This window comes from Phyllobates terribilis, unplaced genomic scaffold, assembly GCF_046119375.1.
Source record: "Phyllobates terribilis strain yellow unplaced genomic scaffold, ASM4611937v1 Scaffold_1__5_contigs__length_1240528914, whole genome shotgun sequence".
Lineage (NCBI taxonomy): Eukaryota > Metazoa > Chordata > Amphibia > Anura > Dendrobatidae > Phyllobates > Phyllobates terribilis.
Window position 1 is genome coordinate 359002136 of NW_027362761.1, and position 265943 is coordinate 359268078.

At 43.1% G+C, this 265943-nt stretch overlaps 4 protein-coding genes across 13 annotated transcripts in view; 3 read left to right on the forward strand and 1 right to left on the reverse strand.

The window, feature by feature from the left end:
- Positions 1–87, forward strand: part of LOC141264816 (uncharacterized) — a 1911-nt gene extending 1824 nt beyond the window's left edge. Inside the window, exon 1 of the mRNA XM_073677203.1 lies at positions 1–87. This exon is cut by the window's left edge and continues 1824 nt beyond it. Coding sequence (XP_073533304.1) covers positions 1–87 — 87 coding nt within the window.
- Positions 88–66531: 66444 nt separating this feature from the next.
- On the forward strand, positions 66532–188314 carry CLIP1 (CAP-Gly domain containing linker protein 1). 9 transcript variants are annotated; one of them, XM_073676241.1, is made up of 27 exons: positions 66532–66662; positions 80342–80551; positions 93925–94469; positions 102220–102344; positions 103188–103413; positions 104262–104459; positions 115825–115928; positions 117384–117444; positions 120551–120655; positions 123244–123963; positions 125573–125689; positions 128383–128440; positions 136528–136611; positions 136694–136850; positions 137289–137454; positions 138639–138836; positions 142208–144967; positions 147332–147469; positions 147943–148049; positions 157904–158024; positions 162433–162485; positions 168867–168887; positions 176769–176886; positions 180669–180828; positions 181930–181994; positions 183484–183611; positions 184742–188314. In XM_073676241.1, exons 2-27 carry the CDS (start codon positions 80437–80439, stop codon positions 184968–184970), a joined length of 6879 nt encoding a protein of 2292 aa, XP_073532342.1. In that variant the 5' UTR covers positions 66532–66662; positions 80342–80436; the 3' UTR covers positions 184971–188314. The 9 variants fall into 9 exon arrangements, with proteins under 9 accessions (XP_073532342.1, XP_073532343.1, XP_073532346.1 ...); XM_073676242.1 differs by having other exon boundaries at positions 181939–181994; XM_073676245.1 differs by lacking the exon at positions 120551–120655 and adding an exon at positions 121897–121923.
- Positions 188315–207578: 19264 nt separating this feature from the next.
- LOC141261863 (uncharacterized) lies at positions 207579–224255 on the forward strand. 2 transcript variants are annotated; one of them, XM_073676251.1, is made up of 4 exons: positions 207579–207656; positions 213809–213938; positions 215368–215501; positions 219293–224255. In XM_073676251.1, exons 1-4 carry the CDS (start codon positions 207612–207614, stop codon positions 220100–220102), a joined length of 1119 nt encoding a protein of 372 aa, XP_073532352.1. In that variant the 5' UTR covers positions 207579–207611; the 3' UTR covers positions 220103–224255. The 2 variants fall into 2 exon arrangements, with proteins under 2 accessions (XP_073532352.1, XP_073532351.1); XM_073676250.1 differs by lacking the exon at positions 207579–207656 and adding an exon at positions 207669–207892.
- A 28950-nt stretch (positions 224256–253205) lies between these two features.
- Positions 253206–254132, reverse strand: LOC141264886 (hydroxycarboxylic acid receptor 2-like). The gene has a single exon (XM_073677320.1). The coding sequence runs from the start codon at positions 254130–254132 to the stop codon at positions 253206–253208; it is 927 nt and encodes a 308-aa protein (XP_073533421.1).
- Between the last annotated feature and the right edge of the window lie 11811 nt (positions 254133–265943).

The following is a 265943-nucleotide window of genomic DNA, read 5'->3' on the forward strand; positions in this document are numbered from 1 at the left end:
GTGTTCACACTAGGCCAGGGCCTGCAGACTGACAGCCAGAGCTGCCAGGAGGCCCTGCTGGCAGATGCCAGTCTGGAGAAGCTCTGATGTCTTGCTGACCAACCCCCTACTGCTTCTGACAAAGAGAGAATCTACTGGGAGCAGGGCAGACTGTATAAAGAGACTCTCCCCATTGATAACACAGAACATCGGGACTGTGAAAAGCGGCTGGTGGTTCCTTATCTGTTTAGGGAACGATTATTGAGAATTGCTCATGAAATTCCTCTGGCCGGACACCTTGGAGTACAAAAAACTAAAGCTCGCCTTGCTCATAACTTTTATTGGCCAAAGATGGCGACGGATGTAGCCAACTACTGTCGATCCTGTGTAGTGTGTCAGAGGGTCGGAAAGTCTGGGACTATACAGAAAGCCCCATCGATACCCCTGCCAGTGATTGATGAGCCGTTCCAGCGAGTGGCTGTGGATATAATAGGGCCACTTGCAATACCTAGGAGCTCGGGCAAAAAGTACATCCTCACAGTGGTGGACTATGCTACACGATATCCAGAGGTTGTGGCACTGTCCTCCATCCGAGCGGACAAGGTGGCGGATGCTTTACTGACTGTGTTTTCTCATGTGGGTTTTCTCAGGGAGATGTTAACCGATCAGGGAACCCAATTCATGTCCAACTTGATGGAGAGTCTCTGCGAAAAAATACAGGTGCAGCATGTTGTGGCCAGCTCTTATCATCCCCAAACAAATGGACTCTGCGAACGTTTCAACGGGACATTACCCCAGGCCTCCACAGGATTCTCCCCCTTCGAACTGATTTATGGGAGGAGGGTCAGAGGACCCCTAGACTTGATTAAGGACTGTTGGGAGGGTGATCCCAACACTACAGGAGTCACAGTGGTTGAATATGTACTGCGACTCCGGGACAGAATGCAAAAACTAAGCAACCTTGCCCATGAGAATGCAACCCAGGCCCAAATCAACCAGAAGGTCTGGTATGACCGTAATGCCAGACTGAGGGCCTATGAAGAGGGGCAAAAGGTTTGGGTGTTGGTCCCTATGTTACAGAACAAACTACAGGCCGCATGGGAGGGACCATACACTGTGCACAAGCGGCTAAATGATGTTAACTATGTGGTGACTCTAGATGAACCTGCAAAGCGTCGCAAAGTATTTCATGTCAATATGTTGAAGGCTCATCATGACAGGGAGACTTGTGTCTTACCTCTCTGTAGCATGCCTGAAGAGGGGGAGGCTGATGTGTTACTAGATGTGGGGGCTGGGGCTCAGTATATGGAGTCCCTGGAGTCTGCAGAGTTTAACACCGAGCTCTCCCACAGTGAGAGGTCTGACCTGATGGAGGTGCTCAGTGAGGTCACAGGAGTCTTCACAGAAAAACCTGGGAGGACTCACTTAGCCACTCACCATGTGGACACTGATACTAATCCCCCTGTAAGGCAGTCTGCATACCGGGTGTCCGCAGAGGTGAAAGCACACATGAAGGAGCAGGTAGACGAGATGCTGAACCTCGGGGTAATACAAAAATCCCAGAGTGCCTGGGCCTCGCCTGTGGTTCTTGTCCCGAAAAAGGACCGCACGACCAGGTTCTGCGTAGACTATAGGAAGTTAAACCTCCTTACTACATCTACTGTCTACCCCATAGATAGATGAGCTGTTAGAGCAGCTAGCTAATGCATCGTATCTCACTATCATGGACCTGAGTAGGGAATATTGGCAGATACCCATGACCAAAGAAGCTCAGGAAAGGTCGGCCTTTATAACGCCATTTGGGCTATTTGAATTTTTGGTGATGCCATTTGGGATGAAGAATGCTCCTGCCACCTTCCAGGGGCTGGTAAATCACCTATTGGAAGGATTTGAGGGGTTTGCCGTTGCTTATCTGGATGATATAGCCATTTTTAGTAACTCCTGGGAGGAACATCTTGCACATCTTTCTCAGGTGTTGCAGAGGCTTCACACGGCAGGTCTGACTGTGAAGCCTGGGAAGTGTCAGGTAGCCATGAGGGAAGTACAATACCTCAGACACCGGGCGGGGGGAGGTCTGCTAAAACCTGAACCAGGGAAGGTAGAAGCCATTACAGCCTGGCCCACCCCACGAACCAAGAAACAGATACTGTCCTTCCTGGGTACGGCTGGCTATTACAGGAGGTGTGTGCCTGCCTACAGTGCCCTGGCTAAGCCATTAACTGACCTGACCAGGAGGAAGCTTCCCCAAATTGTGTCCTGGACTCCTCAGTGTGAGGAATCATTCTCTGCCCTAAAGTCAGCATTGGCCAGTTCACCCGTCCTTCAGGCCCCAGATTTCTCTCGCAGGTTCGTGGTGCAGACAGATGCCAGCACTTATGGGCTAGGTGCCGTTCTCAGCCAGGTGAACCAGCAAGGTGAGGAGCACCCAATCCTGTACCTAAGCAGGAAACTCCTGCCCAGAGAGGTAGCATATGCCACAATATTGAAGGAGTGTTTAGCTATTGTGTGGGCCCTGCAAAAACTACAACCCTATCTGTATGGTCGTAACTTCACCGTGATCAAAGATCATAACCCGCTGAGCTGGCTCAACAGAGAAGTGGGGGACAACGGGAAATTGCTTAGATGGAGCCTGATATTACAGCAATATGATTTCACCATCCAACATAAAAAAGGGATTGATCACGGCAACGCTGATGGCTTATCACGCCAAGGTGGTCCGAAGACAGATACGTGCTAAGGAGCCGACCTGTAAGTCAGCCCCCATGCACGTTCATAAGGGGGGAGGTGTAGTGAAATATGTATCTGAGGGGATTGGATACAAGCTAAGGGTTAACTCAACAACACACACAGGTCACAATCTAAGCACAAGCCATCTTCCCAGTCACACTGACTCTAGTCTCCCCAGGGGGTGTCCTACCACCAGGGCAATAAATCACACCTAGAGGGAGCCTCAAAGAGGAAGAGAATTGATAAAAGGGAGAGCCCTCTCAAATAGTGAACTTCAAACAAAGTTCAGGAGACCTAGTTAGAGGGACAAAGAACATTTGTACAACATAATATATGCACGGCTAAATTAGTGAGGGTCCAATCATAGACCAAGAATTAGAATGTTTAAATGGAAGGCTGGTGTAGAAATCTGACCCCCAGTCTGGGTCTATAACTGGATCCTCCAGGCTAAAATCTTGTGTCACAGAGATGGGGCAGCCGAGCACTGCTGTGATCATCATCCCATATTCCCGCCTTCCCCATCGGGCTACAGAAGACCAAGTTTAGGGTTCTGTAAGTTCTCCTGTTTATTTTCATACTGTTTGCATATCTGTATGTCACTTTTTATTTCTATTTTTTTAACATCTTTTTATTATAAGCACTGTACCTTTTCTATTAAAGCTTAAAACTTTAATAAGCCTGAATCTTGTATGCGCTAAAGAACCCATAACCCTAGGAAGGGTGTGATTTTGTTGATTGTCCAATAGTCTTAGTTTAGGGGACCCATCGGGCCCAAATCCGGTGGGTGGTGGCAGCGTGTGTGAAGTGGGGTGCGCAGTCTGAGTTGGGGTGTGATTGATGCTCCCTTAGGCATAGGACAGAGGTCGAGTGCTGGATTGAGTGAGAGGAGAGAGATTAACCCTTGCAGGCGCAACCCCAAGTCACATGCTGAGGAGCGGGTACGTGACAGCATCAAAACTATGAATTAACACATGTGGAATTATAACAAAACACATGTGGAATTAACAAAAAAGTGTGAAACAACTGAAAATATGTCTTATATTCTAGGTTCTTCAAAGTAGCCACCTTTTGCTTTGATGACTGCTTTGCACACTCTTGGTATTCTCTTGATGAGCTTCAAGTGGTAGTCACCGGAAATGATCTTCCAACAATCTTGAAGGAGTTCCCAGAGATGCTTAGCACTTGTTGGCCCTTTTGCCTTCACTCTGCTGTCCAGCTCACCCCAAACCATCTCGATTGGGTTCAGGTCTGGTGACTGTGGAGGCCAGGTCAACTGGCGTAGCACCCCATCACTCTCCTTCTTGGTCAAATAGCCCTTACACAGCCTGGAGGTGTGTTTGGGGTCATTGTCCTTTTGAAAAATAAATGATGGTCCAACTAAGCGCAAACCGGATGGAATAGCATGCCGCTGCAAGATGCTGTGATAGCCATGCTGGTTCAGTATGCCTTCAATTTTGAATAAATTCCCAAGAGTGTCACCAGCAAAGCACCCCCACACCATCACACCTCCTCCTCCATGCTTCACGGTGGGAACCAGGCATGTAGAGTCCACCCGTTCACCTTTTCTGCATCGCACAAAGACACGGTGATTGGAACCAAAGATCTCAAATTTGGACTCATCAGACCAAAGCACAGATGTCCATTCCATGTGTTCTTTAGCCCAAACAAGTCTCTTCTGCTTGTTGCCTGTCCTTAGCAGTGGTTTCCTAGCAGCTATTTTACCATGAAGGCCTGCTGCACAAAGTCTCCTCTTAACAGTTGTTGAAGAGATGTGTCTGCTGCTAGAACTCTGTGTGGCATTGACCTGGTCTCTAATCTGAGCTGCTGTTAACCTGCGATTTCTGAGGCTGGTGACTCGGATAAACTTATCCTCAGAAGCAGAGGTGACTCTTGGTCTTCCTTTCCTGGGGTGGTCCTCATGTGAGCCAGTTTCTTTGTAGTGCTTGATGGTTTTTGCAACTGCACTTGGGGACACTTTCAAAGTTTTCCCAATTTTTCGGACTGACTGACCTTCATTTCTTAAAGTAATGATGGCCACTTGTTTTTCTTTACTTAGCTGCTTTTTTCTTGCCATAATACAATTTCTAACAGTCTATTCAGTAGGACTATCAGCTGTGTATCCACCTGACTTCTGCACAATACAACTGATGGTCCCAACCCCATTTATAAGGCAAGAAATCCCACTTATTAAACCTGACAGGGCACACCTGTGAAGTGAAAACCATTTCCGGTGACTACCACTTGAAGCTCATCAAGAGAATGCCAAGAGTGTGCAAAGCAGTCATCAAAGCAAAAGGTGGCTACTTTGAAGAACCTAGAATATAAGACATATTTTCAGTTGTTTCACACTTTTTTGTTAATTCCACATGTGTTTTGTTATAATTCCACATGTGTTAATTCATAGTTTTGATGCCTTCAGTCTGAATGTACAATTTTCATAGTCATGAAAATACAGAAAAATCTTTAAATGAGAAGCTGTGTACAAACTTTTGGACTGTACTGTATGTGGCAGTTGGTGTCACCTTTTCCCTCTTCTTGTTTTTTTCCTTTTTGGAAAGTATTTGTTTTTAACATACATTCTGTAATAAAATTATAACTTTTTTTGAATACACTCCTGATTCCTATTTTTCTGTTGGGTTATATATTTGTGTGGAACAGCGTTTACTGTGACCAACCCCCCTTTTTGGATAATAATACATGTTACGAGAGGGCGTATTGTAACTTGTATTCTTATCAGTAGCAACTGATCAAAATCATATGATTTACTTTTTATAACGTTTCTAAAAGCAATAAATCATATTGCACCAGTCATTCAGCTCTTGTACCCTGATCAACAGCTTCCCAAAAAACAGTATGATGTCCCCACAGCCTTCCCATATACATTATGATGGACCTCTCAACCACCTACGAAGTATGATCACCACACAGTATGATGGCTCCACAGCCCCCAAGCAATATGATCCCCTTCAGCTCACCACACTCACTCACAGAACCCTATGCACAGTATTATGGCCCCACGCTTTATGAGGACTCCCACAGCCTCACACAGTATAACAGTCCCACAATCAGATACACAATATGATGCTCCTACAGTTTCTACCCACAACTACTGACTGACAACAAAAAAAACATATACTTCTCACCACCATTACCCCAATGTGAAACTCCACTCTGTGTAGTATACAGTGGCATGTAAAAGTTTGGGCACCCCTGTTCAATATTATTGTTATTGTGAACAGTTACAGTCCTGCTTGTCATTATTGGCACCCGTGAAGTTTAAGTACATAATGTGGAATATCTCCTGAAAAAAATGAATCAAGTGAAACAGGTTTTTTTGTATAGAGCAATTGTGCTAAATACAAAAGAGCAAATGCTAAACAATAATTTAAAACTAAAAACAATGGGAGGGAAAAATTGAAAAATCTAAAGCTTGCTGTGACACTGGTATTGGCACCCTTTACATTAATTTAGTATGAAAACACATTTTGACTCACCTGTGGTCAATCACAAAACAGATTCTCCTGTGATTAATTGTCGGTGCCCATGTAACATGAATTAGGCAATGAATGATGACTTCAGTGTTTTAAAAAGCCACATGGAAGCACCATGTTTCTTTGTTACAATGTTGAAGACAAATGAGCTGTCTGAAGACATCAGAACTGCTATTATTAGCAAACACAAGACTTCCAAAGTGTAAAAGGCCATCTCCATAGACCTTGGTATCCCAGTTTCATCAGTGCACAATGTTATTAAGAATTTTGCCAAGCATGGAACTGTCAAAAACCACCCTGGACGTGGTGGAAAGAGGAAAATTGACAAGAGATGTCTTCGAAGGTTGGTGCGAATGGTGGAAAAAACACCACGTCAAACATCCAAAGACCTGAAGGCCAACCTGGGAGAGTCTGGGGTCATGGTTTCAACAAGTACCATACACCGCACACTAAACCAAGCAGAGCTTTATGGACGAAGGCCAAGGAAGAAACCATTACTGAAGAAAAAACATAAAAAGGAATGACTGATCTTTGCCAAAGAGTATCTTGACAAACCACAATCCTTCTGGGAAAACGTTCTGTGGACAGATGAAACAAAAATAGAGCTTTTTGGCAAAGCAAAGCAACAGTTAGTTTACAATTACGCTTATAAGGAAAAGAACACCTTACCAACAGTTAAGCATGGTGGAGGATCCATAATGCTGTGCGGTTGCTTTGCTGCGACTGGTACTGGAGACCTTGACTGTATCACAGGAATCATGAAATCAGAGAATTATCAAGAGATTTTAGAGCGCAATGTCCTATCCAGTGTAATAAAACTTGGTTTGAGTCGAAGATCATGGGTGTTCCAGCAAGACAATGACCCAAAGAACACATCCGAAAGTACATAGGAATGGTTGAAAAAAAAATGGACTGTTTTAAAATGGCAAGCAATGAATCCTGACCTCAATCCCATTGAAAATGTTTGGGGTGAGCTGAAATCTGCCATTGGGAAAAAGACCCCTGCAAATATTCAAGAGCTTGAACAAATTGCAAAGGAAGAGTGGGAGAAAATTAAAGCTGAGATTTGGAAGAAGCTTATAGATGGCTACAAGAAACGTTTGGAGGCTGTCAGCAATGCCAAAGGGTGTGCAACCAAGTATTAATTAGGGGGGCCTTTATTGCTGCACAAACTGTTTATTCTGTTTTTTCTTTGAAATTGCAACATGGAAGTTGAAAAACAACGCTTTATTGTTGTATCACTTTGGACCACTAATTAAAAAATACTGAGGATATAACTTTGGTACATTTCCATTTATTTCTGAAGATATTGTACAGTCTATGAAAAAAATGAAGGGGTGCCAATACTTGTAAGCAGCACTGCAAGCAAGTTAAAGATGAATTGATCTCTAAAAGGGCTAAAGTTAAAGATAACGCATTTCCTTTGTATTTTAGGGAAAAAAATATTTTCATCATTTTAAAATTACAAAAAGAAAATGGGCCAATGCAAAAGTTTGGGCACCCTGCTTGGTTAGTACCTAGTAGCACCCTCTTTTGCAAGTATCACAGCTTATAAACGTTTTTTGTAGCCAGACAAGAGTCTTTCAATTCTTGTTTCAGGGATTTTTATCCATTCTTCCTTGGAAAATGCTTCCAGTTCTGTGAGATTCCTGGGTCGTCTTGCATGCACTGCTATTTTGAGCTGTAGCTACAGATTTTCAATAATGTTCAGCTCAGGGGGCTGTGAGTGCCTTTGTAAAATCTTCAAAAGGAGTTTCTATGTTCTCCCCGTGTTTGCGCGGGTTTCCACCAGGTTCTCTGGTTTCCTCCCACACTCCAAAGACATACTGATTAAAGAATGAACATTGTGAGCCCCAATGGGGACAGTGCCGATAATGTCTGTAAATTGTCTGAATTGTAAAGCGCTGCGGAATATATTGGGGCTACATAAATTTATTATTATTATTATTAACTTGCACCTTTTGAGTAGTCTATTGTGGATTTTGACGTGTGTTTAGGATCATTATCCATTTGTAGAAGCCATTCTCTTTTCAACTTCAGATTTTTTACAGATGGTGTTACTTTTGCATCAAGAATTTGTTGAAATTTCATTTAATTCATTCTTCCCTCTACTTGTGAAATGTTCCCCGTGCCATTGGCTGCAACACAGCCACAAAGCATGATTGATCCACACCATTCTTAATGGTTGGCGAGATGTTCTTTTCCTGAAATTCTGTGCCCTTTTTTCTCCACCTTTGATCATTGTGATTAAATAGTTCTATTTTAATCTCTTCGGTCCACATGACTTGTTTCCAAAATGCATCAGGCTTGTTAGATGTTCTTTTGCATACTTCTGATGCTGAATGTTATGTTGAGGATGCAGGAGAGGTTTTCTTCTGATGACTCTTCCATGAAGGCCATATTTGTTCAGGTGTCTCTGAACAGTAGAACAATGTACCACAACTCCAGAGTCCGCTAAATGTTTCTGAAGGTCTTTTGCAGTCAAGTGGGAGTTCTGATTTGCCGCTCTAGCAATCCTACGAGCAACTCTCACTGAAATTTTGCTCAATCTTCCAGACCTTATATTGATCTCCACTGTTCCTGTTAACTGCTATTTCTTAATTACTTTTGGAACTGAGGGAAGGGCAACTTGAAAATGCTTTGCTATCTTCTTATAGCCTTCCTCTGCTCTGTGAGCCTCCACCATTTTCATTTTCAGAGTGCTAGGCAGCTGCTTAGAAGAACCCATGGCTGCTGTTTTTTTGGCACAAGGTTAGAAGAGGCTGGGTTTTTATAAAGCTGGGAAATTTTTGCAATTTTTAAAATGTAAAAAATGACTATATACAGTACAGACCAAAAGTTTGGACACACCTTCTCATTTTTAAAGATTTTTCTCTATTTTCATGACTATGAAAATTGTACATTCACACTGAAGGCATCAAAACTATGAATTAACACATGTGGAATTATATACTTAACAAAAAAGTGTGAAACAACTGAAAATATGTCTTATATTCTAGGTTCTTCAAAGTAGCCACCTTTTGCTTTGATGACTGCTTTGCACACTCTTGGCATTCTCTTGATGAGCTTCAAGAGGTAGTCACCGGAAATGGTCTTCCAACAAACTTGAAGGAGTTCCCAGAGATGCTTAGCACTTGTTGGCCCTTTTGCCTTCACTCTGCGGTTCAGCTCACCCCAAACCATCTCGATTGGGTTCAGGTCTGGTGACTGTGGAGGCCTGGTCATCTGTCGTAGCACCCCATCACTCCCCTTCTTGGTAATATAGCCCTTACACAGCCTGGAGGTGTGTTTGGGGTCATTGTCCTGTTGAAAAATAAATGATGGTCCAACTAAACGTAAACCGGATGGAATAGCATGCCGCTGCAAGATGCTGTGGTAGCCATGTTGGTTCAGTATGCCTTCAATTTTGAATAAATCCCCAACAGTGTCACCAGCAAAGCACCCCCACACCATTACACCTCCTCCTCCATGCTCCTCCACGGTGGGAACCAGGCATGTAGAGTCCATCCGTTCACCTTTTCTGCGTCGCACACGGTGGTTGGAACCAAAGATCTCAAATTTGGACTCATCAGACCAAAGCACAGATTTCCACTGGTTTTCCACTGATCTAATGTCCATTCCTTGTGTTCTTTAGCCCAAACAAGTCTCTTCTGCTTGTTGCCTGTCCTTAGCAGTGGTTTCCTAGCAGCTATTTTACCATGAAGGCCTGCTGCACAAAGTCTCCTCTTAACAGTTGTTGAAAAGATGTGTCTGCTGCTAGAACTCTGTGTGGCATTGACCTGGTCTCTAATCTGAGCTGCTGTTAACCTACGATTTCTGAGGCTGGTGACTCGGATAAACTTATCCTCAGAAGCAGAGGTGACTCTTGGTCTTCCTTTCCTGGGGCGGTCCTCATGTGAGCCAGTTTCTTTGTAGCGCTTGATGGTTTTTGCAACTGCACTTGGGGACACTTTCAAAGTTTTCCCAATTTTTCTTAAAGTAATGATGGCCACTCGTTTTTATTTGCTTAGCTGCTTTTTTCTTGCCATAATACAAATTCTGACAGTCTATTCAGTAGGACTATCAGCTGTGCATCCACCTGACTTCTGCACAACACAACTGATGGTCCCAACCCCATTTATAAGGAAAGAAATCCCACTTATTAAACCTGACAGGGCACACCTGTGAAGTGAAAACCATTTCCGGTGACTACCTCTTGAAGCTCATCAAGAGAATGCCAAGAGTGTGCAAAGCAGTCATCAAAGCAAAAGGTGGCTACTTTGAAGAACCTAGAATATAAGACATATTTTCAGTTGTTTCACACTTTTTTGTTAAGTATAATCGTTCCACATGTGTTAATTCATAGTTTTGATGCCTTCGGTGTGAATGTACAATTTTCATAGTCATGAAAATACAGAAAAATCTTTACATGAGAAGGTGTGTCCAAACTTTTGGTCTGTAATATATATATATATATATATATATATATATATATATATATATATATATAATTTATTTATTTTTTTGCCTAAAATACAAAGGGAATGTGTCAACTTTAACTTTAGGCCTTTTAGAGATCATTTCATCTTCAACTTGCTTAACTGTTCACAATAACAGTAATTTTGAACAAACTTTTACATGCCACTGTATGTGGATTGAGTCTTCATGCAGCAGGCGCAATCTAATGATGTCATTGCGCATGCTGCGCTGAGCCTCAGTCACACAGGCTGAAGGGTGGAAGAGGGAACCAAGCGCTCCCTGTTCGGATATTGCATTCAACTTTATATGCATCCTAAGGATGCAGATATAATTGAAATGGATATGTTGAGCAGGGGGATTGCGGTACACCACTGTTTCCAGCCATTGGGCTGTCCCAATCCAGATAGGAACAGTTAAAGGGTTGGATGTGGTCCACAGGCTGCAGTTTGCCCTGGTCTGGCACGGAACAATCATTAGTAACAATCTGTCTGCATAGAATATTCATCAGCCTATGTAAACTGTGCCGTAAACGACCGCCAATTGGCTTGCATGTAGTGTAAAGGGGGCATTAATGTGAATTTTGCAAGAGCAGTTTTTGCTTTTTGAGTAACAAGGGCCAAAGAAGTTATCTTTTCTTGGATAAAATTTGACAAGCAGTCAAATGGTCTTCATCAAGCATCTTCATGAAGCACTAGAGGATGGATATATCAGCTAAGGTATGCTTAAAAAATAACAAACAAACCTGAAAGGTTCAGATTTATAACTCCCCTCCACCACCACTATAATCGAGTCCACGGTATAATTTTGCCGTTATTATTTCACATATTATTGCTGCTTAATTACACGGTTGATTGTCCCAGGACATGGTTTTATAGTTATTTTACTAAACTGGTTTGAATCGCATTAGACTTTCCTTTGCAAGTTTTATTTTTTTAATGCACTACTGTGTTGGATAATAAAACCAGTCACAAAAACTATGTGTATGATTCCAGCCCTAAGGTGTAGTTCTGGCATTCTACCAAGATGATCTAGCATGCTGTGAACTGATCTGTATTCCGCCCAGAAAGGAGAGTGTTTAGCCAACAAGGGATTTAAATATTTATGGAATTTAATACTGTGAATTCATCTTTTAAGTGTTTATACTGCTACTTTTTTAGTATTTGTGTCTATGATGAATAATTTCAAAACTACATATCAGCACTGTTTCCATACTTGCAAATTGATAAGTAATGGTGTAAAGGAACAGTGATCACTTAAAAAAAACATGGAACAAGATATCGTAGTTTTATTAAATTTGCAAGGTTTCTTGGGAAACTATATTCTGGTATGTATTTACCTTATACTTATACTGTACAGTATATCTCCACAGGACATTATGAAGCAGAAAATCTACAGCAAAATATCCGCAGAAGCAATAACTGTGAATGTTGTAGAAGAAATGCTACTGATTTGCCACACATCTCACCTCCTGTACTGCAAAGGAGGATTACTGCTATGAAATTCGTAGAGTAAGGGTTCATGCAGATGTTCGTGGATCTCGGTCTGATTACGGACCCCAGTGCATGGACTGGCTGCGGGTCTATTGACCAGAGCCTCATAGAAATATATGAAGCTGTCATGCTCTGGTCGGGTGACCCATGGCAAGTCCATGATCGGACTACGATCCACAGACATTTGCATGATGACTAAGAGTGAATTTACACATTGCGGATTTTGTTGCAGAATTTTCTACAACAAAATCCGCAGTCTTTGAAATCATCCCAAGTGGTGGTCAATTTATGCTTCAGAAAATATATGAATAAGATTCTGTGAAATCTCATCCTCAGTGCTGCTGCTTTAATAGGCAGTAGATTTCAAACCAGTAAGACATGGAAGAAAAATCCACCGCATTTATGTCACAAGAGGACATAGACTAAAATACACCTTGAGATTATCACCATTAATTAATGCTGCATATAAAACTGAGATTTAGGCCTCTTCAAATTATTTAAAGGGAACCTTTCATGTGAAAAAATGCTATTAACCTGCAGATGTGGCGTTAATCTGCAGGTTAATAGCGTTCTAAACCGGCCCAACACCCGCACTTAGAGCCCTGCTGCTGGGAGAAAATTAACTTTATTCCCCCCGGCAGCATTCGGCTTCCAGTCATAGGGGTGGTGCTGGCACAGCTTCAGTTACTACTCTGTGTATAGAGAGCATCAGCTATAACCAGGACCCGGGCACTGACTGACAGCAGGATCAGCATTAGAGTCGAATACCGCCGCGAGGAATAGAGTTAACTTCCTTCCCGTAGTGGGGCTCTAAGTGCGGGCGCCAGGCCGGTTTAGAATGCTATTAAGCTGCAGAATAACCCCATATCTGCAGGTTAATAGTTTTTTTGTCATGAAAGGTTCCCTTTAAAGCTTATGCAATACAAGCACTTTTTGCCATTTACCTTTTGTAGCTACCCTACCTCCTTATAGATTGTAAGCTTGCGAGCAGGGCCCTCTGTCACGCAAGGCGTGGGAAAGACTAAGTGCAGCACGAAGAGGGAGAGGAAGCCCAAACTCTAGGTAAAGGGGGAGTGGAGACCCCTAGGCAGATATATCATCACCCTGCCTACCCTACCGTCCCTATATAGGTTTCACACCTATCGCTGAGCAGGACCCTAAGCCCTGGATGTCCCTAGAGCTTGGCCCTAGATGGGGAGGTGGAGGGGTGAGCACTGGTCAGTCCCCACTACAAACTAAAGACAACAAGGTAGACAAATAAAGGGGATAAACTTAGCTTGAGCAAACACCAGAGGAGAAACGCCAACTGTTCTCCAAGGACAACAGAGAAAAAGCTAGCCGACTGCAAGTGCTCCAAGCCTGCACAAAGGTAGAAAGAATGTGACCCTACTTCGTTTAGAGTATGAGGCATAGACCAGCTTCGGTGCGGCATTAGAGGTGGTGACTTAAAACGTCTTTTACCCCAAATGGAGTGTCGCTGGATTGTGACATTAGACTCTATTACACCGAATGGATTGAATGAGAAATTAAGCTTCTCCTCTTTTATTTAACGTCTTCCCCTTTTGTCTTGTACCTTCTTATATGATTTTAATTTGTCTTTTTTTGTTTGTTCGTATTCTATTTATCCATGCTCCTTAGGTGAATCATTCTGCCTCCTGTTGGGGATACATAACTCTGTTGGAATCCGTTTGGCCCTCTCGTGGACAACTTCAAGTTCCAAACTATTGTAACAACACATGTAATTCAGTATGAAGATGAATATCATAACATTATTTTATGACACAGAGTGTTCATGTGTAGGGGTTGCTGGCACTGTATTTTGTATTGGGAGTGCATATCCATCTTGTGCATATAAATTGTGTAGTGGTTTACGATGGGGGATTAATTGTAATATGTCATATGATGAAAAGTGAAGATATATACAGTACAGACCAAAAGTTTGGACACACCTTCTCATTTAAAGATTTTTCTGTATTTTCATGACTATGAAAATTGTACATTCACACTGAAGGCATCAAAACTATGAATTAACACATGTGGAACGATATACTTAACAAAAAAGTGTGAAACAACTGAAAATATGTCTTATATTCTAGGTTCTTCAAAGTAGCCACCTTTTGCTTTGATGACTGCTTTGCACACTCTTGGCATTCTCTTGATGAGCTTCAAGAGGTAGTCACCGGAAATGGTCTTCCAACAATCTTGAAGGAGTTTCCAGAGATGGTTAGCACTTGTTGGCCCTTTTGCCTTCACTCTGCGGTCCAGCTCACCCCAAACCATCTCGATTGGGTTCAGGTCTGGTGACTGTGGAGGCCAGGTCATCTGGCGTAGCACCCCATCACTCTCCTCCTTGGTCAAATAGCCCTTACACAACCTGGAGGTGTGTTTGGGGTCATTGTCCTGTTGAAAAATAAATGATGGTCCAACTAAACGCAAACCGGATGGAATAGCATGCCGCTGCAAGATGCTGTGGTAGCCATGCTGGTTCAGTATGCCTTCAATTTTGAATAAATCCCCAACAGTGTCACCAGCAAAGCACCCCCACACCATCACACCTCCTCCTCCATGCTTCACGGTGGGAACCAGGCATGTAGAGTCCATCCGTTCACCTTTTCTGCGTTGCACAAAGACACGGTGGTTGGAACCAAAAATCTCAAATTTGAACTCATCAGACCACTGGTCTAATGTCCATTCTTTGTGTCCTTTAGCCCAAACAAGTCTCTTCTGCTTGTTGCTTGTCCTTCGCAGTGGTTTCCTAGCAGCTATTTTACAATGAAGGCCTGCTGCACAAAGTCTCCTCTTAACAATTGTTGTTGAGATGTGTCTGCTGCTAGAACTCTGTGTGGCATTGACCTGGTCTCTAATCTGAGCTGCTGTTAACCTGCGATTTCTGAGGCTGGTGACTCGGATAAACTTATTAACAGAAGCAGAGGTGACTCTTGGTCTTCCTTTCCTGGGACGGTCCTCATGTGAGCCAGTTTCTTTGTAGTGCTTGATGGTTTTTGCAACTGCACTTGGGGATACTTTCAAAGTTTTCCCAATTTTTCGGACTGACTGACCTTCATTTCTTAAAGTAATGATGGCCACTCGTTTTTCTTTACTTAGCTGCTTTTTTCTTGCCATAATACAAATTCTAACAGTCTATTCAGTAGGACTATCAGATGTGTATCCACCAGACTTCTGCACAACACAATTGATGGTCCCAACCCCATTTATAAGGAAAAAAATCCCACTTATTAAACCTGACAGGGCCGATCTGTGAAGTGAAAACCATTTCCGGTGACTACCTCTTGAAGCTCATCAAGAGAATACCAAGAGTGTGCAAAGCAGTCATCAAAGCAAAAGGTGGCTACGTTGAAGAATCTAGAATATAAGACATATTTTCAGTTGTTTCACACTTTTTTGTTAAGTATATCATTCCACATGTGTTAATTCATAGTTTTGATGCCTTCAGTGTGAATGTGCAATTTTCATAGTCATGAAAATACAGAAAAATCTTTAAATGAGAAGGTGTGTCCAAACTTTTGGTCTGTACTGTGTATATATATACACACACGTGGTCAAAATTGTTGGTACCCCTCGTTTAATGAAAGAAAACCCCACGATGGTCACAGAAATAACTTGAATCTGACAAAAGTAATAATAAATTAAAAATCTATGAAAATGAACAAATGAAAGTCAGACATTCTGTTCAACCTTTCAACTATGATTTTACTGGAAACAAAAAATGAGAAAAACAGGAATGATATAGCTGAAGGAATATCTGATGAAAAAGAAGTTGAAATTAATAAAAAACATAATACTGAAAGTGAAGAGATACAACTACAAACAGACACAGAACCAAGACGTTCAATAAGAGAAAACAAAGGAAAACCACCAATACGCCTTTCATACAAGGCAAGTACAAGTAAAATTTATGAGCCTACCTCTTGGGAAGACATATCTCAACTTCCTGAAGAAGAAGCCAATAAATGGATAGAGCCAACAGAAATAGAAATAAAATCCATGCATGACTCAAAAACATGGACGCTAACAGAATTACCAGAAGGAAGAAAAGCTATAGGATGTAAATGGGTTTTTAAAGTAAAGTACCGAACAGATGGCACAGCTGAACGATACCGAGCAAGACTCGTAGCTAAAGGTTATTCTCAAAAATATGGAGAAGACTATAATGAAACATTTGCTCCAGTTGTCAAACATACTACAATAAGAACTTTGTTTGCAGTTGCAGCAATGAAACAAATGAAACTGAAACATCTGGATGTAAAGACAGCATTTTTGAATGGAAGTTTAACAGAAGATATTTACATGGAACAACATCCAGGATTCAAAGATGAAAGTAAAGTATATACGGTTTAAAAGAAGCTGCTAAAGCGTGGAATGATAAAATCACGGACGTGCTCACAAATGAAAAATTTAAAAGAAGCAAAGCTGATCCTTGCCTGTACACAAAAAGACTAATGGACAGATGGATCTGTGTACTCATATATGTTGATGACATTTTAGTTTGTTTTGAAAAAGAAAGGGATAAAGAGGACATACTAAAAATCCTGTATCAACATTTCGAGATCAAAGACTTGGGATATGTGAAACAGTACTTAGGAATACAGATAGAAACAGAATAAGATGGAAGTTTCCTACTTAATCAAAATAACATGATTCAAGACATAACCGAAACATTTGGATTGAAGGATGCAAAACCAGCAAAGTCTCCAATGGAAACTAATTATCTTAAAGAGATGAGTAGTGAGAAAAATGTGTTACCAAATAATGAAGAGTACAGAATGGCGAAAACTACAGTATCTAGCGACTGTTACAAGGCCAGACATTGCAGCAGCAGGAGGAATTCTGAGTAGAAAAGTGTCCAAGCCAAATAAAGCAGATTGGAATGCTGTGAAGAGAGTAATACGTTATTTGAAAGGAACCAGCAATGTTAAACTGAAACTGCCTACAAGTGATAAATGCATTTTAACTGGATACGTTGATGCAGATTGGACTGGAGATCCAACTGACAGAAAATCTACCAGTGGCTATATTTTCTTTCTCTCAGGTGGACCAATTAGTTGGACTAGTAAAAAACAATCAATAGTAACGCTGTCGTCAACAGAAGCAGAATATGTTGCAGCAGCACATGCGAGTCAAGAAGTTCTATGGTTTAGACAATTGCTAACAGACCTAGGACAAGCACAGTTGGAACCAACAAAAATAAATGAGGACAATCAGTAATGTCTTGTTCTTGCTCAGATGGAAAGAGTTAACCCAATAACCAAGCACATTGATGTGAAGTATAATTTCTTGATGGATCATCAGGAACAAGGAATCCTGAAATTAGAATATTGTCCAACTGAAGATATGACAGCAGACATTTTCACAAAGGCATTGAATGCTGAAAAACATCAAAGACTAATGAAGAAATTAGGTTTGACTGAATAAGTCCTTACTGTTGAGGAAGGGTGTTGGTATATGCAACAATTGTGGACTTCTTTGTGTGAAGGAGGACTTTATGCTGATCTGACAGTAGATGGAGATGTTGTGTAAAGTTTCCTTGTTTACTGTATTGTAAAAGAAAAAAAGTCTCTCTTGTACTTTCTGTTTTGTTCTTACTTCCTGGTGCAGTACTGTGTGACTGTGCGTTTTTTCCTTTACCTCATGTTCTGAGAAGTTAAAGCTTGTTATCCCATGTAATCTGCTCTGTGAAGTTTTGTACCGCAACTGTGGGTATCCAGAAGCTGTGCAACACTTGCAACAGGATAATGACCCAAAACACACAGCTAAAAACACCCAAGAATGGCTAAGAGGAAAACATCTGAAGTGGCCTTCTATGAGTCCTGACCTAAATCCTATTGAGCATCTTTGGAAAGAGCTGAAACATGCCGTCTGGAAAAGGCAACCTTCAAACATGAGACAACTGGAGCAGTTTGTTCATGAGGAGTGGGCCAAAATACCTGTCAAGAGGTGCAGAAGTCTCATTGACAGTTACAGGAATCGTTTGATTGCAGTGATTGCCTCAAAAGGTTGTTCAACAAAATATTAAGTTAAGAGTACCATAATTTCTGTCCAGGCCTATTTCATGAGTTTAATTTTTTTTTTAAATTCTGTGGAAGCAGGGTTGAAAAGCAATGTTTGACTTTCATTTGTTCACTTTCATAGATTTTTAATTTATTATTACTTTTGTCAGATTCAAGTTATTTCTGTGACAATTGTGGGGTTTTCTTTCATTAAACGAGGGGTACCAACAATTTTGACCAAGTGTGTATTTTTTAAGCATTTTTTTACTGCTATTGAATTATTTTTGTACTGTGCATTTTCTATGTAGTAAGGGAATAGGTGCAATTGATTAAGTTTGGTGGTGATACAGCTGAGACATAATCTACCTGGTTTAGGTGGATTACATACATGTTTTATTGTGGTAATTACAGTTAGTAATATGTGATCATCTGTAGATGGAATAGATCTCTGCTGACACACCATTGGTGGATTTATTCTCCACCTTATTAATCTCCATCTACCCTTTCCTCCCCCCTTCTTTCCTCTATTGCCAAATACATATGTTGCTTCTTTTACACTTACCTTCAAAGCCTATGTACTTGGATTGGATGTTCTTTAATGGGCGCATAGTGCGATTACGCTACTGTGGGACTCCAACATGATGGCGCTGGATGTGCGCATGCGCCCTAGTGTCCTTCCACTGCCGCGTGGTCTCCAAGGTTCCCGCGGCACGCGCACACACGGGTCATGTGATGCGCACTCCTTGACCTGTGCGCAGCGCCGCGATGACCCAGATGCCGTGCGTGATGCACTGAGGGAACTGGAACGCATGCGCAGAGATATTCAGCGTGGTGATTACAGGTGGCAGCTGCTGACTGCATTTATAAGGAGAAACACTATTACGCATACGCTAGACTAATTTACTTCCCTTGAGAAGGTGCCTGTCTGCGCCGAAACGTGCGTTGAGACGGGATAAGACTATTGGCATTGAAGAAAGGCGGTCAGGTACTTATTGTATATTTACATTCGATCAATTGATTTTTATACCTCATACCTACCGCCCTGGGTTTAGATTTTTACAATGGTGGAGAGGACAATAATGTTTAGCATGGCCTTTGAATGATTCTTACCAGTGTGGTATCACAATTATGACTGTCAGATTTTCTTTGATGACAATTTTACCTCATGTAACCTAAGTAATATTTTCACATTGGTTGATATTGCTGTAGTGGGACCATGGTGGTTGAATCTATAGCTAGTAATCAATCTTCCCCTCTATAACTATTGTGTAATTGCATCACATTTTACCCACATGCCTTCCAAAATGCCTATTTTGTTGTGAGCCTAACTGATACCTCTGTACTACTCTTGGGAATTCCCCAATTGTTTGCGCTTATGCTAATGAGCATGGCTTTTTAATATGTTCTGTAGAAATGGTTGTATATTATTAATTAAATATTAATTTAAATTATGTTTTGATAAATGTATGTGTCTTTGACCTCCTATGACTTTTAGTAGTTCTTTGTAGGCTTAAAGGTAGAAAGAAGTATCACCAGCGATTCCCTGGAGCAAACTGAGTGCTTTTTACTGCCATGAAAGGGTGTGTCAATCAGCAGTAGGAGGGAGGTTGCTGCTTGTTCCAAAAGAAAGAAGGATTAAGAAGGTGTCTGTAATGACAAGCGCAGTGATCTTCTACAGCCAGATCCAGAGTGAATGTCTATTGCACCTGACACACCCGCGACACCCTCACTCCTCCTGTAGCTGTTAAAGCTGTTAAATTATGTGTCACTCTATAATGTTTAATATTGTCTGTACATGTCCCCTCTGAATTGTAAAGTGGTGTGGAATATGATGGCACTATAGAAATAAAAATTATTATTATGTCTAACACAGGGGTGCGCAACATTTTTTGATCCAAGGGCCACATTGCCATACTGAACCAATCCCAAGGACCACAATTATTTTTTTAAGACTTTGTCAGGAGACGCAACTCCACTGTCTCCAATCGTCAGGATAATCACACAATTGACTGACGAGTGATGGACGAGACCATGGTGGTTAGGCCAGTTAATGGGGAACCCACAGTGAGCGTATGGTATATCCAACGCATGGAATATATACATATATACTCCAATACGATCACTGCCAACTCCACAATAACTAGAAAAACTACTAGCTGCCACCACCAATCGTTTATACAGGCCAATTGGACACCCATTACAGGTAGAGTATGACTTCAGGAGTGCGGTTTACAGAGCAAAAGGAGCAGAGATATTCAATTTTATATATTTAATCTGAAAAGGTAGGCAATATTTATGAAAAAATATACAAAGATGTAGCAAAATGGGTGCAAAACAATACGGCATGTACAATCACATAGGATAGAAGGGATAACAAAATAAAAAGTACTAAACCTGTGTCACAGAAATGGCTCAGTGCTTATCAGAGGGAGGTACTCCTTGGGGAAACGGACAGAACCACAGCAAGTTTTACCTTCCAGGACTGTCAAATGACAGAAACCCAAACTCTGATTTTTATTAGATCAAGGTTACACTCACATACCTTCCTTTTGATGAGCTTATAACTTTGAGAAGTTTATGAGATCCTCTAATTTAAATATATCTTCGTCCCTGGAGGTCCCAGATGGGAGATATTGTTGTCATGTTTCCTATCTTTCTATAGAGATGAAATATGGCATGGATAACATCATCCATCTGATATTTCGTTGGATTTGTTTGGCCAGCCTTACGGTGATGTGAGTGAATGCATTATGCTCATCCCTTCACTGCATCCCTGAAAAGATATCCCCCATGAATATCGTATCGATGCAAACCCCTATAGTCATCACTGATCTCTGGATCCAGAGTTTCTGAGACAAGCCCTTCGAACGGAGGAAGCTCTTGCCTCAGAAGTGTACTTCTCCACCTTTTAGTATACGAATCCTAGACTTGTTGGCTGGTTCTCAAAGATACTTTGGTGTAATTACCTGTTCACAGCATGAGGTCCTACTTCAATGGAGGTTGAAGTGTCAGCTCTTTCTCACTTCTCAAGTTATAATCAATCCCATAGGATCCTGTAAATGTCTTTACGGATTTTAATTTTTTTCTCTACGACAGGGGTAGTTACATGAATACATCACCAAAACAAGCATCAGTGCATTGATACATCACCAGAACCAAATTATGAGTATTTGAGAAGGATTTGGAGAGTTTCTACTAAAAAAAAAAAATGAGTGTGAACATTAGCTAACCTCAGCTCCTAGGATTGCAAGAGTAGCAGTTTCCTAAGGAATAAAGGAATTTCACACAAAACAACTGCAGCCAACACAAACTACAGCAAAGTTTTTAGCAATAAGGTTCGGATACGGCTTTAAAGAAGGCAACCACTTGTAATATAACGCAATTTTATTTATAACCGTTAATTTGAAAGATAAAATACAGAATCAAAGGAATAGTATGATATTATGATATTGCGTACACTTTTGTAGATTAAAGGTTACAAAGGTTAAATATTTATAAAGGTTAAATACTTATAAAGGTTAAATACTTACTGTTAGATAGAAGAAGAAAAAGATTTCCCTAGTAGCACGTACATCATCTGTCCGGAAACTTCAGCTGGAGAAGCGTTCAGCGATGGGCAGAGAATGCGTACTAGGTCCTACACTGTGAAGAGCGTCCTCTTCACAGGTCCACAATGCTTCTGCCATAACTGAATTCTTCAACAGCTTTTATATTTTAGAAAAAGGCTTACCCAACCTAATATTACGTAAGCATGAAAGTTCATAGGTTGTTGTCCAACATTCCAATCCTGTGACAGTGGCCAGCTATCACAGATAAGCAATGCCGGACAAGACCTGTTCACGGACCATTCTACTTCTGTCATAATGTTTACATATGATAAGAGTAAATCCTACACCGGGTTATAAATCAGAATAAGGTTTTCTTCCCAAACAGTATATTGTGTTAAGAAGCTATGTATCAGTGACATACATTCACAGATAAAGTATACCTTAACACAGAATATATAATCAGAATATTAATTAAAGGTTGGATACATCATGATGGGTTTCAGATAGCCACTTATATTTTTGGTACTACAATAAGCTTCTCCATCTTAAGCCATATGCCTGTAGTCTTATTTACAATATTGTGCAATTGTCTGTCTCTGGTTCTAGCAAACACAGCGTATACAAAGTCTAATTCCCTTCAGTAATAAAGATTAAAACTCAGACTGTTAGCAAACTTAACCTAAAGCTATGTTTTAGTATGTCTGGATTAATGACCCCTAGTCTACTGAGGTAGGATACCTACAAATGCTGACATGTCCTATTTTATTTCAATATGGATTTGAAATATAAAATAGCCATTTTTCATGTTCATACTACAATCACCAGCAAGAAACACCAGTAGGAGAAGGTTCTTAAAGCTGTAATAGTGAGCAAGGATGTAACCTTCCTTTGGCACTGAAGTAGTTAAAGAAAATGTTCCCATAGTAAGGCCAAGCTGAGGGGTTAGCTGCAGTGGTCCAGTCCGTAGAGTAGAGGATGAACTTGGTGCCATGGTCAGACATTGAGTATGTCCAGAGCGTAGTTAAACATAATTCCTTGTGGGCTGCAGTACTTGTAACCAGCCACAAGATGCCACTGTCGGGTACAGCTGTTAGTAAGAGTCTGCTAGCAGGATGATAGTGAGGAGCTAATTGGGTAAAAGGACAGCCCATAGTGGGTGGGCACTCTAGGAAAACCTGTGGTGTTTCCAGAAAGAACTCAGTGAGAGTCGGGACAGTGAACTGTACAGGCAGCCTGATTATATGGTGGCTGCTAGGGTACACGGGAGCTCCGTACCCTCAGACAATAGGATCACCAGTGTGAAGATCTCCCTATGCAAGAGTCCTGTTAGCCAGCCAGAGAAACTCAACGGAGGTATTGAGGACCCAGGCACTTTCAGTCGGCAGGCTGCAGAGGAAGATAGGACTCCAGCCTAAGACGTGGGGGAGATATAGGATCCGGATACACTGTCGATAGTGAGGAAGATTCTCTTGGGCTAGAGTTTAGAGTCACAGAGATGCTTCACTTAAAAGAGGGAACACCTGTGAGGGAGATGATAACCTGTCGGGCCTTATCCATTATATCTGCCTGTAAATATTATACATATTCCTCTTCCCCAAGTAAAGTCCCAGTTATGGTTAAGAACCTCGTGTCCTCTGAATTTATTGCTCTCCTGGACCCAGAAGAGAAATGCCTGGAGACAGCTGCAATCGGATGGTCTGAAGTAAGTGGAGAGCACCACATACACGGCCACACATTAGAGGGAGGACATGTATTGTCTGTAGGGTGCCAGAGCGAGCAGGGGCTGCAGCTCGCCCACGACTACTTCGCTGAGGCATCTTACAAAGCTGCACCCGAAAGGTGATAGGACAAACAGAGTAAATGAAAAACATCAGTTGCCCAAAGCCGACAGAAACAAAGATAACAGAACTAAAACACTAAAAAAAGTAAATCTGTGGCCCAGTGAAAAGAGATGTCGACCACAGAACGCACAATCAAGGGTTTGATTGTGCCCCTCTCTGAAATTCTGCCCCTCTATAAAATACCCCCCCACACACACTGCCCTTCTCCAAATATCCCCCCACTTTGCTCACCTGTATAATATCCCCCCACACTGCCCTTCGGTAAAATATTCCCCAAACTGCCTCTCTATATATTTCCCCCACATAATGTCTCCTCACATACTGCTCCTTTCCATATCTCCCCCAAACTTATCCTTTACAAGTCCCCCCACCCCACTGCCCCTCTCTATACTATGCCCCCTTTCACAATCCCCCTAATTGCCCCATAATATTGCACATTGCTCCATAATGTCCCAAATTGCTCCGTAATGTCCTCCATAATGTCCCAAATTAACAATAAAAATGATATCTGTATTGTAGCGATTTTATATGCATTGCTGAAGAAATAGGCCCTATAACGTCCCAAATTGCTCCATATCCCAAATTTCCCCATAATGTCTCAAATTGTCACATTATGGGCCCTCCTAGTAACACTAACCTTTCCTCCCCCGGACCCCTCATCTAAAATAACATGACATTTAATCTTCGGCTCCTCCATGGATCGCTTTACCAGTGGCCGACTTCTCCTCTGCCTGTGCCGCCCTGGCACCAGCAGCAGTGTCATGATGTCAGCAGCGTGCTGACCTCATCATGCTACTGCATGTCGGGTTGGAAGCTGACGAGCGTTCCACTTCCCGTCTCGTTGCTGCAGTGTTCAAATATGGGAAGAAAAAGCGGCGTCTCCTGGACAGCTCTGCGGGCCGCACAACATCATTCGGTGAGCCGCATGCGTGCAAGCCTGGTCTAACAGATGCAGATTACACTTCTGGGACCACTTTGACTATTTTCAATATTCCTGTAGTAGTGAATAGAGAAAGCCCTGCATGCCCGACCACCACTCAATTCACATTGGGGCTCCATTCTTAAGACAGATACATATCTTTTGTATATGCCACAAATATCTGAGATAGTAATAGACCTTTAAAATGCTTCTACAGTATTTTTACGCAAATTTCTTTGTAACTGTATTCTGGGCCACTGTCACATAAAAGTATTTTCTTCCTTTAATAAAAACATATTTGAAAACAAAAGTATTTTCTTCAGTATATCAGTATATGAAAGACAAAACAGGGATTGGGCTGAAAACATGGAAATACAATTCTTCACATTAAAGTTTATCTCTCTGTAGGATCCATTCCTAGTTCTGGCTGAAAAATACTGATATCAAATATACTATAAATGTGGCCTTATTGAGAGTTTAGAAACAATTTTCTCAGTATTTTTTTATCTTGTGCATACCGGCAATAATTACAACATTGTTATCAACATTCTAAATTTAGTACAATAGTAACCACCCTTTACACTGTTGAGTCACACAGTTTAGCATACCTTTTCATCCATTTGTGCAAATAGCAACCACAGTGTTATTTCTTCTTGAAAAAAAGGATGTGCATAAGACATATGAATATAATATTTTAGTCAATAACATTTTATATTACTTTTGACTACATAACATTAACATTAATTTCATTATTTTTAGCTAGCACAAACCTATGGGCTTAAGAAAGTTGGAAGCAGAAAATCCCTTTATATACAGTGCTGCTCACCATTATTGCTACCCCTTCATTTTTTTCATAGACTGTACTATATCTTCAGAAATAAATGGAAATGTACCAAAGTTAAATCCTCAGGATTTTTTAATTAGTGGACCAAAGTAATACAACAATAAAACATTGTTTTTCAACTTCCTTGTTGCAATTTCAAAGAAGAAACAGAATAAACAGCATGTACAGCAATAAAGGCACCTGTATTTAATACTTGGTTGCACACCCTTTGGCATTGATGACAGTCTTCAAACGTTTCTTGTAGCCATCTATAAGCTTTTGCACTTCTCAGCTGGAATTTTCTCCCACTCTTCCTTTGCAGTTTGTTCAAGCTCTTGAATGTTTGTAGGGTTCTTTTTCCAAATGGCAGATTTCAGCTCACCGCAAAGGTTTTTAATGAGATTGAGGTCAGGATTCATTGCTGGCCATTTTAAAACAGTCCATTTTTTCTTTTTCAACCATTTCTGTGTACCTTTGGTTGTGTGCTTTGGGTCATTGTCTTGCTGAAGGACCCATGATTTTTGACTTTTCTTACACTGGGTAGGATTTTCGCTCTAAATTCTCTTGATAATTCTCTGATTTCATGATTCCTGTGATACGGTCAAGGTCTCCAGTACCAGATGCAGCAAAAGAGACCCCATAGCATTTTGGATCCTCCATCATGCTTAACTGTTGGTAAGGCGTTCTTTTCCTTATGAGCTTCACTGCGCTGTTTGTAAACAAACTGTTGCTTTGTATTGCCAAAAAGCTCTATTTTTTTTCATCTGTCCACAGAAAATTTTCCCAGAAGGATTGTGGTTTGTCAAGGTAAACTTTGGCAGAGATCAGTCATTCCTTTTTATGTCTTTTTTTCAGCAATAGTTTCTTCCTTGGCCTTCTCCTATAAAGCTCTGCTTGGTTTAATGTGCGGCATATGGTTCTTATTGAAACCATTACCCCAGACTGTTTCAGGTTGGCCTTCAGGTCTTTGACGTGGTGTTTTTTTCCACCATTCGCACCAACCTTTGAAGACATCTCGTCAATTTTCCTCTTTCGACCACGTCCAGGGAGGTTCTTGACGGTTCTTTGCTTGGCAAAATTTATTTTACTGTTGAAACTGGGATCCCAATGTAATGCACACGCCCGGGCTGAGCGGCGTGTGCGTGTGATTCCACGGGACCGTGCCGGAGAGTGAATGCCTGGAGGGGCGTAACTAGGTATTCACCCGATCCGACCAGGGTCGCACGACGGCATACGACGCCAGTGCACCAAGGAGGAACCGAGCAAAGGGACCAGGTGCTACTCCAGGACAGACCCCGGACACGGCTGTTGACCCACACAGGGGAATACAGGAACAGACTGGTTAGGCTGGCACACAGACTGGTGGGTATAGGCAGGCACGACTGGTATGCAGGCAGGCGGGTATGCAGGCAGGGGGGTACAGGCAAGCACGGCTAGAGTGCAGTCAGGGAGGCACTAGCAGGTAGGAACACAGGCGGGATAGGACCCAGTACACACTGGGACTCAGGAAAAGAACCACAGATGTGGCGGACAAACACAGCAGAGTAAGGCCGCCCAGAATGGTGAGCGAGAGCAGGGCAAGACGAGACCGCCTAGAGCGGTGAGCGAGAGTAGAGCAGGACGAGGCCACCTGGAGCGGTGAGCGAGAGTAGAGCAGGACGAGGCCGCCTGGAGCGGTGAGCGTGAGTAGAGTAGGATGAGGCCGCCTGGAGCGGTGAGCGAGAGTAGAGCAGGACGAGGCCGCCTGGAGCGGTGAGCAAGAGTAGAGCAGGACGAGGCCGCCTGGAGCAGTGAGCAAGAGTAGAGCAGGACGAGGCCGCCTGGAGCGGTGAGCAAGAGTAGAGCAGGACGAGGCCGCCTGGAGCGGTGAGCAAGAGGTCAGAGCTGAGCAAGACTGCCGGAGCAGTGAGCAAGGAGTCAGAGCAGAGCGAGACTGCCGGAGCAGTGAGCAAAGGGTCAGAGCGGAGCAAGACTGCGGGAGCAGTGAGCAAAGGGTCAGAGCTGAGCGAGGCTGCCAGAGCAGTGAGAAAAGGGTCAGAGCGGAGCGAGACTGCCGGAGTAGTGAGCAAAGGGTCAGAGGGGAGCGAGACTGTCGGAGCAGTGAGCAAAGGGTCAGAGCGGAGCGAGACTGCCGGAGCAGTGAGCAAAGGGTCAGAGCGGAGCAAGACTGCCGGAGCAGTGAGCAAAGGGTCAGAGCGGAGCGAGACTGCCGGAGCAGTGAGCAAAGGGTCAGAGCGGAGCAAGACTGCCGGAGCAGTGAGCAAATGGTCAGAGCGGAGCAAGACTGCCGGAGCAGTGAGCAAAGGCAGAGCAGGCTAGAACCGCCGGAGCGGTGAGCAAGGCAGAGCAGAGGGGACAGGGCTCTGTTCACACGGAACAGACAGGAAGGGAAAGGCAGAACCAGATACCCACAGGGTACTTGCAGTGAAGTAGCGAGTGGACCAAAAACTCACAAACGGAAGTACAGTGACAACGAGCAGGAGTTAGGTACGAGTTCAGACTCTGCAGAAAAAGGAAAGGTACGGACATAGAGAAACTCAGGAAACAGGCTAGAAGAGTATACAGACAAGAACAGACACAGTAGCAAGACACAGGAGCGGGTCTAGGTATGCAGCCCCTAGAAGGCGGGAGGAACAGGCTAGGAGCGTGTTCAGACAGGACAGACAAGATACGGGAGCGGGTCTAGGTATGCGGCCCCTAGAAGGCGGAACGAACAGGCAAGGAGCGTGTTCAGACAGGACAGACAAGATACGGGAGCGGGTCTAGGTATGCGGCCCCTAGAAGGCGGAACGAACAGGCAAGGAGCGTGTTCAGACAGGACTGGAAATACAGCCTACAAGAAAGGCAAGCAAGCAAACACAGAAAGGGAGCTGGCACATTCAGAGTGAGAGCACACTGAATGAAACACAATGCTCAGGCAGGGATTCATTGGAGCAGCTGGGTTAAATACCAAATGACAGACAGCAATAGGCTGAGGACGCACAAGGGGTGTGCCTGCAGCAGGTACAAAAAGCAGGAAGTGATCGGGCGCCATCCTTAAGCAGCAGACACAGAGGCAAGCAGACAGCATGGAGGGAAGCCAGGCTAGCAGACTGGACTGGAGATCAAGTGCGCGCTCTTGCACAGTGGGAGATGGACCACTATGCAAGGACGCCGCCAGGTATGTTACAGTACCCCCCCCCCCTTACGCCCCCTCTTCTTCAGGCCTGCCAGAATGTTCCACAGGGAATTCGAGGGCCAATCCTTTACTTCAAGGAGATCACTTCCACTGTGCACCGGAAAAACTGGTCTCCTCTGGGTAGCTAGGATGCTACCTCCTATCCAGCCACCCTCAGCAACAGACGAAACGGGTGGAGTACCAGGAATAGCACACAAGGAAGTCTCTCTCCACTTATTATCAGGTAGCACCCTAGAGGGTTCAGGAGACCACTGGAAGCCCTCCGCCGGGTAGGAGGGGTGCAGAGACTCGGGGGTAACCTCTGCTTCGGGGTACATCTTGTCAAGCTCACAGGATGAAATGGGCGAGGTATCAGGTACAAGGTGTAGAAAAGTCACTGTCTCTTTGTTATCAGGTGGTACCCTGGAGGATTCAGGAAACAACTGGGGATCCTCTGCCGGGTCGGAAGAGTGCAGAGACTCGGGGGTAACCTCTGCTTCGGAGTACACTAGGTCGGACTCGCTGGAAGAAGCGGGCGAGGTATCAGGTACCGAGTATAGGAGAGTTCCTGTCCATTCGCTATCAGGTAGCACCCCGAAGGGTTCAAGAGACAACTGGAGGTCCTCCGCCTGGTCGGAGGGGTGTAGAGACTCGGGGATAACCTCTACTTCGGAGTACACTAGGTCGGACTCACTGGAAAAAGTGGGCGAGGTATCAGGTACCGAGTATAGGAGAGTCTCTGTCCATTCGCTATCAGGTAGCACCCCGAAGGGTTCAGGAGACAACTGGAGGTCCTCCGCCTGGTCGGAGGGGTGTAGAGACTCGGGGATAACCTCTGCTTCGGAGTACACTAGGTCGGACTGACTGGACGAAGCGGGCGAGGTATCAGGTACAGAGTATAGGGAAGACTCTGTCCATTCGCTACCAGGTAGCACCCCGAAGGGTTCTGGAGACAACTGGAGGTCCTCCGCCTGGTCGGAGGGGTGTAGAGACTTGGGGTTAACTACCGCTTTGAGGTACCCATTGTCAGGCTCACAGGACGGAGCGGACGAAGTATCGGGTACCGGGTGTAGGGAAGTCTCTCTCCATTTGTCATCAGATGGTATCCCGGAGGATTCTAGGTGGGCAGAAGTCTCTTCGGGCAGGAGAACTGGTGCGCTACCCACGCATATTACCCGTAGGGGCTGCTCCGGGATACAGGGAAATGAAGCTTCAGCAGGGATTTCAAGGCTGGGATCAGGAGGTCTTTGGGAGGACAGACCCAGGCGTGACGGCTTGCCTCTACGCCTAGCACGTCTGGACTGCCTCTTGAGGTCGTGAGAAGTATTCCGGAGAGCGTAGTCATCCTGTGTGGATTCTGGGTGGGCAGTAGTCTCTTCGGGCAGGAGGACTAGTGCGCTACCCACACACATTACCCGTCGGGGCTGCTCCGGGATATTGGGAAGTGAAGCTTCAGCAGGGGCTTCAGGGTTAGGGTCCTCGAAGACCATACGAAAGGCCACCAGGAAGGCCTGCAGGTCAAGGACGACAGGATCCCATGCTTCCCATAGGGGGGTGACCCATTTCAAGGCATCACCCGCTAGGTAGTCAATCATAAAGGCCACTTTAGCCCAATCGGAAGGAAAATAGAGAGGGTAGGCCTTGAAGTATAGCATGCATTGCTCCACAAATGCACGACTTTGTTTTGGATCCCCAAAGTACCGTGGCGGATCCGCAGGAACGAGTGCAGAAAGATCCATCTGGACGGGTGCGTACTTCGCCTGGAACTCAACTAAAGAAAACATTTTTTTTTATTTTTTTTTTAAATTTATTTATTTTTAATGCAGGTATTCGCTGGAAAACGTCTCAGAGAGCGAAGGCCGTGGGGCTCAAAGGGAACCATGGCCTGAGCATGCTGTAATGCACACGCCCGGGCTGAGCGGCGTGTGCGTGTGATTCCACTGGACCGTGCCGGAGAGTGAATGCCTGGAGGGGCGTAACTAGGTATTCACCCGATCCGACCAGGGTCGCACGACGGCATACGACGCCAGTGCACCAAGGAGGAACCGAGCAGAGGGACCAGGTGCTACTCCAGGACAGACCCCGGACACGGCTGTTGACCCACACAGGGGAATACAGGAACAGACTGGTTAGGCTGGCACACAGACTGGTGGGTATAGGCAGGCACGACTGGTATGCAGGCAGGCGGGTATGCAGGCAGGGGGGTACAGGCAAGCACGGCTAGAGTGCAGTCAGGGAGGCACTAGCAGGTTGGAACACAGGCGGGATAGGACCCAGTACACACTGCGACTCAGGAACAGAACCACAGATGTGGCGGACAAACACAGCGAGTGAGGCCGCCCAGAGAGGTGAGTGAGAGCAGGGCAAGACGAGACCGCCTAGAGCGGTGAGCGAGAGTAGAGCAGGACGAGGCCGTCTGGAGCGGTGAGCGAGAGTAGAGCAGGACGAGGCCGCCTGGAGCGGTGAGCAAGAGTAGAGCAGGACGAGGCCGCCAGGAGCGGTGAGCAAGAGGTCAGAGCTGAGCGAGACTGCCGGAGCAGTGAGCAAGGAGTCAGAGCAGAGCGAGACTGCCGTAGCAGTGAGCAAAGGAGTCAGAGCAGAGCGAGACTGCCGTAGCAGTGAGCAAAGGAGTCAGAGCAGAGCGAGACTGCCGGAGCAGTGAGCAAAGGAGTCAGAGCAGAGCGAGACTGCCGGAGAAGTGAGCAAAAGAGTCAGAGCAGAGCGAGACTGCCGGAGCAGTGAGCAAAGGGTCAGAGCGGAGCGAGACTGCCGGAGCAGTGAGCAAAGGGTCAGAGCGGAGCGAGGCTGCCGGAGCAGTGAGCAAAGGGTCAGAGCGGAGCGAGGCTGCCGGAGCAGTGAGCAAAGGGTCAGAGCGGAGCGAGACTGCCGGAGCAGTGAGCAAAGGGTCAGAGCGGAGCGAGACTGCCGGAGCAGTGAGCAAAGGGTCAGAGCTGAGCGAGACTGCCGGAGCAGTGAGCAAAGGGTCAGAGCGGAGCAAGACTGCCGGAGCAGTGAGCAAAGGGTCAGAGCGGAGCGAGACTGCCGGAGCAGTGAGCAAAGGGTCAGAGCGGAGCGAGACTGCCGGAGCAGTGAGCAAAGGGTCAGAGCGGATCAAGACTGCCGGAGCAGTGAGCAAAGGGTCAGAGCGGAGCAAGACGGCCGGAGCAGTGAGCAAAGGCAGAGCAGGCTAGAACCGCCGGAGCGGTGAGCAAGGCAGAGCAGAGGGGACAGGGCTCTGTTGACACGGAACAGACAGGAAGGGAAAGGCAGAACCAGATACCCACAGGGTACTTGCAGTGAAGTAGCGAGTGGACCACAAACTCACAAACGGAAGTACAGTGACAACGAGCAGGAGTTAGGTACGAGTTCAGACTCTGCAGATAAAGGAAAGGTAAGGACATAGAGAAACTCAGGAAACAGGCTAGAAGAGTATACAGACAAGAACAGACACAGTAGCAAGATACAGGAACAGGTCTAGGTATGCAGCCCCTAGAAGGCGGGAGGAACAGGCTAGGAGCGTGTTCAGACAGGACAGACAAGATACGGGAGCGGGTCTAGGTATGCGGCCCCTAGAAGGCGGAACGAACAGGCAAGGAGCGTGTTCAGACAGGACAGACAAGATACGGGAGCGGGTCTAGGTAGGCGGCCCCTAGAAGGCGGAACGAACAGGCAAGGAGCGTGTTCAGACAGGACTGGAAATACAGCCTACAAGAAAGGCAAGCAAGCAAGCAAACACAGAAAGGGACCTGGCACATTCAGAGTGAGAGAGCACACTGAATGAAACACAATGCTCAGGCAGGGATTCATTGGAGCAGCTGAGTTAAATACCAGATGACAGACAGCAATAGGCTGAGGACGCACAAGGGGTGTGCCTGCAGCAGGTATAAAAAGCAGGAAGTGATCGGGCGCCGCCCTTAAGCAGCAGACACAGAGGCAAGCAGACAGCATGGAGGGAAGCCAGGCTAGCAGACTGGACTGGAGATCAAGTGCGTGCTCTTGCACAGTGGGAGATGGACCACTATGCAAGGACGCCGCCAGGTATGTTACACCCAAGGTCTTTGGAGATGGCCTTATACCCTTTGGAAGTCTTCTGTTTGCTAATAATAGCAGTTCTCATGTCCTCAGACAGCTCCTTTGCCTTCAACATTGTGACAAAGGAACAGGGCCTACCATGTGGCTTTTTAAGGCTGTGTACCCCCGATCCGTAGTGGCAGCATTTTGGACGCAGTTCACCTGCGCTGCTTCCAAAGCGCTGGGTTCTACATTAAAAGCACAGTGGATGGAATTCATAGAAATCCCATGCCCACTGTGCTTTTTCATGGCGCGCAAACTCACTGGCGGCGCGGCTTTACGAGATGCATGTTAATTTCTGTTGCTTAGACGCAAGAATCTGTGGGGCAGCACTGTTGTCATTCACTGTTTTTTTTCTCTGCCCCCTGCCTACGTCTTTCACAGTTAGAAGCTACAGTGCTGGCAAAGATAGAAGCAGAGTGCCGGAGCTGCACTCCCCTCTCCCACAGCATCCATCACCCAGGATGTCTTCAGAGGGGGCAGCGATGCAAAAAACTGTAGTAAGTAACAGCAACGGAGCCCCCTCACGCTGATGACGTCTTGTTCCAAGAGGGTCAATAGATGCTGCAGGGAGTGAGTGCAGTCCTAGCCTCCTGTGACATCATGTTTGAGACCCTCCTCAAAAAAAACTTCACAGGAAGTACAGTAAAAAAAAACAAATTTAGGGATTAGCTAGATATGGAAAATGTAGGGTATTGTGTACTAAAACAAATTACAAAAGTGGTTAGAGTATAAGGATAGATTATTTAGAAAATAAATTTTTGGTGCTGAACCCCTTTAAGGACACATTCTTTACTCCGTATGGGAGGCATAACTTCAGAAGAACATGCCTTTAAACAAGATACAAACGTTTTGATGCATGTGTTCTCACATCATTTGCCAAGCCTCAAACAGTGAAGGGAAAAAAATCAATAACTACATGCTGCAGGAGTCACTGCTAATTGTTGTATGTACAGTAGGTATCATGCCAGCTTCAGTCTATATCAAAGGAAATCAATAGTCCGGTAATTCATCAACTAAAAAAGTATGACAATTTATAAGCACATATGTTAACAGCAAGACTCTGGCTAAATATAATATTCACAAGTAAAATGAATGTTCCTTCAGAATACATACTGTATAATTACCAGTAAGCTTAGATGGTGAAATGGTAAACCAAATACTCGACCTCTAAGGCTGCGTGCCCACTATGTGTTTTTCAAGCGTTTTTGCTGCGGAATTTCCGCAGCGAAAACGCTTAAAAAACGCTTGGTAATACGTGCCCCATGGTCCCCAATGATAACCCGCATGTGCTGTGCACATGCTGCGGAAATTTCCGCGGCGGATTATCATTGCGGAAAAATACGCAGCATGTCCATTAATTTTGCGGACACGCAGCGTAATTGCCGCCATTGACTTGCATTGAATCGCTTAATATCCGCATGACTACATGTGCACATATGGATATGAAGCGATTCAATGTGCGGGTGGTACCCGGGTCTGGAGAAGAGGAGACTCTCCTCCAGACTGGGGTACCATGGTACCTGTTAAAAAAAAATGTAAAATAAAAAATAAAGATTATACTTACCTTCCGATGGCCCCCGGTCTCCATAGTGATGCGTTCAGTATGTTGGGAGGCTGGCGATGGTCTAAAAGGACCTTCCATGATGTCATTTAGTCATGTCATGTGACTAAATGACGTCATGAAAGGTCCTTTCCCACCACCGCGGGCTGTACAACAAGAGACCGAACACAGCGGAGAAAAGACCGGGGGCCATCAGAGGGTGAGTATAATCTTTATTTTTAACCATTCTTATTGTTTTTTTTTTAACTATTTACTTGGTCACACTATATAAATCCATGCCGGTTGCATGGATTTATATAGTGTGACCAAGCTGTCAAGCACTTTTCCAAGTGATGCTAAAATCGCTTGGAAAAGCGCTTGATAACCCGCATGCAGAAATGCATGCAAAAACGCTTGACAAACGCTACTACCTGGCAGGAAAAACGCATGTAAAATAAGCATGCGTTTTTCCTGCCAGGGAGAAGCGGAAAAAATATGCAGCATTTCTGCATCGTGGGCACATAGCCTAAGTCTTAAAGAAGTTATCCACTACAGGACAACAAGTTTGGGAGAAAAAGGTCCAGCTTCCAAGTCCAATAGGAGATAAAATCATGATTTTACTGTTAAGCCATTAAAAAGATATACACCTTGCAAAAATAAAATAAATAAAGGGGGAGACCTCCATGAAGTCTATGCGTTTAAAATGCCTAACATTCTTAGCCCTGGTATACAAATACATATAATGAGTACATACTAATAGACAACCCCTTCTTAAAGGGAATGTATCATCAGATTCATGCAGCCTGAGCTATGCTGCAGCATTTCAGCACAAATCATGTATGGCTGCAATAAAACAAATAGGTGAGAACGTGCACTATACTGCTTGCCTAAGCCCAGGGTACTCAGATTGCCTCTTAGTATATGTGACAAAGAATGACTTTTGGACACTAAGGGTAATAATTGTCTGAGGGCTACTGTATCACTCCCTATGAAGGAATACTGAAAGGCTGCTACTGAGCAGCATCCACTGATTGCCTGCAAGAGTCACGTAATATGTCAAGTGGCCGCTGGGAATGGAGCTGGTCCCAGAGCCAAGTATATGCTTTTATTATATTATGATGGATAATTTACTTGTTAAAGGGAACCTGTCAGCTGATTCATGCTGCCCTAGCCATGGGCAACATGAATTGCGGCCCAGCTGCATGATTGCAGGCAAGTATACTATATACAATATACTTTGAAAATATGGCTGGGTACAAGAAAAGCTGCCACCCGGCCTTCTCTCCCCAGTTTTACTGCAGGTGAATGACAGGTCTCTCCCTATGTACGGTACATGTGACCTGTCAATCACCTCCAAAAGCACTGGGAAGAACCAGACTAGTCTGGTCTCTGCCTATGGTTCTTGGTCGCATTGTCAAAGCATATATTCTTTGACATGCCGAAGAGTTTCAGAGAATAATATATCTGGCTGCATTCATGAAGCCAGATTGCAATTTATGCTGCCCGCAGTTTGGTCATAATGAATCACCTGACAGGTTCCCTTTAAAAACAGGTTATCCAGTAGTAGACAAGTCCTTTAGCCAAGCTTCACAAACCATATTATTATAGGACACTATAAAGCATAAATTGCATTACATTAAAGAGGTATTCTCATCTTAAAGGGAATCTTTCACCCCATAGGATGTATATAACCTATTAATATGGGCATACAGGTGATAGAAATGTTAAACTAGGCCTACCTGTATGCCTCATATTAATGGTCTTGTTGTTGAGAAATAGTATTTTATATCTTTATGCTAATAATTCCTTCCAGGCCCCGGGGCGTAGGGGGCCTAAAAGGAATCCCTTACTCCTCTCTTCAGTATAATGTCACACCCCTCCCCAGTACGTCACAGTGCCCTGTGACGTGCAGTAGCAGCGCTGCAATCCCACGCCGGCGTTCTTGACTCCCTTCACAATCCGTTCCTTTTCCTGTCTTCTATGGGGGAAGTTGCAGTGACTCGACGGCGCCTGCACAGAAGATCACGGAATAAACTTCTGTGCAGGCGCCGGCGAGATATAAAATAAGATTGCACAACAAGACCATTAATATGAGGCATACAGGTAGATCTAGTTTAACATTTCTACCACCTCTATGCCCATATTAATAGGTTATATACGTCACAGGGAGTGACAGATTCCCTTTAAGAGTGCAGAGTGTAATGGACAAAATTCCGCAGGCTTTTGTAAAAACAAACTGTCACAACTCTGTTGTCGGGTACCCAGGGGCTCCTTCCCTGTCCCTAACACTAGGGGCGCTCTAGCTGGCCCAGTTCCCTCGATAACTTCTGAAGGTGAAGACGCCGGGGCCACATACCTTGTCTGAGCTCCTCAATCCGCCCTCAGTCTGTTCCCTTCCCCCACCCAGGGAAGAGGGGAGCAGTAGCAGGGCCGGCTCCAGGTTTTTGTGGGCCCCGGGCGAAAGAGTCTCAGTGGGCCCCTTTAACACATACCACGATTCATGATGCACAGATACCGAAGAGAAATATATATATATAGTACAATGCAAAGATTTCACTTCTTACATTACATGAGTGATATCTATTGTTATTTCCACAATAGCTCAGAAACCGGCGAATCGCTGCACACAGTATACTGGCCCCCATAAAATGCTCCATAGAGGATACTGGTCCCCATATAACGCTCCATAGAAGATACTGGCCCCCATATAATGCTCCATACAGAATACTGGCCCCCATATAACGCTCCATACAGAATACTGGCTCCCATATAACGCTCCATATAGGATACTGGCCCCCATATAATGCTCCATACAGAATACTGGCCCCCATATAACGCTCCATACAGAATACTGGCCCCATATAACGCTCCATACAGGATACTGGCCCCCATATAATGCTCCATACAGAATACTGGCCCCCATAAAATGCTCCATACAGAATACTGGCCCCCATATAACGCTCCATACGGAATACAAGCCCCCATATAACACTCCATACAGGATACTGGCCCCCATATAACGATCCATACGGAATACTGGCCCCCATATAACGCTCCATACAGGATACTGGCCCCCATATAATGCTCCATACAGAATACTGGCCCCCATATAACGCTCCATGCAGGATACTGGCTCCCATATAACGCTCCATACAGAATACTGGCCCACATATAACGCTCCATGCAGGCTGTTCCCCACACATAATGCCTCATGCAGGCTGTTCCCCCCACATAATGCCCCACGCAGGCTGTTCCCCCCACATAATGCCCCATGCAGGCTGTTCCCCCCATATAATGCCCCATGCAGGATGTCACCCCCCCTTATAATGCCCCATGCAGGATGACACCCCCCCTTCCTTATAATTCCCCATGCAAGATGTCACCCCCCCTTATAATGCCCCATGTAGGATGTCACACACCCCCCCTCCCTTATAATGCCTCATGCAGGCTGTTCCCCCCACATAATGCCCCATGCCGGCTGTTCCCCCCCCATATAATGCCCCATGTAGGATGTCACCCCCCTTATAATGCCCCATGCAGGATGTCACACCCCCTCCCTTATAATGCTTCATGCAGGATGTCACACCCCCCCTCCCTTATAATGCCCCATGCAGGATGTCACCCCCCCTCCCTTATAATGCCCCATGCAGGATGTCACCCCCCCTTATAATGCCCCAGGCAGGATGCCCCCCCCCCATATAATGCCCCATGCAGGATGTCACACACCCCCACCTCACCCCCTCCCTTATACTGCCCCATGCCTCCATACAATAAAAAAAAAAATCAAATACTCACCTCACGTCTCACCTGCTGCCGCTGCTCCAGACTCCAGCGTCGCCGGCCTCATCCCGCTCTGCGCTGTGACTGCTCAGGAGAGAGCGCGGTGTAAAGACGTCACCGCGCCCTCTGACCTGCGACATCACAGTGCAGCAGCCACGGAGGATGCAGGAGCTGCTGCGGAGGCACGGGGAGGGGTAAGTATTGTGCCAGGTGCAGGGGCCCTGAGCAAGTGGGGGGGAGCGGGCGCTGACACCGCTCTCCTCCGCTCACGGGTCCCATAGCATTTGCCCGGGTGTGCCGGGTGCTAACGCTGGCCCTGAGCAGTAGTGTATGGCAGTACACCAACCAGACTAACAAGGTAATAAAAACAGGGATAAAAGAAAATACCAATCATACAAATATATGCACACAAACAACGAAGGTTAACACTGGGGAGTGGAGGATGTGGAAAAAACAAAATCGGAGAAGAGGCTTACACACAACTTAAACCACTAAACAGTCTTAGCATAAATCCTCCAAATGCCTTCTCAAACAACAACTCTCCACCACACAGCATAAGCTAACTCTGGCAATGACTCCAAGCCAAAGCCCAGAATATATAGAAGCGGGGAATGGCTAACACTGGACAGCTGAGAGCCTTAATGAAGGTAAGCTTCCAGGAGCTCACAACTGAGCAGATTAACCTCTGCACTGCTGAAAGAAACCTGCACCATGTAATATGAAGGTGAAAGGCTTCTAGCGAGTGCAGGAGTGGGAGGAATCATACACTGCCGTCTTCTGGCTCCTCTCTGTTGCGGTAAACCCGTGACATTATTCACATATCACAGTCTTCACGGGACCGAGGTCCTCATGCTTTACTAAATATGCCAAAAGCAGTGACGTGACAGAAAACCACTAACATGCCAAGTCTTACAAGATACAGTTCTCACGTGATGTGACATTTTAGGAGGGCATGCCTATTCCTCATGTGTAAAACCATACATTTGTTAGACGATTTACTGGTCAAGTTCATGATAGCTTGAAGCTTGGTGTTGGCGTGCATTTAGGTGATTTCATGTAGTTTTGAACTGTCAAAAGAATTTTGGACTTAGATTATCAAATTGTTCTTACAACGGTTCTGAAAAGTGTTCGACAATATGTAGTTTGAAGCAGAGGTGTAATGATTAAAGTTGCAAATGGCACAACTATGACTGGGCACATCGAGTCAGGGGCCCATTAGCGCCGTTCTCAGTTGAATGTGTGCACAATCAGCTGAAATGTATTGTGGTGCAGAGAGCCACAGGTATAACAGCTATACAGGCCACAAACCAATCAGAGGCCAGCAGTTGACGTCTTCATTATTACAGGATGTGGGCCAAGTTAGAGAAATTATTACAAGGAGCCATGACTGGGGACATTATTACAGGATGTAGATCAGGACTGGGGACATTATTACAGGAAGGGACAAGGATGGGTGACAATCTTACTGGATGGGAGAAATTATTAATGGGTGTGGGCCAGGATGGGGGACAATATTACAGTATGAGGGCCAGGATAAGGGACATTATTACAAGAAGATGTCAGGACGGGGGGCATTATTAGTGGATGGAGACATTATTACAGGATGGGGGCCAGAATAGAGATCATTATTATAAAATAGGGGCCAGGATAAGGAACATTATTACAGGATGAGGAACAGGACAGAGGACATTATTACTGGGTAGGGGCCAGGGTCAAGGACATTATTACAGGATAGGGGACAGGAAGGGGCAAATTATTATAAGATAGGGGCCAATACATCTGATAAACATGCAGCTGCAGTGCAGTCCGAGTCAATGTTTTCTTGTTTACTGAGAGTGAATTTGTCATCACATGCCTCGACACGAATTACGTGTCCAGCAGATACCAAGGGACTTTAGTTGTGCATTGGTCCCTATCATGTTACACGATGAAGCAAATTATCACCAACGCTAGTATGCCATTGCCAGAGATTCACACACGATCCTGATTACTCGCAGAGACCACCCACTGTGATCTCTGGAGCAAACAGCTCTCTGCCGCCCCCTATCGTCCGGTCAATTACACAATTGGCCGACTATCAACCGAGGGGACCACAGACTGTTCTCACTTATTAGTTATTGGAAAGATAGCAGTGATCGCATGGAATACACACCTCCTTCCAACACATGGAATATATGAATACACCCTCGTACGATCACTGCTAGCTTCACGATAACCCAAGAAAGATTATTTGCTGCCACCAACAATCAGTTTTAAACACAGGCCTGATTGGACGTCTTATCGGTAGCGTGTGGCTTCGGGGGAGGAACGATTACAGAACAGAAGAAACAGAACTATTAAGGCTATGTGCCCATGATGCAGAAATGCTCAGGATTTTTTCCTGAGCGTTTCTGCATCTCCCTGGCAGAAAAAAACGCATGTGGATTGTACATGCGTTTTTCCTGCCAGGGACATGGTGATGTGAAGCGTTCTTCACTTGCATTTCCGCATGCGGGTTGACAAGCGCTTTCCAAGCGATTTTAGCATCACTTGTAAAGTGCTTGTCAACTTGGTCACACTATATAAATCCATGCAAATGGCAAGGATTTATATAGTGTGACCATAAAAGAATGGTAAAAAATAAAAAATAAATATATACTTACCCTCCGATGGCCCGCGCTGTCTTGATTTCCTCCGTCCCGGCTGTCGGCAGCGGTAGAGTGAAGGACCTGCCGACGTCAGCATCGCGTGACCCGTCACATGACTCTGACGTCAGCGCAGGTCCTTCATTCCATCGCGAACTGCTGCCAAGCAAGGAGGAGCGCACCGCGGGGCTCCGGAAGGTAAGTATATATTTATTTTTTATTTTATTCTTTTTTTTTACAGTTTTCAATGGTACCCAGGTCCGGAGGAGTCTCCTCTTCTCTAGACCTGGGTACCATCCGCACATTAGAACGCTCCAATTACGCAAGTACAGATGCAGTCTTGCGGAATTGGCATGTTCTAATGCAAGTCAATGGCGGCAAAAACGCAGCACTTCCGCAAAATAATTGGTAGTACTGCGTTTTTTTCCGCAATGATAATCCGCAGCGGAAATTTCCGCAGCATGTGCACAGCACATGCGGATTATCATTGGGGAACATTGCAGGCCTTCTACCATGCGTTTTTTAAGCGTTTCTGCAGCGTTTTTGCCGCTGCAGAAACGCTTAAAAAACGCATCGTGGGCACATAGCCTAAATTTTATATTTAATCCAAAGGAAGGCAGTGTTTATGAAAAAATATACAAAAGATTTTACAAAGGGGGACAAAACAATACAGCATCTACAGTAACACAAAATAAAAGGGATTAACAGAAAAAACCTACTTTACCGATCACAGAGACGATGCAGTTTAGCTCGAGGGGAGCACTCAATGGACCGTTATGGAATGTGACCCCTGCTTACACAAATATGTATCTCCCAGCATGAGTATAGATCAATATTCAGCTTGATCTTTTATGCCCAAGCGGGGCCCTGCCCACACACTCCCCTGTGATGACCTCACGTGGGCTGGTTTCCGCCCTTCATGGTTTTATCAAATCTCTAATTTCAGTGATGTCTCCTCGCTCAATGATAGCAGAAGTTAGCAAGTGATGCCATATTTTTTATTGCGATTTTACCTTTCTTTAGAGACCAAACATGACATGACTGTTGTCCGTTATGTTTTCCCTTTTGCGCTACAGCTGAATTATAGAACTTACAATATTCCATACTTCATTTCGGTGCCTAAGCGTCTAATCATGTGCAGCTGAGAATGGCCTGGCTATTGTAAGGAGTGAGATAGATTCCCTTTGAAGCCTTAAGCCCCCGTCACACTAAGCGAGATCGCTAGTAGAGATGAGCGTTGTTCTACTCGAACTGTTCGCCAATCTCAAATTCGAGCTGTTTTGGGCGGTGTTCGAGCCGTTCGGCGAACACGAACAATTTGATAAAAATTCGGCTGTTCGAGGTTATGTTCGATAACTGTTCGTGCACCAAAATCATAACTGGATTTTTTCTCAGTAATGATTAAAATTAATGTTAATACGCAGTTTGAGTGTACAGCGGGGTGGGGGGAGGGGCAGGGGATGGATCTCAGCAGGAACAATGAAGATCTCCATTTTTTTTTCTCTTTCCCGCATTTGCAGTGGGGAGGTGCAATCTGTCAGCCTATCAGCAGCGCACACACGGAGCGAAGTGCTTTTTTTCACACAAGCAAGGGCATGTGTCATTGGCAGTGTATGTCACATGTCCTTGCCCTATAAGACGAAGCCATTTTCCCCGTCACCACCATTTTCTCACTGCTGCAGCTGCGTGTTAGACGGCACCGCTGTTGCTGTGTGCGCTATACCTTGTTAATTTCAAGCCAATTTTCGCACAAATCTACAGATATCTTGGGAGTAGGGAATAGTTGTGATTGCAGTCCTTTTAAGGACTAGGTTACAGCATTTCCTACGACTTTTATCAGGGAGGTCTGTGCTCTTAAATAGATAGGTTGTGGGAGTAAAGACTAATTGTAATTGCAGTCCTTTTCAGGACTAGGTTACATCAGTTCCTATCAGTTTTTGCCAGGCAGGTCTGTGCCAGTGCTGTGCAAGTTTTTTTCACAGCATTTGGCTGAATCTAGCAAAGCTAATCCTTTTTGGCCTATTGCAGAGTGTGTTAGTCAGTGGAGTAGCCTATCTGTGCTGCAAGATATACCACCTGTGTATAGAATACCAATTTTTTTACTGCACCTAGTGAAGTAAAATCTTTTGGGCATAGCATCATTCTATTAGTCCATCTATACTGACCTCCATCAGGTTGCAAATTAAAACTAATTTTTATCTGCATCTACAGTACCTCTGAAAAAATATTTGGGCTTCTAGCTGTGTGTGGGACTTGTTGTATTAGTCCATCTATACTGACCTCCATCAGGTTGCAAACTGAATATATTTTTTTCTGCATCTACCTCTGAAAAAATATTTGGGCTTCTAGCTGTGTGTGGGACTTGTTGTATTAGTCCATCTATACTGACCTCCATCAGGTTGCAAACTGAATATATTTTTTTCTGCATCTACCTCTGAAAAAATATTTGGGCTTCTAGCTGTGTGTGGGACTTGTTGTATTAGTCCATCTATACTGACCTCCATCAGGTTGCAAATTAAAAATAATTTGTATCTGCATCTACAGTACCTCTGAAAAAATATTTGGGCTTCTAGCTGTGTGTGGGACTTGTTGTATTAGTCCATCTATACTGACCTCCATCAGGTTGCAAATTAAAAATAATTTGTATCTGCATCTACAGTACCTCTGAAAAAATATTTGGGCTTCTAGCTGTGTGTGGGACTTGTTGTATTAGTCCATCTATACTGACCTCCATCAGGTTGCAAACTGAATATATTTTTTTCTGCATCTACCTCTGAAAAAATATTTGGGCTTCTAGCTGTGTGTGGGACTTGTTGTATTAGTCCATCTATACTGACCTCCATCAGGTTGCAAATTAAAAATAATTTGTATCTGCATCTACAGTACCTCTGAAAAAATATTTGGGCTTCTAGCTGTGTGTGGGACTTGTTGTATTAGTCCATCTATACTGACCTCCATCAGGTTGCAAATTAAAAATAATTTTTATCTGCATCTACAGTACCTCTGAAAAAATATTTGGGCTTCTAGCTGTGTGTGGGACTTGTTGTATTAGTCCATCTATACTGACCTCCATCAGGTTGCAAACTGAATATATTTTTTTCTGCATCTACCTCTGAAAAAATATTTGGGCTTCTAGCTGTGTATGGGTCTTGTTCTATTAATCCATCTATACTGACCTCCATCAGGTTGCAAACTGAATATAATTTTTTTCTGCATCTAACTCTGAAAAAATATTTGGCCTTCTAGCAGTGTGTCGGACTTTCTCTATTAGTCCATCTATACTGACCTCCATCAGGTTGCAAATTAAAAATAATTTGTATCTGCATCTACAGTACCTCTGAAAAAATATTTGGGCTTCTAGCTGTGTGTGGGACTTGTTGTATTAGTCCATCTATACTGACCTCCATCAGGTTGCAAACTGAATATATTTTTTTCTGCATCTACCTCTGAAAAAATATTTGGGCTTCTAGCTGTGTGTGGGACTTGTTGTATTAGTCCATCTATACTGACCTCCATCAGGTTGCAAATTAAAAATAATTTGTATCTGCATCTACAGTACCTCTGAAAAAATATTTGGGCTTCTAGCTGTGTGTGGGACTTGTTGTATTAGTCCATCTATACTGACCTCCATCAGGTTGCAAACTGAATATATTTTTTTCTGCATCTACCTCTGAAAAAATATTTGGGCTTCTAGCTGTGTGTGGGACTTGTTGTATTAGTCCATCTATACTGACCTCCATCAGGTTGCAAATTAAAAATAATTTGTATCTGCATCTACAGTACCTCTGAAAAAATATTTGGGCTTCTAGCTGTGTGTGGGACTTGTTGTATTAGTCCATCTATACTGACTTCCATCAGGTTGCAAATTAAAAATAATTTTTATCTGCATCTACAGTACCTCTGAAAAAATATTTGGGCTTCTAGCTGTGTGTGGGACTTGTTGTATTAGTCCATCTATACTGACCTCCATCAGGTTGCAAACTGAATATATTTTTTTCTGCATCTACCTCTGAAAAAATATTGGGCTTCTAGCTGTGTGTGGGTCTTGTTCTATTAATCCATCTATACTGACCTCCATCAGGTTGCAAACTGAATATAATTTTTTTCTGCATCTAGCTCTGAAAAAATATTTGGCCTTCTAGCAGTGTGTCGGACTTTCTCTATTAGTCCATCTATACTGACCTCCATCAGGTTGCAAATTAAAAATAATTTGTATCTGCATCTACAGTACCTCTGAAAAAATATTTGGGCTTCTAGCTGTGTGTGGGACTTGTTGTATTAGTCCATCTATACTGACCTCCATCAGGTTGCAAACTGAATATATTTTTTTCTGCATCTACCTCTGAAAAAATATTTGGGCTTCTAGCTGTGTGTGGGACTTGTTGTATTAGTCCATCTATACTGACCTCCATCAGGTTGCAAATTAAAAATAATTTGTATCTGCATCTACAGTACCTCTGAAAAAATATTTGGGCTTCTATCTGTGTGTGGGACTTGTTGTATTAGTCCATCTATACTGACCTCCATCAGGTTGCAAACTGAATATATTTTTTTCTGCATCTACCTCTGAAAAAATATTTGGGCTTCTAGCTGTGTGTGGGACTTGTTGTATTAGTCCATCTATACTGACCTCCATCAGGTTGCAAATTAAAAATAATTTGTATCTGCATCTACAGTACCTCTGAAAAAATATTTGGGCTTCTAGCTGTGTGTGGGACTTGTTGTATTAGTCCATCTATACTGACCTCCATCAGGTTGCAAACTGAATATAATTTTTTTCTGCATCTACCTCTGAAAAAATATTTGGCCTTGTAGCAGTGTGTCGGACTTTCTCTATTAGTCCATCTATACTGACCTCCATCAGGTTGCAAACTGAATATATTTTTTTCTGCATCTAACCCAGCCAATAGTTTTGGCCTAATACCACAGTTTGGCCACTCAGCTCTGCTCGGTTACCATCCATTGTTTTTTTGTGCAAACAACTCCAGAGTTGTGAATTAGTTAACCACCAAAATGAGTGGAAAAAGGCCTGCTGCTGGTGGAAAGGGGAATAGGCGTGTTGGGAAGGGGAAAAAAGGTTGTGTCCGTGGGGTAGGTGTTAAAGCAACAGTAACATCTGCAGAAGAAAGACCATCTTCCAGCCAAACTAAAATGTCTACTTCTTTTAGCGGACAATGTGATAAGATCCCTTTCTTACGGCCACGCCAATCGCTACAAATTCCAGATGAGGCACAAAAACAGCAGGTGCTTCAACGGATATCAAGTGCTCCTTTAAGTGGGCTCTCCTCCACATCAACTTCAACATCACAAATACTCCAGTCCTCAAAGGTGTCACCCAAATCGCACTTGCTTCCTCACAGCTCCCAAATCTCCAGCTGCCCGTCTGAGTATGAGGTAGAACAGATGGTTGAGTCTGCAGAGCTGTTTACTCATACTATAGCCTGGGAATCAGAGGTCGACTCCAGCGCTTCTGTGAATCCAGACGAGGAAATGATCTGCACTGATGCCCAGAATCTTTATGAGTCGGATCCAGGACCAGACGCAGAAGGTTCTGACCATAATGTAGACCCTCATTCCCAAACTGTAACTCCTGTTGGTGGAGACAATGAGGAAGACGATGATAAGACTCAAATACCTGATTGGAGCGACAACTTTAGTTTTTTGTCAGGGCAGGAACAGGTTGGCTCTGAGGACGACGGGTGTGATAACACACAGGGTGATGATGATGAGGTTGGAGATCCCACTTACTGTCAACCCACAGTCAGCCAAGAGATGAGGTCAGCAGAGGAGGTGGAGGAAGATGCTAGTGACGACGAGGTCAGGTTGCGCCTTCCTGGACAGAGACGTAGTACTGGAAGCACGTCAACAACTGCATCCTCAAACACAACTCTGCCTCTCACCACAAGTCGTGGTGGCTCTTCAGGTCGCATGGGTGCTAAGCCTTGCATAGCCTGGGCATTTTTTCAGATCGATAAAGATGACCCAACTCGTGTTATCTGTAACATTTGTCAGCAAAAGCTAAGTAGAGGCCAAAAAATACATAGTTTGAGTACTTCATGCATGAACCGGCACATGGACATGAAGCATAAGTTGCAGTGGGAAGCTCAGTGTGCTACAATGCGGCCTAGCCGGCCGGGCCAACCACCGTCTGCCATATCTTGTGCATCCGCGGCCTCTTCATCCTCTGTGACTGGGGGGACAGCAGTCACACCTGTTTTGGGGCGCAGACCTGCCACCTCTTTACCCGCAACAGCCAGCGTGATTGGCAGGTCATCATTTTCTTTGGAGGTGGTAAGAGCAGCTGGTGTTGAGCGCTGTCCGACATCGATAGCACCACCTTTGGATCAAGGCAACCTAACATGTCCGCCTGCATCTTCCTCACAGACCGGCAGTTTGCCGGGGACACCCTTATCAACCCCGTCTAAGCACAATAGCCAGCCCTCGGTCCCTCAGATGTGGACAAGTAAAAGACCATTTCCTCCTAGCCATGAGAAAGCTAAGAGGTTGAATTTCACCATCTGCAAGCTCTTGGCTACAGAAATGCTGCCTTTCCGCCTGGTGGACACAGAGGATTTTCGAGACCTTATGTCCGTCGCAGTGCCCCAGTACCAGATGCCCAGTCGGCACTACTTCTCAAAGAAAGGTGTGCCTGCGCTCCACCAGCATGTCGCACACAACATCACAGCTTCTTTGAGAAACTCTGTGTGTGACAGGGTGCATTTCACCACAGACACTTGGACGAGTAGGCATGGACAGGGGCGTTACATGTCGCTGACTGGGCACTGGGTAACTATGGTGACAGCAGGACAAGGGGCTGCTGTCCAAGTCTTGCCGTCCCCACGAGTTGTGCGTCAATCCTCTTTATGTCAAAGTTCCTCCACTGCTTCTGCCTCCTCAACCTCCTCTCGGTCTTCCACCTGCACCCAAAGCCTGTCTGGTCATGCCACAAGCTTTCTAACTGCGCAGAAGGGATCCTGCACACCTCCTTACTATGCTGGCAGTAGGGCTCAACGTCATCAGGCGGTTTTTACATTGAAATGTCTGGGAAATGTGAGTCACACAGCTGAGGAGTTGTGGTCAGCTCTGGAGAACCAATTTCATGAATGGTTGTCTCCACTGGACCTGAAACCAGGGAAGGCCGTGTGCGACAATGCTGCAAACCTGGGTGCGGCCCTTCGCCGGGGCAATGTCACACACGTGCCTTGTATGGCTCACGTGTTGAACCTGGTTGTCCAGCAATTTTTAGCCCACTATCCCAGACTAGATGGCCTTCTGCAGAGGGCACGGTCGCTGTGTGCTCACTTCCGCCGTTCGCATCCCGCAGCTCAGCGACTTACATCTCTACAGAAGTCGTTGGGCCTGCCACTTCACCGGCTAAAATGCAATGTGCCTACCCAGTGGAATTCAACTCTGCACATGTTGCAGCGACTGTGGCAGCACCGACAAGCCCTGGTGCAATACGTTCTGACGTATAGCCTGGGCCAACGAGATTCAGAGGTGGGGCAAATCACGCTGGAGGAGTGGTCTCAGATCAGGGACCTATGCACCCTTCTGCACAGTTTTGAAATGGCGACGAAGATGTTTAGTGCTGACGATGCCATTATCAGCATGACTATTCCGGTGATTTACATGCTGGAGCACATGTTAAACAGAATTCGGAGTCAGGTGGTGGCACAAGAGGAGGTGGAGGAAGTAGAGGAGGAGGAGTTGTATGCGGAAGGGCTAACATCTGCAAGGTCCAGACGGTCGGCAGCACCAAGGTGGCAGGCATGTGAGGGTGGGGGAGATGGTTTTACCAGGGCGCATGGTAGCAGCCAAACTAGTGAGGAAGGTGCAGGAGCCCAGGAAGAAGTGGAGGACGAACTGATGGAAGACTCATCAGATGAGGGAGACCTTGATCACATTTCTGTTGTGCGAGGTTGGGGGGAGAGGACAGAGGAAGGAAGCATGATTGTTACCTCGCCACCAACACAACAGGGACTTGGTGCTCCTGGATGCGCAACACACATGAGTGCCTTCTTGCTGCACTACCTGCAACATGACCCTCGAATTGTGAGAATTAGAAATAATCCTGACTACTGGGTTGCCACACTGTTAGATCCCCGGTATAAAAGTAAATTTGCAGAAATTATTCCTGCCATAGAAAGGGATGCACGCATGCAGGAGTATCAGCAGAGACTGTTGCAGAATCTTACATGTGCTTTTCCACAAAATACCAGTGGTGCACGTAGTGAATCTCACAGTTCCAACTTGCCAACCGTGGGACCGTCAAGTGTTCAGCACTCAAACCGTAACAGAACCACAGTATCTGGTGGTAACATCAATTTTGCGGAATCATTTCACCACTTTTTTAGCCCATCCTTTGCAAGGCCACAGGAGACAAGAAGTCTGACACATAGTCAACGCCTAGAGACGATGGTACAGGAGTATCTCCAAGTAAACATTGAAGCCACGACTGTGTCACTGGACCCTTGCTCTTTTTGGGCTTCCAATCTGGATAAATGGCCGGAGCTAGCCACTTACGCCTTGGAGATCTTGTCATGCCCCGCAGCCAGCGTTCTGTCTGAACATGTGTTCAGCGCTGCTGGTGGTGTGCTGACAGATAAGCGCACGCGGCTCTCCACTGATAATGTAGACAGACTCACGTTCATAAAGATGAACAAATCATGGATCCGAAACGACTTTTCTACCCCTGTGTCATCCTGGGGAGAGTAAAAGCTTGATGATTGTTTAAAATCACCCTACCAACCGTTTTAAGCTTTCAAATTACTAATCATGTTTATCTGTATCTTGACTGGAAAATAATTTGGGCTTTGTAGCAGTGTGCAGCACTGATCCTATTAGGCCATCTATAATAAGCTCCACCAGATTTAAAATTAAAAATAATTTTTAGCTGCCTCTAGCCCGGAAAATAATTTTGGGGCTCCGAGATGCGCAAGACACATAAGTGCCTTCTTGCTGCACTACCTGCAGCATGACCCTCATATTGTCAGAATTCGAAGTAATCATGACTACTGGGTTGCCACACTCTTAGATCCCCCAAACTTTTCGATCAACCTTTTCATTTTAATAAAGACCAAAAAAATGGTCATTTTTGAAATTATAAGCATTAGCAGGTTGTTAGAAACTGAAATCAAACAGTTTTCAACTCAAAACTTTATTCTAGGTGATGTTACATTTTCACATAGGACCCCTTGTTCGAAAGGAGCTTCTGAACTCTCTCGTCCATTGAATTTGTCAGGTTTTGGATGGTTTCTGCTTCAATTGTTTTGCATGAGGACAGAATACCCTCCCAGAGCTGTTGCTTAGATGTGAACTGCCTCCCGCCATCATAGACACTCCTTTTAATGATGCTCCAAAGGTTCTGAATGGGGTAGAGGTCAGGGGAGCATGGGGGTCACACCATAAGTTTGTCCCCTTTTATGCCCATATCAGCCAGAGATGCAGATGTTTTATGTGCAGCATGAGATGGTGCATTATCATGCAGAAAAATGATCTTGCTGTGAAATACACGGTTCTTCTTCTTGAACCATGGCAGGAAGTGCTGTTTGAGAAAATCCACATACATTATGGAGTTCATCTTTAGCGCCTTCAGGGATCCTAAAGGGGCCGACAATCTCTCTCCCCATGATTCCAGCCCAAAACATTACTCCACCTCCTCCTTGTTGGCGCTGTAGCTGTGTTTGCATGGGGTGTCCATCAACCAGCCATCCTCCACTCCATCCATCTGGACCATCGAGCGCTGCACGGCACTCATCCGTGAACAAAACAGTTTTGAAATCAGTCTTCATGTAATGTTTGGCCCACTGGAGCCGTTTCTGCTTGTGTGAAGTGGATAGAGGAGGTCGACAGGATGGCGTATGCACAGCTGCAAACCTCTGAAGGACCCTGCATCTTGTTGTTCGGGGGACGTTGGAGGCACAAGCAGCTTCAAAAATTTGTCTGCTGCTATGACAAGGCTTTTTTGCCGCTGCTCTTTCAACCTGACGTAATTGCCTGTAGGAAAGAGTCCTCAATTTGCCCTTATCAGCACGCACACGTGTGTACTGTGAATCAGCTACATACTTCTTGATTGCCAAGACACTTCATCTTGATCATCGCACAATGTTGATTGTAGTCATGCCTTGACCTAAACACTCCACAATTTGTTGCTTCTCAGCAGCCGACACATCCTTTTTCTTTCCCATTTTGGCAGAAAATGTAGGCTGCTGAATAATGTGAGAGAGCCTTCTTAAGTAGTCTTGCCTTTCATTGGACACACCTGACAAACTAATTAGCACTGGTGTCTGCAATTGCTTACAGTGATATAAAGAGCCCTGACACACATCACCATCAATGAGTTTAACTGACAAACAAACAAATTCTTCCCTTATCACTCCTAAACACTTTTTGCATAATAATTTGGAACACAGTGTACATGTGCTTTTCCACAAAACACCAGTGGTTCACGTAGTGAATCTTACAGTTCTAACTTGCCAACCGTGGTCTGTATGGAGTTGTTCAATAAAGGGCCCAAAATTAAGATAACATAGATGGGAGAGGTCTCTATGAATAGGAATTCCTAAGTATTTGATACCCTGTGAGGGCCAGGCAAAGGGAAAGTTGGACTGGATGGAATCCTATATGGATTTGGGGAGGGAGACATCGAGGGCCTCAGACTTCGCTGCATTGATTTTAAAATTTGACCATGTAACAAAGTGATCTATTTCAGCCATAACAGCATGGATGGATATATGTGATTGAGTGATATATACTAGGACATCATCAGCAAATAGAGAGCACTTGTACTCGGTGCCTCCCACCTCAATCCACCTAATATTGGGGTTATGGCGAATTGATGAGAGCAGGTGCTCCGTCACTAGGATGTATAAGAGAGGGGACAGAGAACATCCCTGCCTTGTCCCATTGGTGATTGTGAAAGGTGATGAAAATGTTCTGACGCGCCCCCTGGGCCTTGGGACACCTGGAGCCGGACCCTTTTTGGTGGATACTGGTGGTTGTAGTCTCCGTGGCGGCAACCCGGTTCCGTGGCTCAGGGCGGTCAAACCAGTGGCGGAACTATTTATGTGGTTTTGATGTTTAAATGTCCGACTACGCCACCCGTGGATTGCGGTCAGAGTGAACCGCCGCTCCAGGGCAGACCGCTGAGGCTGGTGTTGTGGGTGCAGCAGAGCGTAGCATAACTCCCCACGGGAGGAGTATAGCCTCAGGGCAGTGTATGCGGAGGATGGGGGTGATGGTGCAGGGCAGCAGCAGTAATGACACGGAGTCAGTGATGCAGTCCAGGGCCTTTACTCACAGTTCTTATTATCCAGACCACGTCTGCAGGTAACGGCTGCCCACGTCGTACTGTGCTCACCAGGTGAGGGGCTCAGACAACTCCCAGATAACTTTGGAGCGCTTCACAGGACCCCCTTTGTGTGTCCTTTGTCTGGCCTTTCTTACCAACCCTTCTGTCCGGCTGCCTCGGGCCTCCTCTTGGTAAACTTGGCGCCAGTTTCCCTGACCCTATGTGGTGCCTTCCTAGCGGGTGTAGCGAGGGGCTGCGCCACATAAAATGTCACAGCCTCCTGTTTCTAGCTGAGGGTCGTTTCCTGCCTCCACTAGTTTCGGGGACCGGTCTCCCCCTTTGGCCTGACCCCTCCACGCAGGTGGATTCTGGCGTGCGGTGGCGACTCGCCCGTCCGCACCCCTGAGATCCCTTCGTTCCTCGTTCCTGGAGCCTTCTCCGCTCCTCTTCCTTCCTTCTCCCTCTTCCAGGCCTGGGCCTCTGTTACTAGGCCTGCCTCCGGAGCAGAGCTCATGCAGAGCCCCTGCTCCCTGCCACTTCTGCTCAGACTTCTCTGCACTGAACTAAGATGGTGCCCACCTTTTATACTCCCTTCTCAATGCACCCAGGAACTGCTTCCTCCCTGCTCCTGCACTACAGGGTTCCCCTTCCTCAGTGTTCCCTCCCCCCACTCCAGCCAGGGACAGGGACTGTCGTGCCCATCTCAGGGGCATATTGGTCGCCCTGCCCCACGGCAATGTGGTGTAATGCATGCAGGTGTCGGGTCCTGATCCACACTACATCTTTACCTGAGAGTGAGATATCACACCTCTGGGTGAGGTGCAATACCTCTGTAGCAACCGAGCCCTCAGGGTGCTACAGTTCCATTCATCTTCAGCCTAGGTGACGTATTGCGATACAGGGCCGTGATTTTGGCTATAAAAGGGTCCCCTAGACCCCTACCCCAAGCTTTTTAAGAGAATCATATATGGCGTGTCAGGAGACTCTATGGAATGCTTTCTCAGCATCCAACGAGAGTATCTAATTACAAATTTTTAACTGCATCTAGCCCAGGAAATACTTTGTGCCTAGTAGCAGGGTCTGCTAGTCAGCGGATTATCCCGGCTGTTAAGCAAGCTACACCACCTGTAGTTTGGACACTTCATTTTTTCAAAGGAAATGCTTCGGGACCACGGGATACTCAGTGAAGAGCATCAGGAGGCACCCCAAGGCATAGGGGCTGGGACTGGCAGTAGGATGCCTTGCGGTGGACAGCCGAGCTCGATCCTTATAAAAGCTTTTTAACTGCAGCAGCTTTAGTGGACGCTACTGGAGCTGGAATTACGCGGCTGCTGGCATGAGACTTGCCCTCCAATAGATCCTTGTAAATGGATTTAAAGTGTATTCATTCAAATTAGAGAGACAATTTAAATTAAAAAGCTTAGAGCTGCCTCCACCACAGGGGGGCTCGCTCGACCCACCAGCGGACAGGCACCAGTATTGGGAGAGGGGGGCTGGTCATCAGGGTTCACCGCGGCTCTGGCACAAACCCGGCGACACGGAGGTGGCACGGGCAGGAGCGGACTGGCCGTGTCGGCTTCTCACTTTTTGGATTTTAGAAGGGCATGACATGCCTATATCTGTGTCTCCCCCTCCTTTTACTCCTCCACCTCTTTTATTTTCGCATGACTATATGTACTTGTCACTTTTCCATGTGTTAGTTATGTCTTCTGAGCAGTTTGTCAGCTTTTGGACACCTTTGAAGGTCTTTTCTATGTGTTTTTGTTTGCCTGCCATTGGTTTTAACGGTGTTCGAAGGTGTTCGACGAACAGTTCGACGAACAGTTCGGCGAACACACGGGTGTTCGACGAACCGAACTCGAACACTACGGGGGTGGCTCAACACTAATCGCTAGCGAGATCGCTGCTGAGTCACAAGTTTTGTGACGCAACAGCGACCTCAGTAGCGATCTCGCTACGTTTGACCAGGCCCCTGCTGTGAGATTGCTGATCGTGTCGGAATGGTCTGGACATTTCTTTGATCGCTGAGGCCCCGCTGGGTAGCATGTATTGGTGTGTTTGACACCTTACCAACGACCTTGTTGACGACTCAGACACAGAAATACATAGGCGTGCATCGTTATACAGATCATTACGGGTCACTGCATCGCTGCTGCGTCGTTGGGAAGATCTGACTGTTTGACATCTCACCAGTGACCACATAGCGACGCAGCAACAGGTCGTATCGTTGTCGGGATCGCTGTAGCGTCGCTTAGTGTGACGGGCCTTTAACGAGATGTTGACTATCTCTCTCAGGTGACATGCTCGTTACCACTTAATCAGATACACAACTCCTTCAGTCTCCGGCCCATATGAACAAAGGTGTCTATTCCTCACACATGCCTCTTTTACCAGGAGCTCCATTTCGTATGGTAATTAGCCTTGATAATTGAGTTTTCCACTTCTTGTGTTCACTGCCATTTGCATAGAATCAGCTTGTTTAGATTGCTAGCTCTTCTTCTTTGACAAAAGGTATAGGGGAGGGGGGAAGAGGGGTTTGGAGGAAGAGAGATTTTTAATATTTTCTATGACAGCCATGAATAATAGAAATTCATTAGGATTTGATTTTACTTAGAGTTCAACATTTACAGATCGATATTGAATAACTTGAAATAAAAAAAAGAAGTAAAACACTAGAACAACACGAGAAATGTTTTATATTATAAGTAGCCACCATGTTCATTTATTTAAAAGATTCCTCGTAAGCAGCTTATGAGAGAGGGTAGGATTTCAACTAACAAAGGAAAATATGACATTGATGTAGGAGCCATGTGCACTATATTTGTATTCACTGGTTATAATAAAGATTTGATTGAGAGGGAAGTGGCTGAGATAACCTATTTATTCTATGGAAACGGTTCTATGAACCGTGCTCTGAATGAAAGATTGAAAGGTTAGAATGGTGCGTTTTCTCTACTATAATAAACATTATGCGCTGAGATGGAACAAGTCTTTGCTTTGTAATATGCTGTCATTAGTGATGAGCGAGCATGTTCTGTTAACCCTTTCAGAGAGCATGCTCGGGTGCTCGCCGAGTATCTTCAGCGTGCTCGGGTGTTATGTTTGAGCCACTCTGTGCGCATGATTTGCAACTGTTTGGCAGCTTTAATACATGTGAGGAATGTCTAAGAAACAAGCATTCCTCACATGTATTAAAACTGTCAAACAGTCGCAAATCATGCGCATGCAGTGACTGAAACATAACACCCGAGCATGCTGAAGATACTTGGAAAACACCGGAGCATGCTCGTAAATCTCGCGTAACGAGAATGCTCGCTCCTCACTACTTGTCATCTTAAACTCACTTAAAAATTTGCCATATTTTCTCATCTCTATACAATTAAAACATTGTATGTGCAAAGTAGCTAATTCATAAATTATGTCAGAGGAAGGCCGTATTCACGATGTGTTTTATTTGCTGTTATTTTCCCAAAATATAGTGAAGTGCAGCGATTTAATTATAGTGGATGCATCGTGTGATTGTGGCAAAGGGTATATTCATAAATTACCTAATTGCAGAAATTCAACCTTTATTGTATAATATACCCAAGTTCCAAATGACTAAATATGATCCAGTTGTGGAGAGAAAAGAGGCTGTGAGCAGGATCTAGACAAAGTGTTATATAACTTTATCACTACTGCATTCATGAAAGCACAAACAAATATTTAAAAATATGTAGAGTTAGAAAGTGTCATATTTCACGAGGCGATCAGCTCAAATGAGTGAAAACTTTAGTTTTCTTGGTATGTTGACTCACAGGTCTGTACAGTCATTGACTTGACAGTAATGATAAAATTATGTTATATCATTGACATACCAGCCATGCCTCTTAACTGTAGTATGTAATGTTTATGCATTGTTTATGGTTAATCCACTGATCTTCAGCAAAAGCAAACATAATTACACTCAATACTGAAATTGCAACATCAAGAAGGAAAAGTTGAGGAACTATGGAAATCACAGGATGAATAGATATGTTAATAATATGCAAATGATGAAAAAAAATGGAAACAAAATTTCAAACAAAACATGTCAATTCGTTCAGTATCAAGTACGAGCACTACATATTGAAATACACACACACTTACACGCATTGGCAGCGCCCATAACAGTTGTCGACCAATTAAATCCCATATGTGCTCGATGGGAGACAAGTCTGGAGATGCTGCAGTATATGGTAGCACCTTTAGGCCAAACAGGCTTCTCACAGTAGCATGAGCAACATGTGGCCTGGCGTTGTTATGTTGAAAAACGACTCCTGGGACACTTTCACTACCTTCGAGGTCTCCAGACCAATCTCCGCTATCATTGCATTAAAGACAAAAGTAGGACTTATCGCTAAATGGGATAGACCTGAATTACAGCCTCCATAGCCAACTTGCTCTGCACCAGTATTTCCTCAACTCCAGGCCTCAGCGGCCAATAACAGATCATGTTTTCAAAATTTCCTTAATATTGGCTAGGTGATAATTTTATCACATGTGCATTGAGGAAATCCTGAAAACGTGATCTGTAGGTGGCTCTTGAGAACTGAAGTTTGGGAACACCACCTACCATGTTAACTTTGGTTTAGTGTGGCGTGAGGTCAATTGAACACCTGTAGCCTGTCTGTCTCGTAGCTCAATGTTGTGCAAACGCCTTCTAATGGTTTATTTAGCCACAGTTTGATGCCTTAGGATTGGTATGACATCTAATTTCACATCCAGTACAGAACGTATCACTATGAACCATTCTTTGAATCTGATGAGACCATGTGGGCAATGCCATGAAGAGGCCTTCAAGAGAGAACATCACACTGGTTCTATTACTGGGATTGCGGCATAGGGTGGCATAATGTAAGGTAGCCAAACACCTCAAACCTTCCTTCCAGGTACACTAGCAACTCGGCATTGCATTGATTTGGTCATGGAACCCCCCGTACAGCCATTTCTCCAAAGTGTCCAAGGAGCCATTTTTCAACATGACAAGGCTAGGCCACATGTTGCTCTTGCTGATGTGAGCAGCCAGTGTGCCCAAACATCCTACCATGGCCTGCAGAGTCTTTGGACTAAAGTAGGAGTAAATTTGGGATGTCATTGTTTGGCGATTGCACAGGGAGATGCCAGCAGCGGATCTTGATGATTTGTGTGGGGAAGTACATTAAGCGTGGCAGAACATTCAAACAACCATTAATAACCTCATTAACAGAATTCCGAGGAGTGTCATACCGTGGTGCTGATACTTGATACTAAATAAATCGAGATGTTTTGAAAATTTGGTTTCCATTTCTTTATCATTTCCATATCAGTAACATGTCTATCCTCATGTGATTTTCAGAATTTCGCGACTTTTCCTTCTTGGTTTTGGAGTTTCAATGTTGAAGAATATATAATAAAGATCCTGACATACTGTATACCCACCTAAAGCAGCCCATCAAGACATCTGCAACGATGAGAAAGCCCATACATTTTCTATATTGACTGTCACAGAATTTGGAACCCGAGAAATCATGCTAAATCACTACTCATAACTTCATTTACAAGTTCAATAAGTGCAAAACCTGCAATACTCCCCTAAAAAGGTTGTCTTTTTTTCCTATCAGGGAATATACAGGTGCATCTCACTAAATTAGAATATTATCAGAAAGTTAATTTATTTCAGTTGTTCAATACAAAAAGTGAAACTCATATATTATATAGAGTCATTACAAACAGAGTGATCTATTTCAAGTGTTTATTTCTGTTAATGTTGATGATTATGGCTTACAGCCAATGAAAACAAAAAAATCATTATCTCAGCAAATTAGAATAATTAGCAAAATACACCTGCAAAGGCTTCCTAAGTGTTTAAAAAGGTTCCTTAGTTTGTTTCAGTAGACTCCACAATCATGTGGAAGACTGCTGACTTGACAGATGTCCAGAAGGCAGTCATTGACACACTCCACAAGGTCCCAGAATTCCAATTTTTATTTGGAAATCAAGGTCCCAGAGTCTGGAGGAAGAGTGGAGAGGCACACAATCCAAGCTACTTGAGGTCTAGTGTAAAGTTTCCACAATCAGTGATGGTTTGGGGAGCCATGTCATCTGCTGGTGTAGGTCCACTGTGTTTTAGCAAGACCAAAGTCAGCGCAGCCGTCTACCAGGAAATTTTGAGCACTTCATGCTTCCCTCTGCCAACAAGCTTTTTGGAGATGGAAATTTCATTCTACAGCAGGACTTGGCACCTGTCCACACTGCCAAAAGTACCAATACCTGGTTTAAAAACAACAGTATCACTGTGCTTGATTGGCCAGCACACTCGCCTCACCTTAACCCCATAGAGAATATATGGGGTATTGTCAAGAGGAAGATGAGAGACACCAGACCCAACAATGCAGACGAGCTGAAGGCTGCTATCAAAGCAACATGGGCTTCCATAACACCTCAGCAGTGCCACAGGCTGATCGCCTCCATGCCACGGCACATTGATGCAGTAACTGATGCAAAAGGAGCCCTGACTAAGTACTGAGTGCGGGGTCGCTCACTGGTCTATTCGGGTGCTCTGAAGAAAAAAGTAATCTAAATTGCAAAAAGAACTTCGGCACTCCATACATAAATATATAAGAAATATTGTATCTAGACTGATGTCACTTTGAAACATGAAGGTTTTTTGCGCATAATTTGGCCAATTTATGTGTGTCCATCAACCACGACAAGGTCACCTTCTTATGATGGGTAACTACGCTACGCTACCACTGGATATGCCACTCTTGGGCTGTAAGCCTGTATGGACAATATGTCTCTGCTTAGGCTTTAAACCTACAATGTATGGGCTGGTAGAGCTAGTTAAAACCACCTGTGAATGAATAGAAGGAATTAGTGGGAGGGACGCATGGTCAGAGAAAAGGCTGTCAAACTTCTAATAGTGTGAACACGTACCTGCACAATTTCCCAGGACCGGGATCCCAAAAATTATTAATAGAAAAAAGAGATGGGAAATTGTGCAGGTACGTGTTCACACTATTAGAAGTTTGACAGCCTTTTTTCTGACCATGTGTGCCACTCCTGCCTAAACAGAGACATATTGTCCATACAGGCTTACAGCCCAAGAGTGGCATATCCAGTGGTAGCGTAGCGTAGTTACCCATCATACGAAGGTGACCTTGTCATGGTTGATGGGCACACATAAATTGGCCAAATTATGCGCAAAAAACCTTCATTTTTCAAAGTGACATCAGTCTAGATACAATATTTCTTATATATTCATGTATGGAGTGCCGAAGTTCTTTTTGCAATTTAAGTATTGAGTGCATTTACTGAACATACATTTCAGAAGGCCAACATTTTGGATTTTACAAACATTTTTCAAGCTGTTGTTATAATATATTCTAATTTACTGAGATAATGACTTTTGTGCTTTCATTAGCTGTAAGCCATAATCATCAACATTAACAGAAATATACACTTGTAATAGATCACTCTGTTTGTAATGAGTTTATATATGAATTTCACTTTTTGTATTGAAGAACTGAAATAAATTAACTTTTTGATGATATTCTAATTTAGTGAGATGCACCTGTAGATGTCAGAATGAGGGGTTTTCCATTTAGACCCCCAACAATTTTAGCCAAAGCAGAGAGTTGCTAAGTAAAAGATCATCAGGCTCATAATGAATGATCACTAACCAACGTTGTTTGTTGAGCAGCAGCTCAAATTTGTTTGTGACGCTCCTAGCTACTTCAAGGGGTGGGTGACATGCCTGGATTTTCAGGCTTTTGTGGAGATCAAGTTCTGTCATTCATTATTTAGTTTTAATACACATCATGACGTCTTTCTGGTATAATCTAATCTGCAAGATCCTTTTAAATCTTGCGTCTCAATTAAATTTGGTCTCAAAACACAAAAGTGACAATGACAGTCATGTATCTGCCATACACGTTAAGTAGAGCAACCATTATGTGACAAGTTATGACAAAGTCATATTAAAATTAAGTTCTGTACATGTCCAAATTCAGCAGCGATCATTATAGAACCTTTGACGCAACTGTCTGGTGCAGATGCTCAGGGGGTGCTGCCTAACAGAAGATATAATCTGGATGGATACCTAAGTATTCATCATATCCTTTGCAAAATATCAGCAACTTGGACATCAAGTATAATTGAATATACAATAAAATTTAAATTCAGCGCCGAACTTTTAGCAAATGTGTAGCTTGTGGGAAGGGAGGTTATGGTGGTGTAGAGTACAATGACCAGGTTCTGAATGCTAGAGGAGGGCAGAAGCAAACCACTCTGCCTTGTCCCTGATATTTTACTACAGGGTTAAAGAAAAGTAAAGTCCAGCCCCACTGCTAGATTTTAGTCCACAAATTGCATCGCTGTCCTATATTGGGGTATGTTCACACTGTGGCTTTCTGGCTGACAAAAACATCTGTATTGCAAGCAGAATAAACCAGAAATCACTCCTTTTCTTTGGCGTTTTGGAATCCTGAATTGTCTTTATTGTATTTTGGTTGTTTTCTGATCGCTTTTTGAAGTTTTTTTTCTGCCAGCGGTTTTCTTAATTTTCTTGTTGTCAATTTCTGGTATTTTTTTTTTTATCCATTAAAAGAAGGCACTAGTGATTATGAAGCAAAAATCTAATAAAATGCTCAAAAAGACACCAGAGCATCTTTTTAGATTTCCCATTGACTTTTATTGCAAAGCATTGAGTATCTCCCTACCAGAAAATGCCAGAATAATGTATAAATTACTTTTTTAAAACGCTCGGCATCACTGAAAGCCTGAAGTGTTTAAAAGACGTCCAAAAGCTTGACCATATGGTCAGCAAGTCGTCTTCTCATACAAATTAACAGGAAGACCATTTTAAGTGTGAACATACCCTAACCCTTTCCTTTTTTCCAGCGCTGCTTGTATAGTAGACCTTCTGTGTTAATGTCGGTTTTAATACCTCACTATTTTTAACATCAGTTGAAGAAAATAAACTATTATATTCACATTCAGAGGCTAAAAACTTGATAGAACCTAATACTTGTCAGAGCTAAAGGTTTGCCCAAACTGTATCCAGTGTAGGCAATCTCTATGAGGCTATGTGCGCAGGATTTGAATGCAGAAATTTCTGCAGCGTTTCTGCAGTTCTTGGCAGGAAAAACGCTGCGGAAAAAATGTGCGTTTTGCTGCGATTTTGACGCCTTTTTTAGATGCGTATTTGGACATCAATGAATGCTTTTTGGAGCTAAATAAAGATATTTGAAAAATGAAACGTGGGACATTGCTTCAACCCTTGGATTACCGTCAGACCTGGGGTGAATGTATTGGTTAATTTAAATGATTAAAGAATGTGTCTGTTGCATTTCAAATAAAGTGTTACTCTGTATGTGTGTGTTTATTTAACTTTAGCTTTTAGTAATGAAAGGGTCTGATTGACACCTTGTCATCACCAAACAAAAGGGCTACGTGTCATCTAATCTCATACACCCAATCTCATTAGCATTTCCTTTCAAGTCATTTCTGGGGCAGCTGTGAGCTGCTATTTTTAGCCTAGGAAGGTGCCATTAGGCAAACATGTTCCTTGGCTATTAATAACAGCTCACAGCTGTTTCATTAGCCACTACATCCTCACAAACAGCAACAAGCAGCGCTTTGGACGCAGCGTATTTTGTATGTTGCACTTTTGTTGTCAATACATGCAGATCCACCGCATAGAATGACATTTCAATCGGTCAAAGTCTGCAGCGGAGACTAGCGTGTCCGCTACAGAAGTTGACATGCTGCGGGTGAGTTTGGGTATGTGGCCACGGTCAGGAGCCGCCGCAGGTTTGCAGCTGTGTGTCTATTCAGCATCAAACCCGCAGCGTCCAGATGTTACAGCACCGTGGGTAGAATCTCTAGAAATCCCATGTCCACTATGCGTGCATATGAGGCTGCGGATCACCCGTGGACACTGACATGCCGCACGTCTTTCAGGACCGCAGCATGTTAGCAACAGAAATTTGACCACTAGAATGTATTGAATGCGGTAAATACGTATGGTTCAGTGAACACATGTGGATTTACTCGTGATCAATAGAATGCAACGTTTTGAACGCAGCAAAAATATGCTGCATCCAAAGCGCTGCTACGGCCGGATCATGGGCACATAGCCTAAATTTAATAAAAAAAAAAAAATGGCATGGGCTCCCGCAACATTTTTATAACCAGCAGAGGGAAAGCCGACTGCTGGGGGCTGATATTAGTAGCCAGGGAAGGGGCCATTAGCCAAAAATGTTCCCTGGCTTCTAATAACAGCTAACAGCTGTTTGCTTAGCGTTTACTGGCTAGATTACAGGGGGACCCCAGAAAAAAAATTGACTAGGGTCCCCCTATAAAATCTAACCAGAAAAGGCTAAACAGATAGCTGCGGGCTGATATTAAAGAAGTTGTCCACTACTTTTACATTGATGCCCTATCCGTAGGATAGGGCATCAATGTATGATCGGCCAGGGTCCCGCACGCAGCACCCCCACCAATCAGCTGTTATCGGTGCCGGCGGCCGGAAGTGCTCACCTGCGGGGCTCCGCTGTCAAGTGGTAGTGGCCGCCGCGGTGTACTGCAGATAGGGATAGACTACGGATAGGGCATCAGTGTAAAAGTAGTGGACAACCCCTTTAATAGCCAGGGAAAGGGCCATGGATACTAGCCCCCTCCACGGCTAATAATTTCACCCCTCAGCAGTCCCAGAAATGGCGCATCCATAAGCTTCCACTCTTCCCACTGCCGTGTAGCGGTGGCAAGTGGGGTAATAGGGTTGGGGGTTCATGTCAGCCTTGTATTGGCAGCTGACATAAAGCCCAGGTTAGTTATGTTTTTGACACTTTTTCAATAAAGACATGGCCAGAATAAAGTATTTTACTGAAATAAAATTACACACAGTTTTAATAATTTTTTTATTGTTCTCTCAATCCCTGATGCCCTCGTCTCCTGAAAAAAAAACAAATAAAAAAAACAACCATATCCCTCACCTGTTCGCCGTCATGATGTAATTCAGATTGTTCTTCGGCGATCTGGGTCACTTCTACAGCAGTCATATCAATCACTGATGTGACTGCTGTAGAAGACAGCACTGTACAATGACAGGAGTGTAATCACTCCTGTCAGTGTATATTGCTGCTCTGCTGCAGGCTGAGGTCAGGTGAGGTCATTGTTAGAACCCTCCTGTTTGTTTTTTCCATCTTGCGTTTTGCGGTCACTTGACCATCTGCTTTTATATTCCAGCTCCGCCCTTTTGGCTGTGCTGGACTTCAGTGTTTGACTGTTTCTCTAGCCTGGTGCTTCGGTGTCTTTCTCTGTCAGTTCGCTTGGTTCTTCTGGGACCTCTAGTACCTTTTGTTAGTTTGTCTTTTTGTGTTCTGCAACAACTTCTCTGTTTAGGAGGTGTCCCATTTTTGTCCCAGTCCTTAGTTCTTTTAGGGACCCCTCCCTTAATGCTATAGGTCTTCGTTCAGACTAGCCGAGGACTAAGGCGGGTCTGTTCGCTAGGAACAGGCAGCCCGCTACATCGTAGGGATTCAGCTTAGTCTTACTGTAGGGACAGCCTTCCCCCATCTTTCCTTAGTTCATGTTGCAGATCATAACAGTCATCAGCTGATCAGCTTTGGTGACCTCATACTGAATCAGTACTGCGTGGAAACATTCGTGAAAATATTCCCACACAGCACTGATGCCGTAAACGGAGGTCCTGGAGCTTTCAGCTGATCTTCAGCTGATGAACTTGCGCAACCTTAGCCGGCAGCAGCAATGCACACAGCCGGGAGCGTGCGCGCTTCCGTCAGTGTACCGCTGGGATGATAGTGTCGCCGGGGGACTTCAGGAAGACGGCAGGACACCAGGGGACGCCGGACAGGTGAAGATAAAGATGTTTTTTTTTTTTTATTCTAAACAGATTTTTACTTTTTTTTTTTCACCGCGCACACACCGGCTTGGCTGAGGAGACTACTGCTCCCCTCAGCCGCGCTGCTCTCGCTGTTATCAGCGGAAGCGGCGGTCGGATGATGGGAATAGTCTTCTTCCCCGACCCGGGTACCATTCTTTGGGCGTTTTTGCGCTGCAGAAACGCTGCAAAGAATGGACATGCTGCGTATTTTAACGCAATGACAATCCTGAGCGGAAAATTCCGCATCATGTGCACAGCACATCAGGATTGTCATTGCATTAGCTAGCAGACGGATTACCTAGCATTTTTGGTGCATTTCTGCGTGGAAAAAAACACCACAAAAACGCATCAAAAATGCTCAGTGTGCACTTAATCTAACAGAGTTCTCCATCCTGCATCTCTTCAGCTATTGGGAACTAGAACTCCCAGAATGTCCTGGCAGCCTCACTGCTCTAAGTAGGGCTGTAGAGTCGATATACCAAGGTTCCATCTCCTTCAAAAATGGGCAATAAAGTAAGGACACATTTACTGTAGAAAAGTCTACTGGCTAGCACGGTACAAAGATACATTGAGGGTACGTGCACACGATCAGTAATCACTGCAGATTGGAAGCAGCACACTTGCGCTGCGTGCAATCAGCAGCTGCCAGATGTTACAGTACAGTGGATGGGTTTTGTAGAAATCCCATGTCCACTATGAGTCTCCGTGCACCTGCGGATCACCCACGGACATACGGCGTGTCTTTCCAGACCGCAGCAAGTCAATTTCTCTTGCGGAGACAGTAGTCTCCGCAAGAGAAATTAGATCAATACAATGTATTGATTGTGGTGAATCTGCATGGTTCAATGAACACATGCGGATTGTCCTGGGTGCAGCACTTTAGATGCTGCATAAAGTATACTGTGTTCAAAGCGCTGTCCATACCAATCGAGTGCACATACCCTTACAGCAGTAAGATGGCAACATCACTGTATCACTGCTTTATTGGTAAATAGGGGCTAGAGATTCATAAAACATACACATATTATTAACTAGAGAAAAAAAAAATAGATTCACAGAACCCTGGAGTTGCATCATGATGTCAAGCAGGGTCTACTAATTAGAAGAGGTGCTGGTGAAGCCAACAGGTAGGAGGTTCGAGGGGCTCTTATCTGGAAGCCATGGACTACCTACGTGACAGCTGGGGTACCCAGGTCCTGCAAATCCTTTTTTCTCAACTCTTTTCCTTTTCTATACTTTTTAAAATTCCCTTAAAATTAGTTAATATTAAAGCGGTTGCCCACTACTGCAGATTGGCTGCAGCGGTCACATGACACGTAACGTGACATACTGAGAATAGCAGCACCGACATCACTTGAATGGCGCCAGAATGGGAGGAGTGTATTGCTTGTTCTTTTATTTTCTATGGGGTCCTAAAGGGTGGTGGACAATCCCTTTAATTGGGGATATTTAAAGTTAGTACATTTCTATCAACTCCATCTCCACAGCTCCGACTCTAAAGGCTTGTTCACACATCGCATTTTTGCTGTGTTTTTCCATGCAGAATAAACTGTTTTACAGTAACAGCAAAGTAAGATTTCTATAACACAGTGGGCCCAAATTATCAAAGCTTCCCCAGAATTCTGGGGTAAAAGCTTTGGGAGAAAAAAAAAAAACGCTAAATTTAGGCGGAACTCTGAGCTGCTGTGCTTACATTTTGCAAATTCTGCCTTCTTCACGCCAGTTTCTCCCAGCTCTGCTGCAATGTGCAGAGCCGGGACAGGATGGGAGTGCGGCAAATGCCGCTCGTCAAATTCATGACGTTCACTACATAAATCTTACTCCAGCAGGGGATAGAGTAGGATTGTGACACAGCACACACAGAGGAGCTCGCTGCTCGTCCGACACTCCTGATTCATGAAGAGGCGCACGAATCTGTCTGACTCCTGCACATCTCCCCATAAAGCCCAGGCCCATTGTGTTCACATGTGCATTTTTTTTTTTTTTTTTTCACTGCACTCTTTTGAACTGCAGGGTGTTTTTTTTTCAGACACCACAGCATTTTTCTACCCATTCAATATGCATAAAAAAGGTATGATGGCATGGAACAGATGCAGCACTTTTCACATCACTGCTCTGCATTTTTCATGTTTGAAAAAAACAAAACAAAAACTGTGTGAAAATACCCTAAGGGTATAAGAGTGTGTGTGCACACGATCCGGAGCCGCTGTGTGTTCTGCAGCGTCCAGATGTTACAGCAGAGGATGGGATTTCTAGAAATCCCATGTCCACTATGCGTCTCAGTGCGCGTGCGGATCACCCGTGGACACGGACATGTGGCGTATCTTTCCAGACTGCAGCATGTCCATTTCTCTTGCAGAGACGCTAGTCTCCTCAAGAGAAATTACATACAGTACAATGTATAGGATGCAATGAATCCGCATGGTTGAACACACCTGTAGATTCACCTGCGTGCAGCGCCTTGGACGCAGCATAAAGTATCCTGCGTACACACCATTACAAATACTGAGGTAAAAAACTGACCAAATACTGAACGTGGCCTTACAGAGGACCACTGCGCCGGACAGACCCCACCGAGCACAACGGGCCCTTCATGCTGCGGGATATAAGCTGCTGTGCTATTCTCGGAGGCTCCAGCCCACATAGGGACACAGTGTCACAGCCGCAAAGCTGTGTGGAGCGGAGTCTTCAGTTCTTTCAGCAGAAAGTTGCAGGACTCCTTCCTGCAGCATCAGGTGTCCGGTCCGTTATCCGCTCACACCACACACCAGCGGTCTGTGCTCCTTTATCCCCGTCATACCCGGTGCGCGCCGCGGCCGCTCCGCCCCCGCCAGTCACACGGAGCTTTGTCGGTTCTCACCACCAATCCCCGTCGCCCAATGACGTCAGCGCGCCCCGCCCCTCTCCTCGCGCCTGCTGACACAGAGGCTCGCGCTGCCCAGCTGGTAACTGTGTGAGGTGAGCGCGCAGCGGCGGCGTAAGACGGGAGACCCGGCTGGGAAACGGTGAGTGGCCGCCTCGTCTTATAGCCTCGGCACAGCCCGCTACGTCCTGGGGGCTCAGCTGCCTCCTCCGCTCCGGGGCTAGGAGGACAGGCCATATATTACCGCACACCCAGAGTGCACCGCGGTACCGGAGCCCTGTCACCTACAGACACCTCCTTCTCCCGCCTGTATCATGGCGGTTATAGCGCAGGCACCAAGCGTTACACCAGCGGGGCAGGCGCTGGCAACGGACCCGCTTACCTGGCCAAGGCCCGGGCAGGATCGGTGCTTTGTGCTGTCTGTCGTACATGAGAGGATCGGCGGTGCTGTGGCACTACAACTCCCTGCATGCCCGGCCAGAATGCTAGGAGTTGTAGTCCTGCCACTGCCTGCAGCCCAGGAATCCTCCATGGTGTGCGCACAGGATGAGACGTTTCCTATCATGTAACTTTCCCTTCCTGTTGTGCTGATTTTGACACTCAAGTGCTTCCATGATTAATGCTGGGAGGCTTCTTCATGCCCTGATGCCGGATTTATATTGTCTGATAGGATTTTACATGACTGGAAACTGTGGTCCAGGGACAGGATGGAGGCAGAACAGAGATATGGGGAGAGGACATGAAGATGGGGGATCAGTCTGTAATGCAGGAGAATCTGTCCTCGGGCCCCTTCAGATAGGGATCCTATAAGAGAAGATCCCTTACAGAGGTAGTCCAAGTCACGACCCCAAATCTGAGAATATGATTGCAGTTTCTGCAGCTCACCTTGGGACAGCGTTTCATGCGTGGGCACATAATCGGAGCTATGTGTGAAGGGGGCTGGCTGACTGGCACGGCTCAATGTGTGTGAATGGGGGCTGGCTGACTGGCACGGCTCAATGTGTGTAAAGGGGGGGGGCTGGCTGGCTGACTGGCACGGCTCAATGTGTGTAAAGGGGGGGGGGCTGGTGGCTGACTGGCACGGCTCAAGGTGAGTGAAGGGGGGGGCTGGCTGACTGGCACGGCTCAAGGTGTGTGAAGGGGGGGCTGGCTGACTGGCACTGCTCAATGTGTGTAAAGGGGGGGGCTGGCTGACTGGCATGGCTCAAGGTGTGTGAAGGGGGGCTGGCTGACTGGCACGACTCAATGTGTTTGATGGGGGCTGACTGGCTCATTTCTATACTTACACCATTACCACCCTTTCTCGTTTTGCCTGAGACAGATAAAGGGCCTGGCTTAGCTGTTAAAATATGCCAGTGTGCCAGCTCCCTTCACCCATAGCAATCATAATGCGCCAACACAGGAACCACTGTGTGGCCTCTTTCAGATGTTTTCTCCTTTAGACATATTGACCATGTGTGTGCGAAAAAAATCATGAAGACATGTTTGATTTTGATCCGAGACATAGATGAAAATCACCCATGCTAGTCTGTGTGTTTGTTTTTACATTGCAATGGATGAAAGCTTTGCAATCGAATTATTATTATTATTATTATTTTTTTTTTTTGCTACGAGAAAATCTTTGAAACTGATGGTAAAAACTGAAACACTGCCCAAATAGTGATGAAAAATCACTGATGTCTGAGTTAGGCCTGATATCTTCATATTGGGGCAACTTTGATAAGTATATTAGTAAGTTGTGTAACTTGCTGTATTAAGCACATTTAGGCTATGTGCCCGCGATGCAGAAATGAAGCAGAAAATTTCTGCAGCGTGTCTGCATGTTCTTGGCAGTCAAAACCGCTTGCGGTTTTTACAAGCGTTTGACGCGTTTTTACATGCGGATTTGCCATGCGTTTTTCTAGTGCATTGGGACCTCAAATCTGCATGCAGAAACGCGCAAATAATGGACATGCTGCGGATTTTTGAGCGCATCAAAAACGCTGCGGAAAAATCCACAGCATGGGCATTGAAATTGCGAATTCTCATGGGGGACAGATTACCAAGCGGTTCACGCTGCGGAAATTCCGCAGCATATACGCTTGTAAAGCGCTACGTGGGCACATACCTTTAAGGATACTTTTTTGATCTGGACCAGCCCTTTTAAGCTAGGTGCCCACGATGCAGAAATGCTCAGGATTTTTCCTGAGCGTTTCTGCATCTCCCTGGCAGAAAAAATGCACGCGGATTGTACATGCGTTCATGTTCATTTCCGCATGTCCCTGGCATGAGAAACGCATGTGCGATTCGCATGCGTTTTTTCTGCCAGGGAGATGCAGAAACGCTCAGGAAAAAATCTGGAGCATTTCTGCATCGTGGGCACATTTAAATAAGGATACTTTTTTGATCTGGACCAGCCCTTTTAACTGGCCATAAGTAAAGGATATCTCTTGGAGGACTGCTAGTTCAGCCAACATCCTTTCAACCTCCAATACACATGCTTACTCGGCGGAGAATGCATATGTTCTCAAAAGGGAGAGGGAAGAATGTTTGGTCATGGATTATAAACCTTTAAAGCGGTTGTCCAGTAGACTTCCCAGGGAGGTGATAAAAATGTAAAAAATAAATAAAATTGATACCTTATGTAACAACACCATTCCTTGGTATAAACTGTTTGTTGCTTGGCTCAGCCAAAATGTCAACACTAGGCAATCAATGGCTGCAGTGCTCATGTGAAACCCCACTGGATGTTGATGGCTGTCAGTCAAGAGCTTATTTTTCTTAATCTATTGCTCATGTACATCCATGCTCATATTTGTCAAGATTTTGTTTTTTTTTATACTGTACAGAGAGGAAGCATTTGTTGCAGGGGGAGAACATAGCTTATATGAAATCTGTAGCTGCACTGGGTCCTGGTAAGTGGGAGCAATTGCTACCATAAAAAAAATACTACATTTTAAAGATCGTACTAAGCCACCAGAGATATTGGCTTATTTGCTTTAGAAACGTACAGGGTGATAACATGGTGACTGTGCCCATTCTTTCTCTTCTGCTCCAGAGCTGTTACTGGACATGAAATCTGGTGTTCAGAACAGTAGCGGACACTGACAGCAGAGGGCCCCTGTGCAAGAACAATATATGGGCTCTTTGCAGTCCAGTAGCTCATCATAATGCACAATTCCACCTGCTTTGGAGGTGAAAGTGGGCCCCTTCACCACCTGGGCCCCTGTGCAGCCTACACCAATGATATGTCTGCCCCTGGTTCAGAAGGTCCCCATATTGCAAAGTGCCAAACTACAGTACATATGTCTGCTTTGTGCTGCCTGACATTGTTACCTTAGAAAGATGCATCCCGCCTATATATGTATTACTGCACTTTGGGACTGTAAGAGTATGTGCGCTCAATGTTTCTTCCAGGGGGTTTGCTCTGAAACTCTCTTGAAAAAGCACTCACTAAATGCTAAAAAGAATGATCATATGCATTTATATGTAAAAAAAAAAAAAAAAAACTTGCTGTTCATTTGTTCAGTCTTTTAATTGCTTAATGATAACAACAATAAAAATATGAATTTTATTTACTGTATTTTTCGGACTATAAGACGCACTGGACCATAAAATGCACCCCAAATTTTGAGATGGAAAATAGGAAAAAATATATATATTTTTTTTATAAGGTGGGGGTCAGTCTTCTAGGAGGCAGAGTCCCTCAAGAAGCCGGCAGCGGCAGAACTGGAGCAATGCTGCAGGCCCTGGCTGGGAGAAGGGGGTGCCTCAGCAGCAGGGGGTTGCGGTGGAGGTCTAACGGGATCACAGGAAGCAGGGTTCCTGAGGTAGGGTAGCAGAAGCGGTGAGATCCTGTGCGGCCGGTGTCGGTGGTCAGGCAGAGCGGAGTGCATTGCTTTTCCGGCGGCCGCAGTCAACTTCCTGAAACCGTGATCTACAGGGAAATGGCCGCCCGAGCCGGCGCATGTGCAGACTGGGATCTCGGCTGCCATCTTGCTGAAGCCGTGGGCCTCAGGGAAATGGCCACTGAGATCCCAGTCTGCACATGCATTGGCTCAGGCGGCCATTTTCCTGTAGATTACGGCTTCAGGAGGGGACCCTGCTTCCTGCGATCCTGCTCCACCAACACTGTAATACCTCGGTGAGCTACGTTTGGACCATAAGACGCACTCTCCTCCTATTTTCCTCCAAAATTTGGGGGCGAAAAGTGCGTCTTGTTGTCCGAAAAATATGGTAATAACTGCTTCCAGTTTCCAAAAACTCCCAAGTTGTTAAAACAAGTGAGCTGACCATTCTTTAGGTGACTTTAGTTCTGAAGGCGTTATATACTTTACAATACAAATCAATGGGTAAGGCTGAGAAGATGCCGGGCGTCTATTTGAGAGTTTTGACAGTCTTTTTGCCTCAAAAAAACGCTAGGGGACCCTTCATTGAACAGGTGGTCTGAAACTAACACTGATTTAATCCTAATTGTCTAATGTAATAATCTAGTTGCTTTTCTAATAAATTGTAATTAAAAATTCCCAACTTTCAGGGGCAGGGCTAGTCTCTGCTTTTCCTGTTTGTCGGCTTATCACCTTACAATGCGCACTGACAGTGCGCTCTCTTGTCAGCTCGTCACTTATCACAGCCAGTGAGGGAGCGCACTGACACTGTGCATTAAAAAGAATAGTGCACAGTGAAAATATCCTACTGAGCATACGTCGGAATTGACAACCAACGCATACTAGGTAGTGAAGGGACTAGCCCAGCCCCTGAAATGTCCAGTTTTGAGTATTCTAGCATGCAGCGGGGACTCTCAAATGGGAAATTGGTTTAAAAAAAACAACAACAAAAAAAAAACAGTAGAGAGAATGGTAGGGAATTTTTAATCCAAGTGTATTAGAAAATTGATTTAGATTATTACATTAAACAGACATTTAGGATTAAATCAGTATTAATTTTGGACCATTCTTTTAATGAAGGAGTCTTTGAAACGTCTGGAAAACGGCAGTGAAAAAAAGACACCACCAAAATGCTGGAAAATGCTTCTCTGGTTCACCTGCCTCAACTGACTACTGGGTTACGGCATTGTTTGCTTTTCTAAATACACTTGGCTACTCATCCAGATGAAATCACATGTTGTCTTGCGTAAAGTGGCTATGAATAACTTTCACAGGGGCTAGAATGACTTGATATACTATGATGTTTCGCACCTGTTATCATTAGTTTCCTGTGGTCATTACAAATCATCTATTTAATTATAAATGCATTAGTGCAGTAATCGCACATTTTTGCTTCATTTTTAAATTTGTTTCCCCCTCCCCCACTGCATGGGCAAAGTTTAGTGGTTTTCTTTTTCATGTATATTTTTTTTCTATGCTTCTCTGACAAAAAAAAAAAAGGTGAAAAAAGCATGTGTGTATAAAAATAATATTAAACACACAACATCGTTTGTGATAAAATAAAAAAGCAAGGCCCTAGGGCTGTGATGGCGAACCTTTTAGAGACAGAGTGCCCAAACTGCAATCCAAAACCCACTTATTTATCGCAGAGTGCCAACACGGTCATTTAACCAGAATACTGAGGTTTTAGTTTAGAAAATCAACTCATACAGAGAGCAGGCGAGGGTAACCGAAATCAGCCACAAAAAGGAGCAGGGGTATGAGACTGCAGATAGAAAAAATATGCTCCCCCTTCCATCCTGGTATATGTTTGCCCATCCTTGTAGATATGCTGCTCCCCCATCCTTGTAGATATGCTGCTCTCCCATCCTTCATCCTGGTACACGCCCCACCTATGAATATGTTCACCCATACTTGTATTTGCGCTGCTGCTTTGTCACTGCCATGCGCCCGGTCGCTTGTACGCTGACGCCGGCTGCTGGCAGCGTGTATTGCGGCGCACGGGCCTGGCAAGTTTGTGCGCTGCAATACGCTTCAGCTAGATGTGTGTCAGAGAACGCACATCTAGCTGAAGTCGGCGGGCTCTAAGTACCGGTACTCACCCGTTGGGCCCGGTCCTAGTGCTGAGGCGATGGCGTCCGTGCCCTTAGGGAGGGCTCTGCGTGCCCTCTCTGGCACGCGTGCTATAGGTTCGCCAGCACTGCCCTAGGGTATATTCACACAGAGTTTCTTTCACAAAGATTTTGGGCTCCGATTACTCCACTGGTAATCTGCCTGAACATACTTTTTATTTGGCCACAGTCAGCTTTTGTAAAATAGACATTCCTAAGGAAAATCACATTTTATCACATGGAGCGAGTGTTTTTGTGATTTTTTTTAATGCTGTGGTAGTTTTTATTTTTGTGTCTCACCTCTGGCTGGTGAAATCTGTGCTGTCCATGCAGAGCCTTTAATTATATTTTTTTATTTGAAAACTATTTTCTAATGATGTGATTAATGTTAATCAAGGAGAAGTTACAATGTCTCCTCTTATGGCATTGACACTGCACAAGTTATAAGTACGCCGAGCACTTTGCAGATAATGTTTTGTTCTTTTCCCGTGACTTAATGGAATGCAGACGTCTGCACTACAGACAATTTCATATTGCTAAATCTAATATTTTTCCAAGGGTGAGGCACAATGTATTTATTAACTTTTATTGCTGGCTGCACGCCCTTTATAGCATCCTTTTGTAGCATTACTTGAAAGTTTTGTTTTTCTTACCTGTAGCTGTTCTTCTATGGTACTCCCAAGCAAAACCCGGCTGTGCTAGCTCAGCAGGAAACACCTAGGCCTACGGCAGTCTGTCGATCTTGTATTTCTATGCTCTTTCACACACCACTGTAATGTGCTTATAAGTGTTCTAAAACAGAGATTACAGAGATACAGTTTAATATCATAAAAAAGTAATTAAAGTGTGCCTATCATTTTGTAATGATTTTTTTTTTTTATATATATGTTATACCTACTTAATCGTGCTGCCAAACAGTGGGGGGTAAGAGCTGACAGAACGATGTATGGACTCATACAGTAGATTTTCTATTAGGGGTGAATTTATACTGGCTTATTAGGGAATGCTCCATTCCCTATTATTGACCTGCCTAAATAGACTGTCAATCACCCGCAAAATGCTCGTTTGTTGGGTGGAATGATTTTTAAGCTTGCGTTAAAATCATAGTTCTTCATGTACACAAGGGTTTACTACATTATTATTAATAATATTGTTTATTTATATAGCACCATTGATTCCATGGTGCTGTACATAAGAAAGGGTTACATTCCAAATACAGATATCACTTACAGTAAACAAACTAACAATGATAGACTGGTATGGAGGGAAGAGGACCCTGCCCTTGCGGGCTTACATTCTTCAGGAATGGGGAAGGAGATTTGGTAGGTTGGGGGGTTGTAGTAGCTCTGGTGTTGTTGAGATGGCAGCAAGCAAGGTCATGGCAGGCTGTAAGCTTGTTTGAAGAGATGGGTTTTCAGGTTCTGTCTGAAGGATCCAAGTGTGGTGGATAATCGGACATGTTGAGGCACAGAATCCCATAGGACGGGGGATATTCGGGGGAAATCTTGAAGGCGATTGCGTAAGGAAGGAATAAGTGTGGAGGAGAGAAGGAGGTCTTGGGAGGACCGGAGATTATGTGAGGGAATATATCGGGAGATTAGTTCAGAAATGTACGGAGGAGAGAGGTTATGGATTGCTTTGTAGGTCATTGTTAGTAGTTTGAACTGGATACGCTGGGCATTTGGGAGCCAGTGAAGGGATTTGCAAAGGGGGTTAGCAGAGGAGTAGCGAGGCGAGCGATGGACCAGTCGCGCAGCAGAGTTAAGGATGTACTGGAGGGGTGCAAGAGTGCTAGCAGGTAGGCCACAGAGGAGGATGTTGCAGTAGTCGAGGCGGGAGATGATGAGGGCATGCACAAGCAGCTTAGTAGATTGAGGGTTGAGGAAACGACTGATCGGATTCTCGAGGTGGCGAGAGCTTGGGTGTTGGGTTTGAAGGACAGGGCAGAGTCAAGGGTTACTCCGAGGCAGCAGATTGTCGGTACAGGGGAAAGAGTGATGTAATTTATTGTGATAGAAAGATCAGGTGGGAAAGATATGCGAGATGGGGGAAAGATGAGTTCAGTTTTGTCCACATTGAGCTTGAGGAAGTGGGAGGAGAAGGAGGATATGGCTGCTAGACATGCTGGGATTCTGGACAGCAGAGAGGTGACATCTGGGTGTCATCGGCATACAGATGGTGCTGGAAGTCATGGGATTTTATGAGCTGTCCCAAGCCAAGGGTATAGATTGAGAAGAGTAGGGGTCCTCGGACAGATCCTTGAGGGACTCCCAACAGAGAGGGGGCGGGGTGAGGAGATCCAAGATAGGGCAAGGTCTTTGACGCCAAAGGAAGAGAAGATCTGTAGTAGGAGGCAGTGGTCAACTTTACCGAAAGCAGAGGACTGGTCAAGAAGAAGGAGTACAGAGAATTGTCTGTTAGCTTTGGCTGTAAGTAAGTCATTGGTGATTTTAGTAAGGGCAGTTTCAGTGGAATGCTGGGGGCGGAAGCCGGATTGTTAGATGAGAAGTGAGAGGAAAGTTCAGCGTGAATGTGTTGCTCAAGGAGTTTGGAGGCAAATGGGAGCAGCAATATGGGGCGATAGCTGGATAAGGCGGTTTGGGTCAAGGGACGACGTTTTGAGGATGGGCGTGATTGTGGCATGTTTGAAGTCAGTGGGGAAGGTACCAGAAGATAGCGATAGGTTGAAGAGATGGGTTAGGGATGGGATGAGTGTGTGGGTGAGGTTGGGGACGAGGTGGGATGGGGTCGAGTGCACAAGTGGTGAGGTGTGATTTGGAGAGGAGACGAGTAAGGTCTCTTCGTGAAGTTGGGAAGGGAGGTTATGGGGGTAGGACAATGGTGTGGAAAACAAAGGGGTTGTGGTGGTCGTACAGTAAAGACTTGTCGTGTTGGAGAGAGTTAAAAGTGTTGAATAGCTGTTTGGGGTTGTAGGATAGGGAAGATATAAGGGTTATGAAGTAGGCCTGTTTAGCAGAGGTGAGGGCTGATTTGAATGTGAGTGTTGCTTGTTTGAATGCAGTGAAGTCATCTTGAGAATGTGTTTTCTTCCAACGCCGCTCCTCAACCCTGGACGCTTGTCGAACATCTGTTGAGAACCATGAATGATATACTGTGCGCACAGAACTGTCGTATCAGTCATCATAGGCCAATCTACAAGGGCTATTAAACGACTGCTGATCGGCTTCTGTGTAGTCGATCAGCCGGCATTTAATAGCCACAGGTTGGCCGTTGTAAACGCACTATTAGTCTGTGTGCGTGCTCCTGCTGGAATTGAGTGCTGCTGCGCACAAAAGTGAGTGCTTTAGAAAAGTCATCTGTGGAGATCTCAACACCCGGGCTTTTACCAACAAGCTGCTTGTATATGTGTGCATATACCATATCAGTAATGAATTTAAATTAGTCGCTTTTAATCAATCCTAGATTGATATTGTAAAGTCACACGGGCTTATTTTTCAGCAATATTGTGTATCATTTTCAGTGCACGATAGAAGGCTCACGTGAAAGGAAATATGTCAGCAGGATATCACCCCCTAAACTATTTATATGCTCATATTGACCTTTCAAAGACAAGTCCATCAATACCTTTACATGACCAGTCCATTCCTCAAATGAATATGGTAGATCTAAAGCCTCCGTCACTCCAGCTCTATTCCCCACCAAGCGCTGCCTGCTCCAGCTTGACTGACTGCCTCTGTACTACTGTGCAACTTCAGGCAATAGAGCAGTCAGTCAAGCAGCGACGCTGGGCGGGGAAATAGAGCTGGAGTGAAGGAGCCTTTAGATCTACAATGGCTCTTTAGCCTCCTTTGCATGTCAATTCAAACGTTGATTCTTTGGTAATGGAGGAACTGGACTTGTCTATGAAAGAACTACATACAGTGCATTGTGAAAGTATTTGGCCCCCTTGAACTTTTCTACCTTTTGCCACATTTCTGGCTTCAAACATAAAGATATAAAATTCTAATTTTTTTGGGAAGAATGAACAACAAGTGGGACACAATCGTGAAGTGGAAAGAAATTTATTGGATATTTTAAACTTTTTTAACAAATTAAAAACTGAAAAGTGGGGCGTTCAATATTATTCGGCCCCTTTACTTTCAGTGCAGCAAACTCACTCCAGAAATTCAGTGAGGATCTCTGAATGATCCAATGTTGTCCTACATGACTGGTAATGATAAATAGAATCCACTTGTGTGTAATCAAGTCTCCGTATAAATGCACCTGCTCTGTGATAGTCTCAGGGTTCTGTTTAAAGTGCAGAGAGCATCATGGAGACCAAGGAACACACCAGGCAGGTCCGAGATACTGTTGTGGTGAAGTTTAAAGCCGGATTTGGATGCAAAAAGATTTCCCAAGTTTTAAACATCTCAAGGAGCACTGTGCAAGTGATCATATTGAAATGGAAGGAGTATCAGACCACTGCGAATCTACCAAGACCCGGCCGTTCCTCTAAACTTTCATCTCGAACAAGGAGAAGACTGATCAGAGATGCAGCCAAAAGACCCATGATCACTCTGGATGAACTGCAGAGATCTACAGCTGAGGTGGGAGAGTCTGTCCATAGGACAACAATCAGTCGTAAACTGCACAAATCTGGCCTTTATGGAAGAGTGGCAAGAAGAAAGCCATTGCTCAAAGATATCCATAAAAAGTCTTGTTTGAAGTTTGCCACAAGCCACCTGGGAGACACACTAAACATGTGGAATAAGGTGCTCTTGTCAGATGAAACCAAAATCGAACTTTTTGGCCACAATGCAAAACGATATGTTTGGCATAAAAGCATCACAGCTCATCACCCTCAAAAGACCATCCTCACTGTCAAACATGGTGGTGGCAGCATCATGGTTTGGGTCTGCTTTTCTTTAGCAGGGACAGGGAAGATGGTTAAAATTGATGGGAAGGTGGACAAGCCAAATACAGGACCATTCTGGAAGAAAACCTGCTGGGCTCTGGACTCTGGGACGGAGATTTATCTTCCAACAAGACAATGATCCCAAACATAAAGCAAAATCTACAATGGAATGGTTCAAAAATAAACGTATCCAGGTGTTAGAATGGCCAAGTCAAATCCAATCGAGAATCTGTGGAAAGAGCTGAAAACTGCTGTTCACAAACGCCCTCCATCCAACCTCAATGAGCTCGAGCTGTTTTGCAAGGAAGAATGGGCAAGAATTTCAGCCTCTCAATGTGCAAAACTGAGAGACATACCCAAGCGACTTACTGCTGTAATCGCAGCAAAAGGTGGCGCTGCAAAGTATTAACTCAAGGGGGCTGAATAATATTGCACACCCTACTTTTCATTTTTTTTTTTTTTTTAAGTTTAAAATATCCAATAAATTTCGTTCCACTTCACGATTGTGTCCCATTTGTTGTTGATTCTTCCCTCAAAAATTTGAATTTTATATCTTTGTTTGAAGCCAGAAATGTGGCAAAAGGTAGAAAAGTTCAAGGGGGCCAAATGCTTTCACAATGCACTGTATGCATATAAATATTTTTTTTATTGGAGGGGAGTGAGAGAGGGGGGTGATATTCTGCTGATATGTATATGAGTAGTCTTTGACCAGTTCTGCACAAGGACACTTTTTTTTCCATAGACTTCACAGTAGGTTTTCCTAGTACTGATCTATCAGTATATCTTCTGTATTTCATAGTAACTGTTCTAAGAATTTTTTTCCTCTCTAGAAGACCGCCAATCAGTATAATGTATCTGTAATATAAATGCAATAAGGCCTATAATAAGGCCATATTGCCCATCTGTATTACCCACAATTACATTAAAGGGGTTTTCTGGCATTATGCAATGGATGATCTATCCTTGGTGAATAGGAGCTGAGCTGCAGTTCTTTGCAATGGTCACTACACGCTGAATGGAGCTGTGTTGTTAAGGCTACATTCACTCTTTACATCCAGCTGGAGCTGAAAACAGTTGACCTTTTGGGAGGGGGGCGCCAAATGCCATCTCATCTGATATCGATGACATCCTGAGGATATAGTGCAGCATAATCTATTTTTAAAGAATAATGTAGGTTTTGTGTACGCCTTATGTATACCTCTGTTTTGATTGTTGTGCCGTGTCAGGTTATCTGCCATCTTGATTCCTTCTTTGCTTTTGATATGGTTCTCCTAATCCAGACTATATTTCCCATGATGCCAGAATCTGATCATAATGCCTTTGCTTTTTTCTAATGGTTACAAGGGATGGATCAGTAATATAAAGCTTCTGCCTCATGATGCTGCCATAAAGGATCGGCATGAGAAAATAATTGCAGATGTGCACTGCCCCATAGTATAACACTGGGCCGAGTGCAATCCGATTTTTTTTTCTTCTTTTTTTATCGGATTGCACTCCAATTTAATCACTCGTATGAGCGAGCCCTAACAGTTGCTTTAGGCTTAAAGTAGCACTCACATTAAATTTTTTTTCCCCATAAACCTTTATAATTGTTAGTGTAGTGTCAGAATGTTAATAAAGGATATCCAGTGCCGTTCCACTCCTCTTCTGAATCACGTGACGACAATTCAGCCTCTCCGGATCACCGTGCTCTCTGTGTGAGCTGGAAATCTTTTACAAATCTCTTCAGGCCTCGTTCTGAAGCTCCATAGGGTTACATTGCAAAAGTTATTTTCAGATCACAGAGCGCAGTGTGATCCAGAGAGTCTAAATTGCCGTCACGTCACTCAGAAGCGGAGCAGAATAACGAAGACTTTGATCGGTGAGTATATTAATACACTGACACTACACTAACATTTATACAAGTTTAGGGGGAAAAAAGTTAAAGGAAGTGCCTTTTGTAAGAAGTTGACACAACTCCTTTAATAGGTAAAATTGCAAAGTGCTAGAAAAAACAATTGAAAATGGAGTCATTTGTAATTTCATAGTTTTATTGCTCGTTGCCTAGGTTACCGGCCACTTCAGTCTATAAGCGGTTGCCTGCAAGTGCAGCTCTGAAGCGTTCTGGACCACTGGTTCTGGCCATCTTCAGTACTCCTCCGATGCTGCAGAAGCAATGCTGCCTCGGCTAGCAGCATGGGAGAGCGCACATTTCAGACCAGCTGTGTGACCATGCCGCTGGTCTGAGCTGTAAATCTTCAGGGGCACATGTTCCCACCCATTTAGCAGGAAGACAGGAGGCAGTGGTTCTGTGTGCTTCGGAAGAAATAAGAGTAGTTGGAGTAGTAGATACAGAAAATACTATGCAACATGATAAAGAAGTTTCCACACTGTAGGAACTGATGCCATGTTGCTATGATATGAAACTGACAACAGTAAAACTTGTATAGCAGATAAATGACACATAACATTGTATAACTTTATTGTTAGAAGTTCCTGTTTTACTGTACATTGTGCCTAGAGACTGTTGGCTGCATACATCAAGTAGCTTTTTTGCCCTATAAAACCAATATTCTTTTGATAAAATGAAAGCGAACTTTGGTAGAATGTATTGTTCCATATGCCAGTGTTAACATGAAGCTATCTGGAGGATGACACTCATAAATTTATTAAGAAGCACTAGCCTCTTAATAAATGTGGGACATCTTTTGCCGATCATATGACAAAAACTGAATTTTATGCAATTATTTACGCCAATTTCTGCTGTAAATTACTTGTACATTTTTCTGTCCTGCAGAAAATGTCCTGCCTCTCTGACTAACCCCATCCTCTTAAAAAGTTGCCAAAAGCGGTGGAGAACAGGAGTAGGAGGTTTAGTAACAAATATGACATGCACAATACCTGGTGTAAAGCCAAATAAAAAATGTCTACAGCATGCTTCCAATGTAACTTTGGAATTTGTTAATTATTTCAGCCTATATCACTTTTATTATTCTGTTTTTCTTTGCAGGTCTAATATTTGTCCTGGTGATAAAGGAATTCAGGCATTTTCAATGGTTTTATTAAGATAACAGTTTGGGACAACTTTGGATTTTGAATGAGAACATGAGTTCACTAAAGCCAAGTGGGCTTAAAGCTCCTTCCAGAATAGCAAAGCCAGGAGCTGTAACGACAAAGTCATCCACTACTACTGCTTCTACTGCTGCTGTTGCTGCTGCTGGTAAGAATATTACGATTCTGACGGGGATTTTTAAAGTAAATGCAACATCCTTATCAAGTTGGAATCTGTCAGCAGGTTTTTGCTACCTCATCTGAGAGCAGCATGATCTAGAGAAGTAGACCCTGAATCCAACAATATATCACTTTGTTTACTGAGTGCAGCAATTTTGACACAGAGTTTTTAGAGTTAGCATGCTGCAGAGCTGAGGAAGCTAACCCCGCCCACACCAGGATCTGCATTTACATAGTCTTTTGACAGTGACTTGCTTATCACAGGAGGGGGGGGGGGGGTTGGACTTGCAAGCCAGCTAGTCACAGCATTGATGTGCTAGTGATAAAACCTTCAGTGTAAGTAAACAGCAGCACACAGCTTGATAAGTGACACATCCGTAAATTCTGTGTTTTAACCCCTAGCTCATGCTGTCCTCAAATTTACCTGCTGACAGATTCCTTTTTAAGAGATCTATTTAATAATGTATGCAGTATCTATTGTGAAATCTAGTGGCAGATCTGGTTAAAAATATAAATTAGGGCTAAGCCAAAAAAATAAATCTTTAATTTTTTTTGCTAAACTTAATCCAAGTAAGTTTAAAAACAAACAAGAAGGAAAATATCTCCTCCACTGACACTTCTGTGTTGGCAAACCTTCCCTACACTCCTGCTAGTCTCCGTATCCTGGCTTTCAGTCATATAGTGTCGTCACAATAATGTGATTGCCACAGAAGTGCCAGGGAAGGCAAGTATAATTATTTTTTTTATTTTGAATATTTGGCTGCTTTCCGCAGGTGAATATGCAAAAAAAGAAAAAATCCACACATCTCAAACCAACACCTATCATAACTGGAGTGGATGCCCAAATAAATAACTAGAGTAAAATTATACAAAGGCACTCCTAAATATTAACTCTGGAATCTATAAAGTACAGTTAGATAACTCTTAAAACATAACTTTTAATTAAATTATATATATAATTGCAGTACAGATCAAAAGTTTGGACACACCTTCTCATTTAAAGATTTTTCTGTATTTTCATGACTATGAAAATTGTACATTCATACTGAAGGCATCAAAACTATGAATTAACGCACGTGGAATTATATATTTAGCAAAAAAGTGTGAAACAACTGAAAATATGTCTTATATTCTAGGTTCTTCAATGTAGCCACCTTTTGCTTTGATGACTGCTTTGCACACTCTTGGCATTCTCTTGATGAGCTTCAAGAGGTAGTCACCGGAAATGGTCTTCCAACAATCTTGAAGGAGTTCCCAGAGATGCTTAGCACTTGTTGGCCCTTTTGCCTTCACTCTGCGGTCCAGCTCACCCCAAACCATCTCGATTGGATTCAGGTCTGGTGACTGGAGGCCAGGTCATCTGGCGTAGCACCCCATCACTCTCCTTCTTGGTCAAATAGCCCTTACACAGCCTGGAGGTGTGTTTGGGGTCATTGTCCTGTTGAAAAATAAATGATGGTCCAACTAAATGTAAACCGGATGGAATAGCATGCCGGTGCAAGATGCTGTGGTAGCCATGCTGGTTCAGTATGCCTTCAATTTTGAATAAATCCCCAACAGTGTCACCAGCAAAGCACCCCCACACCATCACACCACCTCCTCCATGCTTCACGGTGGGAACCAGGCATGCAGAGTCCATCCGTTCACCTTTTCTGCGTTGCACAAAGACACGGTGGTTGGAACCAAAGATCTCAAATTTGGACTCATCAGACCAAAGCACAGATTTCCGCTGGTCTAATGTCCATTCCTTGTGTTCTTTAGCCCAAACAAGTCTCTTCTGCTTGTTGCCTGTTTTTAGCAGTGGTTTCCTAGCAGCTATTTTACCATGAAGGCCTGCTGCACAAAGTCTCCTCTTAACAGTTGATGTAGAGATGTGTCTGCTGCTAGAACTCTTTGTGGCATTGACCTGGTCTCTAATCTGAACTGCTGTTAACCTGCGATTTCTGAGGCTGGTGCCTCGGATAAACTTATCCTCAGAAGTAGAGGTGACTCTTGGTCTTCCTTTCCTGGGGCGGTCCTCATGTGAGCCAGTTTCTTTGTAGCGCTTGATGGTTTTTGCAACTGCACTTGGGGACACTTTCAAAGTTTTCCCAATTTTTCGGACTGACTGACCTTCATTTCTTAAAGTAATGATGGCCACTCGTTTTTCTTGGCTGCTTTTTTCTTGCCATAATACAAATTCTAACAGTCTATTCAGTAGGACTATCAGCTGTGTATCCACCAGACTTCTGCACAACACAACTGATGGTCCCAACCCCATTTATAAGTCAAGAAATCCCACTTATTAAACCTGACAGGGCACAGCTGTGAAGTGAAAACCATTTCCGGTGACTACCACTTGAAGCTAATCAAGAGAATGCCAAGAGTGTGCAAAGCAGTCATCAAAGCAAAAGGTGGCTACTTTGAAGAACCTAGAATATAAGACATATTTTCAGTTGTTTCACACTTTTTTGTTAAGTATATAATTCCACGTGCGTTAATTCATAATTTTGATGCCTTCAGTGTGAATGTACAATTTTCATAGTTATGAAAATACAGAAAAATCTTTAAATGAGGTGTGTGCAAACTTTTGGTCTGTAATATATATATAATATACTGCAAGGCGGCGGTGGTGGGTATGCCTCAGTCACTTTGCCCGCATTCTCCACCAAGCTGTAAGGCGGTGGTGTTCACACCGTGCAGTAACTGAGGCAGTGACCCAAGCAAGTCCAACATAAACAGCTTTTATTTCAGCACCTCACGGGTTAACAGAAAGTCCATACACAATGGTTGCCGGGGACAACGGCCGCGCCGGGCCGCTCAGAGCCTGACAGGTGCAGAGCCTTCCTAGGCAGTGGTTCAGCCACACACAGTCCTGCTGAGCTAACCTGCTGTGCTCCTAGCAGGTTGCAACATAGAACAACACTAATAGTTAGTGCAGGAGTTTTAAAGGACCTGTGGCAAAAACCACTGGAAAACCCGGGTTGGAGGGAGGAGGCCGCCCCACTGCCTCCTGTGACCTCCTCCAAGAAATGAGGGTCCTGCCGGGTTTTACTTATTCTGCTTTAGCCAGGTAGTCTGACCAGGTCATTGCTCACCCTCATTCCTGCATTGCAGCCGCAGCTGTGTGTGTGACTGCAATGCACTCCAATGGATTTAATAGGTCTCTGTACATATTCTTGGGGATGTATACGATCCCGGTCACTGCCTCACATATTCCCCCCCCCCCTCTGTTCAAACTTGTGGGGTTGAACATTTGCCACCTTACAGGGTGCCCGGGACAGGGCATCCGCGTTTGCTTGCAACTTCCCAGGGCAATGTTCTACAGAGAAACTGAAATTTTGCAGAGACAGGAACCACCTGGTGACTCGCGCATTCCTCTCCTTGGCATTCCTCATCCATACCAAGGGTGAGTGGTCCGTCACCAAGTGGAACTGACGCCCGAGTAAATAATAACGTAGTGATTCCAAGGCCCACTTAATAGCCAAACACTCCTTCTCTACCACGCTATAGTTTTTCTCTGCTGGGACAAGTTTTCTACTCAAGTAGGTGACCGGGTGCTCTTCACCATTCACTTTTTGTGACCGTACCGCCCCTAGGCCTACCTCCGAGGCATCTGTCTGTACAATGAAGGTTTCACTGAAGTTGGGGCTGATGAGGACAGGCTGTCCACACAGGGCCAACTTCATGGACTGAAAAGCTTCTTCTGCCTGAGGGTTCCACCGAACCATTACCGATTTTTTTTTTTTTTTTTTCCCTTCAAGAGATCGGTCAGGGCCGCCGTTCGCCCAGCAAAATTAGGTATAAACCGGCAGTAATACCCAAGGATGCCAAGGAACGCCCTCACCTGTTTTGTACTTGACGGTTTAGGCCAGTTTTTTATAGCCTCAACTTTATTTATTTGGTGCTTGATAGCTCCTCGGCCTATCACATACACCAAATATCGGGCTTCCTCTAACCCTATCGCACATTTTTTTGGGTTTGCCGTTAGCCCTGCGGCTCTGAGAGAATGCAGCACTGCCTGTACCCGTGATAGGTGCGTATGCCAGTTGGTGCTAAAGATGATAATATCATCTAGATACGCGGACGCGTACTCCTGATGAGGCTTGAGCACTATGTCCATCAACCTCTGAAATGTAGCCGGGGCCCCATGTAACCCAAAAGGTAAGACCACATAGTGGTATAGACCTTCTGGAGTTACGAAGGCGGTCTTTTCCTTCGCCGAATCTGTGAGAGGTACCTGCCAGTAACCCTTGGTGAGATCGAGCGTGGTAAAGTACTGGGCCTGCCCCAGTCTCTCAATCAGCTCGTCCACCCGGGGCATTGGATAAAGGTCAAACTTTGACACTTCATTCACTTTCCTTAAATCGTTACAGAAGCGTAATGATCCGTCTGGTTTTGGAATCAGTACGATGGGGCTAGCCCACTCACTCCGTGATTCCTCTATGACGCCTAACTGAAGCATTTGTTTTACCTCAGCCGTGATGGCTTGCCTCCGGGCCTTGGGTACCCGGTACGGTCTTATTCGTACCCGTACCCCAGGTTCGGTGACGATGTCATGTTGGATAACCGTAGTCCTACCTGGTAGCTCTGAGAACACGTCGGTATTGTGCTGCACCAGCGAGCGAGCCTCCCGTCGCTGCTGTTTAGTGAGGGCATCACTTATCCTGACCTCCCCCTCGGATGCTTCCCTGGCTGAAGGTGGAGAATTCTCTGGTGATATGCCCGGGGTGACGTCTGTAACTAAACACTCTCGATCTTTCCAAGGCTTTAGCAGGTTTACATGGTAAAGCTGCTCAGGTTTCCTCCTTCTGGGCTGATACACCCGGTAATTTACCTCCCCCACTTTTTCTCGAATCTCATATGGTCCTTGCCACTTGGCCATGAACTTACTCTCGGCTGTGGGTACCAGTACTAACACCCGATCACCCTTGTTAAAAGTTCTGACTCTGGCTCTTTTATTATATGTGCGCCTCTGAGCTGCCTGGGCATCTAACAGATGCTCTTTCACAATGGGCATGACCGCCGCGATCCGGTCCTGCATACTAGCCACGTGTTCAATTATACTCCTATGCGGAGTTGGCTCTTGTTCCCATGTCTCTTTGGCTACGTCCAACAGACCCCTAGGGTGTCTGCCGTACAATAACTCAAAGGGAGAGAACCCTGTGGAAGCCTGAGGTACCTCACGGACGGCGAACATCAAATAGGGTAACAACATGTCCCAATCCCTTCCATCCTTAGAAACCACCCTTTTTAACATGGACTTGAGGGTTTTATTGAACCATTCTACTAGCCCGTCGGTTTGAGGGTGGTACACCGAGGTGCGCAATTGTTTAATTTTTAGCAATTTGCATAGTTCCTTTATCACTTTGGACATAAAGGGGGTCCCCTGATCCGTCAGGATCTCCTTGGGTAGTCCAAGGCGACAGAACATTGCAAACAGCTCCCGTGCAATCAGTTTTGCCGAGGTGTGGCGTAGTGGTATAGCTTCCGGGTACCGAGTGGCATAGTCGACGACTACCAGTATATGTTGGTGTCCACGGGCTGATTTTACAATTGGTCCAACCAAGTCCATTGCAATCCGTTCAAAAGGTACCTCTATCACCGGCAGGGGTACCAATGGGCTACGGAAACTTGCAGTGGGTGTGGCCAACTGACATTCGGGGCAGGATTCGCAGTACCTTTTGACCTCCGCGTAAACCCCAGGCCAAAAGAACCGCTGCAAGATACGTTCTAGCGTCTTTTTTACCCCTAAGTGTCCACCCAGCAGGTGTGAGTGTGCCATCTCGAGAATCGCCCGACGGTACGACTGAGGTGCCACTAACTGATCCACAACTTCGTCCCTGAGCTTATCTATCCTATAGAGCAACTCACTGTTGATTACCATGCGTGGAAATACAGTATCGGCACCGGGCTGTTGAGCTACGCCATTTACCTCTAACACCGTTTCCCGCGCCTGAGCCAGGGTGGGATCCTGTAGCTGAGCTGTCCCAAACATGGCCCGGGACACTTCCAGCTCGGGGATCGATGGGATCTCCTTGACCTCTCCTGCCAGCACCTCTAAGGGAAACCTATCGGGGTCACACTCTGTCCCTAGGTTGGACACCCCTACGGCAGGTTCCCCTGGCTCCGGTTCATCGGGTACAACGCCTGTAATACATTTTACCGGGGGAGAGTGGATTTTGTTTTTCCACAGAGTCCAGAACAGGGGCAAGTCTCTTCCCAACACAGTCCCATAGGGAAGAGTTTTTACCACCCCTACCACATGTTTTATTTCTCCACACGGCGTGGACAGGACTACCTCCTCAGTTGGGTACTCTCGGAGGTCCCCATGGATGCACACAACCCCAACGGGCCGTTCACCGGGGTTGTCTCCTGCCACCAACGACCCATGTACCAAAGTCACAAGGCTCCCTGAGTCCAGGAGGGCCTCCGTGGGGTACCCATTAACCAGTACCTGGCATAGTTGGAGTTCACTGTCCCGGGATTCGGCGCTCGCTGTGCAGACGGTCTGGGCGTACATTGAGACCCGGCGGTTATATCCTCAGTCCATGGGTTCCGTAGTCAGGGGACAATTAGCAATCACATGTCCCAGCCCCTGACACCGCCAGCACCTAAGGGTGGTGGTACTGTTAGGCCTTATGACAGTTTGGGAGGGAACCGGTCTCCTGCCACTCTCACTCCGGGGTTCCCCTTCAGCACGGGTACGGTGCTGACTGTCCCCAGCAGAGGGACGCGACCCCTTTCCCGACTCCTGGGTTGGCAGGGATCGGCGTGACAGCCGAGAGGGGGCGGAGTCTCGAATGAAGTCCTGAGTAGCCGAGTAGCGCTCGACCAAACTGACCAACTGGTCGAGGGTGCCGGGGTCCCCTTGCCCCACCCAACGTTGGATAGCGACTGGCAGAGTCCTCACCAGCCTGTCAACCACCACCCTCTCCACTATCTGGGCTGGGGATAAAGTCTCAGGTTCGAGCCACCTCTTTACCAGCTGCAGGAGGTCATAAGCCTGAGACCGGGCAGGTCGGGTCTCCACATAGGCCCACGAAAACACACGCTGAGCCCTCACATATGTATTGACCCCCAGCCGGGCAAGGATCTCACCTTTGAGCCTCTGGTAGTCCCGGGCGTCTTCCTGACTGAGGTCGAAACAGGCCTTCTGGGCATTGCCAGCCAAAAACGGAGCCACCACTTCCGCCCACTGGTCAGCTGGTAGGTTTTCCTGCTCTGCTGTGCGTTCGTAGATGGTAAGGAAGGCTTCCACGTCGTCCTCCGGTCCCATCTTCCTCAACGCTGATTGAACCTTGTCCCGGGCGTCTCGACGTTCCGGGGCTGATGCCGTCTGTGTCTCCCGCAGGGCAGCAATTTGTTGCATCATCAGTTCATTTGTTTGAACTGCCGTTGGAGATCCTGGTACTGCTCCTGCTGTTGCCGCTGAGTGAGTACCAGCTGCTTAAACAGCTCCTCCATTTTGTCCGTGGGGTGGAACTGGAAGGTGGCAGGCCGAATTGTGGTCATGCAGCTGCCGGTGGGGTATGCCTCAGTCACTTTGCCCGCATTCTCCACCAAGCTGTAAGGCGGTGGTGTTCACACCGTGCAGTAACTGAGGCAGTGACCCAAGCAAGTCCAACATAAACAGCTTTTATTTCAGCAACTCACGGGTTAACAGAAAGTCCTCCGGTTTGCATCCGGGTTACCAGAAAGTCCATACACAATGGTTGCCGGGGACAATGGCCGCGCCAGGCCGCTCAGAGCCTGACAGGTGCAGGCAGTGGTTCAGCCACACACAGTCCTGCTGAGCTAACCTGCTGTGCTCCTAGCAGGTTGCAACATAGAACAACACTAATAGTTAGTGCAGGAGTTTTAAAGGACCTGTGGCAAAAGCCACTGGAAAACCCGGGTTGGAAGGAGGAGGCCGCCCCACTGCCTCCTGTGACCTCCTCCAAGAAATGAAGGCCCTGCCGGGTTTTACTTAATCTGCTTTAGCCAGGTAGTCTGACCAGGTCATTGCTCACCTTCATTCCTGCATTGCAGCCGCAGCTGTGTGTGTGACTGCAATGCACTCCAATGGATTTAATAGGTCTCTGCACACATTCTGGGGGATGTATACGATCCCGGTCACTGCCTCACATATTCCCCCCCCCCCCTCTGTTCGAACTTGTGGGGTTGAACATTTGCCACCATACAGGGTGCCCGGGACAGGGCATCCGCGTTTGCTTGCAACTTCCCAGGGCAATGTTCTACAGAGAAACTGAAATTTTGCAGAGACAGGAACCACCTGCTGCCTCACTATATATATGTATATATATATATATATATATATATATATATATATATATATATATATATATATATATATATATATATATATATATATATATATATATATATAATTAGTACAGACCAAAAGTTTGGACACGCCTTCTCATTTAAAGATTTTTCTGTATTATCATAACTATGAAAATTGCACATTCACACTGAAGGCATCAAAACTATGAATTAACACTTGTGGATTTATATACTTAACAAAATAAGTGTGAAACAACTGAAAATATGTCTTATATTCTAGGTTCTTCAAAGTAGCCACCTTTTGCTTTGATGACTGCTTTGCACACTCTTGGCATTCTCTTGATGAGCTTCAAGAGGTAGTCACCGGAAATGGTTTTCACTTCACAGGTGTGCCCTGTCAGGTTTAATAAGTGGGATTTCTTGCCTTATAAATGGGGTTGGGACCATCAGTTGTGTTGTGCAGAACTCTGGTGGATACACAGCTGATAGTCTTACTGAATAGACTGTTAGAATTTGTATTATGGCAAGAAAAAAGCAGCTAAATAAAGAAAAACGAGTGGCCATCATTACTTTAAGAAATGAAGGTCAGTCAGTCCGAAAAATTGGGCAAACTTTGAAAGTGTCCCCAAGTGCAGTTGCAAAAACCATCAAGGGCTACAAAGAAACTAGCTCACATGAGGACCACCCCAGGAAAGGAAGACCAAGAGTCACCTCTGCTTCTGAGGATAAGTTTATCCGAGTCACCAGCCTCAGAAATCGCAGGTTAACAGCAGCTCAGGTTAGAGACCAGGTCAATGCCACACAGAGTTCTAGCAGCAGACACATCTCTTCAACAACTGTTAAGAGGAGACTTTGTGCAGCAGGCCTTCATGGTAAAATAGCTGCTAGGAAACCACTGCTAAGGACAGGCAACAAGCAGAAGAGACTTGTTTGGGCTAAAGAACACAAGGAATAGACATTAGACCAGTGGAAATCTGTGCTTTGGTCTTATGAGTCCAAATTTGAAATCTTTGGTTTCAACCATGGTGTCTTTGTGCGACGCAGACAAGGTGAACGGATGGACTCTACATGCCTGGTTCCCACCGTGAAGCATGGAGGAGGAGGTGTGATGGTGTGGGGGTGCTTTGCTGGTGACACTGTTGGGGATTTATCCAAAATTGAAGGCATACTGAACCAGCATGGCTACCACAGCATCTTGCAGCGGCATGCTATTCCATACGGTTTGAGTTTAGTTGGACCATCATTTATTTTTCAACAGGACAATGACCTTAAACATACCTCCAGGCTGTGTAAGGTCTATTTGACCAAGAATGAGAGTGATGGGGTGCTATGCCAGATGACCTGGCCTCCACAGTCACCAGACCTGAACCCAATCGAGATGGTTTGGTATGAGCTGGACCGCAGGGTGAAGGCAAAAGGGCCAACAAGTGCTAAACATCTCTGGGAACTCCTTCAAGATTGTTGGAAGACCATTTCCGGTGACTACCTCTTGACGCTCATCAAGAGAATGCCAAGAGTGTGCAAAGCAGTCATCAAATCAAAAGGTGGTTACTTTGAAGAACCTAGACTATAAGACATATTTTCAGTTGTTTCAGACTTTTTTGTTAAGTATATAATTCCCCATGTGTTAATTCATAGTTTTGATGCCTTCAGTGTGAATGTACAATTATCATAGTCATGAAAATACATAAAAATCTTTAAATGAGAAGGTGTGTCCAAACTTTTGGTCTGTACTGTACATCTCAAAAAAATAAAGGGAACACTCAAATAACATCCTAGATATGAATGAAATATTCTCATTGAATACTTTGTTCTGTACAAAGTTGAATGTGCTGACAACAAAATCACACAAAAATCATCAATGGAAATCAAATTTATTAACCAATGGATGCCTGGATTTGGAGTCACCCCCAAAACTAAAGTAAAAAAACACACTACAGGCTGATCCAACTTTGATGTAATGTCCTTAAAACAAGTCAAAATGAGGCTCAGCATTGTGTGTGGCCTCCGTGTGCCTGTATGACCTCCCTACAACACCTGGGCATGCTCCTGATGAGGTTGCGGATGGTCTCCTGTGGGATCTCCTCCCAGACCTGGACTAAAGCATCCGCCAACTCCTGGACAGTCTGTGGTGCAACGTGATGTTGGTGGATGGAGCGAGACATGATGTGCGGCCCTCCAAAGAAATGCCACCTCACACCATTACTGACCCGCTGCCAAACCGGTCATGCTGAAGGATGTTGCAGGCAGCAGATCGCTCTCCACGACGTCTCTCGACTCTGTCACATGTGCTCAGTGTGGACCTGCTTTCATCTGTGAAGAGCACAGGGCGCCAATGGCGACTTTGCCAATCCTGGTGTTCTGTGGCAAATGCCAAGCGTCCTGCACGGTGTTGGGCTGTGAGCACAGCCAGCATCTGTGGACGTCGGGCCCTCATACCACCCTCATGGAGTCTGTTTCTAACAGTTTGTGCAGACACATGCATATTTGTAGCCTGCAGGGCTCTGGCACTGCTCCTCCTGTTCCTCCTTGCACAAAGTTGGAGGTAGCGGTCCTGCTGCTGGGTTGTTGCCCTCCTATGGCCCCCTCCATGTCTCCTGGTGTACTGGCCTGTCTCCTGGTAGCGCCTCCAGCCTCTGGACACTATGCTGACAGACACAGCAAACCTTCTTGCCACAGCTCGCATTGATGTGCCATCCTGAATGAGCTGCACTACCTGAGCAACTTCTGTGGGTTGTAGAGTCCGTCTCATGCTACCACGAGTGTGAAAACACAACCAACATTCAAAAGTGACCAAATCATCAGCCAGAAAGCATTGGTACTGAGATGTGGTCTGTGGTCCCCACCTGCAGAACCACTCCTTTATTGAGGGTGTCTTGATAATTGCCAATCATTTCCATCTATTGTCTATTCCATTTGCACAACAGCATGTGAAATTGATTGTCAATCAGTGTTGCTTCCTAAGTGGACAGTTTGATTTCACAGAAGTTTGATTTACTTGGAGTTATATTCTGTTGTTCAAGTGTTCCCTTTTATTATTTTGAGCAGTGTATATTTCCTTTGAATGTTCACTGTTATTGTGCTCACTTTCCTGGTCTAAAGTAAAGTGATGAACTGGTAAGAGAGCTGCTATCTCTTCACTTAAAGGGAACCTGGTAGCTGACACATGCTCTCCAATCCACAGTCAACATGTAACAGACAATGGCTGTATTATTTCAGACAGGCATGTTTGACCCTGAAGCACTGTTGCATTTCAAAGCAAAACATACTTTAAAAAACGTCCGGGGACCGAGCCACAAGGTTTACTATGAAAAGATAAGTCCCTGTCAGTTTCTCCCCACCTGCTGTAAATCACTAACAGATCTCTCTACCTATACAGGCACTTAGGAAGAGGGGAGAAGCCTCCAGGAACCTGCCTTTTTGACTAGTCAGCAGTGTGCCTCGTTCCTAGGCTGGATTTTAGAGTATGTCAAAAGTATATAACTGAAATCATAGTCCTTGTTTGATGCATGCTGCTTGTAGTTGGGAAGCATGTATCCACTGTCAGGTTCCCTTTAATCTGCCATGTTAGCGGATGACTGAGTTAGGCAGCGTTGATCTATGCTCCTCTCATCTACAACCATATCTCTAGCTTGTCCATGGGATCCCTATATGCCACATAACAGCTTCTAGGTCAGGTCTAGTTCCCCACATTATATTATAGCCTCACCCACACAGCAAATCTATTTTACCATTGGTGGGGGCTGGCAGAAGGATGTGTGGAACTAGACTGTCAAAAATCAGAATTGTGGCGCATGTACTTGGCAAATTAATTTAACTATTGGACATTCTAAAAATACAGGGTGGTCCAAAAGTAGGTGGACAGAAAGTGTAATAAGGTTATGAAGGGGGAGATTTATCAAACAAATTCCAGTAATTTTAAATAACATTATATGGAGTGATGAAGCTTCTTTCAAATCATCCGGCCATATTAACAGACATAATTGTATTTACTGGTATAATGAGAACATGCATTTAACATTAGAGCAACAACTAAATGAGCCTGGTGTCAATGTTTGGGGTGATATTTCAAGCTTTGGTGTTTTAGGACCAATATTTTTTGATGGAACAGTTACAGGAGATAAGTATCTCAAAATTCTAATGAATCAAGTTGTTCCTCAGTTATAGCAACAGCCTAATTCAAATGACCTTTATTTCCAACAAGATGGGGCCCCTCCACATTATTCAAGAGTAGTCCGCGAGTATCTTGATGAAACATTTCCTAATAAATGGATTGGCCGAAGAGGCCCACTTGATTGGCCGGCAGGCTCACCAGACTTGACCCCAATGGATTTTTTCTTTTGGGGAGTACTCGAGGACAAAGTTTATAGTCGAAAACCAAAAAGTGTCAGTGATTTGAAAAATTACATAAGACATGCATTTCAAGAAATTAATACCCAAAGAGACTTGTGCAAAAAAGTTTGTCGAAGCGTAAGAGGCAGACTTCAAAGCTATGCAAATTGTAATGGAAAACAGTTTGAGCACCTGCATTGATAAAATTTAAGGGCATTTGTATTATTGTTCAGAATAAAATTTAATTGTCAATGTTATGCTTGTGTTAGTAAATATAATTTTATATATAAATCAAAATAAATGTTATTATTTTCTGTCCACTTACTTTTGGACCACCCTGTATACACCAATTTACTAATATACTTGAATTAACGATCTCTCAAGACATCAGCCAGGTCCTGACAGCTCCACTTCAAAGCTGGATGACCCCGCCGCGGCAGGCAGGCTGCTGGATGACCCCGCCGCAGCAGGCAAGCTGCTGGATGACCCCGCCGCGGCAGTTTTATTAACAGGCAAAGATCAAATATACAAGTACAGCCTATAACTGACAAATTAAATCAGTATGGATAGTTGTAAGAATTCCAGATCTAGTTACTGCTGTAATGTTGGTTTTATTCTATTTGATTGAAGTGTGATGTTCATAAAATCATTTTATATATTAAATCAGCATAGTATAATAAAACCATGAATGCTACAAGAAAAAGCAAAACATTTTATTGATAACCTGCATAGTGTTGTTAACATTTATTTATTTTTAATTTGCAGTTACCACAGCAAAACCAATTGAAAAGGCAGCTAGTGCACTAGCTGCAGAAGCGCCTGAAGGGTTTGTGGATGATTTTCGAGTAGGAGAGCATGTATGGGTTAATGGTAATAAACCTGGGTTCATTCAGTTTCTTGGCGAGACTCAGTTTGCTCCTGGACAGTGGGCAGGGATTGTTTTGGACGATACAATTGGTAAAAACGACGGATCTGTTGCCGGTGTTCGTTATTTTCAATGTGAGGCCTTAAGGGGAATTTTTACAAGGCCTTCAAAGTTGTCACGGAAACCATTGGAAGATGAAACCAATGGTACCCAAACTGCATCAAGAGCTACCTCACCAACCTCTATGTCTTCTTCAAATGTTGTGTCTTCTGTGCCAGCTTCCATGGCAACTCCTCTAAAAAGTACTACAGCTTCTAAGGAATCTAGTACCCCTGCACAATTAAGTAGCCTCTCCCGAACCCTAAGTGAATCTATATCAAATCTGTCTGAGGCTGGGTCGGTCAAAAAAGGAGAACGCGAGCTCAAGCTGGGGGATAGAGTTTTGGTAAGTGTTTTTTTTCTTCCCTTAATTAACTCCTAAACTACCTTATTTCTGAGCTTTTTAAATAAATTTATGTAAATATCTGATAGAAGTGGGTCCCACCTTTTGGGCTGCACACTTAGGGCTCATACCCATATGTGTGCAAAAAAAGTTCCGATATCGGGACTGAAAAGACAGAAGGGTCATGCAATTTTCATGCGCATACCATGTGATTTTTCTCACCTAGCATCTGATTTACATCCGTTTGTCATGCGTATGTGATCCAATTGAAATGCGATTTTAATATGGGCTTTTACATACAGTGGTGGCCAAAAGTATTGGCACCCCTGCAATTCTGTCAGATAATACTCAGTTTCTTCCTGAAAATGATTGCAATCACAAATTCTTTGGTATTATTCTCTTCATTTAATTTACTTGCAAGGAAAAAACACAAAAGAGAATGAAGCAAAAATCAAATCATTGATCATTTCACACAAAACTCCAAAAAAGGGCCAGACAAAAGTATTGGCACCCTCAGCCTAATACTTGGTTGCACAACCTTTAGCCAAAATAACTGTGAACAACCGCTTTCGGTAACCATCAATGAGTTTCTTGCAATGCTCTGCTGGAATTGTAGACCATTCTACTTTGGCAAACTGCTCCAGGTCCCTGATATTTGAAGGGTGCCTTCTCCAAACTGCCATTTTGAGATCTCTCCACAGGTGTTCTATGGGATTCAGGTCTGGATTCATTGCTGGCCACCTTAGAAGTCTCCAGTGCTTTCTCTCAAACCATTTTATAGTGCTTTTGGAAGTGTGTTTTGGGTCATTGTCCTGCTGGAAGACCCATGACCTCTGAGGGAGACCCAGCTTTCTCACACTGGGCCCTACATTATGCTGAAAAATTTGTTGGTAGTCTTCAGACTTCATAATGCCATGCACACGGTCAAGCAGTCCAGTGCCAGAGGCAGCAAAGCAACCCCAAAAGATCAGGGAACCTCCGCCATGTTTGACTGTAGGGACAGTGTTCTTTTCTTTGAATGCCTCTTTTTTTTCTTCCTGTACACTCTATGTTGATGCTTTTTCCCAAAAAGCTCTACTTTTGTCTCATCTGACCAGAGAACATTCTTCCAAAACGTTTTAGGCTTTCTCAGGTAAGTTTTGGCAAACTCCAGCCTGGCTTTTTTATGTCTCGGGGTAAGAAGTGGGGTCTTCCTGGGTATCCTACCATACAGTCCCTTTTCATTCAGACGCTGATGGGATAGTACGGGTTGACACTGTTGTACCCTCGGACTGCAGGGCAGCTTGAACTTGTTTGGATGTTAGTCGAGGTTCTTTATCCACCATCCGCACAATCTTGCGTTGAAATCTCTCGTCAATTTTTCTTTTCCGTCAACATCTAGGGAGGTTAGCCACAGTACCATGGGCTTTAACCACTTCGCACCAGAGCCTGTTTTTGCCTTCGTGACCGGGCCAATTTTTTCAATTCTGACCACTGTCACTTTATGAAGCAATTACTCTGGAACGCTTCAACGGATCCCCCTGATTCTGAGATTGTTTTTTCGTGACATATTGTACTTCATGATAGTGGTAAAATTTCTTTGATATCACATGCGTTTATTTGTGAAAAAATCGGAAATTTGGTGAAAATTTTGAAAATTTTGCAATTTTCAAACTTTGAATTTTCATGCCCTTAAATCAGAGAGATATGTCACACAAAATACTTAATAAATAACATTTCCCACATGTCTACTTTACATCAGCACAATTTTGGAACCAAAATTTTTTTTTGTTAGGGAGCTATAAGGGTTAAAAGTTGACCAGCGATTTCTCATTTTTCCAACAAAATTTACAAAACCATTTTTTTAGGGACCACATCATATTTGAAGTCACTTTGAGGGGTCTTTATGACAGAAAATACCCAAAAGTGACACCGTTCTAAAAACTGCACCCCTCAAGGTGCTCAAAACCACATTGAAGAACTTTATTAACCCTTCAGGTGCTTCACAGGAATTTTTGGAATGTGGAAGAAAAAAATTAACATTTAACACTTTTCACAAAAATGTTACTTTAGACCCAATTTTTTTTATTTTCACAGGGGTAACAGGAAAAAATGGACCCCAAAATTTTTTGCACAATTTCTCTTAAGCGTGCTGATGCCCCATATGTGAGGGAAAACCACTGTTTGGGCGCACGGCAGGGCTCGGAAAGGAAGGAGCGCCATTAGACTTTTTGAATGTAAAATTTGTCTGAATAATTAGCAGACACCATGTTGCGTTTGGAGAGCTCCTGATGTGACTAAACAGTGGAAACCCCCCACAAGTGACACCATTTTGGAAACTAGACCCCTTAGGGAACATATTTAGATGTGTGGTGAGCACCTTGAACCCCAAGGTGCTTCACAGAAGTTTATAATAATCAGCTGTAAAAATAAAATTTTCACATTTTTCCCACAAAAAATGTTTTCCTTTCCCTAATTTTGTACTATCATAAGGGTAACAGGATAAATTGCACCATGAAATTCGTTGTTCAATTTCTCCTGAACACGCCGATACCCCATATGTGGGGGAAAACCACTGCTTTGGTGTACGGCAGGGTTCGGAAGAGAAAGGAGCGCTATGTTGGCTGGGATAGGCAGCAGACACCATGTCACATTTGAAGAGTCGCTGACATGCCGAAACAGCAGAAACCCCCACAAGTGACCCCATTTTGTAAACTACACCTCTCAAGGAATTCATCTAGGGAAGTAGTGAGTATTTTTTAATTTTTAAATTTATACCATTGGGCAGTGAAAAAAGCATAATTATATTTTTACCACAAAAAAAATGTTTTACCCTCAGATTTTACATTTTCACACAGGGCAATGGGTAAAAATGGTGCCGAAATGTGTCACACAATTTCTTCTAAAAGTGGCAATACCCCATATGTGGCTGTATCGTACCGCTCAGCCATATGGCGAGATCTGGGGGGCACGGAGTGCTATTTGACAATTGGAGAACAAATTATTGTAGAATAGGCATTTGGATTTGGGAGCACAAAATTTTTTGAATTTCTTTTGGGGGGCAAGGGCCATTTTGCTTTTCCAGAGCCTTTCTGCTACCAGTAACTTGGAAGTCCCTTATATTTTTAACAGATGACGGACCTGAGTGGGGACTAGCTTTTTTTGAGGACTGAGTTGAAGCTTTTATTGGGAACATTTTACGTAACATTTATCCGGCGCTCTAGGCTGAGCATTTACATCGGGGTTTCCATCTAAATTTCCAAGTGATGTAATTCAGATGAAACCCCTGCAGGATCCATTCACTGTAATGAGGCAGCAGAGTTACTCTGGACTCCATCTGGCCTCTGTTTAGCGGTGTCCTTTTTTTCAGAAGTGCACAAAACTGTGGCCAACCGCACTTTTATGCACGCCTAAAACAAATGACACCGTGGGATCACAGGCCAGACGGCATCCACAGTGGCCTATATCTGCCTCCTTACAGGGAATCTTCCGTCATGGGTTCCGGCTGAATCACATATTTCAGAGATTTACACGGAAACTCTGGCGTAAGTGCTCAGCGCAGAGCGCAGGATAAATGTGTGCCGAGCCATACTGCGATCTTTGGGAGACATAATAAACAAATCAGTAGCAGGTGAAGAATTGGTTTTATTTATTTTTTACGCCGTTCCTAGTGTGATATAACTGATTAGATTACTTTATTCTTCGGGTCGGTGCGATTACAGAGATACCAGATTTATATCGGGTTTTTATGACTGACAGCTGTCACACACTAAGAGACGCTTTTTTTTTTTTTGCAAAATCTAGTTTTTGCATCGCCATATTTTGAGAGCTATAATTTTTCCATATTTCGGCCGACAGAGTCATGTGATGGCTTGTTTTTTGCGGGACGAGTTGACATTTTTATTGGTACCATTTGTGGGTACGTGACATTTTTTGATCGCTTTCTATTCCGTTTTTTGGGAGGTAAAATTAACAAAAACCAACAATTCAGGAATTGTTTTTTGAGGGTTTTTTTTATGCCGTTCTGCGTGTGGTAAAAGTGATCAGGCAGCATTATTCTTCGGGTCAGTACGTTTACAGCGATACTACACTTACTGTATATTTTTTTATGTTTTGGCGCTTTTACACAATAAAACAATTTTATAGAAAAAATATTTTTTTTGCCTTGCTTTATTCTGAGAGGTATAACTTTTTTATTTTTCGGCTGATGGAGCTGTATAGCGGCTTGATTTTTGCGGAACAAGATGACGTTTTCAGCGGTACCATTTCCATTACATTTTGCTTTTTGATCGCATTTTTTTCCACTTTTTGTTTGGCGATATGAGGAAAAAGCATAGTTTTTTGCTCCGTTTTTTATTTATTTTTATTACGGTGTACACATAAGGAGTTAATTAGTGTGACAGTTTTATAGCTCAGGTTGTTTCGGACGCGGCAATACCAAATATGTGTACTTTTTTTTATTTTTGCATAAATATATGGATTTATCGGTTTAATATTTTATTTATTTTTATTTATTTTGTATTTTTTTTTTTTAACAGTTTCAAAACATTTTTTTTTTTACATTTTTACTTAGTCCCTGTATGGGACATTAATTTTTATTTTTCTGATCCCTGATCTCATGTAATGTAATAGACATGTATTACATTATATGAGATCTTCACTGACTGTTTCACAGTCTCCTGTCTGGCATCAGCTACAGGCTGAAGCCAGACAGGAAGGACACCATATATGGCAGAGCTGGAGGCGGTCATGTGACCTCCAGCTGCCATAGCAACGCCAGGTCCTGAAAGCAATCAAGGGGTCGTCGGAGAGGTAAGTGGACGACCCCCTCTCCTCCTGCTGTCTTCTATATGCCGCGATCACTATAGATCGCGGCATATAGAAGACAGCAAAGGGTTAACATCACTGGGACCTGATCTAATCAGGTCCCGATGATGTTCCCTGTCAGAGCTAACGCTCTGCACCGCTCTCACAGCGCTTGCAGGACCCTGGGGGTCCTGAGCACTGCGAGACCACCCACCGTTTTTAAATGTCCGCGCTGCACAGAGCCCAGGCAGCGCGGACGTTTATCTACAGTGGGCGGTCGGGAAGCGGTTAAACTTCTTGATGACACTGCGCATGGAAGACACAGGAACATTCAGGTCTTTGGAGATGGACTTGTAGCCTTGAGATTGCTCATGCTTCCTCACAATTTGGTTTCTCAAGTCCTCAGACAGTTCTTTGGTCTTCTTTCTTTTCTCCATGCTCAATGTGGTACACACAAGGACACAGGACAGAGGTTGAGTCAACTTTTAATCCATGTTAACTGGCTGCAAGTGTGATTTAGTTATTGCCAGCACCTGTTAGGTGCCACAGGTAAGTTACTGGTGCTGTTAATTACACGAATTAGAGAAGCATCACATGATTTTTCAAACAGTGCCAATACTTTTGTCCACCCCCTTTTTTTAGGTTTGGTGTGGAATTATATCCAATTTGGCTTTAGGACAATTCTTTTTGTGTTTTTTTTCATTGAAGACAAATTAAATGAAGATAATAATACCAAAGAATTTGTGATTGCAATCATTTTCAGGAAGAAAACTGGTTACTGGTTATTAAAATGGGGAACCCCCCCAAAAAATTGACATAGGGTCCCCCTATTTTAACAACCAGCAAAGGCTAGGCAGACAGCTGGGGGCTGATATTAATAGCATAGGAAGGGGCTATGAATATTAGCCCCCTCCCAGAGTACAAACATCAGCTCTCAGCCGCCCCAGAAAAGGCGCATCCATAAGGTGTGCCAATTCTGGCACTTAGCCTCCGCTCTTCCTACTGCCCTGTGGTGGTGGCAAATGTGGTAATAGGGTTGGGGTTGATGTCAGCTTATATTGGCTGGTGACATCAAGCCCAGGAGTTAGTAATGGAGAGACGTCTATAAGATTCCCCCATTACTAACCCCATAGTCAAATAGTGAAATAAAACACCCAGAATAAAATAATGTATTTGAAATAACCACAGACTCCTTTTAATATTTCTAAATTAAACCAAATAACTTATCGTTACGCCCATTCTATTGATTCCCTTGTCGCCTGCAATAAAAATAAAATAATAAACTAACCTCATCCTCACCTCTCCGACGTGAAGTAAATAAACCGTTTGTCCCTCAACGGATCTAGCTCTGCTACATCTAGATACAGCTTGCCATCCTACAGAGACACTGAGGAGCGCATGCTTGTGCACCTCAGTGACTCGCAGTGATAAAGATGAGCGAGGTTCATATCATATGAACTCCGTTCACTTCATTGACGTCACTGCGAGCATGGGAAAGTTCTCCACACGCATGAACTTTCCCATGCTCGCGGTGACGTCAATGAGTCTATGATATGAACTTCGCTCATCCTTATCACGTTACTGATAATTTTGGGGGAAAGTGCATCTTATAATCCGAAAAATATGATACTTAATAGCTTAATGATTATTATGCTTTCCAGTGTGCCCATAAAATATGTTGTCTCTCTGTGATTTTTGAATAAATTGTCTATAAAAAATTTAAATATCAAGTTGGCAGCCCTGTTCCCAACCATCTGAAAAGCCCTGTAAACCTAACTTTAACATCTTGTGTTTGTGTGGACATAAAGGGAACCTGTCTGCAGGTTTTTAGACCCCAAGTTAATGTCAATTATTTAAAGTTTTCTAGAAATTCACCCCCAAATTTTTATGCCTAGCCTGCACTTGCCACTCTCCAGCCTCTCTCTCTCTTTCCGCACCCGCTGCCAGCCACTTGTTAGTGATTGACAGTTCACTCTCCTGTCACCTGCCTCTCTGCACGAGATAGCTCGCAAGTGCCGTCATTCCCAGTGGTGGCGCATGCACCGTAAGGTCTTTATTATGTTGAAGAGCTGGGCTATTGATCTGCATGTGAGCCGCCACCGGGAATGACAGTGCTTGAGTGGGATCTCAGGCAGGGTGAATGGGGGTTGGGCCTTACAAAGAAGAATGACCTTCCAGTCACTAACAGGAGGCCAGCAGCAGGCAGGGAAAGAGTGAAAGAGGCTGGAGAGCTGGAAGTGCCCGCCAAGCCCCCAGCACTCACAGCTCATTTGCGCAAAAATTCACCAATGGATTTCTATAAAACTGAGACATGTGGTTCTAAAACAAAGGTGTGGACATAAATCAACATGTCATCTATGTAAAAATGCTGAAATTAGTTTGGGGTCTAAAATCTTGCTGACTGGTTCCCGTTAAACCTATTTTATTTATCAGCTTATGTTGTTAAGACTGAATAGTTCTTACATGCCCAATGAGCCTAGAAATTTGCCACTGGTACCTACATTTTGAAGTTATTTTTTGCTTGGGAATGAAAGTACTTCTTGCCTGATAGCAACTAAATGCAGTTTCAATGTTAATGGCCAGACAGTAATCCGCTGTTTAACCACTTGCCAATTAACAATGAAACTTCTATTACCTGGTTGATGTTGTGTCTGCAATGTATGAAATCAGCCTTTAACCAGTATTAGAAAAAAGTGGCTGCTCTCTTGCCAAGTGAGTGCCATACCTATCCACAGGTTGTGTAGTATTGTAGCTCCGCACCATTCCTTGGAGTGGAGCTGAGCTGCTGCAAAAGACAGGTGTTGTGCTGTTTTTGCAAGAAAGCAACCATGTTTTTGTTATCCATGTTGACTCCTTTTTAAGCCTTGTTCACATTAGTTCATTGCTCTATGCTAGGCAATCTGTCACTGGGGTTATGTCGGGCATTAAATGTGTTGCTCCAACTTAATAGTTCTTGCTTCATTTTTAGGTAAGCGGTTCAAAAGCTGGAGTTATACGGTTTCTGGGGGAGACAGATTTTGCCAAAGGAGAGTGGTGTGGCGTTGAGCTAGATGAACCTTTAGGAAAAAATGATGGAGCAGTAGCTGGCACAAGGTAAGTCACACAAGCAAAGCCCAAAGCTGACCATATACTTAAAAATAAGTTTTGCCTAAACCTTGAATGGCCAATGATCTTGTGTATTTTGGCCACTTGACTCCCCAGACAAGAGATTTTCAGGGAAGAGTGAGCAAAATTGATGGTTAGATTTCAACATCCCACATACGTTGTTCCTACAGGAGATAAGCTGCTCCTAGACAGGTTTTACACCTGCCTCTTACCCTGTGATAAGGTTTTACTAACTTTTCTTATCAATATCCATTATAATCCTGAAATCTTGTCATTCTTACTCTGGTCACTGAGCCTCACAATAAACTGACACTTCCAGTTCTGTAGAGCTCACTTCTCAGCAGTCCTTTCATTCTAATCACAGAAACTGAATTCTATGTCAGCTAGTATTTGTGCCAATTTCTGATGCAAATTATTGTACATTTTCTTTGTGGAGGATATCCTTGGTCCTCCTGCTGATTCCGACCCACTTTTTAAAAAAAGTTGCTGAAAACTGTAGAAAACAGGAGTATCGGCTTTAGCCGCTTAAATGGCATGCACAAAAAACTGTAATAAAGCCAATTAAAAATTATCCACAACATGTTTCCACTACAACTTTGGACCCATTTGTCATCAATCCCCTGCGATCTAGTAACTATAACATATCCAGTGTTTTTTCTCCTTAGTACTGAATCCTAAAAATGATATCCATCTGATAATGCAGTGTTAGAAACAACCATTTTTATTTTTATAAACCCTCATTCTTCTTGACCTTGTGGATGAATGTGTTTTGAAGTTGGTACCTTATTGTACGAAGAATACCATATATTATGTCTTCTCTATTTTATTTAGGTATTTTCAGTGTCAGCCGAAGTATGGCTTGTTTGCACCTGTACATAAGGTAACACGGATCGGTTTTCCATCAACTACTCCAGCTAAAGCTAAAACCACCGTAAGAAAAGTACCCGCAACTCCTACAACACCAGCATCCCTAAAACGCAGTCCAAGTGCATCCTCTATAAGCTCCATGAGCTCAATTTCATCATCGGTGAGCAACAAACCAAGTCGCACTGGATTGGTAAGTGGTGGGAAATAAAGTAATTGAGTATCCCAAACTTATGGCATTTTACTAGGATATGCTATGACTTTATAATCAGTGGAGTTGTACCTCTGAGACTCGCACCAGTTCTGAGAATGAAGAGGCTACAACACTGATTTAGTCCTTCAGGCACTTTAAAGTCTTTTATTTGCACAGCAGCAATTTCAGCCACTCGCTGTGCAGGGGAACTGCAGTACACGTCCATGGAATTGAATGGGGCCAGCTGTAGTTTTCTGCACAGCCGAGTGTCCAGAAGGAGCACTGTGAAGTACCACAGCACTCGACCAAGTCACCTAGAATCCCCATTGATTTTAGAGTTACCACTTTATGGGAATACCTCTTTAAAGGGGTTGTCTAGGACATTTTTATTGATGGCATAACCATAGGGTAAGTCATCAATATCTTTTCGGTGGGGATGTGACACCAGTGGGTGTGTACCCTGTGCCAGCGTCAACTGGATGTACTTAGTTTTGAAGAAACACAACAGCATTTCGTCAACAGTATACTGGTTGCACCCTTGTACTACTGCACATTAACCCCCTATTCTAATCAATAGGGGGCAGATATGCAGATCCCTGCCGCAGCCACTATAAGGACAGGACATCAATAATCAATGTAAAAGTTCCGGACAACTTATTTAACACTCTTCAAATAAACCGTTTTAGTCATTTGTTATAAAGCATTCCTGTTGGTCTTTTTTGTAGGGTTTTTTTTTTTTTTATTTTTTAAACGAACTTTTTTGTGTGCAAATTTTTACATAATTTTTACTTTGGATTAATTGATTCTGCTAACATTAAACCATTACTTTATGTACTTAAAATATACAGTTAACAGAAACCTCCTCAAGATATGCAAGAAAAATATCCGGTACCACAGCTCTCCAGGAGGCTCTGAAAGAAAAGCAGCAACATATAGAGCAGCTTCTGGCAGAAAGGGACATGGAGAGGGCTGAAGTGGCAAAAGCTACAAGTCATGTTGGAGAAGTGGAGCAGGAGTTAGCTGTAATACGAGATGGACATGACCAGGTATCTTTTTTCCGATATATTTAGTGGCAGCGGCATTTGTCAAGACTGTCTTTTTACTCTTGGTTTAAGTATATAATACTGATCTTCAATTAGGTGCTGCTTTCACAGGATTCAGAGGGTTGAACTTGGTGCTACAGTGAACTGAGAATATAATTAGTATATTATATGTATAAATAATATGTACGGTATATAGTGCGAGTGGTGCTCATAATCATACCTGCTAATGTTTGGAGTTCAAAAGGTAATACAAAAGAGTTGATTTCACTCACAATAGCATGTTGGTAATTGTATATACAATAGGTATGCAATATCTGTTTGTGAAAGAAGCTTCATTTATGGCTTTTAACAATCTTTCAATGTCGCTCTACAGTACTCAGAATGATCTAAACACTTACCGTATTTTTGGAGACAGATGCTCTTTTTAAGCAGGTTATGTTTATAAGTGAGCTCTCCATTATTTTAAATGGTAATCTATCAATTTATGAGGAGTATTCCAAGACTGACAAGCTTACTTAGCAAAAAATACCCTACTTAATAAATAAATATTAGCAATCATAAAAAAATTAGATCCCCGTCACAGTGAAAATAACACCTATATGTTAGAGACATACACTATAAAATCCATAGGGACAAGGAATCCTTGTGATGTCAGGGTAAAAGTAATTCCACCTACACTAGCCAAGAACTCTAATGCAATCTCTACCAATAAAGGCCTATTTAAGTCAAATTCATGCTTGTAAAAATAGATCAGGTATTGCTATGCAACCATAGACCTGTGTCTAATTCACAAGGGTGTGTATAGAATGTGTGTGTTCCGGGTGGTCACAATACGCTGTACAAAAAATGTAGATGGATTCTTTAGTATGTTGAACTGAAAAATTGTCCCCCACCTAGGAATACACGCACGTGTGGAGCACCACATGTCTGATCCCTATCATAAAAGCAGGCTCAGAGCCTGCATTACTACTAGCAGATGATGGCTGTGTTATTCAGCCATCATCTACCTCTAACAGCCGTGAGCTGAGTAAAGCTGAGCTCCGCATGCTGCGAACTACTTAATTGCTGCTGTCAATCACTGATGGCGGCATTAACAAGTCGTGCTCCAATCGCCTTCTCCTTTCCTACCAACATATTTCATACCTCGTATCCATAGAATTAGAAAAAGGTATGGCACTCATCGAAAATGTAAAATATAAACTTTATTTCATATATAAACATGTAGACGGGCAATAGCCATAATTCCCAACTCAACACTTTTTTCTGCTTCTATGGATACTATTTGATGGACTGTGCTTTGCTTGATATGGTGTTAAAGAGAACCTGTCATGAGGATCATCCATGGTAAACTAAAGGTATGGGCAGAATGGCACTGTCATACTGATTTAATACATACCTTTCATCAAAAAACCTGCAGCTTGGTTTTCGTTATATCATTTTGATAAATTTCGGTTTTCTCAGTGCTTGGGGGCGGGACTGCGGGTAGGTTCTTTGGCTCAGAGGGCTCTGCTTCGGCCCCTCCGCTGCCTCTGTTGCATTCATCATTATGAATTCATTTAAATTTTGGGCTGGCGCAGTCTTAGTTGTTGGCAACGCTGTCGCTGGTGGCGGTCTTCATGATCATGGAGCAGGCGCATGCACAGATCGAACTCCGGCAGTCTTCAGTAAAATGGCGTCGGAGGTGGCGCATGCACAGAATGAGATCTCTGCTCAATGACGAGCCGAGATCTCATTCTGCGCATGCGCCACCAACTGCGCCATTTTCCTGAAGACCACCGGAGGTCAATCTGCACTGGTGCCATTTTCATGAAGACTGCCACCAGCGAGAGCGCCACCAACAGCTAAGACAGCGCCAGCCCAAAATTTAATTGAATGATGATGATTATCATGATGAATGCAACAGAGGCAGCGGAGGGGCCGTGGCTGAGACCTCTGAGCCGAAGACTTTACCCACAGTCCCGCTCACAAGGCCCCAAAGCACCGAGGAAACCGAAATTTATCATGATGAATTAACAAAAACCAGGTTGCAGATTTTTACACTAAAGGCATGTATTAAATCAATATGACAGCGTCATTCTGCCTATACCTTTAGTTTAACATGGACATTCCTGCTGACAGGTTTCTTTTAAGCACCAACGTATTACATTATATCCATTGTGTCATTTAATGTATTGGAGTGGTTTCCAAATGCAGTGCCACTTATTTATTTATTTCTTTACTTCACTGTTCTGACTATTTTGTATGAAATATTTTGGTATCTCCAGGTCTATAAAAAGTCTGGCGTATCAAAATATAACATTTATTTGATCTGTAAACCGCATAATGGAAAACAGAATAAAATCGAAATGATCGAATTCCAAAAAATTCAATAGGTGATCAAAATATTGTATCTACCCCAATATTAACATCTGTTCAGGCGTGAAAAACAAGTTCTCGCAGGGCTCCGTCAACCAAAAGATGAAAACGTGAAAAAAATTACAGAAAAAAATAGTGACACAATTTTTCCATCCCTATGTCTATATACAGTGGGGGAAATAAGTATTTGAACCCTTGCTGTTTTTGTCAGTGGGAAAACATTAACAGTCTATAATTTTAAGGGTAGGTTAATTTTAACATTGAGAGATAGAATATCCCCCCCCCCCAAAAAAAAAAATCAAGAAAATCACATTGTATAAACTAGATAAATGTATTTGCATTTTGCAGTGAGAAATAAGTATTTGATCCCCTACAAACCATTATGAGTTCTGGCTCCTACAGACAAGTTAGACACTCCTACTCAACTCGTTACCTGCATTAAAGACAGCTGTCTTACATAGTCACCTGTATAAAAGACTCCTGTCCACAGACTCAATTAATCAGTCAGACTCAACATGGGCAAGACCAAAGAGCTTTCTAAGGATGTCAGGGACAAGATCATAGACCTGCACAAAGCTGAAATGGGCTACAAAACCATAAGTAAGACCCTGGGTGAGAAGGAGACAATTGTTGAAGCAATAGTAAGAAAATGGATGAAATACAAAATGACTGTCAATCGACATCGATCTCGGGCACCATGCAAAATCTAACCTCGTGGGGTATCCTTGATCATGAAGGTGAGAGATCAGCCTAAAACTACACGGGGGGAGCTTGTTAATGATCTCCAGGCAGCTGGGACCACAGTTACCAAGAAAACCATTACTAACACATTACGCCTTAAAGGTTTAAAATCCTGCAGTGCCCACAAGGTCCCCCTGCTCAAGAAGGCACATGTGCTGGCCCGTCTGAAGTTTGCCAATGAACACCTGGATGATTCTGTGAGTTATTGGGAGAAGGTGCTGTGGTCAGATGAGACAAAAATTGAGCTCTTTGGCACTAACTCAACTTGCCGTGTTTCGAGGAAGAAGAAGGATGAGTACAGCCCTAAGAACATCGTCCCAACCGTGAAGCATGATGGGGGAAACATTATACTTTGGGGATGCTTTTCTGCAAAGGGGACAGGACGACTGCACCGTACTGAAGGGAAGATGGATGGGGTCATGTATCTTGAGATTTTAGCCAACAACCTCCTTCCCTCAGTAAGAGCATTGAAGATGGGTCATGGCTGGGTCTTCCACCAAGACAATGACCCAAAACATACAGCCAAGGCAACAAAGGAGTGGCTCATGTGCGCAAACCTCATCATCAACTACAAAAAACATCTGACTACTGTGCTTACCAACAAGGGTTTTGCCACCAAGTATTAAGTGTTGTTTGCCAGAGGGATCAAATACTTATTTCTCACTGCAAAATGCAAATTTATCTAATTTATACAATGTGATTTTCTTGATTGCTTTGTTGGATATTCTATCTCTCAATGTTAAAATTAACCTACCCTTAAAATTATAGACTGTTCATGTCTTTGTCAGTGGGCAAGCCTACAAAAACAGCAAGGGATCAAATACTTATTTCCCCCATTGTAGATATATATCTCTTAATAGATGTATATCTAGAGAGATCTCTCTCTATATAACTATATAGAAATATCTATATAGATATACAGTTGTGCTCAAAAGTTTACATACCCTGGCAGAATTTTTCCTTTCTTGGCCTTGTTTCAGAGAATATGAATGATAACAAAAAAACTTTTTCTCCACTCATGGTTATTGATTGGGTGAAGCCATTTATTGTCAAACTACTATGTTTTCTCTTTTTAAATCTTAATAACAATCAAAGACATCCAAATGACCCTGATCAAAAGTTCACATACCCTGGTGACTTTGGCCTGATAAAATGCACAGAATTTGATACAAATGGGTTTGAATAGCTACTAAAGGTAACATCCTCACCTGTGACCTGTTTGCTTGCAATCAGTGTGTGTGCATAAAAGCTGAGTGAGTTTCTGGGATCCAGACAGACTCTTGCATCTTTCATCCAGCCACTGACGTTTTTGGATTGTGAGTCGTGGGGAAAGCAAAAGAATTGTCAACGGATCTACGGGAAAAGTTAGTTGAACTGTATAACACAGGAAGAGGATACAAAAAAAATATCCAAGGAATTGATAATGCAGCGTTCAAACTGTGATTAACAAATTGAAAATCAGGGGCTCTGTGAAAACCAAACCACGGTCAGGTAGACAAACAAATATTTATTGGTCGACCATGACAGCACCACTAGAGAGGGAATCCGCCCACCAAGGACAGGAAACCTACATGCTTAAAAGGGGTCGGCCCTCCCTCTCGCCTCAGTTTGGTTTCCTGTCCTTGATGGAGGAAGCCGGTCGCAGGCGAAAGAACGTGGATGGCGACGGCTGTCGATCCTGCGCCCCTGTCTGGGGACGGCAGCTCCAGCGTTGGCCTATGCTCGTGCGCCCCTATATGGGAGAGGCACAGCATCCTGAGCACTGGAGGTTCCTTTTGCAATGGGGCTGCGCCCCTGTCTGGGGTGGCATCCCCTTTTCTGCCTCAAGCCAGGTGCGCCTCCCGTGGGAGTGTAGGCCCTGGCTGAGCCCCAAAAGTGTGGTGGGTTCAGCATCCCGAGTGGGGGTGACAGCCCACCATCACCCTCCGTAAGTATGGGGAGGGGGGGTGAGGGCCAAGGTGATTGTGTCCCCTCGCCCTGCCCTGGGTGAACGCAGCGCGGTGCATCGCTAAAGCGCGGCTTACCTGAGGGAGCGCTGACAGCATGCGTCCTCGCGCGAAGCTCGTGCGGCGCGTACTTCCGGGTATCGGTAAGTCGCGGCCCGATGACGTCACCGCGACTCGGCGTTCATGTGCCGGCAAAAGAGCGCGAAATTCAAAAAAAAAAAAAAAAAAAGGAAAAAGTGTGCTGATGCTCTGCTAGAGGGGAGGAGTCAATACCTATTTAAACTATCAGGTAACATGGCTCAGTGCTTCCCAAAGCTTCATTCTTTCATTATGGAGTCTGAAGGTGTCCAGTTGCAGCAGCAGCAGGTTGAGCAGCCGCCGTCTTCATCTCAGCGGCTGTCTGGGGAGCCCCAAAAAATGCATCGCGCACGTGGTCCTGGTAGCTGGTCCTCAGGAAAACGGAGCTCGGGGTCTAGGTCTGGTAGAACGGACGAATCTGCAGCCTCTAGGGAAGGTCCCCCGGCTGAGAAGGGTCCTTCCTCCAATCCGGTACCAGCTGCTTTTTCTTCCTGAGCCGCCTGGGTAAGTGATCTTCGAGTAAGTTCACTTAGTAATATGGTATCCCTTCTCCCCTTCCATATTTTATCAGGGGAAGAAATGTACCGCCAAGGCAAAGCATATACAGTGTGCGCTATGCAAGTCTCTTCTTCCTGACGGATACCCTAAAAAGCTATGTCAGTTGTGCATAAACCAGACACTGGCAGAAGAGGGTCCTGCTCTAGCTTCTGGTTTAAAAACCTTAGTTAAAACAGAGATTCACAAGGTCCTCTCCAAGAGGGTTAAAGAGAAAATGAACTCGGACTGTGAGATCCCCTTAGTCTTGGATGACCCCCTATCTTCTCCCTATGAGTCGGATTCAGATAGTGCAGACTTTTCCTCTGTTTCCTCCTCTGATAGTGGTGTGGGACAAAATTGCTTCCCCCTTGGTGAAGTGGACAGATTGATTAAAATGGTTCAGTCCACCATGGGCATAACAGAGGCCAGGCAGGAGAAGTCAGTCCAGGACGTTATGTTCGGGGGGCTGGGTCAAAGGAAGAGAAGGAGTTTTCCGTTGAACGAAAAAATCCAGGGCTTAATCCTTAGCGAATGGAAAAAAACGGAAAGGAAGGGCGCTCTACCTCCATTCTTCAAAAGGAAGTACCCCTTTGAGGAATCTGCCTCTTCCTCCTGGGAAAAAGCCCCCAAAATTGATGTGGCCATTTCCAAAGCCTCTAAGAGTTCCTCCCTTCCGTTTGATGATATGGGAGCTCTTAAAGACCCCCTGGATAGAAAGGCTGATTCTTTCCTTAGAGGGACCTGGGAGACTTCGGCTGGAGCCCTAAAACCCGCGGTGGCAGCTACTTGTACCGCCAGGTCCCTAATGATCTGGCTGGACCAGCTGGAAGCCCATCTTAAAAACAATTCCCCCAGGAAGGAAATCTTGGCGGACATGTCTCTTCTTCAGGGGACGACAGCCTTTCTGGCGGACGCATCAGCAGATTCCGTCAGATTAGCAGCAAGGTCGGCCGCCATGTCTAACTGGGCCCGGAGAGCTTTGTGGCTAAAATGTTGGCTGGGGGACATTCATGCGAGAACAAGACTCTGCGCTATCCCTTGTGAAGGGGGACATCTCTTTGGGTCGGTTCTGGATGAGCTACTGGATAGAGCAAGTGACACAAAAAAGGGCTTTCCTAACCTATCTGCCCCCACGTACAAACGTCCTTTTCAGAAAAGAAGGTTTCTACGTAATAAGCGCCAGAAGGGTCAGGATAAATGGGGAAGACCGTAGACCGAAAGGTAAAGGGCTCCTGTTCGGATCCTCTTCTGCTAGCCAAGGCCCCCGAAAACCGAGCCAATGACTCGCGGCCCAGGTAGGGGGGAGGTTATTGGGCTTGGATCCTTGGTCTGGTAGGTTCCGGCCTGAGACTCGACTTTCAGCGAGTCCCTCGTGGGAGATTCGTCCTGACCCCAAACCGGTCCTCAACACGGGAGCAGATGGCCCTACAAGTGGAGGTCCTGAATCTGGTCCATAAAGCCGTCTTAGTGGAGGTCCCGATAGCAGAGAAGGGACTGGGGTTCTACTCACCGTTGTTTTTGGTCACTAAACCTGACGGATCCTTTAGGTGTATTGTTAACCTTAAGGCCCTGAATAAATTTTTGTTAATTCCCACCTTTAAAATGGAGTCCATTAAGTCTACTATAAAACTATTGTTCTCAGGCTGTCACATGGTAGTATTGGATCTAAAGGACGCATATTACCATATACCTATACACAGAAGCTTCCAAAAATACCTTAGAGTGGCCTTGGTCATAGGGGATGAAATCAGACATTTCCAATTTGCGGCCTTGCCATTCGGTCTCGCTATAGCCCCTAGAATATTTACGAAGGTGATAGCGGAGGTGATGGCTCATGTACGGGAACATAATGTGTTAATTATCCCTTACTTAGATGATTTTTTGATCATTGGAGACTCAGCCTCTCAATGTCTCTCCCATCTTAAATTGGTCTCCTCTATTCTGGAAGGCCTGGGCTGGATCCTAAATCTGGAGAAATCCAGGGTAGTCCCTTCGAGAGTATAGCAGTTCCTAGGTATCATGCTAGACTCAGACCTCCAGATGTGTTTCCTTCCAGAAGCCAAAAAACAGAAGGTCAAAAGGCTGGTGGAAGGTGCTCTTGCGAACCCGGTCATGTCCCTTAGGGCTGCAATGTCCTTACTTGGTACCCTGATATCTTGTCTGCCGGGGGTAATGTGGGCACAATACCACTCCAGAGTTTTACAGTGGTACGTCCTACAGAATGAGGTCTCGTTACATGGGCACTTGGAGAGACGGATGTTCCTATCTCCCCGGTCTATTGACTCTCTACAGTGGTGGGTGAATTTAGAAAACTTGTCTCGAGGAGTTCCCTGGGTGGTCAGAATATCTGAAATAATTACAACTGACGCGAGTCTACATGGATGGGGAGCTCACTTGGGGTATATGATTGCCCAGGGGTTCTGGTCGGACGCGGAGAGAGCTCTTTCCTCTAATACTAGGGAACTACTGGCAGTTGATAGGGCTGTTAATCATTTCTTGCCATTCCTTCACAATAAGAACATTAGGATCCTGTCCGATAATAATATAGCAGTAGCTTATATTAACCATCAGGGGGGTACTCGTGCTGGATCGCTAATGAGAGTGGCGGATCATCTCTTTCAGATCTCGGAACACCATCTCCTCTCTTTAACAGCCCTTCACATCAAAGGGAAAGAAAATTCAAAGGCAGACTTCTTAAGCCGTCATTTTTTAAGGCAAGGCGAATGGGAACTAAAACAGGACATTTTTTCCCTATTAGTCCGGAAATGGGGTCTTCCGGTGGTGGATCTCTTCGCCACAAAACAAAACCGGAAGACAAAGGTTTTTTGCTCCCTAGATCCGAGAGAAAGGCCCCTGACGGTAGACGCTCTCCAAATCCCTTGGAACTTCAGTCTGGCCTATGCCTTCTCACCGTTAAACCTTCTGCCTATGGTACTAAGAAAGATCAGAGAGGACAAGGCAAGGGTCCTCTTGATCGCCCCCTTTTGGCCCAAAAGACCCTGGTTCTCATGCCTGAGGAACTTGTCCATCTCGGACCCTTGGGTCCTGCCGAAGTTCCGGATCTCCTCAGCCAGGGTCTAGTGCTCCATCCTCGAGCTCCGGGCCTCCACTTGACGGCGTGGAATTTGAGAGGTCCCTGCTAGAACTAAAAGGTTTTTCCCAGAGTCTAGTATCTACTTTATTACATAGTAGAAAGCCTGTCACTACCAAAATTTATGCAAAAGTTTGGAACAAGTTTTTATCTTTTTCTAAATCTTCAGTGGATAAGGGAGCGCCAATTGAGAAGATTTTAGAGTTCCTACAAAGGGGCTTCGAGCTGTGGTTACCAACGAGCACCTTGAAGGTCCAAGTTTCGGCACTAGGTGCCCTCTATAACTGTGTCCTCGCAGAAAACTATTGGATTTCCCTCTTTATAAAAGCAGTAGGTAGGTCCAGGCCGGTTACAAAAACTAATGTCGTTCCATGGGACCTAAACCTGGTTCTGAAAGCGTTAGCTGGGGCACCCTTTGAACCAATAGATTCTGTATCCCTGAGATCTATTACCCTCAAAACAGCGCTTCTTGTAGCCCTAACATCTGCTAGGAGGATTGGTGATATTCAGGCTCTGTCCTCTGGCCCTCCCTTCACCCAGGTTCTGGACGACAGAATAATTCTTAGAGCAGATCCAGCATACTTGCCTAAAGTAGCTTCCCGGTTTCATAGACTTCAGGAAGTAATATTACCCTCTTTTTGTCCGAACCCTAGTAATCAGATAGAAGCAGATTTCCATGCTTTAGATGTGAGAAGGTGTGTGGTTAGGTACCTTGCTGTCACTCAGCCCTTTAGCAGAGATAGTTCCCTGTTTATCTCCTATCAGGGGGTTAGGAAGGGGCTTAAGGTCTCTAGATCCACCATAGCTAGATGGATTAGGGAGGCCATTACGCTAGCCTATGTATCCAGCGGAGAAGAAGCACCGCGTGGCCTGAAAGCTCACTCTACCCGGGCGGTGGCAACCTCATGGGCAGAGAGGTCTGGCGTCTCGATGGAGGATATATGTAAGGCAGCTACCTGGTCTTCTCCATCTACCTTCTATAAGCACTATAGACTAGATCTGGGTGCTTTGTCTGACCTCACATTTGGGAGAAGGGTGCTCCAAGCGGTGGTCCCTCCCTAGAATCTTCATCTCTGCAATTCTCTCGTGGTGCTGTCATGGTCGACCGATAAAGCGATTAGTTACTTACCGGTAACTGGATTTCTCGGAGACCATGACAGCACCCTTATATTCCCTCCCTTCACCCCTTTTTGGGAGCACTTCTTATCTGTTTTCATTCTTTATTCTCACACATTGGTGTTGTAAGAAAATGTATATACTGTTTGTTTCATGATTATGTTGCTATGTCTACTAACCGGGCCTGTAGGTTTCCTGTCCTTGGTGGGCGGATTCCCTCTCTCGTGGTGCTGTCATGGTCTCCGAGAAATCCCGTTACCGGTAAGTAACTAATCTCTTTCGTCCACAACTGCCAGGAAAATTGTTCGGGATGCAATTCAAAACCCAAAAATAAAATCAGCTGAAATTCAGGACTCTCTGAAAACTAGCGGTGTGGCTGTTTCAAGATGCACAATAAGGAGGCACTTGAAAAAAATGGGCTGCATGTTCGAGTCGCCAGAAGAAAGCAATTACTGTGCAAATGCCACAAAGTATCTTGCCTACAATATGCCAAACAGCACAGAGACAAGCCTCAAAACTTCTGGAACAAGGTAATTTGGAGTGGTGAGACCAAAATTTAACTTTTTGGCCACAACGATAAACGTTACATTTGGAGAGAGGTCAACAAGGCCTATGATGAAAGGAACACCATTCCTACAGTAAAGCATGGAGGTGGATTACTGATGTTTTGGGGATGTGTGAGCTACAAAGGCACAGGAAACTTGGTGAAAGTTGAAGGAAAGATGAATGCATCACATTATCAGCAAATACTGGGGGCAAATTTGCACTCATCAGCCTGGAAGCTGCGCATAGGACGTACTTGGATGTTCCAACATGACAACGATCCAAAACACAAGGCCAAGTCGACGTGTCATTGGCTACAGCAGAACAAAGTGAAGGTTCTGGAGTGGCCATCTCAGTCTCCTGACCTCAATATGATTGAGCCACTCTGGGGAGATCTCAAGCGCGCAGTTCATGCTAGACAGCCCAGGAATTTACAGGAACTGGAGGCTTTTTGCCAAGAAGAATGGGCAGCTTTACCATTTGAAAAAATAAAAAACCTCATCCACAACTACCACAAAAGACTTCAAGCTGTCATTGATGTTAGAAGGGGCAATACACGGTATTAAGAACTAGGGTATGTGAACTTTTGATCAGAGTCACTTGGATGGTTTTGGTTGTCATTAAGATTTAAAAAGAGAAAACACAGTAGTTTGACAATAAATGGCTTCACCCAACCAATAACCATGAGTGGAGAAAAAGTTTTACTATTTTCCAGTACATTGGTAAATTAACGGTGTCAATCAAAACTACAACTCGTCCTTGTAAAAAACAAGCCCTCCTATGTCAAATTTAATGGTTATGGCTCTTGGAAGAGGAGAAGGAAAGAGCAAAAATGGAAAATCGCCCAATCAGGAAGGGGTAACGTTTTTTTTTTATTTTTTTTTATTTTTTGTTTAAATGTGAATTAATGTACTCTGTTTTAGCTATATCATGTATTTCATTTTTTACAATTTTTCTTCAGTACGTGATGGAAATGGAGGGTAAAATGGATCAGTTGCGTGCTATGGTAGAAGCTGCCGACAGAGAAAAAGTTGAATTTCTAAACCAACTAGAGGAAGAAAAGAGGTATCATTTACGTGTTAGTTTACTGTCTCGCTGCTGACATTTTAAATACTTTGGGCCCAATTCATGAATTCCAACGTTATGCATGCGAGTCTTCGGATGATGTGATGGTGTCAATGCTCCTGATTCATGTAGAGGCGTGCTTTTCGCCACAAATTCTACTACAGTCACTTCTGGAGCAAGTTTTGTTGCGTAGTGGACATTCCCGCTCCTCATGAATTTGACGGGCATCGGTCACTATATCCCTGCCCCAGCTCCATCCATTTTGCCTGAGCTGGGCAAAAATGGTGTGAGAATGCCAAAATTCACAAAATTTTACTGCAGCCTCGAGTTGCGCCAATAATTTGTGACTTTTCAAACTTTTTTTTTTATGCCATAATACTGGCGATTATAAAAGCTTTCATGAATTGGGCCCTTTTTTTAAAAAATTTTTTATTTGTATTTAGCATAGAAATACCCATGTTTATGTACCTGCTTTTCTGCATCCATTTTCTGTGCTCCCCTTAATGAACAGCAGGAAGAGGTTAATCAGGGTCCATCTTGAGCTAGAATGATGTTATGTAAAAGGCAAGGGTTACTATGTGACAAGTGTCGTGGGACATTGAGTTTGCGATGTTTCATTGCAATATTGCATCTAATGATTTCCTTTTGGTGGCACATCGCGGCTTGCAACCTACTGCTACACAGCAAAATTGCAGCTGTAAAGTAGTTGTGTGACAGCAAGTCTCAGACAAGTTGCAGAAATGTTTTTGGTTGCGTGACTTGTCTGAGAATTGCTGTTGTATAACCCTAGCCTAAATCTAAAGATGTCAGGACTTGGCTTAGTAACTCTTGATGTATACATATATATGTCTTTGTTCCTATGTTAAGCAGTCAAAGCAAAGCTTTTATTTTTCAAAGAAATTGATGCATTTGCTACAGGCATAAAAGACAGGATGTCCGTTAAGACGGTTTTCATGAATGATTTAAAGGTTAGCGCATAACTTAGTAAATGGGCTGTAAGATGTAAAACAATGAGTGTGAACATGTTGGACTTATTTAGCTTGGAAAGAAAGCGGCTGTAGAGATGAAACATGTATAGTTGCTCCTGGAATTGTTAATGAAACCTATGTAACTAAAACCCTAGGGCCTCGTGCACACGTTGAGTTTACGTCCGTATTTGTAAGCCAAAACCAGGAGTGGGAAAAAATGCAGAAGTGGTGACGTGTTTCTATTATACTTTTCCTTTGATTGTTCCACTCCTGATTTTGGTTTACAAATACCGGGGTAAAAAACTGACCAAAAATTCAACGAATGCACGTGTCCTAAATCCACAAATTACTTATTGTTTATTGATTAAATTGTGTAAGGTTTTATTCTCCATTTATGTGAAAAGCGAAGTTCAGTATTCTTATGCTCTTCTCTTACCTTAATTGTCCAGAATTGTTAAAGTCCCATAAATGTATTTTAATTTTTTAGAAAAGTAGAAGATCTCCAATTCCGTGTTGAAGAAGAGTCCATTACCAAGGGAGATTTGGAGGTAAAAAAAAAAAAAAAAAAAGAATACTTCTAGGATTCTATATAGCAACCGTGACTTCTTTAAATGTATCTATTGTACAAATACAGGGCACGTGAAGTAGATTGTGATGGAGAAAACTATATTTAATAATAATGTGGTTTTCCACATTAGAGTAGTCCAAAACCTTCCAAAAATATAAACCCAATAGTTCCATCATCTTTACTGATTGGTAATGCCTTTTGCTTGCTGTTGCTTTTTCACAATCTGAAATCAAACTCAATAAAATTTTTGATGCTTGCAAAACTGGAGGTGAAGTAAAAGTGGTTAATTTCATGTAACCCCCAAATAGATATTCTGGCTTTCAAGTCATCTCCAGTTTTCTAAGCATGAATACAGCATTGAATTTGAAAATATGACTATTTTCTTTTCTTTTTTGCTTTCTTTGAGAAATGCTAATTTAGTTAACCAAAGTCAGATGAAATGTAGCCTTACTCTATCAAATTCTAAATTAGCCAGTTTTTATTAAAAACTGTTTATGACCATGTTAATTGCTTGTATTTATCAATTCCATGAATTTACATTTCAGCATTTAAGTTCACATTATTATTTTCTTTTTTACATGTTGAAATCTCATGTATCATGTTTTCCCCTTTGTTTAATTGTCTTCACAATTCAGTTAAGTGGAAAGGACTAGGAATAAATTGTGAAAATATTCGTCAAACATATCGGTCAGAGCAAGTAAACTGAGGAAGACTATTTTACATATATAACCCTACACACTAATAACTGCTTTTTAAAACTCCAGCTTTAATTCACTGGTGCATGCTGCTTTTATAAAATGAGAAATCTTGAAAATATACTAAAATATACTTAAAAATAATTTGAGCACAGTGTATTTGACAGCTAAATATATGTTGGTAGAATGTGCCCATAATCTGTATTTTACAAATTGGCCTACTATAATGTACTGTGAATCCAATTAGCACTGAAAATATCTTGAAAAATTTGAACCCCTTGTAGTAGTAAAACAAGGGGCCCCTTAAATTACATTTTAAGCCAGCACATTCAGTATTTTTACTTATGATAAAGAGCCTCAACATTCACAATGAAATGTGCACACATTTTCTAATGATTTCTTGGGTACTCTTTTGACTATCAATATATTTCAAATTAATTGAAATATGTATACATTAAATATATTAATATATTTGGTACAAGCCTAACTAAACAGAGCTGTTCCATTTCATGCTTTGTCTACAAACACCACCAACTCTATTTGATTAATGGGGAACCTGTCAACTTCATTTTCCATTGTCAACCAAAGACACTACTGTACAGGTTAATTGTTTCTTGAAAATTAATCAGGTTTTTGTATTTTAGAATATATACATTTATTTATTTATTTATTTTTCACTATCACAGGTTGTATAAATAATTAGTGTAATATTTTTTAAAGGGAATCTGTCAGCAGGTTTTTGCTACCTTATCTGAGAGCAGCATGATGTAGGCAAAGAGACCCTGAATCCATTGATGTGTCACTTAGATTACTGGGTGCAGTCGTTCTCACACAATCAGAGCTTTTAGATTTAGAGTGAAGCAGAGCTGAGAAAGCTAACCCCGTCCACACCAGGCTCTGTATGTGCAAAGTCCATAGACAGTGAGGTGCTTACTAGTGATGAGCTAGCATGCTCGTTACTCGAGATTTACGAGCATTCTCGGGTGTTTTCCGGGTTTCTTCAGCGTGCTAGGGTGTTATGTTTTAGTCACTCTGTGCTCATGATTTGGGACTGTTTGACAGCTTTAATACATGTGAGGAATGCCTATTTCTTAGGCATTCCTCACATGTATTAAAGCTGTCAAACAGTCGCAAATCATGAGCACGGAGTGACTAAAACATAGCACCCGAGCATACTCGCCGAAAGAGTTAACAGAACATACTCGCTCATCACTAGTGCTCATTACAGGAGGGGTGGGGGACTAGTCTGGCAATGTTAATCTTAGGGATACATCCTTCACAGTTAGTAAACAACATGCACTTTGACAAGTGACAGATCCCTGAATTCTGTGTTTCAGCCTCTTTCTCCTGTTGTCTTCAGAGTACATAGCAAAAACCTGCTGATGGCTTTCCTTTTAAGGTTCAAAGTAGACATAAATCCATATAGTTGAACCTATAACCTGGGCAGCCTGATGGCTTAGGAGTTCGCACTGTAGACTTGCAGTCCTAGAGTCCGGAGTTCAAATTCCACCAAGGACAACATCTGCATGGAGTTCGTGGTTTCCTTTTGGTGGAAAGGAGAATGGAAAATGAAGCTGACGGGCCCCCTTTAATTTTCATTAAAATATTACTAGTCAGTGTTTTAGATTTACCCCTCTTGGAATAAAATAAAAAAAATACATTTAATTGTGGTATGAAACCATTTAAATACTTAAATCGTAGAAACTGTTCCTAAGTCCACTATATATAAATCTTTTAAGAGTACCTCGCATAATGCTTTTTATACATAACAAACCTTCTATTGGACGCCAAAAAGATCTGGCAGATGCCTGCTTCCAACGGCATCAAGCAAACCGTTCAACCAAGCACTTCACCTAAGACAGAAAGATCTTTTCAGTGAATGTTTCCCATTTATATGGTCCGATGGGAGATCAATACGTACTCTTAAAACAAAAAAACAAAAACAAAAACATAACCCTAAATTAATACAATAAATCAGTCTTTCTGAACTATTTTCCTCTTGAAAGATTTAAAAAAAAAAAAAAAGCTAATTTCTGAAGAATTTCAATAAAGGTTTTAAACATTGCAGAATTGCTAACTTTCTAAATTAATGCTTTTATGTTCTGGAAAACCGTAATTCTACTTGCTGCATGCACCTATCTTACATTTCTACTTATTGCCTTTCTTTTTTTGTCTTTCACCATCAATCTCTTCCCACTTTCGTGTCAATCACCATCACCCAAGCCTCATCTTGTCATCCCCTCCTCTCCTGTTATTTTTTCCCACTGCATCTTCTTTGCTTTTCTATGGTCCGATGATTCCGGAGCACGGCCTGCATGTGGCTCCTTCCTCTCGTGCTGGCATGTGATGGTGGCACTGTTGTGTTCTCTTCCTCTCCCTTTTTACTAACAGACGCAGACCAAACTGGAGCATGCCCGCATTAAGGAGCTTGAACAGAGCCTGCTCTTTGAAAAGACCAAAGCTGACAAACTTCAGAGAGAGTTAGAAGATACTAGGGTAATGGTTTTCAATATTTCATGGAAACTCTCCCAGTACACTACACTTTATTGGATATGTCCACCTGCAGTAAAAACTGAGTGAGAAGACACCATTTTAGCTTTTGGTCTTTACATAATGCAAGGGAACCTGTATTGCTTTCTCTGGTATCCACATAGTAAAGGATAGTCAACTCTAGTTTCATCACTAAAAATATATTCCACTTTACCAAGAAAATAGATAATTTGGCTTTCATGTGTCATACCTATAATCTCTCATTATGTCTTATTAACTGTATGTTACAGTTAGTCATTAAAAAAAAAATGTAATCTGTAGTTAATAGTTTTACAGACTGAAATATAAAGTTTATGATTTCATTGTAGGCTAGGATTATATTTTGCCAATTGTAAATTTAATATTTGTTTTAAACTTTAACTTTACATTTCTTAAGTATAAAGATCTAGAAGCCTTTTGGCTCCCTTTAATAGTCACAAATCCTCATAGGACTTATTTAACATGAAGGTTTGGTCTTGTGCCAATCCAATACTTGCTTTGTATGAATAAAGCTGATAAGTAGAGATGAGTAAAAAGAATAGTGCTGCCCTGGTTGTTCAGTCTGATCCTTCATGGTATCTTGACCAGGGCAGTCTTCACTTCTACACTCGACTTCCTGGCTCCTCTTGCATTTACTAGATACAGGATGTTGGCCACAGAAGTGTACAACCGCAGCCAGAATCTTTTTGCTTAACTTTAGTGATATTAAATGTGGCTTGATCTACAGGAGTGTGTGATTCTTTGAGTGTTTCTTTACTTGCTATTCTTTGCTTGTGCATATTTTGGACATTTTGCTTTTTCACCCCAAATGGCTGAATGCAGCATAGATTTTACTAATATCCGTAAACCCAATATCTAATATTTGGCTCTTAAGTACTATGGTGGATTGATTTCCTTTGTTTATTGTGAACGAGGTAGTGTAACGCTACTGTCCATGCTTTCATCAGTAAACTATTTTTTTTCTGCGTCGTTGGAGGATTTTGGTGGTTATTTCAGATGGCAGTGGATAGGTCCATTTTATTTTGCTGCATTACAATGAATGTTTCCAACGTTAATGCTCCGAGAGTGCAGATAAAGTCCTACATGCTGGATTGTTAAAATATTCCGGTCACCTGAAAGAAAACCTGGAAACATGAACTGCTGGGAATACAAAATGTAATTCTGGTGATGGGGAAGTAAAAAGATCTGACATTTCTTGTTATTTACAGGCCAAAACAAGGCCAGATTCCTTAAAAGTAAGTATTCCTGTAAAAGCAAGGGGTTGTGTTGATGTCTTTTGTTTGCTGGAACTGCTGACCTTGCTTGTGGTGGTAGGAAATACTAATATTTATTCTTAACAATGTTGGCTTGGGCGATATTTGTAAGTGCAGAACTATTAATTATGCATGCAAGTGTCTGGTTGTAGATGTTTGTATACTAATAGTTACGTCGGGTACACCTTATGAAGAGCTTAAAAAGACATGTCACTTGCTCAAAAAAAAAATTGGGTTAGATACTTGTAAGAATCTCTAAGCACCGTTGATTCTGCTGCGGTTTCCATTTTGCTCTGCGTCATTCCATTGCAATCATATTCACGTTTGTTGCTTTTGGATTGCATTATGTGAAATTTCTTCTTGGAAGCCTGTGCTTTCAGCCCCTCTCTCCTAGATAGGCTGCCGAGATGTGATTGGCAGCATCTTGGAAGTAGGGGTGAAAGCACATGCCGCCAAAGAAGACTGAAGAAACGCTCAGTTGGCCTGTCAGCAGAGATTTCACATAACGCACCCCAAAAAACAATAAATCTGAAAAGCTCTGCAATGTATCACAAAGCTGGAAAAGAGCTGCAAAATCGGGGGAGCTTGGAGATTTTTACAAGATACTTGCGGAACTGTTTTTTTTTTCAACAAGTGACAATTGCTCTTTAACAATTGGCTTTTATTTTTAGGACATTATTTATGAAGTTGGGGAACTGTAGGATGTGAGAGCATATTTGGATATGTTTTTAGAAAGTGTAAATGCTTAGTGCAGCATGAAATATCACTTGTTTTTCACTGCAGTGTTTCTGGTTCTTGGATTTATGTATTTGGTGTCTGGAATAAGGTGCTATAACTTGTTGTGCCTTGGTGCAGTGTTAAGTGATTGGAATAACATTCTTTCCTAGTGTCGTGTACCACTGAAATTGCATATGGTTATGGCAAACTTGTGAGAAATGTGCTCTTCTGTTTTCAGGTTTATTGACTGCAGTATAAATTTTGAGTCTCTTAAACGTTCTACAGCCATCCTACAGATTTTTTTTTTTTGGGCCCATGAACTAGAGCCAATCAAACCAAAGCTCATAAGTATGAGCTAATATTAATTGTTTTAATAGTTGATATTAAAAAAAAAAAAAGTTAACATTTTACTTTTTTTTTTTTTTTAAGGTACAGATTTTAACTTATTGGAGTGGAAGGGGTTGCATTTCATTAATAGTTATTTCTAGTCAATCAAATATTTTTTTTCTTTATTCTGACTTTTCTCCAATTCATAGATATTTGTATTTTCTTATTGTCTCTCCCTATATTGGTTTATGAACACAGGTAGCAACTGTTTCTGAAAAGTCTCGCATTATGGAACTAGAAAAGGATTTGGCCCTGAAAACAAAAGAAGTCACAGACATGCGTCAGAAGCTCGTAGAGTCTCACAAGCAGTCTAGTGATGTAGATGCATCACTATCACTGTTGCAAGAAATCAGTTCTTTGCAGGAGAATATATCCACACTAGGCAAAAAACATGAACAAGAAATTCAGTCTCTGAAAGGCAAATTTGAAAGTACCGAGATTGATTACGAGAGAGAGTTGGGATCACTGAAAGCATCTGTAGAAAAGCTATCCAAAGACAATGAAACTTTAAAAGTAAAGCTCAGTCATGCCAACAAGGAGAATGCAGACGTAATAGAACTGTGGAAGTCAAGACTAGACTCCGCCATCAGTTCGCATCAGCAAGCCATGGAAGAACTGACTGTTTCCTTTAGTAAAGGCGCAAATATGGAAACCTCTGCTTTGATTGAGCTGAAAGCCCACATTGAGAACCTCAAGTTAGAACATCAAAAAGAGACTGAATTTCTGAAATCTAGGCAAGAAGCAGAGCATGCTGATCACTTTAAAGAAATAGAAGCTTTAAAGTCCAAACTGCAAGGATATTCTGAAGAAAGAGAATCTAAATTTGAGAACCTAAAATCTAAACTGGACGCTACAGAGGAGCAACACTTAATAGAAATGGAGGACACGTTAAATAAGCTCCATGATGCAGAGATTAAGGTAAAGGAGCTGGAGACCTTGCTATTTATAGTGCAAGAGAGTATAATTGATAGGCTAAGATCCCAAGTAAAGGATGCTATAAAACTAACACAACTGTTTTTACCCACAGGGTCAGGGATATGTATAATAACAAACTGAGCTTTTACGTGCCTTTCCTGGATCCAGCGCTACGTATCCACCGCTGCCTGCTTTCTGTTGATGATCTTTAGCAGTGCCGTCAAGCAGACAGTGCTGCAACCAATCACTGAACTTGGTGGCTCAGCCGTTGTAGACAGCACGAGCAGCTGAGCAGTGCGATTGGCTGCAGTGTTGTTGGCATGACATCACCACCGTAACCAGTCAATAGAATTCGGGCAGTGGCAGTGACGCAGCGATGTGGGAAGAATTAAAAGGAGACAACCCCTTTTAAGTCGAGACTTGAGGCAGCTGAAGGGCAAGTTAAAAACCTTGAACGTGAATTGCTTTCAGAAAATAGGGTTTGTGCCATCCATCCTCTTTTTAAGTTTGATTTTTTTTTTTCTTTTAAATTTTTATTTTATTGTTTCTCAATTACATTGACCCAACAAACCTAGAGATGTAAAATTATCAGCGTAGGAGAGACATGAAAGTTAAGGCCCCTCTGGTGGCAGCTTATCTTCCTTTTGACGTTTGCTCTTAAGTGAGAGTAGGGAGACACCCCGATATAGATTTAAACGGTCGCCTGATCTTGCCAAGGTTTGAGGGTTCAGCCAATGTTCATCTGTGTGTATTACTAACATTATGTGAGCGCAAGACATTGGTTGTGACCTTGAACCAAAACCCACAAATACTAGTCATGCTTCAGAATAAAGAATATGTTTGAAAGTACGCTGCTTGCAGGAAATATTCAGTCCACATTTTGAATTGCATGTTATGACTGTCATAACTATTTTCAAAAATACTGTATTTGCAGCTATGAAAAATTATAGTATATAAAGCCTGCCCAAGTGATGAGATTACAAGTGCTGCAATAGTTTAACACAGTTTAACAAAAGTAGTGTACAGCCACTTCTTAAATGCTGTATTCCCCCATATAAAATAAAAATAATACTCGCATTCAGCACCGTCATCATTCCAGCAATCAATGGCACGAAATCTCTCAGTACCTGCGGGACATTCGCTTAAGCTCTCACATGGCCTAACAATCAGTGGCTGATGTCCCCGCACGCCCGAGTTTCATCAGCAGGGAACAACCTGTTTAAGCCTTAACCCTAATGTTCAACCATTATTGTGCTGCAAAATTAATTATAAAATTGTGTCAAAACTGTTTGGCACAAAACTATAATAGGTTATTAAATTATCATGTTACATGTTGATTATGGATTGGATTTAATTAAAACCAGTTATGCGCAGATGCCAATGCCACCTTATAAAAATGGTTCTATAGAAATATTTTATTTACGCTGATATTAATTGGGATTACATGATCACTGCTTGACTTCAATATGTGTGAGAACGCAGTTAAAATCTGTTCTGTTTTTTATTTATTTATTTTTCTATTTCCACATTTTTTTGTTATATTTACGTTACTTTTGCTTGTTCATTTTTTGTTCTTGTATCCATTCACTTTTTTTTCAATCCATTCTGCTAGGCCAATGACTTACAAAGAGATTTGGTGGAGCGTAATGAAAAGTTTGCTGCCCTTGACAGCAAAATTCAGTCACTGGTTCAGGTTAAAGCAAGTTTTGAAAAGGAAATTGAAGATTTGGTAAAATTAACAGTTTTTTTTTATAGTGTATATATAATAACTTCGTTGCATTGTGCTTTTTCTTGATCTCTTAATTGGAAGTACCATGCTTCTCCAAAAATAAGATAGGGTCTTATGTTATTTTTTGCTCTGAAAGATGGGTTAGGGCTTACTTGTAGGGCATGTCCTATTTTTTTCCATGCACAGCAATCTTCATTTATTCTTGAACAAAAAAAATCAACATTTATTGAAATATAATCATGTCATAACATTCTGGAACTTCAACATAACTCTCCAAACTCTGAAGTCCATCAAGAATTTCTTGAAATTCTGTTTCCTTTTTCCATGTACAACAACCTACTCTTTACACATTCTGACGAAGAACAATGGGGTTAGAATGATCACTAATGGGGTTAGAATGATCACTAAGACTGTGTGCCCACAATGCGTTTTTGGTGCGGATTTGCAGCGCAGAAACGCATTGCATACCTTATCCCATGACTTCCTATGACATTCTGCAAGTTCTGTGCACATGGTCAGGATTTTTTCTGCGCGGATATTACTCGCAGAAAAAAATCCTGACATGACCAATTCTTGTGCGTTTCTGCATGCAGATCTGCCTATACAATGCATTGGAAAAATGCATGGCAAAACGTGTCAAAATGCGTCAAAAACGCATGTAAAAACTGCATGCGTTTTTCTGTCAAGGAGATGCAGAAATGCTCAGGAAAATTTCTGCTTCATTCCTGCATCGTGGGCACTAAGCCTTATAAAACATTCTGTTCACACACATATCATGTTATCAGCAGCACATCTATTTACATTGGGCAATGTGCTAACAAGAACAATGGCCCAGAGGCATTAAGACTGGCATTGTGCAGGCCAATCTTAAGGCCCCGTCACACTAAGCGACGCTGCAACGATCCCGACAACGATACGACCTGTCAGGGATCGTTGCTGCTTCGCTATGTGGTCGCTGGTGAGCTGTCAAACAGGCAGGCTCACAAACGATCAGGGGAGCAGCGACATCGTGGAAAGAATCTTTCCACGATGTCCTGCTCCGGTTACCAGCCTACTGAAGCAGGAGCAGGCTGGTAACCATGATAAACATCGGGTTACTAGGGGCACATGCGCACCTAGTAACTCGTTGTTTATCGTGGTTACCACTCTGCTACGGTCAGCGGGAGGTTACCGCTCACTTTAGCAGGCTTGTAGCCATGATAAACGACGGGTTACTAGGTGCGCATGTGCCCCTAGTAACCCAATGTTTATCATGGTTACCAGCCTGATCGCTGCTCCCGCTGGTCACACACAGCGATGTGTGCTGACCAGCGGGAGGGCAACGAACAAAAAATGGTCCAGGACACTTTGCAGCGATCAGCGACCTCACAGCAGGGGCCTGATCGCTGCAAAGTGTCACACATAGCGACATCGCTGGTGAGGTCGCTGTTGCATCACCAAAACCGTGACACAGCAGCGATCTCGCTATGTGAGACAGGGGCTTTAATGAACGTGGTTGCTGGAGTAAGATGCACCTAATTCATTAAAAGGCGCACACCACTTAATAAATTAGGAATCTTACAAGTGCCGTGCGCCTCTGGCAGAAATGTACATACACGTGTATATATACACACACACTGCACATACATATGTGTATACACACACTGCACATACGGTGCATGCCAGCCTGTAACCTCTTCAGCTCTAGACTCCTGCAGTTAAGAAACCTTTGGTGACATCATGGTCACATGACTGTGATGTCACCAAAGGTCCTTAAGCAGTTTTAACCTCGGAATAGAAACGCTGGGGGCCCCTAAGAGACTTGGGGGGCCTGGGCGATTGCCCAGTTTGACTGCCCCGAACATTGGCTCTGACTGTAACTAGGGCTTATTTTTGTAATAGGGCTTATATTTCAAGCATACTCCAAAAATCTCTGTAAAATCATACTAGGGTTTATATTCTGAGTAGGTCTTATTTAAAGGGGCTGTTCACTACTAGGACAACCTGTTCTTGATCAAAAGGTTTGGCCCACAAAAAATAATAAAGCCTATACTCGCTTCCCATGCCAGCGCCGTTGCCCCGGTGTAGGCGCTTGCAGTCCCGCGGCTGCTGTGCTTCTGTTGAACTGTCCTCGCCTATGAACTGTGCCTAAAGAGGAATTCCGGGATCAGCTGGCACCCTGACTTCCTCTTCATGCTCAATTCGACAGGAGATGGGGATAGTGAATCCAGCGCTGATAGGGCATCGGCGTCACGTGTCACAACAACAGCACGGCGGCCCTCGGACTGCGAGTGCAGATACCGCAGGAACGGTACCAGCACGGGAGGAGCGTATAAGCTTTTTAATTTTATGGGGGCCAAGCGAGGGGGGTATGAACAGGAGTTATCGAAGTAGTGGACAGCTTCTTTAAGTCTAAACATAAATCTGTTTTAATTTTACCTCTTCTTGACATGTATGACATATCTCTTAGATATTTCATAAGTACCTGAAGGGTAAACAGGGATTCTATGACTAGTTGCTCTGCAGAGGATAGCCAAGAGCATCCATAACAAGGAGTAACAAAGACCTTACAGAGAATACAGATCTTTAATTTGAAGGAGACAGCCAAGCTTGATTGACATCCTATAATTCCTCAAACCATAATTGTTAGCTTATTTGACATAAATTTATGATAGCATTCACAATTTTTAATTTTCCTTTTTTTTGGCTTTTAGAAAAAATCATTAAACACCTCTTCTGAAGAAACTAAAGTCCTTCAAATAGCTATGCAAGGTAAGGGTCCCTTTCCATATGTCCCATTTAGCATGTTAAACAACTGTACCGTTCTATACCAAAGCATATTGAAATTGTGAGCAGCCACCCAGTAATGCTTTGTGTTTGTGATTTTCCCTTATTGGTAATGGTTCACATGTTTTCATTAAAAGATGTATGCTGCAAAGACATCTAATGCATTTAGAGTATGCACTAATCACAAAAAGTTCGGGATTTTTGGCTTTCTTGGAAAATGTAAAAAGTTCATGCTACAGTTATATTTTATCATGAGTAGGACATTTAAGTAGAAGCATGCAATGGTGATTTCCTCATCTCAAACAATTCATTGAAATAAAAGCGAACAACAGTGGTGGGTATACCCCAACAAAGAATGTCAATGTCTCAATAAGTTGTCAGGTGGCCTTGAGCATCAATTACAGCTTGACAACGACGTCTCATGCTGTTCACAAGTCGAGTTATTGTTTGAGACATTGCATCCCACTCTTCTTGAGGGGCGGCCCTCAGGTAATTTTGGCACTGAGGTACAGAGTTACGAGCCTCTACACGGCGACTCAGCTGATCCCATGGGTTTTCTATGAGATTCAGGTCTGGAGAAAGTGCAGGCCGCTCCATTTAAGGTACTCCAGTCTCCAGCAGCCATTCCCTAATGATGCGACCTCGATGAGCTAGAGCATTGTCGTCCATGAAGATGAAATTAGACCTGTGTTGATCGTTCAGAGGCACAATAACCTGATTTAATGATGTTCTTCAAGTAGTAGGGGCTTGTCACTGTACCATTCACAAAGTGTAGGGCAGTTCTGTATTGACTGAACACACCTGCCCACGCTATAACACCACCACCAAAGGCTCATCTGGTGACACCAGTGTGTGAAGCATTGTGCTCTCCTTGACGTCTCCAACATCATTTGGCGGCCATCATTTCTGCTCATCGTGAACAGCACTGAGGCCCATTGGTCCCTTGTCCAGCATAGATGCTCCCTGGCCCATTCAAGACGATGATGTCTGTGCCTGGTGGTTTGGTCAGGTACCCTTGCAGGTCGTCTAGCACGCAGACCACTCTGATGTAAACTGTTTCAAATGGTCTTACTTTGACACTTGGGTGCCTCTCACCTCTCTTAAATGTGTCTGGAATTGTGTGGCATTCATCATCTGGTTCCGAAGGGCATTGTCCACAATGAAGTGGTCATCAATGTGGGATGTGGCCAAAGGATGTCCACTTCTCTGCCTTTCTCTGACTTTCCCAGTCTCTCTGTATCTCTGTTGCAAACTGCTGATGACACTCTGTGGCACTGTAAGCTTAAGGGCCACTTCCGTCTGAGAACATCCTGCTTGAAGCCTCTCAATGGTGATCAATTTTTAGGTGTCGTCTTGGTCGTCAAAATGTGAACAGCATGAGGTGGAGCACTGTTTACTACCAATTCTAAATGAACCCCCGAAATGTATTGGGCGATTCATGGATCAAACATCTGTTGTGAATTTTTCCATTAAGCTCCTTGTTGGAGAACAGCAAGTTGTGCAAAAAGTACTGAAACATTGAACAGTTGGACATGTGTCTTTAACCGCTTCCCGACCGCCCACTGTACATAAACATCGGCACTGCCTGGGCTCTGTGCAGCGCCGACGTTTATGAACGGTCGGTGGTCCCGCAGCCCTCAGGACCCCCAGGGTCCAGCAAGTGCTGTGGTTTCGGTTCAGAGCGACAGCTCTGACGGGACATCATTGGGACCTGATTGGATCAGGTCCCAATGATGTTAACCCTTTCCTATCTTCTATATGCCGCGATCTATAGTGATCGCGGAATATAAAAGATAGTGAGAGGAGAGGGGGTCGTCCACTTACCTCTCCGACGGCCCCCTGATGCCTTCCAGGACCTTCCGTTGTTATGGCAGCTGGAGGTCACATGACCGCCTCCAGATCTGCCATATATGGTGTCCTGCTGAGCTCAGCTGAAGTCTAGCAGGAGACAGACAGTGTGAAACTGTCAGCAAAGTTCTCATGCAATGTAATACATGTCTATTACATTGCATGAGAACAGTGATTAGAAAAATAAAAATTAATGTCCCATACAGGGACTAAGTAAAAATGTAAAAAAAAGTAAAAAAAATGTGTTTTCAAACTGTTAAAAAAAAAAATCACAAAATAAATAAATAAAATATTAAACCAATAAATCCGTATATTTATGCAAAAACAAAGAGTACACATATTTGGTATTGCCGCTTCCGTAACAACCCGATCTATAAAACTGTCACACTAATTAACTCCTTCTGTGCACACCGTAATAAAAATAAATAAAAAACGGAGCAAAAAACTATGCTTTTTCATCATATCGCTAAACAAAAAGTGGAAAAAAATGCGATCAAAAAGCAAAATGGAAATAAAAATGGTACAGCTGAAAACGGCATCTTGTTCCGCAAAAAAAAAGCCGCCATACAGCTTCATCAGCCAAAAAATAAAAAAGTTATAACTCTCAGAATAAAGCGATGCAAAAAAAATATTTTTTCTATAAAGCCCCCTGAGGAAGCAGCACGCGAAACGCGCGTCGGGGCTTCAATGTGACATTGGAGTACACATTGCATATGGGTGAGCCACCTTACCTGCTGAAGACACCACTATGATTGTCTCACACATTTATGAGAATGGCTGGAACAGTTACTGAATCTGTATACCTGTAGATTCCATGCCATCTCTTGGGCTTTTCTGATCATATATACTGCCATTTGGGTAGACTATTTATTTATATATGTTCCCTTTATGTGGCTGGTTACATTTACATCAGAGTGCAACCCCTACTTCAATGCTATCAGATGATCTCATGTGCACTCCTATACAGAATTGTCGCATTGTATTTGTGTTTTCCATCCCCGGTGACCTACTAATTTGTTAAGAGTATACTGTTTTTAATATTCATACTGAATAAAATTTGTCTTTTTAATACTATTTAATATTGTTCTATATTTTTCTTTTTTGGGGGGTTATACTCCATATATTTCTATAGGTTATGCAAAATTGTTTTATTGTGTAAAAGCGCCAAAACATAAAAAAAATATACAGTAAGTGTAGTATCACTGTAAACGTACTGACCCGAAGAATAATGCCGACTTATCACTTTTACCACACGCAGAACTGCGTAAAATAAACCCTCAAAAAACAATTCCTGAATTGTTGGTTTTTGTTCATTTTACCTCCCAAAAAACGGAATAGAAAGCGATCAAAAAAATGTCACGTACCCAAAAATGGTACCAATAAAAATGTCAACTCGTCCCACAGAAAACAAGCCGTCACATGACTGTCGGCCGAAATATGGAAAAATTATAGCTCTCAAAATATGGCGATGCAAAAACTAGATTTTGCAAAAAAAAAAGCGTCTTAGTGTGTGACAGCTGTCAATCATAAAAACCCGATATAAATCTGGTATCTCTGTAATCGCACCGACCCGAAGAATAAAGTAATCTCATCACTTATACCCCACGAGGAACGGCGTAAAAAATAATTAAAACCAATTCGTCACCTGCTACTGATTTGTTTATTATGTCTCCCAAAGATCGCAGTAAGGCTCTGCCTACATTTATCCTGCGCTCTGCGCTAAGCGCTTACACCAGAGTTTCCGTGTAAATCTCTGAAATACATGATTCAGCCGGAACCCATGACGGAAGATTCCCTGTAATGAGGCTGATATAAGCCACTGTGGATGCCATCTGACCTGTGATCCCACGGTTTCAGTTTTTTTAGGCGTGCATAAAAGTGCGGTTGGCCACAGTTTTGTGCACTTCTGAAAAAAAGGACACCGCTAAACAGAGGCCAGATGGAGTCCAGAGTAACTCTGCTGCCTCATTACAGTGAATGGATCCTGCAGGGGTTTCATCTGAATTACATCACTTGGAAATTTAGATGGAAACCCCGATGTAAGTGCTCAGCCTAGAGCGCAGGATAAATGTTACGTAAAATGTTCCCAATAACAGCTTCAGCTCAGTCCTCAAAAAAAGCTAGTCCCCACTCAGGTCCGTCATCTGTTAAAAATATAAGGGACTTCCAAGTTACTGGTAGCAGAAAGGCTCTGGAAAAGCGAAATGGCCCTTGTCCCCCAAAAGAAATTCAGAAAATTTTGTGCTCCCAAATCCAAATGCCTAATCTACAATAATTTGTTCTCCAGTTGTCAAATAGCGCTCCGTCCCTCCCAGATCTCGCCGTATGGCTAAGCGGTACGATACAGCCACATATGGGGTATTGCCACTTTTAGAAGAAATTGTGTGACACATTTCGGCACCATTTTTACCCATTGCCCTGTGTGAAAATGTAAAATCTGAGGGTAAAACATTTTTTTGTGGTAAAAATACAATTATGTTTTCTTCACTGCCCAATGGTATAAATTTAAAAATTAAAAAATACTCACTACTTCCCTAGATGAATTCCTTGAGAGGTGTAGTTTAAAAAATGGGGTCACTTGTGGGGGTTTCTGCTGTTTCGGCATGTCAGCGACTCTTCAAATGTGACATGGTGTCTGCAACCTATCCTAGCCAACATAGCGCTCCTTTCTCTTCCGAACCCTGCCGTACACCAAAGCAGTGGTTTTCCCCCACATATGGGGTATCGGCGTACTCAGGAGAAATTACACAACAAATTTCATGGTGCAATTTCTCCTGTTATCCTTATGATAATGCAAAATTAGGGGATGAAAAACATTTTTTGTGGGAAAAATGTGAAAATTGTATTTTTACGGCTCAATATTATAAACTTCTGTGAAGCACCTGGGGGTGCAAGGTGCTCACCACACATCTAGATAAGTTCCCTAAGGGGTCTAGTTTCCAAAATGGTGTCATTTGTGGGGGGCTTCCACTGTTTAGGCACATCAGGGGCTCCCCAAATGCAACATGGCGTCCGCTAATTATTCAAGCAAATTTTACATTCAAAAAGTCAAATGGCGCTCCTTCCCTTCCAAACCCTGCCGTGCACCCAAACAGTGGTTTTCCCTCACATATGGGGTATCAGCGCGCTAATGAGAAATTGCACTACAAATTGTGTATTCCATTTTTTCCTGTTACCCTTGTGAAAATAAAAAAATTGGGTCTAAAGTAACATTTTTGTCAAAAAAAGTTAAATGTTCATTGTTTTCTTCCACATTCCAAAACTTCCCGTGAAACACCTGAAGGGTTAATAAACTTCTTGAATGTGGTTCTGAGCACCTTGAGGGGTGCAGTTTTTAGAATGGTGTCACTTTTGGGTATTTTCTGTCATAAAGGCCCCTCAAAGTCACTTCAAATAAGATGTGGTCCCTAAAAAAATTGTTTTTGTAAATTTTGTTGGAAAAATGAGAAATCGCTGGTCAACTTTTAACCCTTATAGCTTCCTAACAAAAAAAAATTTTGGTTCCAAAATTGTGCTGATGTAAAGTAGACATGTGGGAAATGTTATTTATTAACTATTTTGTGTGACATATCTCTCTGATTTAAGGGCATAAAAATTCAAAGTTTGAAAATTGCAAAATTTTCAAAATTTTCGCCAAATTTCCGATTTTTTCACAAATAAGCGCAAGTGATATCGAAGAAATTTTTACCACTATCATGAAGTACAATATGTCACGAAAAAACAATCTCCGAATCAGGGGGATCCGTTGAAGCGTTCCAGAGTAATTACTTCATAAAGTGACAGTGGTCAGAATTGAAAAAATTGGCCTGGTCACGAAGGCAAAAACAGGCTCTGGCGCGAAGTGGTTAAAAGTTTAGATACAGTCACATTAAGTTCACCTGAAAAGGTTAGAGTGCATTTTAGGATCATCCTGAAATTTCACCCGAAAGCCAAAGATCCCTTTTTGTGACTAGTGTATGTTTTTATTAAAAAATATTCTGTTAATAGGCATGTCAGTCCAGTGGTTGATATAAAGCCGCTGTACAGTATGTTACATCAGCTAAACATGCCCCTGGTTAAATAAGCCGCCTTAGTATGATGCATTAAAAAAAGCCTTGCAAAACCTCTATGCGCCAATCCTATCAGTCAGGTAAGCGGTGGACTAGTCAGGGTCACTACGCTACTAGCACACCTATTCAGCTTTGATTGACATCCTACTCAACGCAGCTGCAGATGCCGGATGAGACATCACTTCAAATTTGAGTTGGCGTACTAGCAGCAAGAAGACTTTCACTAGTCCCTTCTACAGCACCATACTAGGTATGATCGTTTCTGCATCATACTAGGGCTACTGATTTTAACTTGGGCCATGTTTAGCCACTTTATTAACATAGTTAGCTACATGACCATTTTGATTTGATAAATCAGACAGACAGTTCCTTAATATTAAATATATTTACCTTGCTACTCAAGGAACCATTTGAATTAAGTAATTGCCCTGTTCCTAGGTCATAGGTCCCTGTTGATGTCCTTCTGCCTGTGTTTAAACATGTCTGGGACAATAATTGAAGGTGTGTCGGCTGACCGCTTATTTTGATTGCTAGATCGGCTGCCTCCTCAGATGCTTAGGCTGAGATAAGAACCTGGGTTAGCTATTAAAATTGGCAGTCAACTGCCCACTTTACTCAGTACTACGGTCAAGTGCTGACCCAGCAAACCCTGTACATTGTTGAGCATGGGACCAGATGCTCAATGGCAAAACTAGCTGATCAGCTATCTGCTGGTATCGTCCATGTGTCCTGTTGGGCAGGTGTACAATAACTATTGATCGTGCATTGTCAGCAGGTGTTTGTAGATGCGATTTCCTATGCATTTAACCACTTTATGGAGGAGGGATCGCTCAAATTGTTTTGTATTTGAGTACATGAAGCCCACACAAAGTAGTGTACTGATTAAGGAGGAGAAATCAAAGGTTATGTATGAGTGTAATTGGAGGAAGAAATTGCATAACCTGTAGCATCGATGTTTTATCAGCACATGGTCTGTAGAAAAGGAATTGGTACAGAAATGCTTTCCATCCAGATTGGTATCTTCATTCCACTGGCCCATCGGGCTTTCCTTTTATGCAAAACCCAAAAGTAATCAAGAGAAGATATTCTGTATTTTAAAATGATATTTTTCATTTTAAAAGAGCAGCTCTCCAAAAAGTATAGCTACTTAAGACTGGAAACTCAACATAACAGGATTCTCCAGTGTCGCTGCTGAGACCTGATGGTCTCGTGACTGCAAGTATGCAATTTGCATATATGCGGTCACATGCCAACTAAACGTGTGTAGCCTTGTTCAGTACAAGTGAATTGAGCGAGGTTGAGCTTGTCTAATCAGAATGTGGCCGGTAGTATGCAAATCACATACTTGTGGTCACATGACCACTCGGCCTCGGCAGTGACACAGGACAATCCTGACCGGATGTGATGCACATGCTGTAAGGATTCAGAAGTCTGCAGTCACATAGAGTGAATGTAGACTTTCACCACAAGACTGGGCAACCCTTTCAAGGCTCATTCCATTACATTTTCTGGGGGAATTTTTGACTGCAATGACCTCTGAGATTGGCAGAACCACAGGGCTACAAAAGTATCCATATGTTTATGAATTGCTACAAATTAAATGTGATGGCCACTAAAGATATGACTTTTGGCCAAAAAGTCCTTCATCCATAGTCTTTACCTGATTTTGTTCTTTGCTGGCTTTCAGTTCAGCTGTGCTGTCATTCGGACAGCTGAAGAAATGGGGTATTAGAATGAACAAGTAATCTGGTTTATTGAAAATCTCCATGCCAGTGCCCTGGCATTCCCACCCATTATAACTCTAGTATTATGAAAAAATAGTTTGCAGTAACCATTCTTCTGGTAGTGTCATAATACTCTGGAGATGGAAGAAAAGGCCAGGCTTTCACCGCTCTGGGTACTTTATATCCTATGAGAAGAAGGCATTACCAGACAGTCGAATACATAATTTTATTTTGTGTGTTTAAAGGGGACCATAACCTTTAAATCTAGCTGTCATTTAAGACTACCACAGTTATAAGACATTTGCTGCTTTTGGTTCATATGTAGACATACAATAGCTAAATTTCTGACGCAGAGCAGATTTTTTAATAGCATTTACTATTGGCAAATAAATAGTGATATAAAAGTATGAGTTATACAAAAGTCAAAGGTGTTTTTTTTTCTCCCCTTTAGAAACCATGGGTAAATTAAATGAGCGAGAATTACAATGTGTAGAAATAACCAAAAAATTGGAATTGTTGCAACCGCAGTGTGCTGGTAAGTAGTTCCCTAATTTCCTACCAAGCTTTCTTTTACTTCATCAGTTTCTTGACCCCATACTATGCTTCATCTTTTTCAGAGTTTGAAAGGAAGGTAAAAGAAGGTGAAGAGAAGAAGGAGAACTTACTGAGGGCAAAAGAAAAACTAGAAAATCAAATAGCAGAAATGATTAAGTCATCAGGAGACAGCTCTGCTCAACTTTCAACTCTGAATGAGGAACTACAGTCTAGGGAAAGGTACACAAAGTTTTGTCTTACTCAGTTATGTTTTGGGGAGCATATATAGTTCATATGATCTAACTACTTTAGGCCATAATCAGACGATGCAATTGTGCTGTTTTTTTATTCCCCCCCCCCCCCCACCTGGAATTTTTGTGGAATAGTCATATACTTATCACAACTTCAGAAAATTGCGGCAAAAAATGCATTGCATGAACATGACCTTAAATGGTTTTCCAATTTCGGAAAGTGTTTGCTCAAATTCGACCTCCTTTTTGTTTGGTGGAATCTGACTGACCCGAACCATTTTCATCCTGAGTGTGAAGAGACATCTGTACTTGTTTAGCGCTGTCTGTTTTTTCTTGCAGGGCTTATAATTACTTTTTCTTCTATATAACTGTGCTATTTTGAAGCCAATTTATCAATCATTTTACTCCTGATCCTTCCGTATTGCAGGAATTTGGCTGATCTCCAAACAGAATTGTCAAAATCAGGACAGACTGTAAAACAACTGCAAGAAAATATTGAGCGGTTAACATCTGAAGCCAAGCGTTGCACTGAAGAAGCACAAGAGTCACATCGCCAAGCAATAAAGACAATGACTTCTGAAATAGAAAGCTTGGTAAGAAAAAGGTTTTACATTTTGAAAACTTACTGAGCTATTGTAATTGTGAGAACTCTTTAAATGGTTTTCACATCTCAGACATTTATAAAATATCCATAGGTAGAGGTTTACAACCTCTTGGGCTCCCAAATATTGGGGAGGACAGGAGTCTTTTCATAACTACTATAGTCTAAAAAAAAAAAAAAAAAAGAAAAAAAAAAGTTGTATCATGTTAACTGAACAGGAGTGCATCGCTCACCTGACTCCCGATTTCCTGCTTGCTTATGGGTGGGTGTTCATGTTTAACTGACAGCTCCAGCCAGCAGTATGCTTGACGTTTTCCCAAACTGAGCGCTCTACAATGCTGAAAATAGATGCAGAATTAGAAGAGTTCAGGGCCATACTTCCTGTACAGCAAGGTGCTTGTAAGCGCTGCACTCCTTACCTATAATAAACTGCTGGGGTAGCTGATAACCTAGGCAACATTCTTGAGTTGCTTGTTTTTACAAACACTTTGAAATTGTAACTATACAAAAACTTGAGTATAACCCTTTTAAAAAGCGCAGACACCTCTCCATTCAGTTTGTGGCTTGATGGGATAGTTTGCCTCCCCCATGCTCCTAACAGGTGTGGATCTCAGATTTGACAGGCATTTAAAGCAATAGCCTCTCTTTAAAGAGAATGTCATAAAATAGTATAAAGCAGGGGCAGAAACCCTGTTTCCAACCCCATGTCATCTGCTTCAGATCTAATAGTTCACTCAGGGATGAGTTCCTGCATAACCTTCAGCTACCCCTGCCCTCACTACTGATAGACCGTTTTCTGCCTACATTGCGAAGAGATAGAAAACAGTAAACCAATGTTAGTGGCATAGTTAGGCACATTTCATCAGTGAGAGGCCTAGCAGAGCTGCAGCAAATAAAACAATAAATTTATGAAAACTACTGCCAGAAGCCCATTAACTGACACACAGCTGGAATCTTGGTCTCTGACTATTTTATATTGCTTTCACATTGCAAAGCATAAACCTGTTGATTCCCATTAAAGCAAAAAATAGAGTTCAAGATACCCTTTTAAGGTCCATCATTTATGCAACGATTCATAGTATGTGATCTGACAAATGACACCCAGACTTTGGGGTTGCATTTTACTATTGTTAAATTGGCAATTTGTATTCAAAAGTTTGTTTTGGTTTCCCTTAGAAACTTACAATTGGAAAACTTCACCTTGAGAATAAAGAGATGCAAGCTTTGAAAGAAAAATCTATTTCGGATTTAGTTTCCCAGCATCAAACTGCAATCAGTGAGCTGAAGCAAAATCTACAGGTTAAAGAGGAAATGTGGAAGGCGACCCAGGTCAAACAAACAGAAGAGCTCCAACAGCAAGTGGAAAAGGCCAAGGTATGTTTCTCTGTGGTTTTGGGAAGTTTACAAATTGTTAAACATTTTCTCTGGCTCTTTATAAGGTTTTATTCAAGGTTTTTTGCTCTTATGAAATTCTCTTTGCAAACAAAATCACACTCCATTCTTTACTGTGATGGTACATACATTAATGTAACCCTGTCACATCTGCACATATGAGATGCAATAAATACATCAAGCCATGATGGTCACAGAATCATATAGTCAAGTTAGTAAGTACTAGTCAAACACCTTCACATATGTGCTACTGTGGTTTGCTAATATTACTGTACATTATTTCTATATGACTTCTGGCACATCACACACCCGGAGGCATTACTAATAATTCATTATTTCCTTTGTGTTCGTCATACACCTGTTTTCATATAGATTTAATACATACAAATTGCTTTTGTAATTAATACTATTAACAGATTTGCTTAGAAACATCACTATCACCTAATCCTCCAGTGATCTATTACTAATCTTATTTGTCTTTATTTTATGTCTGAGTTGAGAAGATAGTTTTAAAATGTTTATTTTTAAAGCTGAACTTTATAGGGGAATCCAAATTGTTCACTCCTCTGTGGCAAGGGAGAAGTGAGGATAAACTGAGGCTAGCCTGATCCATCTATCTGTCAATTTTACCCAATTAGTAAGATGAGACAGCCCCTTTAAGATTGCAATTTATGCTCAAAGTTTTAATGATAAATGCACTACAGTAAAATGCAACAAATATATTAATATGCATAGGCCTTTCTGTGCACCAACAGGGCAATTTTACCCATGCTAGGGACTGGTTTATATTTGCACCTTAATTTATGCCAATTTCTGGTGTCAATTTGTTGTGCCGGACATAGTAGTGTTCTCCCCTCAAAGCTCCATTAACTGTTTCTTTAAAAAAAAAAAAAAAAAAAAAAGTGGTAATAGAAAAAAATTCTGGCACAAGTCTAATAATAAATCCCACTCCCATAATGTTGGCTAGTAAGTCATGTAACGGTCAGCCGCCTCCTGCTTCACTGCTCTGTGTTTTTATCATTAAGGATTCGTTATTTTGGTCAGTATTTCACATTAATATTTGTAAGCCAAAACCAGGAGTGGAACAATCAGAGAGAAAAAGTATAATAGAAACACGTCACCACTTCTGCATTTTTCACCCACTCCTGGTTTTGCATTACAAATACTGATGTAAAATACTGACCAAAATACTGCCATGAAGGGTATTTACACACACTGTTTTTTTAGGAGACTTTAGGGGTGGATCTTCTCTGAAAACTGCCTGAAAAATCACTCAAACACTTGAGTAACTCTTATTTATTTTTAAACATGATATTCAGGGTTTTTTTACGTGTTTTTTTTTTTTTTTTTTAAATTTGCTTCAATAAACAAAGAGGTTGACCTGACCATTCTTCAGACATTTAGCACTATAAAGCCGCGCCATACTTTCCAATACAAGTCAATAGGAAGTCTACAAAAATGCCTGGGTATCTTTTTGAGCACTTTGTAAGCAGTTTTAAGTCCTCTTAAAATGCTGGCTTTTTATTCATTGTTTAATAGATTTCATAAAACGTGCAAAAATAGCACACACACACACACACACACACACACACACACACACACACACACACACACACACACACACACACACACACACACACACACACACACACACACACAAAAAAGTAAGAAATATTTACAGAAAATATTACAAGAAAGCAAAAAGCTTCAGGAAACAAAATGCTAACAAGAAACTCAAGACAAAAACCCACTTAGAAAATGCGACATACAAGGTTGGCTTCCTGAAGTGGTTTCAAATTGAAAAACACGCCTGAAAAAACAAAATAGGTTCCCACTTAGCCCTAGAGTCTCCAGGGCTCCGATAACGTCACCTTCCATGGAGGGAAGTTCAAATTGATGTCCACATCACAGCAGAAGGATCCTGTGTTGGCAAAGCTGCTCCTAAATATAAAGTTTTCCCTTGCACAGTCCGTTCTGTGGCGTGGTAAGGAGCTAAAGTCCGGGGCTTCTGTTATAGACTATCCTGCTTAAATTCAATTTTAGGTCTACTGGGCTTCCTTTTTATACACTTTTATTAATGCTTCTAAACATCTGGCATGTTCACAGCAAAATAACTTTTCTATTACAGCAAATCTAACCCTTTATTTTACTCATTTCCATAACGTCATTGTTTTCATTTTACTTTTTTTCTTTTGGGTGCTTCAAACAGTATTTACATTTTTGCAATGCTTTAATAATTGTATGTATAAAGTGAGACGCTCCCACCGGCATCATCATTGAAAAAAAGTGATATTACTTAAAGGCGTTTTCCCACGAACAAAAATTCATTTTAATCAATAAATATTGGAATAACAATACCTTCCACAACTGGATGTGTTTAAATAAAATGTCTCTGTGCTGGGATAATCTTATAAATGTGCCCCTGCTGTGTACTGTGTAATGGCTGTGTCTGACCGTACAGGAACACTGTCTGATCATACCACAGCTCCTGGGCAAGGAAGGGGGAGCAAAAGAGTACACAGACATAACAGCATGGGATCACAACTGATTCTTTCTCTGAAGTAAAACATTGTTTAAAAACAAGCAGGGAAATGTTTTGCCTCACAAAAAGAATCAGCTGTGATCCCTTGCTGTCCTGTCTGTATGCTCTTTTGTGTCCTCCCCTGCCCAGGAGATGTGGTATGATCAGACCGTATTCCTGCACGGTCAGACACGGCCATTACACAGTACACAGCAGGGGCACATTTATAAGATTATCTCAGCACAGGAATATTTCATTTAAGTACATCCAATTGTTGAACTTATTACAAGATCTATTGATTAAAATCAACTTTTGTTGATGGGGAAAACCCCTTTAAGGGGAACCTGTGATTACATTCTTGCTGCCCGATCCATGGGCAGCATGAATCTGAGCCTGGCTGCACAATTGCAGCCACGTATGTTTACTCTGAAATCTGTTTCAGAGAAAACAAGTCTTAAAAGTTGGTCAGCGACCATAGGGTGAGACTTGAGTAGTCCGATGCAGTCCTCGACCGGTTTCTCACCGCCCTTCTCCAGTTGATAGACAGGTCTGTCCCATGTATGTACATAGGGATAAACCCTAATCAGGTCTCTCCCCATAGTCTATCTCCCTATGGTTGTAAACATAATGGATCTGCTGTGGATTAAAAACATGCAGCCTTTTTATAAAGTTAATGAAATAGATATAAAGTCATTACTAAGGTGGTAAAATTACTCTGATATTAAATGTTGTAGTGTCACTTCATACATACAAGCTGCTTACTTCATGACTCCCATTAGCTTGCTTTTTCATTTTTTTTTTCTTCCTTTTCCCCAACTTTTATCCTTTTTAGTCTTTAACCTGTGTGTTAGAATCCAAAAACAAAGAGGTTGAACTTATGACAGAAGAGATAAGGGGTTTGAAAGTGGAAAAAGACACACTGTTCAAGGAGGCAGATGCTTTAAAGCTAGGAAAGGAATCTCTACTTTCAAAGGTTATAGAGCTTGAATCTTGTATTAATGTGCTTCAGCAAGAGAAAATGGAGCACTTAGCTGTCTTTGACGAAGTAAAAGCTGAAAAGGACAACATTGTGCAAGAGAAACAGGAGCTGGAAAACCAATATAACATGTTAAATAGTTCCTCTCAAACACTGGCCTCTGATAAAGAAAAATTGATAGCTGAACTTAATAATGTCAGACAGGAACTTCTAAAAATCAGTTTGGTGTGTGAAGACTTGCAGACTTCTATTAGTACTATGGATGCTGCTATGAAAGAACTTCAGTTAAGCAAAGATGTGCTGCTTGCAAATTACACAGAGCTACAAAACGACAATCAGGTAATTCTGGAAGAACAGATGAGGCTTGGAGAAGAGAAGATACATCTTAGTAGGGAAAAAGATGAAATTATTGATATGCTGAAGAAAAACACAGAGGATTTGATGGTCAGACACAAAGCTCTAGAAAAAGAAATGGATAGCTTAAAAGCTGATAAAGCTCTGTCTTCCAATAAATGTGTGGATCTGGAGAAAAAGATGGTTGCCATAATTGAAGAGAAGGAAATGCTGACCAAAACTATTGCAGAAGTCACATCTGAAAGAGAAGATCTTGTTGTAAAGCAAAATCAGTTAAATACAGAAATTGAAAATCTGTTTAAAGAAAAAGAAAGCTTGTCCACAGAACATTGCTCTACTGAAGTTGAACTGACTAGTATAAAATCACAACTGGATGCTTTGGTCCAAGAAAATATGACACTTGTAGGAACAAGAGATGAACTGCTTGAAACACTTGCTATCCTTGAAGAGGACAAGCAGAAGTTGGAAGAATGTCAAAGCAAAATAATAGATGGAAAAGTCTCCATTATCCAGGAAAAAGATGAAATTATTCAGAATCTCAAAGGTTCAAAAGATGATTTAGAAACCAAATACACTGATCTGGTCAAGGAAATGTCTGGACTCAAAGCAGAAAATGAGACCGCTCTAGTTCGGAATCTAGAACTTGAGGATAAGTTGTCTCAGACAGTTAGTAAACACGACGAGTTACTGAAGACAACAGATGAATTGTCTTCAGAAAGAAATAATCTTGCTTCAAAAGAAAATGAATTAAATATAAAAGTTATGGAACTGATGGAAGAAAAAAATAAGTTGGCGGCAGATCACAGTGAGATGACAACTAAAGTCGCAGTGATGAAGAATGAGCTTGACCATTTAGAAAAAGACAAAGCGGAGCTTCAGATCACCAATGAAAGTTTAACCAAGTTGCTTGAAGAGATAAAGACCAGCAACAGTATATCTGACTCCGAACGTTTTAATTTGCTTCAAGAAAAGGAGACTCTTCTTTCATCTGAGCGAAAGCTTACTACTGAAAGAGATAATCTTCTAAAACAAAAAGAAGAGCTTGCAGGGAAATATCAGATGGCTGTAGAAGAGGCAAAATGTGTGCAGGATCAAATGATAGATGAGATTAATAACCTAAAGAATGCAAAAGATCGTATTTCTCTTCAGCTGAATGATGTGGAAAAACAGCTTGATTCTGTATCTAAAGAAAAAATGGAATTCCAGTCCTTGAATATAGAATTTCAATCCAGAGAACAATTGGTTATTGCAGAACTAGATAGTATTAAGACCAGGTTAGAAGATGCAGAAGCATCAAATCTTCTGCTGTCTCAGGAAAAGTGCAGATTATTACAAGAGACTGAATCCTTACATTTTAGAATTGTTGATACAGAAAAACTGAGTGATAATTTGAAGCAAACTATTGAAAGTCTAAATCTGCTACAGGAGCAAACTCAAAGAGACAAGTCTGCTCTAGAAGAACAACACAGTGGTACCTTGGTAGAAAAACAGTCTTTGCTTGAGGATTATAATAAATGTTGCCTGGACAAAGATTTGTTGATAAAACATAGAGATGAATTACAAGAAAAAGTACTTGAACTTGAGGCAGGTTTTAAAAGCTTTGAGCAAAGGTTAGCTGAAGAAAGAGAAACTTTTAGAAATGAGAAGGATTCTTTAGAGCTAAAGTGTGTAGACTTCCAGAGGAATTTAGGTAATGTAACTGAAGAAAAGGAGGAGATAATTCTATTAAGTAAAGAGCTTCAGTGTAAGTATAAGGCACTTCTGGAGCAGAAAGGAAATGTAGATGATTCAATAAACACCCTTTTACAGGAAAAAGAGAGCTTAGAACTGGAGAAAAATTGCCTGTGTTCCAAGTTGAAAGAGCTCAATGAGTATTTAGCTTCCTTGAAAAACTCCAAAGAAGAACTTCAAGACTTGTATTGTAATCTTTCAAAAACATTGGAAGAGCTTCGTGATCAACTTGGTATTAAAGAAAGAGAAATTGGAAATTTACAAGAGGAAAAGTCTCGCCTTTTGGTGGACCAAGAATCCTTGGAGAAAGCAAATGTAACTGTGTTAGCTGAAAAGGAAGCCACCATAAACAACTGTAATAAAATGTCAGGGGAAATGGCAGCACTAACTAAGAGCAAATCTGAAGCTACATGCCTTGCCGAGCAGTTGGATATCCAATGCCAGGCATTGCTGAATGACAAAGAAGAGTTATTGTTCAGATTTAATGAACTTCAAAGTCAACAGAACAAGAAAGAAGCAAAAATAAATGAGGTACCTGACATGTTAAGTTAACTAAAACGACTAACACTTCGAGCACTTTTTTATAGGGAAATCTAGTTATTCACCTTCACGTGCATGTTTCACATCACTTAAGTATAAATTTCAGAGGAATGGTAATTTTTTTTCCATTTTCCCCTTATTTTATTTTGAAGGAAACTGAATAAAAATTGGTCTATATATGTGTATTCCGTGTTCCCATTGCAATCAATAAAATGTTCGAAATCAGACATTAAGGAGGAGTGAATTGACTCTAATAGGCAGTTTTTAGGGTCTTTCTGTTCCTGAAGTCATAATGCCTTCTGTCTATCCACTTCATCTTGCAATGATGAAGGGCTTGTGACTGCAGAATCAGATTACACAGGATTTGTTTGTAGTCTGTAAGCATGGAGCATATGAGCTGGAAATCAAGATTTGCAAGATTGCTTTAATTTTTTAATTCAGTTGCGTTGGAGCAATAAAGGAAATTGCTGCCAACGAGAACTAAGCCTTAAAGAATTGCTTGAATAAATAGTTCAACAAGTAGCTTTTACAGAGTAATATTTTTTTTAAATAAATGCTGAATAGTAATTTGCAAAAATATTGTAACAGGTTAATTGCCCTATTTTGCTGCCTCCCCGCAGAAAACAGGCGCTGATCTGTTCTATAGCAACTGCTTAGATACTTATGCCAAACCTGGTGTATAGATCTACCAACTTTGAGTACGAGGGAGCACAGTGCGTGCCATCTGCCAACTAGCAAGCTCAGTGACAGGAGTGCAAGAACCACAACACACTGCGATTAGAATGATACCAAAACTATAGTGAAAATAGTGAGTGTTTTGCAGGAGCAGTCCCAGTGACAGGTGCTCAGAAAGTAGTAGAGGTTGAGAGTTCACAACGTGCTCTGCCTTCTGTATAGCAGCCGTGTCACTGTAGTCATTATAGTGACAGTGAGAACGTTGTGCAGGCTCCGCTTCTGCTCGCTCTGTGACTGCTATAAAGAAGGCAGACCACATTGAAAGAACTCTCAACACTCCTCAGTGCCCCTGTCATCGGGGCCACTTCTGCAAAGCGCTCTCTTTGACTATTCTAGTTGTAAACTCCACTCCTGCACTCCTGTCATTCAGCCTGCTAGGAGGCAGAGCACCCACGGTATGTTCTTCCTACACTCAAAGATGGTAGATCCATACACCAGATATGGCATATGGATCTAAGCTGTTGTTACAGCACAGTTCAGCATCTGTTTTCTGCAGGAAGACAGCAAAATAAAATACCTAAAACCCTATTACAATTTTTTTTTTTGCAAATTTCATATTCAGCATTAAAATGGAAAAAAAAAAAAAAAAATGTTTTTAATTAAAAAAAAACAAAAACGTATAACTAATATACTTTAATTATGCAAATTGTCCTGACCATAAACCTACCCCTTAAGTCTTAGGTTTGTCAGTTCCACTTCTGTGGTCCTGTGTTGGAATGTAACCAGCACTGTGTGTGACGCCGGCTGACTGCTCATTTTAATTGCTATGACAGCCCTGTTCTCCGTGTATGCATAAGACCTGTTCGAAAAGGGGGCTGGCTCAGCCAAACAACGCTTTTCAGTGTTGAGCTCAGAACTGACGGTGAAGTTTCCATACCCTGGACGAAAGGGGAATGCGACATCATTAAAGCATATTAGTAACTTGCAGAATGCCATTTTTGTTAGTTATGTATATTTTTTTTTAGCTAGACAACACATTTGAAATATAATAGTAGACATCTAGAGCTGTGTTTTAAAATTAATACATTTGTATAGATGCAATTTTTATTCACACTTCCCTTTTGACTGTAAATATTTTTCATAACCCCCAATAACCTATCTGAAATTAGCTTCAAGCATGATTTAGGGCCAATCTGAAGTTTTTATTGCTAATGTGTCTCCTCTCCCGCCACCTTCTTGTCAAATCTGTAAAACTTGAAATGTGTGTGTGATATATATGTATATATAATATGAAATGATATTTTTTATTAGTACATTGAAAGTAATGTACCTTGTTGTAGGTTACATTTTTTTGGAACACCACATTGAAGGCACTCCAAAAATCCCGTCTGTTTTAAGCTATGAAGCTCTATGGCTGAAAGGGTTAATCATTGCAGGGGAGATTATAGTCTCTCAGGCTGTGTAGATTGATCTGCAACCCTACTGTATTTTGTTGTTAATAGATGGAAGAAAAAATAAATATACCCCAAATTTTTCAAGTGCCCTAAGTGACCTTGTGTTATTTTTTTGATTGTTTTCACGTATGAAAATGTTTTACGTAATATTAAATTCCAGTAGACATTTGCATGGATAGTAAAATATTTCCTTATATTTTAATTAACCCTCTATCATTAAATACAGACTTCTCAGATTGCAGAAGAAGCCTGTCAAAAAATTGAACAAATGACTGTAGAAAAAAATGCGCTGCTCAAAGAAAAAGCCGAAACTGTAAGTGCGATGGAAGAACTGAAGAAACGTCACAGCGAACTAGAGAAGGAAGTGAGAACCTAACATTTATATTCAAATCCCATTGTTTGTTTCCTTTCTCTAGTTAATCTCAAACATTTTCACTTGTACATCGTGGCGTTACATTGTGGAAATAGCGAGCAGCTGCAGATTAAATACCAGACATTTTTTATGAATAATGCCTTGTGATCCTAGTGCTACCAGGGTAGTTTAAATAATGTAAGTGGTATTCAGAAATTTTAGGCTTACCAAATTGCATACCAAATACAGTAATAACATTAAAATACTGTAGGATTAACGGTTACGTAGTAATCCTCTGCATTACCCAGGGATTAACCCAGAGAATAAATCTTCAAGCTGATAAACACAAATACAAAAGCAACAATATTCCTGTACAGTCTTCACAAGTGAAGAGTAGTACTCTACCTTTCTTTCACATTTTAGGTCACTTCTGTGTTGTGTGCTCTTGGCATGCATTTGTTTTAATGGAATTATATTTCTCTTAGTTGAATTGCCTGAAAGAGCAGCATAAATCCGCTGCAGAACAAACGACAAAGACTAACGAACAATTGAAAGGAGAATGTAAGAAAACGGAGTCTCTCAAGAAAGAATTGTAAGTATATTTCCCACTATTTCTCTTTATATCATATACATATATATAATTTCATAATTGTGTTGTTTATATAGCACCATCATATTCTGTAGCACTGAACAAGCATTACACACCAGTCCTTGTACCCAGTAGGGCTTGCAAACTTATTGTGCCTGTGTGTGACCCACAAGGCAATTTTCATAAGAAGCCAATCATCCTATCAGTGAGCGCAAGAAGCCAGTACACGGGGTAACAATGCTAACCACTGGGTCACCATACTTTCCTCTGTAGATCCAGATGAACCATCTATTCCTAGAGAGAATTTTTGTTTTATATTAATGTACACCGGTCTTCTAAAATCCACTCAAGATGTAGACCTGAAATTTTGAGGGGACCAATACTGTGCAGAACATCCAATATTCATCTAATTGAAGTTGCTGGGTAGTGCTGTTAGCTGGGTCCTGTCCACGAGCTGTTCTTTTCCAATCTGTATCATCACAATCTTTCTTAGGCTAAGTTCACATGACTGTATAAAAAATCGTCATTTATTTGTAATGCATATGACATCCATTTTTTTTATACAGCAACAGTTATTTAAAATTTACAAGACCAAATACCGTTTCCTATTTTAAAAAATTGTAGCATATCCATAAAATCAGATGTTATATTTTTACTTTATTTTTGTGCACCCATAGCCTTGAATGGGCAAGTTTCATTAGACACACGGTATAAACTATGGCAGGCTGTGATTTTTAGGAAAAAAAAAAAGAAAGAAAAAACACTTATCCTCACAGCCCCATTAAATAACATTGGTCTGAGCGCTGTCCTTGTGCTGTCCGGTTCTTCACAGACTGCACTCGGACCGAAAATACGGTCATGTGAGCTTGGTCTTAGGTCAATTGAAAAGTTCAGTTAATGGATAGGGCTTACAATAACTTAGCCTTCAGTGCTGCACTGAATCACTTATACATGGCTTAACATTGTCTCTGTAGCATACAGGCACTCAAAAAAGGTGGATAATTTCTGCTGGTTCATTACTTGAGGTGCCAGGTGGGGACTAGGCAGATTTAAGATTGTAAAGACCTCACAGATGGGAGAAGGCAGAATCCATGCTTACAGGGGTTATATACGGACAGATGAGGGTGGCCTCCTGCTGTGACATCTGCTCCTGTGCCTATCACTACATACATGACTGGCAATGCTATATTGTGTGCTATAACTTAAAATGATCCAGGCTTTCTCCCTACAGTTCCCTCTTCCATAGTAGTACAGGATAGTGATGGGCCATGGTGTTTTCATGACCATAAAATGAGTTATGGTAACTAAGCACCAGCTAACCCTTGGTGGTGAATTAAATGAGCAAGGGATAACAGATCACCTCGTCCCGCGATACACAAAATGCACCAGTGTGCAATTTCATTTCCCCCACTTGTCTGCCGCATTAAGCTGAGAGCAGGTGTGTAACCACTGGTGAGCGCTCAGGGCAATTTTCAAACCTGGCCCCCCCTACCCACCAGCATGTTGCTTACATATTATACTATATAAGGGACAAGTAGTACAGCCACACCACATATGACTACACATTACTACCATACTGATAATTAAAACACTGAATAAAGACCCATATCAACAAACTGGCCTTACCGAGGTAGAAAGCAGATGTACACCAAATTTTCTTACTGTATAATGGAAAAACTGTAGGTACATATCTTCAATTACTGCACCTTGCTAGCTTGTATCACAAGAAAAGGAGTTCCAGCACTCTACTGAAGATAAAAGATTTATGGCTTTATTGCCCATAAAGTAAAATCCAGCAAAAGATTCATCTGATGCGTTTCCAATCAAACATTCTTAAACATAGCATCTTAATCTTATGATTAAGGTTATTTGGTTGAAACGCGTCAGATGAAGCTCTTACTGGTCTGCGCTGGATTTGTGCACAAGAAAGCTGGGCTGTGGAGTCGGTACGCCAAACTTCCGACTCCTCAATTTTTCATGACACCGACTCAGACTCCGACTCCCTCATGCATGGCTCATGTTTAAGTGATAAATTTACTGTAGTAAAATGATAACATCAGGCTTTTAATCATTATTATGACACAACAATCAAGCTATTTAGATAGAACATAAAATATATTTATTGGAATACAACTCTAGAGCAAAAAAACTTTTGCATATTTAAAATTTATTATACACTATGCAGCAAGTGGAAAATACACAGTGTTCAACAAAAACGTACTGAAGAACATTTGTGCAGTCTATGAATTTGTTCTTAGAAATAGTATCGCCTCCATCAGATCCTCCTTCATAGAAGACCTCAAATCTGACCTAGTTATTTTAAGGCTAGAGAACAACCTCTGTACACTAACTTGGGTTGGTGGCAAAGCAGTAACCACATGGGCAACATCTCTAACAATTTCAGGGTATAAAGGAATTGCCTCGCGCACAATAAGTTTTGATGAACTATTGACTCTTCTACTACTTTGAGAGGAAATGAAAAATTTTATAATTCCACAATTGCCCCTTTTCCAGCACGTCTCTTCAAGATGGAATACATTTTAGGGGTTCTGACAGCAATAGCCAATTTCCTCACTTTGCTAATCAGAGTTGCAGCATGTCCCTCTTGCAGACTATCTCTTATTGCCACCTGCAGCGTGTGCACAACACAGCGCATGTGATGAATAGGAGAGAGGTGTGAAGCAGCTTCAACAAGATCATCTAATTGTAAAGAATCATTTTGCTGTTCTTCTGTAGTATTATCTGTTTGTTCCTCCGTTATTGGAACAGAACTGTGGCCTTCCATCTCCAACATACTGAATCTGAAATGTTCTTCTAGCTGCTGTTCACCTTCATTCTTCTCTTTCATCAGTTTAATTGTACTTATGTTTGAAGCATTGTCAGTTATAATAGCAAGAACCTGTTCTTTTTTGTTCTTAATCCTGCTTACTCTGTCGCCTCATTGCGGGACACAGGACCATGGGGTGTTATGCTGCTGTCCACTAGGAGGCGACACTACGCATAATCTGAAAAAGATTAACCGTGGCTCCTCCTCTGCAGTACACACCCCTGGACGGCATCAGCCTTCTCCAGTTTTTGCTTAGTGTCGCATAGGAGGCACACCTAAAACTTTTAAACTCCGTTTTCACCGATTACAGATGAAGAAAAGTGGGTCTACTGAGAGACTCCCGGCATGGCTCCTTCCTCGGCCCCTTATTATGGGGTGCACGGTTGAAGTAGAGATGGCTATTCCCCATGTCGCTCCTTCCCCAGCCCCTCGGGTGCTGGTTCGAAGTCGAGACCCCCCTCCTGATGGTGACATAGCCCCCTGATGGTGACAACAGCACCTCCCTAATCCCCCTCTGGGAGTATTAGGTTGAAACGCCTCAGGTAGGGCCTGTACAGGCAGCAGCTCCCAGCAGCCAGCACACTACGGCTGAATCCAGGGACCCCAGCCCTACTGTGGGCTCCTGTCGAGGCCGGGGGGAGTACAGGCACAACACAACAGAGGCACAGGCCTTCCTGCGCCCTGTTTCTGCGGCAGCACCAGCTCTACAGTGCCTCAGGGGGACTCTTCACAGGGCCCCCCCTTCCACTTATACCCCACCGCTATCCTGCCTTTAAATCCGGGTGGGTCCGGTTCAGATCCGGCCCCTTCCCGGACTTCCGCGCCGGCCTGCAGTCCCTTTGGGCATCAGGCATCTAATTTAGGCCGCGGCTGCGGCTAGGCCGAAGCCGCCACCTCCTCTCCCCGGCCCGCCCCCCCGGATAATATGACACTCTACAGTATCATAGAGGGGGCGGATCGAGACTGAAAGGGCGCGATTTCACACAGTTCTGCCGCCCTATTCAGCTCTCCGCCCCCTTTTTTCTTAACTTTACTCCGGCGGCCATTATCTGCTGCAGGATAAGGGAAGACCAGCCAGTCTCCGGGGGGCACAGGACTGTGGATCTTCAGCGCTGGACCTAGGAGTTCTTCCTCGGCTGTGAGTCCAGGCTCCTCTGCATAGCCACCGCTGTAGGGCTCTCTGCATAACCACCCCTGTGCACTATGCAGGGCTCAAGGTCCAAGAGAACCAGGCAGGACTGCTATTATGCACTCTGTACAGCCTGCAGTAATACTCTCCCAAGTGGCAGCACGTACCCGCACTGCCAGGACTGCATCCAGACTACTGTGCCAGAGCCCCAAGAAGCTCCTGCCAATGCTTCGGTGTCTAATGCCAAGCTGGAATAGGTCACTCAGATGTCGCAATCTATGACGCAGTCTATAGATAACCTAACCTCCACATTGCTTCAGGCTCTGCAGAGTCATGCCTCGGCTATGAACGCTACCCAGCAAAGGGAAGGCTCGACTCAGGGACATGATGACCCAGGCACATCCATATCTAGGTCAGGACACAAGCGAACCCACAGGTCACGTTCATCTGCGTCATCCCATAGCACACGGTCATCCCCTTCTAGGGAACGACACCGTAGTTCCAGGTCATCTAGACCGTCCCCTACCAGGGACAGACATTGCAGTTCTCCGCAGCGATCCCCGACCAGAGAAGGCCTCCACCCTGGTTCACCCAGCAGGAGACGCCTTAGCGATGCACGGGATTCGGAAGGCATCTGTGATTCCGACTCAGACAAGGAAACTGAAGGGTCTCTGATCCCAATCCCCCCTAGCAATACAGCGCTAGTTGAGGACGTAATCTCGTCCATCCATCGGGTGCTGGACTTTTCTGATCCACCCCCGGAGGCACCACAACACAAGATTTCCTTTGAAGGAGTTCTGAAGTCGCCTAAGTTCTTTTTTGACCACCCAGAGTTTGTCGATCCTTAAAAAGCAGTTCTCACAGCCTGAGAAGAAGTTTACCAATCGCAAATATCTGGAGGCGCGATACCCCTTCCCACAGGAGACCACCAAGGAATGGACAGATCCACCTAAAGTGGATCCCCCAGTCTCTAGGCTAGCAGCACAGTCACTCCTTTCACTGCCAGATAGCTCAACCCTCAGGGACACAGCAGACCGTCAGGTAGAACGCATGGCTCGTTCAATTTTCTTTTTGGTGAACAGTTGGACACGATGATATCCAACGCCACAGGGGGTAAAAGTACCTCTCTCCCCCAACTGAAACCCAAACGCACTTACAAGAAGCGTAACCAAACTCGATTCCGATCCTTTTGGAACTCTTCGGGCTGGTCCGTCTCGCGGCCAGCACAAAATAGCAACCGCTCCCTACGCAGGGACAACTCGTGGTCGACGCAAAAGTCGGACAAGACCTGGCAGTCAAAAGCAGGCCAGTCAAAGTTTAAAGGAGGAAAATCTCAGACTTCCTCCTCATCATGACCCAGGACCACTACCAGTTCGTGGCTCTCCCATTCGGACTTGCCACGGCTCCCAGAGTGTTTACCAAAGTCATGGCAGCCACCATGGACGTCCTGCACTCCAGAGGCATAGTAGTTGTTCCATACCTGGACGATCTCCTTATCAAGGCTCCCACCTTCAAGGACTGCGAGCTCAGCGTCTCAATCACAATCGACATTCTGAGTCGCCTGGGCTGGTTAGTCAACCTACAAAAGTCATCACCAACCCCGAGTCAGTCTCTGACCTTCCTGGGAATGCTATTCAACACCTTCAGGGGTCTAGTGCTCCTTCCCAAGGACAAGGCACTGCCTCTCCGTCTAGGAGTTCGCACTCTCCTCAGCAAACCCCATCGATCTCTCCGGTTTGCCATGAGAGTCCTCGGCAGGATGGTGGCGGCAATAGAAGCGGTTCCATTTGCTCAGCTTCACTTCAGGCCTTTCCAACTAGCCATCCTCAAGTCATGGGACAGGAACCCTTCTTCTCTCGACAGGGAATTCCAGCTGACATCGTCAACCAGGAGGTTCCTGCACTGGTGGCTCAAGCCAACCTCACTAACAAAGGGGAAATCCTTTCTCACGGGTCAATGGAAGGTTCTGACCACCGACGCGAGCCTGACGGGTTGGGGTGCGGTACACCTACACCACAGAGCACAGGGCAAGTGGTCCCCAGTGGAAGCGACCATGCCCATCAACATCTTGGAAATTCGTGCCATCCTCCTGGCGTTGAGAGCCTTCCATCACTTACTGGCAGCCTCTCGCATCAGAGTCCAGTCGGACAATGCCACGGCTGTGGCATATGTGAATCACCAAGGGGGGACCCGCAGTGCCCAGGCGATGCGAGAAGTGACACACATTCTCCACTGGGCGGAAGACACAGGTTCGGTTCTCTATGCGGTCCACATTCCGGGTGTGGACAACTGGGAAGCAGACTTCCTCAGCCGGCAAGGAATGGACTCTGGAGAGTCGTCTCTCCATCCCGAAGTTTTTCGACAGATCTGCCATCGCTGGGGAACTCCGGACGTGGACCTAATGGCATCCCACTTCAATGCCAAGGTCTTCAACTTCATGGCCAGAACTCACGACCCGCGGGCGCTAGGAGCTGACGCCCTGGTTCAGGACTGGACCCAGTTCCAGCTCCTGTACATTTTTCAACCTCTCCCCCTGATATCCAGAGTGGTGAGGAAGATCAAGCAAGAGGGAGTTCCAACCATCCTAATCGCACCGGACTAGCCCAGACGTACATGGTACGCCGACATCGTACAGCTCACAGCAGACGTCCCCTGGCGTCTCCCTGACCGCCCGGATCTTCTGTCACAAGGGCCCGTTCTACCACCAGAACTCAGGGGCCCTCAATTTGACAGCGTGGCCATTGAGACCTGGGTTCTAACCCAGTCAGGGTTCTCGCCGGACGTCATTGGAACCATGATCAGGGCACGGAAGCCAACCTCTGCTAAGATTTATTACCGTACCTGGAAAGCCTTCTTTACCTGGTGTGAATCTCGTGGCCAGACCCCATTCCCTTATTCCCTCCCCAGGGTACTTGGGTTCCTCCAATCGGGTCTGGAGGCCAGACTGTCCCTGGCCTCCCTTAAGAGCCAGGTGTCAGCTCTCTCAGTGCTTTTTCAAAGGTGCATTGCTAACAAGCCGCAAGTAAGGACATTTCTTCAGGGGGTTTCCCGATTGGTTTCCCCCCTACAGACAACCACTAGAAACGTGGGACCTCAACCTGGTGCTGACAGCATTGCAGGAAACACCCATTGAACCCCTTAGGAAAGTCCCACTCCGCCTTCTATCCCAAAAAGTGGTTTTCCTGGTGGCAATCACCTCGCTACGCAGGGTGTCTGAACTGACAGCACTCTCCTGCAGACGGCCATTCCTGGCTTTTTACCAGGACAAGGTAGTTCTCCATACGGTCCCATCCTTCCTTCTGAAGGTTGTGTCCAACTTCCACCTCAATGAGGAAATTTCACTGCCATCCCTCTGTCCAGTCCCGGTTCATAGAGTGGAGAAGGCTCTGCATACGCTTGACCTTGTCAGGGCATTGTTTATCTAGGTGTCTAGGACTGCGCCTTTCCGGAAGTCTGATTCTCTTTTTCTTCTTCTGGAAGGCGGCCGCAATGGTCTGCCAGCTTTCAAAGCTACCCTTGCCAGGTGGATCAAATCCACCGTACAAGAGGCCTACCGCCTCAAAAATTCTCCTCTTCCAGCAGGTATTACGGCACACTCTACACGTGCGGTAAGGGCCTCCTGGGCCATTCGGCACAACAAGTGTGTAAGGCAGCCACCTGGACTAGCCTACACATGTTTACCAAACACTACAGGGTTCATACCCAGTCCTCAGCAGACGCGAGCCTGGGTAGACGTATTCTGCAGGCGGCGGTGCCCCAATTGTAGGGGCCTGTCTACACAATATTCATCCATTGCTTCCCACCCAGCGACTGTTTTTGGACGTCCCATGGTCCTGTGTCCCCCAATGAGGCGACAGAGTAAAGGAAATTTTTGTGTACTCACCGTAAAATCTTTCTCTTAGCCTCTAATTGGGGGACACCGCTCCCACCCTGTCGCCCGTTCCGGGCTGTTATGTTGAGTTCTCATATTGTCTATTTTGAGCTCGTACATAGTTGCCTTCTTATAGGCATGGTTATGTTATCCATGTTACGTTCCTCCTAATGCTTTTGCACAAAACTGCAGAGGAGGAGCCACGGTTAATCTTTTTCAGATTATGCATAGTGTCGCCTCCTAGTGGACAGCAGCATAACACCCCATGGTCCTGTGTCCCCCAATTAGAGGCTAAGAGAAAGCTTTTACGGTGAGTACACAATAATCTCCTTTTTCTGTTCACTTCAGCAGTTCTGAGATGAGTGCAGGCATTCCTTCCCTGTATGTGTTTTTTTTTGGGGGGGGGGGGTTTCCCCCTTATCTGTAGAGGAGGAGCTTCACTACTTATCATGTACAGAAACTGCAGCACAGATTCATCTCAGCTAAAAGTCCAGACCCTTAGATCAGGAATAGGACAGACAATTATAGGACATTTCATAACTATACCCAAATTCTTATGAAAAAATATTCCCCACAAACTGCATTGAGCTACTCTACTCAATTTATTATATATTTTAAGAGTTGGAGTCTGTACATTTTATACTGACTCCGACTCCACCAAAATGGACTCCGACTCCATAGACCTGTAATAAAGCCTTACATCTTTTATTTTCGGAAGATTGCTGGACCTCCTTTTCTTGTGCTACAAACTATATGAAATGCCGAGTCTTGTCCGTGCACCTACTCAAAGGGTGAGCTGTTTTTTCTCCCTGATTACGTTTTCTATAAGAACTCCCCTTTTTTTAGAAATCAGAAAAATTATATTTCCTACTTCCCTGATGGTGTAATTAAGGCACTAGGGGTTTAAATAGTGCTGTAAGGAAGTAAGTTTGTCAGGTTAGCAGTCAGCTCCTGGTTTTTTTTTTAAACTAGAACAGGAAGAGCATAATTCCATATATATATAAAGGATACAATAAGGCAAAACCCAAATAGTTTTTTCTAGTTTAGTATTTTTTACTATCTGGAACTAAATAATAACTATTACATATTAAGTTTAACAATAATAATTTTATTGGATATAAAGACATCACATGACAACAATGGAAATAAAAAACATACAAGACAGATTAAAAAATATATAAAATAAGGAGGAGGTAGACAAACAGCAGCAGCATTCATGAAAAAAGTGCCAGGTGCTTAGACCGAGAATAGATTTGTATAATCAATGTGTGCTGATATAAAGTGCAAAGTGCTTACATTCCAAAGAATAAATTACACATCTGTGCATACAATGCCACAGATTTAGATAAATATATGTGTAAGAGTAATTAGATACAGCACAAAGAGATATACTGAATGAAATTCTACATAAGAGACAATGCTCATAATAATGGGAAAATTCCAGTCCAAGAGTGTGTATAAGAAAGGGTTACCAACCATGAGCCATGCTGGAGATGTGTTCGTGTCGCCCCCCACTCCAACGCGCGTTTCACACGGGCTTCTTCAGGGATTGAGTGGGGATGCCACAGAAGAAAAAGAAACTGTTCCTGAATCAGTGGAGCAGCCTGAATTGGAGGAAGTGCTGTGTTTAAATGATAAAATCCAGTGAAAGGTTGTCTTTAAATTGCTTATATATAGAGAATTTAATGCTGAAATATTTTTATAGTGGCCAAAGATGATGTCCTAATACAACTACATTTGATACTACAAACCATGAGATATTAATTGTCTATAATCGATGATAATTTAATGACACGTCAAGCCGGGCTACACCATCTTTTATGATTTTGGCCTTGATTTCTTTGGATTATTATAGGCCTGGCTCTGTAACGTCACGGATGGTATTTAATGTCTCTCTGTCATATGTGCAGTGTTCTAGATGATATAAATCACATGATAAGGGTGTACTGTGAGCTGTGAACATGACTCGATCCCACAGTTTCCTTGCCTGTCGTGTTTCCATAGTAACCATGCTCTCATTGTCCTTGCAGGGAAGAGCTAAGGCAGGCGGCTGAGCACAAGTCCCAGCAGTTAGCGGCTCTGCAGGAGGAGAACCTCAAACTTACAGAGGAGCTTGGAAGGAGCAAAGAAGAAGTATCCAGTAACCAGAAGGTTGGTACAAGCATATGTATTCTAGCTTTGTCTTGATGCCTGAAATGCTGCATCTCCTTTAACACTGTTAATTGTTTCTAATTGAACATTACTTTCTGTATGTATTACTAATGATACCCAATGATTTGCTATTAACACATTGTTGTACTAAAGGGGTTGAAGGTTAGATTTTAAAAATACCTTGTTGGGAGGTAGAAACCGATCACTTTTGGACATCTCATTTATTTTTCAGTTATGTCTTTTTACTTAAAACCCTCAAATAGTTGTCATTTGCTAAATATTTCTTGTGGTTTTGCTGGAAAATAGATGTTTGTGTTATTTAAGTAGAAAAGGTAGAGATTTCAAAGTATAGCGATTTGTCACTATGGAAACTGACTATTTTGTTCACTCGATTGCTCCAAAGTACAAGGAATTCCTATTAAAGTGCCTTATATGTATGGCGGAATACACAGAACCTCCAATTATATTCCATGACGCTGTCAGTTACCGGGTGTCTCACATTGTAGCTCTCAACATTGGCGTTTCCAGCAGACCTTGTGTTGTCCATCGAGGCTTTAAACATTTCTAAACTAGTTACATAGAGAATAGTTCTCTAAAAAACAAAAAATAAAATCCAGCAATAGGTGCGAAGTATTTTTATCTAAAGTTGTAGAATAGCAAATCCTGCTAGAAAATGACTGTGTGTAATAAGCACAGGTGATATATGATTCATTACTGGTTAATGCTAATAGTTGGCAACAAAGAAATACATGGCATCATACATTACAAATGTGATATCCAGAGACTTCTATTTTTTCCTCTCTGTGATCTGCTTCTTCTCTTCTCTGAAGGAACAGTGTGCCTGTGTGTGGGTGTCTGCAGTTGGCGCTTAGAATGGGATTGCTATTTTAGGTTCTACAAAGGTGACAACAGCAATTTGCACGGATTTGAGTGTTTTATAAAAACATTTTCAAGATTTCTTTCATAAACGAATGTGACTTCTTTTTTTCATTTTTTTTTTTTTTTTTTTTAAACCAACTCTGTCAAATGGTTTTTACTCTCAATCTGCCACCACTACCATGCTGGTGCTTTCTAAAGCTGTGTATATTATCACAAAAAGATGTCCAATTCTCAACTGAAAAAAAAACCTCAAAAAACTGCTTGCGTAGTTTGCATCATTTACCTGTCAGTCAAGGAGGGGAAGAAGCTGTGCAAGGATGTCAAGATCGCCACGGCCTAATCCGACTAATGATAGGATTGCGAATGATGTGCCTGACTGGGCAGGATTAGGGTACGGCCATCATGTCTTTTTTGCATATCGTTCCCATCACCCTGACTAAAGACTATTAGTTTGCATAAAATGCAAGCCATCTTTAAATTTTGTATTTTATCAAAATTAAGAAAAATACATTTTTGGGATAATAACTTTAGCAAGTAATAGTATGGTAGAGGTGGCCATTTGGGGGCAAAAGCCACATGACAGGTTCCCTTTTATGTCCATTTTTTGTAAGTGATAGCCTATATTTGTATACATGTCTGTTTCTTTACACCTAATTATCTAATTACACCTAGCTGTCTAAGCAAATTTATACCCGTCTGCCAACATATCTGTATATTTCTCTCAATTGCCAGTAAAATTGACTTTTGTCAGCTCTAAATCAGCGCTCTGTGTGAAAAGCATAATGGCTTTGCTAAGGCGTTTCATGGTTGTTTTGATGACCCACCTGCATGTTTTCTTTTTTGCTTGGTCTTCCAACAGAAGACACTTATTGTCAGTCAGAATTCATGAAAATAAACTCTGAGAGCCAGGCTGATCTAGAACACCTAGTTACATAGGTTGAAAAAAGACCTAGGTCCATGAAGTTCAGCCTTCCTCCACCACTTAGTATGGTCTTTGGAAGGAATTTCGTGTTTCAGTGACCACACACATATTTATACATATAAATGAGAAGTCCTCTGAGGCGTAGTTTTTCTAAGCTAAACAAGCCCAACTTTTCCAGCTCCTCATCATATGAGAGGCCTTTTATCCCTTGTAATAATCTAGTTTCCCACCTATGAACTGACTCTGGATCCCATATTCTAAATGGTGTACAGTCATGGCCAAAAGTATTGAGAATGAGACAAATAGTAATTTTTCCAAAGTTTACTGCTTCATTTTTTGTAATGGCAATTTGCATATATTCCTGAATGTCAGAGTGATCAGCTTAACAGCAATTACTGTACTTGCAAAGTCAATATTTGCCCAGAAAATGAACTTTAACCCCCAAAACACATTTCAACATCATTGCAGTCCTGCCTTAAAAGGAACAGCTAACATCGTTTTAGTGATTGATCCATTAACACAGGTGTGGGTGTTGATGAGGACAGGGCTGGCGATCAGTCATGATTAAGTAAGAATGACATCACTGGACACTTTAAAAGGAGGCTGGTTCTTGGTATCATTGTTTCTCTTCAGTTAACCATGGTTATCTCTAAAGAAACACGTGCAGCCATCATTGCACTGCACAAAAATGGCCTAACAGGGAAGAGTATCGCAGCTACAAAGATTGCACCTCAGTCAACAATCTATCGCATCATCAAAAACTTCAAGGAGAGAGCTTCCATTGTTGTCAAAAAGGCTCCAGGGCGCCCAAGAAAGACAAGCAAGCGCCAGGACCGTATCTTAAAACTGTTTCAGCTGCGGGATCGGACTACCAGCAGTGCCGAGCTTGCTCAGGAATGGCAGCAGGCTGGTGTGAGTGCTTCTGCACGCACTGTGAGGCGGAGACTCTTTGAGCAAGGGCTGGTTTCAAGGAGGGCAGCAAAGAAGCCACTTCTCTCCAGAAAAAACATCAGGGACCGACTGATATTCTGCAAAAGGTACAGGGAGTGGACTGCTGAGGACTGGGGCAAAGTCATTTTCTCTGATGAATCCCCTTTTCGATTGTTTGGGACATCTGGAAAACAGCTTATTCGGAGAAGAAGAGGTGAGCGCTACCACCAGTCTTGTCTCATGCCAACTGTAAAGCATCCTGAAACCATTCATGTGTGGGGTTGCTTCTCAGCCAAGGGAATCGGCTCACTCACAGTCTTGCCTAAAAACACAGCCATGAATAAAGAATGGTACCAGAATGTCCTCCAAGAGCAACTTCTCCCAACCGTCCAAGAGCAGTTTGGCGCCCAACAATGCCTTTTCCAGGATGATGGAGCACCTTGCCATAAAGCAAAGGTGATAACTAAATGGCTCATGGAACAAAACATAGAGATTTTGGGTCCATGGCCTGGAAACTCCCCAGATCTTAATCCCATTGAGAACTTGTGGTCAATCATCAAGAGACGGGTGGACAAACAAAAACCAACAAATTCTGGCAAAATGCAAGCATTGATTATGCACGAATGGGCTGCTATCAGTCAGGATTTGGTCCAAAAGTTGATTGAGAGCATGCCAGGGAGAATTACAGAGGTCTTGAAGAAGAAGGGGCAACACTGCAAATATTGACTTGCTGCATTAACTCATTCTAACTGTCAATATAACCTATTGGTATTCATAATATGATTGCAATTATATTTCTGTATGTGATATAAACATCAGACAAACACTAATAAAAACCAGAGGCCAGCAGATCATGTGAAAATATAATTTTGGTGTCATTCTCAAAACTTTTGGCCATGACTGTAGTCCTGTTCCTAAATTGTAGGCTTTTATAATATACATATATTTTAGTTAACATACTCTGTCCATTGAGAATGAAGGATGCAACCATCTCACTCTCCAGATTAGAAGGGGCCCTCTAAAAAAACACACCCACCAGGCTAGTATTTATATATTCTTCTTCATAAACCCCATTAAATACACATCCATATAAAGTATGTATTATTACTGCTTTTGCTTCTAAGACTGTGGACAAGAGATCTATTGAATGCTAGTGTTTGTGCCAGGTTTAGAAGTTATCTCCTGTCCATAGTGATTGGCCCCGCAGTAATGATGAGAACAGCGCTCTGAAAAGCCCTGTCTGAATGGAGCACATGGTGCACTTGCTCAACCTACACGCCAATCAGACAGGGCTTTTCAAAGCCCCATTCTCTAGATTGTAGGTGTCCCAGCTATCAGGAAGTTATCCTCTATCTTCTGGATAGGGAAGAACTTCAAAACTTTGGATTAACCCTTTAAGCTTTGTTTATACTGGTGTTTTAGACTACTTTTACATCATGTTGTGAACCCCTCACTTTTAGGGGTTTGTTAGAAAACAGTTTTCTGCTTTTCTATTATATAATTTGATTTAGATTTAGTGATTCATACAGCTGTTACTATATGCCCATGGAAATATATCCTTACTATGTGTGACTAAATTTGTTTCATACACTTATTGGCAAATGTCCTGTAACTGTGATAACTGAAAAAGGTGAGTTACTGCCAGTGTGATACTAATTTATATGTATTTTTTTCCAGCTTGAAGAGGAGAGATCCGTATTAAATAATCAGCTGCTAGAGATGAAAAAAAGGTATTTTCAATGTTCCCATTATTCTAGTTATGTCCGATTACCCTGTACAGCTTGCCTGAATAATATTGTGACAGAATGAGGGTGCGCATTCATATCTTAAAGAGGGTGTAAACTGTCTCACTGGCAGATGTTAACCAGGCCTTTTGGAAATTATTTATTTTTTATTTTTTGGGGTAAATTATATGCAGGTGCTGTATTGAAGGAGAAACAGCGGGCTTGTTCAGACGAGTGTTTTACATCCGTATGTTCTCCGTATGCAAAACGGATAACATACAGGCAGCACACTTACCACTGCAAATCAGTGTTGTTCACGTGAGCCGTGTTTTCACACTGATGATCTGCATGTAAAAAAATTGCAGCATGCTTAAGTCGGATCCAATTTGTAGATCAGATTGCCAATGGGTGCGTAAAAAATAAAGTATTCTATACAGACACCATATATATGGCATCTGCTTTTTGTGGATGCTCTTCAATTAAAATAGAAACCTGTTTTTGATCTTATAATTTGTTTATGTTGATGTATAAAAATGGAAGCCAATCTGATGTTCAACAAATGTAAAAAACCCAGACTTACGAATGTTGTTGAAATACAAAACAAAATATGGTCTGTATTTAATGCAAAAAACCTTATTTGATATCTTCATCCAAATTTGGCCTAAGGCTCTCTAAACATTTGCATTGTTTTCTTTAAAGGGAACCTGTCACTTGAAAAAACACTATTAACTTGCAGATATGGGGTTAATCTGCAAGTTAATAGAGCTCTGAACCTGCCTGGCACCCGCGCTTAGACCCTCGCTGCCGGGGGAAATTAACTTTTTTCCTCCCAGCAGCGTTCAGTCATGGGGGTGGCTCCTGCGTGGGTTCAGTCACTTCTCTGTGTATAGAGAGTGGCAGCTGTACCCACGTCCCCAACACTGACAGTCAGCCTTGATGCTTAGCCTGCTCTCAGTCATTGCCGGGGTTACAGCCACCGATCTCTGCACGCAGCAGTGACCCATGCCGCCGCCGTCCCCGTGACTGAAACTCGAACGTTTCCTGGAGGAATAAGGTTCATTCCCTCTCAGCAGCGGGGGTCTAAGTGCGGGTGCTAGGCACGTTCAGAACGCTATTAACCTGCTGATTAACCCCATATCTGCAGCTTAAAAGCGTTTTTTCACGTGATGGGTTCCATTAAATTAATTTTTTGACAGAGTATCATAATGCTATCCTGTTCATAAAAAACTATACAACCCAAAGTAAGAGAGCTGGGGGAACAAGAAACTGATCATAATAGCCAGGTCATTACAGATCACTAAGATTTGTAACAGATTAATCAGGTCTGTCATCTCTCATTACTCTAAATCCTGCTCTTTTTGTTAAATGGGTTCTTTGGTTTGACCAGCGCTTACTTATTAGACGGGTCCCTTGACTATAAACTGTTCACAAAGTACTGCCGAGCCTAGCCTCACAATGCTCCGCTGTAATTTGCAGGAAAATCTGACCGTAATTGTTGATTTCCCTCCAGTGCCACCACAGGGAAAGTAAAGAAGCTTTATAAGGTGTCTATTTGTTAATGGATCTCCTGGGTAATGTAGAATAGTACAGATGCTCCAGATTAAGAGTCAATGTTCGTAACCGCTGTTTAAAAGGGCCAGGAGTGTTCACTCAGAATTCCATTAAAGGAGTTCTGCCCTTTCAGAAAATCTTAAACCTCAGCTGCAGTTTATTAAACAAAAAACAGAGTGTCTGAAAATGAGCTTTCTAAACCGTACTGTGTGCTTCGAAAACCCCTTTAAAAACGTCATTAAAAGTACGGTGTATGTTCACTCCAGTTTTCCTGGCGATGCAAGGGGAAGTAGCCACTGGAAATGTTACGTCGAAGTGAAAATTACCTAGTGGACAATTATCATTTTGCCTAATGGCAAAATGTCTGATTTTTACGGTTTCTGTTTCATCTTGCCAGTGAGACTCACATTCTTACATTCAGAATCTACTTCATAGAAAACTTTGCATGGTAAATTGGCTAATACCGTCTAAGTACATAAATAATTCGAGCTCAATATGTCTGAACATACTGACCTACCAATTTTGCTATTTTGTTAGCTGCTAATGCTTTTTTTTACATTTAAATTTGTTTGCGCTTTCATTTTCATTGAATAGCTTTGCACTAAGTAAAATGCTTCTTCCATGGCACATATTGAATAGAAATACAGCAAGCCTAGACAGAAGGTTTACTTTGACTGATTTCTGTAGCTTGCTATCATTTACCAACTACTGAACATAAAGCGGCTCCATATATATAGGTCACTTTTGTCAACGTTAAGCTTAATGGGGTGAAATGAGAGCGAAAATATGGTTTGCTTCTATTTCCCCAAGAAACAGCACTAATGTCCATGGGCTGTGTATGGTCTGATGCAATGATTGAAACGGCCCATGGTGTGGTTCTGTGGTGAATAGTAGATCCCCATTTGCTAATCCTGTTTAGCTTTCTTGGATCCCTGCTGCTTTCAAGTTACTGCAGAAATGGGGCTGTTGTCTTCCACAAGCAGAGGCTACACTTATGCAGTTACTCTCTTGAAATAATGGCAGTGCTCTTTCTACAACTGTAAAATTCCCTTCATGCTCAATGGTAGCTTGCCCATATTTTCTTATGTCTCCAATCACTCCAATCCAGAAGAGCTGAGGCTGAGTGTACGCTAGTTCATAAGCCTCGGGTATGATAGATAACACCAGATTTATTTTACAGTTGACATATCCATGCCACTGTTGGAGTAACCAGTTAAGTTTCCAGTGTGGCAAGTCTAAATTGACCATAACCCTTCTGTGGTTTAGACATTTTTAAGTTAAAAAATATTTTTCAAACAGTGTAGTTTATTCCTAGTGTAGGTTTGTGCAGCCATGGACATTTTTGTCCGTATGGACAGTTGTCCCAACTGTTTTTCCTGAACTCTGCTTTACTTTGTTCTATTAAAGGGAATGTGTCAGCTGGTTTTTGCTATGTATGAGGTAGTGGTTAAAACACAGAATTCAATGATGTATCACATTGTTTACTTACAGTGAAGGTTTTATCATTAGGAGATTATCATTGCTATGACTAGCTGGAACACAGGCACTCATCAGACTCCGCCCCCTCCTGTGATAAGCTGCTTACTGTCTATACACAATGTACATAGAGAGCCTGGTGTTGGTGGGATTAGCTTTCTCAGCTCTACTACATTTCTAAATGTAAAAACTGTGTCAGAACTTCTACACCCAGTCAAACAAGTGATAGATTGTCGGATTCAGGGTCTCCTTCCCTACATCATGCTTTTTAGATGAGGTAGCAAAAACCTGCTGACAGATTCCTTTTACATGTTCTCTTAGGTATTCTCAAGTTGCTTAATGGGGAGATTGCAAAGTGTTTGTTGAAACAAGCAACTTTGCAATATAGTTATTAAAAATTCCCTCCGTTCTCAAGAAGTACTGTCTGTTGTCTAGGTTAGTGGCCAACTCTGCAGTCTATCAGCAGTGGCCGGTTTCCTAGGCAAGGAGCATAGCGCTTACAAGCTTTGTGGTATAGAGCTTGTAAGCGCTGCTCTGAAGATACACTTCCCCCTACGTTCCAACTATGGTGCAGAGGCAAGGCTGACTCTGCTTGCAGGATGGGAGAGATCACAGTGATAACGCTGCTGGTCCAAACTGTCAATCAAAAGCACACCAATCCCCAGCAAGCCGGAATCCTGGATTCAAGGTGTCTGTGTGCTGCAGAAGAGCAATCATAAAACAACACTTAAGTTGGCCCTACTTGGCCAGATGCCAGTTACATAGTCTGCTTATAGATGACGATCCTTCCATCCTACGAGAAAAGGGAACAATCAATGGCTCAGTAATCTATAAATTTGTAAATACTCCTTCTAAGTCAAAGTTTCTGCATGATCCAATGCCTCTGGTTACACAGGTCGTACAGTGGTGAAAAGGAAATATTTGCTAGAGAAAAAAATATCTCTATTTTATCTTTTAATATTTGCTCCATGTTTTAGATGACCATCACTATATCACTGGGGGAGGGGGGGTGAAACTTTTGAGACCCCTACCAATCAGCAGATTGAAGGGGCCTCGGGTCTCTGGTGAGGACAGTGTTTCCTTCATTGTTTTGCTCTCTCATTTAAGTGGAATAGACTTACCTTTAATACTAGGCAAAATCTCTACTAATAGTACCAAACCATGCCAATTAAAATATAAAGGGGATACTGCGCCTGTCATGGCTACCAGCCCTTCAAAAAAGCCATATAGATCATGTGTTGCTCTTACACCACTATGGGCACTTCCAAGTAACCCATGTTATATAAAACATGCCTTCTTTTCACTGTTGGCCTACATTAAGAGAATTGTAAGTTTCTAAGTTCTCTTCAAAGCTGATCTGTCACTAGATTTCCGAACACAAACTGCGTAATGTACAGCTGCAGCTGTCAGTCAGGCCGGGTAGAGCTAGACTGAATACACTTGGACTCGTGAGCGATTTCATTCTGTAGCTAGATCCCTAAAATGCTCCTCTTAATATCAGGATTATACAGTCATTCTGAGATGGATTTTTAAACAAAATACACCAGTGTCAACTGGCCTAAGGGATCCATTTAATAATGTATATAGATTGTGTTGTTAAACCTGTTTACAGACCCACTTTAATAAAATAGCGATAAATGTTTAAATCATACTTGTCTGCTATCCTAGATTGTCCAAGACTAACACAAAATTGGAGTGGCCTCTTGGACTCTGCAGAGCAGACATATCCTTAACGCAGAGTGCATACTACATACTTATAGTTCCCATTAACTTCAATGTATTTTGCAAGTCCCCACAGGAGACAGAATTTTTTAATGAAACATATGTATATGCTTGCAGTATTTTTATTTCAGGCTCTTGGTTGGGAATATTGTTTGCAGTACAACTTTAACGGACCACTTTGTTAGTGGGGTGACACTGATGATGCTATCATTATGGTGACATAACCTGTACTTATGTGCACCCCAATGTATGTCTCCCCCAGAGTGAGCCCTAAAAGTAGACCAGTATGCTCTAAAGAGAATTTTTCATCAGATTCATGCTGCCCGAACCAAAGAATCCGTCTGGCTGCACGGTTACCGCCAGGCATGTTACACTCTGTAAGGAAGTGTTTGAGAGTAAACATACTTTGAAAAGTTGGCTGGGGACTGTGCATCTTGACTGATTAGTCCGATACGGTCCCTAGAGAGCTTCTCTTTTTGCTACCTATGACTAATAGGTCTCTCCATATGTACACACATAGGGAGAGACTTGTCAGTCAACTGCAGTGCGGCGAAGAGAAGCAGACCGTGGACAGCATTGGATTAATCAGCCAAGATACATAGTCCGAGGCTGACTTTTCAAATTATGTTTACTCTGAAACGCTGCACCCTGTCAGAGTGAAACATGACTGGATGTAATCGTGCAGCCCATTTCTGATTCTTTCTGCTGGTGGTTTGTTTGACCAGCATGAATCCAGTGACAGATTGTCTTTAAGAAAAAAAAAAAAGTGTTATTATGGTTGCCCAAATAATGTTATACTTGTGAGTTAATTTAGATCCACTAAAAACTCCCAAAAGGGGGTGAAAAGAAAGCACTTTCTGGAGTGACGTGATGCATGTCGGGATGACTTACAGCCATTCTGTTTCAGTCTGACTCCTGGTCTTGTAGCATAACGGGCAGTATGTCATATGATCCCTTTCAAGATGCTAACTCGCTGGGATGGATTATGCTACTCAAAATTTTCTTTTAAATCCCCATTTGACTTTTTTTGAGTAGTTTGGTGGATGCAGTTACACTTACCAGTATAACTATATTGGGGCATTACACTTATACCCTCATTTATGGATTTGTAAATGGTGTGTATTTATGTGCAACTGAGTATTTTCCGATCAACTTTGTATGATTCCTTTAAACCTATGAATTCTCACTTTTTGTGGCACAGACATCATCTTATCAGGTCTTTCCTATTCCTGAAATGAAATTAAATCTTTGTGGATTGCAAACTGTCCTGCTGTGTTCCAGCTTGCGCTGCTAATCAATGCTCATCCCATTCCTTTCTCCCTTTCTACTTTTGCTTCCTTTGCTATATCTGTGTGTCTTTAATGGTAAGACTGAAGAAAGTCTATCCACGTTACAACAAATAGTCTTATTTTTATTTTTTTTTTTTTTATTTCATATACTTTTTTATAGTACAGCATTGTTGTACGTATTTTGGCTGCATATGTCCTAAAGTGTCTTGCTTTTTGTTTTTGTAAAAAGAAAATTAAACTTAAATTATTTTTTCAACAAAAGGGAAAATTTCACTTTTTCTTCCTGTATATCACATTTTTTTCTACTCCTGTTTCTAACATGTGGTCTTTGTTATCTTGCATTTTTAAGCTTACCCAGTAATACAGTAAGGTACATGTTTCATTACTGAATGTTTGAGTAATAAGAGAAGAATCAGTGATCTGTTAGAGTAGGTTTATGCTATTGAAAGCATGCTGAGAGCTGTAGTCTTAACACTCGGTTACATACTTAAAGGGTTATTCCCATCTTCATAGATAGATATTGTCAGCGAGTGCTTGTAAAAATAAGGATTTTGCTATTTAATGCCTAATTGAAATTTGCAGCCTTTTAAGTATATATTTAACACTTTTTCTTTTGTTTTCAGCTGGCTGCCTAGGAAACCGACCACCGCTGCTCTGTGCCGAAGCTAGCCAAGATCAGGCGGTTACGGCACACTACAGCTGATCAGCGTCACAACAGTGCTTACAAGCTTGATAAAAAAATAGTTGCCAACACAGTTTGTTTTACTGCCTAGCAGTGTTGGTCGGTCTCCAAGGCAACAAGTTGTAAAGAAAAGAGTGCTTACAAGCTTGATAAAAAATAGTTGCCAGCACAGTTTGTTTTACTGCCTAGCAGTGTTGGTCGGTCTCCAAGGCAACAAGTTGTAAAGAAAAGAAAAATTTCAAAAACGTCTGAAAATGTTAATAACCAGTAAATTGCAAAATTGCTTGTATTTACAAGCACTATCTGACAATACACTTATGAAGATGGGAATGACCCTTTAAATAGTGATCAGATGTTTGACTACCTGGCAATGTAAAATTAAAATCTAAATATATGAGAACCATCTGAATGCTTTTTACTTGAAAGTTAATTTAAAATAAGCAATTAATTTTCTTGGAATTATAAACAAAGTTGTTTTTTATTATAGCCAAATTTAAAAACAGAGTCAACGGAGTCTCTTGGAAAACTGAATGTATCTATCACCAGATAAACACTTTACTTTTAGTGCATCCAAAATATTTATAGATTTTTTTTTTTTTAATCCTGTAGTATATTGCGTATTTGCCACATCTGCAGACTTGCAAACGCTGCTCTGAAACTCTCTGTATGCTGCCAGCTTCAGTTTCCCTGCACCCTTCTGGTACTGAAGAGGCAAAAAAAAAAAAAACACAACACAACCTCTGCTTGCTGCCTGGTAGAGCACCCAGTTCAGGCCAGCGGCTCAGCCATGCCACTGGTCTGAGCTGGAACAATCCTCTGGAACGCACCACCAATGGGCAAGCAGAAGGCAGGGGAGCGATAGTGAGACTAACCCTTTAAGAGTTCCCTCAAAGATGGCTGTCAACTACATAATGGAAATAAAGTAATTTATAAGGGTCCATGAGGGATTATAGTCGTGGTAAAAAATAAATAGATCTTGTGAATTACAGAGCTGCAATAACAAAGTACCACCTTCCACTTGAGCACAATGGCAAAAGATAAAACATAATAAAGGAGATGTATCAACATTAAAATAATAGCTTTAGATATACAGTACAGACCAAAAGTTTGGACACACCTCATTTAAAGATTTTTCTGTATTTTCATGACTATGAAAATTGTACATTCACACTGAAGGCATCAAAACTATGAATTAACACATGTGGAATTATATACTTAACAAAAAAGTGTGAAACAACTGAAAATATGTCTTATATTCTAGGTTCTTGAAAGTAGCCACCTTTTGCTTTGATGACTGCTTTGCACACTCTTGGCATTCTCTTGATGAGCTTCAAGAGGTAGTCACCGGAAATGGTTTTCACTTCACAGGTGTGCCCTGTCAGGTTTAATAAGTGGGATTTCTTGCCTTATAAATGGGGTTGGGACCATCAGTTGTGTTGTGCAGAAGTCAGGTGGATACACAGCTGATAGTCCTACTGAATAGACTGTTAGAATTTGTATTATGGCAAGAAAAAAGGAGCTAAATAAAGAAAAACGAGTGGCCATCATTACTTTAAGAAGTGAAGGTCAGTCAGTCCGAAAAATTGGGAAAACTTTGAAAGTGTCCCCAAGTGCAGTTGCAAAAACCATCAAGCGCTACAAAGAAACTGGCTCACATGATGACCGCCCCAGGAAACGAAGACCAAGAGTCACCTCTGCTTCTGAGGATAAGTTTATCCGAGTCACCAGCCTCAGAAATCGCAGGTTAACAGCCGCTCAGATTAGAGACCAGGTCAATGCCGCACAGAGTTCTAGCAGCAGACACATCTCTACAACAACTGTTAAGAGGAGACTTTGTGCAGCAGGCCTTCATGGTAAAATAGCTGTTAGGAAACCACTGCTAAGGACAGGCAACAAGCAGAAGAGACTTGTTTGGGCTAAAGAACACAAGGAATGGACATTAAAGCAGTGGAAATCTGTGCTTTGGTCTGATGAGTCCAAATTTGAGATCTTTGGTTCAAACCACCGTGTCTTTGTGCGACGCAGAAAAGGTGAACGGATGGACTCTACATGCCTGGTTCCCACCGTGAAGCATGGAGGAGGAGGTGTGATGGTGTGGGGGTGCTTTGCCGGTGACACTGTTGGGGATTTATTCAAAATTGAAGGCATACTGAACCAGCATGGCTACCACAGCATCTTGCAGCGGCATGCTATTCCATCCGGTTTGCGTTTAGTTGGACCATCATTTATTTTTCAACAGGACAATGACCTCAAACACACCTCCAGGCTGTGTAAGGGCTATTTGATCAAGAAGGAGAGTGATGGGGTGCTACGCCAGATGATTTGGCCTCCACAGTCACCAGACCTGAACCCAATCGAGATGGTTTGGGGTGAGCTGGACCGCAGAGTGAAGGCGAAAGGGCCAACAAGTGCTAAGCATCTCTGGGAACTCCTTCAAGATTGTTGGAAGACCATTTCCGGTGACTACCTCTTGAAGCTCATCAAGAGAATGCCAAGAATGTGCAAAGCAGTCATCAAAGCAAAAGGTGGCTACTTTGAAGAACCTAGAATATAAGACATATTTTCAGTTGTTTCACACTTTTTTGTTAAGTATATAATTGCACATGTGTTAATTCATAGTTTTGATGCCTTCAGTGTGAATGTACAATTTTCATAGTCATGAAAATACAGAAAAATCTTTACATGAGAAGGTGTGTCCAAACTTTTGGTCTGTACTGTATATAAAGGCTCAAAAGGTTTGCCCGTTTAAGACTTTATATAGCACATCTATAGGACTTTCTGGGACCCTTTACATATTGGTAAAATCCTTCAATCGACCTTGTGAGATGGACTAGGTTGAGAAATGAGTACACGTCTGTGTCTCTCTCCATTCCTGTCTACTGGAGTTTGGAAAACACTATGCAATATGTATTGGCTATTTCTGCAACAACCTTAGACTTGATTGGAGAGCGACTTGGTCATCTCCCCATTCAATCTCCTCATGGATGTGGTGGCCAGTGGACTACCTTAATAGATGGCTTTGGGGCCCTAAAATGCTAATGTTGTGTATGGATTCTTTAAAAGGGTTTTCCTAGCAAATACTTTTATTAATTATCCATAGGTAATGAATGGATAGTTGATAGGGATTGCACCACTAGAATGGGGTCCCCCAAGTCTTCTGTTTCTTCTCACCCCAGGACCACAGTGTGAAGGGTGTTGCATACTGCCTCTCCTTATAGTCTGTGGTTTATGGCAACATGTTTTGGGATCTTGTAATCAGAGAGATCAGGTGGTGGCATCCGCTTGTACCAGTAATTTCCTTCTTAGTTTACCTTACAGATTTCATGAAATGAAAGGTTTTATCTGGTGACAGAAAACCTTCAAAAATTGATTTAAGCTGATATTAATAGTAGTTTGTGCTATTCCCTGGAAAGTATATTATATCCTATATTAGCATAAAACACTGCATAGTGCTCCACTTTTTTCTTCCATTTTAGTTTTAGATACTGCACTTGGTTTCGTGTGTTAACGAGTCATTAGTATGTTCTGCTTCTTTTAGCTTTGTTTGAAACTGCATTGTGTTTCTGTGTTGGAAGCCGAAGGTCTTGAGATTTCTATTCTGATTTTGTAATCCCAATAGTAAAGGCATCTAGGCACATGAACAATCATAATTTATAGTTTCTAGAGGAAAAAAATTAGAAGATCAGACTATTCATATGCACAATTAGCAATTTTTTATGTTCTCATCATGCTGAATTTTCTTTTCAACTAGCAGAATAATTAAAATAAATCCTATGCAATGTAACTAGCAATACAGAGACCTCCCTCTCACAGTAAGATACTTGGGAATTACTTAAACATGTTGTAGACTTGTAAACTGACTATTGTAGGGTGCAGTGGTTTATAACACTATTGTATAGGACCATCAGATCCTTCCATCATCATACCCAATGCTTTGCATGCCTATTGTGCCGTAAAGCTGTGCATGTTATATGTGGCCTGGTAACTTCTGATAGACTTCCACCAAAACAAAGCTGAGTGGAAAAAAAAAAAGTAAATGTTTTAAAATTCAGGCATTTTTTACATAAACAATGCATTCTTTAGAATGCATGGGCTGTTCTTGAGCTATATGAAATAGACCTATTCCCATTATTATTACCCTGAAACAGTAATCATATTCTCTAATCAAGCAGTATAGCATTATTTGTGACCATGTGACTTGGCTGTAGTGTATCATATTCATTAATGCTGTTGCCACCCTTTTAGACTTGTGATTTTCCTGACAAATCAGGAATCTCATTATTTCATGGACCACTATATTGATTACAATTTTAAAGGGATTTTGTGAGCTCCAGGAATGTACTTACATTTTCTTAAAAGCTCACTAAATGATTAGAGATGAAAAGTGAGTGTCAACCAATGAGATTCCTGTTCCCTCTCACAGACCTGTCCCTATTTACATCTGCCTTCATGTTTCTCAAATGTGAGATATAATTTATTGTCTTCAGACAACACAGAGCTGCTTCTAAGGAGACCTTTCTACAGTTCTGTTGCTCATGAGACACTGCACTATCTGCTGCCCAGCATGAGAAACGTAATCCCTTCAGAGACAGTATAGATGAGAGAAATGTCCTGTACATGGGGGAGGAGAAGATGAGCGAGAACCAGCTGTTCATAGTACAGGAGTGAAGTGCCGTATCTTATTACATGAAAATCCCTTTAATTGTTGTACATATGAACATCAGCACAAGTTCTTTGCTAGCGTCTAATTTACAATCCAGCAGTTTGCAGCACTAATCTGGATGGCAGAAGTGCTGGCTCATTGACAACTTAAAGGGGACAGATCTCCAGATCAAAAGTGGGCATTTTTTTGGTCTTATTTTACTCCCTCTGCTCCCCTAAATAAGCCGCCATCTTTTTTTTTTTAAATCCGTCATACAGTTCCTGAAATGTGAGCCTTTTTATGCAGAGGGAATTTTTGTGGTCTTTAAAAGGGGGGTGGTGCTTACAGGGTAATAATGAAGAGCAGCCGAAAGGTACGACCCCAGAGAATCCTGAGAGCCGCACCCCTTTTGTAAAGACTGTAAAAAATAGCACTAAATAAAAAGGCCATATCTCTGGAACCACATGGTGTATTAAAAAAAATTAAATACTCGAGGGGAGGAGTGGGAATAAAATGAGAGCAAATACTGGATTTTTTTTTTATTCTGGAGCCAGGTTCTCTTTTTAAAGCGATTGTCCAGGACTATTTATTTATTTTTTTACTATGGACCTTAAACCTAACAGGAAGGTAGTTGCTAACAGAGGCTATTACCAGCCTTTTCTACCTGGCACTGGCTCAGAGCTTTCACGGACTGCTTTTGCCAGTGATACATCTGCTCCACGTCAACAGAGCAGCTCTTCTACTTCTGGGCTGCTCTGTTGATGGGGCGTGACTGCTGACGCTATGCTTATTGACAGCCGGCTACCCGCAGTTAGGTAGTCACGCCCAGTCAACAGACTAGTGCGGAAGAGAAGTCGTTGCCCTATCAACGTGAGGTCAGCGGAAGCCGCTGTAGCACCGGCTCGAGTGCTCTGTGACCGCTATGTGCCGACAGAGATTGGTGCCGGGTACAGCTGGCAGGTAGTTAGCAACTACCTTCTTTTTAGTTCTTAGGCTCGTAGTAAAAATATTAAATGGTCCTGGATATCCCCTTTAAATGAAATATGCTGTTACGTTAGCCACATGATGCATACTGCCTGACTGTATCACCTCTAACTTAAAACCAGTGGTACCTTATTCTCGAGGAGAATCACAAAATATGCTATATAATGCTGGGTATAGAATTAAACTGCTTAAATCTTTTCCTTTTATCTTGAGTATACAGTTTATCTGGTAATTTTTGTCATGGAATTATTTCATATGCTTTCTAAAACAGTCCAGAGGTTGTATAGGATGCCTGTATTTAACACTTGCTAGGATGTATATTCCATTTAATGGAAATTCTTACCAAAATTCTCTCATCAATCCAATATTTATGTTAATGGGTATGTTCACCTTTGAACTTCACTTCACTTTACATAGCTATAATATTTGAATAACTTGATAAATACCATGCATTACTGATATTGTTCTGATCCTAAGTAACTGCCTGTAGTCTCCTGTTCAGCTCTGCAGTTTGCAGAATTATGAATGCAGCTGGGATTTTCCAGGATTCCTCACTGGCTCAATGTCTGTTCAGAGCTTGCTATGGAAATCTGAATCTCAGCGGTGTTCTGTAGTATTTGTACCCGGCACCATAAAGTAACCTGTTACAAAGCAAGTGGATCCAGCAGAAAGGGAACGTATCAGTCCTTTATTTATACACTTTATAGACAAAAGTATTGGGACAGCTACACATTACACTTATAGGAGCTTTTATGACATCACATTGTAAATACATAGACCTTAATACGGAGTTGGTCCCTCTTCTGCAGGTTTAACAACTTCCACATTTTTGCAAAGGCTTTCCACAAGGTTTTGCGAATTTGTACCCATTCATCCAGAAGAGCATTTGTAAGATCAGACATTGATGTTAAAAGATATGGCCTGGTTTGCAGTCTGTTGTCGAACTCATCCCAAAAGTGTTCAATAGGGTTGAGTTCACGGCTCTGTGCAGCCAATCTATCTTTTCCACACCAAACTCTCTCATGATGCCTTTATGGACCTTGCTTTGTGCACTGGGGCAAAGTCCTTCTGAAACAGAAAAGGGCCTTCCCCAGGCTGTTCCAACTAAGTTTAAAGCATACAATTGTCCATTATGTCTTGGTATGCTCAAACATTAACTTTTCCCTTCATTAGAACTAAGGGGCCTAGACTGACCCCTGAAAAACAACCCCCATAGCATTGTACATCATCCACCGACCTTTATAGTTGACACAATTCAGTCAGACAGGTAATGTTCTCTAGGCATTAGCCAAACCACACTCGTCCATCAGACTGCCAGCTAGAGAGCGCGTTTCGTCACACCACACGGGAGAGAGTTTGATATTGAGTTAGCAGAGCGTTGGCGACTTTTATGCTCTTCAGCACTCTGTAACACCGCTCTAACACTTTGTGGCTGAGTTGCTGTTGTTCATAAACACTTCCACATTTCAATAACATTTGTTACAGTTTACCATGGAATATTTACTTGATACAACGATGGCATCCTATTACAGAACCACTCTCATCATTGAGAGCTTTAGAATAAGTCATTCTTTCACAAATGTTAGTAAAGGCAGACTGCATGGTCATGTACTGCATTGTCATGAACCCGTAGCAATGGGACTGAATAAAAAAAAAATAAATTCAATGGTCAAGAGGTGTTTCCCAATACTTTTGTTTGTATCCTGGATTTCCTATTCCTTTTGTCTTCTGACACACAAACTGTGTGATTCCAGTCTTACTAATGATCAAAGCAAAATAAGTAATGCAGGTATCTGTTATATAGCTGTAAAATTGCTTTCACAGATGAGGATACCCTTACAGCAGAATTTCACAATCCTGTGTAGCAAATAACTACAAGTAAACCATACACATTTTCTCTAGTTATTTCCTCCTTGTTTGGTTTCTGACTTTTATTTGTGCAGGGAATCTATTCTTAAGAAAGAGTTTGATGAAGAGAAGACCTCTATACAGAAATCTCTTACCAGTACCAGTGCCTTGATCACAGAGAAGGACAAAGAACTTGAAAAACTTAGAAAAGAGGTAAGTGTGCATTTACACTTTTTGTGAATGTATTTTTGCTTTAGTTTATTTTTCTTTGGCCATGTGCCCACGTAGCGTTTTTACGGCCGCGAAAACGCTTATAAAACAGTCTGCCATGCAAAGCAATGTGAATTCGGATGTGTTGTGCATAATTAGCGCGCCGAATTCGCATTGCGTTGAAAAACGCTGCATGACCATTTCTACTGCGATTACACTGCAAATTTGCGGCTATTGAGGAACATTGAAACGCAGCAAACCCGCAGGTATATGTGGATTTGCTGCATTTCAGTTAAATTCAATGGCCCTGAATTTGCAGCGTAATCGCGGTGCGTGTGGTACCCAGGATGAAGAGGAGACTACAACTCCTCTTCATCCCGGCTACCACGTGGTGAAAAAAGAAATAAAAAAGTTAAAAATAAAAAAACCTGTATACTCACCTCTCCGGTTTGCTCCCGGTGGCATCCTCTCTCCTTGGCGTCCCGCGGTGTACTTGCAGGGCCTGCGGTGACGTCATGTAGTCAGCTGATGGTCACGCGACCGTTGACATCAGCGGTCAGGTGATAGTTGCGTGACCATCAGCTGACTAAATGACGTCAACGCAGGTCCTGCCAGTACACTGCGGGACACCGAAGAGAGAGGATTACCGCCGAGAGGAGACTGGAGAGGTGCGTACAGGGTTTTTTTTTTTTTTTATATAGATGCTGCATTTAAAGCATCTAAGTTGGTCACTCAATATAAATTCATGCCGGTTGCATGGATTTATATTGTGTGACCAACTTGTCAAGCACTTTCCAAGTGATGCTAAAATCGCTTGAAAAAACGCATGAAAAAACGCTTCTCTCTGGTTGAAAAAAACGCATGTAAATCTGCATGCTTTTTTTTTCTGCCAGAGAGAGGCAAAAACGCTCTGCATCAAATCTGCTACGCGGGCACATAGCCTTTCTGAAGCCCGTAATCTTTATTTCATTAACATACCCTACTTTTACATTCCCTAACTTTCATGGGTTCTAATATAATTTCTTCAATAGATTTACATTATTTTATTGTTTATCTTCTTTCCTGGCCATCGAAAAATAAATAACACCAATATTGAGTCTCTGTAGTATATTTGTCCTAATGCACCACATCAATAAGAGCATCAAAAAACAATGTGTAATACAATGCAGTTATTAAAAAAGCACCCCTTAACGAAGCTTCATGTGAAATGTTTTAATATTTTTACATGATTTATTTTTAGATCACTCATTTAGACTCCTATACTGTCAAAACACAGTACCAACACTGAAGTCCAGCTAAAATTATTTTCCTTCTTCCTTAAACAGCTCCAAGTGGTATCTTAAAGAGGTTGTCCACTACTATTAACATTGCCCCCATTGATTTAAATTGTGGCAACTTTTTGTAAATACCTTCCTTGTTCTTTATTGCCTGTGAGCGGCGCTTTCGCTGGCCCCTAATCAGGCATCACGTGACCTCCGGCTGCAGCCGGCTCCGACATCCGCTGATGTCACGTCAAGTTGCAGCTGCAGCTGCAGCCGGGGGCGACCCAGTGACGCGCTCCCCACTGATTGATGAGCTGTGGGAGGGGTTTCACGGCGATCCCAAACCAGTGCCAGCCTGCGCTTTCCCAACGAAAGCAGAGGAGAGGCAAAGCGCTGTGGATGCTGGGCTGTGACGCGCATTGAAACCCCGCCCACAGCCCATCAGTGGGGAGCGTGTCACTGGTTCACACCTGGCCGCAGCCTGAACTTGATGTGACATCAGCGGATGTCGGAGCCGGCTGCAGCCGGGGTCGTCACGTGATGCCTGGTGAGCAGGATACCTGATCTGAAAAATATTAAGATTTGAGATTCCCCAGTGGTTGATACCTTTTAATGGCTAACTAAAAAGATGGTAACAAATTGCAAGCTTTCGAGGCTGCTAGGGTCTCTTCATCAGGCATGGAACCTGATCTGTATTTCAGTGCCACGAGATCACCTTTCATGCCTTATACATTCAAGCCACTGCTGTTTTACCACAGTCATTAGTATTTAAATCCTATACTTGCCCCAATATACAGATCAATGGTGAGGAGGTTAAATTAGTTGAGTATACTCTTAGGCTGTGTGCCCACGTAGCGTTTTCCAAGCGTTTATGCTGCGGAATTTCCGCAGCATAAACGCTTGTGAAACGCTAGGTAATCCGCACCCCATGGTCCCCAAGGGGATTCCGCATGTTCTATGCACATGCTGCGGATTTTTCCGCAGCGTTTATGCTGCGTACAAAAATCCGCAGCATGTCATTTAATTTTGCGGAAGCGCAGCGGAACTCCCGCCATTGACTTGCATTGAGACGCATAGAAACCGCGACTGTACATTTTTACAAGCGGCTTCTATGCGTCTCTATGTGCGGATGGTACCCAGTTCTGGAGGAGAGGAGACTCTCATCCAGACCTGGGTACCATTGTACCTGTAAAAAAAGAATAAAACAACAAAGTTTATACTCACCTGTCCGGCGTCTTCTCTCTGAATGCCAGCAGCGCTGAAGGACCTTCGGTGACGTCACAGTCATGTGACCGCAGGCCCTTCACCGCTCTGTCTCGCGATATGCCGGCAGCCGGGAACCAGCCAGGAAGCAGCGCTGCAGCCACGCCGGGGCCTCGGGGGCGAGTATAGCTTTATTTGTTTTAATTTTTACGGTTCACACTGTATAAATCCATGCTGTTTGCATGGATTTATACAGTGTGACCTAGTTGTCAAGCACTTTCCAAGTGATGCTATCGCCTGGAAAGTGCTTGTCAATCTGCATGCGGAAACGCATGTGGATCCGCATGTATTCTGCAGGAAAAACGCATGCACAATCTGCATGCGTTTTTTCTGCCAGGGAGATGCAGAAATGCTGCAGAAATTTTCTGCTTCATTTCTGCATCGTGGGCACATAGCCTTACGTTCTCCTTTGGCTAACTCTGTTATTTGACATATACTTGTTGTTCACTGCATATGCTGCTTCTTTTTTACTCTACCTCTACTTTTGTGTTTTGTTTGGGCCAGAGTCTCTTCTGCAGAAACAGACAACAATGCGATATGCAATGATTTTTTTTCCTATATATTTTGTCATACGATCATGAAAACCCATGTTATAACACGTATGAAGTTACTGTTCCCTAACACTGTATAATTGTGGTGTGCTCTTAATAAATAAACTCTAGCAAAATAATTTTACTCCTACCAGACCCAATATTAACAAGTGCAGTCTTGTGAGCGTGACATTCAGTGTTCTGAGCAAATAAAGATTTGTCATTTTGGAATAAGATAATACTGTGTATGAAGCCATCAGTGCAGCTGACATGGCAATGGCACAATAGCTTTTTATCCTTGAATCAATAGAGACCCATCATTACGAGCTGTAGGTGGCACCATATACAGCAGTGATTGCAGACAGTAGTAGGACTATTTAAATGCTGCATAGAGAGAGAGAAGGATTCAAGCTTTGTAGCCCTAATATTTCAGTATTTCAATACTATGAACGCAAAGGTTAGTATCCTGAGAAATGTAAGTTGTGTTATATGATGGGTTAGTCAAGACATCCCTTTTTCTCTTCTGGCTTCATTGAAACGTGGCATAAATTACTATTGTGTTAATTTTGTGTTTTTGCATTTGAAAATGAGCGTTTGACTGTCAAATATTCTACCGAAGATTCCAATATTCACGTGGTGGCAATATTTGTTTATCATGTATCTAATTAAACAGTTGTACCATTAAAATGTATAAAGACTCAATTCAGTATTTAATTGTATTTCATGCTAGATTACATTGCTTCGGGGAGAGAATGAATCTGCGAAAACCTTACAGTCCGCAGTAAATTCACTGGAGTCTGAAAAACTCAAGCTGGAGAAAAAAGTGCAAAGCCTGGAGAAGGAGCTGGATGAGAACAAAACGCAACTCCGCAACCTGTCAAACTCATCGGGTGAGGGAAATGAAGCTGTTGGTTTATGACAATATTGTGCCCAAATCCTTCAATCGTATCCACATACCAGAATGCTGCATTTAGCAATGGGAAGCAAGTTACCTTTGTTTGTTGTGATGACTTAAAATATAACTTTAATTGCTTTATTACTTTTCCGAACTACTAGTAGTAGAAACCTTTAATGAGATGATTTCGGCATTGTTGCCCCCATAGCTACAACTATGCACTCACCTGATTTACAATACTCTGCGAAAGGGATTCAGACCAAAGGATTTTTCAAAAATCCTTAGTGCATGTGAATCTCTGAAGCTTTAGAATAGATGTTATGTGATTCCTCACTTTCCAAAAGCCTGCAGTTTGTTTTTAGTGTTTATAGCCTTTTTGCAACTATGAGGAGTAGGAGAATGCTGCTACTTATTGAGTCATTCAGTGTCATTCCATGAGAGGGAAGCATAGGTGAGAGATCGTATTTCAGCAGAATCATTCAGCCTTCAGGAATTTTGGGAGAATTAAAGAGCAATTATTTTAATTTATATTTAATAAATTAATAGCACACTTGAAAATAAGAAGCTTTGTAATGTATCTTATTAGAGAATTCTGCTTTTTTGGCTCCTTCTGAATTGATTTTTCTTTCTCAAAATTCTCAATTCATGAGCAAAATCTGTCTTCAGTGAACACAGATTTTCCCATTACTGAGATAGGAGATAACTCTCATAAAGTTCTGTGCAGAAGTTTAAAGCGCATCTGTCAGCAGGATTGTGCTCAGTAAACTACATAACTGTCAGGTGGGCGACATTACACTGAGTAAAATGATACCTTGGTTAATGAAATCCGTCCTGTGGTTCTTGTGTAATCTTTACTTTCAGTTTGGACATAATGATATGCTCGCCCTTCGGGGTAGCCTGTGGGGGGAGCTCTATCCGGTGCTCTGCTTACATATTCATCTGTATGCTCTTATGACAGCTCACTGTGCGTTCACTGACCTGCCTTCTATTTTACCTAGCCCCGCACTACTAGATGCATTATGTAAAATACTGCTATCAGTTTTATTTCTCAATTCAAAGCTATGTTCTAATTTATTTATTAATCCTTATTTTCTAGGTAAATTAGGTGATGCCTCATTCAATAGCCAGTTCCTGGAAGAGAAGTCATCCATGGAAAGCCAGGTATGAAATATTGCCAATTTGATGTATTTTACGCAGGGCTGTGCAGTTGGAGTCGGTGTCCATTTTGGTGGAGTCAGAATCTGTATAAAATGGACAGACGATGACTCTTAAAATATATAATAAATTGGGTTCATTAGTACAATGCAGGATGTGCTGTAATTTTTTTTTCCATAAGAATTTGGGAAAGTTATGAAATATCCTAGAAATGTCTGTTCTGTTCCTGATCTAAGGATCTCCTCTTTTAGTTGAGATGAATCTGTGCTTCACTTTATGTACATGCTCAGTATTGAGGCCGGGCTGTGGAGTCAGGGAAATTTAGGAGTCTGAAGTTTGGCTTACCGACTTCACAACCCTGCTTTTACGTCTGTGTATGCAGGATTACGATAAATAAGCAACCAGGGCTCAAGAGCAAGATGGGTTACATTTACAGAGGATCGCTATCAGGATAGCACTGAAAGGGTTGCAGACCAGCACATAGTTGTGAAAGATTAGAATTGTAAAAATAGTTTGTATTAGTAAAAATATTTTTTTTCTGAATATAGGGGTCAGTAAAGCAATTGGGTTGCTTTTACAGATGCACAAAACTTTGTAGATCTTTCAAATGATTCTTCTAAATGCAGTTGCAATTACTGTTGCCAGTGCAAACAACCTCGCAAACCAGGAAAGTTCTTGATCCCTGCAGCATTCAATACTGTCGGTAATACCTGAATTAAATATTCAATCATACTGTCATAATAGATCAAGGATTCCAGATGTCATTTATCTGCATAGATTGTTACCCTATAATCATATTTATCCAATAGCATATATTGATAGTGTATGTAGTCACAGGAGATGCTGCCAGATCTGGAGAGTTGTTTGCTTTACTTGTTTACTTGAATCACAATAGTACTTAGTACACAATTCCGTTACTTGGGAATGTACTGTATATAGCGATCACTAGGGACTATTAATTGTTGCATCGATGGTGCACTTCCAAACACTGACACAATCAACTGAGGAGAGATATTTAAACAATAATCTTGTGTATATTTTTTAGGACTTATTAAGGCTGCGTGCCCACGTAGCGTTTTTCAAGCGTTTATGCTGCGGAATTTCCGCAGCGTAAACGCTTGTTAAACGCTAGGTAATCCGCACCCCATGGTCCCCAAGGGGATTCCGCAAGTTCTATGCACATGCTGCGGATTTTTCCGCAGCGTTTATGCTGCGTTAAAAAATCCGCAGCATGTTCATTAATTTTGCGTTTCCGCAAGCGGAATTGCCTTTTGCAATACATTAAAAAATGCAAGGCAATTCCACATGTGGAAATCGCGCGATAAACGCGTGCGGAATTCCGCATGCGTTTTTAATTGCAGAAATGAAGCATAAATTTTCTGCTTCATTTCTGCAACATGGGCACATAGCCTTACCATTTGATTAAAATATTACATTGTTTTATGATACTGAAGTATTTGCATTATTGATTTTGTTTTGTTTTTTTTCCTCCAAGATCGATTTTCTCAATTCTGTCATCATTGACCTTCAAAGAAAAAATGATGATTTAAAACAAAAGATTGATAAAATGGTCGAAGCGTCACTGAATGGAAACAATGTGGAAGATATGGATAACCATGACAGGTATCTGGAGTTTTTCATGCAAAGTGAAAGGGTCCCTACACTTTACAGGTGTTTTTCATCCCCACGCTCAGTCTAGTACATTTAGGTGTCTGCCTCCAATAGGCGTATACGTCCGAAAATGATGCCCGACAGAGCACACGTTGAATCTGTCGACACCATTAAAGTTAATAGCCCTCTCGGCATATGCGCTCAAATCCCTTTTTGGGTGGTGGGGGGTGGTGTTTGGACATAAGCTCCACTGGACCCCTTAGCATGGGAATTAATGCAATGTGAAAGGGCCCTAACACTTCGGTTAGTAATTTTGGTATTGCATAAAAAGTGAATATTAAGAGGATAAAGAGATCCTGCTAGGTGACTCCAGCTGCCCTTTAAGAGACCAGCTTCATCATTGCAGATATCTATGCTTTGCTCTGAAGTGCTGCAGAGTTTTATAGAAGACATACTTTGAAGCCTGGCACAAGACTAAGAAGACTAGTTAAAGGAGAGCAGGTGCTGCCTGCTTCCTCCTCTATTATCAGTTCACTGACAGGTCTCTCCATATAGACACACAGGGAGAGACCTGTGCGTCAAGCAAAACCTGGGTGTTGTCGTGCCTCTGTGAATAGTCCTCTTAGTCACTATGGCCCTGATTTATCAAGAAATTATTCACGTCTGTCTTGATGAGGAGTTGTGTTGAGAGCAGAAGCTCCTGATTCATTAGGAGGCGCACGCCTTTTAATGAATCTGGTGCGTCTGAAAAGTGGTGTGTGCCTCACAACAAATCCTACTGATTTTTGACGTAAGGTATGCCACAGCTCATCATGAATTCTACAAGCTGTGGCATTACTCCCTCTCTCTACCCAATTTAACTGAGCTGGGGAAAACGGATGTGAAAACACCAGGATTGCTATGCGACCACATCCGCTATGATGTAGCAGCGACATCTAGCAATCTTTGGCAGTGAAACTTGTGTTGTGGCTAAGGTTGCCATCTAGCCTAAGCTTTGAAGTGACATCAGATGTTCGAACCTGCAGATATCAGTGGGACCAGAAGCGGACATATTGGATAACATGCCTCAGCCTTTGTTACAAAAGGAGATTCCCATCTCCCTATTCACTGAGTGTAATTATTTTGCCTTCCTGTCTTTTCAGTTTGAATGGTACCCAAGCCAAAAAGAAAGTGCCCCCTCGTCTGTTCTGCGATATTTGTGACTGTTTTGATCTCCATGACACGGAAGACTGTCCAACGCAGACTCAATTGCCTGACTCTCCACCTCATTCCAACTTCCACGGTAACAGAAAAGAAGAGCGTCCATATTGCGATATCTGTGAGGTTTTTGGTCACTGGACAAGCAGCTGCAATGACGATGAGACTTTTTAATATGACACCTCTGCCTCATTGTATCCTTGGAAATGTTCACTTTATCCTTGGAAGTATATTGACCGCACCAGCATTCATGTGCCCAGGCTTCTGGGAACCATCTGCAGAAGAACGTTATTTCTTTTTCAGTTACAATTATGCATATCGCTTCCCTGCACTGGCTGAAAAGGGGCTGCTATTGTCTACCAATGAAATCATTGCTTCATTATACCATTTAAGGGCTTGCAAAGGTATTCGAGCTAATGAGAATAAGACCTCATGTAATCTATGCGTGTTATAACATTCACCATATGTCATTACATTTATAGGAAGCTTTTGTTTCATATTTGCACTATCGTATCTACATTTGAACCTATTTTTAATGCCTTTAATGTGACACTGGATGTAAACTACATATCGGACTTTTCTTTCACCAGTCTCAAGTATGGTGAACAGATGAAAGCTAACACTGGTTTTCTGTGATTACCAGTACTGAAAATGCCGACAGTTGCACATATAACCTGAATGGGTGAGCATGTATGTTAAGGTGAGAATAGCACTTGTCTGTCTTCTTTCCTAGCTCAGCTTTTATTCAGATATGTAAAAAGCCACCACTCCATCTTCCTTGTACAAAAAACAAAATAGCCACTTTATTTCTGCAAAAAAAATCATTAAAAGATCTATGCATGTCTGTGATCTTTTAATGGTTTTTGTGAAGAAATAAATTGGTAATTTCTTACCACGAAGATCAGATGCCAGCTTTTTTCCCATTTGGATTTGTGGCTTTAGCTACCAGGCTCCAGTCGATGAAGACTTGCAGGTATGGTGAGCTGTTAAAACTGTTTTGTAAACGTTTATTCAGGGGTGTAGGATTTAGTGGAATCATCCATACACAGATGAGCTACATGTTTGTTTTCCTGCACCAGATCAGATCAGTGACTTGTTCTTGTACATATTCCACTAATGGATTTGTGGAAGTATTGCTGTCACGTTGTGTTTGGTAACAACAAGTGCTATATACCTTTTGTCCTGTGTGAGATCTATACCACCTGTATGAGATATGACTGCTGTATTCAGGGTCTGAAAACAAATATCCATAGTTTTATTGCATTTTATTCTTTACTCAGGCTACTTTGATTTGTCAACTTTTTCATTTTAACATCATGTGCTGCTGACCTTTCTCAGCCAGGGAATTGTGGAGCTAACCACTGGGGATTTAATCTCTGCACCTACTATATACTGTATCTTCATAGACTATGACCATAGAGGTGAAGGTAGGTTGTTCAATCTTCTGTTGTGTTTCTTTATAGTAATATACAGCAAACTGTGCTACCCAGACTACAAACTGCTTTTTTCCCCCGTTTCAACATGTTAAGTGCTAATGCACACTGTGAATTTTATGTCATGGGGTCTGTACTGTACGGTGGAGTCTTACATGCTGGTTTACCCATCACAGAAATCTATGCATGCAACACTTATATATTCTGGTACTATGTTTGCAAAAAGTCCATTGATTCTTATGATTTACATGTATGTGTAATGAAACATACATGCGTCCATACAGTGCAGTCCTTTTGGTAATATTTGATGGACAGTGTGAATTACAAAGGTACAGTACTCTTAACTGAAACATGCAAGTGAATTTGGAGTACAAAAGATTCTCCACCTAATTTGTTTTCCTTTTTTAGTGTAAAATGGTTGAACATTAGGACCCATGACAACAATGCCTGTCCATATCATAGAGGGGAAAGAAACACTGTTGGGCCTGCCAAGCCTCCATCCAGCCTTTCCTAGAATTGCCATTGAGTTAAGAATAGAGGAGGGACAAAGCGATTGTTCAAGATTAGAAAAATGGTTTTGGTTTCTGCCCAGTGACGATGACACTTCTGTCTATGTGAGATGTGACTGGTGTAGCAGCTCAGCCCTATTGACTTGGAATAGAAATGAGCTGCAATACCAGATACAGCCATTGGAGAAAAGTGGAGCGGTTTATGGGGGAAATAAACAAAACTGATTATGATTTGTTGATAGTAATTTGCTACCGAAGAGATCCACTGAAAAGATGTTAAACCAGTGTATCTTAAACTGTCTGGATCATATTTTCATCTTAAAGAGGTTGTCTGAGTTCAACAAAATTGGAAGACAGGTATGTAATGTTTTAAAATAACAAAAGAACTTTCTATTGAAGCTCCTGTCTCTCCAAAGCAGCCACTGCACGGTGGACTATTTTCGCAGAATTAAATTAGGAATATCCCGTTCACAAAACTTAACCTCTGCAGCCAATCGCTGGCCTCCACAGTCTTGTACTGTCCACCTCTGTATGACTGCTGAGGCCAGTGATTGGCTGTAGTGGTCACGTGTTGTAGACTGGATGTCACAACTATAGTCCTGTATACGAAGACCAGTGAAGAGGTGATGCTTGAGCGGCAGTGGATTCAACAGGTAAGTAATGGTTGTTCTAAAGCATTGCCTGTCTTCCCATTTTTTTTCTAAAAAAACAAAACAAAAAAAACTGTATCCCTTTTAGAGAAGAATTGACCCTGCTAATGGTAAACAATGGGAGCATCAGCACCATCTCAGACTTTGTTTTTAGGAAAAAAGATTTAGGTGGAGAATCTTTTTTTTTTTTACATATATTTTCCCAAAATATTCAAGCCATGACTCTTACTACAGCATCACAGATATGCCATCCTGTGACTCTGCATTCCAACCTGCTAGGGAATTACAGGGTAAAACAGCTGACACTGTCTAAAGGATAATAAACCCCTCAAATCTGGTTCATTTTGTGCCTCTAACATCTTTACAACAATTCCAGGATCTACTTTTACCGTTAGTCAATGAGGATTGCATTTTGTATTGCAAGCATCCCTGGAATAGTAGAGATGACTTCAGTATTTCCTTTTCCTGTGCCTGCATCTTATTCTTGGATTCATTTTAACCCCCATCCCCTGCCCCCCAACTTGTAAGAAGATGAAAATCTCAATATTCATTCTACCAATGTTGTACTTGACACCTTGTTATATTAATGTGTAAAGTTTGTTTATAGAGTACGTTGTTAAGTTAAGAAATTAGACAGGGAATTTCTCAGAATATGTATATGAACGTGACTGTTGTCTATTAATTGTATAGTAGATGTAAGAATGGATGAATGTAAATATACATATTCTCTCCAAATAAAAAGAGGTGATTAAATTCTTTCTATCCCTACAATGTATTAATAATCCAGTACATATTTATTGTTCATGTAATATGTATGTTCTTAAGTGGGTTTTCTTATATTGAGAATTCTGTACCTGGCTTTCCATGGATACATTTGTAATTGGCTAATAAAGGCTGTATTAACTTAATAAATAAATTTTTGAGGATTTGCCCTGTTTTATGTACTGATTTTAATTCTTCAGAAGATGAAATGTAAAATTGTAAAACAAATATTCTTCACATTACAAATGTTAGAATTGCTAAGGTTGTAATAATATTTGGAAAGGGCTTATCTGCAGTGGTCGTGCCGCAGGGTGCATGTACGACCTCTGTTGCTTTGAGAATCCTCACTGTGTTCGTTCAGTGAAGAGAAATGGGTTCTAGCAATCTAGGCTTCCCGATATGCTTTGTTATCTAAAACCTTCACGTTATTGTTGCCTCCATATTAAGCTACAAGAATCTGTTCCTAGTAGCACAGTATGTTGGTCATTTTGTAGCCATGACAGCTGATGGATCCCATTGAATTCTGATAACAAAAATAGTGCATCAGAAATAGAAAAATGGTATTTTATTGTGAAGACACTCCAAGTATACCATTACATTACTTTGACACTTTTGACACCTATTGATCTTCCCTAAGTTAAACAAAAATATTCTCCTCATAGAAATCACTAAATGATCACGAGGGCAATCAAACTCAAAATAACATCTGAAACATGAAGAAAAAGGGCATAGAAAAAAAGCCCAGGAAAACAAGTATATTATGCCCAAAAATACTTTGCTAAAACAAGTTCATCATATAATATAAAACAGTAAAAAGGTACTATAAACTAACAGGGAACATACGAAACGCCTGGATCAAATGCATGTGTTTATCAAAAGCATGTACCGCATGATAAATACCCTAATTGTACTGGAGACATGTCCCTTAAATGAAATATATGTCATACAAGTCAGGAGTGAAAATTGTTTTCATACAATGCTAACTTAAGCTTCCAGCGTGTCTGTTGCCCCCTATACATGGGCGACAGGGACTCACTAGAAACAGAGTCTGAGGGCTCACTCACACTAGCGTATAAAACGGAGGAGTGCAGTGTGAGAAAACAATCGCATTGCACTCTGACAAATATTATTCAATGAGGCAGTGCTCATCTGCAAGTTTTTCTGCCGCTGGAATCAAGATGAGGAAAAAATTGCAGCATGCTGCGATTAACTGCATATATCCGACGAGACTCGCCAATGCAAGTCAATGGATGCGAGAAAAAATCGGACGGCACACGGACCATCACATGAGATGCTACAATTCTGGTGCTTTTCCCATCTCTTCCAGATTACCCTGGTGCGGTGTCAATTGGGGTAATGGTAGTTGGGGTTGATGCCAGCTGTGATTTGTCAAAAATCACAGCTTGGCATGAAGCTCTGGTGTTGGTAATGGAGAGGTGTCTATCAGACACTCCCATTACTAACAGAGTAATCAAAAATAAAAACACACAGACACACAAATACTTTTTTTTGAAAAAACACTCCCCAACACTTTCCCTTGTTCACCAATTTATTAAAAGTAAAAAAAAAGGCCATGCAGGTCCGTCATAGTCCAGGGGATCTGCCATAGTCCACAAATAACTGAAAAACATTAAAAGAGAGAATTTTTTTCCAGATCCAAAGTTCGGTTCTCCATGGTTTTCAATGGGGTTCGGGTTCAAGTTCGGGTACAGTTCTGGTGCCCGAACCGAACCAAAGGTCAGGTACCAGAACACAAACTTCCACGGCTCCGCTCATCCCTATTTTTTAGCTATCTATTTATTATCTATCATTTATTTTTATATAAGATTGCTTTATTACTTTTGTAAACTAGCTTTAACCACTTCGCGCCAGAGCCTGTTTTTGCCTTCGTGACCGGGCCAATTTTTTCAATTCTGACCACTGCCAGTTTATGAAGTAATTACTCTGGAACGCTTCAACGTATTCCCCTGATTCTGAGATTGTTTTTTCGTGACATATTGTACTTCATGATAGTGGTAAAAATTTCTTCGATATAACTTGTGTTTATTTGTAAAAAAATCGGAAATTTGGCGAAAATTTTGCAATTTTCAAACTTTGAATTTTTCCCCTCCCCCATGACAGCACACCTTGAGAGAGGATCCGCCCCACCAAGGACAGGAAACAGTCTGAAATAAAAGGGCGGTACCTCTCCCTCGCTTCAGTTGGTTTCCTGTCCTTGATGGGGAACCTGTCTGGAAGAAAGAAGACTTACCTGGGGCTGTCCCGGTGTGGAAGAGCGGGCACTGGCCTGTGCACCGGGTTCAGTATCCCAGAAGCGCCGTCCGCAGCTTCCCCTGGGGTCTCTGCGCCGAGCGGGGCGCACGCGGTGAGGCAGGCTCTGTCCTCCCGGAGACCGCGGCGCCGTCCTCCCCCTGCAGTGTGGAACGCTTCCGGGTGTGACGCGCCTGACGTCACGGCGCAGGGCACGCTGGGAGCGGCGCGCTGGGTGACGTCAGGAGGCGGCGCCGATCCAAGATGGCGGCGCCCATCGGAGCGTCCCAGGCCGGTTTTTTTCAACGGAGCTCCGGCCTGGCGAAGGGGGAGGACCCACAGACCGGAGGAGGCTGGATGGCCCTATATTTAAGGGGGGGGAGCTTTCCTGGAAGCGTGGTGCGCTTCTGAGACATGGCTGATCCAGATAGCCAGGAGCAGCAGCTTACCCCCCCACCTCAGCAACAGAAGCAGAGGGATGCATCGTATACAGACAGCCGCTCGAGTAATCGTAGTGGCAGCCGCAGGAGTAAGACTTCGAGCGCCTCGGGACCATCCAGAATGGAATCGTCAGTTCCGCGACAGCCTCCGAATCCGGTACCCGTTTGTGACCTCCGAGGGTGAGCGAGCTTCGTGAATGTCACTGATTAGTAACGGGAAGTCTCTTATGTGCTTCCTTTTTTTAGGAGCCTAAGAAGAGTAGTGCCAAGCAAAAGCATAGGATGTGTGCCCTTTGCCAAGCTTCTCTCTCAGTAGAGTGGCAGAAACCACTTTGCCAGGGCTGTGTGACCAAAACCATAGCTGAGAATTCCCAGGATTTTGCTGCAAATTTAAAGTCCATAGTACATGCAGAAGTTCAGGGGTCCCTGAAGGGGTTCCTTAGAGGGAAGAAAAGGCCCCGTAGAGAGGTTTCCTCCGTCTCTGATTCCTCCCAGTCCGAGGAGCAGTGGGATTCATCGTCCTCTTCCTCATCGGGGGGCGGTAGACCCTGCTTCCCCATTGAGAATACAGACAGACTGGTTAGGGCAGTAAGATCAACCATGGGTCTGGAGGAAGAGAGAGCATCTAAATCCCGGGAGGACATCATGTTTGCGGGCTTGGGAGAGCGGAAGAGACGCTCATTTCCGGTGAACAGTATAATTCAGGGCCTCATTGACCGGGAGTGGAGGAGACCTGAGAGATCAGGGGCTTTACCCTCCTTCTCCAAAAGAAGGTACCCCTTCGAAGAGAAGGATGCGGAACCTTGGGATAAGATCCCCAAGGTGGACGGGACTGTGGCAAGGTCATCAAAGAGATCTTCCCTGCCCTTGGAGGACTCTGGCGTCCTAAAAGATGCCCTGTATAAAAAAGCTGACTCCTTCCTGCGCCACACGTGGGAGGCGGCAGCAGGTGGCCTAAAACCAGCGGTGGCTAGCACCTGTGTGGCGAGGTCCTTGATGGTGTGGCTTCAACAGCTGGAAGACCAGCTTAAAGATAAAAAGGTCTCCAGACAGGCAATACTTGCAGAGCTACCTTTAATTCAAACAGCATCGGCCTTCCTGGCCGACTCTTCAGCTGACTCGGTCAGACTGTCAGCTAGGGCAGCGGGACTATCCAACGCAGCCAGGCGGGCCTTGTGGCTCAAGGGTTGCCCAGGCGACCTACCTTCGAAACAGAAACTGTGCTCCCTCCCGTGTGACGGTAGACTCCTGTTTGGCCAAAAGTTAGAGGACCTGTTAGAAAAAGCAGGCGATAAAACCAAAGGGTTCCCGGGATTTTCGGGGGAACCAAGAAGATTTAGTTTTCGGAGGAGAAAATTTAACCGGGGTCGTCCTCCGGGAGACAAAAAGAAATGGGAAGCCAAGTCCAAAAAAGAATCGGGCTACATGTTTGGAGGACCATCCTCGAGTTCGAAGAGATCCTCCCAATGACGCCAGGCTGGAAGTGGGTGGAAGGCTTTCCCACTTTTTTCCAGCTTGGGACGCGATAACAACAAACCCATGGATTCTGAAAATTATCAGTGGGGGCCTGAAGATCCAGTTCAGCCAGACCCCCTGGCGGACCTTTGTGGTTACCCCCCTACGAAAGGTCCAGGAAGAACAATTAGCCCTGGAAACAGAAGTGATAGAGTTAGTAGGAAAGCAGGTCCTTCTCGAAGTACCAGCAACACAGAGAGGGAGGGGGTTCTATTCCCCACTATTCATGATAAAAAAACCAAACGGGTCCTTAAGGACCATCATCAACCTCAGGAGTCTGAACCAAGTAGTAGAAAACCAGACTTTCAAAATGGAGTCAGTAGGCTCGGCAGTGAAGCTCTTACATCGCAACTGCTTTATGGCTGTAATAGACTTGAAGGACGCATATTATCACGTCCCAATCCATCCGGAGTATCAGAAGTATCTGAGAGTAGCCCTGTTTATTCAGGGGAAGCTGAGGCATTTTCAGTTTGCTGCCCTACCCTTTGGCCTCTCCATTGCCCCGAGAATATTTACGAAACTAATAGCAGAAGTGACAGCCTTCCTACGGATCAAGAATGTAGTGATCGTGCCATATTTAGACGACTTCTTGATAATAGGGAAAACAGAAGCCCACTGCTCCAGTCAGCTCCTAGTGGTCACGGAAGTGTTGCATCAGCTGGGGTGGTTAGTAAATTTCCAAAAATCAAGACTAACCCCCTCCAGGACTCAGACCTTTCTGGGTCTAATCCTAGACTCTCGTCGTCAAACCTGCTTCCTCCCAGAGGACAAAATCTGCAGGTTAATTGCATTAGTCTCGAAGGCCATTCAAGCTCCAGAGATGTCTCTGAGAGAGGCAATGTCCCTCCTGGGTTCTATGACGGCCTGTCTCCCAGCAGTAATGTGGGCCCAGGGGCATATGAGGCGGCTTCAGTGGGAGGTCCTGTCAGCACAGAGGTCCTGCAACGGGCGTTTAGAAGGCAGGCTCTCTCTCTCCCCAGAAGTAGTAGATTCTCTTTCGTGGTGGACAGTCAGGGGAAATCTGACCACAGGCGTTCAATGGTCCAGATCGATAGATCGGGTAGTTACGACCGACGCAAGCAGTTCCGGATGGGGGGGTCATCTGGCAGAACTCTCAATACAGGGTCACTGGGCTTACCACGAGAGGGGATCATCCTCAAACTTAAAGGAGCTTTGGGCAGTAGAAAGATCCCTCAGGGGCTTCCTCCCTCACATCCAAAATCACCATGTCCAGGTCAGGTCCGACAACCGGACCACAGTAGCCTATGTGAATCACCAAGGAGGGACAAGGTCACGCCCTCTGATGGTGGTGGCAGACAGGATCCTTGGTCTAGCAGAGCGAAACCTCCTATCCCTCAGCGCCCTTCACATAAAGGGGATAGAAAACGTGAAGGCAGATTTTCTAAGCCGCCATACCCTAAGACAGGGGGAGTGGGGGTTGAACCCGGAGGTCTTCCATCAGATTGTCCAGTTATGGGGGCAGCCAGACATAGACCTGTTCGCCACAAGGGCAAACAGAAAGGTGCAGAGATTTTGCTCCCTAAATCCGGCAGAAAATCCCCATGCCATAGATGCCCTCCAGATTCCTTGGGGGTTCAGGAAGGCCTATGCCTTTCCGCCATTAGTGATGATTCCAGTAGTGGTGAGGAAGATCCGGGAGGAAGGCGCCAGGGTGATTTTGATAGCCCCTTTTTGGCCCAAGAGGCCTTGGTTCTCTCTGCTTCGGCTAATGTCGGTGTCAGATCCCTGGATTCTACCAGAGAGGCCGGACCTTCTCATGCAGGGACCAGTATTCCATGCCCAGGCCAGGGGATTCCATCTTTCGGCATGGAATTTGAGAGGTCGCTATTGAGTAGCAAGGGGTTTTCACCAGGCTTAGTTTCTACTTTATTGGGGAGCAGAAAACCGATTACAACTAAGATTTATAGCAGGGTTTGGGGTAAATTCCTAGAGGTTATAGATATTCCGCTATCGAGCAAACCTCCGATCAGAGGGATCCTGGAATTTCTGCAAAAGGGGCGGGACCTGGGTCTAGCTACAGGGACCCTTAAGGTTCAAGTTTCAGCTTTGGGAGCACTCTACAATTGTAATCTGGCTGGGAATAGGTGGATCTCGAGGTTTATCAAGTCCTGTGCCAGAGCTGGACCGGTTAGGTCCATGGGTGTTCCTCCTTGGGACCTGAATTTAGTCTTGAACGCTCTTACTAGTGAACCATTCGAACCCCTACACAAGGTTTCTCCAAAAATTCTCACCCTTAAGACCATCCTTCTAGTGGCCTTAACATCAGCCCGTAGGGTGGGGGATCTGCAGGCCCTCTCGGTTAATCCTCCTTACACACAAATCTTTGAGGATAGGGTCACCTTGCGGCCAGATCCAGCATACCTTCCCAAGGTGGTATCTAGATTTCACCGTAGTCAGGAGATTGTGCTACCCTCGTTCTGCAGCAATCCCAAGAACCCAGGGGAAGTCAGGTTCCATAGCCTAGATGTTAGGAGGTCCCTGCTACAGTACATTCACATGACTAGTCTGTGGAGGAAAGACTGTTCTCTGTTCCTGGCCTTTCAAGGGTGTAGGAAAGGTCATGGGGTGTCCAAGGGTACCATCTCTAGGTGGCTCAGGGAGGCCATTTGCTTAGCCTATACGTCCACAGGGGTTCCAGCCCCGGACAATGTGAGGGCTCATTCCACCAGAGCCGTTGCAACCTCCTGGGCAGAGAGAGCAGACGTCTCGATCGAGCAGATATGTAGGGCTGCTACTTGGTCTACACCATCCACCTTCTTTAAGCACTATCGGTTGGATCTATCCTCTTCTGATCTCACCTTTGGGAGAAGGGTACTTCAGGCGGTGGTCCCTCCCTAGGGTGCTCATAAATTCTCCAAAATTCTCTCAAGGTGTGCTGTCATGGGGGAGGGGAAAACACCAAGGTTACTTACCGGTAGCCGGTTTTTCCTGAGCCCATGACAGCACCCGTAGTTTCCCCCCCTTATTTTTTCTATGTTTCTCACACCCTGGTGTGCACTGTGTGGGGTGGTGTGTATTTGTATATTGTGGTGTTGGTTATGTGCCTAACCTGTTTAGGGAGGTCCTCTCAATGCTCTGTAAACAACTGAAGCGAGGGAGAGGTACCGCCCTTTTATTTCAGACTGTTTCCTGTCCTTGGTGGGGCGGATCCTCTCTCAAGGTGTGCTGTCATGGGCTCAGGAAAAACCGGCTACCGGTAAGTAACCTTGGTGTTTCATGCCCTTAAATCAGAGAGATATGTCACACAAAATAGTTAATAAATAACATTTCCCACATGTCTACTTTACATCAGCACAATTTTGGAACCCAAATTTTTTTTTGTTAGGGAGCTATAAGGGTTAAAAGTTGACCAGCGATTTCTCATTTTTCCAACAAAATTTACAAAAACATTTTTTTAGGGACCACATCATATTTGAAGTCACTTTGAGGGGTCTTTATGACAGAAAATACCCAAAAGTGACACCATTCTAAAAACTGCACCCCTCAAGGTGCTCAAAACCACATTCAAGAACTTTATTAACCCTTCAGGTGCTTCACAGGAATTTTTGGAATGTGGAAGAAAAAAATTAACATTTAACTTTTTTCACAAAAATGTTACTTTAGACCCAATTTTTTTTATTTTTACAGGGGTAACATGAAAAAATGGACCCCAAATTTTTTTGTGCAATTTCTCTTGAGGGTGCTGATACCCCATATGTGAGGGAAAACCACTGTTTGGGCGCACGGCAGGGTTCGGAAGGGAAGGAGCGCCATTAGACTTTTTGAATGTAAAATTTGTCTGAATAATTAGCGGACGCTATGTTGCGTTTGGAGAGCTCCTGATGTGCCTAAACAGTGGAAACCCCCCACAAGTGACACCATTTTGGAAACTAGACCCCTTAGGGAACTTATCAACTTATCTAGATGTGTGGTGAGCACCTTGAACCCCCAGGTGCTTCACAGAAGTTTATAATATTGAGCTGTAAAAATAAAATTTTCACATTTTTCCCACAAAACCGTTTTTCATCCCTTAATTTTGCATTATCATAAGGGTAATAGGATAAATTGCACCATGAAATTTGTCATGCAATTTCTCCTGAACACGCTGATACCCCATATGTGGAGGCAAATTACTGTTTGGGCACATGGCAGGGTTTGAAAGGGAAGGAGCGCCATTTGACTTTTTGAATGTAAAATTTGTTTGAATAATTAGCGGACGCCATGTCACATTTGGGGAGCCCCTAATGTGCCTAAACAGTGGAAACCCCCCACAAGTGCCACCATTTTGGAAACTAGACCCCTTAGGGAACTTATCTAGATGTGTGGTGAGCACCTTGCACCCCCAGCTGCTTCACAGAAGTTTATAATATTGAGCCGTAAAAATAAAATTTTCACATTTTTCCCTCAAAAAATGTTTTTCATTCCCTAATTTTGTATTATCATAAGGGTAACAGGATAAATTGCACCATGAAATTTGTTGTACAATTTCTCCTGAGTACACCGATACCCCATATGTGGGGGAAAACCACTGCTTTGGTGTACGGCAGGGTTCGGAAGAGAAAGAAGCGCTATGTTGGCTGGGATAGGTGGCAGACACCATGTCACATTTGAAGAGTCGCTGACATGCCAAAACAGCAGAAACCCCCACAAGTGATCCCATTTTGTAAACTACACCTCTCAAGGAATTCATCTAGGGAAGTAGTGAGCATTTTTTAATTTTTAAATTTATACCATTGGGCAGTGAAAAAAGCATAATTATATTTTTACCACAAAAAAATGTTTTACCCTCAGATTTTACATTTTCACACAGGGCAATGGGTAAAAATGGTGCCGAAATGTGTCACTCAATTTTTTCTAAAAGTGGCAATACCCCATATGTGGCTGTATCGTACCGCTCAGCCATACGGTGAGATCTGGGGGGGACGGAGTGCTATTTGACAATTGGAGAACAAATTATTGTAGAATAGGCATTTGGATTTGGGAGCACAAAATTTTCTGAATTTCTTTTGGGGGGCAAGGACCATTTTGCTTTTCCAGAGCCTTTCTGCTACCAGTAACTTGGAAGTCCCTTATATTTTTAACAGATGATGGACCTGAGTGGGGACTAGCTTTTTTTGAGGACTGAGTTGAAGCTTTTATTGGGAACATTTTACGTAACATTTATCCGGCGCTTTAGGCTGAGCACTTACATCGGGGTTTCCATCTAAATTTCCAAGTGATGTAATTCAAATGAAACCCCTGCAGGATCCATTCACTATAATGAGGCAGCAGAGTTACTCTGGACTCCGTCTGGCCTCTGTTTAGTGGTGTCCTTTTTTTCAGAAGTGCACAAAACTGTGGCTAACCGCACTTTTATGCACGCCTAAAACAAATGACACCGTGGGATCCCAGGCTAGATTGCGTCCACAGTGGCCTATATCTGCCTCATTACAGGAAATCTTCCATCATGGGTTCTGGCTGAATCACGTATTTCAGAGATTTACACGGAAACTCTGGTGTAAGTTTTCAGCGCAGAGCGCAGGATAAATGTGGGCAGAGCCTTACTGGGATCTTTGGGAGACATAATAAACAAATCAGTAGCAGGTGAATAATATTTGTTTTATTTATTTTTTATGCCGTTCCTAGTGTGATATAACTGATTAGATTACTTTATTCTTCGGGTCGGTGCGATTACAGAGATACCAGATTTATATCGGGTTTTTATGTTTGTCAGCTGTCACACACTAAAATACGCTTTTTTTGCAAAATCTAGTTTTTGCATCACCATATTTTGAGAGCTATAATTTTTCCATATTTCGGCCGATAGTCCTGTGACGGCTTGTTTTTTGCGGGACGAGTTGACATTTTTATTGGAACCATTTTTGGGTACGTGACATTTTTTGATCGCTTTCTATTCCGTTTTTTGGGAGGTAAAGTTAACAAAAACAAACACTTCAGGAATTGTTTTTTGAGTTTTTTTTTATGCCGTTCTGCGTGTGGTAAAAGTGATAAGGCAGCATTATTCTTCGGGTCAGTACGTTTACAGCGATACTACACTTACTGTATTTTTTTTATGTTTTGGCGCTTTTACACAATAAAACAATTTTATAGAAAAAAAAATATTTTTTTTGCATTGCTTTATTCTGAGCGCTATAACTTTTTTATTTTTCGGCTGATGGAGCTGTATGGCGGCTTTTTTTTGCGGAACAAGATGAAGTTTTCAGTGGTACCATTTTTATTTCTATTCTGCTTTTTGATTGCATTTTTTTCCACTTTTTGTTTGGCGATATGATGAAAAAGCATATTTTTTTGCTCCGTTTTTTATTTATTTTTATTACGGTGTGCACAGAAGGAGTTAATTAGTGTGACAGTTTTATAGCTCGGGTTGTTTCGGACGCGGCGATACCAAATATGTGTACTTTTTTTGGTTTTGTAATAATATGCGGATTTATTGGTTTATTATTTTATTTATTTATTTTGTGATTTTTTTTTTTAATAGTTTAAAAACTTTTTTTTTACTTTTTTTTACATTTTTACTTAGTCCCTGTATGGGACATTAATTTTTATTTTTCTGATCACTGATCTCATGTAATGTAATAGACATATATTACATTACATGAGATCTTCACTGACTGTTTCAGTCTCCTGTCTGGAATCAGCTACATACAGGCTGAAGCCAGACAGGAAGGACACCATATATGGCAGAGCTGGAGGCGGTCATGTGACCTCCAGCTGCCATAGCAACCCCAGGTCCTCAAACGAAACGGAGGTCTTCGGAGGTAAGTAAGACGACCCCCTCTCCTCTTGCTGTCTCCTATATGCCGCAATCACTATAGATCGCAGCATATAGAAGACAGCAAAGGGTTAACATCACTGGGACCTGATCTAATCAGGTCCCGATGATGTACCCTGTCAGAGCTAACGCTCTGCACCGGAATCGCAGTGCTTGCAGGACCCTGGGGGTCCTGAGCACTGCGAGACCACCCACCGTTTTTAAACGTCGGCGCTGCACAGAGCCCCGCAAGCGCCGACGTTTATCTACAGTGGGCGGTCGGGAACCGGTTAAGTTACATAGAGCATTATAGTATGTAAAACATGATGTTAAAAACACATTGCATACGGATGTCATACAGATGCGAAGTGAGAAAAATCGCATTGCACTCGCATGACAGAAGTTTAACCATACGGATTCCACCTCATCCAACTTTTCAGGAGCAACATCAGATCGATTTTCTTTATACGCAAATGTGTGCGAGCCCTGAGACAAAAATACACTGACCTGCCACTTTATTGTGCAACTAGATGGGTATTTATAATCTTTTGGTTCTCGGAATTGCAGAAATTTGTCATGGCACAGATTTCACAAGAGGTTAAAATGGTTCTGTAGGATTATTAGTCCACGCAGACAGGAGAGCTTCCTACAGTTGTCTCAAATTAGATAGAGGTACTGATATGCTGTGAACAGCTCACTTCATTCCCTAGATGTTTATTAAAGGGAGCCTGTCACATTGCCCCTGCTCTTCTCCATTTACACTTTCGGTATGGGACAGCTCATAGTTTCACGGCTTTCAGTATCCCCTCTATGCTGATGACATACAGATCTACCTCTCTGGACCTCATATCACCTCCCTACTAACCAGAATCCCACAATGCCTGTCTGCTATTTCATCCTTCTCTGCTAGATTTCTAAAACTTAACATGGATAAAACAGAATTCATCATCTTTCCACCATCTCACTCAACCACCCCATCTGACCTATCTATCAAAGGCAATGGCTGTCCACTCTCCCCAGTCCCGCAAGCTCGGTGCCTAGCGGTAACCCTGGACTCTGATCTCTCCTTCAAACCACATATCCAAGCCCTCTCCTCTTCCTTCCAACTCCAACTGAAAATTATCTCCTGGCTCCGCACATTCCTCAACCACGAGTCTGCAAAAACACCAGTGCATTCCCTTATCTCCCACCTCGACGTCTGTGGCCTCCCTTCCAACACTCTCGCACCCCTCCAATTTATCCTAAACTCTGCTGCCTGACTAATCCACCTGTCGCCCCCCCCCCCTGCTATTCCATGGCCCCGCCTCTCTGTCAATCCCTTCACTGGCTCCCCATTGCTCAGAGACTCCAGTTCAAAACCCTAACCTTGGCATACAAAGCCATTGTCAACTTGTCTCCTCCATACATCTGTGACCTAGTCTTCTGGTACTTACCTACACGCAACCTCCTATTCTCACAAGATCTCCTTCTCTACTCCCCTCTTATCTCCTCTTCCCACAATCGCATGCAAGATATCTCCCGTGCATCCCCTCTACACATCAGACTCTCTCCTACTGTGGAAACCTTCAAAAGGAACCTGAAGACCCACCTCTTCTGACAAACCTACAACCTGCAGCAACCCTCGCTCCACCATACCACTACACGACCAGCTCTACCCCGACCTACTGTACCCTCACCCATCCCTTGTAGACTGAGCCCTCGCGGGCAGGGTCCTCTCCTCCTGTACAAGTTGCCGTTGTATTTTTGTTCAAGATTATTGTAATTGTTTTTGTTATACAATGGGTATGGAAAGTATTCAGACCCCTTTAAGTTTTTCACTCTTTGTTTCATTGCAGCCATTTGGTAAATTCTAAAAGTTCATTTTTTTTCCTCATTAAAGTACACTCTGCACCCCATCTCAACTGAAAAAAAAAAACAGAAATGTAGAAATTTTTGCAAATATATTAAATAAAAACTGAAATATCACATGGTCATAAGTATTCAGACCCTTTGCTCAGACACTCATATTTAAGTCACATGCTGTCCATTTCCTTGTGATCCTCCTTGAGATGGTTCTACTCCTTCATTGGAGTCCAGCTGTGTTTAATTAAACTGATAGGACTTGATTTGGAAAGGCACACACCTGTCTATATAAGACCTCACAGCTCACAGTGCATGTCAGACCAAATGAGAATCATGAGCTCAAAGGAACTGCTCAAGGAGCTCAGAGACAGAATTGTGGCAAGGCACAGATCTGGCCAAGGTTATAAAAGAATTTCTGCATTACTCAAGGTTCCTAAGAGCACAGTGGCCTCCATAATCCTTAAATGGAAGAAGTTTGGGACCATCAGAAGTCTTCCTAGACCTGGTCGTCCAGCCAAACTGAGCAATCGTGGGAGAAGAGCTTTGGTGAGAGAGGTAAAGAAGAACCCCAAGATCAGTGTGGCTGAGCTCCAGAGATGCAGTAGGGAGATGGGAGAAAGTTCCACAAAGTCAACTATCACTGCAGCCCTCCACCAGTTGGGCGTTTATGGCAGAGTGGCCCGATGGAAGCCTCTCCTCAGTACAAGACATATGAAAGCCTGCATAGAGTTTGCTCAAAAACACATGAAGCTCTCCCAGACTATGAGAAATAAGATTCTCTGGTCTGATGAGAAGAAGATAGAACTTTTTTGTGATAATTCTAAGCGGTATGTGTGGAGAAAACCAGGCACTGCTCATCACCTGCCCAATACAATCCCAACAGTGAAACCTGGTGGCAGAATCATGCTATGGGGTGTTTTTCAGCTGCAGGAACAGGACGACTGATTGCAATTGAAGGAAACATGAATGCAGCCAAGTACAGAGATATCCTGGATGAAAACCTCTTCCAGAGTGCGCTGGACCTCCGACTTGGCCGAAGGTTCACCTTCCAACAAGACCCTAAGCACACAGCTTAAATAACAAAGGAGTGGCTTCAGAACAACTCTGTGACCATTCTTGACTGGCCCAGCCAGAGCCCTGACCTAAATCCAATTGAGCATCTCTAGAGAGACCTGAAAATGGCTGTCCACCAACGTTCACCATCCAACCTGAGGGAACTGGAGAGGATCTGCAAGAAAGAATGGCAGAGGATCCCCAAATCCAGGTGTGAAAAACTTGTTGCATCATTCCCAAGAAGACTCATGGCTGTACTAGCTCAAAAGGGTGCTTCTACTCAATACTGAGCAAAGGGTCTGAATACTTATGACCATGTGATATTTCAGTTTTTCTTTTTTAATAAATTTGCAAAAATTTCTACATTTCTGTTTTTTTTTCAGTCAAGATGGGGTGCAGAGTGTACTTTAATGAGAAAAAAAATGAACTTTTTAGAATTTACCAAATGGCTGCAATGAAACAAAGAGTGAAAAATTTAAAGGGGTCTGAATACTTTCCATACCCACTGTATATAACCCCTTTTTCATATGTAAAGCGCCATGGAATTAGTGGCGCTATAATAATAAAGAATAGAAACACCAGGGATTTCAGTGAACATAATGTAAGTTTTACTAAAACTTTAACAATAAAAATTTAAATCAATCAGTTAAGCGCCTCCTACTCAATAACATCCGGCCTGCAGATCAGATATCACTTTCAACATTACAAGTTCCCTTTAAAGAGAACCTGTTGCTTTCAGAAACATTTACCTGCAGATATAGTTATAATCTACAGGTAAATAGTGTTTAAATCATGCCTTGTCCGCCTTATTGGAACAGCGGCTATAAGGGGAAAATGAAGCCACTCGCTTCCAGTCAAGTAGTACAAGGGAGTGATTACAGTGGGCGTGCTGTAATCGCTCTTAGCCCATTGACAGTTTGCGCTGCAGCGTGTCTGCGCAGAGTACACAGCATGCCCTGAAAACATTTCCCGCACCATTGCTCCACCTTAATCAATGTGAACTATTGACACATGATGGGAAAGATTAAAGGGGTTTGCAATCTATCCATATTTTAAAGGTCCTCAATATCACACAGGTGAGGGTCTGACACCTGGTGGCCCGCTGCTGCCAGAGCTTGATCTGGAAATTCCTGGACTTGGGAAACTGTCCTGGGAGGTTGGAGGAATATTCTGATTTCAACAATCTGCAGGAAGCATGTGTAGTTGAATACAAGGGTGGAGGAAAGAGTTCACAGGTCCCTGCTTCACTATTCAGCCTGTAAGTCTCAGTGGCAGCAGGCGCGATGACATCACTAGATCGTGCCTGCTGTGTGGTGCCACTTAACACAGTTCATTATGGGAACTGAGCTAGGAGAGTTTTTTTTTTTTGTAGAAATACACTGCTCAAAAAAATAAAGGGAACACTCAAATAACACGTCCTAGATCTGAATGAATGAAATGTACCTAATGGCAGTCAGGCTACCTCTGGCGAGCACATGGAGGGCCGTGCGGCCCTCCAAAGAAATGCCACCCCACACCATTACTGACCCACTGCAAAACCGGTCATGCTGAAGGATGTTGCAGGCAGCAGATCGCTCTCCACGGCGTCTCCAGACTCTGTCACGTCTGTCACATGTGTTCAGTGTGAACCTGCTTTCATCTGTGAAGAGCAAAGGGCGCCAGTGGCGACTTTGCCAATCCTGGTGTTCTGTGGCAAATGCCAAGCGTCCTGCACGGTGTTGGGCTGTGAGCACAACCCCCATCTGTGGACGTTGGGCCCTCATACCACCCTCATGGAGTCGGTTTCTAACTGTTTTTGCAGACACATGCACATTTGTGGCCTGCTGGAGATCATTTTGCAGGGCTCTGGAAGTGCTCCTCCTGTTCCTCCTTGCACAAAGGCGGAGGTAGCGGTCCTGCTGCTGGGTTGTTGCCCTCCTACGGCCCCCTCCACGTCTCCTGGTGTACTGGCCTGTCTCCTGGTAGCGCCTCCAGCCTCTGGACACTATGCTGACAGACACAGTAAACCTTCTTGCCACAGCTCGCATTGATATGTCATCCTGGATGAGCTGCACTACCTGAACAACTTCTGTGGGTTGTAGAGTCCATCTCATGCTACCACGAGTGTGAAAGCACATCCAACATTCAAAAGTGACCAAAACATCAGCCAGAAAGCATTGGTACTGAGATGTGGTCTGTGGTCCCCACCTGCAGAACCACTCCTTTATTGAGGGTGTCTTGATAATTGCCAATAATTTCCATCTATTGTCTATTCCATTTGCACAACTGCATGTGAAATTGATTGTCAATCAGTGTTGCTTCCTAAGTGGACAGTTTGATTTCACAGAAGTTTGATTTACTTGGAATTATATTCTGTTGTTTAAGTGTTCCCTTTATTTTTTTGAGAAGTATAATTTAGCCAATGTTCCATTCTGTGCATATAGTGAGGGGCTGCCTGGAAGATTGGAATATTAAAGGGCTTGACTTAGGGCACTATTTCTGCATGGGGGCATGAAAAGGACTGGGTGGAGTTAAGGGTGTGGCTTAGAGGGAAAAAAATCCTCTCTGCTTGCTGCACAATACGTCCCTGTTATTATAAGCTGGGAGGTAAGCCCATACCTTGTTCCAAGTTGCTCAGATCACTCAAGTTCCTCATTCAGATGTCAGAATTTTGCATGTATGCAAAAAAAATGGTACCGGTGTCATCAGTGTACGGTCTGTGTATCTCTTTTTACCATTAGTGTGTTCCCACAGATGGATAATTAAATAAATTACATAGCTTCTCATATTCTTTGAAACTTTAAATGCAGACAGCACATGGATGGCACAGTGATGCCATGTTTTTCACAAACCCATAGACTTGTATTGGCACTTTTCATCCATAATAACAGAAAAAAACCAGACATGTCTCCGCGAGTTTTGCATGGACACACGGTCAATGAAAAAAATATGGACGCTATAATGGGTACGTGTTCTATCTGTGAAAAACACAGAACACGGACGTCTGAATGAGGCATCATTCACACGTCCATGTTCAAACACGTAGGTGAAAAAATGGTACCAGTGTCATCAGTGTTTTGGATCGGTTTCATCAGTGTTCATTTTTCCAGGATGGATAAAGAAAGAAATGACAAAGCGGCTCCTGTGCTTTGCAATGTTAACAGCGGACATCACATGGATGCCATCTGTGTGATGTACAGTACAGACCAAAAGTTTGGACACACCTTCTCATTTAAAGATTTTTCTGTATTTTCATGACTATGAAAATTGTACATTCACACTGACGGCATCAAAACTATGAATTAACACATGTGGAATTATATACTTAACAAAAAAGTGTGAAACAACTGAAAATATGTCTTATATTCTAGGTTCTTCAAAGTAGCCACCTTTTGCTTTGATGACTGCTTTGCACACTCTTGGCATTCTCTTGATGAGCTTCAAGAGGTAGTCACCGGAAATGGTTTTCACTTCACAGGTGTGCCCTGTCAGGTTTAATAAGTGGGATTTCTTGCCTTATAAATGGTGTTGGGACCATCAGTTGTGTTGTGCAGAAGTCTGGTGGATACACAGCTGATAGTCCTACTGAATAGACTGTTAGAATTTGTATTATGGCAAGAAAAAAGTAGCTAAGTAAAGAAAAACGAGTGGCCATCATTACTTTAAGAAATGAAGGTCCGTCAGTCTGAAAAATTGGGAAAACTTTGAAAGTGTCCCCAAGTGCAGTTGCAAAAACCATCAAGCGCTATAAAGAAACTGGCTCACATGAGGACCGCCCCAGGAAAGGAAGACCAAGAGTCACCTCTGCTTCTGAGGATAAGTTTATCCGAGTCACCAGCCTCAGAAATCGCAGGTTAACAGCAGCTCAGATTAGAGACCAGGTCAATGCCACACAGATTTCTAGCAGCAGACACATCTCTACAACAACTGTTAAGAGGAGACTTTGTGCAGCAGGCCTTCATGGTAAAATAGCTGCTAGGAAACTACTGCTAAGGACAGGCAACAAGCAGAAGAGACTTGTTTGGGCTAAAGAACACAAGGAATGGACATTAGACCAGTGGAAATCTGTGCTTTGGTCTGATGAGTCCAAATTTGAGATCTTTGGTTCCAACCACCGTGTCTTTGTGAGACGCAGAAAAGGTGAACGGATGGACTCTACATGCCTGGTTCCCACCGTGAAGCATGGAGAAGGAGATGTGATGGTGTGGGGGTGCTTTGCTGGTGACACTGTTGGGGATTTATTCAAAATTGAAGGCATACTGAACCAGCATGGCTACCACAGCATCTTGCAGCGGCATGCTATTCCATCTGGTTTGCGTTTAGTTGGACCATCATTTATTTTTCAACAGGACAATGACCCCAAACACACCTCCAGACTGTGTAAGGGCTATTTGATCAAGAAGGAGAGTGATGGGGTGCTACGCCAGATGACCTGGCCTCCACAGTCACCAGACCTGAACCCAATCGAGATGGTTTGGGGTGAGCTGGACCGCAGAGTGAAGGCAAAAGGGCCAGCAAGTGCTAAGCATCTCTGGGAACTCCTTCAAGATTGTTGGAAGACCATTTCCGGTGACTACCTCTTGAAGCTCATCAAGAGAATGCCAAGAATGTGCAAAGCAGTCATCAAAGCAAAAGGTGGCTACTTTGAAGAACCTAGAATATAAGACATATTTTCAGTTGTTTCACACTTTTTTTGTTAAGTATATAATTCCACATGTGTTAATTCATAGTTTTGATGCCTTCAGTGTGAATGTACAATTTTCATAGTCATGAAAATACAGAAAAATGTTTAAATGAGAAGGTGTGTCCAAACTTTTGGTCCGTACTGTACATGTTTTTCACCCACCCATAGCCTTGTATTGGTCCTTGTCATCCGTGCTGCCGGAAAAACACGGACATGTGAATAGCACCATAGACTATAATGGGTATGTTTTGTATCCGTGACAAAAAATGGATAGAACACGTACGTGCACCATGGATGTCTGAATTGGGCCTTAAATTGTGGATTCACACCTGAAACTTATCCATAGAAAACCAGCTCACCTCATTTTATAGATGCAAAAAACCCTCTCAATGTGAACATACTGATAGTAGCAGTAGCAGGGCTGCACAAAGAAACAGTGAAAACAATGTCTCAAACAAAAACATTGATTAATTTAATAAAATGACAAGGTATCACTCACAAAACCTGGGACCTATAATAACCTCACTGTAAGAAAAAAATAAAATCTAATATATATATATTATAATTAAGTCAATAATTGCAGGCTGTAGTATTAGTAATGCTATACAATAGTGCAGAGTAGATATATATACAAACTAACTGTGCGGCTGTGTATCCCACACCTGAGTATTAAACATGGGCGAGAGCAGATATTCTCATTGTGGACCTTGAAATCACCCTGTGGTTGTGCCTGGACTGGGCAGTGGATTGAATACACCTACATAAAGAAATGACTGTAGTCTTCAGGGTTAGAGTCCCTTTCATGTGTAAAAGCCGCCATTAGCACAACTGACGGAGAGGGACTGCCCCCTTGCGGCTATAACTGCTAATTGCACTTGACTAAATTCCTACTCTCGCAGCTCGGCTTTGCCAGTAGTTATCATGGCCGCCTCTGCATCTCTGGGCGGATGTTTCTGACGGACACGTTCCTCTTTTGGCGGAAGGAGGGCAGGGTAAGTCACGGCAGTGTGGATAACTTTATTAGTCTGTGTCCATAGTGACAGCACTGGTTACAGACTCGGTAGAAGTATCTGTTCTGTTTGGTTTGGGCTCTGCCGCTCACCTGGAAATGTCGCCAGAAGGCAGGAAAGTGCAGTTTCCCGAGTGGGAGACCGGAAGGAGACGGCTGAGATACTTGTATTTATGTCCTCCCTGCTCGTTCCAGCTGCAGCATGGGCAGACGGCAGAGGTCTGTATCCACCTCCCCTGCAGGGATTTACACCGCTGGTTGTTAGGGTCGCTCCCCCCATCCAGTATGATGCTGATATATCTGTCCTGACTGTTGGGGGCTGCAGACTGGGAATTCTTCCTTTCCTGTATTACATTGTGTGGGACAGGTGCTTAAAATTCAATTTCCTAGTGATATTTGGAGGCGGCTTAAGGGGTTTACGGCTGTTTGGAATTGTTTAAGTGCCACTTTACCATAACGAGCTGCATAAAAAAAAGAATCTGGGAGCCGATGTGGAACGTGAATATCTAGATCTTCCAGAGAGCGGAACGCTGCCTGCCGGAGCAGCCTTCTACCCATGGCTAAGTTCACGTAATGTCCGGAGCACAGATCTGGGGGCTCCATCAGGACTTCAGTCTGTAGCTATGAAAAATGGCATTTTGATAGGACTATCAACCCCCACCCCCAAAGGAGCCATTCACCATAAGGCTATGTGCGCACTTTCAGTATTTGAAGGTTTCTGCATCTCTTGGCAGCAAAAACACGCTTTTTTTAAAAAAAAAAATAATAATTAATATGCGGTTTTTGTACAACAATGAATGCTTTTTGGAGCTACATACAGATATTTGAAAAAAGAAACGTGGGACATCGCTTTAATCCTTGGATTACCGTCGGCCCTAGGGTGAGTATATTTAAATGATTAAATTATGTGTCTGTTGTATTTCAAATAAATTGTTTTATTCTCGGTGTGTGTGTTTATTTAACTCTTTACTTAGTAATGAGAGTGTCTGGCTGAAACCTCTTCATTACTAAAGCTAGGGTTAGGTGTCACCGACACCTAATCCCATTACTCCTAATGTTGCACTTGTGTTGTCAGTACATGTGGTCAAAATCTGTATCTGCAGAAATTGACATGCTGCAGGTGAGTTTGGGTACGTGCCCATGATCAGGAAATGCTGCGGGTTTGACGCTGCGTATTTATGCAGCGTCAAACCCTCAGAGTCCACATGTTACAGCATAGTGGATGGGATTTCTAGAAATTTCAAGTCCACTATGCGTGAATCTGAGGCTGCGGACACTGACATGCAGCACATCTTTCAGGACCGCAGCATGTCAAATTCTCTTGCGGAGTCCCTAGTCTCCGCAACAAAAATTTGACCACTAGAATGTATTGAATGTGGTAAATCCGCATGATTCAGTTAATACATTCGGATTTACCTGTGTTCAATAGAGCGCAGCGTTTTGGACGCAGCAAAAATATGCTTCATCCAAAGCTCTGCTACGTCCAGATCGTGGGCACGTACCCTTAAATAAAAAAAATGGTGTGGGCTCCTGCATCATTTTCATAACCAGCAGAGGGAAAGCCAACCACTGGGGGCTGATATTACTAGCTGGGGAAGGGGCCGTTAGCCAAAATTGTTCCCTGGCTATTAATAACAGCCCACAGCTGTTTGCTTAGCTAGATTACAGGGGGACCCCAGAAAAAAAATTGACGTAGAGTCCCCTATAAAATCTAATTAGCAAAGGCTAGGCAGACAACTGTGAGCTGATATTAATAGCCAAGGAAGGGGCCATGGATATTGTCCCCTTCCGAGGCTAAAACATCAGCTCTCAGCCGCCCCAGAAATGTTGCAGCCATAAGATGCACCAATTCTGGCGCTTAGCCTCCGCTCTTCCCACTTGCCCTTGTGCGGAGGCAAGTGGGGTAATAGGGTTGGGGTTCATGTCAGCCTTGTATTGGCAGCTGATATGAAGCCCAGGTCAGTAATGGGGGCATCTGTAAGACGCCCCCATTACTAACCCCATAGTAATGTTTTTGAAATAATGACACGGCCAGAATAAAGTCTTTTATTTCAAATAAAATTCCACACGGTTTTAATTTATTTACAAATAAAAAAACACTGTATATTCTCCTAACGCCCATTCCGCTGAAGCCATTGTCACCTGTAAAAAAAAAATAAAAAAACAACCGTATCCCTCACCTGTCCACCGTGATGACATAATCCAGTGTCCCGCGAAGATTTGGGTCACTTCTAGAGCAGTCACACCAACAATAACTGGTATGACTGTTCTAGAGGACAGCAGGCTATACACTGACAGGAGTGTAATCACGCGCTGAGCTGCTGGGACAGAGGTTACAAGAGTTCATCAGCTGACCAGCTCCGGTGACCTCACGTGCTGCATGAGAAAATTCTCACGCAGCATTTGTGCAGTGAATGAGGTCACCGGAGCTGATCATGAGTTGATTGGACTCCAGTGACCTCAGTCCCGGCAGTTCAGCGCTATACCCTGCCGGGATGGATCGCGCTCATGTCAATGTGTAGAGTGCTGCCGGGTGATCAGATCGCCATGGGATATCGGGATTATATCTGATAGATGAGTATAAGGTGTTTTTTATTTTAATAGCAACTTATTTTAACTTTTTTTTTTTTTTTTACACTGCGCACAGGCGCAGGGCTGAAAAGACTACTTCTCCCCTGCTGTTATCAGCAGGAGCGGCCGTAGGATGACACATTGACTTGAATTGAGTCAGTCAAATACGCAGCAAATCTGCAAATATTTTTATACCTGCGTTTTTGCTGCGGATTTGACTGACTCAATTGAAGTCAGTGGGTGAAAAATGCTGCAAAAGCACACAAAGAATTGACATGCTGCAGATTTAAACGCATTGACAATCCTGACAGGAAAATTCCTGATCATGTGCACAGCACTTCAGGATTGTCATTGCATTAGCTGGCATAAGGATTCGCACTGAGAAAACGCCACAAAAACTTAGTGTGCACATATCCTAACGAGGCCGAGTCACTTTGTACTTCAGACAGAATCCCCAAAGGAACCACAGACCTGTGGACTCTACTAACTCCTTTAAAGGGAGCCTGACATGTCCTCAAACGCTTTATCCTGCAGATATAGGGCTAATGTGCAGCATAATAGTGTTACAATGCTGTTGGCTGCCTTACTGAACGTGCAGCTACCAGGAGAAAATGAACTATATTCATGCTGGGAGCCACCAGCTTTGTCGTACAGGCGAGCCTGGAGCGGCCGCCATCGGGGAGAAAAACCAAGCATGTGGGAAGGTATATATAAATTATTGGCCCCGCTGGAAGCGCCGAGCACACAGTACTTGGTTTGAACAGTCATTCTGTGCTGACAGTCCCTTTAAGTGCAGGGCCAGACAGCACTGTGACACTATTAACCTGCAGATTAATGGTGATTCAATTGGCCGTGGTTTAACAGCAGATACCTCTTCCTTCTAGAGAGGACATGAACGCTCGGCCAAGCTGTAGTTCGGCAACTTAATGTTGTAAGTTCGTCAGCGCTCTTGATAGAATGAAGACAGGGGCAGAGAGAGCTATCTGTGTTAGGCCACAGCCCCACTATCAGTATTTGATCAGTATTTTTTCTCAGAAGTGGAAACCAAAACCAGGAGCAGTTAATAAATGCAGAATTGGTGACTTGTTTCTATTATACCTTTTCTCTGATTGTTCCTCACCTGGTTTTGGCTCCCACTCCTGAGAGAAAATACTGACCAAATACTGATAGTGGGGCTGTGGCCTTAGAAAGTGCAGCAGGAAGGGGGTTGCACACCGCTCTGTAGTGTGCAGCGGGAGCAATGGGCCAGATTAATCATTTTAGGTTTTGTTTTGTTTTTTTTTCTTTAAGTCACTTTTTTTTTTTTTTCCTTTTTCTTTCAGATTGTAATTTTTGCTGATTTTTTTTTTTTTGCCCGTATTTTTAAAATAGTGTACACAATTCATGAATTTTGCGCAAATCCCAGAATATATTTACTTATTTTTCTGCTTTTAAACATTTGTGTGCCCTTTTTTTTTTTTTTTTTTTAAGCGAAAAGTCATGCTTTCTGTAAAATGTCACAAATATGTGACTCATAGCGGGCATAGAAGAAATCAAACCAGGCGAGGACTGGAGTAGAGTTGTGCCAAATTTTGCGACTTTATAAAAAAGTTTAACTTCATGAATCGATCTAAAATATCTGGAAAAGTCACAATGATATAAAAATCAGAAAACTGAACCACAAAAAAATAAGTTGAATAGACCCAAATTGTTTGAATTTGTTGCAAATCAAAATGTCACTAGTTGAGAGGTATTCACACTAAAAACTGTAGGAAATGCAATGATGAATCGGGCCCAAAGTATTAACACTCTCAGGGAGGACAGAGAAAACAGGCCACAGATGAGGAGATGAGTGTATGATAGAAGGTGGACTGAAGCATGAAGACAGCAGCATCCTGGATACCCACACCGCTCACATCCATATATTACTGGGAGAGACATTCCCAAAAGAGAAAAATCTGAAACCTGGATCATGGGGCAAACTGCATATAAGGGTCTGAAAATGAATGACGTTTGTAAACAGAAACTTATTGCAATTTTACTATGTAAATGTAATCATTATTACCATGTCACAGATGCCCTTGGCCTTTAAAGGGGAATCTGTCAGCAACATTTGCCCTAGGCAATTGGAGGTACTGCAGGATAGGGCAGTGCAAAACCTGTTGCTCACTTGCTCTGAAATTTTTCTTAGGTATATGCCTATAAGTGCACTTGCAAAGCTAATTTGCATATGAGTGCACTTGCTCCTTGGCTCCACTTAGCTTCTCCTCTCTGGTGCCACCCCTGCTTAATGATTGACGGGGAGAGAGAAGAGTGCGGTGTGGGGAAGAGGAGCCGAAGAGTGGAAGGGCACCGATATGCCCAACAGTGCACTTGCAAAACTAATTGTCTATGACTAAAAGAAGAATTTCAGTACAAGAGAGCATCAAGATATGAAACAGGTATGCTTGTGAAGGTTCTGCACCGTCCTATCCTGTAATACCTCTGCTTGCCTACAGCAAATGTTACGGACAGATTCCCTTTACTGCAATTTTCCCCAACACCAGTCCTCAAACCCCAACAACAGATCATGTTTTAAAGTGAACCTGTCAGGCCCCCCGTGCCCCGAGAACCACCAGCAGTTGTCTGCATATCTAAATAACCTACCTAACAGTCCCTGTATTACATTACACACACAAACACTTGACTAGTCAAAGCCCTCATTTACATATCATGAACCGACTTTACAAATACTTTTTCTAAAGATCTGTTTGTGTGGAATGTAATACAGGGACTGTTAGGCAGGTTATTTAGCTATGTAGACACAACTTCTGGTGGTTCTGGAGGCACTGGAGACCTGCCAGGTTCCCTTCAAGGATTTCCTTCAGGGCTGTGGAGTCGGTATAAAATGGACTGACTCCGACTCCTAAAATATATAATACATTGGGTACAGTCGTTCAATACAGTTTGTGGGGAATATTTTTTTTCAGAAGAATTTGGGAAAGTTATGAAATGTTCTATTCCTGATCTTAGGGTCTAGACTTTTAGCTGAGATGAATCTGTGCTACAGTAAATTTATCACTTAACCATGAGCCATGTATGAGGGAGTCGGGAGTCGTGGAAATTGAGGAGTCAGAGGTTTGGCTTACTGACTCCACAGCCCTGATTTCCTTAGTACTGTACAGGTGATGGAATTGTGCCATACTAGCAAATCCTGAAAACATGATCTGTTGGTGGGCCCTGAGGAAAGAAGTTGGGGAGCACTTTAAGGTCTGTCCATTTTTTTATCTTTTTCTCATACTGCGCCTTGCATTTTTGACGACAAGGCTAAAGCCACATTCGCACGGTCAGTATTTTCCATCAGTATTTGTAAGCCAAAACCAGGAGTGGGTAAATAATGCAGAAATGGTGACTTGTTTCTATTATACTTTTCCTCTGACTGTTCCACTCCTGGTTTTGGCTTACAAATACTGATGGAAAATACTAAATGTGTGAATGTGGTCTAATGCTTAGACTACACTATTTTAACTGGAACTTCTAAAGTAGAGGGAAAAACATAAAACCTGTAAAAAGTGTTTTTGCATCTAATTTTATTTTGTTTCGCAGGACAACATGATCCCTGTTTTCTTGGGTAGTGATGTTGTTTCACACACTGGAATTCGAACTGAAAATCATCCAAAAATCCATGCCAAGTTTGCAAAGAAGGGTCTGGCAGCAAGGCTGAACTTCAGCACTGGTAACTGTTGTTGGTTCCTCTACATTCAGCAGCTGATCCTTTAATCTAGACATATATACTGCCGATACCCCCAGAATTCTGCCAGTGAAAGGAATGCCACTGTCATTGTATGTAAAGGCTTGTACTAGATGGCTATTTTTAAATTGAATCAGATTGAACAACAGACTCCTGGTCAATGAGATTTGAAGTGCTTATCATATGCAAATTACTACTCTGATAACCCCTTTTCAATTCCTATGTTTCCCCTTGTAAAATAATAACACCTATACTCTCTTCTGGCACCATTCCAGCGGTGTCAGCACTGGCTCTCCCAGGGATCGCGTGACATTGTTATAATAATCCCTGTGGCTGATCGGGGCTTTACTCTCCCCAACTTCGGAAGAATCACATTCATCCTGAGGAAGTGAGAGAACAGCAGCAGCAGTCACTTCCTCCTGATGTATTTAATTCGTCAGTAGAAGAGGACAGTGAAGGCAACTATCATTGGCGACAGGGATTGCATGACATAGCGGTGTCATACGATTCCCCGGAGAGCCAGTGCTGACACTGCTGGAATGTCACTGGCACCAAAGGTAAGTATAGGTTTTTATTATTTTACCAGTTGGAAACAAGGGGATTAAGAAGGGGTTGTCCAAGTAGTGGACAACCCCTTTTAAAGTTGATTGAAAGTCAATATATAATTGTGGCTGTGTCTTTTATAACTAAAGTACCATGATGGGGATCCTGCTGCTTTCTAGTTAAACTTAAAGCCTTATGCACAAAAATAATGATCATCTTGCAGTTAACACTTGCATAGATCAGTGATATTTCACGTGTTTTTTTATTCTATTAGTGGAAAGGTTTATGTTGCTACGTGACCTAAAATTTAGAACTGATAAACGGAATAAACATCCTGTGCATTCCTGTTTCAAACAGAAGTAGAGGGGCCCGATTGATTTATATGGGGTTTGTCTGCTTTTCATTTGTTTATTTTTGGAATGGAAGAAAAAATGCTGATTTTTTTTTTTTTTTTTTTCTTGTTCTAAAATAGACTGCCCCCCAATCAGTGTGGACCTTCTGCGCCTGTTGGAAACAACCAATATATAAGATGCTATTTCCATTTATCTGTTCACTTTGAGTGAAGAAACACACAGCAGGCCTAAAAAATGAAACCTGAATATTGTGTAACTATTAGTTTATAAAGTAAGGGTATGTGCACACGATCCGGAGCCGCTGTGTGTTTATGCAGCGTCAAACCCGCAGCGGTCAGATGTTACAGCATAGTGGATGGGATTTGTAGAAATCCCATGTCCACTATGTGTCTCCGTGCACCTGCGGATTACCCACGGACATGCGGCTCTTCCGCGGCGTCTGAGCCGCAGGCTGGTATGCATCGTGGGCACATACCCTAAGGGAGAATCAACAGATGTTTTGTTTTGCTTCTTTCCAGAGTTTAAGTTTGACAAGCTGCGGCTGCCTGCCGGATTGAACAGTCTCTGGTTTTATAGTATTCAGGGGCTTTTTAAAGTGGCCTTTGATTTGTACAGCAGAGAGGAGCAGCTTGCAGTCATTGAAAGTCTTCAGGTACCTGTTGTATGGCTATTGGTATATAAGTATCAGTAGCATATACTGTGTATATAATGTATGTGGTATTTATCATCGGGAGATTAAAGGCGTTCTATTTTAATGAAGTATGTAATGATGCATTTGTAAATAAGCAAAGGTATTAAATGCTCTTTAAAGGGAACCTATCAGGAGCTGTAGGATCAACTCAATAATTCAATTACTTAGTAAGTTCAATCATACCTTCCTGGCCACAAAGCAATATTGCATCACTAGAAAGTCAACTTTAAACGTTTATGTAAGTAAGAGTGCAAGTGCACTGAAGGTGGGACCATTCCTGGCTAGTGCACCAATCCATCACATTATTTTTTTCCACATGCCAGTCCCATAGGCTCAGTTAACATTTGTTCAGTTCTACTAAATGACAGTTCAAAACAAAGAAGGGAATGTGTGCCAGGACAAAATTGGTCACTGAGCGTAAAAACATCCCAACTTCTGCTTAACATCTCATCAGATGAGGAGGCTCCCATTTTATTAAAGTGGTTGTCCAGCCTTAGGCTACAAATCTGCAGTCACTCTGAGACTGCATACTGGCGAATCCTCAGTGTGTGCGCACTCTGAGGATTCTCTGGAGGTGGGCACGTGACATGGAGTGACTGCATATATTAAATTATATCATCGCACACTCATGAAATCTGATGCAGTGTTCATTTATTAACATTTGGCATAATATCAAACCGATCAAACGTGATTTGCGACAGTGATTGGCGACAGAGACGTTTCGGCCTTTTCCAGGCCTTATTCATTGAGTCGCACTACTAAAAGAGAGGAAATACGGTGTTAGGAGTAGGGATATAGGAAATCACATTAGTTAAAACAGAAAGTCCAAAATATACATTATTGAAGGACGAGAGGGGAGAGGGGGGGGGGGGAGAGGGGAGAGAGAGATAGAGGCAAGGGGAGGCAGAATAAAATCACAATTTATGCATATGTACATTATATACAGTGGAATCATCAAGTAACATAAAGTATACTATGGGGTTACCTTAAGTGGGTTCAGATGAAGGTATATGCCATAAGAGATAGAATAAAAATCTTTATATGGTGCTGTAATAGTAAGAAATGCATGTTAAGCGCCTGGAAAATCAAACAGGGTTTTTTTAGAGAAAACAGACCACTACCTTTAATGTCTCTTGGTTCACAGCCTAAAGGAGACTTTCATGCTGGTGTGACGTGAAGTCTCTACGTCTTGATACAGTGCTGGCGTCCCTGTTGTGGCTGTTTCATATAGTAGAGAGGAGCGGTGTGGCCTTTTCCCTATATTGTTATTCATATAGTGTGGGAGACTGGAGTAGGGAGAATGTCCCAATTAGTAGGAGGGGTGAAAGAAGAGGGGAGGGGGAGGGCTCTTGGGAGCTGCGTACATATGCATAATTGTGATTTTATTCTGCCTCCCCTTGCCTCTATCTCTCTCTCCCCTCTCGTCCTTCAATAATGTATATTTTGGACTTTCTGTTTTAACTAATGTGATTTCCTATATCCCTACTCCTAACACCGTATTTCCTCTCTTTTAGTAGTGCGGCTCAATGAATAAGGCCTGGAAAAGGCCGAAACGTCTCTGTCGCCAATCACTGTCGCAAATCACGTTTGATCGGTTTGATATTATGCCAAATGTTAATAAATGAACACTGCATCAGATTTCATGAGTGTGCGATGATATAATTTAATATATGTATTGGACACCTCGTGTCTCTTCATCAGCACCTCTCGTCTTATGACAAGAGTGCACGCTAATTATTTATTCTATGGAGTGACTGCAGACTTGTACCCCAAGGCTGGACAATCCCTTTCAGTCTTTTAGGGCTATGATAGACCCTGTTAGGAATTTGTTGTTCCAAACTAAATTTCTTCTCGCTCATAACCAAGGTGTAGTTTTTCTCCTCCATCTCCTTCCATTCCTCTTCAGGTAGGGTGAATACATCAGTCAACCATTTAGGATGAGCTTTATCAAATGGTTTGGCAATAGAGGTCTAAAGAAATGTGTATGCCTGAGTAAGAGTATTGCAGTATACAGTGAAAATCAAGGTTTCCTATGAACAGCCACAAGCTGGTCTTCATAGGAGTACCATCCTGGCAAGCACAGGTTTTTCAGTAGATATTTGGCTGCAATAGTAACCCATCATCACCCTGCAATTGTCACAGGGAGGCTGATGGCAACATGGAACTGTGTGCGCCCCACCCCCACCCCCAAAGAGATTTACAGCAAATTTAAGTGGTTAACAGCAGCTGAACTCCACCTGCTGCTGTTAGGCTATGTGCCCATGTAGCAGATTTGATGCAGAGCGTTTTTGCCTCTCTCTGGCAGAAAAAAATGCATGCAGATTTACATGCGTTTTTTCTGCCATAGAGAAGCGTTTTTACATGCGTTTCCGCATGCGTTTTTTCAAGCAGTTTTCCAAGCGATTTTGAGCATCACTTGGAAAAGTGCTTGACAAGTTGGTCACACAATATAAATCCATGCAACCGGCATGGATTTATAATGTGTCAACAACTGGTGCTTTAAATGCAGCATCTATAGTAAAAAAAAAAAAAAAAAAAGGGAATTAAAACGTTTAAAAAAAAATCAACCTGTATACTCATCTCTCAGGTCTGCTTCCGGCCGCGTCCTCTCTCTTCGGCGTCCCGCAGTGTACTGTCAGGACCTGCTGTGACGTCATTTAGTCAGCTGATGGTCACGCGACCATCATCTGACCACCGACGTCAGCGGTTGCGTGACCATCAGGTGACTAAATGACGTCACCGCAGGTCGTGACAGTACACCGCGGGACGCCAAGGAAAGAGAACGTGGCCGGGAGCAGACCGGGGGCCGCCGGAGAGGTGAATATCCAGGTTTTGTTTTTTTAACTTTATTTCTTTTTTTCACCGCGTGGTAGCCGGGATGAAGAGGAGTTGTAGTCTCCTCTTCATCCCGGGTACCACACGCGCCGCGATTACTCTGCAAATTCGCGGCCATTGAATTTAATTGAAACGCAGCAAATCCACATATACCTGCGGGTTTGCTGTGTTTCAATGTTCCTCAATGGCCACAAATTTGCAGCGTAATTGCAGTAGAAATGGCCATGCTTCGTTTTGCAACGCAATGCGAATTCGGCGCGCAAATTAGCGCATCATGTGCACAGCACATCCGAATTCACATTGCTTTGCATGGCAGACTGTTTTACAAGCGTTTTCGCGGCTGTAAAAACGCCACAAAAACACTACGTGGGCACATGGCCTTAGTCAAATAATAATGACTGAAAAACACAGCCAGTATCTCCTAGGAAAGATGCAGGCTCAATTTATGAGCCTACATCAAAGACCAGAACCTGACCTGATGTAATGGTACGTCATATGCTGGTAAGGAGTTAAAGAACAAGAGTTGACACTTCTTCCAGTAGTATTGTGACCTGCATAATATATCATATCAGCTGTTTAGATCCAAGCCTAGTAAATCTGTGTATTACATGTACCTTATCCAGCTAATTGCCTCTCTCTAATTAGCTGTAGCTGCGTCATTCTGGGGGGGGTGCATATTACACACTTTTTTTTTTTTTTTTTTTTTTTTAAACAAAGCATGTAAGGTATCATAGACCAACACTTTTAGGAGCAGCACCACTTCTGTCAAGAGATATCTAGTATTGGAGCTCTGCCCCATCTGATTCACAATCCAGTTTATAAAATTGCAATTATACTCTTTTTTTTCTTTTTTTTTTATTTATTATTATTATGCTTCAGTAGCAATTACTGCCCATGTTTCTTTATCTTGTTTCTAGGAGCTGTGGAAATCCCGACTTAAAGATGAGCCTCTAAACAAATGTTACAACCTAAGTACTTGCCTGGAATGCAGAATTGATGTAGTTCCGTTATGTAACCAGGCTAAGGAACATGGAATCCATGAAAAATTTGTGGTCTCGGCTTCTTCACAAATTGGTGAGATTATTAAAGTCCCCTGTAGGTTCTCGGAGCACAACTACTGCATGACCAGTCCAGATGGGTCAAATATGTGTCCACCACAGGATACGGTGGGCAGCGATTTAATTATCCGGCGGATTAAATCTCTCTTGGACTTGTGTTCAAGTTTAGAGATTAACCTAGAGAATCAACTGATTAAGACCACTGTGGCTTTGTTGGATGTTGTAGGACAAATATTCTGTGGACACAACTGCTTGGAAAAGACGATTAATAGTATTATGGAACTTCTGGAAGCTGTAAGTCACGTAAAGGACAATCCTCAGAAGGAGGCCTCCAATGTCTATGACAACCAATTGTTGTTTGAGGTTAGCAGCTGGTTAGGAAGTCGATATCACAGTGAGAATGATCGCATCAGTCAGCAGGTAGAAGAGTTTAAGAGGAAACATATAGACCACATTTCAGACTTGCCACCTGCTGAGGAATTGGTTGCTGCTTTATTTCCCAATGCAATGAAAGTTTTATTGCTTAAATGGATGGGACTGTTTGATGATGCTTCAGTATCCAAGCTGCAGAGTGAATATCCAATTTTACTCCTTATTTTGGAATTTGCAAATCACAACCTTATCACAGGCGTCTCTCATGTTCTTTACTCTTCCTTAATCTGTAAATAGCAGCTTATAAAAAAACTAAAGAGATGAACTGGAATATAAATTGGTTTACCTGTAACGTGTAGGTGCATGTTAACACTGGCCACTAAACAGACAAAACCCAAGATAAAAACATAATAAGTAAATACCCTTTCAGTAAATAAATAAACAGCAGTAGTACATGAAAATAATATAGGGTACTTAGTTAACATAATTTTGATTAAAAAAAAAAAAAAATTAAAAGCCATAATTTTTTCATGCACTATTGCTGTTTATATAAATGGCCCAGAGCCATTTGGAAACTTCTACCATCATTTGGGGGGCTGCACAAAATGATCAACTTGAAAATGACCCTGCTATATTTGGTCATTTAATTAACTCCCTCTAATGTGATGGCTGGAGCTGCTTCTCTTTGGTGTGGCTGTGTGATGTTAGGTGATATTGAGTATGTTGCTTCTCACAACTGCTTTTCCAAGTTTGCTTCGGTCTGGAGTGCAGTCAACTTTTTGTGATATTATGTTTTGTAAAGCATATACATCACACAGGAGACACTGGGACTGATGTGTAGATACGTCACACAGGAGACACTGGGACTGATGTGTGCATACGTCACACAGGAGACACTGGGACTGATGTGTGCATACGTCACACAGGAGACACTGGGACTGATGTGTGCATACGTCACACAGGAGACACTGGGACTGATGTGTGCATACGTCACACAGGAGACACTGGGACTGCCGCTGCCCTCTTAACCTGTGGGACTGAAGCGCATCGCGCACTAACTCCGCCCACACAGTACATCCTCACGCTGGCACTGGCCAGTGTAAGAACGTAATCCTTCAATGCATGCACACGCAGTGTTCTGTAGTGAACACTGCAGGCTGACAGTGCAAGTGGGGATTTAAAGGGCCGGCAGCTGGCAAAACGTGGTTGTCAACCCGAGCACTGCGGCCCCCAGGAATCTGCCCAGGGACCTCAGAAAAGATCATCGCTGGCCACAGGTTCTCCATCCCTGATATAGTGTAAGCAATAGTAATCAGACAATCACAGGTTCAAGTCCCCTAAGGGGACTAAAAATAAAGTTCAATTCACCCACCCTTTTCCCCCATTCAAAATAATCATAAAAAAACACGCACCTGTATGGTGTTACAGTTTTTCATAAAAGTTTGATCTAAAAAAATATAAAATGAATTAAACCAATTAGTTAATGGGTTAAAAAATAAAAGCACCAGAAATACAATTCTTTTGGTCACCGCTCTTCCCCAAGAAAAAATGCAATATATAAACATATATAGCCAAGAAATGGTAGCACTAAAAACAAAGCTAAAGGAAAAAAAAAGTCCTCACCCAGTTCAATCAAGGACAAAACACTTTTTCTCCACTTATATGTAAAAAAAAAAAAAATCTATACAAATTTAGTATCGCCGTAATCGTATTGACCTGGAGAATCATGATTCCGAATAATTCAGGAACAAAATGTAGTGTGAACGTACTCCTATTCTTCTAGAGGCCTAGGTAAGGCCTTCTCTTTGACTGTACTACATCACTTCCTGGAGACTGTATTAATGACATTTCCATCATATAACTGCGATGCATTTCATCTGCCATATAGCACACATCTCTCTGTACAGTAAGTCTACTGACTTTGAGGAAAATGAATTATCCCCTCTATGCCAGAAAACTGGCATCAAAAGTTATAATATTTGTAGCCTAAATCCTTGACATAAGTTTAAAATAATGTATGCCAGGAAAGTGGCATACAGTATAGCTGAAAGGAGACTTCATTTTCTGGCACACAAAGCAATTTTGCAAGGATGGAGGGATTTTTAACTCTGTGGACTGCTCATTGCCTAGGTTACCTGCCACCTCGGCAGTGAAGCGACTACAAGTTTTTTCTAGTAGAGCTTGTAAGTGCTGCTCTGGAGTTGGCCAGATCACTGCTTGCAGCTTCGGAGAGCACACACATCGTGGCAGCAGCGGGCAAGGACGCTGATCTGAACGGTCATGGAGTACCTGTCACCCCACCTCTTCCGTTTTGACAACCAGGAAGTCTGTCCAAGAAGATGTTTACAAAACCCGTTTAATTTTGGTATCACTTACTCTTGGGGGCTATAAGTCCAATGCTGGCATATGAGACTCCAGTCTTGATAATTTCCCAGATGTGTTTCTCTTCGCAACCTTAAAGCAATCCTCTGGCCTTCAAAAAATATTACATAGCATGGGGAATGTCTATTTATCCTCTTCTCAAAATTGGATATAAATGTATGTCATGATTGTGCAGATGTTCACATATTATGATGTACAGTTACATCATGATGATGTAGGTATGAATCCAGCCCTGCCCCTGGCTGTTTAACCTTCTAAAGGCTGCCATCAAAAGCGGTCGTGACGTTTAGCAGTTTGGGTGAGAGAGGGATCCCCCTCACAATCTGAAATTGCTTGGAGACAATGGTTGTCAACAGCCGGAAGTTACACAGCGACTTTTGAATGATTATCGTCACAGCTGACGTTGAATCCCTATACACCTGTATTAACTGTATTAAAAATGGACTTGAGGTGGTCTACTTCTTTCTGGGGACCAGCAACCGGGACAGCCATATTTGTGATCTAATACTTGAGCTGCTCCACTTTGTCTTGACACACAATTTTTTTTGTTTTCAAGGATGTTTATTTACAGAAGTGTGGCACAGCGATGGGTGCAGGCTGCATGCTTTGGTATGTCAACCTTTACCTGGGCTACTGGGAGAGGTTGGTGTTCGGTAGTGTTGAGCGCATTTGTTCGGCATTTCAAATTCGGGTTAGTGTTCGGGGTTCCGACTTGTTCACGCATAAAAAACAGCTCTGCCCACGAACATCCCTGATTTGCCATGGTGTCACGCAGATGTTATGGCAAATCAGGGATGTTCGTGGGCGGAGCTGATTTTTTTTGGAGTGAACAAGCCGAAACCACGAACCTGAATTCGAAATGCCGGACAAATTCACTCAACACTAGTGTTCGGTGACAGAGGCGTGCAGGTCGTGGACCATGTTCAGTGCTGGATTAGATATATTGATGACTTAATTATTTTTTGGCAGGGGAGAGTGGAGCAGCTAGAGTCGTTTGAGTTGTTTTAATAATAACCTTTTAATTATCAAGTTAACTTCATAAGCATGATCCTAATAACATAGATTTGTTGAATATCCGTATTGAGGATGACTACTATCTGTTTCCACAAACGGATGTTTTCAGGAAATCAACATCCGATAACTCTTTATTACATGCCTCTTCGTCCCACAATGCTACCTTTTAAGGCTGTCCCAGTTGGACAGTTCCTTAAAATTATACGAATCTGCTCTACTAAGGAGAAATTTGAGAGACAGGCGATTTTGATCTCAAATCTAGATTTTTACAAAGGGGATATAGCCAAAAAAAGTATCAAGAATGGATATAGAGAGATAAAATCACCCCCATTTAATCGCTTGTTACAGCACTCAATTTAAACAAATGACTGTAATGAGAAAATTAATTTCATTTTAATCATGAGTGGAAAACAATGCGATATATTCTGGCCGATTTTAAAAACCGAGCCATCGCTGGCATCTTATTTACCTGGTACACCACTCATAATACCTAGGCGATCCAAAAATCTTAAAGGGAACCTGTCATGTCCTTTGCATCACTAACCACGCAATGATAATACAATGTGCTTTTTTCACGCTTTTTTCATTAAAGTCGGCGCTAATATGTGTAAAAAGCACTTTATATAGTTATGTCATACCTGCTCGTTTAGTCATAGGGGTGTGATTCATCGCATTTAGTCAGGATTGGCGCCGCACACGCCATTTGAATTATGCTCCCAGCTTGCACTGACGTCACTATGCCGCGCTTGCGCAGTAAGTCGTGTAGTTCCCAACTTCTCAGCTTTTTTCTTTCTGGCAGCCTACACTTAGCGCACCTTCATGGATATGGCGAAAGGTTTCTTCTATGTTCTAATATCCTTGTGTTACTCTCCCTATGCTTGCATCCTTAGTCTACGACCACTGTGTCTATTATGTATATATGTATCTTGTATAATGCAGTCATTTTTGTAATGCCCTACACACACCATGTGTGTACTGTTCAATTTGTCTTGCAGTATTGTCCATGGTAATTTTTTTAAAATATTTGTACTAATAAATCTACATTTATTCAGCATTCTACTCCAATTTTTGTAGTGGTTGCGTGGTTAGTGATGCAATGTCCTTTTTCACGTTTTTTTTCATTACACAGGGCCCAACCTGCCCCCCTTATCCTTCACATATACAGACATGCGCGCACGCGCACGGTACGCGGACATGTGAACGCGGTACGCAGACATCCGCGCGCTATGCCGACTCGAGTACCGTGTGTGTGTGTGTGTGTGTGTGTGTGTGTGTGTGTGTGTGTGTGTATGTATGTATGTATGTACACACACAGTACAGGCCAAAAGTTTGGACACACCTTCTCATTTAAAGATTTCTCTGTATTTTCATGACTATGAAAATTGTACATTCACACTGAAGGCATCAAAACTATGAATTAACACATGTAGAATTATATACTTAACAAAAAAGTGTGAAACAACTGAAAATATGTCTTATATTCTAGGTTCTTCAAAGTAGCCACCTTTTGCTTTGCACACTCTTGGCATTCTCTTGATGAGCTTCAAGAGGTAGTCACCGGAAATGGTCTTCCAACAATCTTGAAGGAGTTCCCAGAGATGCTTAGCACTTGTTGGCCCTTTTGCCTTCACTCTGCGGTCCAGCTCACCCCAAACCATCTCGATTGGGTTCAGGTCTGGTGACTGTGGAGGCCAGGTCATCTGGCGTAGCACCCCATCACTCTCCTTCTTGATCAAATAGCCCTTACACAGTCTGGAGGTGTGTTTGGGGTCATTGTCCTGTTGAAAAATAAATGATGGTCCAACTAAACGCAAACCAGATGGAATAGCATGCCGCTGCAAGATGCTGTGGTAGCCATGCTGGTTCAGTATGCCTTCAATTTTGAATAAATCCCCAACAGTGTCACCAGCAAAGCACCATCACACCTCCTCCTTCATGGTGGGAACCAGGCATGTAGAGTCCATCCGTTCACCTTTTCTGCGTCGCACAAAGACACGGTGGTTGGAACCAAAGATCTCAAATTTGGACTCATCAGACCAAAGCACAGATTTCCACTGGTCTAATGTCCATTCCTTGTGTTCCTTAGCCCAAACAAGTCTCTTCTGCTTGTTGCCTGTCCTTAGCAGTGGTTTCCTAGCAGCTATTTTACCATGAAGGCCTGCTGCACAAAGTCTCCTCTTAACAGTTGTTGAAGAGATGTGTCTGCTGCTAGAGCTCTGTGTGACATTGACCTGGTCTCTAATCTGAGCTGCTGTTAACCTGCGATTTCTGAGGCTGGTGACTCGGATAAACTTATCCTCAGAAGCAGAGGTGACTCTTGGTCTTCCTTTCCTGGGGCGGTCCTCATGTGAGCCAGTTTCTTTGTAGCGCTTGATGGTTTTTGCAACTGCATTTTGGGACACTTTCAAAGTTTTCCCAATTTTTCGGACTGACTGACCTTCATTTCTTAAAGTAATGATGGCCACTCGTTTTTCTTTACTTAGAATTTGTATTATGGCAAGAAAAAAACAGCTAACAGTCTATTCAGTAGGACTATCAGCTGTGTATCCACCTGACTTCTGTACAACACAACTGATGGTCCCAACCCCATTTATAAGGCAAGAAATCCCACTTATTAAACCTGACAAGGCACACCTGTGAAGTGAAAAGCATTTCCGGTGACTACATCTTGAAGCTCATCAAGAGAATGCCAAGAGTGTGCAAAGCAGTCATCAAAGCAAAAGGTGGCTACTTTGAAGAACCTAGAATATAAGACATATTTTCAGTTGTTTCACACTTTTTTGTTAAGTATATAATTCCACATGTGTTAATTCATAGTTTTGATGCCTTCAGTGTGAATGTACAATTTTCATAGTCATGAAAATACAGAAAAATCTTTAAATGAGAAGGTGTGTCCAAACTTTTGGCCTGTAGTGTGTATGTATGTGTGTGTGTTAAAAGGAGCACTCACATAACACATCCTAGATCTGAATCAATGAAACATTCTCATTGAATACTTTGTTCTGTACAAAGTTGAATGTCCTAACAAGAAAATCACACACAAATTATCAATGGAAATCACATTTATTAACCAATGGAGGCCTAGATTTGGAGTCACCCCCAAAATTAAAGTGGAAAAACACACTACAGGCTGATCCAACTTTGATGTAATGTCCTTTAAAACATGTCAAAATGAGGCTCCGTATTGTGTGTGGTCTCCTCGTGCCTGTATGACCTCCCTACAACGCCTGGGCATGCTCCTGATGAGGTTGCGGATGGTCTCCTGTGGGATCTCCTCCCCAGACCACCTGGACTGAAGCAGCGACCATCTTCTGGACAGTCTGTGGTGCAACGTGACGTTGGTGGATGGAGCAAGAAATGATGTCCCAGATGTGTTCAGATCTGGGGAACGGGTGGGCCAGTCCATAGCTTGAATGCCTTCATCTTGCTGGAACTGCTGACACACTCCAGCCACATAAGGTCTGGCATTGTCCCGCATTAGGAGGAACCCAGGGCTAACCGCACCAGCATATGGTCTCACAAGGGGTCTGAGGATCTCATCTCTGTACCTAATGGCAGTCAGGCTACCTCTCGCGAGCACATGGAGGGCTGTGCGGCCCTCCAAAGAAATGCCACCCCACACCATTACTGACCCACTGCCAAACCGGTCACGCTTAAGGATGTTGCAGGCAGCAGATCGCTCTCCACAGCATCTCCAGACTCTGTCACATCTGTCACGTGCTCAGTGTGAACCTGCTTTTATCTGTGAAGGGCACAGAGCGCCTGGTGTTCTGTGGCAAATGCCAAGTGTCCTGCACTTTGTTGGGCTGTGAGCACAACCCCCATCTGTGGACGTCAGGCCCTCATACTACCTTCATGGAATCGGTTTGTAACCTTTTGTGCAGACACATGCACATTTGTGGCCTGCTGGAGGTCATTTTGCAGGGCTCTGGCAGTGCTCCTCCTGTTCCTCCTTGCACAAAGGCGGAGGTAGCGGTCCTGCTGCTGGGTTGTTGCCCTCCTACGGCCCCCTCCACGTCTCCTGGTGTACTGGCCTGTCTCCTGGTAGTGCCTCCAGCCTCTGGACACTACAGACATAGCAAACCTTCTTTTTTTGCCACAGCTCGCATTGGTGTGCCATCCTGGACTACCTGAGCTACTTCTGTGGGTTGTAGAGTCCGTCTCATGCTACCACGAGTGTGAAAGCACAACCATTCAAAAGTGTCCAAAACATCAGCCAGAAAGCATTGGTACTGAGATGTGTTCTGTGGTCCCCACCTGCAGACCCACTCCTTTATTGAGGGTGTCTTGATAATGGTCAAAAATTTCCATCTATTGTCTATTCCATTTGCACAACAGCATGTGAAATTGATTGTCAATCAGTGTTGCTTCCTAAGTGGACAGTTTGATTTCACAGAAGTTTGATTTACTTGGAGTTATATTCTGTTGTTTAAGTGTTCCCTTTATTTTTTTGAGCAGTGTACAAGGATGGGGGGAGGGCATCATATATACAAGGATGGGGGGAGGGCAGCATATATACAAGGATGGGGGGAGGGCAGCATATATACCAAGATGGGGGTGAGCACATTCTTTATTTCTGCAGTCTCATACCCCTGCTCCTTCCTGTGGCTGCTCTATGCTGCCCTCGCCTGCTCTTTGTATCAGTTGTTTTTTTCTAAACTAAAACCTCAATATTTAGGTTAAATTGCTGTGTTGGCACTTGGCAATAAATAAGTGGGCTTTGGATTGCAGTTTGGGCTGTCTGTCTCTAAAAGGTTTGCCATCACTGCCTTAGGGCCTTTGCTAATATGATGTAGCACCCACTAATCATTCCAGCAAAATCTGCATTCCAAAATGGTGCTCCTTACCTTTTGAGCTTGCAGTGTGACCAAACAGTAGTTTCTGACCACATATTGTGGATTTGCATACTCAGGAAAAAAAATGGACCCTACAATTTTTAATGCAATTTCTATTATTACCCCCTGTGAAAATTAAACATTTGGAGCTAACTCAAAATTTTAGTGAAAGGAGCATCATTTTAATTTTTTATTGCCTACAGTTTAAAAAAATCCTTGAAGCACCAGTGGGTTCAAAATGATCACAACACCACTAGATGAATTCCTTGAGGGGTGTATTTTTCAAAATGGAGTCGCTTATGTGGGTTTTCTGCTGTTTTTGCTATCTATGGAGCTCTTCAAATGCGAGATGGCGTCCACAATATATTCCAGCCAAATGTGACCTCTAAGGCCACATGCACACATTTATTATTTGGTGAGTTTTTGACCTCAGTATTTGTGCGTAAAAAAAAAAATGCACAAGTGGTGACGTGTTTCTATTGTATTTTTCCTCTCCTTGTTCCACTCCTCATTTTGACTTACAAATACTGAGGCAAAAAAAAAACACATCACCAAATACTCAACATGCGCATGTGCCCTAAAAGTCTAATAGCGCGCCTTTTGTTCCGAGCCATAACTTCAGGCCTGGCGTCAGCACCCGGGCAAGTGGGCCCTGAGCAGGAGTGGGACCCACTCACCGTCGGGCACCCTGGCGTGCTAAGGGACCAGTGAGCGGTGCGGTGCCGGTGCCAGGGCCTGCTCCCCCCACCCCGCTTGCTCAGGGCCCCGGCACAATACTTACCTCTCCCCGTGCCTCCGCAGCAGGTCCTGTCTCTTCCGCGGCTGCTGCACTGTGACTTCTCAGGTCAGAGGGTGCGGTGACGTCTTTACACCTCGCTCTCTCCTGAGCCGTCACAGCGCAGAGCGGGAAGACGCCGGTGATGCTGGAGCCCAGAGCTGAGCAGCGGCAGCAGGTGAGAAGTGAGGTGAGTATTTTTTATTTTTTTTTTGTTTTATATGTATGGAGGCGTGGGGCATTATAAGGGGGGGGGGGACAAGTGACATCCCGCATGGGGCATTATATGGGGGGGGAGTGACATCCTGCATGGGGCATTATATGGGGAAAGAGGTGACATCCTGCATGGGGCATTATATGGGGAAAGAGGTGACATCCTGCATGGGGCATTATATGGAGGAAGAGGTGACATCCTGCATGGGGCATTATATGTGGGGGGGAGTGACATCCTGAATGGGGCATTATATGGGGGAAGAGGTGACATCCTGCATGGGGCATTATAAGGGGGGGGGACAAGTGACATCCTGCATGGGGCATTATATCGGGGGGGACAAGTGACATCCTGCATGGGGCATTATATCGGGGGGGACAAGTGACATCCTGCATGGGGCATTATATGGGGGAAGAGGTGACATCCTCCATGGGGCATTATATGGGGGGGAGAGGTGACATCCTGCATGGGGCATTATATATGTGGGGGAGAGGTGACATCCTGCATGGGGCATTATACAGTACAGACCAAAAGTTTGGACACACCTTCTCATTTAAAGATTTTTCTGTATTTTCATGAGTTTGAAAATTGTACACTCACACTGAAGGCATCAAAACTATGAATTAACACATGTGGAATTACATACTTAACAAAAAAGTGTGAAACAACTGAAAATATGTCTTATATTCTAGGTTCTTCAAAGTAGCCACCTTTTGCTTTGATGACTGCTTTGCACACTCTCGGCATTCTCTTGATGAGCTTCAAGAGGTAGTCACCGGAAATGGTTTTCACTTCACAGGTGTGCCCTGTCAGGTTTAATAAGTGGGATTTCTTGCCTTATAAATGGGGTTGGGACCATCAGTTGTGTTGTGCAGAAGTCAAGTGAATACACAGCTGATAGTCCTACTGAATAGATTGTTAGCTGCTTTTTTCTTGCCATAATACAAATTCTAAGTAAAGAAAAACGAGTGGCCATCATTACTTTAAGAAATGAAGGTCAGTCAGTCCGAAAAATTGGGCAAACTTTGAAAGTGTCCCCAAGTGAAGTTGCAAAAACCATCAAGCGCTACAAAGAAACTTGGTCACATGAGGAACGTCCCAGGAAAGGAAGACCAAGAGTCACCTCTGCTTCTGAGGATAAGTTTATCTGAGTCACCAGCCTCAGAAATCGCAGGTTAACAGCAGCTCAGATTAGAGACCAGGTCAATGCCACACAGAGTTCTAGCAGCAGACACATCTCTTCAACAACTGTTAAGAGGAGACTTTGTGCAGCAGGCCTTCATGGTAAAATAGCTGCTAGGAAACCACTGCTAAGGACAGGCAACAAGCAGAAGAGACTTGTTTGGGCTAAAGAACACAAGGAATGGACATTAGACCAGTGGAAATCTGTGCTTTGGTCTGATGAGTCCAAATTTGAGATCTTTGGTTCCAACCACCGTGTCTTTGTGTGACGCAGAAAAGGTGAACGGATGGACTCTACATGCCTGGTTCCCACCGTGAAGCATGGAGGAGGAGGTGTGATGGTGTGGGGGTGCTTTGCTGGTGACACTGTTGGGGATTTATTCAAAATTGAAGGCATACTGAACCAGCATGGCTACCACAGCATCTTGCAGTGGCATTCTATTCCATCCGGTTTGCGTTTAGTTGGACCATCATTTATTTTTCAACAGGACAATGACCTCAAACATACCTCCAGGCTGTGTAAGGGCTATTTGACCAAGAAGGAGAGTGATGGGGTGCTACGCTAGATGACCTGGCCTCCACAGTCACCAGACCTGAACCCAATCGAGATGGTTTGGTGTGAGCTGGACCGCAGAGTGAAGGCAAAAGGGCCAACAAGTGCTAAGCATCTCTGGGAACTCCTTCAAGATTGTTGGAAGACCATTTCCGGTGACTACCTCTTGAAGCTCATCAAGAGAATGCCAAGAGTGTGCAAAGCAGTCATCAAAGCAAAAGGTGGCTACTTTGAAAAACCTAGAATATAAGACATATTTTCAGTTGTTTCACACTTTTTTGTTAAGTATATAATTCCACATGTGTTAATTCATAGTTTTGATGCCTTCAGTGTGAATGTACAATTTTCATAGTCATGAAAATACAGAAAAACTTTAAATGAGAAGGTGTGTCCAAACTTTTGGTCTGTACTGTATATAGGGGGGAGAGGTGACATCCTGCATGGGGCATTATATGGGGGGGGGAGAGGTGACATCCTGCATGGGGCATTATATTGGGGGGGGGGGGTAACTTCCTGCATGAGGCATTATATGGGGGGAGAGGTGACGTCTTGCATGGGGCATTATATGGGGGTTGGGAGGGGGGAACAAGTGACATCCAGCATGGGGCATTATATGGGAGGGGGAGAACAAGTGACATCCTGCATGGGGCAATATGTGGGGGGGGGGGGGTTACATCCTGCATGGGTCATTATGTGTGTGGGGGGAGTGACATCCTGCATGGGGCATTATATGAGGGGGAAAGGTGACCTCCTGCATGGGGCATTATCTGGGGGAGAGGTGACCTCCTGCATGGAGCATTATTTGGGGGGGGGGTGACATACTGCATGCGGCATTATATGGGGGGGGTGACATACTGCATGAGGCATTATATGGGGGGGGAGTGACATCCTGCATGGGGCATTATATGGGAGGAGGAAGTGACATCCTGCATGGGGCATTATGTGGGGTCACAGCCTGCATGGGGCATTATATGGGGGCCAGTATCCTGTATGGAGCGTTATATGGGGACCAGTATCCTGTATGGAGCGTTATATGGGGACCAGTATCCTGTATGGAGCGTTATATGGGGACCAGTATCCTGTATGGAGCGTTATATGGGGACCAGTATCCTGTATGGAGCGTTATATGAGGACCAGTATCCTGTATGGAGCATTATATGGGGTCCATTATTCTGTATGGAGCAATATATGGGGCCCAAAATACTGTATGGAGGACTTAGTGGTGCCCATAATACTGTATGGAGGACTATACTGTCCGGTCTGCACTGTGTGCTGCGAGGATTCGACGGTTTCTGAGTTTTTGTAGAATTTACAATAGATATTGCTCATGTAATGTCAGAAGTGACCTATTTGGCCTTGTACTATATATATATTTCTCCGCCGTATCTGTGCATCATGAATTGTGATATGTGTTAAAGGGGCCCACTGAGACTCTTTCACCCAGGGCTCACCAAAACCTGGAGCCGGCCCTGCCTAACATGTGCCCAAAAAGTAGTTTCTGACCACACATGGGGTATCCGTGTCCTCTGGAGAAATTGCACACCAAACAGCAGGGTCCATTTTTTCTTTTTACACTTATGAAAAGTGAAAATTTTAGGCTAAAGCACCATTTTAGTAAAAAAAAAAAAAAATGTAATGTTTTTATTTCATTTCTTCCATTTTGCATCAATTCCAGTGAAGCTCATGAAGGGATAACACATTTCCTGAATGCAGTTTTAAATGGCTTGAGAGGTACAGTTTTTAAAATATGGTCTTCTGACGTATCAAACCAGGAATTTTGTCTTCACTGTGTGTGTGTGTGTAACTATAGCACATTTTTACTTTCACTTTGCAAGCTGACAGCCAAGATGCGAAGATCCTAAGCCAGTGGTGAAGAACCTATAGCACTCGTGCCAGAGGGGGGCACGCAGAGCCCTCCCGGTGGGCATGCGTGCCATCTCCTCAGCACTGCCGCGGCCACTCTCCTCTGCACGCGCGCGGCCTGATGGGAGGGCGCGCTTGCAGAGGAAAGTGGCCGCGGCGCTTGTGTGCACATCAGTCTTCACGCCTGATGAGAATGAGGCGGTGGTGCATGCCCACAAGTAGGACTGTGATATATGAAGAGACCAGATCAGCGTTGGAACTGGCAGAGGTGAGTAGTTATTTTTATTTTTTAATCTGGGACCATTATACAGTATGCACACTATGTGGGGCCCACTGTACAGTATGGCGCACTATGTGGGGCCTGCTGTACAGTATGGCGCATTGTGTGGAGATTACAGTTGGAGAATCATTCTGTGGTGGGGGGATTGAGGGAGAAGGGTACAGGACTGTCATACTGTGTGTGTGGAGGAATTCACTACGGGGGTGTCATACTGTGTTTGTGGACACTTTTGTTTGCTTTATTACTTTCTGTTTTATTCAAGGTTTTTAACCTTTATTACATATTTAAATTAGGCCATTGGGCCATATGCTTTTTACTGCTCTTACATAACATATTATTCCAGTATAATTCCAAAAGTTAATTGTTTATTTGATAAGGAAAAACTTCCTCAATTGTAGACAATTTTTTTAACAAATATCAAGGTTGGCCCGTGACTTTGTCCAAGCTTTTAAGTTTAGCCCTCTGTGTATTTGAGTTTGGCATCCCTCGCTTAAATGTATAGTCTCCTGATGATAAAGGGTTACAATTGCAAAGAGGGTGTAAAAACAAACAACTTTGCAATTTTATTTTTGATTAAAAATGCTCTCCATTCTCAAGAACAGACCTCCTCTGCAATTGGTGGCTAGTATCTTAGGCTTGGAGTGAAGTGCTTACAAGCTCTTTGCTATAAACTCTATATTGCACTAATGTACAAGCTGTTTTTCTAAACTAAAACCTCAGTATTCAGGTTAAATTGCCGTGTTGGCACTTTGCGATAAATACGTGGGTTTTGGGTTGCAGTTTGGGCACACTCGGTCTCTAAAAGGTTCGCCATCACTGCTATAGGACATAGATCACTACACCTACTCAGCACAATTATAGGGAGTACGAGCTATGGGGGACTCAGGATACCTTGAATAGAGATAATTTGGGGGCCGCAATAATTATGTTTATTGCCTGTCCTGTGAATTGGTGATAAATGTATTTGATTGGATAAACCTTTAAAGGGGCTGTCCACTATTCGGACAACCCCATCTCAACTCAAGCTCTACGTCCTTGCACTGCCAGTGGAACAGAATATATTCAAGGTTGAGCTGGATAAAAACTTATTTCTATTTCTAGCTTTTAAACTATGTTTTTCTCAAAAATACCACCACATTTCAGAGTCAAACATACCTGGCTGAGATCGGGCTGCATGTACCAGCTGTCATGTTCTTTTTAATTTATATTTTTCCTGCAGTAGCTCACCTCCAGTCATTGAAGTGTCACTGAGTCTGTGAACAGTCAGTGCTCACTAGACAGTGACCACTCTGTGATCACACACACCGTGTGTGTGCGTGTGTAATGTGTGCATGTATAATGTGTGCGCAGAGCAGAATGCCAGTCATGGAGAGATGGTTGCGATTACAGCACTCTCACAGTGTAATGAGCACTGACTGTTCACAACCCTGACATCTCATTTCTAAGTAGATTGCTGCACGTTTAAAACTTTATTTACCATCAGATTATTACTATGGCTATAAGTAAATACCATTATTTTTGGTGACAGTTTCCCTTTTAAGCAAAAAAAAAATTGTATAAAAAAGGTTTATTTTTCTTTTCTGGATCTATTTTTTATTTGACAAAAAAAAAAAAAAAACATGCTCCAAAAGGCATTTTGTGAACCAAGATTTAGGAAGTTAAATTTTGAAATCCTATTAATTGGTCAAACAAATTAAGTAAAGTAAAACAAATGAATTACCTAAATCACTTCAATCAGAATTTTTATTAACATCCATAAAGACTGACTGTGCTTTTCTGCATCTTTTGTTTCTGGTAACGTATCACAGCTTTGTTTTCAAAGCCAATAAATCAGAAGATTGGCAATTAACTTTGTAGTTCTCTTCTACTCTCAGAATACATTCATGACATCATTCCTTTCAATTTTGTCTCCTGGTTCTGGATAAGTCTGGGGTTTGTATCCCATCACTACGTTCTTCTATTCGCCTTCCCTTGTTCCATATATACTGGTTACGGTGCTTCCCTTCACAGTCTGGATCCCGGGCAGAGTTCAGTACAGGAGGCATCTGCGCTTTTCCCCCTTTCTCTGCTGTATTCTTCCAGCATGACTATGTAATAGCTCTATATGTGTTTTATGTCCATCCTCTACAGCCTTCAGTCTATTAATATAATGGCCACCTCTGCTCCTGGACACTTTACTTCTTCACATACATCAACTTTCCAGCCACTCTGAGATATAGAGCCTCTTTCTCCTTGCATACAGAGTAGCATTGTTTTCTGGCATGACTAGACATCGCCTCTTGGATGTCCCATTTCTTGTACCTCTAGAGTCCATGCATATTGTTGACATTGTAATCCTCTCAAATATATGGCTTTGATAAGGAAACGGGCTTGTATATCGTATTTGCTGGCAGATACAGATGATACTTTCTTCAGTTCATGGGATAACCATGGTGTTGGTTTCGTCAACACCTTTGAAGGAGAGCTTGCACCCTACTGCCTGTCCACACAGGCCACATCCATGAGAACTTTCATGAATTCACGGTTCTTCCTCTGATAATTTTCTTGCCCGCTCTGCATCTGTACTTTATCCCTGTATTTCTGATTATTTATGAGTCCATTCAGCTTTGTAAGAACATACTGTCCAGCAATATCCTCATCTAAAGTACCTTTGAAGGAGAGCTTGCACCCTCCTGTCCACATAGGCCACATCCATGAGAACTTCCATGAATTCACGCTTTTTCCTCTGATAATTTTCTTGGCCCCTCTGCACTTTATCCCTGTATTGCTGATTATTTATGAGTCTATTCAGCTTCATGAGAACATACTCTTCAGCAATATCACCGAGTGTCCTAAGGATGTACCTTTCCAGCCAGAACATGTTTTCAACTCCAAATAAAACAATCACTTTAGAGATCAAAGCAACAAAATCACCTGCTGAGCACAAAATGACTGAAGTTTCTCACAAACTTAGAACCTAGTGACATCACAATTCATTAGAACAGGTTACCATGGCAACCTAACGGATAAAGAGGCTGTAACCTGGCATATAAAGTTGGAGTTTTGTTCTAAATTCACGAATTAGTAATAAGTCATATAGTAACTAAATAGTATTACATAAAAGCTAAATATTGGATATGGATCTGCAGAAATTTCAGCTGCTTAATTGTTTGGCACATCATTATACAAGTTTGTCTAGACGCTCCCATACACGTTAAAGTTGGATGAACCTGACAAAATCAGTAGGATTAGATGATGTGTACCCCACTGATTAGCTGTTATTTGCTCTGGCAAACACTGTGCAAAGCACAGCTCCAGTCATTGCATAGCAGTCGCTGCTGGGTGCTGCAGAGCAGCTTCTATAAAAAAGAATAGGAGCTGCTGTACAGAACCCTCCAGCAGCCACTACACATTGATTGAAGGTGATGTATGATGCATTTTTAAATCAGTTTAGTTGTTGGAGAGTATGGGCTACTTCCATACTATAACCTTACTCGCTATAACTAAGAGCCCATTGGGGCTTGACACGCATGAGTGGTTCTTTTATATAAAATATTTTAATGTCATTAACCCCTTAATGACCGGAGCATTTTCCGATTTTGCGTTTTCGCTTTTTGCTCCCCTTCTTTCCAGAGCCAGAACTGTTTTATTTTTTGTTTAATATGGCCATGTGAGGGCTTATTTTTTGCAGGACGAGTTGTACTTTTAAACGCCATCACTGGTTTTACCATATTGTGTACTGGAAAACAGGAAAAAAATTCCAAGTGCGGTCAAATTGCAAAAAAAATGCAATTCAACAGTTATTGTTTGTTTTTTTTTTTTGTTTTTTTTTTAACCACGTTCACTGAATGCTAAAACTGACCTTCCATTATTATTCACCAGGTCATTACGAGTTCTTAGAACCCTAACATGTATAGGTTCTTTTTTTATTTAAGTCGTGAAAAAAAAATTCTAAAGTTTGCTAAAAAAAAAAAAAAGGCACATTTTTCCGAGACCCATAGCATCTCCATTTTTCGGGATCTGGGGCTGGGTGAGGGCTTATTTTTTGCGCTCCGGGCTGACGTTTTTATTGATACCATTTTGGGGTAGATCCGATGTTTTGATCGCCTTTTATTGCAATGTTGCGGAGACCAAAAAAACGTAATTCTGGCGTTTGGAATTTTTTTGTCGTTATGCCGTTTACTGATCAGATTAATTCTTTGTTTATATTGATAGATCGGGCGATTCTGAACGCAGCGATACCAAATATGTGTATGTGGGGTTTATTTTTTATTTTATTTTGAATGGGGCGAAGGGGGGGTGATTTAAACTTTTATGTGTTTTTTAATTTTTTCAATATTTTTAAAAACCTATTTTTTACACTTTTTGCTTGCTTCTATAGCAACAGCTGTCCGATCGCCTCTGCTACATAGAGGCGATGAGCAGATCGCCTCTATGTAGTAGAAATGCTCACTTGCTATAAGCGCCGACCACTGGGTGGCACTCATAGCAATCGAGACATGACAACCAGAGGGGTCTGCTGCAGACCCCGGGTTGTCATGCCAACCCATCGGTGACCCGTCATCACGTGACGGGTCACAGATGGGCGGAGCCTAGGACGCACTTCCCGGAAGCACGAGTTAAATGCTGCTGTCAGTGATTGACAGCGGCATTTAACTGGTTAACAGCCGCGGGTGGATTGCGATTCCACCCGCGGCTGTTGCGGGTAAATGTCAGCTGTATGAATCAGCTGACAAGTGCCCAGTTCAGTGCGGGCTCAGCGCCAGAGCCCCCGCTGAACTGGCCTTTCTGACGTGGTGTGTACTATTACTGACCACGACGGAAAAGGGTTAAATGTAGGTTTTTTTTATGGAATTTAACCTTTGGAGTGCTGGACTATCTTTGAAATTTGAATTACTCACATAACCTCTTTAATCTACAAACTGGAGAAAGATATTTTACAACATTTAAACATTCATGCTTTTTTAAATATTGCAGGTTGATTCTTTAAACTTTATTTCCACCATCTATATATATAATCGTCTTATCCCGTCTGTGTGTCTGTCTGTCCAGGAAATCCCGCGTCGCTCATTGGTCCGGCAGCGGCCAATCAGCGCTGGGGGATTTCTAAAAAAAGATGGCGGCCGTTAGCGCCTCATCTGCGGGACGGAGCTGAGCGGCGATGCAGCCGGGAGATGACCGGCGCGAGGTCCTCATCTCCCGGCCGGCAACAGCAGAAGGAACCCGACCACCGAACCCATCTGCGGGACGGAGATGCAGCCGGGAGATGAGCGGCGCGAGGCGCTCATCTCCCGGCCAGTAGCAGCGGAAGGACCGCCGGCGCCGCTGACCTCCATGCGGAAGGTAGAACCGGGGAGCGGCGCTGCGGGTCGGGATACTTCTGCTGCGAGCGCCCGCTATGTCCCGGGTTCTCGCAGCTGCCCGCGACCAATCACCGATTTGGGCGCCAAATTTAAATATCGGCCGTGACCAATCACCACAGCGGTGTTTAAATGTGGAGCTAAGATCGGTGATTGGTCGCGGCCGATATTTAAATTTGGCGCCCAAATCGGTGATTCAAATGTCCGGACCTTTGTAACACTATGCGGATACTGTGGAGACATCAGGGTGTGAAGGGAGGACCGGGGAGCGGCGCTGCGGGTCGGGATACTTCTGCTGCGAGCAGTCGCTCATCTCCCGGCTTCTCGGAGTGGAAGTATCCGCACAGGCAGCGGCGCTCCCCGTTCCTCACTAATACGATTCCGCTCCCCGCTCCTCACCAATACGATTCGCTGATTGGTCGCGCTCTCCGCACGAGACCAATCAGTGATCTTGGCGCTAAAGTTAAACACCGCTCTGCTGATTGGTCGCGGCCGCTGCCCGCGACCAATCACCGATTTTGGCGCCACATTTAAATAGCGGCCGCGACCAATCACCGATCTTGCCACGACATTTAAACACTGCTGTGCTAATTGGTCGCGGACACCAGATGCGTCCAATCAGCGAGATTGGCGCCAAATTTAAACAACGCTTTGCTGATTGGTCGCGGTCGCCGGCCTCGACCAATCAGCAGAGCGATGCAGAGCGGGGTTTCAATTTGGCCCCAAAGTCGCTGATTAGTCGCGGCTGATGGCCGAGACCAATCAGCAGAGCTTTGTTTAAATTTTGCGCCAAAATCGCTGGTTGGTCGCGGCCGGCGGCCTCGACCAATCAGCAGTATTGGCGCCAAATTTAAACACCGCTCTGCTGATTGGTCGTGACTAATCAGCGATTTTGGTGCCAAATTTAAAAACGCTCTCCAGTCCTCACTAACACCGCTCTGCTAATTGCGCCCCGTCGGCCGCATACCTATTCTAGAATACCCGATGCATTAGAATCGGGCCACCATCTAGTTGATCCAGAAGAGAACAAAACATTCCATAAGGTCACCCTGCCCTAATCCAGTGCCCAGAACAACATTTTTAGGGCTCATGCAGACATTTATAGCAATCAGTTCGAGCATGGACCGCTAAAGCTCAGACTCGCCGTGGGCCTCCCGAGCCGACAATGACCGTTTGACGTATTTCTATGACGCTGTCATGCTCAGGTCTGGAGAGTCGCAGCCAGTCCGTGCATTGCGGTCCGATCTCAGACCAATTTGCACAGATGTCTGAATGAGAGCTTACAAGAATTTATAAATTTACAAAGCCATTAATACATTTTATTTAAAAAAAAAAAATAATTCTGACCTAGCAAAAGTAGTCTATCCCACCCGCAGGTTCATAGCTCTTGCAATAAAGAAGCCTTATTTCCTATGGAGAGTTAACCTATTTATATCCCCATGGATTGTGTTTTGAGAGTATTTTTCTTGCAAAACCGTTTCGCTATTTTTTTTTTTTTCCAACTACATCTTAATTGATTTTTTTTTTTCCAAAACAATACAAAGAACAATTGAAAGAAAATGAAGGTTAATTCATTTTATTAAGAGAAAAAAGGGTCAGTGTAGAGTAAAAATATTGTAAGGTCTATACCAATGGTGGCGAACCTATGTCACGCCTGCCAGAGGGGGCACACAGAGCCCTCCCAGTGGGCATGTGCGCCATCTCCTCTGCACTGCTGCCGCCACTCTGCACGAGATCCCACGAGGAGATGGGAGGGCGCGCGTGCAGAGGAGCGTGGCCGCGGCGCTAATGCGCGCATCAGTTGGCGCTCGTGATGAGGAGATGATGCGCATGCCAACAAGTAGGACTGTGATATATGAAGAGACCAGATCAGTGTTGGAACTGGCAGAGGTGAGTAGTTATTTTTGTAATCTGGGGCCATTGTACAGTATGGGGCATCATGTGGGGGCATTATACTGTATGGAGTACTGTACGGGGCCATTACACTGTATGGAGCACTGTGGGTCCATTGTACAGTATGGAGGACTATGTGGGCCATTGTACAGTATGCAGGACTATTGGGGGCCATTATACTGTATGGAGCATCATGTGGGGCCATTACACTGTATGGAGGACTATGTGAAGATTACAGTTGGAGAATCATACTGTGATGGGGTCTCCATTCTTTGGTGGGGGGATTGAGGGAAAAGGGGTACAGTAGGGTCATCATACTGTGTGCATGGAAGAATTACTGTGGGGGTGTCAAACTGTGTTTGGGGGCACTTTTGTTTGCTTCATACTTTATCTGTTTTATTCAATGTTTTTAACCTTTGTTATTACATATTTAAATTAGGCCATTGGGCCATATGCTTTTTACTGCTCTTACATAACATATTATTCCAGTATAATTCCAAAAGTTAATCGTTTTATTTGGTAAGGAAAAACTTCCTCAATTGTAGACATTTTTTAACAAATCTCAAGATTGGCCCGCGACTTTGTCCAAGTTTTTAACTTTGGCCCTCTGTGTATTTGAGTTTGGCATCCCTGGCTTAAAGCTTTATTATCATCATGATAAAGGGTTACAGTTGCAAAGAGGTTTTAAAAACAAATATTTTTGCACCTTTACTTTTGATTAAAAATCCTCTCCATTCTCAAGAACAGACCTCCTCTGAAATCGGTGGCTAGTATCTTAGGCTTGGAGTGCAGTGCTTACAAGCTCTTTGCTATAGACTCTATAGCGCGCTAATGTACGAGGTTTTTCTAAACTAAAACCTCAGTATTCAGGTTAAATTGCTGTGTTGGCACTCTGCGATAAATAAGTGGGTTTTGGATTGCAGTTTGGGCACTCGGTCTCTAAAAGGTTTGCCATCACTGTCCTAAGCTATAAGAAATAGCAGCTGTTATCTTTGTTCCTGAAAAAATATATATTTACTGTTGAATGGCTGGACAGTACAGATTTAATGGGCCACTGGGGAGGCGCCAGATGTTGCAGAAGGGCCAGCTGGGGTATGTAGTCTCATTGGCAGCAAATAATGATGTCACAGTAGCTGAAGTGGGTTGCTGGACCCCTCAACACTTCCCTCGTGTCCACAACAATTTCAAAGGTGGGAGGTGGCACTTGTGGAGGGTATAGGACCCCCCCGGGGGCACTCCTGTATCAGTGGTGTCTGGGTGCAGGTTTTGGAGTGCCCATGATGTTTGTGCAATCTCAAGCAGCCAGACACGCAGGTGGTAACAGGGTACAGTCTCTCTTTAAAGGCAAAGTTCACAGTATATTGTGCATATGAAAGTAATGGTTCTCTCCTCATGAGACAAGCAAGGTTATGGCCTCTCAGGGCGGCTGGAGCAGAGGTCTCTTCACTTGCTAGTACAGGAAATGCTATGCACAGTCCAAGAAATATTACACTCATGAAGGCACCCTCACAGGTTGGCTCTCTGTGGAAACACACTAAAGTGTGGATGTACTCACAGTTTTAAGCCCACCTTTCCCTCTTGCAGGGGGTAGGTTTAAACAAAGTTGGTGGCGTGGCAGCCACATGGATCTGGTCCTGGCTAGAAGCAAAACAGGATAACCAGCGTGCAGGAGAGCCCATGTGCAGTGTTATCTCTCCTGACTGGAAGAGGTTTTACTCTTTTTGTGAGGGAGATTATGTGAGGAAAAATGTCCCCTCAGCGTGGACATGACATTGAGAAACTCTTCTCTGAGAGAATAGTGTCTCTCCTATATCTTCCTTAGGTAGCTTGAACCGCCCACAACTGGTTTGTACCAGTGCTCAGTCAGTGTGTGCCCTATGGCAGCTTGTTGTGAGGAGAATGATCACTTAGCTTTCATATGCACACATTGGCCAGTAGATGGCAGGAAAGTAAAATTTACAATGCAATGGATTATATCCCCTAACTCAGTACCCACAATGGAACAAATCTACTGCCACACGACAGCTGTCTCATTTAGCAGCAGTAGAACGGGTGCCGGGATGCCGCAAAGAGATTAATCTGTTGCCAACAGGTTGTGGCCCAAAGACCCAGAGAACAGCCCAGAGGAGCGAGAACAACAGCGTTCAAAGAAGAAGAAGCAGCAGCAAAGATGGCCGCCAGCAGTAACTCTAAATCAAACTAACCAGAACTACCAATCCTGGAAATTCAAGGTAAAGATACTGCTAAGAGAAGGTACACACTGGAGTCTAGACCTGAGCCATCACCAGAAGACTGGGTAGAGAAGGATCAAAATGCACTATCTGCCTCAGTATAGATGATGATCAGATTGTACATGTATGTAAATGTGAAACTGCAAAAGAAATGTGGGAACAGCTTCAGAAAGTTCATGAAAGGATAAATCTCAGCAATAAACTCTATTTAATGAGAAAGATAGATCAGTCTAAGCTAAATTAGGGCCAAGATGTGCAGGATTACATAAGAAATACTCTAAAAATTGTGGAGCGCCTGCAGGGCATTGGGGAAGATCTAAAGGATTTCCATGTTGCTGCACTACTACTAAGTGGTCTACCAGAAGGCTAATGACACATTTTTAACTGCACCATATGCGCACCCAGATTATGAGATTACATTGGAGTATGTCAGAGGAATGCTTGTAGATGAGCGAAAGACAAAATTTCCCCAAAAAGAAGTCATTTGAAAGAAACACGAGTGTTTTGTCTGCAAGAAATCAGGGCACCTAAACGCTGACTGCAGAGTCTGAGAAGATAGAAGAATCAGCTGAAAAGATAAAATAATCATCAAAGGGTTAAAGGTGCCATTACTGAAGAATATGACAGTACTGAAGCTGTGATTACTGTTAATGCAAGTACATCAAAGCAGGAATGTTGTATACACTCTGGGGCAACTAGTCATATGACTGACATAAGCTTCTTCTCTAACCTTGACCAAATTAAGTAAGAGAAAGTGATCTTGGTCAATGGTCAGTATATGAATTCAGAGGAAATAGGAGATGGTTACATTAATTGTCAAGTCTCCACAACACAAAGCAGAGAGATCCCCAGTAAAGGGCATGCTCTATGTCCCTAGTCTTGAAATCTATCTGTGAAGAAACTCACAAGACAAGGAAATGAAGTTACATTTAAACATGACAGCTGTATCATCTCAAAATAAGGTCACACACTAGCAAAAGGAAAAATCAAAGATGAGTTGTACCAGCTAAAATGCAAGGAAAGTATATACACTGCTGTGACGAAACAGCTTCTTATCTTAATCAGCCAGACGTCTAGATTTGTTAAGCCAACAGAATTACACTATTGTGTTTGTGTTGACTTGCGTTTTTTTTTGGCTGATCAAGAAGGACATAATATTATTTGTATAAAACTGAATGTCGATTTACCAGAGCCCCCTGCTATAACAACTCTAAATTGACTAAATGCACAAACAATGAGACCTGAGCCCTGTGGAATATTATCATCCCTAACCCTAGACCTGCGGATGTGTACTTGAAAGGACACTTGTAATTATTTAAGGGACATATGCCTCTAGCAGTTAGAATTGAAAGAGAGAATCAAAGATCAGACACACTTGTCAGAAGAGTAGCATGGCTTTATCCAGAGAGACACATATGGATTCTACATGATTCCGGCCTAAGGGTACACGACCCTGACTGGAAGGATACGGATCTGCTCCATTGACCATCAGATAACCCATGGATACATTTGGGGAGAACAGGTTGGGACATTGACGTCACCTGGCCCCATGGATATGTTGTTTTGGGTTGCCAGGTGGGACCCTGCGGTCGCCTGGAACCCATGGAGACATTCGTAGAAGCCAGATTGGAACCAGCTGGTCATCTGGCCCCATAGAAACTCTGAGAGGCCAGGGTGGGACCCTCAGGTCTCCTGGCCTTGTACCTTGATGGACTGTCAGCTTCCTAAGCTTGCTGCTACCTCCTCTCTGTAGGGGATGGCCAAAAGCCACTGGTTGAGGTAGTTGGCCCTGGAAGTCCCAAAGTCACAGTTTTTCTATCCCAAGTGGGCCAGCAGAAGGGTGAGACTGTATAATGTACCATCTTGGGTATTTGCTGGGACTGTTCTATCTGTTTACTGCCCTTTTTGTGGTTCAATAAAATATTGCTACACTGTTTTACCCTCACCCTGTGTTGTCTGACTAGTGTTCTCCCCACGGAAGACCCTGTGTCTTCACAACTGCTAAACATAAACAGCACAAGAATTGTATCCATGTATGGCATCGGCGAAGAAATTTAGTTCAAAAACAACTTGCTGATGGTATTACAATCGATCTGTGTAATCAGACAATGAAATGTACTAGCTGTCTTAAACGGAAAATGTCAAGTAAATCCTTTACTAAGAATAGTACTACAAAATCAGAACAGCTTCAGGACTTGATACACACAGATGTTTGTGGTCCAATAAGTACTGAAATTCCTGGAAAGAAAGGATATTTTCTCACATTTATTGATGATTATTCAAGATACACAGTTGTCTATCTGCTTCACAGCAAGAATGAAGTTCCAGAGAAACTTGAAATATATCTCGCTGAAGTATATAACAAATTTGGGAGACTGCCAAAAATTCTGCATGCAGATAATGGAACTGAATATACAAGTAATGAGACACAAAGCATTTTAAGGAAAAATGGAATCGTGTTTCAGACCACTGTACCATACAACCCTGAACAAAATGGTGCAGTGGAAAGACTGAACCGGACACTTTGTGAAAGTGGAAGAAGTATGCTATTTGACGCCGATTTGCCAACAACATATTGGGGTGAAGCAATCGTGACAACTTGCTATCTTCAAAACAGAATACCAGATAAAGCTACTGAGAAAACTCCATTTGAGCAATGGAACAGCAATAAGCCTGAACTACAACACATAAGAATATTCGGAAGTAAAGCATTTGTACATATTCCCAAAGAAAAATGTACTAAGTGGGAATCTCATGCAAAAGAAGGTATCCAGGTGGGCTACAGCGAAACCCAGAAAGGATATACAATCTTGCACCCAGAAACGAACAAGGTCACAATAAGAAAAGATGTAATGATCGATGAGAACTTTGTGTCGCTCAAGTTACATGATATCATACCAGTAGTCCAGCTGAAGCAACAACATGTTGATGATTTTGTCAAAACACTACCTGAGTCAGAGCTGTAGTCATCGGATGAGATGCAACAACTACCAATCCATGAAAAACTCAAGGGGATTAAGGGTGCTAATGAGGAAATGCTGTCCTTTCATCAACTTCAAACTTGAAAACTCACCAAACTACTCAAGGCAAGAAAGCAATCAAGTGTAAATGGATTTTAAGACTAAGTATGACTTTGAAGGCAAGGTTCATAGATTTAAAGCAAGATTAGTTGCAAAAAGATATTCTCAGAAATATGGTGAAGATTATGATGCCAGGTTTTCTCCAGTTGCTAAGCAGACCACATTCAGGACTCTAATGGCTATAGCTGCTGTCCAAAAGATGTTTGTATTTGTCAGACATTTATGCATCAAAACTGACTTTTTAAATGGTGACATTGAAGAGGACTTGTACATGACTCAACCTGAGGGTTATATCAAAGAGGGTGAAGAGAATCTCATTCGTAGACTATAAAAATCTCTCTATGTTCTTAAGCAATCAGCAAGTGTTATTGAAAGAAGGATTTAAGAGGTCAAGCAGATCTGCTTTTATACACAAAATGTACTGATGGAAAATGGATGTACCGTATTTTTCAGACTATAAGACGCACCTAGGTTTTAGAGGAGGAATATCGAAAAAAAATTAACCAAAAAATGTGGTCATGATGCACTGTTATGGGGGAGGGGGCCTGCTTCTGACACTGGTATTGGGGTAATGTCCCCCAATTCTGTTAATATCCTCCATCCTAGTATGTATGGCCCCTCCTTCCTGGTATACGTGGCCCTTATCCCCATCCTGGTATACGTGGCCCTCATCCCCATCCTGGTATGCATGGCACCCCTTGATCCCCAATCCTGGTATTCATGGCACCACTTGATCCTGGTATGCATGGCACCCCTTGATCCTGGTATGCATGGCACCCCTTGATCCCCCATCCTGGTATGAATGGCATCCCTTGATCCTGGTATGCATGGCACCCTTTGATTCTCCCATCCTAGTATGCATGGCACCCCTTGATTCCCCCATCCTAGTATGCATGGCACCCCTTGAATCCCCCATCCTAGTATGCATGGCACCCCTTGAATCCCCCATCCTAGTATGCATGGCACCCCTTGATCCCCAATCCTGGTATTCATGGCACCACTTGATCCTGGTATGCATGGCACCCCTTGATCCTGGTATGCATGGCACCCCTTGATCCCCCATCCTGGTATGAATGGCATCCCTTGATCCTGGTATGCATGGCACCCTTTGATTCTCCCATCCTAGTATGCATGGCACCCCTTGATTCCCCCATCCTAGTATGCATGGCACCCCTTGAATCCCCCATCCTAGTATGCATGGCACCCCTTGAATCCCCCATCCTAGTATGCATGGCACCCCTTGATTCCCCCATCCTGGTATGCATGACACCCCTTGATTACCCCATCCTGGTATTCATGGCACCCCTCCATCCTGGTATGCATGGCACCTCATGATCCTGGTATGCATGGTACCCCTCTTCCTGGTATGCATGGCACCCCTCCATCTTGGTATGCTTGGCACCCCCTGATCCCCATCACACTGCCCACAAAAAAATAAACCATCATACTCACCTCCTCTTTCCTCCAGTGCTGATTTCACGTACGTGATTTGATAGAATGTGCCATCATTGAGTTTGCTTATTGGAAGACTGACCAGATGATAGCTGATGTTATGACAAAGCCACTTCCAAGAGCCAAATTTGAAGAATTCAGAACCAATATGGAACTAACAGGATAGTGGTTGTTGACTGGGGGTGTTGGAATAATGCTTATTATTGTATATATGGCATCAACTACTGTTTAATTGTGCATGAGTTTCTGTCTCCAGCAATACTGTTACATTGCATGCCCTCATCATCTCCCGCCTCGACTACTGCAACATCCTCCTCTGTGGCCTACCTGCTAACACACTTGCACCCCTCCACTCCATCATTAACTCTTCTGCGCGATTGGTCCATCTCTCGCCTCGCTACTCCTCTGCTAACCCCCTTTTCAAATCCCTTCACTGGCTCCCAATTGCCCAGCATATCCAGTTCAAACTACTAACACTGACCTACAAAGCCACTCACAACCTCTCTCCTCTGTACATCTCTGAACTAATCTCACGATACATTCCCTTACGTAATCTCCGGTCCTCCCAAGACCTCCTTCTCTCATCCACACTTATTCGTTCCTCGCCCAATCGTCTCCAATATTTCTCCCGAATATCCCCCATCCTATGGAATTCTGTGCCTCAACACGTCCGATTATCTGCCACATTTGGATCCTTCAGATGGAACCTGAAAACCCATCTCTTCAAACAAGCTTACAGCCTGCCATGATCTTGCTTGCTGCCACCTCAACAACACCGGAGCTACTGCAACCCCCCCAGCCTACTGTCTCCTTCCCCATTCCTGTAAAATGTAAGGCTGCAAGGGCAGGGTCCTCTTCCCTCTGTACCAGTCTATCATTGTTAGTTTGTTTACTGTAAGTGATATCTGTATTTTGTATGTAACCCCTCCTTATGTACAGCGCCATGGAATCAATGGCGCTATATAAATAAATAATAATAAAATTGCCAGTAAAGCACTGTTAAAAAAACAAACAAAACTGGAAGTTCCTGTTCACTGTGTGTGTAGCTGGAGCACGTTTACTATCACTTTGCAAGCTAACAGACAAAGTGCTAAGATCCTAAGCTATAAGAAATACCAGTTGTAAGCTGTGTTATCTTTGTTCCTGAATAAATATATAATCACTGTTGAACCGGTGGACAGTACAGAGATTAATCCGGTGCCATCTACAGTGGTTACCTGCTTCTCAGAGTACATAATGCACACTCTGCTTTGACCGTCTGAGACACTTCTTCCTCAGATTGGTGAGCATTACTGAATACATGCACTGGGTATTGTGGTTTTTTTTCTACAGGCATTTCTGTAAGCAACAATAACACAAATACAAAATGTTACGACCAAGAACACTGGAAAAAAAATACAAATCCGTGAAAAATGCTTGAAATTTATGGCTTTTTAAAAAGGTGTTAATAAAAACACACACAAAAAAAAAAAGGTTTTTTTTGTAAATCCATTTTTTAATTAGATCAGATCCCCAGAATTAAAATGGATCTCTTGATTTACCAATTTGTAAATTGGGATTTAACTTGGCTGCTTCGGTCAGGACACATTTACATGTCTGATTTTTGAACATATGAGAAAAACACCAATTATTCTGCGTAGACTCTGATCAGGGTTTGATCAGAGTGAGGTATGAGTGTCAATTGATTTTCTCGTACGTAGTGAAAATAAAAAAATTCTGCCTTTATTCTGACAGTCCGGGAAAATCAGATCTCACTCGAATATCATCCAATTTTTTTGTCAGGGCACCATTGACTTGCATTGCCGATTTTGATCTGACCTTTGGAAAATTCTCGAACATGTGAATGGCCCATTGACTATGCCTGTGTGCCCACTATGCGTCTTTTAAGCGTTTCTGCAGCGGCAATTCCGCTGCAGAAATGCTTAAAAAATGCTTGGTAGAAGGTCTGCAATGTTCCACAATGATAATCCGCAAGTGCTGTGCACATGCTGCGGAAATTTCCGCTGTGGATTATCATTGCGGAAAAAATCAACAGCACTACCAATTATTTTGCAGAAGTACGGCGTTTTCGCCACCATTGACTTGCATTGGACTGCATGTCATCCGCATCACTGCATCTGGGGAGACTCTCCTCCGGACCCAGGTACCATAGTACCTGTAAAAAAAAAGAATAAAATAAAAAATAAATATTATACTTACCTTCTGATGGCCCGCAGTGTGCTTGTCTTGGCTTGCCGGAAGCTCGCGGTAGACTAAAAGGACCTGCTGTGACGTCATTTAGTCATGTGACGGGTCACGCGACCGCTGACGTCGGCAGGTCCTTTAATCATCCGCAAGCCGAGACAAGGACACCGGGGGACATCAGAAGGTAAGTATATATTTATTTTTTACCATTCGTTTGGTCACACCATGCTGGTTGCATGTATTTATATAGTGTGACCAAGTTGACAAGCACTTTCCCAGTGATGCTAAAATCTCTTGGAAAGTGCTTGACAACCCGCATGCGGAAATGCAAGTGAAGAACGCTTCACATCCGCTTGTCCCTGGCAGGAAAAACGCATGTACAATCCGCATGTACAATCCACATGTACAATCCGCATGCGTTTTTTCTGCCAGGGGAGATGCAGAAACGCTCAGGAAAAATCCGGAGCATTTCTGCATCGTGGGCACATAGCCTATCACAGGTAAGAGTGCTATCTGTGAAAAACACAGATAGCACTCGTATGTGAGAATCGGATGTGTGAATGAGTCTTCACTCTGTTGTTTCTTTACCTTTTGTGTTGCTTTCTCTTTCACATGGCACATTCATCATTCATTTTAGATCCACGCATCCACCACTGCTATCAGATATTCCAGATGGAAACTTCTTGTCTTAAAACTTTAATTGTAACATAATCATACATAGAAATATTCAATAGATTAATATATGGATCATATATAATAGGTTTACAAAGTAAAAACACACTCAGTCACACTCAGGTTAAATGATTGCCAAAGCCTTAAAGGGATGTTACAGATATACACCATGCAGAACGTTATGCAATTTTCCGTATTGATTTCCTTGTGGGTTTCAAGATCTCTGCCTGCTGTCATGTAGTAGCAAACTGTGTTTACTTCCAGTGAATAAAATCTGTGCTGGTCAGTTGATGATCACAAAGATGTAGAATTCATTACAGCTACAATATATATACAGGTGCATCTCACTAAATTAGAATCTCATCAAAAAGTTAATTTATTTCAGTTCTTCAATTCAAAAAGTGAAACTCATATATTATATAGAGTCATTACAAACAGAGTGATATATTTTAAGTGTTTATATCTGTTAATGTTGATGATTATGGCTTACAGCCAATGAAAACACAAAAGTCATTATCTGAGTAAATTAAAATAATTAACAAAAAACACTTACAAAGGCTTCCTAAGCATTTAAAAAGGTCAGCAAACTCGCCTGACCTTAACCCCATAGAAAATCTATGGGATATTGTCAAGAGGAAGATGAGAGACACCAGACCCAACAATGCAGACGAGCTGAAGGCTGCTATCAAAGCAACCTGGGCTTCCATAACACCTCAGCAGTGCCACAGGCTGATCGCCTCCATGCCACGCCGCATTGATGCTGTAATTGATGCAAAAGGAGCCCCGACCAAGTATTGAGTGCATTTACTGAACATACATTTCAGTAGGCCAACATTTCGTATTTTAAAAACATTTTTCAAGCTGTTGTTATAAAGTATTCTAATTTACTGAGATAATGACTTGTGTTTTCATTGGCTGTAAGCCATAATCATCAACATGAACAGAAATAAACACTTGAAATAGATCACTCTGTTTGTAATGACTGTATAATATATGAGTTTCACTTTTTGCATTGAAGAACTGAAATAAATTAACTTTTTGATGATATTCTAATTTAGTGAGATGCACCTATGTGTATCTATAATATAACCAGGGATGCGTGTCTACATACTTACCTGACCGGGAGGAGCGTTGCCGCGGCGCCTCTCTTCGCCGGAGACCGGGGCAGGAGTGAGGTGTCGGATCGGCGCATGCGCATAGTGCTATCTGGCGCCATTTTACTGGACACATTTGCAGTGTGTCTTCAGCAAAATGGCGCCGGACAGCGCGGTGCTCCAGCGCCGCACTCCTCCCCCGGCCTCCGGCAGAACAGGACACAGCAGCGCTGGAGCACAGGTAAGAAAGGTGAGTATAACTGTTTATTTTTTTGTATGCGTGTACAGCGTGAAAGGGATGAGGGGACCACACATACCAGGATTGTGGAGTGAGGGGACCATGCATACCAGGATTGGGGGGTGAGGGGACCATGCATACCAGGATTGTGGGGTGAGGGGATCATGCATATCAGGATGAGGGGTACCATACATACCAGGATTGGCGGGTGAGGGGACCATGCATACCAGGATGAGGGTATGATGAGGGGTATCATGCATACCAGAATAGGGATGAGGGGTACCATGCATACCAGGATAAGAATGAGGGGTGCCATGCATACCAGGTTTCTGGGATGAGGAGGCCATACATACCAGAATTGGGATGAGGGGTACCATACATACCAGAATAGAGATTAGGGGTGCCATACATACCAGGATAGGGATGAGGGGTACCATGTATACCAGGATTGGGGATGAGGGGCCCATGCATACCAGGATAGGGATGAGGAGTGCCATGCATACCAGGATGGGGGTGAGGGAGCCATGCATACCAGGAATGGTGATGATGGAGCCATGTATACCAGGATTGGGGATGAGGGGTGCCATGCATACCGGGATTGGGGATGAGGGGTGCCACGCATACCAGGATTGGGGGTGAGGGGTGCCACGCATACCAGAATTGGGGGTGAGGGGTGCCACACATACCAGGATTGGGGTCGAGGGGTGCCACGCATACCGGGATTGGGGATGAGGGGTGCCACGCATACCGGGATTGGCGATGAGGGGTGCCACGCATACCGGGATTGGGGATGAGGGGTGCCACTCATACTAGGATTGGAGATGAGGGGTGCTATGCATACCAGAATTGGGGGTGAGGGGTGCCATGCATACCAGGATAGGGATGAGGGGTGCCATGCAAACCAGGATGGGGATGAGTGGTGCCATGCATACCAGGATTGGGGATGAGGGGTGCTATGCATACCAGAATTGGGGGTGAGGGGTGCCATGCAAACCAGGATGGGGATGAGTGGTGCCATGCATACCAGGATAGGATGGTGGGGGCAGCACAAATACCAGGAGGGTGGCAGCACATACCAGCAAGGGAGACCATATACCAATAAAAATGCTCGCCACCCGGGCGTAGAACGGGTTCAATATGTATGTATGTGTGTGTGGATGTATGTGTGTATATATATATATATATATATATGTGTGGGTGTGTATGTAAAGATATGTATTCTTGGAAAGTAAGAAAGTAAGCAAATGAAGGTCCTATTTAGTGCCAGCTAGCAAAGATCCTGAAAAAAAAACAAGAGGGTTGCTGAAATTTTATTACGTTTTGAATAACATGTTTTTTGTTGAAACCAGAATAGCCCTAGTTATACAGTTGTTGGTTTTAGTTATCCAGATGTATTTTATAGCATCACAGAGTCTTGTTCAATTTCTCAATAATAAGACCAAAAGAAAATAACAATTATTATGCAAAGGTCCACTCTACTCATTACACTGCAAGTACTGAATATTTTTATGGAGCTGATAGCCATAGCTTCCATATTTTGTATGTTGATCAATAGGCAATATCTTCTAAATATCACTCTATAGCACAGATTCATCATGTGCTTTTTTTTTTCTTTTTATATGTCACGTTTCATTTTTTTTTGTTTTGTGGTATTTATTGATTGTTTTTGTGGAAAATTCTTAAAATGGTGCACGTGGTCCCTACATTTTGTGCAAAATTGAAAATGCTGTTTATTTGTTTACCATTTTTGCCGCTTTTTAGCTCAAAAAGTTGGATGTTCTGCTAAATTTTCACAAAAGTTATGCTAAACCATCTGGCACATATGTACATAAAATCCCTCCTGGGGAATGCTGGAGTATATTTACACCAAAATGTACTGCCTTTTTAAAAAATGGCAATTGATGAATCAGCTGAAAAATGTCGAAGCGCCAAATCTTGCACCCAATGACAGACATAAAAAAAACAAACAGGCGCATACATATACAATAAACTTTGAAAAAAAGCACACATTAAATGAAGAATAAGGCACAAATGAAAAACAGGCAAAAAACAACAACTAAAAAAAAAAAGATGCCAATGCAATCATGAATGGAACTGTCTTTTCCAGGGCGGTCAGATATACTTACTGGACTTCACTATCCTTATACGTAGTGTCTTTACAGAGACATGGAAATAGCTTATGGGAAGATGGGCTTGAAAAATAATATAATATGGGATTGATTGCACTGTAGAAGTAAGTAAGGCAAATTGTGAAGAAGAAGGCAAGGTTGGAAAATCTAAAGTGCATACAATCTTCATAGTTCATGGTCTTCAATACCCAGATGCCAACTCTGACAGAAGCTCCGGGCAGGTAACACACATTGAATACAGTTGCGATGAATATAAGGAACCTCATTGCTCTGCCTACCTTTCCATTGGTATCAATAGCATTGTACTTTAGGTGAAAAGCAATCCGGACTGTGCAGTATGAGATAGTCAGCAGGGACAGGAATGACAATGAGACGTAGAACACATCCTGCCAGGCAGTGGGGGAGTGCGGGCATACAGTAAAGCTTTCACACTGTATTGCATTATGTATGTAGGAAAAGTGTGGACTAGTTAATATGTACGAGTGCATTATGAAAGTAAATGCCCACAGTGTACTGCAGATATAGGCGGCCTGCTTCACTGTGATAATATTCACTTTGTGAAATGGGAAAAGGATTCGATAATAGCGAGTGAGAGCAATGAGTGATAGGAAAATCATGGCGGCAGCTCTGGCAGCAGCGATGATGTAGAGCATTAGTCTGCAAGGGATATCTCCATAGATCCAGTTTTTATGACGGATGTAATAATCTGCACGTAACAGCACACATAGAAGAACCACAAAGTCTGCCAAAGTTAAGCTCAGCATATACACCGAGTTTGGTTTCCAGGACTTCATCTCCTTGTAAATCATCCACAGTCCAATACAATTACCAATTATGCCACAGATGAACTCCAAAAGAAGCAAGGGAGGTAGAATAACATCCATGATGGGTTCCTCAAAAATGCAACAGCTGCTATTCATGATGATGATAGACTCTGCAGCGACAACTCCTTTCAAATGATGCATCCGGTAGCCAAGAACCTTTTATATATAGCATCAGATTGAGAAAATTAGAAATGTTACATCACTTAAGGATCCATTGAGGTTTTGTGATGTGTTGGACATTAAATGGAAATGTTAATCTTGTCCTATTCTTCTTACGTGCTGTGGTCAGATGCAGATCCATACTGATGTAAAACACCAGTGGAGTCGTTTTGCATTTTTACACACATTATTTCCATGCATGAAACCATAGTCTACTTTATTTGATTGGGTTTAGTAAAATAACATTTACAGTATTTTTTTTTTTTTACCAGCTAGGCACAGGCATTGATTTCACAGGGTGCTGAGAAGCGTTATCCTGCTGAAATTGGGGAATTCTGCTGCTACAAAGAGGTGTACTTGGTCTGTAACATTTAGAAAAAAAAAGATTGACAGTAAAAAGAGAAATGTACAGGACACAAAATGCAGCATCTGAGCCACAGCCTTGTATCCAGTGCCATATCTCGTTATAAAGCCTGATGTACAGTACAGACCAAAAGTTTGGACACACCTCATTTAAAGATTTTTCTGTATTTTCATGACTATGAAAATTGTACATTCACACTGAAGGCATCAAAACTATGAATTAACACATGTGAAATTATATACTTAACAAAAAAGTGTGAAACAACTGAAAATGTGTCTTATATTCTAGGTTCTTCAAAGTAGCCACCTTTTGCTTTGATGACTGCTTTGCACACTCTTGGCATTCTCTTGATGAGCTTCAAGAGGTAGTCACCGGAAATGGTCTTCCAACAATCTTGAAGGAGTTCCCAGAGATGCTTAGCACTTGTTGGCCCTTTTGCCTTCACTCTGCGGTCCAGTTGACCCCAAACCATCTCGACTGGGTTCAGGTCTGGTGACTGTGGAGGCCAGGTCATCTGGCGTAGCAAACCCATCACTCTCCCTCTTTCTCCCTCTTAGTCAAATAGCCCTTACACAGCCTGGAGGTGTGTTTGGGGTCATTGTCCTGTTGAAAAATAAATGATGGTCCAACTAAACGCAAACCGGATGGAATAGCATGCCGCTGCAAGATGCTGTGGTAGCCATGCTGGTTCAGTATGCCTTCAATTTTGAATAAATCCCCAACAGTGTCACCAGCAAAGCACCCCCACACCATCATATCTCCTCCTCCATGCTTCACGGTGGGAACCAGGCATGTAGAGTCCATCCGTTCACCTTTTCTGCGTCGCACAAAGACACGTGGTTGGAACCAAAGATCTCAAATTTGGACTCATCAGACCAAAGCACAGATTTCCACTGGTCTAATGTCCATTCCTTGTGTTCTTTAGCCCAAACAAGTCTCTTCTGCTTGTTGCCTGTCCTTAGCAGTGGTTTCCTAGCAGCTATTTTACCATGAAGGCCTGCTGCACAAAGTCTCCTCTTAACAGTTGTTGAAGAGATGTGTCTGCTGCTAGAACTCTGTGTGGCATTGACCTGGTCTCTAATCTGAGCTGCTGTTAACCTGCGATTTCTGAGGCTGGTGACTTGGATAAACTTATCCTCAGAAGCAGAGGAGACTCTTGATCTTCCTTTCCTGGGGCGGTCCTCATGTGAGCCAGTTTCTTTGTAGCGCTTGATGGTTTTTGCCACTGCACTTTGGGACACTTTCAAAGTTTGCCCAATTTTTCGCACTGACTGACCTTCATTTCTTAAAGTAATGATGGTCACTCGTTTTTCTTTACTTAGCTGCTTTATTCTTACCATAATACAAATTCTAGCAGTCTATTCAGTAGGACTATCAGCTGTGTATCCACCAGACTTCTGCACAACACAACTGATGGTCCCAACCCCATTTATAAGGCAAGAAATCCCACTTATTAAACCTGACAGGGCACACCTGTGAAGTGAAAACCATTTCCGGTGACTACCTCTTGAAACTCATCAAGAGAATGCCAAGAGTGTGCAAAGCAGTCATGAAAGCAAAAGTTGGCTACTTTGAAGAACCTAGAATATAAGACATATTTTCAGTTGTTTCATACTTTTTTGTTAGTATATAGTTCCACATGTGTTAATTCATAGTTTTGATGCCTTCAGTGTGAATGTACAATTTTCATAGTCATGAAAGTACAGAAAAATCTTTAAATGAGGTGCGTCCAAACTTTTGGTCTGTACTGTACATGATTGTATTACCCCTGTGGTAGCATGTCCATACTGGCCTTACAGTACCTCTATACTTCTTCAATTATACAGTACTGTGCAAAAGTTTTAGGCAGCTATAGAAACAATGCTGCAAAGTAAGAACGCTTTAAAAAGTAGAAGTGTCAATAGTTTATTTTTATCAATAAAATGCAAAGTGAATGAACAAAAGAGAAATGTAAATCATATCAATATTTGGTGTGACCACCCTTTGTCTTCCAAAAAGCATCAAATAATTATTCTTGTAATCACACTTACACACAGTTTTTGAAAGAAATCAGCAGGGAGGTTGATTCAAACATTTTGATCACAAACATGATCACAAAGTCTGAAATATAAAAAATTATAAAAAATTATAATGTTTATTGAATAATGCAAAACCAGGATAAAGGGAAGGGGAGTAAACATGTGAAATGGGACATGTGAACAAGAAACAAGGCACGCAAGGAAGGGGCAATGCTAATGTGGCAAATTTGTCACAAATAGTGGTATAAACATTGCATGTCTCACAATATAAATGAACATCATCATACAGGTGTTTAATATGGACTATATGGTATAGAATATACTCAGAATAGTATTACCTGGTCTAAACAGACATGCAGGGGCCCCAATGCACAAACTCGCCGCCCCGACGTGCATTTCGGACCTGCCTTCACCAGGGGGTGACGAAGGCAGGTCCGAAATGCGCGTCGGGGTGGCATGCTTGTGCATGTGCAGGCGCACTTCCCTTCTGCCAGAAGGAGGATGGCATGACAAGAGAGGAGGCATCGAACCAAGACAAGCGATGCCCATTGGACCCGATTGCCACGTAGGTTAGTATTATTAAAGGTCTTTTTCTTGTCTTGCAGGCCGGATTGGGGGCATATATACAGCATATTAGAATACTGTATATGAGAGCTTACAAGTACTGACCTTACTTTGTATGGGAAAAACCTGGTGACAGGTTCCCTTTAAAGCTCCTGTCAGCAGGATTGTGCTCAGTAAACTACATACACTGTCAGGTGGGCGACATTACACTGATTAAAATGACACCTTGAAATCCATCCTGTGGTTCTTGTGTAATCTTTACTTTTAGTTTGGAGATAATGATATGCTTCTGTTCTGGGGCGACCTGTAGGATGGGCTCTATCTGGTGCTCTGCTTACATATTCATCGGTATGCTCTTATGACGCTCACTGTGCCTTCACTGACCTGCCTCCTATTTTACATAATGCATCTAGTAGTGCGGGGCTAGGTAAAATTCAATGTGGGAACTTACCCTAAACCTTCTCTTGGCACAGCTGGCATGATTTCACGCTTTATTTTTTTTATTGTGCCTTTATGTATAAGCGTGTTTTACCATATTTGCTAGAATGCCAAGTTATTTGCAGTTATTTAGAGATCTGACTGTGATACAACAATGTATCTGTAAAATGTGGTTTCTTGCAAATAGATTTACATGCAACGTCTTCAATGCAAATTTGAGGATGCAAAAAATAGCTGGAGGTCTACTAGTATTTTGCATTGTTTTCTGAGAAACACAAGCTTGTTATTTTCATTGCAAAGTCTTTGTTTTATCTGATAAGGTTGTTATCAGTAAATCAATAGATGACAAATCATGCCCACAGTGAAACCTGTCAGATGACAAACTTTCGTACATCCATGATCTTTTCATCACTAACAAACTTTCCTTCTTCGCCATCACCGAAACCTGGCTCACCCCCACTGACACAGCCTCTCCAGCTGCACTTTCGTATTCGGATTCACCTTTCCCACAACCACCACCCCAGGGGCAAGCATGGTGGAGGAGTGGGCTTTCTCCTGTCAGACAACTGCTCCTTCTCACATATCCCACTGCCACCCTCCGTTACTCTCCTCTCCTTTGAAGTGCACTGTATGCGCATTTCCTCCCCCTCCAACCGGCTATCATTTACCGCCCCCCAGGGCCAGCCACCAACTTTTTAGACCAGTTCCCCACCTGGCTACTTCGCTTCCTTTCCGCCGACATCCCCACTATCATCATGGGCGATTTCAACATCCCCATTGCCACTTCCCACTCATCTGTCTCTAAGCTTCTATCCCTCACTTCCTCCTTTGGCCTTGCTCAATGGTCTTCAGCCCCCACTCACAAAGATGGCCACACAATGGACCTCATCTTCACCCACCTCTGTTCCCTATCCAACCTCTCTAACTTTCCTCTCCCTCTTTCTGACCACAACTTACTCACATTCTCTCTCCTCTCCTCTCCAGGTCCACAATCCCCCATCCAGAAACTTGCACCCCCTTGTAGAAATCTCAAACACCTTGACCTACACTCACTCTCTGAATCCCCCCTCCCTCTTACAGACATAATTCCTTACACGATGCAGATGCTGCTGCTGCCTTATATAACACCACAACAGCTGCAGCTCTTAAATCGGTCGCCCCTCTCACACATACCAAAGCTCGCACAATCAACAGACAATCCTGGCACACCAGCCTGACTAAAGAACTGAGACGGGCTTCCAGGGTTGCTGAACGGAGATGGAAAGGTCCCATTCCAACGAGCACTTCATCATCTTCAAACAAGCCCTCACTACTTTCAGGTCCACACTCACTGCAGCAAAACAAACATACAGTTAGGTCCATATATATTTGGACAGAGACAACATTTTTCTAATTTTGGTTCTAGACATTACCACAATGAATTTTAAACAAAACAATTCAGATGTAGTTGAAGTTCAGACTTTCAGCTTTCATTTGAGGGTATCCACATTAAAATTGGATGAAGGGTTTAGGAGTTTCAGCTCCTTAACATGTGCCACCCTGTTTTTAAAGGGACCGAAAGTAATTGGACAATTGACTCCAAGGCTATTTCATGGACAGGTGTGGGCAATCCCTTCGTTATGTCATTCTCAATTAAGCAGATAAAAGGCCTGGAGTTGATTTGAGGTGTGGTGCTTGCATTTGGAAGGTTTTGCTGTGAAGTAAACATGCGGTCAAAGGAGCTCTCCATGCAGGTGAAACGAGCCATCCTTAAGCTGCAAAAACAGAAAAAACCCATCCAAAAAATTGCTACAATATTAGGAGAGGCAAAATCTACAGTTTGGTACATCCTGAGAAAGAAAGAAAGCACTGGTGAACTCATCAATGCAAAAAGACCTGGGCGCCCACAGAAGACAACAGTGGTGGATGATCGCAGAATAATCTCCATGGTGAAGAAAAACCCCTCCACAACAGCCAACCAAGTGAACAACACTCTCCAGGAGGTAGGCGTATCAATATCCAAATCTACCATAAAGAGAAAACTGCATGAAAGTAAATACAGAGGGTTCACTGCACGGTGCAAGCCACTCATAAGCATCAAGAATAAAAAGGCTAGACTGGACTTTGCTAAAAAAAACATCTAAAAAAGCCAGCACAGTTCTGGAAGAACATTCTTTGGACAGATGAAACCAAGATCAACCTCTACCAGAATGATGGAAAGAGAAAAGTATGGCGAAGGCGTGGTACAGCTCATGATCCAAAGCATACCACATCATCTGTAAAACACGGCGGAGGCAGTGTGATGGCTTGGGCATGCATGGCTGCCAGTGGCACTGGGTCACTAGTGTTTATTGATGAAGTGACACAGGACAGAAGCAGCCGAATGAATTCTGATGTATTCGGAGCCATACTGTGTGCTCAGATCCAGCCAAATGCAGCCAAACTGATTGGTCGTCGTTTCATACTACAGATGGACAATGACCTAAAACATAAAGCCAAAGCAACCCAGGAGTTTATTAAAGCAAAGAAGTGGAATATTCTTGAATGGCCAAGTCAGTCACCTGATATCAACCCAATTGAGCATGCATTTCACTTGTTAAAGACTAAACTTCAGACAGAAAGGCCCACAAACAAACAGCAACTGAAAACCACCGCAGTGAAGGCCTGGCAGAGCATCAAAAAGGAGGAAACACAGCGTCTGGTGATGTCCATGAGTTCAAGACTTCAGGCAGTCATTGCCAACAAAGAGTTTTCAACCAAGTACTAGAAATGAACATTTTATTTACAATTATTTAATCTTTCCAATTACTTTTGGTCCCTTTAAAAACAGGGCGGCACATGTTAAGGAGCAGAAACTCCTAAACCCTTCATCCAATTTTAATGTGGATACCCTCAAATGAAAGCTGAAAGTCTGAACTTCAACTGCATCTGAATTTTGTTTAAAATTCATTGTGGTAATGTCTAGAACCAAAATTAGAAAAATGTTGTCTCTGTCCAAATATACATGGACCTAACTGTACTTCTCATCGCTCATATCCTCCCTGTCTCACAACCCTAAACAGCTATTCAGTACTTTCAATTCTCTCCCCCGTCCCCCAGCTCCCCCAACCTCTCCACTCATCTCAACTGAAGACTTTGCCTCAGTCTTCAAGCAGAACATTGACAATATAAGGAAAAGCTTTTGCAATAAGTCCCCAAAGTCCCTCCTTACAACTACTCAACTCTCCTCCAAAACCAGCTTCTCCGCCATCACGGAAGATCACCTTTCCTCTTTACTCTCCAAGTCACATCTCACCACCTGTGAACTTGACCCAATCCCGTCCCACCTCATCCCTAATCTTACCGAAGTCTTCATCCCAACCTTAACCCACCTCTTCAACCTGTCACTAACAACTGGTGTCTTCCCCTCATGCTTCAAACATGCCTCGATCACACCCATCCTCAAAAAGCCATCCTCTCTGTCTAGCTATCGCTCCATATCACTTCTCCCCTATGCCTCAAAACTACTGGAACAACACGTCCATCTTGAGCTGTCCTCCCACCTCTCCTCCTGCTCCCTCTTTGACAGCCTCCAATCTGGCTTCCGACCACACCATTCCACTGAAACTGCCCTGACAAAAGTCATCAACGACCTACTAACCGCCAAATCCAAGCGACACTACTCTGTCCTTCTTCTTCTGGACCTGTCATCTGCCTTCGACACAGTAGATCATTCCCTCTTATTACAGACTCATCTCTTGGCATCACAGATTTGGCCCTTTCTTGGATCTCCTCATACCTAACAGGACATTCAGTGTCACCCACTCACACACCACCTCCTCATCTCGTCCCCTATGTGTCGGTGTCCCCCAAGGCTCAGTTCTTGGATCCCTGCTCTTCTCCATCTACACTTTCGGCCTGGGACAGCTCATAGAGTCTCACGGCTTTCAGTATCACCTCTATGCTGATGGCACACAGATCTACCTCTCTGGATCTGATATCACCTCCTTACTAACCAGAATCCAACAATGCCTGTCTGCTATTTAATCTTTCTTCTCTGCCAGATTCCTAAAACTTAATAGGGATAAAACTGAATTCATCATCTTTCCACCATCTCGCTCAACCTCCAGTCTGACCTATCTATCAAAATCAATGGCTGTCCACTCTCCCCAGTCCCGCAAGCTCGCTACCTCGGGGTAACCCTTGACTCTGATCTCTATTTCAAACCTCATATCCAAGCCCTTTCCACTTCCTGCCGACTCCAACTCAAAAATATTTCCCGAATCTGCACATTCCTCAACCACGAATCTGCAAAAACACTAGTGCACACCCTCATCATCTCTCACCTCGACTACTGCAACCTCCTGCTCTGTGGCCTCCCTTCTAACACTCTCGCACCCCTGCAATCTATCCTAAACTCTGCTGCCCGACTAATCCACCTGTCCCCCCGATATTCCCCGGCCTCTCCTCTCTGTCAATCCCTGCACTGGCTCCCCATTGCCCAGAGACTCCAGTTCAAAACCCTAACCATGGCATATAAAGCCATTCACAACCTGTCTCCTCCATACATCTGTGACCTAGTCTCCCGGTACATACCTGCACGCAACCTCTGATCCTCACAAGATCTCCAGCTCTTATCTCCTCTTCCCACAATCCCATACAAAATTTCTCCCCCCTACTCTGGAACGCTCTACCCCAACACATCAGACTCTCGCCTACCGTGGATATCTTCAAAAGGAACCTGAAGACCCACCTCTTCCGACAAGCCTATAGCCTGCAGTAACCCTCGCTCCAGCATACCGCTGCACGACCAGCTGTAACCTCACCTACTGTATCCTCGCCCATCCCTTGTAGATTGTGAGCCCTCACAGGCAGGGTCCTCTCTCCTCCTGTACCAGTCGCTGACTTGTTTTTGTTCAAATTATTGTACTTGTTTTCTATGTATACCCCTTTTAAACATGTAAAGCGCCATGGAATCAATGGCGCTATAATAATAATGACTACTCAAAATTGCATTGAAAAATGGTCTTCAAAAGTGGTGGCCTCCTTAAAGGTGGCAAGTATGCATAATATTGTGAAATCTATGCAAAAGACAACTCCTAAATCCAGACCATATTTATTGTAACTCATATTCCGTTCCACCACATATTCTACATCCTGGCCGTCTTCACTTAAATGACCAGCCCATTAGAAAACTACTTTTGATTGCAATTTTGGGTGGTTGTGTTAATGAAGTTTGATCATAAATATTACATGTACCCTAGTTATGAGATGTTTGTTAGTCATGTTGCGGGTAGCCGATCATCAGTAGCCATCAGTGCTCTAATGCATGTCAGATTACACAGGTATTTAGTGCCTCATGGAGGAACAACATGTGGCACATGGAACTATCATACTCACCTGTAGGAATTTACTTTGCCACAACTCAAGGTGTGTGTATGCTTCAATGGTAAATACATGGATCCTAAACTATATGGTCAATTAATGGTGTTCGGTGGTGCCGCATAACTGACACAACCCTTAGCTATACATAACGAACAGCTTTGATCAGCTCAAATTCTCAAATTGGTTGTGTGATGTAGACATCAGCTTTAAACTTCTCTGTCTACTTTTTCTAGAAAATAAAGGTGGAAGTAGCAATGTCTTATATAATATCACTATATTGTGTAATCAAGCTTCAAAGATTAAAGGGGTTGTCCACTACTAGGACAGCCCCTTCTTGATCTAAATGTTTGGCCCCAATAAAGTAGAAAAGCCAATACTCACACCCTGGTGCCGGCGCCGTTTAAGCTGTGTCAACACTCACGGTCCCGGGGCTCTCGTGTGGTTGTTGTGACACGTGAGCCAGGCGCCCAATCAGCGCTAGAGTCACTGTCCCGCTTTCTGTCGAATTGAACATGAAGAGGAAGTCCAGGCTGATGCTGATCTCTGACTTCCTCTTCATGTTCAATTTGTCCGAAGGTGGAGACAGTGACGCCAGCGCTGAGTGGGCGCCAGGGTCATGTGTCACAAGAACCGCATTAGAGCCCCGGGAAGAGCGAGTGCCGAAACCGCTGGAGCGGCGCAGACCGGGGGTGTGTAAAAGCTTTTTTATTTTATCAGGGCCAAGGGTGGGGTATGACAAGAGGTTGTCCAAGTAGTGGACAACTTCTTTAACCCATTTAAGACCCTATCCTTAGGATAGGTCATCAATAATAAATCAATGGGGGCTCAGTGGTGCTTAGTTACAGAGCAAAACAACACAGCACCATCAATCATAGTGGCCATGACCGAGTACTACACATCTGACCCTATTTCAGTATACAGTTGATGGTGCTGCAGCTGAGCACAGCCGGCCTCCGAGGACACTTGGAACAGTTGATTGGCAAGGGTGCCGGATGTCACAGCTCCCCGATCTAATATTGATGACTAGTGTTGAGCATTCCGATACTGAAATATCGGGTATCGACCGATATTCGCGGTATTGGAGTTCCGATACTGAGTTCCGATACTTTTAGAATATCGAATACCGGAATCGGAAGTTCCCATAATGCCTGCGCTCTGCAGTGTCTCTGAAGGATGACAAGCTGGATGGCTAAGAATAATGTAGAATGTATTACATGAAAAGCCGGCAATTCAGCAGTGGCATACACCGGTACCCGATAATTTAGAACAGAAAGAATAGAGCATCACACATAGATTAGATAGATAGAAACATGTCAGTCACATATATAAGAAGTACAGTGATAGTGTTGATTACTGTACTTGTCATTTAGTGTTAAAATAAAGGATTTATTAAAAAAAAAATTGGCGTGGGGTTTCCCGTAATTTTAGTCTCTAGCAGAGGTTAAGCAGACGGCTGGGGCAGATGTTTGAAGCCTGGGAAGGGGGTAATACCCACGGAGCTTCCCAGGCTACTAATATCAGCCCCCAGCTGAATACCTAGCCTTTACTAGCTATTAAAATGGGGGACCTCAAAAAAGATGACGTGGGGTCCCCCCTATTTTAATAGCTAGCAAAGGCTAGGCAGACAGCTGGGGGCTGATATTAATAGCCCAGGAAGGGTGCCATGAATATTGGTCCCCTCCCAGGCTAGAAACACCAGCCGTCAGCCGCCCAAGAAATGGCGCATCAATAGGATGCGCCAATTCTGGCACTTAGCCTCGCTCTTCCCACTGCCCTGTAGCGGTGGCAGTGGGGTAATAGGGCTGGGGTTAATGTCAGCTTATAATTCCAGCTGACATCAAGCCCAGGTTAGTAATGGAGAGGCGTCTATAAGACACCCCCATTACTAACCCCATAGTCAAAGTTAAAAAAAAAAACACCCAGAATAAAGTCCTTTAATTGAAATAAACACACAATTCTTTATTGTTCTAAATTAAACCATACTTACCATCACGCCCATTCCAGCTGAAGCCAATGATCTCCTGCAATAAAAATAAAATACTAAACCAACATCATCCTTACCTTTCCATGGTTCCCAGGACGGCTCTAGCTATTCTACATTGACATGACAGGCTGGATCGCAGCCGAAAGCTGCCATCCAGCTTGCTATGCCGCAGACACTGAGAAGCGCAGGCATGCTTGCGCTCCTCAGTGTCTGGCTGTGACGGCATCCAGATGAGCCGAGATCATGTCCAATGAACTCAGCTCACCTCATGCACGTCACTGACAGCGTGGGAGAATTCTCCTGCGCATGCGGTGAGCGTGAGAGAATTCTCCTGCGCTCACGGCAAGCGCAGGAGAATTCTCCCACGCTGTCAGTGATGTGCATGAGGTGAGCTGAGTTCATTGGACATGACCTCGGCTCATCTTTATGCCGTCACAGCCAGACACTGAGGAGCGCAAGCATGCCTGCGCTTCTCAGTGTCTGCGGCATGGCAAGCTGGATGACAGCTTTCGGCTGCGATCCAGCCTGTCATGTGAATGTAGCAGAGCTGCAGCCGTCCTGGGAACCATGGAAAGGTAAGGGTGAGGTTGCTTTATTATTTTACTTTTATTGCAAAAGACATTGGCTTCAGCTGGAATGGGCGTGATGGTAAGTATGGTTTAATTTAGAACAATAAAGAATTGTGTGTTTATTTAAATTAAAGGACTTAATTCTGGATGTTGTGTTTTTTTTTAACTTTCACTATGGGGTTAGTAATGGGGGTATCTTATAGACGTCTCTCCATTACTAACCTGGGCTTGATGTCAGCTGGCATTAAAAGCTGACATCAACCCCAGCCCTATTTCCCCACTGCCACCGCTACAGGGCAGTGGGAAGAGCGAGGCTAAGTGCCAGAATTGGCGCATCCTATGGATGCGCCATTTCTAGGGCGGCTGACGGCTGGTGTTTCTAGCCTGGGAGGGGACCAATATTCATGGCACCCTTCCTGGGCTATTAATATCAGCCCCCAGCCGTCTGCCTAGCCTTTGCTAGCTATT

What these genes read in the sequence shown, in the direction of transcription:
- CLIP1 (XM_073676241.1), top strand. Translation starts at nt 80,437, where the DNA reads ATGAGTTCACTAAAGCCAAGTGGGCTTAAAGCTCCTTCCAGAATAGCA. An exon ending in CAACTAGAGGAAGAAAAGAG is followed by an intron (nt 115,929 to 117,383) that starts GTATCATTTACG and finishes TTAATTTTTTAG; the next exon opens with AAAAGTAGAAGATCTCCAAT. An exon ending in CTGCTAGAGATGAAAAAAAG is followed by an intron (nt 162,486 to 168,866) that starts GTATTTTCAATG and finishes TGCATTTTTAAG; the next exon opens with CTTACCCAGTAATACAGTAA.
- LOC141261863 (XM_073676250.1), top strand. Translation starts at nt 207,773, where the DNA reads ATGTCGCCAGAAGGCAGGAAAGTGCAGTTTCCCGAGTGGGAGACCGGA. An exon ending in AAGGCTGAACTTCAGCACTG is followed by an intron (nt 213,939 to 215,367) that starts GTAACTGTTGTT and finishes GCTTCTTTCCAG; the next exon opens with AGTTTAAGTTTGACAAGCTG. An exon ending in CAGTCATTGAAAGTCTTCAG is followed by an intron (nt 215,502 to 219,292) that starts GTACCTGTTGTA and finishes TCTTGTTTCTAG; the next exon opens with GAGCTGTGGAAATCCCGACT.
- LOC141264886 (XM_073677320.1), bottom strand. Translation starts at nt 254,132, where the DNA reads ATGAATAGCAGCTGTTGCATTTTTGAGGAACCCATCATGGATGTTATT.